Source organism: Crocodylus siamensis, chromosome 9, assembly GCF_052110815.1.
Source record: "Crocodylus siamensis isolate JL-2025a chromosome 9, ASM5211081v1, whole genome shotgun sequence".
Taxonomy (NCBI): Eukaryota; Metazoa; Chordata; order Crocodylia; family Crocodylidae; genus Crocodylus; species Crocodylus siamensis.
The window spans coordinates 56,033,457-56,293,294 of NC_143403.1; the positions used below are offsets into that span (position 1 = coordinate 56,033,457).

General features: G+C 45.1%; 4 protein-coding genes and 1 long non-coding RNA gene across 15 annotated transcripts; 4 read left to right on the top strand and 1 right to left on the bottom strand.

Moving 5' to 3' along the window:
• Positions 1-3,219: 3,219 nt before the first annotated feature.
• DEPDC5 (DEP domain containing 5, GATOR1 subcomplex subunit) lies at positions 3,220-80,084 on the top strand. 11 transcript variants are annotated; one of them, XM_090061826.1, is made up of 43 exons: positions 3,220-3,341; positions 5,694-5,811; positions 6,812-6,899; positions 8,945-8,991; positions 9,598-9,683; positions 10,446-10,529; positions 11,253-11,302; positions 14,909-14,978; positions 15,680-15,758; positions 18,855-18,916; positions 19,818-19,887; positions 22,391-22,463; positions 22,956-23,059; positions 23,338-23,412; positions 24,009-24,143; positions 25,297-25,358; positions 25,668-25,741; positions 27,470-27,539; positions 28,235-28,271; positions 29,314-29,434; positions 29,851-30,074; positions 32,271-32,474; positions 35,094-35,229; positions 38,180-38,277; positions 42,514-42,579; positions 43,913-44,096; positions 45,044-45,204; positions 52,727-52,844; positions 53,006-53,173; positions 55,192-55,411; positions 56,283-56,416; positions 59,894-60,002; positions 62,590-62,652; positions 64,318-64,469; positions 65,161-65,238; positions 65,815-65,947; positions 67,243-67,351; positions 69,524-69,748; positions 73,368-73,537; positions 74,625-74,796; positions 76,126-76,186; positions 77,933-78,015; positions 79,275-80,084. In XM_090061826.1, the coding sequence occupies exons 2-43, from the start codon at positions 5,754-5,756 to the stop codon at positions 79,565-79,567; spliced, it is 4,806 nt and encodes a 1,601-aa protein (XP_089917952.1). In that variant the 5' UTR covers positions 3,220-3,341; positions 5,694-5,753; the 3' UTR covers positions 79,568-80,084. The 11 variants fall into 11 exon arrangements, with proteins under 11 accessions (XP_089917952.1, XP_089917959.1, XP_089917956.1 ...); XM_090061833.1 differs by having other exon boundaries at positions 69,524-69,688; XM_090061830.1 differs by having other exon boundaries at positions 69,527-69,748.
• Positions 80,085-84,281: 4,197 nt separating this feature from the next.
• Positions 84,282-100,233, top strand: ANHX (anomalous homeobox). The gene is made up of 9 exons (XM_090063401.1): positions 84,282-84,550; positions 85,230-85,354; positions 85,585-85,708; positions 87,442-87,628; positions 88,463-88,595; positions 88,953-89,269; positions 90,086-90,233; positions 93,832-93,919; positions 98,677-100,233. Exons 1-9 carry the CDS (start codon positions 84,302-84,304, stop codon positions 98,767-98,769), a joined length of 1,464 nt encoding a protein of 487 aa, XP_089919527.1. The 5' UTR covers positions 84,282-84,301; the 3' UTR covers positions 98,770-100,233.
• An 11,440-nt stretch (positions 100,234-111,673) lies between these two features.
• Positions 111,674-132,599, top strand: YWHAH (tyrosine 3-monooxygenase/tryptophan 5-monooxygenase activation protein eta). The gene is made up of 2 exons (XM_090062624.1): positions 111,674-111,986; positions 130,858-132,599. Exons 1-2 carry the CDS (start codon positions 111,900-111,902, stop codon positions 131,512-131,514), a joined length of 744 nt encoding a protein of 247 aa, XP_089918750.1. The 5' UTR covers positions 111,674-111,899; the 3' UTR covers positions 131,515-132,599.
• Positions 132,600-169,393: 36,794 nt separating this feature from the next.
• Positions 169,394-178,069, bottom strand: LOC149857638 (uncharacterized). The gene is made up of 3 exons (XR_016444230.1): positions 177,997-178,069; positions 169,625-169,846; positions 169,394-169,483 (listed from the first exon to the last, which is right to left on the bottom strand). It is a non-coding gene; the product is annotated as an uncharacterized LOC149857638 (long non-coding RNA).
• Positions 178,070-218,813: 40,744 nt separating this feature from the next.
• SLC5A1 (solute carrier family 5 member 1) lies at positions 218,814-253,327 on the top strand. The gene is made up of 15 exons (XM_090063111.1): positions 218,814-219,285; positions 221,391-221,462; positions 231,037-231,141; positions 231,985-232,044; positions 233,271-233,375; positions 238,953-239,058; positions 239,305-239,385; positions 240,643-240,863; positions 241,911-242,046; positions 242,778-242,885; positions 245,403-245,553; positions 246,181-246,349; positions 248,900-249,115; positions 249,754-249,853; positions 251,250-253,327. The coding sequence occupies exons 1-15, from the start codon at positions 219,199-219,201 to the stop codon at positions 251,471-251,473; spliced, it is 1,941 nt and encodes a 646-aa protein (XP_089919237.1). The 5' UTR covers positions 218,814-219,198; the 3' UTR covers positions 251,474-253,327.
• Positions 253,328-259,838: the final 6,511 nt, after the last annotated feature.

Here is a 259,838-nt window from a genome sequence, read left to right on the forward strand (position 1 = left end):
CCCGCAGCCGGCCCGGGCACTGAGCACTGCCCTGAAGAAATAAGGGCCTTGTCTTGCAGGGTGCACAGGGATGGGCACTGCACAGGCACTCATGGCACTGACAGGCCACCCAGGGGTGCGATGCGGCCAGCTGGATGGTGCCAGCACCTGGGACATCCCAGGTGGAGGAGAGAGGCACGAGTGGTTCAGATCTGTCCCCGCCAGGATGCTCCCTGCCCGGGAACAAAAGACCAGGCCCTTCCCAGGACAGACCCAGATTTGGAGCTCAGTCCATTCCCCATTAAAGTAAGAAGCTGGAGTGCTGACCAGGGGGAGCCTGTGGCCTCCCACTCCCAGTTCTTGTTTAGTATTTGTAACACCAAGCAGACCAGGCTGTTGTTCTAGGCAGGTACAGGGCAGAAATCACAAACCCTGTCCTGAAGAGGTGATGTTCAAATTGACCAGCAGGGCATTCCCAGGTGGGGCCCAAGAGCAGCTGTGTTGCCTTCTCTGTAGGTGATTTTGCACTCCTCCTTCAGGTATAAACCTGACAATGGAGCTGTGACCTCAGGGGAAATGAACCAGTCTATTCTCAGACAGGGTTTGTATTACACTCCAGCTCTTGGTGGGGGATCTGCAGCCGTGGTAGCTGGAAGTTGGTTGGAAGTTGGTCTAATAAAAGATATCACATCTACTCAAAGAACTTTGCTTGCCTTTGTCTTTAGACTAAGACGGCTACAACCAAAAACCCAGCAACATGGGCAGATGTAGGATTTTGAAAAGGGGGGGCGGATGGTGGGGTGCATCATCCCAGAAGTGACAGATACGGGGTACGTGCCCTGAGTGTGGTGGTGCACCCCCTATAAAGAAGTGCAGGCAGGCACCACTTGCCACCCCACCACCGGCAGTGTCTGTGGGCAGTCTCCAATCCCCACTGGCCGCTGCCAACGGTGTCTGCGGGTGGTCACTGACCATTGGTGGGTGCTCGCCATCCCCCTCCCGCTAGTGCCAGCGGTGTCTCCGGGAGCTCCCCTGCTTACCACTGCCGCGCTCCCACTGCCACTGTGAGGGCATGCTTCGTTTATGCATCATCCTGTATAAGACAGCACATATTTTTTTCCAGTGAAAAATAAATTAGAAGCTTTACTAATATGCTAGGGGCCTAGGGCTCTATTATTTAGTTTAAGGTTAAAACAGAAACAAATATAACTTCATTAGACCAAATTAAAAACAGTCTGTAGGGATGTGAGATAGGAGGGACGTGACCAGGAGCAGGAAACAAGAATTGCAGAACAAATGGTATTTTTGGAGCACACCCAAAATGTCCAAGTCATTTTGCGCTATAAAGTGTGTCCTGGTTTCACATGGCTGTGTATCTTGTTTGGCTGTAAATCATGATCATGTTTCCTGCGTGACGTAATTGCTGTACATTGTGCCTCCTCTCCCCTTCATTGTGGCCAGACCACTCACTGTTCCTCAACAGAACCTGTAAATCCATTTTAGTGACTCTGACCAAATCCTGGAGCACTGATCACCTGTGAATTGACTGGTGTGCATTAGTAGTGTACCAGTGATGCTGTTTCTTGACTGGGATCCTGTGATGATGATGTTAGAAAAATTATTTAAGGTTCAGGCCACCTGGGTTGGGGGCTCTTTGTTTTTCCCCCCTACGTCCCCTTTGCAGAGGGGAGGGAGAATGCAGGAATGCTTGCTGGAGCCTGAGGCCAGATCAGGGGTGGACAATTATTTTGGGCAGAGGGCTGCTTACTGAGTTTTGGCAAGCTATTGGGGTCCACATGACAGGCAACCGGGGCAGATAAATATTAATTTTCTAAATGTTTTAGGAGCCCTGCAGGCCGGATAGAACGGCCTGGTGGGCTGCATCTGGCCCTCAGGCCACATTTTGCCTACCCCTGGGCCAGGTGGTACAGAGTCAGGGTTTCGAGTCAGGTAGCCGTGTGGGGCTTGGACTGTGGAATCCAGGGCAGGAGCTGGTAACACTCTCTCACAACCACTCTGGCAGAAGAGATCCACACTCCCCAGCAGCTTGGCAGAGTAACATCAACTCCCTTTGCAAGGCAGATGGAACCAGTACCCCCACTAGTCGGTGACATTGAGGGAGACGATGCCCCCAAATTCCCAGGGACTAACCTCTTTTGGGTCCAGACTCCCACTCTCAGACCACCGAGCCTGGGGTCAAAGGATTCCCAATAGGGGTAGGGGTGATACAGGGTAAACTTTGAACCAGGAGAGGGTTTTGTTTGCTTTCTTGACGTACGTTGTGTTCTGGTGTTTGCCTCTGTAATAAGTCAGGGGTTTGTGTTCATTCATACTGCTTCCGATGGAAGGGTTGTTGGCTTTATCGGATACCCTAGTAATTCATTTACCGTTTCCTAGGTGGCCTGGGTTGGGGTTTGGGCCAAGGTGAACTACATTTAGTACCACAAAATTGAACCTAACCCTTGTTGCTGCTGACAGGTACTCAGCAGGAGGGTTACATTTTGACTAGTGGAACATCAAGACAGTTAAAAAGGAAAGGGGTGGTTAGCACCTGTGGAATGAGTTTAGAAGGGACTAGTTAGCTCGGGGGTGCTCTGCCTCTGGCCCGCAGAGCCAGTGCAGCCCACAGAGCCATTGCATCTAGCCCACAAGGCTCCCTACAGGTCGAGAGATCTGGTGGTGCGGGTTAATGGCAGTTAATAGTAGCACTCTCCCCTGCTGCCAAATTCCCACACCCACTACCCCTACAGCGGTGCTTGGCCAGGCCCCCTTCCCCCTAAATTGGAGCCAGGTTGCCCCATGGCGATAAAGTGGAGTCGTGGCTGGGCCGTGCTCCCCCGGGGCCATGCTCCCACTGCCCCCTTCCTCCACGGGCCTCCATGCCTGCCACGAGTGCCGGATCAGGTCAGCGGCCCAATGCAGCCCGTGGACGGACGGGCCTTGTCTGTCCGGCCAAAAAGGTTGGGCGCCACCGCGTGGATGATGAGGAGCCATGACATCAATGACTCCCCAATGGCCACAGCCACGCACCCGGTCTGGAGCAGGAAGCCAAGGGGGGAAGCGCACCAGTGCCCCGTCCCGCCCCGCCCCTTCTTTAGGCTTCTTTCTAGGGCAGCTCCTGTCCCCGGGCCCCTCCCGGCCACCGGGACTCGCTGGCCTGGCCCAGGGCACTGCGGACAGGCTGCAGGCCCTGACTCCCTTCGCTGCCAACAGCCCACGTAACCCAGTACGGCTGCTCCCCCAGTCACGTGACGGGGCCTACGGGTGCCCGGATGCGGAAGCAGGTCGGTGCAGTCGCTGCCGTTTGGGGACCCGCCCCCGGCCGGGCTGGAGGCGCCGCCGGGACACGCGGAGCTGGGCAGGTCGGGCTGCGCTGCCCCAGTGTCTGCCCAGGGGTGTTTCCCCTCCTCTTCGTGCCCCGCCTGGGCTGTGAGGGGTGGCCTGCCCCGCGGGTGTGCGTTGCCATGGGGACGGGGGCATAGGCGGGTGCTGGGCCTGGGCTTGGGGCCGGAGCCGGGGGGGTTGCAGCGCCCCGTGCCCGGCTCCCATGCGTGGTCGCGCTGCTGCCCGGCTCGCTCCGTGTCCCGCTCCCACAGCTGGAGGCAGCAGCGCTTTGTTCCTCGTGAAGGACTGGGCTGCAGGGCAGAGGCCCCGTCCTGGTCTGGGGCAGCGTAGGCAGATTTCCAGGTGGTTCCAACCAGCCCTCTGGGTCTCCTTGGCCCGGGGCGTTGAGGATAGCTTGGGCTCTGTTGCTTCAGGGTCTCGGGGATGAATATTTGAGCTGCAAACTGCCGAGGAGTCTTTGGTTCTTTAGAATCAAGTTAGCGAATCTAGGTTTTTATTTTCTGAGATGACAGAAAACCGTTGTTTCTATGAAAGTTCTGTTTTGGATCAAATTGTAGAGAAGTCAGGCTGGAAGGCCAGAGGTCATCTATCCCAGGGTTTCTCAACTGGTGGGACACGAAGGTCCTCTAGGAGGGACTTGGGCTGTGGCAACATGCTTCAATCTGCTGCTGTAAGATCTTACGCCCCCCCCCCATCCGCTCTTTGGCTGGTCTCTGGGGGGCCACCGTCCCCCTGCTTATTGACTGGTGGGACCAGGATTTTTTCACCTTACGTAGGTGGGGTGCACCCATCTAAGTAATGGTCACCACTGTGTGGAGCCAAAGGGTGAAATACAACCAATTTTTTGTTGGGACAACTAAGGAAAAAGCAGGATAGGAGTAATATGGGGGCTAAAGGGTCAAATGTGAAAGGGCTTCAGAGGGGGGACACTGAGCAGAGTCCCCTGGGCCATACCTACCAGTCCTCAAAGGCATCCAAGGAGCTGGTTGACTCTGCCTGGAAACGTGAAGGGATGAATGAGAGGAAAGTGGCCCTGCAGTCCCCGGGCCAGGCACTCTCCTGGCCAGAGCCTCCTTCCTGGTTATGTACAGGGCCCACTTGGCCAGGGCCAAGGAGGTTGACCAGGAGGTCCCTGGACTTGGGGCTGTGAATGGGGTACCCAAAAATAAAAAGGTGAGGGATGAAGTTCGTCCAGACCCTCGGGAGGAGGAGGTGGTGGAGGTGTGTAGGGGCTGCAGCCTGGCGCATTTGAGTGTTATGTGTGCCAGCGTCTCCCTCTGCCTGCTGAAGGGACAGTTCAACTCCCCGCCTCAGGCATGGTGATTCCTATCCAAGCCAAATACCACTTTCCTTTTTTACCTTGGGAGTTTAGTTAGTTGCCATTTGTGTGAACAGAGAAATGGTTGAGTCCAGTCAGGACTCTTAAAGATCCTAACTGAATCTCTTGACATGACATCTGAACATGTTGCAGATGAAGCAGTGCTGCAGTGTAACTCAGAAAGAAGCGAAGCGATACACAAAATGTTATCATTAACTTGTTTGGTCATGGCTGACATTAAGAGCCATGTACCAGGCTCTGGAAAAGTAGTTCTCAACCATTTAGACACACGGCACCACTCAGAAAATGCCAGCTCTCAGTTTTCACTCATTTTTTGACAACTGAAAAATAATAGAGCTATTCTTCCATTGCAAAGAACTAAGAAAGACCACAGTAGGGCAGCATGTTTTTAACACTGCCTTCCTACATGAAGTCTCTGGGTTTATCTTGTGAAACATGTTTGCAAACCTAATGGTGTTAATATGATGTGGCTCCCTGTGGTACCCTTGAAAGGATCTCAAGGCTGATAAAGTTCAGCTTGGAAGAGAGTGAGTTGCAAAGGTGAAGATCCTTCAGGAAGAAAACATCCTGTCTCCAGTTTTAAGTAAAAACAGCAAGAAGCAAAAAAAATCTGTTTGTAGTGTTCATTTAAAATACTTGACCAGAATGTAGTCCAATGTGATAAACTGGTGTGTGAGCCTATGCCTATAGGAATAAAGCGGTGCCCTCTGCTGGGTAGAAATGCCACTGCTGTAATAATACAATTATTTCATAGTTCATATTGCAGGAAGTTATGTTTTTGATGTATTGGACCAGAGTTCTGGCTCAGTAGTGTTTTTGCATGCAGCGCAGTGTTACGGAAGAAGTGTTTGGTAGTCAAGAATTTGTTAGAAGCATGTGGGTTGTGGAGTGCCAGTGGATTACTGGTGAAACTCAACCCTCTATGGTTTCATCCTTGAAATATAGGGGATCTAGTCTCACAGAACATCACCACAGACCATGTATAAGAGTTTTAATAAGGAAAGGTTTGAATTTTTCCTTTCTCTACTAGGGAGACAAGATGCCATCCACACTCTTAACTTGGAGCAGCTGAGGAGGCCTGTTGTTCAGGATGAGAACCAACAAGGTCTACAAGCTTGTCATACACAAGAAGGGCTTCGGGGGCAGTGGTCAGTATCTACTGAACCAAATGTGTTATAGGAGCTGCTAGTTATATATTTATTGCAAGTCTACAATAATATTGCTCAGGTGAAGGTAAAGCTGCTTTCCATTTATGCTGATATTTCAAACAAAATGGTAGACAAAAAACCTTGATGTAATCTGAGGAGTTACAAAGCAAAAGGTGAAAGGTCCTTTTGTAGCAGAATATAAATTAAAGTCCGTTAGTTTCAGACAGTGAAAGGATTGTCTTCTGTAAAATAAGCTGATTATATTCCAACTCTTCTGCTTTCGTTTAATAATTTTTGTTCATTTTCACCATCCTGGTTTAGCCACAGATCGGCCAGAGAGAGAACAGTGACATAATATTACTGCTGAGTGTGAAAGTGTGTGGGCTTAGGGTGTGTATGACTTTTTGGCAGGAGCAAGGAGCTGTGTCAGTTGGTGGATTTTGTTGTTGTTGCATGTGAATAGATTTTAATTTTTCTAAGAATTTCCTAGTGGCCAGATAGTGTTTTGATGTTTCCAAGAAAATTCTGACCAGACCTCTCTCTGTCCTCCCTTGATAAATCAAATTAAGAAAACAGTTTAATGAATGTGCTTTTTGGAGACTTGGCTGTTAAGTTGTCCAGGTTCTGGGTTTTGGTTTCCACTGTCACATTGGGTTCAAAATCATAATATATTAATTAAGCTATTTTAACCAATCATTTAAAATTTCCTGCCTTTCTGCCAAAGGAGAGAAACAAGGAACATGAAAATTCAGGATACTTATCTGATGTATTTTTTCTCTTAAGAAATATTTGACAATGCTGTGATCTGAAAGAATGAAAGGGTGTCTGATCCCAAAATTGTGTCATTTCAGTCTGGCCAGAGTAGCTATAGAAAATAAACAATAATTTAGCAGAAATTAATGTAGTGCTGTCCAATATACTTAAATATATAAGGACTTGTGGTTATTTTATATCTGTTCGTTGCAGACTGGTTCAGTGATTTGCTGTGCTTATCTTTCAGATGATGAACTGATGGTGAACCCCAAAGTGTTTCTTCAGATCAAACTGGGAGATGTGGTGGAGATTGCACACCCCAATGATGAGTACAGGTAAACCTTTTTCCAGCTAATATCAGACCAGCCAAGGGGAGCAAGAGCACCCAGAAGATTAACTTTTGTATCCCTTTTGTGTGTAATGACCAGTGTTGCCAAGACTCTTTATAATATGTGGAATTGGGCTTGTTTTTTGTTTTTTTTTAAAGTTGCTTTAATTTTTTAAGAGTCGCGGGGTGATAAGCATCTCCACTCCCCTCTCTTTGAAATGGGTTGACCTTGTTTTGGGCTTGTTTTTAAAGGCAGTGCTGCTTTTTTTCTCATGAGACTTGGCAACATTGGTAATGACTTATAGATCAAAGTTCCTGTGGGTATTTATAATTTGGACAAGCACAGGGGTACTGTTTCCTGTCTGGAAGAAAACAAAGCAGTGACTTGATCAGGAGTGACTTAATTTTGGACCATTTCAGAAAGTGATCAAATGAAATTCAGTAAGAACAAGTGCAACATCCTGCACTAAAGGAAGGAACAGCCATGTGCACAAATATAGATTGGGGAATGACTGGCTAGGCTGTAGTGTGGCACTAAAGGACTGGGAATTATAGTGGACCAATGGTGCTCAATCTCCTGGCCACACAGACCAGATGAGTGGCATGGTGCTGATCCCCAGGGCTCCATGCAACTGCACTCCAGGATCAGGGCTCCATGCCATCCTCACATGTCACAGTGGCATGCTTTCTGGCCCATGGGGTTCCTAACCATCTAGAAATGTGGCAGCAGGGGAGCAGTACTACCAGTCCCCACTGCCAAATTTCTTGACCTGGGGAGACCCATGGGGAGCCCCACAGGCCAGATGACTCAGCACCAAGGCCTGTATCTGGCTCGTGGGCTGGGCTTTGAGCATCCCTGCAGTGGACTGTAAGCTGAATATGAGCGAACAGTATGCTTTTATTGCAAAAAAGAAAAAAAACCAGTAGCATACTGGACTGTGTAACAGGAACATCACTTGCAAGTCAAGGGATATAATTCTTCTACTCTATTCAGTACTGATGAGGCATCATCTGGAGTACTGTGTCATTTTGGCCACCACACTTCAAGAAAGATGTGGACAAATTGGAAGGAGCACGGTGGAGACCAACAAAAATGATTAGAAGTCTAGGAAATACAAATTATGTGAAAAGGTTTGAAGAACTGGGATTAGTTAGACTGGAGAAGAGAAGACTGAGGGATAATTTGATAACAGTTTTCAAACACCTGAAGGGTGGCTATAAAAAGGATGGTTATAGACTATTCTATGGCTACAGAGGACAGAACAAGAAGTAACAGTTTTAAATTACAGCAAGGGAAATTTAGGTTGGATATTAGGAAGCACTTTTTCACTGTGATGGTGGTTAAGCATTGGAACAGTTTATCTGGAGTCGTTATGGAATCTGTTAGAAGAGTGGCTTAGACCAGGGGTGTCAGGCTCATCCGACCCCACTGGCTGGATGAGCATCACTGGGCTGATCTCCAGGATCCAGCCCATGGGCCCTATGTTTAACATTACTGGCTTAGGCAAATGCTTGTCTGGCATGGTTTAGACAGGGAAGATCCTGCCTTGAGCCTGGGTTTTAAGTAGATGACCTCCTTAGGTTCCTCAGTGCTACTTTTCTATGATTGTGTGATCAACTGGCCTTTCCTGAAATCTGGACTGTTTCACATATATTTGGTTCTGCAGTTTGCCAGCTGTACCCAGTAAGGATCACAGCTGAACATGAAATAGCTTCCAGGCCTTTATATTCTTCATGTAGCTGCTGTTACCTTGCATCTGTTTTCTACTTCTGTGAGAGATGAGGAATAGGTCTGTATAATAATATTTAGCTTGTATAGAGTAGAAAGCAAGGGTGATGAGGTTGAAGAGTGGGGATGGCTGGTTGTTTTCTCTTTGAAATTGAGTACCATTTTGACTAGTTAGCATAGTAAATGCTGTACCTTATCCCCTGCACAGTGCTCCTACAGTGGCTTTGTTGTGGTGGAGAGTTTCAGATGTTTTCAATGAGAGCAAGTTAGGCAGCTGTTTCCCCATATTCATCTCTTTACTTTGTCTCACTCTTATATTGAAGCCCCCTGCTGCTGCAAGTGAAGTCTTTAAAGGAAGATTTGCAGAAAGGTAAGGCTTTAGACCTCAATGTTCTCTATATTAAAGTAATAAAGAAAGATTCTGTCATTGGGGCTATAGTAGGGGATGGATTAAATAAAGGTAAAAAATGACAGGTATTTTAACTTCACAAAAAGATCAGTGCTTTGTCTATAGAGGAGTAGAAAGGTGATGTTTCTCACTGTAAAAAAACATGTTTTCTAGTTGAAAAGTGGATATTACTTTGGAAAAAGAATAGCCAATTTAAAGCGGCCTGTTGTCTTGATAATGCAGGCAAACAATTTAAAGAAATTATCTCCTGTTGTCTATAATGTTTTCTATCTGTTTTCTCGACGGTGGTTTTCTCCATCTGTTCTTGTTGCCGGCCTCTGAAAGTCTAAAGAAAATTATCTTTTTATTCTAGCTTTTAACTGTCCCTGAAGATAAGAGCCTGAATCTTATTCAGAACATTATTGAGAGATGTTGATGCTAGCTTTCTAGGCTTTGTATCCCATGGTAGCCCTACATTAAGTCCCTTTTATATTTTGGCACTTTGTATTGGGAAATAGGATGAGGCCAACTTAGACTATTTTGGGCCCTGCCTTTCTCTAATCCTCCTTCTTTCCTTCTCTATGGTAGAAACTATAAGTGTGGATCAGACTGTTGCTCAGGTATTCCGACTGAGACCATATCAGGATGTCCATGTGAATGTTGTTGACCCGAAGGTGTGTACATGATCGAAGCTTCAGTAATAGTTATTTCTGTCTGCCTCGCTTCACAGTACAAATGGGAATTTTGGTGCCTCCATGTTTATTCTGGCATCAAAATAGAAATATTTGTTTAAAAAAAAAAGGCATTTTCATTTGTGCTTCAAGTCAGCACTGTGGCTAGTGAGAAAAGGCAGGGTCTTCAAATCTTTACTCTGAAGTTTGCTAAATTATGTAATATGCCAGCCTGTCATTTTCAATTGTACAAGCCATGTGAGTTTCCCTAGAGATTTTATAACAAGAGGGAAGGCTTATGAGAGCATTTTTTATCTTTTAAGACCTTTATAAAGACTTTCTATGTAACATTTGACCAAGACTAGAACATGGTAAGGCATCTCTACACATGCTCCGGGGTTGGGGAAGGGAGGTGCTTTATTTAGATCGGCTTTCAGGAGCTGCTCTAATTAAAGCACCTGCAGTATCTCATGTATTCAGTGTCCTGCTCTTAAAAATGGTGGTGGGGGGCGCTTTAACTGAAGATTGTTCAATGAGCTTTAGTTGAAGCACCCCCATTTTCATTCTGGAGCGTGGGAACGCTGACACCATGACACCAAAGCTGCTAATTAGCACATTCCAGCAGGCTTGATTAATCAAGTCTGCTCTGTTGTGTGCTAATTAGCATGTTGCAAAGCAGGTGTCATGCACAAATATGGGTGCCCATAGAAGGTAATGCACTGTAAATGCACATCAGTACATGGTTTCTTCATCTCTGTTTTGCAGGATGTGACCCTTGACCTGGTGGAGCTTACCTTTAAGGATCAGTACATTGGGCGTGGGGATATGTGGCGACTGAAGAAGAGCTTGGTAAAGCCTATACTTGTTCTAATGTATGGGTTGGCGAAAGTATTTTGCCTTTTCTTACTATTAAGGAACATGTAATATTAGTTAATATGCAAATGGACAGAACTACAGAGACTGGGTGAAAAGGCTAAGGCTGGGCTTGTAAGCAGTCTGTTTCTTTGCCTTGTGACTTGACATGGAGCTGTATGTAAGAATGTTGCAGTTATGAGTTAAGTTTTTCCTTGTCTTTTTCTGGAAATAATACTTATTGTAATGGAGCTCTGATTACCTGCACTCTTAAGTGCCACTCATCACATTGTGTATTCTTTTGATTGAACATTTAGGAGAGATTGAATCTGAGTACATGTCATGTAAAAATCTACTAAAATAACTTTGCTTCATGATATTACCACTTGTTGGACATCTGCCTCAAATTCTCCCATTTCAGAATCTCAAGAGTGTGGCAAACTGTAGACCAGACAAATTATCTGCCTTTCCCCTCGCTCACTTGATCTCTTCTCTTGTTATTAAACTATTTCCAGTGGCCTTCCCAAGCTCTAGGAGGATTTTCTGGAGGTTTAAATGTTAATTGTAAACATGTAAAATGCTCTCCATCCTTTTAGGAGAATGGTGTAGGGGCAGTATATTCTGATGACTGTATCCTGCAGGTCATTCTGGTTGCTTTGAGTGATTTTTTTTTTTTTTTTTTTTTTTTCCTTTTTCCTGACCTCTGAAATTCTCTTGTAGGTCAGCACATGTGCCTACATCACTCAAAAGGTGGAATTTGCTGGGATACGGTGAGTATTGCACTGTTCTGATTTATTCCTTGTATCTGTGTATGGAAGCACTTATATGTGCAGAGAGATCTCACTTAACAAATAACTGTAAAAAGAAATGCTTTGGGGATTTTTATACCTAGGATTTTAACACTTACAGCTATCAGTCAATGTGAAAATGTCAAGGGAGAACTCTCCTGCCTCTAGCTTTTGAACTCAGTTACAGTACACTTCACTGATCTAATATCACCAGCATTAATACAGCTAAGTGAGCTCAACACACCCAATGTGAGAACAGAAGGAAAGTAAATTGTATGGACTCTTCTCTGAATAATCTTGAGTATGTGTTTTGTCTCTTGCAAATGCAGTTATGGGATGTATCAATAGAAGCATTATGTGCAAACCAAGGGAGGTGATGGTGCCTCTGTACTTGGCACTGATTAGGTCTCATGTAGAGTACTGAATGCTGTTTTGGCTCCCACATTTCAAAAAAGGACATGGAGAACTTAAGGTACAGAGTCAGATGATAAAGGGCTTGGAAAACAAGTCATATGAGGAGAAGCTAAAGGAGTTAGGCATGTTCAGTTTGTGGAAAAGAGGCTTAATAAGGGGATATGATAACACTTTTTTCAAATATTTGAAGGGAAAGCATCATATATTTAACAACCTTTTATAATAGCAGGACATTGACTGCTGTGGTTCCTTTGCTTTACCTGTGGCAGTCTAAGGTGTTACATCTTGTGTTATCAGGGTTGAGGGTAGTCTCATGTAGAGTATATTATGGCTGCATGGGATGGTTTGGATAGGGTTAATTCTGCCTCAGGCAGAGGTTGAATTAGATGACCTCTGGATGTCCCTTCCAGCCCTGCATCTCTCTGATTTCTATGGTTCCCCTTCACTGTCGGAGCACCTCAAGTATCCTTTTTGTCATGGAGCGGGCCCTAGGAGCGGCCGTGATCTCCCTAGCGCCCCCTACCGTGCCAAGTTAACTGTTTAGCACCCTCAGTCTTGCCCGCCACATCTTGGTGTTATATATCTTTTAAGGGAGGCTGCCTTACTGTTCCCTATGACACAGTACTCTGCTCGTCCTGACCCCTATCCTATGAGGGGTGACCCGGTGCGCCTCAACCTTATGGGCTATGCGTGCCTCCAACCTCCCCTTTAGCACACCCCAAGCCTCGCAGATGTACCAGATGTTGACTGGTCAGTTTACTCTCTGCGACCTGACTGGTGCTTTTGGGCTTGCCACGCAACTGGCACCTCCCGCAGGCGCTCTGGCCTTGTCACTCGACCGGTGTCCTGCCTAATGCCCCTGGGCTTGTCACGCAACCAGCGCCCTTACTGGCGCTCCCAAACTTGTCATGCAACTCGCGCCCTTTTACCAGTTCCCCTGTATTCACTAGCCCACTCAGGCCGGCTCACTATGCTTGCTTCTTTAAGTTTCTCGCTAAGCTCGCCCCTCTGGGCTTGTCTATACACTCACCCTGCTGGGCTTCCCAATAAGTTTGCCCCTGCTGGGGCTTCTCCCAGATAGATAGTTCCCCACTAGGGTCTGTCTCACCATGGTCACCGCGGGTCCCCCCCCCCCCCCATAGGGTTTGTCTCCACGCTCCCCTCGTTTTCGCCCCGACTGGGCTTCTCCACAGTCACCATGCGCTTCCCCACGGGGTGCTACCCTGCTGGGGTTTTGTCACTCACCTCCTGCAGTAAGTTCCCCTCACGGGGGTCTCGTGCCCTCTCTAGGGCCTGTCCTGCACTCCTCGCCTGCACTGGGGCCTCGTAAAATACCGCCCCGCAGGGCCGGGGTCACCAGGAACCCCCACACTCTTGGGTAGCTCCCCTGAAACTATCCCGCTAGCCACCCCCACTGGGGTTGGGACACCCCAAAACACAGTGCTCTCTATCTCGCTGATTATCCCAATAGCCACCCCTACTGGGGTTGGGGTCAGGCCACCCCAAAACGCAGCGCGCTCTACCACGCTAATTATCCCGATAGCCACCCCTACCGGGGTTGGGGTCAGGCCACCCCAAAACGCAGCGCGCTCTACCACGCTAATTATCCCGATAGCCACCCCTACCGGGGTTGGGGTCAGGCCACCCCAAAACGCAGCGCTCCTTACCGCGCTGGGAGCACCCCCACCTTACTGGGGAGCTCCTAATGAGCCCGCCTCCTTCCCCTACAGCCTCACCCGGTCCTCTGGTGTAATGATAACAAACTAGCAACATAAAGCCCTGAGCCAACCGGCTACAACCCAAAAGAAGCCGCCCGGCTATAACCTAAACCGTGCGCCTCCTAGGCGCTCCCTCACCTCTCTGCCAGGGTTCTCTTCACCCCCTCTCATCATTATATGAACGCTGGAGCGCTCTGGCTGCTCTGCTTAACTCTGGTCCACTCAGCTCTGCTCTGCGGCAGCAGAGCTCCTGCTCCTTGGGCTGCCAGAGGGGAACTAAGTCTGGTCTTGGCCTGTCTGGTTATAAAGGCCAAGCCCTGCCCCCTCCTGGTCAGCTGACCCAATCCATCGCCCTGGCAACCGCCAGTTGTGCTGCCCTATTGACAGACAGCTAAGCCCGTATCGCCATTACTAGTAGCGAGCACCCTAGTGCGCCGCTACACTTTTCCTCCCAGTTTGCTTTCCTGATCACCTGCCTCTTTACTTCATATGTTAGAGCCAAACTTGCCAGCAACAAGAGAATGCTCCTTCCTCTGGAGACTGTTACTGCTGTTTTTGTATAATCAAGTGCTATTGGTTTAAGCTTTCTTTTGGGATTGAGTATGCTGCTTTCTTGACATGGGCCTGTAGAACCCAAAGCATGGTTGGCCTGGGAAGTCCTTTTAAGATGGATTACTATTCAAAATCAGTCTCTGATGGATGAGGGAAATGAGGACATGGTCTAGTTGGGCATCAGTCGTGCTCATTACATAACTGCACCTGTGTCTGAAATGGTCTCGATTGCTTTCTGCTTAAAGAGAGCCATAATACATAGTATTTATCATAATTATACTGTGATCTTTTACCAGGGTTGAATTTTCATTGGGTCTCTGTGTGTCCTAATTTTTGTATGATAATAGCACACACAGTCTTGAGCTGGGATTTACAAGGAATGAATTGTGCCTGATAAAAGCATAAACCTGTTTTTAGGCATTCTGAGAAGCATGTAACAGATATTAAAACTCCACATTTAAGATGTCTCCTGTTATTGGGTGACTGAATCCAATCAAAGTGGTGAGAATTAGAGATAGGACAAATCCACATGTTGGCTTTGGTGAATACCACATGGTTAGTTGCTGGTACTTACTGACAGCTAAATACTATTGTGGCAAGGGGTTTAGTAAGAGGATACAAAACAAGAACTTCTTAGGTTGATGTTGATGTTGTAGCAGGACTAGTAGGGAGAGCAATTCAGTGGGAAGCATTTTGGCACTGGGGCCCTGTGGTGGCTATTCTAAAATATTTTTGATGTAGACAAATTTTTACTGAAATGCATTTCTGTGGCTGTACTTCTGTCCTACTAGGATGCAGTGTTTGTTTTGTCTCCAGCTAGGACACACAAGGTTCAATTTTCTGATTTCCATAATCACTTTCTTTAAAACAGGTTATTTTTGTGTTTGAATTGATTTGTTTGTAGGGCACAGGCTGGTGAGCTGTGGGTTAAAAGTGAGAAGGTCACATGTGGGTACATCAGTGAGGATACACGGGTAAGATCTTTATAAAGTCTCTCTCTTTGTTTTGGCTTTTTCTCTCTTCAGGGCCTCTGAATCAAGGGTGTCCCATCATTGCACCTTTGGTAACCCTATGGCAAACAGCATTGGTGTTTAACACCATTAACGAGTTACTGTATGATATTAGGATCTTCTATATTTGATCCTCCCTGATGTTTGGCAGGTCCTTTGGCCAGGACTCTTGTGGTTAAAAAGTTTTCGTTCCCTAGTTTTGTGTTTTCATCTGAAGGAAATAATAATGTGAAAGATGAAATACAAACTTAGAAGAAAACATAGGCTATTGTGCTATCCTGTACATTGATAGATCCTTCAATTCCATGTTCATGTCTTGATCATTTTGATTATTGCTTGTGTGCAGGTTAATGGAAACTCTTCTAGATGGCAATGAATGTTGTAGAGAACAGTAGCCAGTTCCAGAAAGCAAATAGTTAGCACTGGCAATGAACTGGGTTGAAGGGTCTTAAAATTTGTACAGGTTTTTGAAATACAGGAACCTTTGAGAAGAAAGTGCCACAATCCAGTAAGCACAGTTTTAGGTAACTTTACAGTCAGCTGTGGTGTTAGGGAGTGTTAGGAGGTTACTGTTTGGGATCTGAAACCATTTCCTTGTAGAAAATAACTTAAAGATTTCTCCAAGTGGGCACATACTGATAATACCACCTTTCACCTCATTGCAGGTGGTGTTCCGCTCAACTTCAGCCATGGTTTATATCTTTATCCAGATGAGCTGTGAAATGTGGGATTTTGACATCTATGGTATGTAGGTAACTTTTCCTTTCCCTGTATTAGAGGCTGTGGTTGTGCAAAGCTTTTGTTTTCTCTCTGGGTATGGTTCAGATATCTGTCCTTGTGTCTGACACAGCACTGGCTTTGTACTGGACTAGCCAAAGCACTGTTCCTTCTTGGAGTCTCAGCTCCAGTTTGCCACCACAGTGTTGAACTTCAGGCCTTTAGCTCTTTTTGGGTGGAATTCCTAGGGTTTCTTACTCTGGGGCCAAGACTGTTTCAGCAGAACAAATAATTGTTCAGACCCTCTGGGGTTTCTTTTTGAGAGCCTGTCTTTGCAGTTGGTTAAAGTGATTCAAAAACAGCTTCTTGAAAATAAGGTCCTAGTTGCTCTTTCATCCACAAGTGTAAAGCCCATGGTGTAAAACAAGAAGGGCGTCCTACCTGCAGAAGCCCTGACTCAAATTTAATTTCTCTGTCCATAGCTAAGGCTACTTATGTAGTTCAGGGATGTCAAAGATCTGGCATATAGAGTCGCGTCATCCAGTACCTGGTGCTGTCTGGGATCCCCCCTGCATGCTGGATCCCATGCCTGTAATGCCCATTCTGACTAGTCCAAGACTGTGTGCTACACAAAGCATGCATTCTGGCCAGCCCGAGGTAGGTGCTGCATGCAACACAGGTCCTGGAGCGGGTGCTGTGTGTGATGTAGTCCTGGATTGGTCAGAGCAAGTGTTGGATCCAACATGCAGCGGGGGGCAATGTGCTCCATTGGTTCCCCATGTGCCAGATCTGGTGCCTGCTCTAACTGGTCTGAAACCTGCACTGCATGTGGTGCCTGCCCTGGATTGGTTGGAGTGGGTGGCATATGCGGTGTGTATCCCAGTCTGGCCAGAGTAGGCACTACGGGCAGTGGATCTGGCATGCAGTTGGGGGCAGGGGGTATCTGTGGACCCAGTCTGGCCTGTAGACTGGTCCCATACACTCAGCTGGCCTGTAGAGCCAGGTGAGTTTGACATACTTGATGTAGCTAATTCACATGTCTGAATTGGGAGAAACAGCCTAGGCTGTTTATTGATTATGGTACATTCTCCATGGCTGTGAATCTTTCCAGCTTATTTTCAATAACAGACCCTGGGCAATGTTGCTTAGCTCTCTCTAAATCTCCCTCTTTTCTAGGGTCTTTGGTCCCCTTTGACCATCCTTTGAAACTTAGCCTTTGAAAGGGAATCCCACTCTGGCCTAGATGGACCCAGTCAGGATTATCTTAACTGTTTTGAAGCTGTGTACTTGAGCTGCCTTATATACATCATTGTTCCATCTTTCTGGCTGAGTTCTTTAACTGCTCTTTTACAGCCTCCTTGAGTAGGTACATGCATATGGGCAGCCACACAGAACAGAAAAGGGAAACATTCATGCATCTTCTATGTGAAGAAGATACAACAGAGAATTTCCTAGTTTGTTATAAATAGGAATCCTGGTTTTCTTTCTCTAAAAATTGCAAATTCACTGATCAACTCCCCCAATTCATGTATTTCCATGATTAAAATGAAATATCTCTCTCTCCCTCCCTCTCTCTCTCTCTCTCTCTCTGTGCTCAACTAATACGTAATGTTTTACTGGTATCAGCTGAACACAACGTTTTATTGCTATAGTTACAATTTTAAAACAATTTGAAAACCTATCAGTGCCTTAATCATTATAAAATAAATTTGAAATACCTATATATTTTGGCGTTTGAGGGGTTTGTTTTTTTTTGATCATGGGAAATCAGACCTCCCCTGCCCCCTTCATTCACCAGGATGTGGGTTCAGGTGCAGCTGTGTCTGTCCCATTTCCGCCCCCCCCCTCCCCCCTCCAGTTTTGTGTTGCTGAGCAGCCATGATATTCTGATGCCCTGCTCTTGCCCATGGTGTTGCCCCTCACTCTGAAGCCACAGCCCCCTGAGCCTTGCCAGTACCTCTTGCTCCCAAGCTACAGCCCACTGGCCCTGCTAGTGCCCCTCACTTCCAGCCTACAACCTCCCCCCAACTTCTTGTGCCCCTCACTTCTAACCCGCTGCCCCCAGTCCTTGGGCCTTAGCCCTGCAGTGTATGAAGAAGAGGGTGGGAAAAGGGGCGGTGTGGGTATAGGCCATGTGTTGTGAGGAGGGAGCACAGGCAACTTGATTGTGGGTGGGCATGTGCCCGTCCCCCCAGATTTCTGTGCGTGTGACAGGGTGTGGGGCTGTAGCCGGGCTGGACCAGCTCTGAGCAGGAACTGCCTCCACTGCCCAGGCTGGGACCCAGCATGGGAGGGAGTGCTGCACCGCTATGGCTGCCAAGGTGAGGTGCAGCAGCAGCAACACGGGAGTTGTGGCCCCTGCTGCTGCTGGGTGGGCAAGGGGCACCCGACCTTGGCGGCCTTAGTAGTGAAGTGCTCCCTCCCATGCTCGGTTCCCACTGCTGGGCTGTGGAGGCAGCTTCTTCCTGGAGCTGGTCCAGCCAGACTGTAGCCCCATTCTCCACATCCTGCTCGGGGGCTATTTGCCCACCCCCTGCATCCCGATGCATGGTCTGTGTCCCTCCACCCCATAGACTTATGTAGTGGGAGCTTCTCTCCACTGCTGCCTGGCTGCTACACGTTTGTATGTGCGTGCACACACATGCACATGGTGCCCCCTGTGTCCTGCTCTCCCTAGCCCCAAGCAGACCCTTGCAGCCTGGCATTCTGCCAGCCTGCAAGGGGGAACCCACAGGTTCCTGGGTTTTTCTCCCTTTAAAGGAGAAAATATGCATTTTTCTCCTTTAAAAGAAGAAATCCACGTTTTTCCATGGCAAACGGAGAACCTGAATTCCTGGTCATAATTACATTGTAGAGATATGAAGTTAGGGGTCAAATGTCCTTGACACGAAAGCTGTACCTTATGTTCATTCCTGTAAAACTTGTCCTGCTTTTTTTTCCATTTTTCATGTTCTTTGCTTTGGTAATATCATAAGTGACTCTCAACAGCGAGAAGATAGGCTTCAGTTCTAAAAAAAATCATTGTGCTGGCACTGTTAGGGTCAGGTTACTAGGAACCGTATGGGTGTATCAGAGAAATAAGCACAGATGTTTGATGCTTTTTTGTTGCTGCTGTCTTTGTAGGGGACCTGTACTTTGAGAAAGCTGTAAATGGTTTCCTTTCTGATCTCTTCACCAAATGGAAGGTATTGTTGCTGTTCTGAATAGATTCTGCTTCAAAGTGAACAAGTCACCCCTTTTGTTTGCCTGTTATGCAGTATAACTTACCGCATGCAGTCAGTATCTATCTTCTGGTACTGTACTCTGAAGAAAAGAGGTAGGAGCCACAACATGAATGTGGACATTTAAAGGCCAGTCTGTAAAACATTACATTTTTTTACACATTTGCAGAAAAATCTATTCTAATTTCCAGTGCCTGCAATTCACTTAGCTGCAGAGCTTCAAAAACAAGAGCCTCAGTACCAAAAGTTTCAGTATAAACGTGAACATTTTAGCAACCCTCAATGGGGGTGAGTGTGAAATAGACAAAATCGAGTGGGAGGAGATATAGGGCATCAAGAGCTCTGAATCACAAACCTAAACTCCATGCAGCTTTACTGGTAACATTGGTCTACTTGGTTTTAATTGGGACTGGAGAAGAGGAGTTCAAGGGAACTCTGGGTAGCTCTGTTTTTCTTCACTTAGTCCTTTACTTGAGCCTATATTTTTCTTCCCAAGGAACCCTGGAAGAATGTGGCCAAGGAATTCTGCACAGCTCACCAGTTCCATTCCCAGTCTCTACAGAGTAATGCAAAATACTCCTCTTACATATTCCTGTTAGCCAGACAAGGTTATTTAGATAGATGTGATATCTTTTATTAGATCAGCTATATCTGTTAGCCTGATACTGTTCAGTTTAGCATGGCAGAGTCCTACAAGCTCCAGGGAGTATAGTCTGCAGGTGCATTGGTGCTTGTTTTCCTTTTTTTCAGGGAAATCTTTGCTCTTTTGGGAATGTGCAGCTCCTGTTTATATGCTGAAAACTATATGGGTCAGGAGTTAGAACTGTCTTGCTTTTACTCATTTCCTTCCATTCTTATTGGACAGGAGAAGAACTGCAGCCATGAAGTGACAGTGGTTCTATTTTCTAGAACTTTATATGATGCAAAATCAATAGGTAAGATGGTACCACATTTTTTTAAATTTCTTCTCTATCTCGACTTTTGCTTTTAACTCAGGAGTCTCCAACCTTTTTGGATAGGAGATCACGTCCTTAATTAAAAAGCAACCCAACATCTACCCTGCGCTCTCCCCCACTCCCGCAGATCTGTCTGTGGGGTGGGAAGGGGAGGGAGGCACATCGAAGTGAAATGAGAAAAAATGATTTGGGAGCATGCCCCCTGCAGCTGGTAAGTCTGTGGGGGGGGAAGGGGGAGGGGCAGATCAAGACCCCAGTGGTGAGGGAGGGAGCGGGGAACAGGCACGGGCTGGGGGGAGTTGGGGCCCTGGTTGGGCCAAGGGTGGGAGAAACAGAGGCCTGGGAGAAAAGTGCCCCCCAGGCTTCTGTTTGTCCCCCAGCCCCTGCTCCTGCCTGTGCCCTGCTCCCTCCCTCACTGCTAGGGCCTCAGTCTGCACCCCCTGCACCACAGCAGTGAGTGAAGGAGAGGAGCTGGGGCAGGCCCTGCATAGCTGGGTCAGATTGCAGGACAGACCTGTGATTGGTTTGTCCATGGGGGGCACACACCCCTGGAGGGCTTGGGGGTGGGGAGAGCTTGTGCCCCTGGATCTGTGGGTGGGATAGGGTGGGCTGTTCAGCTATGCTGTGCTCGGGCCAGGCAGCGATGATGCTGGGAGTGGGGCTATGGGGCAGGGCTGCAGGCACCTGAAAATTTGCCGTAGTCCCCCAGCCCAGCGCTGCTGCTGCCACCCATCCCGAGCGCAACACAGCCCAACCAGTGCCAGGAAGAGCCTGGTGCAGCCTCCCAGCCCACAGTGGCAGCCCACCGTCCCCCACCATGCAGATCCTGGGCACTCGACACCCATGCCCTTGGGGGCGGGGGAGAGGAGGGGCAGGGGCAGGGCAGGGGGAAGGCTGTGCTAGGCTCTTCCCAGTGGGGGTTGGGCCTCACTGTGCTCAGGGTGGGTGGCGGCAATGAAGCTGGGAAGGAGTTGTGGGGGTTACAGCTAATTTTTGGGTGCCTGCAGGCCCTCCATAGCCCTGCTCTCAGCACCACTGCTGCCATTTCCAGCTTGAGCGCATCATGGCCCCAGTCTGCCCTGGCCCGCCCCACATGCAGATCTGGGGGGCACATCTCCCCCATACCCTCCTGGGGTACATGTCCACCTTCCCTGCACCTCCTGCACAAGCTGTTTGCTGCTCTGTCTTGTGTTCTGCCCCGGCTGTACAGGGCCTGCCCCTGCCCCAATCCCTCATGCACTGCTGCTGCATCTGCCCATACTGCCCTGCGTTTGAGGGGGGCACATGCCCCCCCATCAATGCTTGGCAGAGGGGGCAGCCATTGTGGGTTGGGTTTTGCACCATGAGCCCCACTGTAGCTGGCCCAGGAGTGGCTCAGCCTAGCATGCGTCCCACCCTGGGCTGAGCTTTGTCCCCTGGTGGTGGGCACACGTGGTGTCAAGCCGCTCCTGGCCAGCTGCATCGGGGCTTGGGGTGCAAAGCCCAGCCCACAATGGCAGCTGCCTCTGCCGCACACATTGGGTGGCACGTACCCCACAGGGCCTCTGCCGAGGTGCACTCAACAGCAGGAGCCCGCCACGACCATGGACAAGCTGCCCAGGCTCAATCTTCCTACCACCTGCCTGGCCGGGGTTCCGCTCACCTTATCCCTGCTCCTACCTCTGCTGTACTCAGTCTCTCACTGCGGGGGCCTCAATCTGATCCCTGCCCTTCCCTCCCCCACAGACTGACCTGCTGGGCTGGTGGGGGTGTGCACATGCATGTGCACACTCAGGGCCCCTTCCCACAGCCTGAGATCAACTCAGGAGGCTCCGCAATTGACCAGTTGGTGACCACTACTTTAACTGTTCCCTTCCTTCTTGGAAGCTTATCAGAATGGGTGGAATCTCAGTGGAGGCCTTGATTTCATTAATGGATGCTATGTTTTAGGGTTGATTAGAAGTATGTTATACAGGAAGCATTGGTGACCATGGGCATTTTGGGAAATACTTGCCTTCCTTCAGCCTCTGTAGTTTCAGAGAGCAGTCTAGGACCTGCACAGACCTGTGTATGCTTCTGTAGTTCTTATAAAGTCCTCACCATCCTGCAGAAATGGGTGGGAAGAGAGTTGTGTTGAGTGTTTTTCATAGTTAGCAGTTTACTTTATTATCCATAGCCTAATGCAAAGCTGTGTTTTTCCCTTAATGAGCTTGTTCTCTCTCCAAGATGTCCTGTGTCAAACACAGTGGGTGCATGATGATTCCTTGTGCAAATCCTTTAAGCAGTATTATATGTAAGGATATGGGTCAGTTGTCTCCATAGTCCTCAAACTCTTGTACAAGGATGCCCTGTGCCTTCATTTTAAAATGAAATTTAACATGATCAGGAAAATTTGTGTTGTTTTGTTTTTCCTCCAAGGTTTAGATTTACTCTGGAAATGGCTGCTTCTCAAGAAATGCTTTAGAATGAATGATCTTTACCCCCACTTTCATTTCCATTTCAGATGAGTTTCCTGAGATCCATCGTGCCTCAATTCGGCAGGATCATGAGGGAAGATTTTATGAAGACTTCTATAAGTATGTTAACTCTTACCCTTTACGGGATAGATGTGGCTTAGAATTCACATGGAACTCTCGTTAATTAGGACCCCTTTGGATAATATCAGGTTTCTTGCTAGAGTGTCTCAGAAGGACATGATCTTGGTATATCAAAAAGCATCTTTCCCTGAGCCTGGCCACTGACCACTTCTTCCCCAGCTCAGATGTGTTCATTTTTGCTGAATGCAGAGTTGTCACACTGCCACTTCTAGAAATTGTTTACGGACTTCAAAGATTACATGCTTTTTCTGTAGTTTTAAGACATAACATTTATGTAAGGCTTGGCCATCTCTTGAGGTTTTATGTTCTTACCTATGAGAGAATGTTGTAGAAATACTTATTTCCTCCTTCTGTAGCTTTTTTCTGCATTAACTGTGGGTTGTCAGTCCTTCCCTCTCACTTTTTATAGCTTCCTCTGAGAACCTGCATGATAACCTCCCTTTTGTGGTCCTCAAAATATGTTACTTTCAGGGTTGTGGTTCAGAATGAGAGACGAGAAGAGTGGACATCATTGCTTGTGACTATTAAAAAACTCTTCATCCAATATCCTGTACTGGTGCGGCTGGAGCAGGCAGGTAGGAGAGATCTTTTTTAATCTAAGTTGCTGAGTCTTTACGCTCAGCCTGGCAGTGTCTGGCTTCCTCTGCTGATGCTTGCCCCACAAATGATAGTTTTATGTCTTCTGGTTTCCTTCTGGTACTGTGTGGGGTGGCCTAAGAATCACAAGTCCTGACTATGTATTGGGCAGCATGGTGGGAATAGCTTCAAAAATTCCAGGAAATGCTCCTTGTTGGTGATTTGTCTTTATAACGATGATAAATTAAGTATTTTTTTCTCTTAAACTTTTGTCTAGAGGGCTTCCCTCCAGGTTACAATTCTACTTCAGCACAAGGGAACTACCTAGAGGCCATAAATCTTTCTTTCAATGGTGAGTAAGGAGAAATTAACTTGTCTCCCTTGCTTGCAGGAGAAACTTATTTGCATTTTCTTCTGAGTGAACTGGCATTAAAAACAAATGCTTTGAAGTTTGGCAGTTCTGAGTCTTGGGGCTTATATCAAAGCTTTGTCATCTTTATCCAGTTTATTTTCCTTCATCTAAGCATGCATCTATGTGATGTGAGCATTACATCAGAGTTTTCCAGCCACCATCATGCAGTGGCTCTTTGTGCTACCTGATTCAGTTACCTATTGTCTTTGGCATCTCCAGAGTTGGAAGAAAGCAAACTCTGACTGGAAAAACACCCACCTATTACATATTTCTCCCATCCCTTACTTTTTTCTTCTTCCTCCTACTTTTAATGCCAATCCAACATATATTTTAAAAGCAGAGGGAAAACATTACTGACCACTGCATTATAGCTGGCTGCTTATGGATAAATACAGGTCCTGTTATATTTGTGTCTGATTGTTTAGGGTTGCTTTTTTAATATCAGTAGTGTGTCACATTTCCAACTCTTAAAGAAAAAGATGTTGGATATTTCTTTAAGCTTTATACATGCTCTTGGATTCTTACTTATCTTTTAGTGTTTGACAAGCATTACATAAACCGGAACTTTGACCGGACTGGACAGATGTCTGTGGTTATCACACCTGGGGTGGGTGTGTTTGAAGTGGACCGGCTTCTTATGATCCTGACCAAGCAGCGAATGATAGACAATGGTAAAGAAATAACTTAATTTTTCAGGAACCAGAGCTTCTTTTGGTTCTCAGAAACACAGCATTGTCAGGTCTTACAATGCATCTTTCTGAAGGACGAATCTGGGGGACTTACTGATACACTAAATGCAAATCTGGCCTGATTTTCAGTGTTTCCAAACCCTTGCAGCTCCCTTTGACTTCTTGGGGGATTTGTGAGCGCTCAGCACTTAAAGGGCAATGGTGTATGATTTGTGTGAGTTCAGAGGAAACACTTCCTAGTTCCCCTTATGTGCTCTCTCTGTGTAATCAGGGGGGAGGGCCAATGTGTGGCACACGTGCTGCAAGTGACATGGGCAGTCTTTGCAGATCAAGCCCCCATGGTGAGGGAGGGAGTGGGACGGGTTGGGACAAGCACTGTCCTGCCAGGGAGGGGCCCAGGTTGGAGCCGTGGCTTGTCCTAGGGTAAGGGAGGGGCAGCTCCCAGCACTGCATGCACCCTAGTAGGGCATGGAGGGGCATGTGCCTTCAGAGCTGGGCAGGATGGGCTGCTGCTGCTGCGGGTTGGGGCCAGGACTGCTCCAGGCTCTTCCTGGGTGGGAGCTGGGCCAGGCTGTGCTCAGGGTGGGCAGCAGTGGTGCTGGGGGCTGCAGCCGCCCCCCCCCCCCCCCAATTTGCCATAGACCCCCAAACTCCCCACCCTGAGCACAGCTTGGCCCAGCTCCTGCCAGGAAGAGCCCAACATGGCCCCGGCCTCAGCCCTCAGATGCAGCCCACCCTGCCCCATGCAGATCCCGGGAGCACACGCTTCTCATGGCATGCACAGCGGGAAGATCTGCACCCCCCCACGCACCTCCTGGACGAGCTGCAGCTCTGTTCTTGAGGGGGGCCTTGATCTGCCCCCTCATGCCCCTTACCTTCCCCCTTCCACTTCCACCACCACAGACTTACCAGCTGCATGCACCTCTCCATGCTGCCAGGCTGTGCTCCTTGCTGCCTACATGCTGCACTGCAGCTGTGTGCTTGCGTGGGGCATTTATTGGCCACATCAGGCTGATTTCTGATACAGGCAGTTTTCTTTATATCAGTGCCGATCTAATATCAGACTGATGCATCAGTGCACATCTAGTAACAGCTATGGGTAGTTTGTGGCTATACTGTTCTTTTTTGTTTACAGGTATTGGTGTGGACTTGGTATGTATGGGGGAGCAACCGCTGCATGCTGTACCACTCTTTAAGGTAATGGATACTTGTTGCTACAGCTGTTTAGCTTATTATTTGACCAGCTAGAGCAGTGGTTCCCAAACCGACAGATTATGCACCAATTTAAAAGATACAACCTTAGGTTCCACTAGCACATTTTTTAGTTCAATCTCCAGTACCACCAGCAATTTTTTGTCATATAAAGTAATTATAATAAATCTATTAACATGTACCACTGACAGGTTGTGTGCATACCACTGGTGGTACGCATACCACAGATTGGGAACCACTGAGCTAGAGGAAGCTCAGAGTACCTGTTACGTCTGCCAACCTTTTTTCTTCTAGCTTCACAATCGCAGTTGTCCTGGAGATTCTCGCTTGGGAGATGACTACAATATTCCACACTGGATAAATCACAGGTTAGTGTGCGAGTTGGGATTTTCTCAGACACAGCAGCTTTTTCTGAGCATTCATGGTACAGTTTTCCCTTAGTTGTCTATTGAATGCAACATTTTGCCATGTTGGTTTTTTTTTCTGTTCAACTCGCAGAGCATAGATGTAACTTCTGCAAAGAGCATGGCGTTTCCCAACAGAAGTGATAGGTTGCAAACGTAGATACAAAAGGTTATAGGGCAATCTGTAAAGTAGGGAGATGTAATCTTAGGCTTGGGTGTTTAGCTGTCTTACCTTTGTCCTTGAAGAGTGCTTAAGGAAATGCAGGAATGTAAACTGATCAGATGAGATGGTTAAACCATTTGAATGGCTCAGCATTTCTCATGAAAACAAGCAAATCCTGAATAAACTGCTATTGGTATGACCTCTGTAAAGAGTGTACCAGGCCCGGGATCTAAATGAAACATTGCGTTTCAGAGTGTGTCATTGTCTACTCCAAACTTTGGCTTGTTTTTTTTCCATTTTTTCAGATGACTTTCTGTTAAGATTGTCTGAGAATATTCTCTCTCTGTAAAAGAGATGAAGCAGCAACCTGCCTCCACCATGCTTGTTCAACTGTTGCCATATAGCTGTAATATAGGAAGGCTCTTTCTTCATGTACCTGTTGTGTTCCTTCTTCATGTACCAGTTGTATCCCTTGCAGAGTTTGCTTGTACAAAGTACTCTGCTAGTATGCCTATTGCATAAGCATACAATTCCCCTAGCTGCATAACACAATATCTGGACCAATATTCTTGCCTGTTGCTTGCATCATTGATTAAGTGTATAAAAACACTTAAATGAATAGCTTCTTTTGGCCTCTGTGTCTACTTTCCAGTGTAATTGTACTCGGTTTAACTACATTATAACTGGCTCTAGAAACGGCACAGAAAACATTGGCAAATGCTGCTATTAGATGCCTTTAAAACAAGGGGAGGTAGCAGCCTTGAAACCAGCCAGTGCCTGTCATTTTCAGTGCTTCTAATGAAAGACTTGAGACTGATTATTAAAATGAAAGGAGATAGTCAACTGATACCACAACCCTGACAGCAGTTGAAACACGTTATTCTGTACTTAATGAGGATTAGTTATGTTAAATTCAGGTAAGTACATGCTCCAAATGAATGCAGTTTTTTTCTCCCAGTTCTGAGACTCTTTGCTTAAACAGAGCAGACTGTTCACTTTTTCCAAGTATTTAAGCTTCTCCTGATCTGTGCCTTACATAAGAGCAGTGTTCCAGATTTTGCCTTTTCTGACTGCAAAACAAATTATAACAGTCAGCTCTTTGAGATTAAATTCAAATAGAAGAGGTCTTGGCTTGGGCATGAGTTGTAAGCAGCTGAAGCTGGCTACAGCCAAGTAGATTGCAGAAGAGTTACCAATGGCAGGTGCTGTTATGAACTGAAGAGTTTTGGGAGGGAAGAGGAGGGGAACTGGAGAAGGCAGTTCTTTAGGGTGTGATGAGTTGCAGGTTGAGTGTGTGTGTGTGAATGCAATAATGTGGCTTTATTGGACTATACAGCTTTGTCTTGATCTTGCATGCAGCTGTTTATTTGTTTGTCTTGCTGTCTCTATCTTGTCCTTCTGGAGTAGGATCCAAGTGAAACTAACCCACACTCAGTGGCCACTGATTCAGTAGTTAAGTAACTGCTTGTTTTTATTTAAATAATTAATTTTTTAAAAGTCACTGAACAGCTTGGCTCTTCCTCTTTTAGTTTCTACACATCCAAAAGCCAGCTTCTGTGTAACAGTTTCACTCCACGGATCAAGCTGGCAGGAAAGAAGGTAGGCTGGCTGCTGTTGATCTCTTCCTGTCAAGTAGGCAAGCTGATCTCTTTAGCTATAGCATGCTGTTCAGTCCTGGTCTTTTCCAGCTGCTCTTCAGCTGTACTAAATTGGTTCTGACCAGCATGGATTTATGCCTTCTTTTCATTCAAGAATGCTTTTAATGCGTTTTGGTGCCAGATATCAAAGTCTTTGTAGCAGTGTAGGTGAAGCAGTAGTGATGGGATTCCATGCTAGTGCCAAGTGAAAATACAGCTGTGATTCTTAGTGATAAAGGAGTTCTAGGCCTGGGATTAGTATGAAGACTTTCCTTTCACAGAATGGGGCTAGAAGAAAGCTTAAGGAATTTAAAGGTAAAATATACTCACTTGCTAATATGGAATATAAACAGCCCTTTTTCATCATGGGAAAATCTAATACTGAAGTGTCCATGGGAGTGAGGAGGAGACAGCTGTCTTGTTGGCAAAGATGAGTTTTACTTTGGGGGTTGTGACTAAGTGTCCAGCTTCTTACATAATCTCTGAGCTGGAGCCTGAGGATGTCAGCAGAATAAACTGCAAAGCTCTGCACAAAGTACTAAGTCTGATGATGCTCAGTCACAGTTGGGGGGAAGTTTCCTTGGAACATGCTGACCTGTATCCTTATTTTTGTTTTGTTTTGTTTCCTTTGCCACATTTCCTGTGTCTGGTCTCCAGCCACTGATTGACAGAGCGAAAAACAGCAGAGACTCCTGTGAGTAATTCAGTGCTGGAATGACCCATCTCATTGATTCATTTTTTATTTTTTTAATAATAAATGGCTCTAAAAAGGCCATGGCACTGTGGTTAAACTACTGCTGATGGCATTGAGAAGGGGATAATTATAGCAAATGGCAGCAGAACAAGATCTATGTTGCCCACAGTGCTGATGTAGGTTTATAAGGGGGCTTTCTGACTAGTGCCTTATGTGGAATGGAATTAGATCTTGGGCCTGACTGTTTGTCAGCTGGCTAAAGGAGAGATGATATCAATTTGGTGTATTGCAGAGATGTCAGTGTTAGTGTTGGAGGGTGTCATGGGGCCATTTTATAAAATGTATCACTTTGCTATGTTTATCACATAGGCATTCTGCCATTTATTACCATTTATGAATGTGTATTTTATAAGATATCATGATCTTGCTTTGGTGCTTGGCTGCAACTGCAAGAAGTATCCTCCGCATTAAAGCTTTGGGCCAGATCCAGCCCACAGGCTGTACGTTTGGCACCCTTGATGCCTTTAACGCTTTTGCACCAGAATGGAAAAGATAGACCTTGGTTGCCTTCCTTGGGATGCTGTAAGTGCCATAAGTGCAGAATTGCAGCATGAAAAGCTTAGAATCCTGTCATACCACTCTTGTTACCAGGAACACACATGAGAATAGAAGTGGGGGATGCTTTTTGTTCTTACTCTTAAAGGTCATTTTTGCATTCATGCATGTACTGGTTGAAAATGGTCATGTACAAATTTCCTCATGAAAACTGAAAGACATTTGATGACTGACTGCATGGAAAGGAGTTAAAAGTGGGCTAGAACTTTGATTCCCAGTCATTAACTTTCATTGTTGTAACTGATAACTCTGCTTGTAGTTGTTTTGCTTGTGAAGCACTTTTGATATGCATTTACTTTCCATATATTTTGGAATAACTTCCTCTCTCTCTGTGGTGGGAGCTGGATGGTTCTAACTCATCCAGCAATCCCAGAGTTTGGGCAGGATTCTTAAAGAAGGTTACAGTATTAAATGGTTTGTGTTCCAGCATTAGGGGCACCTAAGGATGCTGAGAATGCCCTTCCCATCCAAGTTGATTATGATGGCTATGATGCTCAAGTGTTCAGGCTTCCTGGTCCATCCAGAGCTCAGCGCTGTACCACTTTCAGGTAAGAAGCCCTGTGGGAAAACTGTTTTAAGTTCACCTTCAGCTTTTTGCTGCATTTGCCCATATGTAAAATATTATGGGGAAAGATGGAGAGGGCTGAACCTCAAGTGCTTAGAACTTGTTTGAATGTAGTAGACTAAGCTTTTCACAGGCTACCAGTCAGGTTCCTGCTGGTGGCTCCCTACTATGCTGCTGAGAGTATACACATGTGGTATGGGAGCTAAGCAAAAGATGAACTCTTGATTTCTATCCATGTTGGATTTTGCTTTTGTGTTTAACTGATAAAATTATTGCTGCTGCATTGTCTTTGCTATGCTTTGGTTAGATTTTGCGAGGCAAGAAAAGCTGTACCACTTCCTTGGTAAGGAAGTGACAATCTCATTTTCATGCCATTGGATGTCCCTTTTTACCTTCCAGCAGGTCTGTAAGGGAGAGAGAGAGTCGCACCAGGAAGAGCTCTAGTTCTTACGATGTCTCATCGAGCCCTTCCCTGCAGAGTCGCACTCTGCCCCCAGAGGAGGTGAGGAGCCAGGCTTCTGATGACAGCTCCCTGGGCAAGATCTCCAACATCCTAATGATCCCACGACTTCATCTGCATCAATACGAAGTCAGCAGCTCCTTGGGCTACACCAGCACCAGAGGTCAGATTGAGGCAGGGATGGAAATGGGGTAGTTCCTTAACATGCCTCTTGTTTGTGGGACAAGGGGAAGAGGTTCTGAACTCATATCAGCCACTTCCAAACCAGAGCAGTGGAGGCATTGCTCATATGTGCACCAAAACTCCAGGTGTTAAGAGTGAGTGTTCACTGGCAGTGCACACTGCTGTTGTCTGCATTTGGTGCTCTCTCTCTGCTATCTTTGTCCCTTTTGTATTTGTATTGCCTTGCCCTATATAGGCATGTTCTGACACTGATCTACCCATTTCCCCTGTCTATTATCATCTTATAATATCTCACAATTCTCCTGGGTCCCTTCTGCAAATATGGATACGTGCAGCTTGTGCTTCATTTTCAGGTCACTTTTGAATCTCTATAATGGAAATTGGGCTCAGCAGTGAACCCTGGGGAACCCCACTTATAACTCTGCTCCATGAGGGTTTGCTGTCATTAGCTATAACTTTCTGGATTCCTCCTCCTGCCTTGCTGAGTTAGCCAACATGCCTGTCCTTCTTTTTTATTAATGTTGTTCATTGTCTGCATATAGTGCCTTCCGAAGGCCTTAGAGTCATAGAGTTATAAAAAAGTAGGGCTGGAAGGGACCTCCAGAGGTCATCTAGTGAGTCCAACCCCCTACCTGAGGCAAGATCATCCCTATCCAAACCATACCCTAAACTCTACATAAGACTACCCTTAACCCTGATACAACCTAGGCCTAACACCTTAACTTGCCACAGATAAAGCAGGGAAACCACAGCAGCCAACGTTCTACTTCTGTAAAATGTTGTTAATATATGCTCGAGAGGTCTTGGGTCCCTTTCTGAGATGAGTGATTGTTGTCAACCTTCAGCTGCCTTTACAAGCGCTGATATTGTTTTAAAAACAAAACAGTCAATCATATCGGTTTAACTTGGGCTGCTCTTCCTGTAGTTTGTCTTGCTGACTCCGTTCTAACTCCAGCATTTTTTCTGGTATGAGAGTAATTGCCAGCTATACTGTTCACAACTTGGAACCACATTTGCCTCTTTAGTTCTCCAGTACTCTCCCTGTATATTGATCATTTTATAAATAAAGATGGCACGCTGGTTATTCCTTTATTTTAATGAAGGCAGCAAGGTCCAATGAACTGAGCACTGGTCAGGGGTTCAGGAGACTTGCGGTCTATTCCTTGTTCAGAAGTTGGCTAACTGCATGAACTTGAGTCCCTTCACTCCTCTGTGTTCATTTCCTTACCTCTTAACAGAGGGGTGATATGTTTGTAAAGCACTTACAGTAAAATTTATTATCTGTAGATGTCAGCATTTGGGCTGACAGGGGATTATTTTTTTTCAGAGTTCTGGAACAGAGCCCATCCGGTCCTATTGACAGAAGCCAGTGTGTGCTTTGATCTGAAAAATAGCCTTTGTGCCTCATGAAACCTAGTTGGGGTGATGGAGTCTTAGGAGCTTCCTCACTGTTGCCTTTCTCTGACATTAAAAACATCCATAAAGTACTCCCTTAAGCCTTCTTGTTCTGATATACGTGTTTCATCCTGAATCCATTAGAGACTGTATACTTGGAAGAGATCCTCATTCCGTTATTGTAATTTTTTTTTTTCAGTGCAATATTGTTTTTGGACTTGACTGAATTTAGCCCATTGTGGTTTTTCCTTGGCTATTTGATTCTTTTGTGGGATTTTGTGATGGCAATAACAGTACAAAGTCTTTATCTGTAGTTAGCAACTTACATTTGCAGGGGAAACCAGTTTTCCTAAAATCTGACTTGAAAATGTCAGGTTGACATATAATTGGAGTAATACAGTGACTTCATTCTACTTGCTTTCTAGAAGATACTTCTTTCTTATCTCAGTTTTCTACTTGTCTAGCTTGTCAGGAATATCTAGAGCTCTGGGCAAGAATCTCATATTATTATTTAAAAATCTAAAGATGGAAGCAATTCTTTGTAGCTTGTTGGGAAAAAAAGTGTCCTCTCTGGCTTTCTTACCTTACATGGTAAAAATCTGCCTGGACACCTGAAACACAGAAAATCCATATTCTATGTCGTCTGGTGTCCTGTTTGTGATGTAATCTTTATACTGCCTCTAGCTTCCTCCCCCCGCGTGGCCTTATTTCATGAAGTAGAACATCCTCTTTCACTTCACCTGTATTTAATCTCATGCTAATTTAGAGCTTTGTGTTGCAGATGTTCTTGAGAATATGCTGGAGTCACAGCAGCGAGACTCCAGCGCACCAGGGAGGTTCCATGTAGGCAGCGCGGAATCCATGCTGCACATTCGGCCTGGTGGATATACACCACAGCGTGCGTTAATAAACCCCTTTGCGCCCTCTCGCATGCCCATGAAGCTTACATCCAACAGGAGGCGCTGGATGCACACATTTCCTGTGGGTAGGTCTTTATTACTTATTTTTTTTCAAACCATCCCTACCCTGCCCTGTCAAGCATTTGTGGCTTCAATATGCATGGACAGATCCCACTGTCAATAAGCTCCCACCACAAAATGATTTCTCTTAGTTGAAATTGACTTGCGTCAGGGGTGAGTTGAGAACATACATTTTATTGAAACAAAGGGTCTCTTGACTTGCGCAGGTGTTCTGAACATGGAAACACTGTGGAGTCAGTTTATACATTTCTTACTCTCCAGGGAGTAAACTTGCAGTCAGTGGTGTGAGTAGAAACCGTAAGATGAAAATGTCTGGCTTTTATTAGACAGCAGATTCTGAGGGGGCTGTGACTGCATTTAGTAAGAGTTTTAGGGACGTTCATACACGTATGTATCGTGTGTATAGGATTCAAACACTGAACTGTGCCAATCTTTCCTTAGTCTTTGTCTACATTATCAACTTCTCTTGGCTGGGGTGGGGGTCTGAAAAGATGGTGCTCTTTAACTGATGTACCCCGAAAGGGAGCACACCTCTGCTGGCAAAAGGTAGCTAGCTGCCAGGGAACTGGTATATGTTCCAGCAAAAAATTATGTCTTGTTGGCAGTGCTGTTACTATGCCAAGTGTCTTAGTGCTGCTGTTACGTTACAGCAGAAACAACCCTTGGAGTATGGACATAGCTTTAGTGTCTTATAAATACACCTTCCAAAAATATCTCTCTGTTAAGAAGAATATAATCTTCAGGGTGTCATTTGGCTTCTGCTGTAGAGCAAGGGGATTGTCTTGCACAATTCCATAGAGCAAGGGTGGGCTGGGGGGCTGTTCAGTGAGCTTTGGTGAGCTGTTGAGGGCCACAAGGGTAGCCACACCCCTTGACAGGTGCCCTGCCCCGATCACCATCTTGGGACTGGAAGTCCCACCCGCTAACTCCTGACTTGACCCCAGAAGTACCCCTTTCTGGAGGGGAGGGTTGCCATCTTGGAATCAAAAAAAACCCAAATCTAATACGAAATGTCACACACTACTATAACAGGGGTAGGCAATGTTTTTTGGCTGGAGAGCTGAAGAAAACACATTGTCTACCTTGGAAGGTGCCAGAGTCACGACATGCTGGAGCCTGGGGCAGCTGCTTGCAGCTTCCCAGCTGCCTGCTGGGAGCAGCTTGGGCTCCATGGCTGGCAGCAGCTGCTTAGAGCCCAGGCTGGTGGTGGTGTGCCGAGCAAAATGGCCTTGCATGCCATGTTTGACATGTGTTGTGGGGGTTGCTGACCCCTGTACTATAACATATTTACATTTTATTACAAAAAATATTTTTATGATTTGTTTGCATAGTGTATATAGTGAAGATTGCATAATAACTCAAAAATAAAGTCTTAATGTTGTATATTGTGGTTGGGGGTGGGGGTGTATGTGTGTGGGGGGGTGAAGGGCTGTGACTTTTTGTGGGGGGGTCAAAGGGTATGTTTTGGGGGGGAGTTGTGGGAGCAGGGTGTGGGTATATGGGGACCCCAACACACTCACCCCTCTACCACCATGGCGCCGAGCTCCTGCCACAGGTAGCGGGTGCCTGGCAGCATGCGGCTCTGGGCAGACCTGCATGTGGTGGCAAGGCATGCAACCAGGCTGGACCACCTCTATCATATGGGGCTCCCTGCGGCACGTGTGCAGCTCCTGGCACTTGTGCGCCACCAGAAGAAGACCTGCATGATAGAGCTGGCTGTCTTCCCTACCCCATGCCGGCAGAGTCCCCAGACATGCACAGAAGTGAAGGGGAGCCCCACCCCCTGCTTTCCTGATGGAGTCCCAGGACCTGCATGGCAGGGGGTGGGGAAGGCAGCTGGCTGCATCATGCAGGGCTTCTCCCAGTGGTGCGCAAGTGGTGGGAGCTGCACATGCTCCACAGGGAGCCCCATATGATAGAGGCAGTAACGGTGGGCCAGCCTGCCTGTGCCCCTTGCCACCATGTGCAGCTCTGACTGGAGCCATGTGTTGTCAGCTGCCCTGAGCGCCTGCTGCTGCTGCTTCCTGCTGGTGGCAGGAACAGTGCGCCATTGGAGGTGCGGGGGTCCTCACACCCCCCCCCCGCCCTCCCTCATCCACACCCTTCCCACCCAAGCTCCGTGTTCCCACTGGTCCCCTGGGTGCATGTTCCACGGTCCCACCAGCTCCATGCTCCTGCCCAGCTGGCACTCCCCCTCCCTCCACCCCCACTGGTTCCCTACCTGTTGCCAAGAGTGAGTGCTGCAGCAGGGAGATGAGGTACCTCTAGATGCCAGGAAAGCTAACCGGGTCTCCCAGAGGCTGTAGCAGTGGCAGCAGCAGTCCCGCCTGGAAGCTATATGCTGGCTGGGCCAGGCCCTTCTGCACACGAGAGTGGGAGCAAGGCATGTGGGCAGGGTGGGGTACGGTTAGTTGGTGGGCACCTGCGGGCTGGATGAAATTGCCTGGTGGGCCAGATTTGGCCCAGGAGCCATTTTTTGCTTGCCCCTGCCATAGAGGTACCATGTTAACTTATATTGGAGCTAGTGTTGCTTGTGCTATGAGCAGAAGGAGTTGGGGGTGAATGGGAAAAACTAAAGAAACAAGAGCAAAGGGGGTGTTGATGACAAATCTATAATGGTGTAGGTCCATCGGGAGAAGCAATCCAGATCCACCACCAGACTCGCCAGAACATGGCAGAAATGCAGGGCAACGGGCAGCGGGATTTGACTCACTCCTCTGCTGAACTGCTGGAGCTTGCTTACCACGAGGCAACTGGCAGGTGAGGTTATTAGGGGGGACCTTTAACAGCACTTGCCTAAGCAAAAGCACAGTTCCAAGTAAAGAACACTTGTACAAGGCTAGCCACATATTGGGTAAAGAGAATAACAGTTGGCTGCGATGCTCAGCACCAATGTTACAGTTTTATTATGAGACCCCAGGCACTGAAATAGTTTATTTTTCAGCAGTTTGTGCAGCTGGATTACTGTATTTCATGGTGTACAAGTCAATGTGGTGTATAAGTCGATCCCATTTTTCTGATTCAAAAAGTTAGGATTTTTGTAGATCTGGCGTATAAGTTGACCTAACTTTTTGGATCAGAGATATGGGGTCGACTTATTCCAGCCCCTGCACCCCAGCCCTTACAAAGGACACCTGGGGGGTGGACACGTACAAGACCGGCGCCACCAGAAGGGCCGGGGCCAGGCTCAGTACTCAGCTAGTGCAGCCCAGCCAGTGCCTCTCACAGGGGCCAGGGCCAGTGCTGCCTGGGCCACACCAGCCAAGTGCTGAGCCCAGCTCACCCCAGCCCTGGCCCCTCCAAACAGCACAACAAAGACAGGCTGTGCTCCTTGCTGCTGCATGTAGGCAGGGGGGGAAGGGGAGGGGAGTGATGTTCAAGTGCCAGCAGGACTGCATGCCACAGGGTGGCAGTGCCTGCACGGGTCATGAGTGCCTGCTGCCTACTGGCTGCTGTGTACCATGGTGGGGCGTGTTTGGGGGGGCCCCCACATCCCCTACCTTCCCTCACGTTCCACATAACCACACCCTCCCCCACACCCATACCCTGCCCACCCAAGCTCTGCACTCCTGGCCCCCCCACCCCGGTGCAGGCTTTGCGCTCCCACCACTCTCCCCCACCCCTGTTACTTCCCTACCTGATACCCTGAGCAGGGAGACAAAGAGCTGCTGGGCGCTGCAGAAGCTGAGTACACTGGCGGCTGCAGCAGTGGCAGCAGCAGCCCTGTGTAGAAGCTGTGGACTGGCCGGGCAAGGCCAGGGATACAGTGTATAAGTCAAGGTGGAAATTTAAAGATCACTATTTGGGCTTCAAACCTTGACTTACACAGCGTGAAATATGGTACTTAAATATATAATCATTGCAGTACACCTCAGTTGCGATCAGTCTGGAAATTGGTACAGGAGGTACCCTGTAACTGATTGACTTATTTTTTGACTTGTTGATAGATATGTTTTTGGTGCAGAGAAGCATTTCACAGAAGCTGTGACCTTCATTTCAGAATAGTAAATGTCAAGCACAAGAAATAGTTTTGCCTTGTAGTGCTGTTGAGCAGTGTTAGTTATAATGCTTCTTTTTCTCCTTCTTTGTAATGAAACCAGGTAAGTTACAAAGCCACATAATGTAAGGGCTGGACTGATGGTTAGAGAGGCTGGCTGCTCATAAAATTGAATTAAGATTTCTTTTTATCCATGGGCCTGACCCATGTATTGAACTCTACCAGCTTCCTTCACTGATCTGAGTGTTCAGCATGTTCAGCTCTGAGCTAGGGGCAAGCCCTCTTCCCTCCTATAGCTGGTATATACGTTAAGTATTCTCCTCATTGTTGGGGAGGTTGGTCCCTTCACTACATTTTAATGATGAGCAGTACAGCAGATACCCCTTCCACCTCCTGGTACTCCTTTACTTGCTTTTTATATCTACATCTTTATTAATAAGGTCTGTGTTACTTACTGTGTCTGTGCTTTTTTAATTCTTCTCTTGTTAAAATACTGTTTAAATAAAGCAGTTTGGTAGCATAGCCACTTTTAGGCTTGATGTTAATTTTAATGTCTCTTTTCCCTCCTAGGCTTTAATCAGTCTCTTTTTCCCTAAGTGTCTCTTTGCTCTTGTATGTTTGTAAATGCCTTTATTATTCCCCTTTTATTTTTTTGGCTGGCATTAACTGACACATTACAGCTCTGTCATTTTACTTTGAGCCCTAGCTATGACAGTCTCCTATTTGGTTCCATCATTTTTCTCCATTTCCTGTACAGGTTCTTTTTTCACACTGACTTATTCTCTTCCTGCATCTTTCTTTCCAAGGTAATTGTAATCTCACCTTTTAACTTTATGGTGTATTTTAGGATTCTTTTGTCTCTTTTCACGTGCCATAAATTCAGTACTCCCATGGCACCTTGTTCACCAAGCTTAAGTACCCAAATTGTGCTTTTTTAAAGAGATTTATTTCCTGTGAAAAGTCTTTCGTTTTATTTGAATTCAAGTGATCATTAATACCAGATTTTCATAGTCCCACATTCTCAGTTTGTTATTGGTTGTTGACTATAAATCAATCCAAGATAGTCTTCTCAGGGTAAAATTTTTATTTTATAGATCCTGAGATTGGATCTCTATGTAATTTAGAAATCTTAAGTCTTACTTAGCTGTATTCATGTCCTAGTTAAATATTTGAGTAGCTAGCTTGATGAACCCTGCAGGAATACATCAGTGTTTGCCAACCAGCGTGTCGCAGCATTTGAGGCTGGAGGCAAACCCTCCGCCTGCTGCTGCTGCGGACACAGACAGATGGGGAGTGTGGCTCCAGCCAGGCAAGGGGCATGGCTCCAGCCCAAAATGCCATCTGGCTGGCCCTGCGCCACCCCTCCCTGTCAGCGTCCAGCTGGCCATACGCTAACCCCTCTCCCCACTCTACGTCCAGTTTCTCATGGTACCTTTTTTATTTAGGTAAGTGTGCTGTGGGGCGGAAAAGGTTGGAAAACACTGAAATACATTATAGGTCACTGGCAGGGCACCAAACTGTATTGATCAATATTCTGCATTGGTAAAGCACCTTCTATGCCTCCTGCCATATAGGCCCTCATTTAAAACGTTGTATGGAGCACCGTTCACCAAAGCCTGACCTGAGACCTCAGATGCATTTTTTGCGACTGTGCTCTGATTGAAATAGGGGACAGTATTTCTCTTTGATCAGCCAGAATCTTGTTCTCCCCAGGCATATCACTTCTCGTCATCCAGGTGACAGCATCTCCTGCTTAACTTTTGGTGGAGCAGAGGAGTTCTCAAACAGTTTGGTCAACAGCAACAATGCAGGTAATAAGTAATGGTCAATAAAGTAAGCACAGAGTTTATAGGCATTGTAGAGTATCCATTGCCTGCAGATAAGGACATATGATTAAAGTAACAAAGCAACAGGGAGGGAAACTGTGCAATATGGGTGAGTCCAGGAGTTATAGGATAAAAGGAATGAACAATGCCAGACACAATTACGGTTCCAAAGCACTGTACAAATAATGGTCATTCATTGCCCTTGCTGTTGATTGGTTGTGTTTTGCTTCTCTAGCTACATTTTACATTTTTTACTATAGCGAACATGTTAATTCTCCAGAAATATTAAAGGTAAACAGTATATTCAGTTTAAAGAAAGTGAATTCGGATGAGAGCTAGTTTCTGGTGTCCCGATATGAAAAATACTAAAAGGTACTATAAGTATCTCTTTGCTTCATAGTTTCTCGTCCTGCGCTAAATCTTGTCATAGCATGCTGCTGCTTTATTTAAAGAAAAATGAATCTTGATTATGTTAGTAAGAGTGATATTGTAGCTGTGATGGTCCAGAAATTATGTGAGGCAAGGATTTCTTAGGGTGATAGCTTTTTTTGGACCAGCTATGTAATTGGGAGAAAATCAGACAAGCTTTTGAATGCAAGATATGCTTCCTCAGGTCATGTCTTACATTCGAAAGCTTGTCTGACTACGCAGACAACATAGTTGCTTCAAGAAAAGGTATCCTCTTAAAAAAATCTTTGTTTTTCAAATGTGTAGCTTAGGAATAAAAATGAATTTGACGTTATTTCAACTAGCTAATAATTCTCAGAGAACAGAGTTTGGACATAACAAGAAGTAAACTAGAAGCTTCAAGAGAAGTTGTAACTATGGGTTTTCCCTTTGCATTGCAGGTGGTGGGTTGCTGAACTTTTGCACCCTTAAGAGCGCTCATCCAAAAGGCACTTAAGCACAAGTTCAGACCTTTTAAACCTGATACTGTTTATGTAAAAAGTTTCTCATGAGATTAAATGTTTTGTGGAGTTTGGTCCTGTGTGAGAATTAATGCTGATATCTTGACAGAGTAAGATGTGCTGTTATGCACTCATGTGCAGAGTAGTAGGAGTGAGACCTCCTTCCTTTAATGATGAGACCTCAATTATTGGGAAGTTCAGAATTTCTGATGAATCTCTTAAAACCAGTAAAACTTATATGCCAAACAAAGTGTTCTGTTGCAGTAACTGTGCGTTTGCTGTTTTGCAGCTGATCTTTTGAATGTATTTATGCCTATACAAAAAACTACTGTCATTTGTATAATTTTTTAACGTCTTACTGTTTTTTATTTTTTCATAACTTCTGAATATCTGCTTTCTAAATTACAGATAAGTGACTCTGAAACACAAATATATTCTTCCCTCCCACACATGTACAGTACAAAGCCAAAGAGACTGTTCGCTAGCAAACTTAATAACAGTAATGTTTCTTTGCGCCTCTAGATATGTGGCAATCCGTACCTGTTACCCAGTAACGTTAATGTTATTTCTGTTTTGTTATTTCCTCATTAAATCTCCAGCCTCGCTTGTGTACCTTCCAGACTGAGTTCATGGTTTTGTTCTAACAATTGTTGGATTACACTTTAACTATTAGATATGATTTGTACAATATAGAGGTGGGAAATATACTTAAGCAACAAACATAGTTTGCTTTTGGAAGTCTCCTCAGGTCTGCAACTGTGCCTAAACAATATATCATATGCAAAGTAAAAGTTCTGTCTGTGGCTGTTTTCTTGCTCAAACTCCATCTGAGTACCTTTTTATAACTAAAATCTCTCAAAGCATCTGCAGCCACTACAGCATGTCTCAGTGACTCAGAACTTATATTTATTTCTTTCCTATAGCATGAGTCACCTGTGAATTGGAGCAGATCTCTCTTTATTTGTAACAGCATGATTTGTTAGTGAATCATACTGGATATTCTTTTGCTACCTACAGGATGGTTAGTTGCAACATGTGAAAAATTACCCCAACTATTTATATTGAGATCTAACAGGTTGTCTGTATTGTCCAGCAAATAAATGCTAGATGGCAGATTAGAGCAAATAAATCTTATTGCAGTTCCTAAACTGGATGGCAGATGGCATCAGTGGAGCTGATATAAGATGACTGGCAACTTGTCCTTGCCGCCTCTTTGCTTTCCTGCCATGACTAAGGAAGCAAAAATGCACCAGTTCTTACAGTGTCTGATTATTGTAAACGATTATAATACATTATTGTAGATCTCCACTCATATGATAGAACTGTAAGAGCTACCTTTGCACCTAGCCCCAGCAATATTTGTGCCAAGTATGCATCCTCTAAGCTGGCTGAAAATTTCATAGATTTCATAGACATCAGGGCTGGAAGGGACCTCGGAAGATCGAGTCCAGCCCCCCGCCCAAAGGGCAGGAAGTCAGCTGGGGTCATAGGATCCCAGCAAGATAAACATCCAGTTTGCTCTTGAAGATGTTCAATGTAGGTGCTTGAACCACCTCTGATGGCAGGCTGTTCCAGATCTTGGGGGCTCGGACAGTAAAGAAATTCTTCCTTATGTCCAGCCTGAAATGGTCTCGCAGTAGTTTATGACTGTTTGACCTTGCCATCCCTTGGGGCGCTCTGGTGAACAAACGTTCCCCCAGATAGTGGTGGTCACCCCTGATAAACCTATAGGTGGCCATCAGATCACCCCTGAGCCTATGCTTTTCCAGGCTAAAGAGCCCCATGGCTCTTAGCCTGTCATCATAAGGTCTGTTTTCCTGACCTCTGATCGTGTGCATGGCTCTTGTCTGGACTGTAATGAAGCAAACCAACATAACTTTCTATTAAAGGTTTTAAATATGAAGAGTTTGATTTTGTTTTCAGTTGCACTACCATAAATTCAAAGGAACTCAGTTTAAGTCCATGGTTAGTATTGATCTTTCCTAGCGTAGATGAGAGGAGAACATATCTCAAAATCTGGTAATTCCACACTACTTGTTGTTTTTCCTTCTCCCAATATGTGTATATTAACTCTTTCTCCTTTGAAGGATATAGAGGTGTAGACAGCTACATTTTATAAGTTAAAAAATAATAAATGAATGCCTAGCTGCCTCTTGCAGTCCCTGATTACTTTTATCAACTTTTATTGATATTTTCCACTCTAAGATATATCACTAATTATAACAATAAATTATTATTATCATTTATTATTATTATTATTATTAATTTTCAGCTCTACTTGGCATTGGTGAAGCAGCCCTTGGAGCATTGTGTCCAGTTTTGGGCCCCATACTTCAAGAAATATGTGGACAAACTAGAAATAGTCCAACAAAAGAGAGGAACAAAAATGACTAGGGGCCTAGGAAATGTGAATTATGAGGAAAGGCTGAAGGAACTAGGATTAATTAATCTGAAGAAGAGAAGACTGAGGAGGGGATTTGATTAACCGTTTTCAGATGCCTGAAGGACAGTGGTATATAAAATAAAAAATAGGCTAGAGAGAGCCTTTTTTTCTGTGGTTGTATGGGAGAAGACATGGAGCAATAGCCTGTATCTGCCACAGAAGAAAGGGTGGAGATTAGGTGGACCTTTCTGAGTTTGAGGGTGACTAAGAATTGAAACTGTCTACTTAAGAGATATTGTAGAATCCCCATCCCTGGAAATTTTTAAGAGAAGGTTGGTTGGACATTTGACTGGGATGGCTTAATCAAGAATGATCCTGCCTTGAGCAGGCAACTGTATTAGATGACCTCTTGAAGTCCCTTCCAGCTCTACTTTCCTATATTTTGGTGTTGTTAGCAGAGATCTGGGTTTTCTGGTTGCTGCAGAAAAAACCTGGATTTTATTCAAAGGAGAAAAACCTGGGAAACTGCGGGTTTCCCCTTCAGGCTGGTAGAGTTTCAGCCTGCAAGAGGCTGCTTGGGGCTGGGGAGAGTGGGGGGGCTGGGGGCCCCATGTGCATGTGTATACATGCACAAGGCAGCCAGGCGGGGCTCCTGCAGCTCAATCCAGGTAAGTCTTTGAGGGTGGAGGGGGAGCACAGGCAATGAGGTGGGGGGGGGGGCAGGGGAGCACTGGTGACGTTGATGGGAGGTAGCTTCTTTATGTATTGGTTTTCTTAGTGTATTTTGTATTGTCCAGTGACTTGAATGAGCATCTGTGAGGAAAGGCTTTAAATGCCTTGAATTTTGTGTGCAATTAATGTGTTTTGTTGCAGTGAAAAATGTATGCTGCGCACAAATTGTTACTGAAAATACATGCTGCTTTCTTGTAGGGATGAACCTCCGGACCCAGAACAAGGATACTGTCGAAGATGCTGTTTCCACTTCTCCAGATCCGAGTAAGTGAGGGAGGTTTTGGGAAGAGCTCTGCGAAGTGAAAGGCAAGGTGATTGGTACGCCTGCCGTAGCACTGGGGGTTGGTAGGCCAGTAGATGAGGAGTCTACTGAGTATGTGGCAACAGTCAGGTTTGTTAGGCATTCGTCTGGTTGGCCATACTGCCCTAATGTCCTGTGGCTTTACTGCTCCAGCCTAAGCAATCAATCTCCACGTCATTTCCTGAATTCCTTCTCTGCCAGATATTTTCATATAAAAAGCTGAGGGAGCTATGGGCCTTTCTGTCTGCCTCTGAATTTAAAAGTCTTGTTTGATAGCAGCTGGCACTCCAGTGAAAGTAGAAGGAAGGCAATCTGTTTATATCTCTGATCCCATTATTGAAGTCTACCTCTTTCAGAAGCGAGTGTATCTCTGCTTCAGAGAACACTTCTTTGCAGCAGTCTGTCTGGTATCGCTTCTTTGCAGCTATATATTTTCTCCTCATAACTGCTGAAATAATACATATATGGTAAAGTAAAACAGCATTATTGCTGTGATAGCTCTGTAACAATGAATTAATGACTGGTAGTTGGCCAGAAGGCTGTAGTGCAGCTTGATTCAAGGAGCCCTGGAAACAGCTCTGTAATCCACTGATGACTGAAGTAATTTATTTGATTTTAAGTCTGTTTTTTAGATCTCCAGAATATTAACAGTTATAAATGCAGCTTTTGGTGGGGAGAAACACTTTCCAAGATATTTTTTTTTCTTTCTTTTACCTCTTGGGTCTGTCTCCTATTTTTGTAGCTCCAGAAATACTCTCTTGCTGTTGTATGCTACCTATCAGAAACAGGCTGCTCTGTCATTCTTCTCTCCTGCCCCTGTATTCACAGCCCCTCTTGCAGTCATCCAGGAGGAAGAGCTGGTCTGATTCCCTTGCCCAGACTTGGAATGTTGATTTTTTTTTTTCCCTGCCTTTAATATGTTTAATAATGTGTAATTGCACCTGACTTGCAGTAACCTCAGCAGCACAGCTTTATATCAGCTCTAGCTTTCAATCAACAGACAATTAAATGTATTAACTTTGAATCCTATTTGCATGATGGGATTGAATTAGCATGTGCACTGTATTTGTTTAACAAACTCTGTCTTTCTCTCTCCCCTCCCTCCCCCTTTCCCTCTTATTTCCCCCCCCCCCCCCCCCCCCGTGGTGACTCTTATCCTACTCTATGCTTATTTTTCATCCTTCCCAACTCTCCTCTGCCTTTCACACCACTCACCCTTCATTTCTCCTCCTAATTTTTCATGGGTGACTACACATGCCCCCATTGTCTTTCCCTCCTTGTGATGCAACGAGGCAGTTCTGACGCTGTCTGCTCCCCCCGTAGTGCCAGGCTTCTGTTGTACAGTTGGGGTGGACTGGAAATCTCTTACTACTCCGGCATGCCTCCCTCTTACCACGGACTACTTCCCGGACCGCCAGAGTTTGCAGAATGACTACACTGAGGGCTGCTATGATCTGCTCCCAGAAGCTGACATTGACAGGTTTGGCCAGCACTTCCTCTGTAGAGTATCTTGCACTCTATCAGGGTAGATCTAATGGAAGATGAAAGCTTTGTGAGCTTCATACACTAGTTAGCTGAGTTGCCAGTGGAATGTACGTTTCTCTTCTGGGTTGAGTGTTAGACCTTATTCAGTGTTCACTTCTGACAGTTCTGCTTCCTAAAGCTGTGCATCTTCTTTCCAGCAACTCTTTAAACTTTTCAAAAGCTGGAGCAACAAAACAGGTATTAGCTCTTCCTGTGTTAAGGAGGACTGAAAATTTTTGCAGGGTGAGACAAAAATCATACAGAGCGGGTGCTAAGGAAGTGTAATAAACAGTAGAATACAAGTAAAATGTCTTAGAAGAAACAGCTGTCTGTGTATAAAGCTGGGTGGTAAGATTCAGGAGGAAAGAAAGGAGTATGCACTGGTAGTTTTAGTGCACACTTAATGGTTTGAATTCTTCTATGATCTGCTACTGATTGATGGTTGATGAATTGGTCTGAGATAGAGGTCTTTCCCCACTTCTAGATTTTTGAATTCTACCGAACATTTGCAAACTTGTGAGATCCTCTGGAAAATGCTATGGAAATGTCTCTTGTTAATATATGTGCTAACTTGTGCAAGAGCTGAGACTACTTTAACTACTGGTGTTGTAAACAAGCTTTTATTGTGGTCAGAATGAGTCTTACTATCTTCAAAACTCTTAAGATGTCCTAGTCAATGTTGACAGACAGTTGGGTCACAGCTACCTTCAGAACACATCTGTGTCAGCAATAGGCATGCAGCTCCCTTATGTCCTGATTCTGCAGCTGGATCTGTGCAGGCTCAAGGTGCTATATGCACAGTTTCCATAGAAATGGGGTTCAGCTGGGAAAAACAGAGCCAAGAGCAGGCATGGGGTGAGCATCCTTGCTCTGACATGTCTCCTGATTAACCTTTGTGCCCAGGAGGGATGAGGAAGGAGTGCAGATGACAGCCCAGCAGGTATTCGAGGAGTTCATTTGCCAGCGTCTCATGCAAGGATATCAAATTATTGTGCAGCCCAAACCACAGAAACCAACTACCACTGTACCACCCCCTCTCAGCAGCAGCCCCCTCTATAGCCGAGGTGAGTCACAGCTTCTCTTTTGCAGCTTCTGTTTTCCGTAAGTTCTCTCTTGTTCTTTTCTTCAGTTTGGCATATGCTTTGCCTTGTGTGATTGGTGCCTCAGAGGAAATGACTCAGAAATGAGGTGGCACAAACAGCAACACCATACAGGCAATACAGACCCAGCTCTTTTTGTACTGGATGGGCTTGGGATTGTGAATATGAGGCAGATTGTCCTGGGGGACAGTTCTGAACTGTGTTTGAAAGCCCTGGGCTCACTTGGATTTATTCCACACTGGGATAAGTTTTTAAAATTAACCTTACTGCAGTTTATCTCTAGAATCTTTTTCCCATATTTTTAAATGTCTGTATCTGATTTACACTGGGGAGGGTAAACTATGTTAGCTTTGAACTATTTGAAAACCTTGGTTGAGGTAACCCAGTTTAATCCCCAAAGGAGTTAGCTCCAGGTGATTCAGAGTGAGCCATATATAAAGCTGAGTGGTAAGATTCAGGAGGAGAAAAAGGGTATGGACTGTTCGTTTAGCAAACATGTTGCCAACATGAGAATCATAGTCTTAGTATGGTCTAAGTAGGGTAGTGGCTTTAAAGGCGCATAACTATGACTAACTATGGTAGTGGCTTTAAAGGCGCATAACACTATGAAGTTGATTAAATGCACCCAACACTGAGCATGACCATAATACACATTGTCCACATTGGGCAAACCACCTGAATAAGACATATGATAGTGCCTAGTAAGTGCAGTCCTCACTGCTGACTCCTTTTTCAAGTCATGGAAAACTACTGCATTGGATACATTTTGACTTCCCTTTTTATTCCTACAGTTGAGCTGGACCCCTTTCCCCCATTTCCAATTATTTCTGTTTTTTCACTAGCCTTAAATGCCTGGAAAACATTACAAAACAGGGCCTAAACAGTTCACCCCAAATCCTTCAGTTGCCCTCTCTTTCAGCATCTCACATATGACTAGCGTGGACCCGTCCTCCATGAAGTAGAGCTGGGGCAGGTTGCTCTACACCTCATCTATGTATACGTTTTTGGAGCATCCCAGAATTCATGATGAGAACACCAGGTTTCTGTCATGAATGGTGGGCTAATTAGCACATGGATCTTTTGTGAGGGTATATGGAGTACATGTACTGAGGGGGTCACCATGGCTTGAAATGTTGATTCTGGTGGGGCCCAACCCAATGAGCTATATGGTAAATCGTGAGCCTTTGGCTTTGGACAAATATTGCACATAGTAGGAGAACCACCTGGGAGCAAGGATGGAGGAGGGCCTTATAACCCTTCTGTCCAAGAAGGGGGAGAGGTGGGACCTGAGAAACTGGTATCTGATAACACTCCTGAACCTTGACTACAAACTAATGGCCGAAGTCTTATCCAAGCACTTTGTCTGGATTAGATTCCCCCTAGAAGTGGTGCAACTACTCTGGATAGTTCAAGAAATGCCTGGATGCTCACCTTGCTGGGGTTATCTGACCCCAGCTGACTTTCCTGCTGTTTGGACAGGGGGCTAGACCCGATGATCTCATGAGGTCCCTTTCAGCCCTAATGTCTATGAAATCTACGGGAGTCTATTATAGGTGCAGTGAGCCACAAGAACCAGCTGGGGCGACAGATTCACAAAGCCCTGATGCAGCTGTGAGGCTTCAGTACCAATGGAAGAGAGGACAGAACATTACCATGCTGAACCTTGACTTGAAGAAGGCCTACAACCAGGTGTATCCCATCATCTCCTAATGGAGATGTTGAAAGAGATGGGAGTCCCCACAACCTTTATCTCCTGGATAAAAGCCCTGTACACCAACATGAGTAGCAAGGTACTGGTAAACAGGTCCCTAACAGCCCCAATTGTGGTGGAGTTAGGCATCAGGCAGGGCTGTCCACTGTCCCTGATCCTGTTTATCTGTGCAATGGAATCACTGGCACAGTGGCTCAGGCAGGAACCCAGGATCAGCGGCGTGAAGTTCCCAGGCGTAATGGGAAAGAGATGAAAATCCTTGTTTACATGGATGATCTTAACATCGTATGCAGGGACAAGGGCTCGGTGGAAAGAGTGCTCCAACACACTGAGATATACAGAGCAGCAGCAGGGGTCAAGCTCAATGTGAGCAAAAGCACCTACCTAGTCCTGGGTGAACTCAGGAATTTGTCAGCCCTGGGCGTTCCCATCTCTTGCGAGGAGGTATAGGTCCTCGGGGTGGAATTTGACCCAGAACTGATGGGACAGATGTCCTGGGAAAAGATGGAGGCCAAAGCCAAACAGACTGGGGCTATGGTAGATGCACTGCCTGTCAATAGCGGCATGCATGACGGTGATGAAGGCAATGCAACTGCTGATGCTTGTATACACCGCCTTAGTCTTCCTTTCTTAGAGGAAGTCGTCCAAAGAGCTATATATGTTTTCTTTTGGAACTCCACATGGGAGAAAGTGGCGAGGAGCAAGCTGTGCAAAGTGAAACGGTCCACATGCAAAGAAATGCCAGATGTCCTACTGTTCTTCTGGGCCAGGTACATGAGCCAGGTATGCAAACTGGCAACGGGAAAGTCCACTTTGTGAAGTACTTTTTGGGACAGCTGTTGTGACAATGGCAGGTGTACATGACAGCCAGCAGGAGCCCATGGGCCATGGTGTACCCATGGTTCCACAAAGTCTTGAAACGCTTCCAGGAAAAATACAAACTGTGCGGCATGGCCCTAGCAACTCTAGTGAACCACCACAAGATACAGGAGGTGTTAGGGCAAGAGACATATCGCAGGTGGACTTGTACGTGGTGACAGCTGCCAGGCCATGTGGGAGCGAATTTTCCATAAGGACCTGCAGAAGGAGCACAGAGACTTGAACTGGCAGGCAGCCCACTGGGCACTCTCCATGCAGGCGCAGAAAAACAACCCAGAGCACAGAGGTCCATCCAACTGCCCAAGACAATTCTGCCGGTGGGAGGTGGAAACAATAAACCACCTCTTCTGGGACTACCCATATGCCAGAGAGGTGTGGAAGAAAGTACACACACTCCTGGTGGTGTGACAGATTTCAGAATCCTGATGAAAAAGCAAGGGGCCCCAACAACCCACTTCAGCCAATTCATCTCTTGCTTTAGGTATGCCCAGGAACCTGCTCATAAACAGGCACTCAGACCCCACAGTTAAGGACTATATTAAAATGGGACTGAGTGAAATGTACTGGTACTACTTCAAGGGTGGGCAAAATACAGCTTGCAGGCCAGATCTGGCCCGCAGCGCTCCCCGATGAATTGCACCCTGCCCAGCCCTTCCACCCACAAAGGTGGGAGCAAGGTGTATATTTACAACCCTCCAACATAACCTATTGGGCCTTGCTCCCACCCTTGTGGGTGGAAGGGCTCTGCCCAGCCAGCAGTCCGGGTGGGGCTTCTGCTGCAGCTAGAACCTGCTCACTTGGAGCAGCAGGTAGGGAAGTGGCAGGGCTGTGGGGGGTAGAGTTGCAGTTGTTTGGAAGCAGAAGCACAGTGCAGAGCTGGGCAGGGTGTCGGGGGGGATTTCAGGACCCCCCCACACACTCCCCCCATGACTTGCAGCCCCAGCAGCAGTAGCAGGTGTGGAGGTCAGGGTGCTTGTGCCCAGTGCAGGTGCCTGGTGGGGCGTGGCTCTGGCCAGCGCTGTGGAGAGGGAGGGAGCGAAGCCTGCCCTATTGCCAGGGCTCCATGCTGTGTGCCCACAGCTCCAACACTCATAGCAGAGGGAGCCCCGCGCCCTGCTTTTCTGTGGAGTTCAGCACTGGGCTTCCCTGCTGCGAGTGTGGAGCTGCAGGTATGCGGCGTGGAGCCCCGGCAATAGGGCAGGCTCTGCTCCCTCTCCCTGCACAGTGCTGGCTGGAGCCACACTTGTGATGGGCATGAGCAGCCTGACCTCCCTGCCTGCTGCTGCTGCCAGCAGCTGGGGCTGCACACCTGGGGGGAGCATGTCGGGGGGGGGGGTCCCTATACCCCTCCACCTACCCTCACACCCTGCCCCCACAACCCCTACCAACATATACATGCACCCCAGCATACCCTATGCCCCCTACACAGCCACACCCTCTCTCAACCCCCCCCATTCCCCTGCGCACATGCACACACACGAGTGACACTTTATTTTTGCGTTATTAGACAATCTCTTCTATGTATAGTACACAATCACAAGGCATGACAAATATTTCTTTGTAATAATATTAAAATATATTAAAGTAGGTGTTTGACTTCTAGTGTGTGATTTGTTTTTTTTTCCGGCTTCTAAGATGGCACCCCCCCCCCCTTCCCAAAAGGTGTATTTTGTGGGGGGGAGCAAGGGGAGAGACTTCCAGTGCCAAAGGTCAGGGGTTAGGGGGCAGGACTTCTGGTCTCAATGTGGCAACTAATGGGTGGGGCAAATGTCAAGGGGTGGGGCTACCTATGTGGCCCCCAACAGCTCGCCAAAACTTGTTAAATCTATGCGGCCCTCCGCCTGAAATAACTGCCTGCTCTGTTACTATGGGAAGACAGAAGAGGGTGATGGGAAAGGGACCTCATATGGAGTAGAGGGGACTGGCATAGACTTTTCAGATGCAAGCCCTTCAAAGAGAGTGGTGAGGATGGCAACAATGACAAATACAACAAGTGAAAGGACTGGACAAACAAGAGGAGGACTTGCGAGGGGGAGAGGGGAGGGAACCGAGGGAGTCTGTTATGAAACGGATGTTTTCAGGGAAAAGGTGATGAGCGCATGAGAGCAATGGGACTAAAATAGTTTAACAGTTAAAGTGTGTTTTTTTGGTCTGTCAACTGAACCACAGCAGTCATGTGACAGGGTTGTTAGAGGTACAGTTATTTATTTATTTATTTATTTATTTATATAGAAATAAATATTTTTGCAAGAAAAAAAATAAAGAGTACCTGGGACTGAGGAACATCCACTGCCTGTCAGTGGCAGGGGATGTAGCACTCATGACAGCAGTGTTGCTACCGGTGCTTCTGTGTACACCATGCTGGTTCCCTCCTCTCCCCCGCCTCGGTGCTATGTGTGTCGTCTTCTAAGGCTACAGATGGGAGAAAGTTGTGAGGACCATGCTGTAAAGACTAAATGGACCGGGGGCTGAAGAATACCAGATGTCCTGCTGTTCCTTTAGGCCAGGTAGATGATCTGTAAACTGGCAACTGGGGCAGAATCCAAAATGGCCTGTTTCAGAAAGTATTTTGCAGGGCACCAGCTGTGATAGTGGGGGTGTACACGGTGCCCACCTCAAACCTATGGACCATGGTGCCTGCATGGTTCTACAAGATCCTGGAATTGTTCTGGAGCAAATGTGAACTGCCCAGTGAGGCCCCAGTGACCCTGACAAACCACCCTAACATGTAGGAAGTGATAAGGGCAAAGGATAGACTATTACCTGAGAACACAGTCCCTGGCAATAGCTTCCAGGCTGTGGGAGTGAATCTACCACGAAGATGTACAGAACGAACACAGGGACTTGAACTAGCATATTGTCACAGTGCCTGCATAGGGAGTGCTCAGTGGGCTAGCCTACTGGTGGAAGGAGGAAGCAATTGGCCATCTCCTTGGGAATTGCCCATACGCTAGGGAGTTGTAGAGGAGAGTAATTGTACTCATAATGGTGACAGGGGTCAAGACCCTCACCAGTGGTGGTGATATTTAGACACTTCACTAAGCAGTAAAGGGCCCTGACAGCCTGCTTCAACCAGTTCATCTGCTTCAGGAATGCCCTGTGGAAGACCAGAAACCTGTTCATGTACAGTCACGTGAACCTCCCAGTAGAGAACTGTGTCTGAATGGGAGTGAGTGAGCTGCAGGTGTACTATAGGAAGATGATGGAGAGAAGATGGCAGGGGACACATGGATGAGAAAAGATTGGCACAAACTGTTCAGAAATGGGACTGCTGGATAGGGCAACGACGATGACTATGACAATGAGTGAAAGGACTAGGGAAAGAAGCTGGGGATTTGGGAAGCGGGGAGAAAGTGCTACGGTGCTCTGCATTATTGTGATGGGTAAAGGAGATGGTGATGGGTGTGGAGGTGCATGGTTGCAGCTATGGTAACAGGAATGATGATGGTTTAACTGTAGATGTGTCATGGACTGTCAAGTGAACTGGATCAGTCACGAGACAAAACTATAAAGATATAGGGAGATACATTTTTGCAAAAAAAATTGTGCTAAAACTTGCAGTGGTTCAAAAAAAGGTAACGTGCATCAGTTCTGGATGAACTAAGTGTATTGGTACTATATACAAAGTGCTATAGCCATGTCTGATTTCAAGGTTATTGTTTTCAAATTTGCTCTTTATTTCCATGTTCTCAAGGAGAGAAATGTCTGACAGTAAGAAAAGGGGGAAGGGTCTGCCAGGGAGAAAAGCTGGGGGGAAGCAGAGAGCAAAGGGGCTACCTGACCTCCCCCCTCCAGAATTTATTTTCTGTGCTGTAGCAGTAGGAGGGGGACAAATTCAAGACAAACCTCCAATAAAATTGTATACTTGAAAAATTATAATTTATACATTTTCCATGTATAAAATCTAATTACTGGGGAGTCATCTTCTAACTGGGGTTATAGAACCATCAAAAATTAGGGTTGGAAGGGACCTTTGGAAATCATCTAGTCCAGCCACTGCTCAAAGTAGGTTGTCTTCTATTAAAATAAATACAGTGGGGGTGAAGGGGCAGTGTGTGTGTGTGTGTGTGTGTGTGTGTGTGTGTAAAGTTAAAGTGCGTGTATGAGAGGCTTATAGGAAGGAGAAGGTATGAGGGGTAAGAATTAGAATCATTGCCTTTTGTTTGTGTGGTGGGGAGAGGAGAAATAAATGAAGAGGCTCCTTTGGGAAAACACCAAGTTGAAGGTGCTAGGTCCAGGAATGAAAGAAACTGAGCGATAAAATGATGTTCAAATTATCTACAGGATAATATGCTTACACAGCAATTAAGTTATTTACCTGCAGTTTAGTTGCCCCACTCATGTTAGATAACACACTGGCGATAACAAGTTATGCAGATTCTTAATCTTGAATGGTGATATTCGTGACTGGTACCTTAAAAACAAAAGCATTTTTTCGAGCAAGTCATATTTTAAAATGTAGCAGGAAGGACAGCTCTTGGTTTATATCGTTGTTCAGAAATGCAGTGGAGTCCTTTAGTATAAGAGTATTTGTTCAGCAAGGCTGCTTGCAGACATTAAAAAAATTCCCAAAAAAACAGCACTTTAAACTCGGTGCAGTCCTGCAGCAGCCAAGAGAGGTAGTGCCTTAGTTGGACTCAGCTTGCCTGGCATCTGTATAGATTGGGCACTTTAGCAGGGCTTTTCTGGTGCTTTTATCTAATAGCTGATTGAATCAGTTTTAGATAAAAGTGCCAAAAGGCCCTGCTGAAGCACCCGATCTATACAGATGCTGCAGAGCTGGGTTGAAGTAACGTGCTGCTGCTTCCGGTGAAGTCCTTTTTAATGTCTGCAGGCAGCCCGAAGCTCCAACTACTTTGATAGGCAAGCAGATAATGTTTTGTGTATTACAATTAGGCCTTGTATCACGAAATCGACCTGAGGAAGAAGACCAGTACTGGCTGAGCATGGGCCGCACTTTCCACAAAGTGACCCTAAAGGACAAAATCATTACTGTCACTCGATACCTTCCAAAGTGAGTATCTCTTCTCTCAAGTAAATTACCATCACTAGTCCAGCATGATTCGCTTTCAGTTATCTGAATTGGAATGAATGGATTTATTTCACTTTCTTCTGTTCCTGTACTGTTACCATTGGAAGGGTCAGGATTGTTAAGGTTTGCCGTGTCTCTTTTAGGTATCCATATGAATCTGCTCAAATAAACTACACATACAGTTTGTGCCCTTCCCATTCGGACTCTGAATTTGTTTTCTGCTGGGTAGAGTTCTCCCATGAACGGTTAGAAGAATACAAATGGAATTACCTGGATCAGTATATCTGCTCTGCTGGCTCTGAGGACTTCAGGTGAGGTCTTAGTTTCCATCCTAACTTTTCTGTTTGTCTATTTCCTTGGTTTCTTTCAAACTTGCAGTTGCTCAGACAAATTAGTCTGTAAAGGTTGGAGAAGCTCTGACATAGAAACTGGAGGGAAAATGAGTGGTCTTCATTCAGTGACGTGATTCTAGGATCTCTATCACCCTTGTTCAGATTTTATTCAGTTCTTTGTTTGCATCACCTGATCTTGGGACAAATTCTTGCTCATGCTGAGTTTTTGAGATCATTCTGCCTCCTCCATACATGCACAATAGTATGATGATTTGTGCAGTCCTTTAACAGTTTCTTTGGCTCCTTTTTAATGTCTAGATCTAATTCAAAACGTCCCTGTTCTTGTTTAAACTTCCTTTGGGCTTACTCAAACAGATCTTGCTTGACGATACTCTCTTCACATTTCCTGTTTAGTAGCTGGTCTTTTCTGGTGGTTAGATTTTCTGCACTGTTTCTACTCGGCAAAAATAGCTTTTCCTTTATTTTTCTCTCTCATTCCAAGTCTCAACTCTTTGTCCTAGCCTGAACTTGCAAAGCCTCTTCCCCTTTTCCCCTTCTTTTCCTTCCCTTTTCTCTTTTCTCTATTCCCTTTTCTCTGTTCCTTTCCTTTCCTTTCCTTTTTCTTTTAAGAAGTAAACTTTTATAAAGTAGCTTTTAGTGGTTCATACTAAAAGTGTAGGTCTAATCCTGTGGTTTTCTAAATCTGGAAATAGACTTGTTTTCTATGCTGTATATCATCATGTTTGATGGTAAATACCTCCCAGTGTCTGGATTCTACTGAATACACCATCCTAGGCAGACCATATAATGCTTAATGTTATAGTCATGTGAAGCATTATTACCATGGTTAAGGGAGTATTAACTCCAGAAATTGCAGTTGGGACCCGATGAGCCCTTCTTTCCGACTCAGGGTTGTTCTAATAAGGTTTTACTGTACTTGCTAGACTCTAAAGAAGCTTGGCAGCCAGTTTCTTTTGTATGAAATCACGCACACAGAGCTGTGCTCAGTGGGCACTTATACACATGATAGGGGTTTAGTCCCCTAAATTGAAACGATGGGTTTTTAATTACAGTGATTAAAAACCCACCATTTCAATTTAGGGGCTTCCATCACTATTACGGTGGGGGGACAGATACTATTTTTTTGTTTTGTTTTGTTTTGTGCAGAGCCTGCCTACTTCTCCCACGGCCGGGGGGATGAGCTGCCAGCGGGCTGAGCGGTGGCCCCTGAGCTGCAGGGGGCCCTGGTTCTTCCTTCTGTGGCAGTGCTGCCCGGGTGGGCTGCTAGTAGGTGGGTGCTGGCCCAGCTTGGACTGGGGGAAGAGTTGGATCTGGCAGGTGCTGCCTTTGAGCTGGGGCAGCACCTGCACAGCTAGCACCCTGCCCAGGCAGCCCTGGGGAGTGGCGCCACCGTGCAGAGAAAGACCAGGCTCCCCCCACAGCTCAGGGACTGCGCAGCCTGGTGACAGCTCGCGGGGTGGGGGAGGGGGAAACCAGCGAGGGACCTGATCCTCCTCCTCCCACCCCCCAGTGTGGACCCTGGCCCTTGCCCATGGCTGGGGGACGAGCTGCTAGCAGGCCTTGAGTGGCAGGGGGCCCTGCTCCTCTTCACAGCAGCAGTCGCCCTGGGGCTGCCCAGACAGGTGCTAGGGGGTGGGTGCTGCCCCAGCTCAGAGGCAGCACTTAGCTCGATCCAACTGTTCTCCCAGGATCAGGCCCCTTGCTGCTTCTGCCTTCAGCCTGCCTCTTGCAGAATGGGGGGAGGTGAGCTGTCAAAAGGCTGCAGTGTTGCAAATAGCTAAATTGCAAACTAAACTACATGTGGATGTGGTTTAGTTTGCAATTAATAAACTCATTTAAATTATAAAAACCCTGCATGTGTACAGTGTGACCCAATTAAACTGCAAAAACAGCCTGTTTTCATCACGTTTACTAGCACCCAATATTGTCTTATGTCTTTTTTTTTTCCCCTCCCTGTTCCCTATGTCTTTCTCCAGTCTTATTGAGTCACTGAAATTCTGGAGAACACGGTTCCTGCTGCTTCCAGCCTGTATAACTGCTACAAAGCGCATTATGGAAGGTGAAGTCCACTGTGATGTATATGGAGACAAGCCCCGCTCTGATGAGGAGGAATGGCAACTCTTGGATGGCTTCATCCGCTTTGTGGAGGGTTTGAATCGTATTCGTCGGCGCCACCGATCAGACCGAATGATCAGAGTGAGCCAGTATTTTACATTACCCTCAGTGGGGTGAAGGCCAAATTAATTCTCTGACTTAATTCCTCTAGTTACCTTTTCCCATCAGCTTGCATTGCAGTATACTGCTGTACTGTCTGCTGCCCCTGTTGCTTTCCATTCAGTCTGTTTTTGAAACATGACTGATAACCACCTATTTAAGAACTCTTGTTTTGTGACAGGATCTTGGTGAATGTGGCTGCATTTTGCAACTTGCTTTGGCATGATATTTGCAAGAGTCTTCTCTTTTATGGAGTAAAACAGTTCACTTTTCTAGATCCAGCAAGCTGTGCACTGTGAACTTAGTGACTAGAGGGACAAGCACCCCAGCAGAGAGATCCAGATGGGTGGATCTCTTATGTGTAATGAATGGTCTGACTAGAATCACCATGTGGCCAGTACTAGTAACTGTGTCTTATGGATATATGGAAGAACTATGCACTTCCTCAGATTTTAGAGACCTAGTGTATAAGTGAAAGCATGATGCTGGTGCACTGGTTTAGATGTTATTCTCTCTTAAGAACCGGTCTACACGAAGGAAGTAGACTCTCATAGCTATCCCACAGTTAGCTTCTTCACAGAGACACACTGTTGCAAAATTCAGGATTACTTCACTTTGTGAACAGAGTCATTTGATTTCAAAATGAAATCCCTTTTATTTCAGAATAGTGTCCACATGGACCTCTATTCTGAAATTGCTAGTCCACTCGGTTTCCCTGTATAGACCAGCCCTTAACTTTTTTTTTTTTATTGTCTCTTGGGTGACGTGGTTGTTGTGTGATGTGACGTTCTTGTTGATTAGTTGAGCCTTATAGATCTTAACTCTGTTTTCTCTTCCTTTTCATTTTGATTAGAAAGGAGCAGCCATGAAGGGTTTGCAGATGGCTGGTCCAATTTCCACCCACTCTCTGGAGCAGCCTGGACCTCCTATTGGGAAGAAAGGAACCTCAGCACTCTCTGCCCTGCTGGAGCTGGAAGCCAGTCAGAAGTAAGCCTGAACACTTGAGTTACATAATCAGCTGTTAAACACCCATGCCATGTAGATGCCACCTGCTCAAACAAGACAACTGTCTCATCCTACTTCCTTAGTGTGGTTGTAATGGTGGGGAAATGCCAGCCCTTTTTAAAGGAAGTTGGCATGTTTTGTCTGTACAAATACAGTGATAGGTTGGGATTGGGGAAGAAGCAAAGAGGTTGAAGAGTGTGTTTTTAATAACTTACAAAGAGATGATTACCATGACACCTGGATGCATTGCATATGAAATGCACATTTTTATAACCATTCTTTTTGGGTATCAGAGGTCAGCCTTCTGCCAGGTGAACTGTTTGCCTTCTAGGAGGGAAATCAGGAAAATGGGGGAGAAGGAGGAGGAAGACAGCATCTTATTGGATTTAAGCTGGCAACGTCTTGGCTAAAAGGTTGAGCCTTGTCCCATACTCCAAAAGATAATAGATTTAGGTACTAGGAGTTCAGAGGAAGAGAACTCTGCAATTGCACCGTCCAAGCCCACAGATAGGGGAGAGCACAGTACAGGTTTACTTGGTGTGTGTAACAGGATGGGTGTCCTAGGGGGTCGCGATGCTCTCCCCTAATGCCCACTTTACTGTGCCAAGTTGCCTAAAGGGCATCCTCCATTCTCACCTGCCATGTCTTTGATGTTATATGTGTATTATAGGGAGGCTCCCTTTCCGTTCTTTTGGCCACAGTTTCCTGTTGTACACTAGCTCGTTCTATCTTGGGTGTTTCTGTGCTCCCTCAGCATTATGGGCTACGCATGGCTCCAACCACCCCTTTACCACGCCCCAAGCCTTGCAGATGTAATGGATGTTGTTCAGTCTTACTCAATGTCTCACTGATACTTGGGTGCTCTGGTTTTCCACAGCCTTGCTTCGCTCAGCACCTTACTGGGTGTTCGGAGTCGGCACACTCCCAATGCTGCCCCCGTCCTCTGGGGCTTCTCAGTCACTGTCCCCCTGCTCTGGGGCTGGAGTCCCCTGTGAAGCCTCCTCCATCCCCTTATATCCTCACCCAAACCACTGGTCTAACAGCCAAAAAAACACAAGCCCCTGGGCTATAACATAAGCTCAAAGCTGCCCAGCTATAACAACATTCGAGCCACCCCAAGAATTCTCCATCTCTCACTAATATCACGCTGCTCAGACATTCAGGCTTCTACCCTTTTCTCACTCAGGCAGAGCTCCTTCCCCCTTGGCTGCCAGCAGGGAACTGCCTGCCTGGCCTCTGCCCTGGGGTTTAAATGGGAGCCAGGCCCTGCCCCTTCTGGTCAGCTGACCACTGACAGGTGTAGGCCCCTAGCTCCCTCTGGTTGCCCTAGCAACCGGCACCTGGATAGTTATCCCAGCTCTACCAGTAGCAGGCACCTTAGTGCCCTGCTACAGTGTGCAAAGTGGTTTATACAAACCTAAATATTTTACTCTAACAATACATGAGTGGTATCAAACATCAAGTCTCAAGTGCACTTTCATTCCAGTTCAAATTTGTTTCATGGATGTAATATTGCTGTTCTCTTTTTTTGACTGTTTGGAGGATATTAAACACCATATGTATGTGAATGCATATAAAATATCAAAAGAGCCAGCATCACCCCCAGTCATTTCGCTTCATAATACAACAATTCAGACTAGGCTATTTGCAAACCTTTTACTGATGACACTTTATCTTGTGTCCAAATTGTCCAGCTAGGGACTGACAGCTATAGCTTCTCCAGTAAAGTAGCTCACTGGAGTGCTGCTTGGGAGGGGCAGTCTCTAAGCTAATCACGTGCTAAAATATGGGGACCTTTGTAGATTAAAACCAAGACCTTGAATGCCCCATTGATGTATTTGTTGAATCTCCTGCTTAAAGATACTTGAATATTCAAAAGGTTCATTGTGAACTGAAACACTTCAGAGAAGGTGGCAGCAGGAAAGTTATTTTAAGTCATAAATATAACGTTTGGGGAAAGGAGACTGAACAGGAAGTCACAGATATGGTCCCAGTTTGTACGTTATGATGACACCGCTCTTGGTGTTGTGGGTGGATTTCTGAGTAATTCCCATTGTCATGGACATTCTAATTCCTTTGTTAACTCCCACTCATGCTAATCAGAGTTACACATACACATGCTTTCATGCAAGTTCCCACACATTAAGGAGAGAATTGGTTCAAACCTTTATGCAGGTGATGCCTCCAATCTCTGTTGGAACAGCCATAGTGTTTCCTTCTCTGATGAAAAAGCCATGTTTATGGTGAGTTTTCAGCTACCACTAGCAGTATAGCTGCACCAGTACTAATGCTCTGGTTTATTAGACACCGCTTATGCTGATATGATGGAATTTACCTTAGGGTGGCTTGTCTTAATTGGGAACCGAAGTGACGTGCACTGTTGTCAGTCACATCTGCACAAGGGAGTCTCACTAATGCATTTGCTTTCGTAGGTAAAACGTCAGTATGGACAAGGCCGCAGTTGCCTGGGATCTCATATTGTGCTTGCTTTGTACACTGTAGTTCATTTCACTTGAAATAAGTGTTCCGTCCTTCTGTATCTGAACGTTTTTCTGACTGAAAGCTCATATTACAGATTGATCAGAAATAGATAAGTGATCTGTGTAGACTTGAATGTGATTTTCTTCTTAAAATCAGAACTCTTTCTGATGCTTATTAGAGTGAAAATGTCTTTAAGCTCCCCTCATAAAGCAGAGCAGTCACGTTTTAGGCTATGTTTTACCCTTAGATGCTTCTCCCATGATAGCTGTAATGGCCAACGATGTGAAAAGCCTTCACTTCTGCCCAGAGTCATCATGTCAGGTGAAGACTGTAGTACAGACACATTATATCAATGCTTTCTGAAAACATTTTATCTTTGTTTTACTGGTTAGCTTGTTTTTGCTCATGGGGATGTCTGTACTCTACTAGCATAAGGTGCAGCCTTGCCCATTGTAAGGGTATTCCCGTTTCAAGAGCTGCACTTATATATCATCCCAGCAGTTGCTAAGCTGGTAAAACCTGCCTAGTGTTGACATGGTTCTGTGAACTGTAGTGCCACTCTGTTTCTGCAAATCCATGTGGAGAGTGCTCTGCATGAGCTAAGAGCGTGTGCAGCCTTTACCTAAAAGTGTCTTTGTACAAAGGCTAAACATTGAGGTTAAGTAGTTGTATTACTAGCAGGACCTTAGAGAAGATGTTGAGTAAATGTTAAGACTGCTGGTACTGCATGCAGCCTTGAGAGCAAAAACTTATTTCCAGAGCTGTTGGTGCTGAGTGTACCAAAGGAAATCCATGAACGTATTCGTTAGATGGCAGTACTATGGGTGTAGAAGAAAGCTGGTAATAAATTAAGGGGTCCCTGCTATTTTACATGTTGTGGGGGAAAGCACCCTTCTCTTCCTCCCAGAATGGTCTTTAGCCAGTCTAGCGAGGATGTTGTGAAAAAAAGCTTTATGGGTTTTCTCGCCTTTATTTTAGGACATTGGGGGAGCAGCAAGCAGCAATGCTTGCTGGGAAGAGCTCTGCACAATCTACTGAGAGTGGGAGCATTGCCATCACACCCACCTACATGGACAGCCCTCGCAAGGTAAACTCTCTCTCATCCTGTCCTTTGTTGCTAATTCCAGAAGAAAATCTCTCAAATAAGGGAAGTTTTTCAAATCAATTTCCTCAGACCTGTGATGTCATATTTTTTTTAAGCCATCTGTGTGTGTTGGGGCTGCACTTCACCCCAGATGTCCTTATACCCCCTCATCTAAATGCATAAAGAGATGCAGAGGCCCAAACATCTCTGTATGGCTCTATTGGCTATTGCAGCAAGGAAGAATCCCAGCTCTGTGTGCCTGCTTCTCAGTGCACTCGTACTTGCTAGTTAGCCTTATTCCCCTGCAGGTAGTGGTCTTGATTTTTATTTTAGTCAGGATCTGGTTTCAAGTTAGGAAACAACCTATTTGCCTATAGGGGCTCAAGCAAAGTGGCAGGAACCAAGGCACAGGTAATGTGCGACTCCAGTGTCGGTTCAGATCTGAAGGTGCAGCCAACAGCTTAAGAAGAGTCTCTATGGTGTCTCAGAACCAACTGTTAAGAGTGTGCTGGTGGTATTCTAAAACTGCAGAGGGGAAGTGGGGCAGAGGGGTAGCAGGAGGCTGCTGTTGGCCTGACTCTGACCCTGACCTGGGCTCAGGGCCAGAGTCAGAGCTGCAACAGCTGCCTGTCCTGCTGCGTGCCGCCGCCGCCCCCCCCCCCCGGGCAAATATAAAACTAAGGGCTTTTTGCCCCAAGCTGATTGGAGGAAGACATCTCATCTTATATTCATGTAGATATGAAACTCTACTCTTATTGCAAAAAAACCTCTATTTGCATTGGGAACTTGTAGATTCTTTCTCTGCTGAAAAAGGGGGAAGGGATGGGACTTTCTATAAATGACGAGAATTAAGTTTGTCTGAAGACCTTTGGACCCTAATTTTTGCTTTAAGAACTCATAGCTGAACTGCCCAGTAGCCTATACTTCCATACATTGCTCTTCCTCAATTAAAACCCACACTTTCAGCATCAGTAACGCTGCTGAGGATTTCACAAAGGGCAAGGGGGAGGCACCATGCACAACATATGGAAGAAGGAAAAACTTGGCTCTCTGTCAGCATATTCTGTTTACTGAACTGGTACCACATTTTGTTACAGACTGCAGAGCATATCTTGTTCTCTACACAAATGCTATTGGCTATAACTGAAAAACTAGGTTAAAACTTGGTCCAAAGGGCAGCTTTAAAGTACAGTCTAAATGAGCATATCTGCTGTTGGCAGAGCTTGGACACTTCAGTAATGAGTACTTTTAAAAAGGTTTTATTTGTAAGTGTGTCCAAGGTAATGGCTTATATGTAAATGGAAGATTCCAGATGCTGTTGAACCTCATTAACCAACATCAAACTCACTGAATCTTTGGTTAGAATAGACCTTAGCCTACTAGGACACGCAGGCTTATGCATCACAAATGACCTAGGGCTCAGTCCTTTGCTTGGCATGTAAGATATCCCTATTGCTGCTCTGGAAATCCACAACCCACATGCTGACTGACACTACTAGGACTGTGTGTTATGCCATGCAGAGCAAGATCATCTATCAAGAGGCCATTCAGCTCTGGAGTTTGGTGCATTCTGAGGCAGGACTGCATTAGTGGCCCCATACTTTTTCCTGGCTTCAGAGCATCTGACCAATCAAGTTGGTAGGCAGTTCACATACTGCCACAAACAGTTTAAGATGAGAAGCTAATTGGGTACACAGCCTAATTGGGCAAACACAGCTATTTGTAAAGTTTCTTGCTCTAGCTTTGGCCTTTGTAGGCTGCCGGACCCACTAGGCCATCAGATATGTAATCACAGCGTGGAGTCTCTGGAAACATAAGTCTTTTGCGTATATATCCTCAGCTTAGTGACTGCAAGCCAACAGATGGTTTTGCCTAAAGAAGCCTATCAAAATGAGAGAGGGAGAGAGAGAATCTAGTCAAATCCATTACCCCATCCTATATGGCAGGACTTGCCACAAATCCTTGAATAGTAGCAGGGAGACATTAGTACCGCATACAAGTAGGAGGGGAATGCAGAATGGGGAGGGTCTTTTTAATTGTTTGTGTTTTGAAATTGGTGACATAACATGTCCACAGTGAATTTTTCTCTCTCCCTCATACCATAATAGAATTTGCAGCTGAGAAGAGAATACATCCTGAAAGGAGTTTCTCACCACTCCCTTTTGTCATTCGAGTGACTAATGAGATAGAACCAGGATTATTTCTTAAAGTTGCCATTGCATCCTGCTGTTCTGGAGGTTATGAATCATTTCACAGCCTTCGCAGTTCCATGAAATGAAAACCAGTACACTTCTAATCTTGAATGTTTCTCCCTGCAAGGAAAGGCTGTGCTCTGAGCTGGCCCCTAATCACACTGTGATGCTCTGTAATGAGTACCTGGGACATGTCTGCTAAGGAGAGAGAGAGAAAGAACTGATGCTCTGCATTCTGATATGCCTGCTTTTCTGGGTTCGTTTGGGTTCCTAACTCCTCTGATGCCTTCCTCCCTGTGGTGATTGCGCACTGGCACAATGCTTTCTTTTGCTTTTCTTCCAATCCTTGTTCCTGTCACTGCTGCCACCACTGCTCCTACTTCTCCTGATGCCTTCAGGATGGGGCCTTCTTTATGGAGTTTGTTCGCAGCCCACGCACAGCTTCAACCTTCTATCCACAGGTCAGTTTGGCATTGGCTCTTACCATTGCTGGTATGTGGACTTGCACAATATTGTGCCCTTGGACTTAAATCTGGGGGTGTTAAGCATGGGCTAGCTCCCAGTTATACTCCTTGATTTCCAGTGAGGACAGTACTGTTAGTGATTCACTACAGTAAAAGGAGAGTAATCAATATAAAAAAGATTGATTGGTGGTGAATGCACTGGTTTCTTTTCACAACTCTATACTTGTATTGTGCTTTAGATATTGTTGTACCCTGCATTGTTTTTCTTGGCAAGCCTCTTGCCAAATACTGAACATCGATGATATTTTCAGTAAGTTCCTGTTTTTTACCACCTCTCATTAAATCAAGGTAGCAATGGCCCATATTTATCTAATTCTCAGCCAAGTTTCTCCTGCAGAATCTGTCTTCATAACTGATGCTGTGGAGACTGAGGTGTGACCTTAGGATTCTTAAGTGACTGAGGGCTGGAAACATTGTATAATTTACCTTGATCTTATCAGGTAGTCATGGCAGATGTCGTTTATATGCTCCTTGGTACCCCTACCTAAGGTTCGTTATAGGATAGTGTATTCTTGGCATGTGCTAGCCCAAACCAGCTCTAGGGAGGGTTAGGATTTGGCTGTAGCTTCAATATGGAGCATCTGCCACTTTCTGGCTGTGGAGAAAGAACACTGTTTGCAGTATGTGAGAACTTAGATGGTGGGAGTGAGAAATGTGACATAGGATAACAGGGCCCCATAGTCTAGTTGTCCTCCTCCTTCAGGCTGCCTGCCTTGGCCAGCTGTGTGCCTTCAGACAGGCCTGTACCGTGGAATCACAAAGGTAAATCAGCCCTAATTTTATACCTATTTCAGTTTGTCTCTGCTGTTTCACATGCCTCCCTCACACTTCTGTAATGTAGCTTTTACATAATGTGCCTTTCCTAAGCCATATATGTTAATGGCAGATGGTAATTACAGCCTGTCTTTTGCTGAATCTTTCAGCATTCCTCTTCTTTCTGAAAAGGTTTTTTGTTAATTTTTGCTAACTATTCAGCGTGCCATGGAATAGTACAAGTGTTCTCGTGGGAGGAAAGTGTTCTGTAGTCTTACTCAGTGACGTAGCTGTGGGCGACTGCCGATCAGTCCCTTGATGCTACCTTAAGAAATCAAAGGAAGATGGGTTTGAGAGAGAGAGGTCTCTTCATGTTAAGAAACCTGAACTCCCTGTGGTGAATTCATGTACTCCAGTCTCAGAGTTAGAGGTGGAGAAGGGGTTTACTTGTGCTTTTTTGGGTTTTTTTCCGTAATCATTTCCCACTTTGTTTTAGTGACTAGTGTTTCTCTTCTGTCAGCCATGTGTCTGTGTGGTGGCACTTCCTTGTAAATCTTAATGCTTTTGAATTTGAAAATACCAGGATGTGACAAGCACCGTTACCTGACCAGCAGTTCTTTCAGTGATGCTGAACTGGGCCAATTTGGGGTACTGTAACTCATTCTGGAGTTGTCAGCAGTGGTGCCCCAAACAGGACTAGATTTGCCTTTTGCATGTGTGCATGGTTGTCTGAAGTATTGCTCATCAGTGAAAAGAACATGAGGTACGGGGCTGATGAGAGGACTAGCGGATATGCAAGAAGGACTGTGTTGTGAATTATGTAACAATGTTATGTCACGTTCTCTGCAGGTGTCTGTAGATCAAACAGCTCCTGCTACCTTAGATGGCAGTACGTTGATAAGCACAGGCCAATCAGCTGAGAGGGGCAGTGCCCAGGCCCTAGGAAGTTCCCAGAATATAGGAGACCAAGGATATGCTACAACTGGTTCAGCCGAGAACAGGTGAGAAAAGCACAGCAGTTCTGCAGTGCTGTTTGTTCATTGCGGTCTGCTTTCTGGTAAGATGGGGCTATTTAGCACAAACAGCATCAGACAGCATACATGATTTCGTGTACTACGATTGTCAGCCCTGCAAGGTGCTTGTCACATGCAGACCTTGTTCCAGGACTTTCAGATGCAGAATGCTCTTTTTGGATAATCATCCTAAAAACAGCCTCAGTCTTGTTCTCCAAGCCTGAATAGACCTGGAGCCCTGTCTTCCCCTTTCCCTAAAAGAGTCTTATCCTTCCATAATGACTCTTTGAGATCCATTAGTAGAACACTGCAAGGAAGCTGTAGTTTGAATAAACATGGAAATCAGTGTCTTTTCTCCTTGCAGGAAAAAAATGGTACCATTGGATAAATTTAGGTTTGTTTATTATGCAAGTCAAAAACACACCAGCTTTAAAAATGCATGCTCTCCGTTCCACCTGCACTTCAGCGTATCGAAAAGATTTGTGCAGTATGAATTCAGCTGGCTCAGGAATATGCTTATAGCTTAGAAAAGAATTAGCCCAAGGCCTTAACATATTCTTCTTTATATGACTGAAAGGGATAGAAAGGGAACAACCATTACTGGGAAGAGAAGGGGCAGCAATTCTCTTTTAGCAACTACTTTGGTTATAAAACACACTTTCATTACATTACTTTTCAGCTCCCAGCAGTGTTCTGTGAACTCACTAACTTCTTCATCCACTCTGATTGAAATTCTTGAAGCCATGAAGCATCCCACGTAAGTTCTGAATCAAAACTGGACTGGGGCTTTGGAGAAAGACCTTAGGAGTAAAGGATGAATGCTCAGTATAGCAGTTATAGTCCATCCTCAGGGCTGTCCCTGGGGGGGATGAATCGGGGCGACCACCCTGGACCTCGTGCTTTGGGGGGCCCCATGGAGCCCGACAGAGCAGCAGCAGCACAAAGCTGGGTGAAGCAGTGGCTGTGTCCAGTCACTTGCTACTGCCCCCAACCCCCGGCCGACACCACGGCAGCTTCTTCACGTCCAGGGCCTGTGGGATCAGAGACGGGGTGGGGCCCTGCATGGGCTGATTTGTCCCGGGCCCTGCATCCTGCTCAGGTTGCCTCTGTCCATCCTAGAATTGCTTTTCTTTAGCAGTCTTTGTGGTATTCATTTCCAGCCTCTCCCAGCAGGGGTGTCTAGAAATCAGGGTACAAATGGCTGTGTAGATTTCAATTACTATGGTCCCAGCCTTACTGAAGTAGCTTGAGGGAGTAACCTAGGAATACTCTCCTGTGTAAAAGTTAAGCTTCTGCTTTTTAAAACTTTTTTGTTTCCCTCTTCGGGCTCCAGTACAGGGATCCAGCTGCTCTCCGAACAGAAAGGCCTCTCCCCATACTCCTTCATCAGTGCTGAAGTCGTCCATTGGCTTGTGAACAATGTGGAAGGAGTGCAGACTCAGGCAATGGCTATTGATATCATGCAGGTAAGTGGACTGACCAAAGGAGCATAGGCAGTGCCAGAAATATCCTGTTCACTGGGGAAGGCATAAACCTTGGGGAAGCTGCAGTGTAAAAATCTCTCTATTCCCGCTCTTGTCTAGCATTGTGTAGTAATAGTAGCAGGGGGAGCGTGACCTTCTGTCAGCAGAATTCTGTACTCCCTCACAATGCAGAGCGTTAGCTTGCAATAGAGGCTGCGGCTACATTAGCGTTCAATTTGCAACTCATCCAATTGCCCTTTGATACAAGCTAGGTAAAATATTTTCTTATAGACTTAATTTTGGATATCCTGTTACTGAACAGCTTGCCAACATGCAGCAGAGGTTGCATTATTTTCCTTGCTAATGGGACAGATTAAAAGTTATACTATGCCTTGGCTCATGGGGACCAAAAGCTCTGATTTAATTAAAAGTGTAGGTCACTGTGATAGGATTGCATTTTGTTGCACCAACTACTGTTGATACTACAGGTGTATGGTGAAAATGATGATTGTAAGCTATATATGTATGTAAGTTGTGCAGTGGCCTTTTCTCTGGGGAAGACGAGAAATGATGGGCACAAACTGATAGAAGATTGCTTCACGCTGTACATAAGGAAAAACTTCATTACAAGTTGAGTGCCAAGGGTTTGGAACAGGCTCCCTGAGAGGTGGTAGAGTTACCCACCCTGGCAATCTTCAAAAAGTGGCTTGACGCCCACCTTGTTGGGGTTATCTGACCCCAGCAGTCTGTCCTGCCCAAGTGCAGGGGGACTGGACCTGATGATCTTGTAAGGTCCCTTCCAGCCCCTAACATCTATGAACGTATGAATGTGTTAGGGGTAGTCTTTGAGGCTTAGAAATACTCTAGAATTCTCTTCCCTTCCTTTGATTTCAGAGCAGCAAGCAGAGAGGATCTTAACACTTCTGATTTCTGAAACCACATCCTAGCTATTGCAGCTTTCTTAAAACCCATGGGTAAAAAAGGCATCTAAATAAGAGGGCAGCATTCTTAAACCTCAGCTGAAGTACAGCAGAGGAATACTAATCTGGACAGGAAAGGGAGGGAACTAAAATGACAAACCTCCTTTATCTAGGAGGTTAAGATCTGGGTGGATTCTTATTCACCACTAGTCTGCTAAAGATGCAAAATGTCATGTTGCATCTCCCATATTTGCAGGCCAGGTGACATGTACGTTGAATCTCTCCAAGGGAAGACCCATTTTTCTAATGTCTTATTCCTCTCTGAGCCCCCTTCACACTGTTGAAAATCTATGTTTTCTTTTGTGTTTGACTTCTTAGAAAATGCTGGATGAGCAGTTGATTGTCCATGCTTCTGGAGAGGCCTTGCGCACCTTCATCTATGGGTTTTATTTTTACAAGATTGTCGTTGATAAGGAGCCAGACAGAGGTCAGATTCTCATGTTCCTACAGAATTAAAAGCAATAATTTGTCCCATTGCTGTCAGCACAGACACTTAGCATTGCCAGTTATATTGTAGGTGTTGCAGCAGAAGTGCATCCTTGGAAGGAAGTTGAAAGAGTTGTGAGGAGTAGCCATAAATGAAGATCATTGTGGGTTAATTTCTAGGGGGATCCAAAGAGAGATCCCTAGACTTCATACATTGAATTAAAAAAAAAAAAAAAGTGAATTTTAGGGACAGATGTAATCTAATGCTTCTGTCCTCCCTCTTTTGAAAAGCTTCTCCTTCAATTGCTGGCTGATAGGGTTAAGTTTGATCAAAGAACAGGTGTGAGATCTTTATGTTCTCTCAGTCTAGGCCAGGAGCAGGTAAAATACAGCCCGTGGCCTGGATTCAGCTTGCCAGGCGATTCTGCCCGGCCTGCGGGGCCCCTAAAAATTTAGAAAATGAATTATTATCTGCCTGTGGCTGTCTGTTGAAGATGGGAAGGCACCAGCAGCAGGAAGACCCAGGAGGAGCTGGCAGGAGGAGCTGGCGGCAGAACCTAGGGGTGGCAGCACCAACACCCGCCTAGCTCTGCCCCACCTGAAGTCCCCAGCCAGAAGTTTCTGCCTAGCAGAGGCTTCTGGCCTGGCAGCCGTGGGGCTATTCCCCACCTCCCTCCATCTGAGAGTGGAAACTCGGATAAGAATGGGCGGGGGGGTGCTGGTGTACCAGGAGCCAGCTCGGCCTGGCCAGCACCACACAGTTTCTGACTGCATGGCCTGGACTGCAGGATGCAGAAGGAGCCAGCCGAGAACTGTGGAGGCCTGGCTGGGTGGGTCTGGCTCCTGCTACATCCTGCACTCCTGACCATGCAGCTGTGAACCGCAAGGTGCTGGAGCAGCAGGTACAGGGAAAGCAGTGGTGACGGGGAGAGGGTGGGGGGGCAAGCAGCAGTGAGCGGGCAGGCAGGAGCACAGAGACCTGGGGCCAGGGCCAGTGGCAGCAGGAGCCAGCTGGGTACCGCAGGGGCTGAGCTGGCTCCTGCTCCATCCTGCAGTCCTGGCTATGCAGCTGGGAACTGTGAGCTGCCAGAGCAGCGAGTGGGAGCAGGGGAGTGGTGGCAGCAGGTGGGAAAGAGGAGAAGCGGCAGGGGAAGGGCCACAGCGGCAGGCAGCATGGTGAGGAAGTGGCAGTGGATGGGCAGAAGCACAGGGTCTGTGCTGGTTCCCAGGGTGGGGAGGCACGAATGTGGAGCCCAGGTTGGCAAGGGCTCTGTGGCACCAGGCTGGCTCCATCCTCCTTTCTTGCCTGTGTCCCGGCCACATGCAGTCATGGGGCTCACCAGGACCATGCACCGCTGGGGGTCTCCGCCTGCCATGGGCCAGAAGCACCGAGGCCTCGCTGCCTGCTGCTGCCGGTGGTAGCAGGGGCTGTGCACAATGAGGGAGGGGGCGTGTGTTGGGGGTGGGGGGTGCTCTTTGTAGGTGGGGTACCACATATGTATTCACCCCCCCTTGCATCGCCATACATACACCCACATCCCCTATACACACTCCACCCCTCCTCATATACCCAAGCCACCCTCCTTCTCCACACATGCCAGAATCCCCTCGACACACACATTCAGTCCCTGACAAACCCCGTGCCCACACATACACCCACACCCACCCCCCCAACAAACCCCACACACATTCAAACACACACCCACACCCTCCCCCACAGCCCCCCCCCACACTCCTCAATACCCCACCACAATGTACACAAGTAAGACTTCATTTTAAGCTATTATGCAATCACCTCTATGTACACTGTGCAAACACAATCAGGACAAAAATATTTTTTGAATTCAGATCAACATATGGCATGTGATTTTTAATTTAGAGGTGTGTTTGGGTGCCAAGATGGTGAACCCCCTGACCAAAATGAGTATATCCAGGGGTAAGGGGAGGGACTTCTGGTTCCAAGATGGCAACCAGGGGGTGGGGCACCTGTCAAGGGGTGGGGCTACCCTTGCGGCCCTTGACAGCTTGCCAAAACTTGTTAAGCTGCCCTCCAGCCAAAGTAATTGCCTGCCTCTGGTCTCAGCTATAGAAATGCCAAAAGGTAATGGTAACTTTGTGTGTCAAGAGGACCTTGTTTCTGGCTGTTTAGTCCTTCCCTTTTGCCTTCATCCAGTAGGTATGCAGCAGCCTCCCATGTGGCACACAGCAGCAATGGATGACTTCTCCGCCTTCCAGAGGAAATGGTTTGAGGTGGCATTTGTGGCAGAAGAACTCTTGCACTCAGAAATCCCAGCATTCCTCCTACCTTGGCTTCCCAGCCGTCCAGCCTCCTATGCAAGTAGGCACAGTTCCTTTAGCCGCAGTTTCGGAGGACGGAGCCAGGCAGCTGCACTATTAGGTAGATGCACAGCACAGGTGACATCTGGGGAAGTACAAGGGGATACTTTGAAGGGGGAGAGTGGCCAACCCAAGGGTGTGATCTCACGTGGACCAGTAGCAAAGTCGCATCTCATACTGGCCTTACGTGCGTCATGCAGATGGTCTTGTTCTCATGTGTCCAGGGTGTGTTTCACTGGCTGTGAGGGACAATCTGTGCTTGTTCTTATCTGAAGGCAATAAAAACATGAAATATTTCCACCATCCCCCGGAGCTGGAGGAAGAGGTGATACAGGTCTCCTGTCTCCTCGTTGAATCAAGGTCTCTTTAGTTCTTGCTATGCACAAAGTGATGACAATAACAGCAGCAGATCTCCACTTAACAGGTCTGATGTCCCTGAACAACTGCTCTCACTGGCAAGAGTCCTGCTGTTACCCGTCTTGGTAACATGGGACGTATGTTATGTACCAGTTGGGAATACTACTAGTCGAGGCTGCCATTTTAATAACCAGAGAGAGCCTCTGGGCTCTGGTATGAGCTAATAAAGAAACTAAAGTGAATTGACATGGTATGGGGCAGGGACTTGCTTTGGCATGCTGGATGTGGGGGAGCTACAGTATTCATATGCCAGCCACTACCCTGTGTTAAGTGAAAGCTGAACTAGATCTATTTCATTCAGGTTAAGTTGTCCAGATTTAGCTTTCACTTTTCAACGTTTGTGTGAAAGTTACCATGAGTCATCTGCTTTGTGATGGACCCTAGTTCCCTGTTAACTCGCTTGTATTTGATTATCCCTCACAGCTTGCAAAAGATCCCAACAGTGAAAGAGACAGGTTTTGAATAGAGAACCTCAGGACATGCAGTAAGGGGATGACATTGCATATCTTTCTCAAAACCTCCTTGGACTTCTTATTGGAGTGCCAGGAAAACCAAATTGTGCCTTTTCTGCCACTACCAGCCAGTGAAATGCATCGGCTGTATGTCTTTCTGTGTGCTTTGTTGTCTTCTCATTTATTTCCAGGCCAGCTTGAGTCACTTGCTCCTGCCATATTCTGTACCTCCCCTGTAAAACATGCCGGAGGAATCCTTGCTTTTGGACTGTAACTTCAGGCTTATAAGATGCATCTGAAACTCCTTTATCAATTAAGAATAACAAAGAAAATCTGCAGTGGTGTTTTGTTACATATTTGACATCTCTGACAAGAAGCAATAAGCTGTTGTCTTATGTTGTAGCTGCATCTTTTAAACCTAAAGGTATGGTGATTTGTGCATCTCTGAAAGCCTCGTTTGAAGAGGAACAGCACAAGAAACTAAAGAAGGGGAGATCGGGGGAAGGCTGGAAACTGAAAGATTCATTTAATGTGGTCTAGCCGAGATGGGCAGGAGTTTTTTTCTTTCTGTCTCCCCATCTTTACCATGTGATAAAGCTATTATTTTGGCCTGCACCCAGCCTTTTTACCATAACTCTTGTGTTAAATGAACCTGAGCTCAGGCTGCCACAAAGGCAATGTGAGGCCCCCAGGGCATGGCCTGGCCTCTGTCACCATCTCACTGTGTAGTCTTGATAAATCATTTTCCTCCTCTGCATCTGTTTCCCCCCTGTAAAATGGGGATACTTATTCCTTAACCAGCTTGGTTTTCCTTGATTGACAAGCAACTCAGTCATGTTGTCCATTAGGGTTTGTTCAAAAGGATGATGGAATTTTCTTGCAGAAAACAGTATGGCATTTCTTTTCAGAGAGGAGGAAGGTTCTGTGCCACTTCTGTGCTGTTCCTCATTTTAAACATTCCAAAAATGTCACCAGCATATCTGAGGCAGGAAGCTTTACTAAACCCAGATGACATTTGGTCCACGTGACTTCACTGGTTCCCCTCTTGCCTTTGGTTGGCTGTGTTTTTGATTTCTTCCCCCTTCCCCCACCTTCCCTAAGTGTCAGCCTGTGATGTGAAAATGGCATGCAAGTGTTGGGAGCTCTGGAACAAGCTCTATGTACCCCCAAATCCATATCCTTGTCCACTTCCCTATGAATTGCCCAGTGATCATTCCCTTTCCCTTCCCTATGGAAATCCAATCTGTGATGTACCTAATCATGTTCCTTTTGATTTATAGCAATGCATGCACTAGCACTTGTAGCCATGTACATAGTGTAGTCCATGGTTGGAGAATAACCTGTCTGCTCCTCTCCGGTGTTCATAATGTCATTAGTTAAATAATCAGTGATACAAGACACAATTGGGAACCAGGTGAGTTCTCTGAAAATCAGGCAAGTGCATAGAAGGAGTCTTGTTTACAAAAGAGCATCTGAGTGATGTTCTCCAAGTTGGTCCTAAACACCTGTTTTTATTAGCATTTGTCATGTTCTTTTGTCAAGCTACAGTAATAGCAGTAGCACAGTAATCCAGCATCACGGAGAACCATCTCCAGCCAAATTAAAGTAGAAGCAAAGGTAGGAATTCTTTGTCTATTTTGGAGACAGACTTCAAACCTCAGTTGGGTCCACTGGGATGCTGATGTTAGATGCATGCACTGCACCTTCCCTCTAAGAAAACCACAGAATGATTAATGCACCACAGTTCAAAATGCACAGATCGGGAAATGCTAAAGTGAGGGTTCCTGCAGTAGTATTATGGCCGTAATGTACATCCTCAGCATTTTATATTTAGCATTTAACAGTATGGATGTGTATTAAACTATCCACTTAATCAGAAATGCAAGAAGCAGCAGTGTAATTTATGGGTCAGGACACTGGACCTGGGAGTCAGGAGACCTGAGTACTATTCCTGGCTTTGCCATGAATCTGTTATGTGACCTTAGACAAAGTCCTTTCCATTCCATCTCTGTTTCCCCTCCCAATCTATTTAGACCGAAATCTGTTTGAGGCAAGGATTGGTATTTGCAGTGTGCTAGTGGAGTGCCTCAAATAAGGAGGCATTAATTTTGATTGGGGATCTCTAAGCACTACTACAGTGCTAATAACAGGATAGAAAACGCTGTCAGTGCAATAATCAAGAGAGAACATTGCTGCAGGGACCTGAACTTTTATATTTTCTTGCCTTTTTAACACTGAAAAGTTGTGCAGCTTTAACTGTGCAATAATGCCAGGTGGCTTTTTGGGGTTGGGGAGATGCATTTAATTCCTGATTTATTTTTGCTTTTGTAAACCATGAAATACTTCTCTCCTGATCTGAAACCATGTACTGTTGTGATCTTCTACGGAGACATCTGAACAGCATTAGAATTGATTTGGAGTGCATTACTGGATGTATTTTAGATTTCTGCCTTCTCCTTTTTGCCACATTGTAGTGTTTTTTGTCTGGTACGGCTAAATTGTGGCTTAGGTCCATTTTCAGTGGGTAGGTCCTGGGACTGACTCATGCTCTAGGTCAGAGAGTGGCCTTTTGCCTCAGTTTAGATGTCACTTAACTGTTGATAATGTTTCAGGAGGGAGGAAGCCCTCAGGTGGGTGGAATTTTTTTCTTCTGTTTGTTCTTGTTATCTAGACCAGCCTGTGTTGTGTTGACCAGGAAGTGCAAAAGGGGAAACTAACCCATGCCAGAACGCTCCTAGTCTGACTTTTTTCCTTTCCTTCTCTTCTGGATACATTTATTTTTAACCCTCCTACTGACTCCCACCTGTGTAGCTGCCACAGTGCCTGAACAACGCACAGTGACACTGGATGTCGATGTGAATAACCGCACTGATCGCTTGGAGTGGTGCAGCTGTTATTACCATGGCAATTTCTCCTTGAATGCTGCCTTCGAGATCAAATTGCATTGGATGGCAGTGACAGCAGCAGTCCTTTTTGAGATGGTAAGGGCTCTTGTGGCCTGGACAGCCAAAGAGTTGTGAGGTTGCCTTGATATGCATGTCCCCTACTCAGTGGAGCAGGGTAAAACAATACATATGAAGCTAATGGGAAGTGCGTATGCTAGTAGAAGATGCTGTGAAGTGATACTGGCATTTATTTTGATGGGCAGTTTTGCTCAGTACTTTCATTATAGTGCATGTGTGCTTCTGTGAGGAGCTCTGTCACTTCTAGGTATAGTTGAATGTGTGTGTGTTGAGTGCGAATCATTCTACTTGAGAAGTAGTAGTCTCCTGCTTCTGAGGGGTTAAATTTACCTTGTGTACCCATTCACAAGACCTGTGCTTCATGTAAGTCCAATTGGAGTAGCACATAGGTCTCATGCTGGTTCTCTGCACAGGAGTAAATCTCAACCCTTGTGTCTTGGATTTTTAAAGTGGAAATAAGTTAAATATTTTTTATGGCGATTTATAGGCAGGCTGCCTGTTGTCCCAGGCCAGCCACAACTCTTTTTAGTGCTAGGACTAAAAAAATGCAAGAAAAATATCTCTATATTTGTTTAATTTTTTCTTTACGTTTTTAATGTGACAGCTTCTGTGTGAAGGCTGGCACTTATAAATTCTAAGCTGTTTAACATGTGGCCTATTAGCACTAGTCAAATATGTCCCCCTCCACTGAAAGTTTTGTTCATATCTTTTCAGTTAAGCAGCAGTGTTTAGCCATTCAGAATAAGTGAGCTGGATCAGTTTCTGGAGAATGCCCCATTTAAAACACTTTCTGATTTATGTTAATGTTAGAGTGATGTTGTGGCCATGTTGGTCCAGAAATTATACAAGAGGCAAGCATATTTGGGGCGTGTTGTCTTTGATTCAACTAGTTGCCTGGTTAGGATAGAATTAGACAAGACTTTGAATGCAAGACATTTAAATTCTGCAATCTTGTGCTGCTTTGCTTACGAAGATGATTGCATGCTCAGGATGCAAGGCAAGCAAAGCCCCTGATGGCTGAGCACAGCTGATTTATTCTTGACAAGACAACTTGCTCCTCTGCACATAAGTACTCTTCATGTGTCTATTGCTGAAACCCTTTCAGGTTCAGGGTTGGCATCGGAAAGCCACATCCTGTGGCTTCTTGCTGGTTCCAGTCCTGGAGGGTCCATTTGCATTACCCAGTTACCTGTATGGAGACCCACTCCGAGCACAGCTGTTCATCCCACTTAATGTTAGCTGCTTGCTGAAGGAGGGCAGTGAACATCTGTTTGATGGTAAGAAGTGTTCCTCTGCTTCTCTTGGGTAACTTCCTACAGATATAGGTCACACTGAGCTGCACAGCTGGCATAAAGGAAATCCACCTGCCATTCTCCCACTGGCTGGATAAGATGCCAGCTATTACATTTCCTCACTTCCTCTGTCAAGAGCACAGCCCCTTTTTAGCACATGGAGGAAAGCTCTGTAACACAGGCAGTAAGTAGTGCCATTGCATTGGCTTGTCACCAAGAAGTGCATTGACAGGGAGGGTTGTGTGCTGCTCATTCTCCTGTGTTGCTGTACTAGATGCCCCCAGAAAAACTGTATCAAGTTGCTAATTATGTTATTTTGTAAAACTACCAAAGCCCATTCTGGCTGCAGCTCCTGTCTCACTTGTTAGCCATCCTGCATTTGTATCCTGCACCTGTTCGTATCTCCCCTTCTCTGAAGTTACACTGGGTAGACTTTCATGATTGGCATCCTCTTTTTTGTTGCCATGGTTACCTCAGGATAAGAGAGTTTGCACATGAGATTAAGGGCTAGAAACTTCAGTCAGTTCTTTTTTGTGCAGCATGACCTCTCCCTTCCCAATGACACTATTGCGATAAGCCTCAGTTGGGAGGTGTCCCCAGAGATGAGAGCTCAGTCATTCCCAGCACAAAGGTGTATAGTGCAGATGGTGTAGACAGATGACCTGAAAAGGGACACTGATTACAATTTAAAAAAAAGACAATTCTGTTGTTTTCATTAACACTCCCCCCAGAGTCTAGCTGTACAGGTTGAATGGGTGATAAGTCCTCCGAGTGCTATAGGGCATGGGTAGCTCCATTGACTCTGCATAGGTTGTTTTCAGGGCTGAGATGTTCACTGATCGTCATAATCATTTTTTCCTTGACTTTCCTTCCCTTACTTAATGTATATTTTGTATTTGGGGTTAACAGATTCTCAGAGAGGGGGTGGTTGACCTTAAATGCACCCCACTCTGCAACCCAGCCAAAAAAATTAAAGTTGTAAATGTACCCAGAATGGGCATCGCAAGCATGGAAGCTGGTACTCTGATGGTCACAGGGACTATAAGAACCACAGCACCCTCCTTCACACCACATTTATTCCTTCCCTATTCCTCAGTGTTTCCAAAACCCAATCTAAGAGTCGATAGATGGATTAATTAGTGGTATCTTTAAAAATGCCTCATTAATAGTCTGTTGGGCATTAAGTGAAATTGCTGGAAGCAAAAACAGATTATAGGAGGAGGCTTAAAGGGATAGGGGAAGTACACAGGAGCCCTCATGGGCTTAGTAAAAACTAAATGGTTCTAGGTAACTTTTGCCTGATTCTAATTTCAGGTTTTGAACCTGAAACTTACTGGGATCGCATGCATCTACTCCAGGAGGCAATTGCATACAGGTATGTTCAGAGCAAGGTGAGTAAGAGTTAAATCCATCCTCAGATAGGGTGATGGTGAGAGTGTGGTTGTACACATGGGTACTGGAGCTTTCAGGCAGTACTGTCAAGGCTGAGACCTTGGCTATGTGCCATCTGCTTCCATTAAGTCTTCTGTGAAAGATACTTGGTTAATTAGAAAGTCTTCTGATGTTTGTGTGTGGGAGGCAGTGTAGATGAAGTACATTTGGATGAAGTATGTTTGGCTTGAGATGTGGGAGGAATACTTCACCTGATCTGGATGTGACAAGTGATTGATAATGACAGAGTGATGGGGATATGAGACCTAGAGAGGAGGCTGGGAACAAGTTGAGAAGAAACTCCTGGAATTCTTCTGAACTCTTCTTTGTGTGAGAAGGATTTATCTACCCTCTGTACGGTCCTTGACTGCCAGTATGTTTCACAATGCTGCTCTTGGGCTCTTTATTCATTGTGCAGAATCTGGATTTTGACTAACATGAGAACGTTTTCATCAGACTAAAATGTGTAGAGCAGTGTTCTCAACCTTTTTAGAGTCAGGGCGCCCCTTCACAACTTTTCTTTTCAATGTGGCGACATCACCTGTTGAGAACCATTGTTGATGTTGCCTCAACTTACTTCAGTGCTTTTCAGCCAGGTACTGCTGTCCCAGGCACCTGCTGCATAGCTGGACTGGGAAGAGCTGCAGCACATGCATATCCTTCTGTATGGAGCTTCTCTGATAACCCTAAAGCAGCAAGGTAGTGGGCTTATGCAAGCAGCCCTTCCTAATCTGACCCTGCATGGCATCTCCTGGAAACAAAGGCAAGCAGGGCAGGTGGAACAGTCCTGTGCTTCTCTGTTTCTGGGAGGGTGCTGAATGGGGGTGTTGAGGAAGGAAGGTTTGCAACACAAACCAACTCTCCTGTCTGCTTTACGGTTATTAGAGAGCGCAAATGGAGGAGGAGTGCATACGAATGTTAAAGCCCTGTGCATGTGTCAGTTTTACCTTGCTGTTGTGGGACCCCTCTAGGAGGTCTCAGTACTTCAGGGTGCTGTGGCAGTCTGGTTGAGAACTTCTGCTGTAGAGGGACGAGCATTCGTAGAGCAGTCCTAGCAGGGCGGCTGGAAGGTCCCTGTGCAGTACTGTCCAGTCTGTACAAGCAATCCTTAAGGCTTGAAACAGCCTTAGGAAATTCTCTGTTCTGTAGTCTCTCCTTATATGTATACAAGGGGTAGGCAACCCCTGGCACATGTGGCATGTAAAGGCATTTTGCTTGGCACTTGAACCTTGGGGAGGAGGGGGCCGGGGCTGCACTATCACAACAAGGATCGGGCCCCTTGTAGCTCCCCAGTCGTCTGTGCCTGGCATGCCAACATCTTACAAGTTGAGGTTGCAGGTGTTTTTGGCACTCTGTCCAAAAACATTGTCAACCTCTGGTATATACAATGGGGGCCTTTTAACACAGACTACTGGGTAGCACCCTAAACTGGTCCATTGGTTCCCCTGTTCCATGCACCAACTTTGTGTTCCAAAACCTGCACCCAGCACTCAAGGCCAAACTTGGTTTTTTTCATTTTCTCCCCACTTGCTTTCAGTGATGTTTAGTGGTGGTGTAAGTGAGCATTGGGAAGTTCCTTCTTTCAGTGGAGTAACTATGGGGGCATAGTTCTCCTTCTGCCTTCTTTTCCCTCGTATGCACTCTTCCCCTATGCCTGTAACTTCACTCCTTCTAATGCGTGTTTCCTCAGATTTGGATTTGTGCAGGATAAATACTCAGCCTCTGCATTCAACTTCCCAGCCGAGAACAAGCCCCAGTACATCCATGTCACGGGTGAGTAATACTTGGCAGGCAGTGAGGTCATGGAGATTATAGACAGGCAAGGGAACCATTTTCCTCTCCTAGTTTGTGTTCTCAGTCAGTGGCACTGATCTTCATAATGTTACCAATCAGCTAAAAAAAAAAAAAAAAGCTGTCTTAGCTAGGGCAAGGTGTCTGTAGCCTATACAAGACAGTGGAGAGACAAATAATAACCTCAGATAAGCACAGAACTTCAGTAATTTTTGTCACTAGTGAAAAACATGAGGTTGAACAGGAAACTTTAAAGTAGTTCCTGAAACTTTTATATCCAGGAGACACTGAAACATAAACCAAAGTTCTGAGTGTACCTTGAGCAGGTAGTCTCATCTCAAAGATCATAACTTCAGGGAAAAATTCTCTTCTTCCTCCTCTCCCCTCCCTCCACACACTGATGGGAACACCCTAACTGAAAAATTTAGGAGTCCACACGCACCCTCTACTGACCTTCACTAATTGTGATGATGTATTGGTGCTATTTAATTAAGCTTCATGCATTGTTTCTCAGGCTCTTGAAGACTCAGGACAAGCATCGTGGCTTCTTGACCTAGCAGGAGACATACCATCTATCTGTGTCTATGAAGGCAGTTTTCTTGAACTGCACCGCAGGAGAACTGCTCTTCTGGCGTGGTTCAGTATCCGCCAAGGTGCAGCAGCTTTAAGCCCAGTTTGTGGAAATGGGAGTCTCCTTCCTAGTTTGCTCTGAGGCCCTTATGGCTAAAGGCCAGCAAAACTTGGGGGCATCTGAACTCCAAGCCTCCAGGCTTGGGCCTGCAAGTAGGATGCTTGCCAAAGGATTTGGAAACATCTGAAGCCCCAGGTGTGGGTGGAGGATGTTTGCCAGTAGCAGGGCCACTTATGGTTCTGGACTGGGATATGGATGTAGTTTTGACTAATTTAGCTTTGGATACAAATTAAAGAAAAAAAGAAGTTATATCACAGTGAAATAACAATGCTATTGGGAGTTTTGCTGAGGCTTGGGCAGGGAGGCAGCAGGAAAGCTGAGTTACTTAGTTGGAGATTGCTCTGAAGTTAGAAAGAATAAGACCGAAACAATAACTTTTCTTCCCTCACTCCCAATGCAAAAGGCTCTGCTCTCAAAATATGGAAGTTGTTTCCCCCCAGGGAATAAAGAGCCTCTAGGGAGAACTTGTCCTTGCAGGTGTCTGGGCAAAGCAAAGTTCTCCTTTACCTGGGCCAGGTCACAGCTTTAAAACCCTGCCTGTTTCCCTCAGGGACTGTGTTTCTGCAGCTGCCTTACTCCAAGCGGAAATTCTCTGGGCAGCAGCGACGGCGGCGCAACTCCACCAGCTCAGCCAACCAGAACATGTTCTGTGAGGAGCGCGTAGGATACAACTGGGCCTACAATAGCATGCTGACCAAAACATGGAGGTCCAGCGCCACCGGGGATGAGAAGTTCGCCGATCGGTTGCTGAAGGACTTCACAGACTTCTGTTGGAACAAAGACAACCGGCTTGTCCAGTTCTGGACAGACTGTCTAGATAAGATGCATGCTAGCGCACCCTGAGACCAGAGTGCGTCCATAAGAGAAAAGTAACGGCTTGGTCAAGTGGTGAAGAGCTAGATGCAGAGAAGCTGGAAAGGGCTTCTGTTAGGATGAAGTAATGCTGAAACCCAGAGGGGCCTGACTAGTATTTGCTGTTGATATTCAACAGAAGCTGATTGGGCTCTTGGGAGAGTAAGCTGGGATCTTGTCCCTTCAATATTCATCAGCTGGAGAGAGTCCCTCCCACTTCAAGTAGGTGCAGCTCCTGCTTGACAAAACTCCAGCTAAATGGAGCAGAGGCAAACAATATGGGAGCACTGGTCATTTGAAGCAAGCATCACAGGGAAGGGTTGCGATCCACGTTTGCTCTGTGAAAACGATCAGGGACTGTAAGTCTGCGGTATTCCTGGCAAAACCCTGCCCTTGTCATCTTTGGTGTGGACATAGTTGTGTGCATATGTAAGATAAAATGTACAGTATGCTTATGCTCTGTGTTTATACATGTAAATATATTAAATGAAAATGCAGAAAGTCAAAAGTGAAATGCCTGAAGGAATGCGTCTCTTATGACCAGCCTTGCCTCTGCACAGGTTATGGTTATGTCCAGTTTGCCCTAAATCGGGCGCCGTGTCCTTCAGACTTCCAGGATTTGCTGGCCCAAGCTCTGAACCCTGAGAAAGGTACCTTGTTGCCAGTGATTGCCCCTCAGCTGCAGGCCACCATTCATGTTCATGGAGAAATCAGAACAGACCAACTTAAGGTGCACCAGCTGAACACAACGCGGGGCAGCATTTGATAGCCGGGGCTGGGGTTTAGGTGGCTGCTCCCCCGTGGGGCCCTGGCCCTGTTTGAGGAGGCAAGATGGGCTCTGCTGGGCGCCTCCCGCAGCCAAGAGCTGAGCTCTGGTCGCCCTGGGCTGGGCGGAGGAAACCCTTTCTCTCGCGTCGCGGAGCTCCGGGGAGCGCCCGGGCGGGTGCAGACGGACCCGCTGGCGGGAGGAGCGGAGCCCCGAGCGGCGGCTCGGCTCGGCTCGCTGCAGGCGCCGGGCGGGGCGAGGCCATGCCGGCTGCCGCGGGGTAAGGCGGGGCGCGGAGCTTTGCTGGCGGCTCCAGGAGCCCGGGTGCGTGTCCGGGCGGGCTGCAGCCGCCCCCGCGGCTCCCACGGGTCGTCCGCCTCCTTCCGCTGCCTCCGTCTTCGGACGGCCCAGGCCGGGCCGGCCCCCGGCTTGACTCCGCCCTGCAACGCGGTGCCTTTGCTCGGCCGTGTTACCGTTTCCACCTGCTGCTTGCAGGAAAGGAGAGGCCTCTGCAGGGCGGCTCGCCGAGGAGCAGCGGGACCTCCAGCGCGGCTGCGGGTGGGGTGCTTCTCGGGGCGGGTTTTGGAGCCAGACCGAGTGGGTCCAGTGGAGCTCTGGGGTGGGCGCTCAAGGCCCTGCCCCCAGGGCGAGCAGCCCGCCTGATCCCCTGGGCTGAAGGCCGTGGAGGGATTCCTGCCAGCTTCTGGCGGGGTCGCCTTGGTCCGTGGCTTGCTGATGAGTCTGACCTGAAGGGTCTCTGGCCTCCTGCCATCGCAACTGCAGCGGGGTGGTCCCTTCAGTAGGGAGAGAGCTGCATCTTCACCCCGTGTTAAGGTAACTTGGGTTCAGATCATGCTGAGAGAAGGGCAGTCCAGATGTACCTTTACCCATGTTAGCTGGGCAAGGTAAACTCAGGGGTAGGATTTCCCAGCCTACAAGGCATGCTTTCAGTTTTGCCTCGGTGTAAGTCACCATCTGCTGGGGTTGTAGGAAGGAGGGCAGAGCTGACCTTCAGTAGCTACAGGGAGGTGGCTTGTCTCCACCACTCACTTTGTTATGCACCTGCTTTGCAGTGAAGACAAAGCTAAGGTAATAGCAGTGGATGGGCTGCTCCTGCCACTCATGCTACTTATTGGCACTCTTTCTCTGTGGCCCCCAGCGTGCTCGCCTGCACCTCCATGGGAGTGTATACATTTCACTTCATAAGCATTTCTTCCAAAACCCCGTGTGCAGAGTGTTGCCATTTAGCTTTTACCAAGGCACTAGAGATGAAATTATAGCTACAGGACTCTTGTCCCAACCATTTATTAGATGCTGGAATTTCACACCTAAGCCAGGCAAGGTTCTTCTGGGTAAATGTGATATCTTTTATTAGACCAACTAAACAGTTGGAAAAAAGTTCTTTGCAAGCTTTTGGGCACAAACACGCTTCTTCAGGCATAGGGAGACTCTGCTGCTGTTCTATGTTCTCCAAGGTGGAAAAGAAGTTAAAGTAAACAAGAGGTCTGTGAAAATGCAAATGAGTGGAAGTGGGGAAGATAATGGGAAAAGATGGGTGGGGGAAAGGGAGGGAAATGTGTGAAGGAATGCAAGTGGTCAGCTGGAGGCAGGTTACCTGGTGTGTCAGATGCCAGGCAGGTTGTAATGTGCCATAAATCCAAAGTCTATATTAAGTCCACGATTTTTTGTATCCAGTCGATTTATGAAGTGAAGTCCATAGGCTCGCTTAGGAAAGGTGTTTTGTAAGTTCCCTTTAGAGGATTAGAACTGAGAGTTGGGAGAGAAGTGATTGTCTTGAGAAGTGTGCACCCACAGGTAATTGGATATTTTTGTCTTTGATGGACTTTGTGCAGATTCATTCTGGTGTGCAATTGTTTGGTTTCTCCTACATATTTTCCCTCAGGGCATTTAGTGCATTGGATGAGAGAGATTACATTTCTCAAGGTGCAGGTGTAAGCAGTGGCAACATGTAGGGAGTGCATGGGGTGCTTGTGCACCCTCTGATGGCTGCGTTCACGGCTTAGGCAATGGGCGGGGGGGTAGGCAGGAACACTGGTGCCCCCGTTGCAACTGCTGGCTGATCGCTGTGCTGACTGCAGCCACTTTTGGGAGTGGTTGCAGTCACTTCTGGGAGTGGCTGCAGTGATTGGCTGGTGCTTGCTCCCGGAAGTGGCTACAGCCACTCCTGGAAGCAGCTGCAGTGAGTGCAGCAATTGACCCCAGCAATTGGCCATTATGGGATCACCTGGGGGGACCCCCCCCCCCGCATCGCCCACCAGGGGACCCCCCACTCTGGGACTGGTCAGAGGGGGGGCATATGCCCCCCCCCGACTAAGGCAGCACCAGTTGCCCATGGGTACAAGATCCAGGAATGGTGCTGATTCTGTTGTGGAGAGTAGTAATTGTGGGAGTGGTGGAGATGTGTTGGCAGGTTTTACCTGGCATGGCCTGGATCCATTTTGATGTGGTTTGGTTCATAGGAAGTTTGCTTCTGGTGATGAGGTTAGTGAGGTTCGGTGCTTGCTTAAAGGCTAGGGTGGGTGGTTCTGGAAAGATCTCTTTAAGAACCGGTATGGGTTGCAATGGTTTGAGGATTTTCCATATAGGTTCCAGGGAAGGATGTTATGTTATAACTAATGGTGCGCGATTTGTGGGGATTTTCTTTTTGTGCTGCAGCAAGTCTTTGAGTGGTATCCCAGTTGCTCTTTCAACTTCCACTCATTTGCATTTTCAAAAACTTCTTGTTTACTTGACCTTGTTTTCCACCTTGGAGAACACAGAACAGCAGAGTCTCCCAATGCCTGAATCAGGGTGTTTGTGCCCGAAAGCTTGCAAAGAACTTTCCCCCAACTATGTAGTTGGTCTAATAAAAGATATCATATCTACCCAAAGACCCTTGCCTGCCTCTGTCCTAAGACCCAACATGGATATAACCAACAGCCCTGCCATGTGAAGCTGGTACTTTTTCCAGCAGATGGACAATAACTTGATCTCACTTCCCTAGAATAAGGGTTTGGTTGTCACTTGCCATAGTGTAATTTGATTTGGGTTAGCCCGGTGATGGATATTTTAATTATGTGATAGTCTAAGTGCTTTTGAGGAAAGGGCGTTTTTACAAAATGTTTCCTATCACAGTGTGATGCAAAGAGTTTTGTACTGAAGACTCATGTCTTTGCATCCAGAAAGGTATAATCCATTCACATTGCACCATGCCTCCACAAGAAAGTATCCCCAGTCTCTGTGTTCATGGCATGGCCATGTCAGAGTCCAGTGAATCTGTGAATTCTGCTAAATACCTTGTCACAAGCACAGAAAGGAAAGGAAAGCACAGCAAAGGGTAGCCTGGGGCTACAGGGGAATGAATAAAGTGCAGAGGCAAGTGTTCAAAGGATTTCTTCAGCCAGTGTGGTCAGTTCAGTTTTATTTTCCATGGGTACTAAAATTCTCCTTGTAACTAATAAAAAAAAGTCTTAGAAATGGAAGTCTCCATTCCTGCCATATCTGTATGTTAGGGTGTCAAGTCCAGTTCCCTTTGTTCCTTTTTTTTTCTTTAATTTGTTTGGTTTTTTTAAGTATCTCATAATTCTGAAGTGGTTCCTTAATGCTCCCTGGCTGCTTATTGGTTTCAGAGGGAGGGGGTCAGCAAGTCAGTCTCCTGGCTTCTGTTGCAAATTCTGCCATTTCAAGCCACTGCACCTTTCTGGGCCTTAGTTTTTTATCTTTGTGAACCTGGAATGGTACTTGCTTTACAAGAGTGTTGAGGAATTTCCTACTCTTAACCAAGTAGTGTTAAGATGAGAAATGCAATAGAAGTGCCGTGGAGTTTTTATTGTTGGGCAGGAGCTAGACTAGAAGGCAGCCTTGTGCCTTGATAGAGGCAGGAACGTTCATTAAGCAGCTAAAAAACATCAGTCGTTGTTTCTATGTTGCACAGAAAAGGGGTCCAGTGGAACGTAAGGATGAAGCGGTTCATGAGGCTGCTAAATAAGAATAAAAACAAGAACCCACCCGAGGCCCAGCTGCTGAAGTTAGCGGGACAGCTCTGCCAAGATTTCCAGAGTGTTTCTCCCAGCTTGCAGAAGCTAGTGCAGGCTGTGATGGGGTGCAAACACTGGATGCATTTCCTCACCAGCATCCACGTAGTCCGAGCCTGTGTGTTTGTCCATATCCACTGGGGTCAGCATGAGACAGCCTGTAGGCTCCTGGAGGTAGGAACATACTTTTGGTCACAGTGAACCTGGGGAGAGAAAGTGAGATTAGACCTCATACTTAAAACACAACTCCAAGGAGAGGATTACATGATTTGGGGTCCTCAAGGAGTTTGGAGGAGGGTTGCACAGTCCCGACATCCATGGAGAAACCATGGGGAGAAACATTTGTTCAGAGAGAATTATTTCTCTGTAAAAGCACTGAGGACCCATGTCCGTTCCCAGCTGCACTGGTGCAATTCCTACTGGAATTGGGGCTACTCAGGTGCTGAAGCTTGGCGCACACATACATGCACTGGTGTGCCAGTGCCTGAGTAGTCAGCTGTTCGCATCACTGAGCCAGAGGTGAAATGCTGCGAGGAAGCCTGGACTGTCTCTGCTCTCTCAGTATCAGCCCTGCAGAGAACAGAACTGTTGTCTGAGCTCCTTTTATCAGCCTTAAAAATAAAAGGCTGACAGATGTGCAATAAGCTTTTTTCCTTCAAGGTGTCACTCTGTGTGGATTAGAAAAGGAGTAGTAGGCTACAAAAGAGCTCCAAGCTTGGGGAAAGATTACAGATTCAATTGATCCAGTCTGAATCCCTGTCTATTGGCATCAGGGTGCTGAGGGCTCTCTTTTCTATAAGGGGCTCTGGTTAACTGTGTGGAGAGGGTGTGCTTAGCCTTGCTGTCGTCATAGCATTGCAGGGTAGAAGAAAAGAAAGAGCTGGTGGCACTTTGGCATGAGATCCACTACCACAGGGCTATGGAGAAACACCGCACTGATTCCCTGACACCAGTGCAGAAATTTCGCTGCAGGAAGAGGTACCTCCGGCAGGGGGTATTTGGTGCTTCCTTCACTGTGACAGGAGGTCATGGTGGGTGGAGGTTAAGGGGCTTGCTTACACCTTCAAATGCTCCCTTCTTGGGGGAATAAGTTTGTCTGTGAACTTGAAGCTTCAGCCTGCTTCCAGTATGATCAGTATCCAAACACACACTGATTTTTATTGTTGTAGTCCTGGCATCCCAGTGATTATGAATTTTATTGCATGCAGGAATCCTCCACCAGTTTCCCTTTGTCCTGAAGGTTTGAAGAATCGAAACTATCCAGAGAAGGTCCGCAGAGAGCTGCACAGGTTTGCTGCAAAGGTGACAACAAATCCAGACAAGAAGCAGCGGGTATGGTTGCTGTGTGCTGTGTTGGCACCAGGGCTGTTACTGAAGGTTTCTTTTGTGGTCAGGGCTCCAGAAATGTTTCTATTCTAAGCTGTTCTTAGTCATTTGCGACTTTCACCTTTGGGGCTGAAGTTTTGCAGTCTTGATCTGTGACCCCAGATGTGCCTTCTATATACATTTTTTTAAATTCAAGGAAAATAGCTCATGATGCTCTGAAGAACAGAGAGATTGGAAAATATCTTCCCAATTGTTAAAAACACTACTTTATCCTGATGAAGCTGTGAAATGGCTAGATGAAGTCTAGGGAAGCAGCCCTCACTGAGAAGTGCTGGAGAAAACTATTTTGATTATTGGTTTTGAGTTCACTGAGTTATCATCTGTTAAACTTGCATTTTGCTCACATGTATGTTGGACACAGAGTCTCCTCACCAAATTCTTTTAAGGTTTCAGCCAGAATATACAGTGCTGCGCAGTCCATGGGCTTAATTTGCCTGGGCCTGGATAGTTCTGTATTCTGAAGTTTCTTTTTTGTCTCTTTTTTCAGAACTTAAAGACCCTACAAAATTCCAGTACAAATGTATATTAGGAGGACATTAAGGTTATCTAGGTGAATGCTCAGAAGTTAGGAAGTGACAGTGTAAGGTTGTATGTTAAGCTAAAACTCTGTCCTCTTATGCCTGGACATTATAATATACAGCCTTTAATTATACAATCAGATTATTTATCAAATTGTTTAATATAAGAGCTAGTTTTTTCTACAACCTTAGATATGCACCAGTGTGTTAGTCAGAGTCCTAAAAGGTATTTGTTTCAATATGCAGCGAGTCATACACGTAAGTCCACCATAGATCAATAGAATGCGTCAGTTACACGTTTGTTTCATAGCTATGTCCCTTATGCCCTGAATTGCACTTGGAGTTGTACTTCTGGAAAAAATATGTAATATATGGTGTCTGAATAAATTATCATGGTACTTGTGAGAGAGACAAACCTGTTCTATAAAGAGCCAAAATGAATAAGCCCATACAGGCTTATTGTCAGAATGAAAATAAATACAAGAAAAAGAAAGAAACATTGCAAATTGATATGTACATATCTAACATAGGACAAATTATATTATTTAGTAAATCTGGTTGTTTAATGTGAGACTGTAATAATCACTACATGCAAGGGAGAAAAGTTAACAGTTACACATGCAATTGAACTGTGCTATTTCTGGCTTCTGATCATTTAGTAGAAAAGTTTGTTGCAGTTTTTTTTGTGCAATGGGCAAGAATTTCAAAGGTCCATTCTAGAGTCTCAGATTTCTTAAGGGCAGAAGGGCCTGTTATAATTGTTCAGTCTCACTTCCTGCAGGCAGCATTTCCTGCATCAAGCCCAGTAACCTTGGTTCTAGTGGGTAGTTTGCCTGCTCCATTAAAATCATAAAGGCAATTAACCATTTACTGAGTTCTGTCAGTTAAGTGTACATCTGTTAATTGTGTGGAAGGCAAAGACTCACTGGAATACCTGGGACTCCCTTCTCCAAATGGGATGCTTAAGGAAATGTACTGTTTCTACTTTCTTCCTCTTCATGGGCTAATCGATCAGGGGTGGCTGTGTGATCTATCCAGTTTATGATGCTCCTTGGTGGTTTTGAAGCCCACACTGTCTGATTGATTTTGGAAGTGGGAGGGACAAGCCTAGTTGTTTGGATATGGTTTATTCTTTTTCCCTTGCTCCTCCTGGGTTTGCAGGAGGGTTTGGCTCGGGACACAAACCTGCAACCAAATCAGGTCTATAACTGGTTTGCCAATTATCGTCGCCGTCAAAAATCCCGGTTCAGTCAGGTAGAGAGGCTTGTCAGCTCCACTCATGAGAAGGTTTCTGCCCACCAAGCAAAGCACCAGCCAGAGAGTGGATCTTCCATGCCACAGACTGCAGGTTAGTTTCCTAGTGGATCTGGGAGGTGGTAGAGGCAGTTGAGAGGCCAGCAATAAGCAGAAAGGCACTCTTTGCTACTACTGTTTCCTTAGGACCAGCAATTCTGCACTGCTCAGTCAAGTAACTATTGGAGGACTGCTCTGGTCAAGCAGTCTCTTTCTACTAGTAGCCATCACTGTGTGGAAATAGGCCCCCAGTATCAGTCACCCCCTCTCTTCATGGAGCAGGGATCAGTGACTGGCTATGGGAGAGGTGGCCCTGCTATTGCAACTGGTTGTTACGGTAGACACTGTTGGGTGGGGGAACAGCAGAAGTCACAACAGTTGCCAGTGCTCAGACACTGGTGAAATTTGCAACATTCCCGGGGGCCTGGCATGTAGCTTCGCTACCATCCTGCCCTTTTCCTGCCTGGCCTGTGAAAATCCCAACACTGCATCTGCTGTTCTGTTAAAGAATCATAGAAGAGCAGGACTGGAAGGGCCCTCAGGAGATCATCTACTCCAACCCTTGCTCAAGGCCAGATTGTGCTTCTTTAAACCATTCCAGTCAGGTGTCTGTCTCTTCTGCTATCCTAAGGTTGTATTGGTAGTGAGTGACACCTAACCAATGAAGACTAAAGACTTTTTCAGCAGCCCAAGTAAGGGAATCCCCTCCCCTGGTTAGTAGGTGGCTGTCCCCATGCAGCCTTCAACCCTAAGTTCAGTAAAACCCACAGCTGAGTATTTTCATTGCACCCTCTCAGAGTGAAAACAAAACTGTTTTTGGCTTCTCAGCTGTACTGCATTTAAGACTCCCAGGGGTGTCCCTTCACTTGCCCTGTCTAATGTCTTCCAGATGAATTCTATGCAGACCTTGATTCGAGGCGTGTAGAGCTGACCTTTGTGCCTTGTGACCCAGGCTGGGAGCAGTCGGCTGCAGATGCGGATTGTTCTGCTGTTAGGACGTATTCAACATTGCTGAATTCCAGGTGATGCATGACAGTGTCTCATCACTGGGCAAAATGATCTTTAACTTCCGTCATGGGACTGACCCTTCCCCCAAGTTGGCAGTTCCCAGGGAGGGCTGTGTGGAGAGTCTTGACTCCTTTCCTCGATGGAAATGCCCCAAGATCAGCCTCAGACAATCTGAGCAGCTGGCATAAGTTCCCCTGCCTGCTTGCCAGGGGTGGGCCTTCAGTGTTCAGCTGTGTGTCCCACTCCACAAGAGCAGCAGCATAGGCTGGGTTGCTGTAGGTACTGAACAGCTGTTTCTCCCCTTAAGAGATGCTGCTGTTGCTCTTTGTAGACCAGCATAATCCAGCCTCTCATTTGCTGCATCACTACAGCTTTCTGCAGGGCAGCCCATTACAGGAAACAAGGTCAAGCAGAACTTCTGCGACTGCTGTCAGCACTGAGGAGCCTGCAGCTTTCTGCACGGAAGTTGACCTGGAGCCTGGAACAAGCCTTAGGTCTGTCATCCTGGAGACCAGAGAGGCATCCAGTTGCAATGCCCCCAGCCCCTGGCTGGAAAACCTTGTCCCATGCTGCTATGGGCCACTCCCCTTCCAAGCAGAGGAGTTGGATGGGAGGCAGCTGATGCCCAGTACAAGAGGAGTCTCTGGTGCAAGCAGCTGGGCTGCCCCCTGGAGCCCTGGCACAGCAGGTTAGTGGAACTGCCTGGTTCAGAGCCACTGTGGTTTTGCAAACTTCTGCCTTTGTCTCTGACCCTCCTGCTCCCCCAGACAGCCTCTGTAGCATGGTAGCAAGGAAGGAGGGCAGCTGGGTTTATCCTAAACTCAGGAATCCTGGGCCTGACAGCTTGGGATCAAATCTGAGAAATGTAGGCCACCAGACCTGGACTAAGGTTTATTTTTCCTCCCCAACTATCTCTTTACCTGGGATGCAGCCGCTTCTGTGAGATGGTGCTTCCCCAGGCAGCTGGGTCCTGCTTGCTCTGGCAAACTCCCTTTAACTGTTTGCACTAGCTCTGATGTCTGGGTCTTAAATCCCTCCCCCACCCCCCTCCCAGTTCTCAACAGCTTAGTGCTGCCTATCCATGCACTCACCTGGATGCACCAGTTCTTCCCCCACACACCGCATTTCCCCTTACCACTTTCCTTTCTCCTCCCTTGCTCTCCCTTCCTTCCCTGTTGTCTCGTCCTCCTGCCTTGTCTCCTATCCTTCCTGCAATTCTCCCCTTCTCAAAAACAGTCTCAATTTGACACACCATTTAGTTCCTCTCGAGCTGAGATCAGAGGGTGGATAAAGGGGCAGGGAGAGCAGCAGGCAGGAGCACTGCAGCCAGGTGCTAGCTAATTGCCATGTCTGGTCCTGGGTGTCTGACTGTAGGACTGAACTGAGAAAGGGGCTTTGACCATGGCTTATGCATCTCCTAAGAAGAAGGGGCAGGAGGAGGCTGGGCTTGCCACTTGAGTCTCATTGTCTGCAGCTCTCCTAACATGAACATTTACTTCAGCAGGTGTCAGAGCTCCCTTGAGCTGGGTCCCCCCAGGTGGCTGCATTGAGGCCAGTTCAGGAAGCAGCAGTCAGCAGGCAGAGTTAGAGATTGGAAGCTTCATGCTTAGAGAAGGACGGCTAGGGTCTCTGGAAGCCGTTCTTCCTTGCAGGTAACAGGAGCGGAGGGCACAAGGCCTGCTGAGGGGCAGCAGTGTAGATAGCTGTGCCAAGTGCATCTCTGGTCTCCAAGCAGTCCCTGCCTCTGAGTCTGCATGTTTCACCAAGAGCCTGAGTCTCCCATTGTGCTTTCCCTTTTTAAGCATTTACACTGGTGCACAGTGGATGTAAAATGCAGTGATTTCCCAGGTGAAAGTGGTTCTGCGTGGTGCGGAGCAAAGTGGATCCAGGTCCAGTAAGAGAAGGCACCGACGCCTGTATCTGAACAGGCTTAGCTTCTGAGCCACTTGCTCAGCTCATCTGTGGCATAGCATTGATTCTGGTGATCCTGCCTTGTATATTGACAGTTGGGGTAATGAGGCCTGTGTGAACTGTCCAAAAATAGCTTTTGGAGACGTGTGGTTTTGTGACAAGCTTTTTCTACAGGGCAGACTGTCACAGGCCACAGCTTTCTGGTTCTGCTCTTGGGTTTCTGCCCACACAAAATACTTCATAGTTGCAGAGTTTGTTCTGGTTCTTGCAAGTTCAGTTCATGGTTTGCACAACCTTTCCCTGTTGTTTTCATGATGTGCTCCAGCAGCAAATGCTGCAGAACAAGCATCATGAAGAAGTTTTCATTTACTTAGCTGCAGGACCTGTCATATCAGATAAGTAAGTGGGGGAAGTTTTGTTATTCTCATTTTACAGATGAGGGAGATCAGGGTGAGGGACTAGAAGTAGACCTCCGCGTTTCCTAATTCCCAACTCTCTGCTTAAAAACTTCTCTTCCCTCCCCTGTTGGCCTGATGCCTACGGCTATTGCTGTGCCTAGCATATCTCATGTTTTGGCTGGATCTAAAACTGCATGTTCTGGTCCTGGAATGAATATGTGCTTCTTTTTAAACTATGCCAACATATGGGGAAATCCTTGGTAAATGTCACCTTGCTGCAGTCTGTGTCTTGGGTGCATACGCTTTGTCAGGAATCCACCCACCACTCCCCTGGATCGGGATTCTGGCAATGGGAGCCCTGCTGACTGCAAGGACACAGATTTGCTGAAAGCAGTTAATTTATTCTCCTCATCTCTGCTGCTATGCATTCATTTACTGTCCTACCTAGTTCCCTTGCAGGGGTGGGGATGGTCTTGAAATTGGCATATAGGGGAGATTTTGAAGTGGCGTGGATGCTGAGGCACAGACATTTCTCTGGCAGTTGGGGGGCTCCTAAGTCACTAGAGCACTCTTGAAAATGTTATCCATGGAGTCTGGACACCACCAATGGTTGTCCTTAAAATGGCATGGGCAAGACTAGTAATCAGTGTACAGCAGCAAAAAGGTGAAGACCACTGTAACTGGAGGTTACATGGCATCAGAGGAAAAGCTCAAGCCCTTCATGCTCACGCTCACACTCACACTCACAGCCTGGAAGAGAGGTCCAGTCACTTGCTCTCTTTCTCTGACCACCCTCTGCCCCTCAACTGGTCGCTGATAATTGCAGGGGCAGAGCTGCAGGCTAATCAAAGGAGCGTTAATCGGCTTCTGTCTCATTTTAAAGGTGCTTGCCCTGACAAGACTTGGGCTGAAAGCTGATTAGAACAACTCCAGCTGATTTCCTGAAGGGGCTTTTTACAGTTGGAGAGAATCCAGAGGCTTAGGACTAAATCCAGCTTTGTGATCTGGGCTCAGAGCTGTGATGTGGGGGTGTGAGGAGGAAACAGGCTGCGAGTTTCCTGCTCCTCCATCTGGCCCTGCTGCCAGACAGGGGAGCTTGGTCCAGGTAGTGAAATGGCAGGCTGTGTGCCCCAAGCAGCTGCTTGTTATTAAGGCCAGCCTTGCAGTGACTTTTTCACTCCTTTGATTAGAGCAGATGGAATTTGGCACAGCTTATGAGCCAGACAGAGCAACGCTCCCTAGTGATCTGCATTTCAAACAGAAAAGCCCACTGCACCACAGGCATCATGAGAACCAGGATTTTCCAGCCAGCCTGTTGGTGCAGGGAACTACAAAAGTTAAGATGCCCATTGCAACTTGTGGATGCTCCATGGATTGCTGGGAGCCCAGCTCAAGCTGCTAGCAAGTCTCCTTCCAATGGGCCCTCTGCTTTGCGGTTGTTGAAACCGAACATCTGTGAGGGGGAGTATTGCAGGGAGCAGCACCAACTGTGCTGTTAATGCAGCAGGCAGCATCTCTGAGAGAGTCACTGTGGGAGAGGAGTGAGAGTCCTTCTCTGTCCATCTCCTCAGTCCCATCCCTCTAATTCTGTTTGGTCTGTTACATAATATTTTATTTTTAATATTTTTTTTCTGTCTTCATAATTTATCTGTTTTGGTTTTTTTTTGCAGGGGGGGGGTTGTTTTGTTTTTTTACTGCAAGTCTCCCTCAACCTCTTTTGGAGAGGGGGACATAGAAATTTAACAAATATCCTTAGCTTAGTGCTATAACTAAGATCTGGCTGCTTCTGTTGTCCCTGGAGAGGACTGTTGAGGGAGCCAGACAATAGGTATGGATGAAGGAGGGTCTGAGACTTGGGACTCCCAGCTAAAGGCCTTGAGAGACTAGAGGAGTTGCTGAGGATGTTATGGCTAGTTCCAGAAGCTTTGTGTTTTGACTCGAAGATCATTGTTTCTATGATATGCTCCAAGATAGACACAATCTTTGGTCAATGTCTGCTTGCTGAAGAAAGTCTATTAGGCTCCCCTTATATATGTAGGTAAAAGCACAACTGGATCTAATGTGTGATGTGCACAGTTGCACCTCCTGCCATGATATATGTGCATGGAAAGAGACATGATTATGGGATCACACATTAGATCCAATTGTGCCTTATTGCCAGTGCAGGGGGAGCCCAATCCTAGGTTGCCCCTGCATCTGCAAGGAGCAGGCACCCATGGCTGTGAGTCTGCTTTGCTGAGGGGGCTCCCGGCCATGGGTGCTACGTACAGCTGGTACCCAGAGCCCCTGCAGCATGACAGGGCCCTAGGTCCAGACTGAGCCTCATGCACAGCTGGGACCCAGAGTCCCATTGGCTGCGGGAGCCCTGGGTCTCAGCTGTGCGTGAGGCACACCTCAGACACAGACCTGTGTAAGCCCAGCGGTTCCACACCTGTAGCTCCCAGCCACAGGGGACACTGCTACACATGCAAATTAAAGCTCAGTGGCAACACATTTTAGAGGTCTGCCTTTATAGCTAGTTGGAACTTTCTATTGTGTGATAGCTACTTTGCACACACAGCTGGTTTCAAGGTAATGACATAATTAACCAGTTAATTGCACAATACCTGTAATGTGCAGAGGGGGCTTTAGGTACAGAAACAAAACTGGATATCTAGGTGCCATTCCTCATCACCACTCCTGGCAGTGACAATGCTCCCACTTCAGGATCTCTTATCTTCTTTCAAACCCTGATGGTAGGGGTTGGGGATGTGCCCTGGGTTTTATATAGTCCTTACCAACATATGCATAAAATCTTCTCCCTCTGCAAATACATTGTCCTGCAGGGTCCCCTCCATTCCCGCTCCTGGGAGTCTATTTATCAGAGAGAGGGGGCATGATTGCAGAGGAACACCCAAAGGGTACCTAGATTCTGATGTATGCTAATGGTTTTCTTTTCCAGTTCTCCACAAACTGTGCTTGGCAAACCTCAGTGTCCCCCTGTGTCCATGCCTTGTTTGGAGGAAAGCCAGGCTTTGGAACATAGCCAGGTAAGGGAATGCACTCAACCTACAGAAGAAAAGACCACAGTACATTCATTTTGGAGTATGATCCCCCTTCAGGTGGAAATTGGAGATGTGGAAGTTTGGACTTCCTTTAAGAAAATCATCATGGTGGGACAGAAGTGAAACATGTCTCCTTCTAACTTTATCAGGAAGTGCTGAAAAAAATCCAGCCCTTGAAATTTTATGCTGGGAAGACCATAGGGTAGGAAGGATCTTTTAAAAATGTACTGCATTAACTGAGGGAAGCTTTTGTTTTGTTGGGGATGGAATATAGCCGTGGTCAGTAGGGGAGGTATCAGTGGAACTGGCCTAGACGCAAGCTCATCGTTGTTACCCTCATCCCTCTTTCTGAGCTCCCCCTACAGGGAGCTGTCTTCACAAGGACAGATCTCCAAGGAGTCATTTGTCCTGTTCATCTTGAAAATCTGATTTTGATGCACAACCTCAGAGATGGGGGATATTCTAGGATGATTTCTCTTTTGGTGCCAGCTGCAGCCACTGGAAATGGCCATTACAGGTGGTCCTGAATTGCTTAATATAAGGAAGCGCACAGCTATGCTATTTCCAAGGTTTCCGGCCAGAATCATGGTTTTGGTGCCCTGGCTGGTGCTTTCAAATATGGCAGTCTAAGATTAGTCACCTAAATCAATAGTGACACTTAATTTAGTACCCTGATCTTCTTGGGTGCTGTGCAGTCCCAATCCACGTTCATTTAAAAAAAAAACAACTCGGGACGTTCGGTGCTGGATTGTCCCAGTGGAAGCTTCTATGTGCCAAATCCTTTCAAATGTTTGGCTCTTTTTCAGATGCCCACTAGCTGTTGAGCTTGTTAGCAAATCAACCTTCTTTGCATACTGACACAGGTACATTTGAAACATTTTCAAAGGGACAGCTTTTCAGATGGGCTCCCACTGTTTGTTACTTTCTTACCCGTGGAGGAGCCAGGAATGATACAAATGTAGCAAAACCATCCTAACTTTAAGGCTGGATGAAGCTGTCTTATGATTGGAGCAGTTTTGCTGTATACATTTTGTTCCCAGTTTATCCACCTGTAACAACTGGAATACAACAGCTGTTGATCTTTTGAAATGGCTTCAAATGTATGTGTGTCCATAGGGGAACTTGCATTTCTTCCAGTCTCAGCCATTTGCAAGTGTGGTATTCTCTTTAGGAGACTGCTGTTGAATATCTAAAGCTTAATTTATAATGGCTTTCTCCATTAGCATAGCTGACTATAAGCAGTCCCTCCCTACTCCCTATTCAGGAGACCCTGAATCATGACCGCATATTCACTCCTGTGAAAGGAAGTGCAAGTGTTGGGAAATTCATAGAATCATAGAAAACTAGGGTTGGAAGGGACCTCAGGAGGTCATCTAGTCCAACCCCCTGCTCAAGGCAGGACCATCCCCCAACTAGATCATCCCAGCCAAGGCTTTGTCTACTCAGGTCTTAAAAACCTCCCAAGGATGGAGATTCCACCACTTCTCTGGGTAACTTGTTCCAATGCTTCACCACCCTCCTAATGAGAGAGTTCATCCTAATATCTAACTTAAACTTCCCTTAAACTTGAGGCTGTTGCTCCTTGTTCTGTCATGTGCCACCACTGAGAACAATCTAGCTCCATCCACTTTGTTTAACCACCCTTCTGGTAGCTGAAGACTGCTGTTAAATCCCTCCTTAGTCTTCTCTTTTCCAGGCTAAATAAACCCAGTTCCCTCAGCCTCAGTCATGTCCCCCAGTTCCCTCACCATTTTCATTGCCCTCTGCTGGACTCTCTCTAATTTGTCCACATCCTTTCTGCAGTGGAGGGTTCAGAACTGGACACAGTACTCATCAGTGCCAAATAGAGGGGAAGAATCATTTCCCTCAGTCTGCTGGCAATGCTCCTGCTAATGCAGACCAGTATGCCATTAGCTTTCTTCACAAAAAGGGCACGCTGTTGTCTTGTAATCAGTTTATTGTCCACTGTAACCCCCAGGTCCTTTTCTGCAGAGCAGCTGCCCAGCCAGTCAGCCCCCAGCCTGTACAGATGCATGGGATTTTTCTGTCCTAAATGCATGGCTTTGCACTTGTCCTTGTTTAGGAGAGCAGTCCCATGCTCTCAGTTAAATGGGAATTTAGGAGGAGTGAACTTTGTGTGGCAGATTAAAAGATTAAAATCCTGACAATTCTCCTTTTTAATGCCCAGTGACCCTTTTTTTCCCCTGCACCTTCTCCAGTCTCAGTCTAAGCAAGTTGTTAGAGGACAATTAATAGTGCCCAGCAAAGACAGGGGAGAGAGGTCTTCTTTTACTAATTTATCAAAGCTGTATGAAACAAAGCATGCACCCCTGAAGCTGTTGCCACTGTTGCCTCTGTAGCCTGTATTTTTATCATGTACTATTTAGCTCAGAACTTCTGTGCACAGCCAGAGGTTTACGCAGGACAGTGCACAGCACATCCCACCTGAGACTGTGCTTTATGGTAAGTGTGCATATACAATTTGATTCTGTTTTTCTGAGCCATTAGATTTGGATGTGACACCCATTCCCAAAGTCTTTCTTGTTGTTCCTAAAAAAATGGGATTTTTCCCCCCTGCCAACAAGGCTCAGAGCAAGAAGCCAAATAGAGCACTGTTACAGTAAATCTTAAAAACAACACCCAAATTAGACTAATATCTTTACCATGGCAACCTATACTTTCCTATACTGATTTAAAGTAACAGCATCCCAAAGATGACAGCTAGAAATCCATTGCATGGGGAGTAGTGGTGGAGACACAATTCTGAACTGAATGATACTTAAACGCCAGGATCCCAGTGTGGCAGGAGGCTTGGGGGTGCCTGTCACTAAGAGGTCAGGTAGCTTGCAAAGATGTTGGCAGGTGCAGGCCAAGTCTAACTGGGGGGGTCACCTGATCCAGGGAGTGAGCAGGTATAAGTCCAGGCCCTGATTGAAGCTGGGAGTAACATTTGGGAGCCTGCTGAGAGAACACCACGTCAGCAGGATAGCTGCAGCTCCAGAAGGCCAGCTTGGAGATAACACCTAAAGGAATCTGGAGGTGTAGGTAGGAACTAAGGGGCTGCAGGAGGTTCCCAGGTACCAGGAAGGGGTCCAGAGCCTAGGGAGAGGCTGCAAATGTGGGACCAGCAAGGGTCCAGGAACCTCAGAAGGAGGCTCAAGTGAAAGAAAATATCAATGAAGATGCCACGTGCATGGATGGGGCATGGTGTGGGGGGGATTGGAACCAGATAATTAGTCCATAAAGCACAGGCTACATGGACCTGGTGGTCATTTGAAAGAACAATTTAGGAAGCTCTGGGGCAGCCTCTCATTAACAACAGCCCCCCCAAAACAAACAAACAAAAACATACATCAAGGTGTGGGCAACGAGAAGGGGATTTGCTTAGAAAGTGAGGGCTGCAGGGACTCTGGGGGCTTCACAGCCACCCTTGGAGAGGCTCCCTGCCACACCCAGGACTCTCCTTGGACTATTGATGTATTTTTTTCTTGGCCTCAGATTTCTTGGCCCAGAGAGCACTTAGCAGCAGTTTCTATCTTCATTATATCAGCGTAATCTGCTGGAATAAACTTTTTTTTTAAAAGAGGAAGGCCATGTCTGCTAGTTCCATTAAGGGAAGTATCTGCAGCTCTGACAGTAACAGAACCCCTTGTGAGCCTTTGAGAGCAGTACTTTATAGGTCTCTGTCTCGGAAAGTGGCCTTTTTACCAGCCACAACATGAGCCAGATAAGTAGAAAGCCTTTCGGTATTAATAATGAATGAGCCTTTTCTAAGATTTCCAAAGCATGCCATTGCTCTGCAGCCAGATCTTTTCTTTTGCCTTGCTGGACTCGCACTCTGATTTTGAGATGGGATTAGAAACATGATGTTCCCAGTAGCGTGGACAGGGCATGAAAAGCCTTACACTGTTTTGCATTTGTCAGAAGGGGACATCTCCAAATGTCTATAATGGTTATTCAGGTGTTCAGGAAATTGGGAAGGTATTTAGGGGTTTTACATTGATATATTTTCCACACGTGTCATATTAAGAGGGTTAGTTTTAGTGTGCAACAGCCATGGGCCTATTCTTGCAAAATCTGACTGCTTTCTGGGAGAGGCTGAGAAAGGTTCAGCTTCTTTGTACTGTGGCTTGTTTTAGGAAATGTATGAATCCAATGGACATCTGTGAACGAGTCTTAAGTGCCTCCTTTATAGTCAGATTCCAGAGCTATCTTTCTTGCTGTCCACAGGCTACTTTGATGGGTGCATCTCACTGTAACTGAAGGAAATAAGTTAAATGAAATGGGAAACAAGGTTAATTCACTTTGAAAATGTTTATTTCCCTTCCTGAGCTTGCTTTTTTCATCTAGGTAACCATTTCTGTTTCGAGCTAGAGGAATAATTTCAGCAGAGTCTCTTTTATTATTTTCCTTCTTTCTTGGGGATAAGTGCCATGAGCAGAGGGAAAGATAAAGCTAAGCATATTTCTCTCAGCCATGAGAGAGAGCAACACTGCACAAATGCTGCTTTCCATTTTGATGTTCTTGCTTTCTATAGATGACTTGCCCTCTCTGTACCTGGAACAGAACCTTTCTCCTTTTGTCCCCATTGTACCTAACCTATTGTCACCCTTGGCTGCATACATAACCCCCTTTTCTCATCTAGCCTTGCTCAGGAAGGAAACCAGGAGATCATTCCCAATGAGTCAGAGCATCCTGACAGGCAGTGCATGATGAAACTTGTTTTTTATTATATCTTTCAGGTGCTGGAGGATCCCCTAAGCAACCCAGTGGCCAGTGACACTTTCTGGGCAGCATGCCTGCTGTTTGAGTTTTCAGTTGGCAGTCGAATGTAACTTGCATGCAGACATCCTACGTTTGGCCTTCTGTTCTGTGGTTGCTCCTTTGTCATCAACAGGTTGTGAGATAATGGCAAAATTATTCAGGAAGAGAGGTCTTTTCTAGTAGTTGCAAAGTTTGTTTTAGCTATGGTTTTATAAAAAGTTTTATAAATAACAAAGACAAGACACCTGAGGTCCTTAAAGATCACAGATTTTTACTAGAACAATTTGAAGATGCATGGTCCTTTGCAAGTGTTTGATCACTGGTTCTATGGAAGTTACTGTGTTCAGGTTTCTCCATTTTTATAACTGGTCAAGATGGTTCTGGCCCTACCTGTTTTTGTTAATAATGGAAATAATTACACCCCCTCAGCTTACTGGGAGTAAAACATCAGAAATCTGCCAGGAGAGCAGATTTGTGTGGGTTTGTCAGGGTTGGAGAACCAGGAATGAAATCAGCTTTGATAGGAAGTAACTGCATACTAGTTTGGCAAATCTGTGGTCCTGCTTGCTGTAAATTCTGGAGCATTACACATCCTATTGTGACTCGGGCCACATACTTCGGAGTATGCCAGAATTTACAGTACCTAACAAAACTGTCATATAGGGAGAGATGGGACCGGCCAATGGGTCAGTGCCTAGCAGAAGGTGGATCTTAAATTTCCCACAAAAGTTAAGAAGAATGGAGGTGGGTCTGGGTAGCTGAATCCTTTTAGCCCAGATTGAGAATCCACAGCTCCAAATGGATAAGGAGCTTATTGGGAGGGAAGGGTGTTGCAGTCCTAATGGTCACCCTTCCTCCAGTTTGCAGAAGTCTGAAATTATGGGCCTAATTCTCTGCTGCCTTGTAGCTGATCACTGGAACTACCTCTGTACAAAAGTGCATGTCACAACCCACCGCTCTGGGAAAGTAACACCCTGTGGTATTGGTTTGGTGTCATTTCACATCAACTTTGCCTTTGTTTCATACAGATGAGGATGACAGCACAAGGTGTGGGGCAACGGAGAAACAGGCCCTATACATTCCCAAATGTTTTGCAAAGCAGCTTTTGGCCTGTACACTTCTGCAGAAGTATACAGTGTCTAACAGGAATCAGTAATCATGCTGCTGAGGCCTAGCACATTAATTTTAGGCAAATGCATATCTTAGACCCAGTTTCGATGTAGCCCTTGTGTCAGCGGCTCTCGCGGGAGAAGTTCATTGCTGACAGTTCCTTTGTCCCAGAAACCTTTCTCCAGACCAGCCTTACAGCACCTGGCTGTAGTCCCTCTCTTGTATTTTTTCCTGTACATCAGATGGGGAGCTCAGGGCTAGAACATGAACATTGAGAGAAAAGGGAGGATCCTTGCCCTCGGTTTGATATTGCAGCGAGGGGGGTATCATTGCACAGTCTTTTGAGAATTTTGCATAGTTATTTAATTCTTGAGAGATTTTGAATTAAAAAAAGGGGTGCTACTTTCCCCAAGGCTAGCTCTGGATGGCAGGACTGGGGAGGCAGGCACTCTTGTTCATATTGGTAATTAAGTATGTTTTAAAATAAAGGTTATTAATAAACAGCTCTGTCTGAACACTTCATTTTCAACAGGTTATAATATAATATAAAATGAGAAGATATTAGAAATGCTTAACTCCACATTTGTGTCAGGGGCCCAATCCATCTGGACAATGTGGGGATCTCTCTCAGGAACCCATCTCTCTAGACCTTCCTGGAGTATTAATATCTGTACTGGTATTTGCTCATTATTTTCCTTCAGCTGCCAGATCTTTTGTGTTCAGTGCATTTGTGTTTGAAAGGGGCCATATGCATATGGTATTTGGTAAATGACTGAGATTTGGATGCGTCTGAGCATACATGAAAGTGGAAGGGGAGCTGTCACTTGGTGGATGCAGGGAGAAAGCATCTTCCAAATAATTTTGGATGTGTTGTCCCTGTCCTAACAGGCTGCCTTTGTGCTGTCACATTTAACAGCAGCCTTCTAATTAGCCTGCCCCCCCCCCTTGTGTAAAAGGACCTCTCTGCACATAAAGGCTGTCACGGGTCACTTGCCATTCTTAAAAAAAATATATATATATATAAATAATAAAACGCAGAGCAGAAAAGCCGGTCCCTTCAGAGAGCTAGCATTTCAAAGCAAGTCCCAGTATTCCTCCCTTCTGCCACCTGATTGGTCAAGGATCCTGGTCTGCCTTTAGCAACAGAGACATATATATCCATCTCCTTTCTGATTGGCTGTAGCGTGCTGTCGAGCCATAGCAACAGAGGGAGATGGATCCGCCAGTCTGACGGATACTGCAGCTCTGTGCATCTTGCCAGAACAATAAGGAATAGGTGCTGGCTGCTGGCATCTATCGCGGGGCGGTAAAACGAATCGATTTGCTGCTTCCGCGAGAGGTTCTGGAATCTTCAGGAGACGTGGGGGGGGCATGTAAATTCAGAGCCCGATTTGAACAGGCACCTCTGCTGCGAGCAGCAGGGAAAGGGCTGCGTTGTGATCTGTTACGCAGGTGTCAGATACGGAGTGCACACTGGGCTTACACTGCGGTAGCTAAGATCACAATCTTAAGCTTTGCCTGCTTTGGTTGAAAGTAACAGCTTTAAGGGCCTCTAGGCAGCTGGCACTGTCGTCAGCAACACTCTGAAATGTCTCTAAATGAGAGAAGCAACCTCCTAGGAAAATTCACGTGGCTTCCTGATGCATGTAGACTTGTAGACTCTAAAGAGGGTATTTTATCACTTATCCTAATAATATTAAGATCCCACTCATTTTATGCCCGATTCATTCATTCTCTGGTAGATGATGCACATACACGGCAGCTTGAATGGTTACGCTTCGTTGTTATGGAAGAATGAGATCTTTAATCGGAGAGGGAATTCTGGTTGTCCTGCAACGAGGTATTTTTTTTCAACACCACCTTTTGAAATACTTAGTGCCCAAAACCATCAGCCAGGACACTGGATTCGATGGACCCCTAGCCTGACCCAGCATAACAATTCTTATGATTCTTGTCATTCAAAATTAAATACTAATTACATACAATTTCCCCCCAGAAAAGCACACAGGCCAGGGCTTGCAGTTGCTTGAATTAACTGCATTTCTTATATTTTGGTGACAATTGTTCTTGGGTCTATTTTCTTACAATAGCAGCACACTTTTATTAATATTTTGAAAGCAATGTAGTTAGTTGTGTTAGTCCAAAATCAGGCAGAAGGTAGGGCAAGGTGGCACCTCAGAGACTAACTTGTCCAGAGAGGCATTTGTAGGCAGCAACCTACTTTGTCAGATGCTATGGCATCACTCAGCATCTCATGAAGTTGTCTGTTGCCTATGACAGGTTATGCTTCTCTGAACCATTTAGTTTTTAAGGGTGTCTATACATGTGCTCCAGGATGTGCGGGGATGTTTTAATTAGAGCAGCTCTCCAGAGTCGCTCTAATTAAAATGCCCGCATCATTTTGTGTATTCAGTGTCCTGTGTTTCAAAATGGCAGTGGGGGCACTTTAACTAACATTTATTTGATGAGCTTTAGTTAAAGCACCCCCCCCACTGCCATTATGAAATGTGGGATGCTGAATACACAAGATGCTGCACCTATTGGAACACTTGTATAGGCACCATAAGGTGCTGCTCTGCCCTGCCTTCTGCATATTATTTTAAGCTGATTGAAAAAAATGGGTGGTTTCGTAAATCATAAGAATTCAACTCAAGACACCAGAATCCCTGAGGTAGGCTTAAGCTGGAGGTCCTAGTAGCTGCTCCCTGGTTAAATTTGAGTTAAAATTTACAGGACTAGAATGCCTGTTCCACTATTTTAATTTGTTAATTAAGTTTCTGAATTCAGCACAGTTTCTCTTTAGAGGGCAACTTAATTTTGAGTTTTCTAGGTCAATTCCCCAAATGAAATACCTTATTTTACCACTTTGCATTGAACCATTTAAGGCATGATCTGTGTGGTTCCCAACAAATTAAAAACTGGGTTATTTGCATCATCATAGAAGACTTTAAGTCAGGTAGCAGAACCCACTCTGACCCATCCACAGCTTTTGCATCATTGTAGCCCGAATACTATTTATTCATAAAATTATAGAAAATTAGGGTTGGAAGAGAATTCAGGAGGTCATCTAGTCCAATCCCCCTGCTCAAAGCAGGACCATCCCCAACTAGATCATCCCAGACAAAGCTTTGTCTAGCCAGGTGTTGAAAACCTCCAAGGATGGAGCTTCCACCACCTCTCTGGGTAACCTGTTCCAGTGTTTTACTACCCTCCTAGTGAGAAAATTCTTCCTAATATCTAATCTAAACTTCCCTTGGTACAAGTTGAGACAGTTGCTCCTTGGTCTCATCTGCCACCACTGAGAACAGGCTAGCTCCATCATTTTATGAATCCCCCTTCATGTAGTTGAAGGCTGTTATTAAATTCCCCCTCAGTTTTCTCCTCTTTAGACTAAATAAACCTAGTTCCCTCAGCCTCTCCTCAGAAGTCATGTGCCCCAGGCCCCTTACCATTTTTGTTTCCCTCTGTTGGACTCTTCAATTTCTCCAAATCCTTTCTGTAGCTGGGGCCCAAAGTAATCCAGATGTGGCCTCACATACTGAATAGATGGGAAAAATCACTTCCCTTGATCTGCTGGCAGCACACCTACCAATGCAGCCCAGTATGTTGTTAGCCTTCTTGGCAACAAGGGCACACTGTTGGCCCGTGTTCAACTTATAACCCCCAGGTCCTTTTCTGCAGAGCTGCTGCCCAGCCAGTCAGCCCCTAGCCTGTACTGGTGCATGGGATTGTTCCATCCTAAGTGCAGGACTTTGCACTTGTCCTTGTTGAACCTCATGAAAATCCTTTTGGCTGAATCCTCCAATTTGTCTAGGTCACTCTGAATCCTAGCCCTACCCTTCAACATATCCACTACTCCCCACAGCTTGGTGTCATCTGCAAACTTGCTGAGGGTGCGCTCTATGCCTTCTTCCAGGTCTTTGATGAAGACATTGAACAAAACTGGCCCCAGGACTAACCCCTGAGGCACTCCACTTGATACTGCCTGCCAAGTAGACATTGAGCTATTGATTTTTACCCTCTGAGCCTGATACTCCAGACAGTTTTCTATCTACCTTACAGTCCATTCATCCAGCCCATACTTCCTTAGCTTGCCTGCAAGAATGCTGTGGGAGACTGTATCAAAAGCCTTGCTAAAATTAAGGTACACCACATCCACCAGTCTCCCCACATCCACAGAGCCAGTCACCTCAGCACAGAAGCCAATCAAGTTGGTCAGGCATGACTTGCCCCGGTGAATCCATGCTGACTGTTCCTAATCACCTTTTTCTCCTCCAAGGGCTTAGAAATGGATTCAGTGAGGATCTGCTCCATGATTTTTCCAGGGACTGAAGTGAGGCTGACTGGTCTGTAGTTCCTGGATCCTCCTTTTTCCTTTTCTTAAATATGGGCACTATCTTTGCTCTTTTCCAATCATCTGGGAACTCTCCTGATTACCATGAGTTTCCAAAGATGATGGCTGTGGCCTGGCAATCACATTAGTCAATTATTTCAGCACCCTCAGGTGCATCCCATCTGCCCCCATGGACTTGCACATGTCCAGTTTTTCTAAGTAGTCCATAACCTGTTCCTTCACCACTGAGGGCTGCTCACCTCCTCCTCAAATAGTGCTGTCCGGTGCAGTATTCAGAGCTGACCTTGCTTCAGTGAAGACTGAGGCAAAAAAGGCATTGAGCACTTCAGCCTTTTCTGCATCCTGTCACAAGGTTGTCTCCTCCATTCAGTAATGGACCCACACTTTCCCTGATCTTCCTCTTGCTATCAACATACTTGTAGAAACCCTTCTTAATACCCTGCACATCTCTTGCTAGCTGCAACTCCAGTTGTACTTTGGCCTTCCTGGCTTCATCCCTGTATGCCTGAGCAATGCTCTTATACTCCTCCTCAATTGTTTGTCCAAGTTTCCACTTCTTATAAGCTTCCATTTTGTGTTTTAGTTTACTGAAGAGTTCCTGATGAGCCAAAACTTTTGTGTCTGCCCAAAATGTTTGAAGGGTTAAATGTGTTTGAACAGGTGTTTGAAAGACATTCTCTTTTAAAGGGTTTGCTGCTCTGGTTGCGCTATTGCCTGCAGAGCAGGGTGCAGAGGGACCGTCACTTCCATACTAGTAAGCTGGCACAGGCTGGATGCATTGTAGAGTGGTAGAGGACAAGAGTGAGTCAGTGCTTTATGTCAATAATATTTATGATATCTAGTACTTGGCCCTCCCTGCCCTACAAATAAACAGTGCTGAGCAACAAGACTGAGAGGAGAAGACGGAAATTCTGAGATGATGTTCTCTAATACTACCTGGGTCAGTATCTGAATTATCCAATTTGCATCTTGCCCTATCCTCGTTTACTAGTTGTGATTTACATCTGAGTCATTTTGCTGTGCTTTTCTAAAGTTTTGCTCTGCTGAGACCATGAAAACCCCAGGAGCACAAAACCAACCAGGTTTAGAATTACCCATCTCAGACAAACCCTGCTCCTGCCTTGTACTGCTGTGACAGCAGAAATATGGAGGCAAAGGAGAGCTTCCCTAGTCCTAGGTCATCTCTGCAACAACAGAGTAGGACTGCAGTCCTATGCTACTCTGAGCGCTAGACATGGGCCCATCTACTAAGTTGGTAATGCAGTATGGCCCCAAGAAAGGTGCTGTGCTAGTTGGAGGCATAGCCAAGTTCTTCCATCCTCCATGCATCTGCTGCCAGAGGTAGTTGGTTTTGCATGTAGGTAGATATCTTTCTCTTTGGGAACGGAAGAGATTTTATCCCCAGTAGAAAAGCTAAAGTTGCAGCATTTCCATGTTAAAATGAGCCTAGTCTCTGCCAATCCAGTGTTTCATGATCAAAGAAAAGGGACAATAATATCCTGTAAGCAACTTCAACAAGTCTTCTTTAGTTGGACCCCCCCCATTTTGAAATGAGAAGGGAGTTTTCCATCTTTTGCCTAAAGGACACACAACTCAAAACTGCCCCAATAATTACCTCCTTGTTGACAATTCTAGTAGACAGGGTAAAGATTCACTTGGTCAGTGAGACCAAACAGTCATTACTCTCTTAGAGATGGGCCATCCAGGTTACAAAAGATGTATATTAATGGCAATGTGGAGATGCTTGCATTGCAGTTACCCAAGACAGATTTCTCTGAACTCAATCTACTGCATCACTGAAAAAGATTAATGATAGGAGAGAAGGAGCTTTCCTAGTTTTTAGCTCCCTCATCATCTCTTTCATGACTATTGAACTGGTCGATTAGAGACCTACCCTAAGTAAATGGCCTCAAAGCTGCCTCTTCTGCCAGCATTTTCCAAGTGGATTGGATTCTCATGTTGGGTGCCTAGCTTGAGTCATTTCAGACCTTGTGTTGAGAGGAACAGAGCATTTCTGGTAATCAGGCTGAGATAGGGCACCTAAAAGAGGCTTCTTTTCAAAACAGTGGCCTCAGTAATTCCATTTGATCTTTGCCCTTCATTAATCTTATCTCCAAGGTCTTTTATTTTCTACAGTTAAGGATCATTCTTCCAAATCAAGAATTTTACATGAAATGTAATCCATTTTTTAGTTGAACAATCATATTTAGGTTTTAAAGTTTGCATAGCATTGAAAATGATTTAAAAACTATTTTAAGAGTCTGTTTCAGTTCTGCATGTCTGGCGTGAGTGATGTTCACCTTGACTCCTGAAGTATTGAACACTTCTGGAGAAAAAAAACACATTTGGTGTCCTTTTTTTTTTTTTTTTACTTTGGTTTTTACAAATTGGAGAAGGAATTTTCCTTGTTTTTCTCCATATGATATTCTGTTGACTTTCTTCAAAAAGGGCATGCCCTGTTTTCCTAGTATCTCTAGTTACTTACCTTTGCTTAATTACATGATTGTAATTTTTGTTTTTTAAAGAAAGAATTAAAATGTGCTCCTAAATCCTTTGACTGGGTAGGACTGAGGAGAACACTGTGGTCTAAAGCAGCCTTTTAAGAGTTAAAGATAAAGCTGCTTTCAATTAGCTACTGTGCTCCTGCCACTCACACAAACCTTCTGCAACTGAGCATGCTTTGCAGCCCCCTGTGCATATCCCTGAATCATTCTGGCAAGGGAAAGCACAGCCATAATCTTTTATTCAGACATAGCGCTCATTCTTCATTGGACTCTAAAGTGAACAGGGCTTGAAAATATTGTATTTCACAGGGGTGTTGTGAGGATTTATTAACTCATGGCTGCACAGGGCTTTGAACATGTAACAAGCTACTGTATGCAAATACCGAGTACTTTGAAATATTGTGCAGTGACTCCAGGCAGGTTTCACTGTACAGACCTAACCCCATTCCACTAGGGACCACTGATCATACAGAATCCACTCCCTACTGCCAAGTACCTCCTTACACGTGCTGAATGCAGGCACAGCACACCTTTATGTAGCTCACAGCTTGATCCGTAATACTTTCATGCAGTATCCAGGCAATATAATCTTTCTCACCATTCAGTGTAATCTGTCCTTTTCAGCTGCAAGGGAGGGTCAGTGTGAACACTTTGCAGATTATTATCAAGGTGAAAGATGGTAAATAGAACATTTTCACATGTGCCTTGGTTGTGTGTGGGGGAGGGGAGGTTCTGCTGCTAGTTAAACAGTGATATATGGTTTGACTAGAAATATGCCATTGAATTACAGTCTATCATGATCTATGAGAGAATCAGTTTTCCTGTGTGACACTTAAAATACGCCCACTCGTAACTTCTGCTTTGATCTCAGCATTACAACCCCTTTCCCTCCCTGATGTGCTGTTAACTCACTTTACTATAAAGATGTATTGCCAATGCTTTAACCCAGGGGTGGGCAATTATTTTGGGCAGAGGGCCACTTACTGAGTTTTGGCAACCCATCAAGGGCTGCTTGACAGGGGGCCAGGGGCAGATAAACATTAATTTTCTAAATTTTTTAGGGGCTCCGTGGGCTGGATAGGGTGGTCTGGCGGGCTGCATCCAGCCCACAGGCCACATTTTGCCCGCCCCTGCTTTAACCAGGACACTTATGGCTCGTAGCCTGTAAAACTGTGCATCCTTGCAGCCCCATCTGATCCTCACAGTCCCAGTCAAGATTCCCCACTTTTTCTAGTTCAGATCCCCGGCATCTTCAGATCTCATCCTCCACAGCTGCCACTCTTGCTCTCTTTACTTCTCTAAGGAAGCTGGGTAGTTTGTCCTCCTCACCACCCCGCAACTGCTCTTTTTCTTGCTTTCCTCTGCTCCGTGACTTACCCCTCATGGTTCCTCCAACTTTCAGAATCCTTCAAGGAGAAAGGTCTCTAATGTCGGGTTGGTTGCTTGCTCCAGAGATTCAACAATATCAGCAGCAGAGGTTCATTAGACCACTGTTGCTCTGCTCCCATGACCCACAGACAGGTACAAAAATACACGTCTCCACTGTATGTTCTGCTCCTATTGCTGCATTTTAGAGCACAGGGAAGGAAGGGGGAGCCATCAAAGCACCCAGAGAGGAAGGCCATCCAACAGCAGTGGCAGGAGAGGATGGTTCAGGGACAGGGTACCAGCAGCTTTCCCTGCTTTTTTCTTCCTTACCAATGGTCCTTGCAGCTCTGATCTTCCAATGGCTTGAATGAAGAGCAGAACAGAGAGAATAAAGGGAATTTTAACCAAGGTATCTTACCATCCCAATGTGGCATATCATTGCTGTACATTGTCTTGATGGTCCAATAAAGTACAGCTGTGGCCCTGTGTGAAAGTGGGATTTGGAGCACCATAAATGTGCAATCTCCCCAGCTGGAATTCCCTGCTCTGTGTGGTAACTATGTCAACAAGGCTGAATCCCATTTTATGAGAACAGGATTTCTGACTTCATGTCTGGGCTCTGCTGGGAATCTTGGAATTCTGCAGCAAAATGCCTGGCATCTGAGCTTGGGTCGGGGGGATCATAGCTACACAGCTATGGAAAAAGACCTCTCTCTGAGCTCTCTAGGAAGCCCCAATGTTCTGCAGAACATTACCTGATGCACAGTGCTTCAGTTAAAGGTTTTTCTGCAGTTCTATGTATGCTCTGATTTTTATCAGGGGACTCATATCCAAGTCCCTCTATGTGGCAACTTAAAACTCAGTGCACAAGTTCTTAGTGATATTTTAATGATTATTTCTTTTTGGTATTGTTGTACTTAAGGGGACCAAGCAGGGGCTGGACCTCCATTCTGCCTGGTGTTGTACACCATACATTACAAAAAGATGGTCCCTATCCTCATACACTTACATGTTAGATATTATTTTTCCTTCCCGTGAGCTATAATGAGGCTGTAGAAATGCTAGGTAAAGTGTTAACTGATTTCAGCCTTTCCTTTGCCACTGACTTGGAAGTGTGCCCAACTTCAAAGCAAGACATTTGATGTCATGTGATGTGCCATCTTGTGGATTTAAGGGCAAGGAGATGCTTAAGATTGCTTCACACTAAAGAATGGCTGTTATACAGAGGCTGTGATTTGTTTTAAAGCCCTATCATGAAAAAGTATTTTTTGGGGGAAATTTACGTACATATAATAGTTGAATAGATTATTTGGTTTGCTGGATAAATAAATATAACTGGGTTTAAAAATATTTCATAATCTGTGTTCCCTCAGCAGGCTGAGACTGCTTTACAAGACTAAAAGGTAAACTACAAGCTTCCAGAACTGCTGGCACAATTTGTGAGCTGAATAATCATTATTAGAGATTAGCCTAAGATGCAATTTTGTGTTTGGCTCAAACATTTATAGAGTTTAAGGATTTAATTTGGTTTCTTCCTTTTCACATTGTCACCATTTAGTCAACCAGGCAAACATCTCCAACACAATTTAATCATACCATTTTCAAGGCATGATCCTGCCCTTCTTATCTGGAACTCCTTGCGGCTGCAAGGACATTTTGACTGAGGGATTGGACTGAAGGTTTGCATTTTTCCTGGATTTTTTTAGAGCACTTACCACTGCTTTCTCTTAAATGCACATATTTAGAAAAAAGAAGTAGAACAGAATGCAAGATTTGGTAAGCCTCACGGGACTGCTGGTCTATCAGCTCTAACACCCTGCCTCCAAAGTGATCAGTGTGCAAGGTTGATTCTTCAGGGAAAGGCAGGATAATTAATCCCACAATGCACTTGAGTTTATGAACAACACTGCATGTGAAAATAGGGGAATTCTTCCCTTGTTCTTGTAGTGCTCAGTTTATGCCCTTAAACATGATAATTTATTATGCAAAGTTACACTTTGTTGTTATTGGCCATAACCTTTATCCAGCCCTATTTAAAAACCAAATACTGTATTTATTCTAAATAGCATCAGTGGTCTAACTTAACCGCATAAAAGCCAGATAATTCAGATTTAAGACTAAAACTCGTGGTTGATGCTATTGGATGAATTGTGCTCTTGGTTTCCGCAGTGCAATACCACTGAGTATATGGGATTAGTGTATCATTAATGAGAGCAGAACTTCACCATGAGTCTATCACTCAGAATAACAGGCAAAGCACTGATGTCATCTTTTAGTGTAGTGTGATCCAGAGCCTGCATCACTGTCATTGCATGACCTTGAGCAAGCCTGTCACTATTGTGTGCCTCAATTTCCCAGTCTGTAAAATGGAGACAGTGATTTAAAATAGGAAGTTAAAATTAGAACATTAGAATTCTAATAGAATTAGAAAAAGAACAACATTTTTTTCATTAGTATAGAAAATCACCCTAACGAACAGTCACAGGACACAACTTGTAATTTCAGGGCAGTGCCTGGGATTTCACTGAGAGCTTTTTTCTGAGGGATAGAGCAGGAAAATGATCAGAAAAATCCACGTAGTGGTCTTCCTGACACTGATTTTGGTGATCCATGAAGAAGATGGAGATATTTGGTGTATCTTTGCGTTGATTTTAGTAACTGTAGTATTTATTTCCAGTGACTAGACTGTGCTGTATAATTTCTGCAATAGTGCCTATTAGAGGTAGTTTTCAGGTAAGCCGTGGAGTTTGTTAATTTGATGAAGCATCTAACCGCTATGAAATGAAATATGTGATGAAATGGAAATTAGTCCTACCAGGTAGTGAGGTGGTGGCTGATATGTGCCCACTGGGCTCCTGGCTGGAGAGACATGGTAATGGCTAGTACATGCTGTTTACCTGTTCCAGCAGAAGCGCTAAGTTTAGAAAAAACACAGGCAAAATCTTGTCCCAAAAGGACAGCTTCATGATGGTGTGTCTAGTACAAAACAGTGTGCATGCCCAAGCAAAACCACCACAGGAAGAGGGTTGTTCATGTCTTTTATTGGAGCCACTGCGTAGCTGTGGGGCATTGGACAAGTCTTCCGGCTACTTTGACCTGGCCCATCGCAGGGACAGGCACACTCGGAGCCTGGAGAAAACAGCAGCCGGAGTGTGACCAAGAGGAAAATTCGTACTGCGGCCAAACCGTACAGGTGACAACACAGGGTGCTTTGCAGGATGGCTCTCTGGCCTGGGCGGCTGGGGCTGCTCCTGACCGGAAGGCAGCCCAGCAGCGGGCTGCTCTTTGGAGCGGGCAGTGGACTTGGTAGGAGGAGGCAGATCCTTCCTCAGGAGAGGAGTAACATCAGCCTTCAATGCCCGACCTCCAGCGTGCGCATGCAAGGCAGCCTGGCCCCAACCGGCCTCCTCCCTTCAGCTCCGCTACTCTGCAATGCCCTCTTCCCGTCTCCCACCTCCACCTTTGCAGCAGTAAAATGCAGCACTCGCACGGCGCATGCGCACAGCTCCCAGTCGGCTCCCCGGCCCGGCTATTTATAGCAAGTGACGTCACCTTGAAATAGAACGCGGGGGAGCAGCAGTGCCCCCCCCCGCTGGCTGGCCCGCGCCCCGCCCCTCCGTCCGCTGCACTCACACTGCGCAGGCGCGGGGGGGCGGGCGCAGCGTGGGGCTGCAGCCGGCAGGGAAGGTGCTGCACACTCTCCGCACACGCTGCCGAGGGACGCGAGCGCGCTGTCGCCGCCCGGCAACGTTCCCTGAGCGCGCGGCGCCAACGGTCGCCAACAGTCGCGGAGCCCGCGAGGCAGCGCCCCCCCTCCCCCCATCGCTCGGCCCGGCCCGGCCCGGCCGCCACCACTGACGCCGCCATGGGGGACCGCGAGCAGCTGCTGCAGCGCGCCCGCCTGGCCGAGCAGGCGGAGAGATACGACGACATGGCCTCGGCCATGAAGGCGGTGAGTGGGGCCGGGAGGCGGGGCTGGGGCCCCCCGTCCGGCCCGGCCCTGCTCTGCTTCGCGCCGCGTCCGCTGCCAGGACCTTCCCGCGCGCCGCCGGGGAAGCCCGGCCTCGACCTTGGTGGGGGTGGGGGGTGCTGGGGAGCCCCCGGCGGGCGGGTCTCCTCCTTTCTTGATGCTGCGCCGCCGAGGCAGGAGGTGCGGCCGGCCGGCCGGCCTTCCCTCCCTCAACATGGCAGCGCTCCGGGACCGGGCAGCCGCCGCGGATCCGCCTCTTCCCTCCTCTCCGTAGCCCGACGTCAGTCTCGTGCGGTCCTGTCCGCGGCCTGGGCGGCGGCGGATCTCGGACAGCAGCGGAGCTCGTGCATCGCGTGTCGCGGCTGTAGCGCAGCGTGCAATAAAATGGCAGAGCGCCCAAACCTCCCGTGTGCTCACCTCTTCTTCCTCGCCGGCCTGATCGCACAGCAGGGCTCTCTTCTTCTCTTCCTCTTATTTTTAAGGAACTTTAGCGACCTCATTACATCAGGTTTACACCTGCAGTGAAAGGCTCCCCCCATCAAAATGACACCCCCGCCCTTGCTTGTGGGTAGTGCAGTATAAATAACTGTTTCCTTCACAAAGGAGGTCATGTTATAGCAGAAGACAACCCAGTCAGGACCAGCTGGTTTTAAATTTGGTCTCAGTTGATTACAATCCAAAACAACAACAAAAAAGTCTTTTTTTCTTTTTTTTTTTTTGATTGTGGCTTCTGTGGCCACCTTTATAGGTAGCTTTCATGTGTAGCCCAGCCTGCCCTGGAGCTCATCTCCTCCCTGATCAAAAGCACGTTTAGCTCTCTCTGCAGTACAGTGAGCAGTTACACAGGATGTGAGAGAGCGTAGTAGTGACACACCCAGATTTGCTATTGGAAGCAAGTCTAGGCCATTTCAGAAATGGCTTTAATTACAGGTGAGATGTTCCATTCTCGAACAAGCCAAAAGGCAAGTTCTTGTGAAGTCTAGTGGTGATCTGGGAAAGTTGCCATGATTAAATCTGAGAAATGTATGTAGCCTAATGTCTATAGGTGGAGGGAAGAGGCAGCCGCTTTCAAAGGAAAGCTTGAAAATGGGAAACAAAAACAATAAACTGACTATCCTTCAGGAAATCCTACAAATAAAATGTAGTTGGTTAAATGTGTTTTTTTTTCCCTGATAATCCCTTTTAAACTGAAAATATTTTTATATTGTGTCTTGCTTCAAAATCGCTCTTTGTCTGATTTGTTTCCTTTACAAATACTGTATAGATGGCAATGGTTTCCTTTTACTTTAGAACTCTGAAATCAAGTACTTGCTTCAATGGAACATGCTAATTGATTCATTCTTTAATGGGTCTCCTCTTCAAGGGTTGAATTTGAAACAAAATGAATAGGGTGATCGAAGAGTGTTTCTCTTATTTAAGCTGATGAAGTGACTGCAGTTTCTTGTATGCATGCAGTTCATGCAGTAAAATCTGGGTAAGTTTTCATTCCAAGGAAACAGCAAATAATGGTCTAGTGGTGAATTTATCAGAAGCTGACTGTCCATAATTTTCAACTCAATTGTCTTATGTATTTCAGTGGATTTTGTGAGAGGAAGTGAAGGAAGGTTTAAAACTTGTACAAATCATTGCATTATGTGGACACTTAAATTTCTGTACACCTAACATTTCCTCTAATTGCTGTGCGAACAATTGTTTAGAAAAAACACCATCTTTGTGTTGGGGGGTGGGAAATGGGAGGGCCACTAGGTAGTGGACATATTTAAAGGAGGAAATATTTCTTCTGTAATATAGAGTAGGCAGTACTTGGTATGAAGTATTAATTTAAATGTATTTTCCAACTGTAAAAGGTTGTGGCTTAAAGCATAGTAAAACTATGGTATGGTTCAGGGAATGCCAAGCTAACCTATTCCTTCAAGTATTGCAGGATTTTGTAGGGTTTAAAGAAAATTGTAATTGTTAATTTCAGTTTTGAGTGAAGATCAAGAAACCTGCCACTATATACTCTGGCAAGCAGCATTTCTGACTATTACCCATACCATGTGAAATAAAAAAGCTGCAACCTAAAGATATATCTATGAGAAGTGCAAGCAAATGTTCTACTGTGGTAAAATGGCATTCCTCCAAGGGGTGTGGCATCTTCTTTGCCCTAAACCCTGCTCTGGGACTTCAGCCAATTGAGATAATATTACATTTTGTACCAGAGTTCAGTTTTGAAATTCTCAAATTTTATTCTTTGATCAACAGCCGTTGGGGGGGAGACCAAGGGAATACATGACAGTATGCTTCCCATGCAGGTACTGCACTTCACACTTTTGTCTGAAAAATGCTCTATGCATATAAAGATTCAGGGCTACATTAAGCACGTCCTTTATCTAGATTATTTTTGCGAATTAATTAAACTATTGGGTGTAATTGGAAAAAGCAGTCAAATTATGCATACCAGATTACAAAATGCATCGATTCTTTGCATTAGTGCAGTACGGGTGCACCTTTTTAAATATATTTAGGGTTCTCACTTCAAAGTTTCTTCTATCTTTGAATGCCCCAAACTTATTTTAATCTACTATATGTGCAGTGTTCTACCCCTTGGTTCTGTTTTCTTTCCAGTACTGGTGTCCCTTTGTGGTACTGAGGTATGCATGTATCTTTGGAGGAGTGAGCAAGGGTATGCCTTGGAGAGTGCTTCATGCTGGTTTGATGCTAAGCATTTTTCACTGTTCAGTTAAATTCAGTAACTGTTACTTTACTTAACCTGGGATGAACGTGAGCAACCCTAAGTCATTCCTAAGTTACTTGCCCTCATGTCAGGATTTCTAGGGTCACAGGCCCTCTGGTTCTTAATATTCCAATCTACCAGTGGAGTTTTGTTTTTTTTTAACTGTCCTTCAAGGTATAGAGCAGGGGTGGGGAGGGAACTGTTGAGAAGTATTGGAGGACTGTCAGCAACCTCTGTTCTCTCCACAAAGTCACCCTTACTAGGATGAATGAAAAGAGTTATACTCTTCTTGCTGGGCCAGCAAACCTGGGTTGAAAGTACCTCTGGACTTGGATGAGAGTTCTATATGTGGGTGGGATATGTATTAGTGTCTAAGTGTCTAAGTTAACACTGCAGTGAAGACTTCCCTCAGTGGCTTTATCATATTCTTTATCATATTAGTGCTGTTCCTTTTCACAGTAGTAATGAAAGAGCTGATGCTGAGGACCATCAGGTTGGGGGTAAGTTTACTCAGTGAAAAGCCTCAGTTAAGGGATGGCTATGGGTAAAATAGAGAAAGGGAAGGGGGCTGACTTTCTGCTTCTGAGTCAGTGTTTTTTACCTCCTTAAGGAGGTGGGGAGACTCCTTAAGAGGAAGATTTTGGTTGTGTTAAAGTACAATATGCCCTTGTATTCTGTATTGTCCACCTTCCTTGAAAGTCACTTGCTTTCTGTTGCTGTACCCACAGTCTCTCCTAATACAGCTGAGTTGCTTATACATACATGTGTGCAGGCCCAAGGGTCTCTGCTCATTGCTTAAGAACTAAATAAAAAATGTATGCAACTTGTTACTATGAAAGTCCTGTTAGACACCCACCTATATGAAACTTCTTGTAGCTTTCAAACTGAGTTAGAAAACTGGGTGGGAGTACCAAAATCCTTAGCTTACTACATTGAACAGCCTCTTGTGGGCAGAAGCTGCTGGTAGTTTGAGGGTCTCAGATTCTTCTTTCTCAGTGTTAGACATGTCTGAAGATGAAAAGCTGAGGTGAAGGTGGGGGTTCACTTGACCCAGGTTGCTAATGATGTAAATCAGATCTTCATAAAATCTGTGCAACTCTAAATGTGTGTGCTTATTACAATCTTACAGTTAGCTAAAGCATTGTCCAAATGGCTGTGGGGTCCAATTTGCGTATACTGATAAATACGAACCAATACTCTAAAAAGAACTTGTTATACTAAAAAAAAATAAGAATTAAAAAAAAAAATCTGATTATGACCATTATTGGGATTATTTATGTCCAAGAATGGTATTAATTTTTGGACTTGTAGATACTCCGGGGGAAAAAAACGTTCTCATGATGAGAGAAAAATGGTGGTGTCATAGTTAACTGATAGGCATCAGTAAAATAGGCTTAGTAGAGAATGAGTCACTTCTATCTGTTAATCAGGTTTAGTTTTATTGGTACCTTGAATGTTCTTGTTTTTCTTGCTATCTATAGTCTGGGGCAGATGACACTGGAATTTCTGATGTTAGAAAGAAGTAGAGTAAATTTTACTTTGGGAAAACATTTTTAGAGGTGCCTTAGACTACAAGAAGCAAAAAAAGCACAATTGTTTTTTAATGTCTTCTCAGGAAGTCAGGGCTTGGCTTCCTTCAAATAAGTGCCAATTTTCCTTTGTTGCACTGCCTTTGCATAGCCTCAGTGTGGGAGTTGCATACTTTGCCACATGACTTCCATAGTGTGGCAAGGACAATGTATTCTTAGAACAAATGGTATTAAAGAAGCCCTGTTTCTTTCATGCTGTCTTTGGATGTGGATAGTCTGGTTAGGTACCACTATGTTGCCATACTACCTTTTTCAAGAAAAAGATCTGTGAAAGGAAAAATAAGAACAGTCTTCAGACTTTCTCTGGCCATCTCTTAGGGCAAGGGTGGCCAATCTGTAGCATGAATGTCACAAGTGGCATGGGAGGCTTCTGCAAGACAGAGGAGGGAGGGAGTAGAAAGCAGAGTAGCAGGTGAGGAAGGGAAAAGGGATTGGCGTAGCACTTGGCACAGGTGTAGGCTTAATTTGTGGCATGCTTGCCAAAAAGGTTGGCTCCCATTATTTCAGGATGCGATACAAAGATACAAGGACTGCTTGTCTCTGTTTGATCTGCTTTAAGTAATGGAAAATAATTGGATATACATGAGGATTCTTTCAGTCCTCTGAACAGCGTCTGCCTATCTACTTCCAGAAATAGTTTGATAGATGTTCAGAGAATGATGACAGCAGCTTATGTGAATATCAGTGGAATCTGGCAGGCTCTCCTATTCAGTTGGATAAATAATTGTGAGAAAAACTTGAGAGTCTGAGTGTGTCATCAGTCTGCATGGCGACATTCAGTTCTGTTTTTAATCAAATACATAAATTATTAGTGATGGAATTCTAGGTGTTGTTCATGCAAGTGACTCTAGGAAAGAGGATGCACCTTTCTCTTTCATGTACTATGTGCTCCCTTTATCTGTGTACTTGAGACTTGCTGATTAAATTGTATTGCACTTTTAAGTGTCATTGTGGAACTTTGTGATGCAGAATATGGTGACTCACTAACTGCCACCGATTGGGGGAGTGCTTAGTTCTATGTTCTTGTGATTGCCCAGGCTGCCATTTTCTTGGCAGGTATTATTCAGACATTAGGGCTGGAAGGGACCTTGTGAGATCATCGGGTCCAGCCCCCTGCCCAAGGGGTAAGAAGTCAGTTAGGGTCAAAGGATTCCAGCAAGATAGACATTCAAATGTTTCTTGAAGGTGTCCAGAGTAGGTGCTTGCATTACCTCTGTAGGGGAGTCTATTCCAGGCCTTGGTGACTCTGACAGTGAAGAAGTTTTTCCGTATGTCCAGTCTAAAACAGTCTTGCAGGAGTTTGTGACAGTTGGTCCTTGTTTTCCCTTGGGATGCAGTGGTTAACAAGTGGAACCCAGATCCTGATCCCACACCCCTTATGTACTTGTAGGTTGCCACCAAGTCACCCCTGAGCCTACAGTTCTCCAGGCTGGAGTCCCATGGCCCTCAGCCTGTCTTCATAAGGCTTGCTCTCTTGCCCTCTGATCATGCTCATGGCTCTCCTCTGGACTCTCTCAAGATCTTCCACATCCTTTCTGAATTGCAGAGTCCATAATTGTATGCAGTATTCCAGCTGTGGCCTCACCAACGCCCAGTAGAGCGGGAGGATGACTTCCTGAGTCTTGCTTGAGATGCATCGGTAGATGCATGCCAGAGTTTTTTATTTGCTTTGCTGACTGCGGTATTGTTTTGGTGGTTCATGTTCATCTTGTCATCAGTCATGACCCCCGAGTATCTCTTGGCTGTGGTGCTAGTGAGTGTGGCACTGCCAAGCCTATAAGTGTGATGTGGCCCCCCCAACCGCCCTCCGAGGTAGAGCACCTTGCATTTCTCTGTATTGAAGGCCATCAGGTTTTCATCTGCCCACCTTGTAAGCCTGTTGAAGTTGGCCTGGATCACCAGCCTGTCCTCTAGCGTGGGCACTCTTCCCCATAGTTTGTTGTCTGCGAACGTAGCCAGTCACTTCTGACACCAGAGCCCAGATCATTTATAAAGACATTGAAGAGTACAGGTCCGAGAATGGAGCCTTGGGGGACACCACTGGTCACTGAAGGCCATGTTGATTTGGTTCTGTCAACTACCACTCTCTCTGGGTCCAACCTTAGAGCCAGTCCCCAGCCAGAGGTGATTGGTAGGGGGTGCACGTGCCCCCCTGATGGGGCTGGTGTCCCCCCCCCCCCCGACAGGCTGGTGGTTTCTGCGGGTGCCCCCCCAGATTCAGGAGGCACCAGTCACTCATCCCCAGCCATCAGACTGTAGGGTAGTCGAGGCTGCAGTTCCCCAATTTTTCTGTGGCATCATGGGACACCTGGTCAAAGGCTATTTAAAATTTTAAATATATGATATTAACTTCTTCCCCTTTGTCTAGGTGATGCATCATCTGGTCATAAAAGGAAATGTGATTGGTCAGGCAAGACTTGCCTGCAACAAACCCATGCTGGCTATCCCTCAGAAAGTTGCTTTCTGTTAGCCTGTTGAAAATGTTCCCTTTGGTAATTTTTTCCAAGATCTTTCCAGGGACTGAGGTCAAACTGATTTGCCTGTAGTTCTCTGGATCTTCCTTCCTTTCTTGAAGATAGGCACCACATTGTCCCTCTTCAAATCACCAGGTACTTCACCTGAGCACCACAAGTTCTCAAATATCCTTGCCAGTGGCCATGCTATGATGTCTGCCAGTTCCTTTAGCATTCCTGGGTGCAGTCTGTCCAGACCAGCTCATTTGTGGGTGTCCAGCTTCTCAAGGTGTTCCTTCACAAGATCTACACCAGTGGTGGGTTTTCACCCTGGTCATCCTGCATCTCATCAAGCAGGGTGGTCCTTTTGGGCTGGTGAAAGACTGACACAGTAATCTTTAAGCAGGCAGGCTTTTTCCTGGGTGTCAGTTGTCAGCTGCCTCATTTGGGTTAGCAGGGGTCTAGTGATGCCCTTGTTTCTTTGTTTTTTGATGACCCACATATCTAAAGAAGGAGCTTTTGTCCTTGATTCGTGTAAATGGAGTTCAGTAGGGACGTGCAAAACAAGCTGTATTCGATTTGGATTTGGCCTGAACTGGGGACAGTGATTTGATTTGGATCACTATCCCGATTTTGATTCAGCCAAATCTGAGTCTTAAGATTCAATGCTGATTCAGAGAATCAGGGGCTGTTGGAGCATCTCAGAGGAGAGCATCCGTGGGAGCACTGTCGCATGGAGTGTGAGGAGCCCCTTCACCATGTTCCCCTTGTATTCTAACCCAGAGTGTCTCTGGTTGTCCTCCTTGGGTGCCAATCTCCATTTGTAGGGAAGTGTATTGCTCCTTCACATAGAAAGCTACATCCCCCGTCCCCCCCGCACCTTTTTCAGCATGATCTCTCCTATATAGATCATAGCTATCTATACCCATGGTCCAGTCATAGGAGGAGTCCCACCAGGTCTCCATTATCCCAATGAGATCGTAGTCGTTTCTGTTTAGAAGGAGGATTAGTTCCTCCTGTTTATTCCCCAAGCTCCTGGCATTTGTATACAGGCAAGCAGGTTGGAGGCCCTAGACTTCCTTACACATCCTTCATTGTGTTGTATTTGCTTTTATAAAATTCTGTAGCTTGGAACCTGGCTGTGGAGACCGGTTTTGCATCAGTTAAACTGTGAGACTTTATTGCTAATAGTGGTTGTAGGTAGGTCTACTGTATTCTAAATTTGTAACTATAGCTTGTGTAGATGTATGAAAGCTGGAAACCAATGGCAGTGTATTTATCATGATATGCTTCAGCTGCCAAGTGTTTGCTCAGGATCTTGTGTGAACTTGTATGACCTTTAGTCAAAGCTGGATTACTGCAGGTACACTGCTGTTGGCACCCATGCTTGGTTGGTTAGGTCTGCAGGAGCTGCAGTTTGATCTTTAGATCTCTTTAAAGATTGATATCTCTAGAATAGGATGTTAGGTGATGATTTTCTCAGAGGTCTTTAGGCTCTGCAGGTTGGTTCTTCTGTGGTCTGACAAAGCCAGTTTTGTTGAACTTCAGGGACTGATGCAAATACTGCGTTTACTTAGTTTTTGCTTATAAGGAGGAGGATAGATGTATGATTGGAGGCTGTCTTGTGACGGGGGGAAAAAAGGGGAAGGCTTTGAGTCTTGTGGGGTTTTTTGTTTGTTAGTTTGTTTTTGTTTTTTTGTCAAATGGGGTTGTAATTATGGACAAACTTGCAGTCTAGTACTTGGATTTTATGGCATTTTTTCAAGGTGACTATAAAATAAATCCAAAGAGTTAAAATAGATTGGAAGAAATATTTTGGAATCTTTGTAGGTGGTTTGCATTACCATAAGATGGCAGTCTCTGGAATATGAGCTGCACTGAGCATATGTTGGGAAAATGCACTGATTGAAACCTACTATAAGGCTAGGTTAGTGCAGCCAGTCTGAATAAGTTTGTTCCCATTGTGCTCAAACACCAACTCTCTTTCAAGTCACAGTAAACCATTACATCAAATGCATTTCAAGTTCTCTTCACTCCTACATCTGAGCAATACCTCTTTTTCTCCATTACCAATTATTCCTATTTCTTCATGAGCCCTGGATATCTGGCAAACATCACCAAACTTCTATGTAGCTGAGACTGTCACCCCCTCTCTGTCTGCTGCATGTGATTAGCATGGCCTTGCCCTCTATGGGGTGGAGATGGAACAAGCAGCCCTGTGCTTCATATGCATATATGTTTTTGGAGGGTTCCAGGACTCATGACAAGAACAACTGATTCCGCTTGCAAGTGAGGGACTAATTAGCATGTGGATTTTGGAGTGGGGAGGGTATCTGGAGTACACACAGATACTGAGCAATGCTGTGGGTTACCATGCCTTTACATGCTGTTGACTCTGTTGGGGCCCAGTCCGATGAACTATACATGATACGTCATGAACCTTTTGGCTCTGGACTAATATCATACACAGTTTGTACTAAGTATAACTAGTGTAGCTTGCTGCACAGGTTTGTTGCCCAGGCAGGGGTCATTTTAGAATGGAATTGTGTAGTAGTGGGTGCAGACCTGTCCAATGCACTGCAGACAGCACACCCCATGAGACTATTATAGCCTCCCAGTGGGAGGATCTTGGCTACATATCTACTTTATGGAAATGGGGGGACTTTTCCCCAGCTTGCTCCTATGTTTGGCTATGGGCAAGTGAGACTTGGGGGCATCCGAACTACAAGACCTCTGAGCGTGAGCCTGCATGTAGGATGGATTTGGGAGTATCTGAAGCCCCAGGCTGAAAAGTCTGGGATGGAGGATACTTACCAGTGGTAGCGCCACATGAATTTGAACTATTGAGTTCTGCTGAGTCGATAGGATTTGGAACTGATTTGGTCAGGTAGGAGCTCCCATAGTGAAGCTGTGCATGTGGACTTGCTGGTGAATCAGAGTTGTGGCAAACCTATGTAGCAGGAACCAGGCCTAACTACACTAACCTCAAAAATTATATACCAGGCTGTCATACTAAGTGGCAGACTCCCATAAACTGCAGTCTAAAAATCTCCCTCTGTCTATCGCCTAACATTTAACAGGAGAAGAAAATTGTTGAGTCATATGTTGCAAGGTACAAGATGTTTCTTATTGTAGTGGTGCTTGGGACTCTGTACACACCCAAAACAAAAGGACAGCGCCTTCCAAATATAGTGCTGCAGCCCTATTTTCAAAAGCGCAGTCTGAAAGGTAACACCATAACAGGTGGCCAGTGATTACGGTCAAGTGGTAGAGTGCAGTGATTGTCAACCTGTCTTGTTTTTACTGTTTAAATACATACATTTTCAATTTGAAGTAAGGACAAAGGGAAAGAGAGAAACTGAGGGCAAGGAAAGTAAGAAAAAATGGAGGTAAAGAGTAAAAAGTATGGATGTGAAAGGTTACAGTAGTTATAGACATCCTATACAACCCTTAACCTTGAATTGTAAAGCATTTCCTAATTAACCAACCTAACAGCTGCCAATCTGAATATTGCTGCCCAAATGAGACTCATCTCTTACTTATCCAAGTATCTCACAACTTCAGTACTCTTTAATTGTATGTGTAGACATTCTCTCAATACCTCAACAATAACAGACCTAGAGATTTACTGTAATCAAGCTTATTGCTGTGGAATACTATAATGTTATCAATATCATTGAGGTCAAGAGCATAGTGAGATTACAAAAAGGATTAGACACTTAAAACTCTAGATGTTACCTATATTGAATGAGAGAATTTTTTAAGGAATATAAGCCCTCATGATACCTTGCATAATCCAGTCACTAAGAGAGCATGTAATAAATCTTTTGAGGTCATGGGGTTAGAAGGGACCTAAGGAGTCATGGAATCGCAGAAAATTAGGGTTGGAAGGGACTGCAGAAGGTCAAAGCCCCTGCTCAAAGCAGGACCATCCCCAACTAGATCATCCCAGCTGAGGCTTTGCCTAGCTGGGTCTTAACCTTCAAGGACAGATATTCTGCAGCAGGGGTGGGCAATTATTTTGGGCAGAGGGCCACTTACTGACTTTTGGCAAGCTATTGAGGGCCACATGACAAGCAGCCCAGGCCAGATATAAATACTACTTTTCTAAATTTTTTTAGCAGCCCTGCAGGCCACATAGAATGGCCTGGCGGGCTGCATCCAGCCCCCAGGCCGCATTTTGCCCACCCCTGTTCTACAGCCTCTCTGGGTAGCTTGTTCCAGTGTTTTACTACCCTCCTTGTGAGAGTTTTTTCCCCAATATCTAACTTCTCTTGTTGCAAACTGCACCCATTGCTCCTTGTTCTGTTCTGCCACCAGAGAACAGTCTAACTTCATCTTTTGTCACTACCCTTCAGGTAACTGAAAGCTGTTCATAGATTCATAGATGCTAGGACCTCAACAGATCATTGAGTCTGACCCCTCTGCCTAGGCAGAAAAGAGCACTGGGGTCAGCCTATCCAGCCTTCTCTTAAAGACCCCCAAGGTAGGGGACACCACCACCTCCCTTGGAAGCCCATTCCACATTTTGGCCACCCTTACTGTGAAGAAGGTTTTCCTGATATCTAGCCTAAATTTGCTCTGTCAGTTTGTGACCATTGTTCCTTGTTACCCCAAGAGGCACCCTGGTGAACAGAGCATCTCCGATCCCTTGCTGCATCCCCCTAATTAATTTGTAGGCAGCCACAAGATCATCTCTCAGCCTTCTCTTGTGGAGGCTGAAGAGGTCTAGGTCCCTCAGTCTCTCCTCATAGGTCTTGTCCTGTAAGCCCCTAACCATACGAGTGGCCTCCTCTGGACCCTCTCGAGTCTATCAACATCCTTCTTGAAGTATGGCACCCAAACCTGGACGCAATACTCCAACTGCGGTCTGACCAATGCCGCATAGAGGGGAAGTATCACCTCCTTGGATCTATTTGTCATGCACCTCCTGATGCATGATAAAGTGTGGTTAGCTTTGCTGATCATTTCATCACACTGGTGACTCATGTTCATCTTGGAGTCCACTATGACTCTGAGATCCCTTTCCACTTCTGTGCTGCTGAGAGGGTCACTTCCCAGCCAGTAGCTGTGCTGGATATTTTTGTGCCCTAGGTGCACCACTCTGCACTTGTCCTTGTTATGCTGCATCCTGTTGTGTACTGCCCACTTTTTTAACCTGTCCAAGGTTTGCCTGCAATCGTTCCCTACCCTCTGAAGCGTGCACTTCAACCCACAATTTAGTATTGTCCACAAACTTGGGCAGAGTACACTTCACACCCACATCCAAGTCACTGATGAAGATATTGAAGAGTGTACAGGTCTAAGGACCAAACCCTGTGGGACTCCACTATCCACCTCCTTTACAGGTCGATGCCAACCTGTCTACTACCATTTTCTGGGTGCGACTGCTAAGCCAATTTGCCACCCACCAGACCATGTAAACATCTATGCCACAGTCTCTTAATTTATTTATGAGACTAGAATGAGATACCGTATCAAAGGCCTTGCTAAAATCCAAGAAAATGACATTCACCTCTACTCCTGCAGCTAAGCATTTTGTGACCCTGTCATAAAATGAAACCAGATTGGTCAGGCATGATCTACTTGCTACAAATCTGTGATGGTTTCCCTGCTGCATTATTTTTCCTGCTGGACTCTCACAAATATGATCCTTTATAACCTTTTCAAAGACCTTTCCAAGAATGGAGGTGAGACTTGACTGGCCTATAATTACTTGGATCTTCCTTTCTCCCCTTCTTGAAAATAGGGACCACATTGGCCCTTTTCCAGTCCTCTGTGACCTGACCCAAGTGCTCAAACAACTGTCCATGCCAGCAGTTCTGCTATGACACAGGCCAATTCCTTCAGTACCCTCAGATGCACCTCATCCAGGCCTGCTGACTGGAACCTATCCAGTTCATCCAAGTGACTGCACCAATTCACCGTTGATAGTTGGTAGGCTGGTATCTCTCTGCCCATCTAAGAACCCAGTAGGAGACTTATTTTGAGCCCTGTTCAGGAACACTGAGGCAAACAACTCGTTCATGAGCTCAGCCTTGTCCCCCCTCTCTGTCACTAATTGCTCCTCCTTGTTTAGTAGGAGTTGTATGCTGCCCTGCACCTTCCTTTTGTTCCCACATACCTAAAAAAAGGACTTTTTTTTTGTCTTTAATTTGTGTTGCTAGCCTCAGCTCTGTAGTTGCTTTGGCCTTTCTAATTGTCTCCCTGCAAGTGCGGGCAAAGTAGGTATGTTTCTCCTTGGTAGCTTCCCCCTGCTTCCACCACCTATATGCCTTATTTTCTTCCCTTATGCTCCCCTGGATTTCCCTGTTTAGCCAAGGAAGGTTTTTTGGCTCTTTTCCCCTTTTTCCCTCGTACTGGGATAGTCTCCCTCTGTGCCTGAAGGATCGCTTCCTTTAGGAACGACCACCCTTCCTGGACTCGCATCTCGCCTGTACTCTTCTGCAGTGCGTTGTTGACTAGACTCCTAAGCACACTGCAGTTAGCCTTCCTAAAGTCTAGCACTTCCACCCTATGCTGTATGGTGAATTTGATTGGTGGTCACTGTCCCCAAGGTGACCACGAATCTGCAGTTCCCCTATCAAGTCCTCCCCCGTAGCCAACACCATGTCCAGTAAGGCATTCCCCCTAGAGGCACTATATACCTCCTGTATTAAGTGAAGGTCCTGCATGCAGATTAAGAACCTATGTGAACAGTTGGATTTGGCAGACTGCTTCTCCCAGCATATGTCAGGGTAGTTTAGGTCCCCCATGACAACCACATCCCTAGATAGTACAGCCTCTGAGAACTACCTCAAGAATTCCAAGTTTAGCTTTTCCTCTTGGTGTGGTGGTCTCCTGCTTGTTCTCCATGCTCCTAGCATTAGTATAGAGACACTTCAGCTCTCTGAATGGTGCCTTTGGTGCCCCTCCCCACATTCTGATGCCCAAAGGGCCCCTTGGTAGTTACGTGGAGTATACTGCTGCATGCCTCGCAGTTTGTAAGTTCTAGACTCCATCTCCTGCCGCCCTGTCATACTTAGTTTAAAGCCCAATGTAGAAGGTCAGCCAACTTGTAACAAAAGAGACTCTTATCTTTTGTGGAGAGATGAAGTCCTTTGCGTCCCAGGAGGACCCTCATATGGACATGTGGATCGTGGTCCAGGAAGCCAAAACCTGCATGATGGCACCAACTTCAGAGCTGTGGGTTGACTTTCCTGATGCAGGTGATGTGATGCCTACTGCGACTGCTGACTGGGGGGATTGATGAGAAGACCACCTCTGCTCCCCATCTTCCTAAGCCTGGTTCCCAGAGCCCTGTAGTCACTTACGATATGGGCTGGACTACTCCTGCTGCATAATTTGTTCCCCATGGATGAGGACCATAGGATAGTTGTTGGAGGGCCGGATGGGGTCAGGAATTCTCGCTGTGACGTCCCTGATCCTGACTCTGGGGAGGCAGCAGACCGTACGTGCCATGGGATCCAGATGACAGATGGGTCCCTCGGTTCCTCTCAGCGAGGAGCTGCCCACAATGATGGCGCAGTGTCACTTCTGCTTACCTGGCCAGCCCTCAGCTCGCTCAGTGATGGTGGCAGGCCCCTCCAGTGCACTTCCCCCACCGCACACCCCTCCAGTGCAGCCAGGGCCTCATTTGTTCCCCAACTGCACCAGAGGAGCTGTCTTTGGGGTGAGAGGTCTGACCCCTGAGAGATGACCATTCTCCACTCACCAGCATCTGCTTCAGGGCATTCCCTCGCACCTTCTCTGCCAGGAATCTTGTCCTGCAGAGAATGAAAATAGCCATTAGTCTCTTCAATTGCCCTGATCCCCTGCAGCCTGCTTACCTCTGCCTGGAGTTCCCTCACCTGCTCCTCCTGGGCCTCAATCTGGACACATGGGACAGGCAACCCCTGGCCCCCACACTATTCCCAGGCCTCAGAGGTCCCGCCAGGCAACTCCCACAGGCCAGGGCACTGCTGACCCATCCAAGGGACCTGTCTAGGTGGAGGCCTCACAGGAGCTCTCGGCCAGAGGCGGCAGCAGCAGGGCAGGGGCCCTGGCTGCGCTCCATGTCGCCACCCCGCTAGTAGCCCCCTCCTCATTCGTTTACCTGAAGCCCCTGCCAGAAGCTCCTGTGTACTCCTGCCCATGAACTACTCCCCTGTTGGCAGTCCCTGTTTGCTGGCTTCCCGGTCACCTGGGGAGTCTCCTTTTATACCCTTCTGGGCCTGGGCTGACTCAAGCCCAGGCAGCAATCGCACAGTCATTGTTATTAAATCCCCTCTTAGTCTTCTCCAGACTAAATAAGCCCCGTTCCCCCAGCCTCTCTTCAGAAGCCCCAGCCCCCTAACTGTTTTTGTTGCCCTCTGCTGGACTCTCTTCCATTTTCTGTGTGTGTGTGGGGAAACAACACCAGTATTCCAGATGTGGCTTTACCAGTGCAAAATACAGGGGAATAATCACTTCCCTCAATTTCCTGGCAACACTTCTAATGGAGCCCAATATGCTGTTAGCCGCCTTTGCAAAAAGGGCACATGTAGTCTCTCTATGAGTACAGAATACATTATTTCCGTGTGATCCCCTTCAAGTACCTGTCTTGCTTATTTGAAAACCATAAATGAAGATTACACCATTTCCCTGGGCAGAGCTTGTTTTGTTGTCCTACTGTTTTGATAGTAACTTTTTTTTTCCTGCCATCTAATCTAAATTTGCATTTCAAGAAATCATTCAGCAAAACTATGGAAGATCAAATACAAACTTTCCTATGTTATATCTGGTAAAAATTCAGTAAAAAATAGTCTCTCATATAGATTGCCTCAAAGTGATCACGCGCAGTCTTTGGAACTTAGTCCCCAGGCTGTAGGATCAATGTATTCTGGGGGAAAAAAGGTATGGAGGCTAGGCTTTAAGAAAATAACTATATGAAGGTGGCTGTTATTACTGTCTATTGATACTGGATAACAGTTCTTTCAGTGGCTGTTCTAATTTGTAATGAGATACTCTTCTTGAAATATTCATTGGTTAATGAGATTGTCTGGAAATGGCAGAATTATTGAAATCTCAAGCATTTATTTGTAACATTTAACTTCCCAATGTCAATATGCCTCTATTGTGTAAATATAAATCTTGTGTTTAATGGTTATAAAATCAATTTAACTAGACTAGGATGGGGGGTCAGGCCAGTATTTTCATGGTTGCCGTAAGATTTTCACAGTGCCATTAGTAAATAGGAATGTGAAAGGTTAAAGAATTAATCGTTTAACCAATGAGTGCGATGATAACCAGTTAGCTTACTGGTTATCCTTTAGCTTGGGGCTGGTGCTGTCTGGCAGGGAAGGGAAGCTGCAGTGTCCAAACAGGAATCGGGCAGCAGGGTAGGGAAGAATGAGGGGGGAAGAGGGCAGGGGAGACTAGTACCCATAGCCTAAAAGGAAAATAGGAGCAATTGGCTGCTCATTCACAGATGCTCCCTCCCTCCCTCCCAGCACAAGGCTTCAGGCTGTGTTGTCTGGCTGGGCTTTCTTCCTCCCCCCAGTCAAAGGGCCTGGGCAGCAGCTGTGTCTGAGCTGCTGTCAGTTAATGGTTTAACCGGTATAGTCATAGGAGGTTAAACAAATATTTCTTTTAAACAATATTTACATCCCAATTAGTAAATTATACTTAATATGGTAAACAAGATAAGCTGGTAATACAGTGCATGCATTAACCAAGAAACCCACCCATTTCAGGATCTCCATTTGATAACTTTGCTAAACTAGAAATAGTTCTAAATTTATCTGTGGGGCCTATAGAAATATTCATAGATTGTAAGCCTGGGAGGGGTCTTAGAAGATCGTTGAGTCCAGCTTCCTGCACCGAGCAGGAAAGGTAACTGGGGGTCAAGTGACCCCAGCAAGGTGACTGTCTAGTCTCCTCTTGAAGATTTCCAGGGTAGGTGATTGCACCACCTCTGGAGGGAGCTTATTTCACAGTCTGGACACCCTGACTGAAGAAGTTTTTTCTAATGTTGAGCCTGAATCGGTCTTCCAGGAGTTTGTGGCCATTACTCCTTATTTTTCCCTGCGGATGATGCCCTGGTGAACAATTACTCTCTGAGCCATTGATTTAATCCCCTAGTGTAGTGGTAAGCTGCTACCAGGTCCCCTCTCAGCCTTCTTTTCCTCAGGCTGAGGAGTCCCAGATCCCTCAGCCTTTCCTCATATGGCTTGCTTCTTAAGACTGATCATATGAGTGGCTCTTCTTTGGACTCTCTCGAGCTTGTCTACGTCCTAGTTAAAGTGTAGTGCCCAAACTGTACAGTACTCCAGCTGTGGCCTCACCAGTGCTGAGTAGAGCAGAAGAATCCCCTCCCTGGTTTTGCTGGAGATGCATTGATTGATGCATGCAAGAGTATTATCTGCCCTACTGGCTACAGCATCACACTACCAGCTCCTATTCATACTGTGGTCTATTACCCCCAGATCCCTTTCATTCGTGGCGCTAGTCAGTTTGGTGCTGCCAAGTCTGTAGGTGTGTTGGGGGTTGCTTGTCCCAAGGTGGAGCACTTTATATTTCTCGACGTTGAACACAACATCTCAACACAAAGTTAAAATGAAGAGAAGAAAATCAAATGTTTTCTAAGCATTCATTATTCAAAGATAATACATTTGCTATAAGACAGGCCCTATGAGGCGTGACTGAGGGACCTGAACCTGTTCACTCTCAGCAAGAGGAGGCTGAGGGGGGACCTGGTGGCTGCCTACAAACTCATCGGGGAGATCAACAGCAAATAGGTAGAGTCCCATTCTCCCCAGCACCACCTGGGGTGACAAGGAACAATGGTAATAAGCTGATGGAGAACAGGTTTAGGTTAGAGATCAGAAGCCAATATTTTACGGTTAGGGTGGCCAAAGGCCAAAATTTGGAACCAACTTCCCAGGGAAGTTGTCCTCACCCCTACCTTGGGCAAATTCAAGCGGAGGTTAGATGATCACTGGTCTGGGGTCTTGTGAACCCAGCATTCACTCCTGCCTGTGGCAGGGAGTCAGGCTAGATGATCTGTTCAGGTCCCTCCTAACCCTAGCTACTATGAAACTGTAAGACATGCAATATTATAGCAATGTGTATTTTAATACTTTATACTCCATGGGGAAGCTTTGGTTGCTTAAGCTTTCCAATTTACTCTGTGGAAATTGAAATTTCTTGCCTAGCTTCAGATCTCAAGTTGCTGCCCCTTGTTTTCCATGGGAAACAAATCTAATTGTAGATTGCAAATATTGTTCCCTAGGCAGCTGAAAAACCTGCTGTAGAGCAGAGGTTCTTAGTCTTTTAGAGTCAGGGCACCCTCTGTAACTTTTGTGAATTAAGTGGCACCCCATTAAAAAAAAATATGGTATCTGTTACAGTACTTACTTCCTTGCAGGGGAGCAGCTGGGCAGGGAGAGCCTGAGCCTTCCTTTATCTGCCTTTCCCTTTATGTATCACTTATCTTTTCACACTTTCTGGTGCAAAAAGTGCACTGGCATTCTGAAAACTGTGTAGATCTTGCAGCACCCCAAGGTGCACTGGCATTCTGGATGAGAATCGCTGCTGTAGAGCATTATGGCCTGTTTGTCATGTGGAATCTGAGCATACTGACTGCAGCACACTCAGTTCTGCTGAAGGTACTGGGTGTAGAAGAATGATAGGGACAGTGAGGTAGAGTCCAATACTGTTTTGCCCTTTCTAATACTAAACTGCTTGGCCATCAGACACCTTTGAATTCAACTAGATAAGTGTGACCCTCTAAGACTTGGCTGTTCTTCCTCATGAATGGTTCTCCATTTCCCCAGTTTAGTAAATGCTGCTCAGTGGTTATGCTTAGTAAAAGTTCTGTGAAATACTTAAAAGTATAATAGAAATGTTCACAATTGGCATAGTGTTGCTATGATACCACAAGAAATAACATGCAGATTTCTCATGTTCTTAAATTGGTCTTGCATTCGGGACTTCTGTTCTGATACCACAAATCAGTTCCTATCCAGAAGGATTTTTTTCTCTTACAATTTAATTTGGTGTGATGGAAATAATGAGGATTGTATTTCCCTGTTTTTTCAAATCCAAGTTAAGTTAATCTTTGTGTATGTTTGCAGGTGACTGAGTTGAATGAGCCCCTCTCAAATGAAGACAGAAACCTGTTATCTGTGGCCTACAAGAATGTGGTTGGTGCTAGACGATCTTCCTGGCGTGTTATCAGTAGCATAGAGCAGAAAACAATGGCAGATGGAAATGAAAAGAAGCTAGAAAAGGTTAAAGCATACCGGGAGAAGATTGAAAAGGAGCTGGAGACCGTCTGTAATGATGTTTTGGCCCTCTTAGATAAGTACTTAATTAAGAACTGCAATGACTTTCAGTATGAGAGCAAGGTCTTTTATCTGAAAATGAAAGGAGATTACTACCGCTACTTGGCAGAAGTGGCTGCTGGTGAGAAGAAGAACAGTGTTGTGGAGGCTTCAGAGGCTGCTTATAAAGAGGCTTTTGAAATCAGCAAGGAGCATATGCAGCCCACTCACCCAATTAGGCTTGGGTTAGCACTCAACTTCTCAGTGTTCTACTATGAAATCCAGAATGCCCCTGAGCAGGCCTGCCTTTTAGCCAAACAAGCCTTTGATGATGCCATAGCAGAGCTGGACACACTAAATGAGGATTCCTATAAGGACTCCACTCTTATCATGCAGTTACTTCGAGACAACCTCACTCTGTGGACAAGCGACCAGCAAGATGAAGAAGCAGGAGAGGGCAATAACTGAAGAGCTTTCATCCCTGCTCTCTGTCATCTACTTGAGCATCCCCATCATCACCATCACCAATATTTCCATGCCACAGTCACACTAAATATTTAGAGCTAAGCATATCTGTATTGTCAGCACAGCTGTTGAGATCTGCTCTCTACTTTATGAGGAAGCAGTTTCAGACAAGTCTTCATGGGCACTGCTGGATTGATTGATTTTTATCAGCCCCATTTATCATAGTTGCACTTAAATAGTGCAGAAAGGTGCAGATTAAATGAGGCATTTTAGTTTGCCTGTTGATTATAAAATATGGGCAAGAATTATGGAAAGTGATAGTAAATCAGAAATCTAACCTTAATTTTTCCATTTAAAACAAGCTGATAGTGTTTTGTTAAGCAGTTCATCTTGTGCATGCACAGTAAGTTATCCACCCCCTAAATACCTTCAGCCAATGAAAACAGTTAAGCTGATGTGAAGTGACAACTCAATCCTATTCATCAGTTTACAATAAACTGTTTAAAATGTGAGGTTTCAGTAGCAACTTGTTTTTTGCCTCTAATTTATGTGCACAGACTTTCTTTTAATGCAATGCATCTACTTAAAATTTTGATACCTGTAACTTTTTTTTGCAGTTGTTTTAAAGAATCATGATTTTTATTTGTAAACTCCTTGGCTGTTTAGTTGTCTTCTTTGTATTCTGAGAGCGCCATATCAATGTTAGCCCATGTTAAGATGGATGACTATGAGATGCCAGACATTCTAAATTAAATGTTTTGGAACTAAATGAATAAAATAAAATGCTGCTTTGGGGATATTATCTCTACATAAGCTATCCTGTCTTCTTTTAAAAAGAACCAGAGACTTAGTGCTGCATAACATGTCTTATTTAAACAAATCAAAGGTTTAAAATTGTCCTGATACACTAAAGATAATGTACAGATCCCGTCTTACGTACTTTATGGCGGTCACCTATATGTGAGGGAGGCAGCCAATTGTATACTCAGTAAAGCAGCTTCAAAATGCAACTGTAATTCAGTGCTATTAGTGGTTATGAAGTTCTAAAGAGCATTGCTTGTTGATACTTGTTAGTTGATTCTGTTAATAAAGACTTCTAGATCTCTTTCCTGAGAGCTTATTCATGCACAGTTCACAAATTCTGATTTTAATTCCCTTTAGCATTATCTTCCACTTTTCTGTACAAATTAAATTAATGTTGTCTTTAAGAGATGCCTTTTGGACTTCCGTTATCTTGACTATAGTCTCCAAATTTCATTTTTTTTGTTATTTGTTGCTATGCAGTGATTACTTGCCTAATTCTCTACTAACATTTAGGATACTCCAAGTCTGAAAACTGTGTAGACAGAAGTTAGCTCATGCTGATCTCCGCTGCTTTAGCTACAGGTAGGTAAGCTAGCTAGTCTAATCTAGGTTGAGTTTGTTCTACATTAGGTTGTAGTAAACTAACTGCTGGATAGACTTATCTAGTCTCACAATCTTGTGAAAAATCAGACTATTACTCCGTAATGGGGCATCACTTGTAATGCCATATTTTAAATTCACTGTGAACCCCTAAAGAACATGTGCTTTCTAGCCATCCCTAGGAGATTCTCATTCTGTTGGATGTTGTTTGGATGGCTCAGTTTCTACTAATAAATTGAATATAAGATTTTGTTATTCCTGGGGACCTGGCCAGCCAACTGTTTGGAAATCTTGTGGAGCAAAACTACTTGATACCTTGCCTTTTCCACCAGGTACTCACAACAAGTGAATCGTGCAGAAGGGCATTTTTACGTGATGAACCTACCTTTTGCTGTCTGATTTCCCTTTCCTGCAAAGTTGTAGTTTTTTTTGTGAAGAGTTGCTCTTCATAGTGACATCATCCTAAATGTGGCCTAATTCAGGACTTACCAAGTCCATTTACATGTTTTCTATCACCTCAGCTTATCTGTTGCACTACTAAAAGAAGTCCTACAGTCTGCTTACACTATAATGTAAACATTCATAATGCTGTCAACTGCTTGCTATCTATGTCTCCATTTAAAATGAATTCAAGTATTTCTTCTAATAAGTTGTGGGGCAGAGAGAATAGTAGTACTGGTCAGGTCACACGTGCATTTGTTAGGAGGGAGAAGGGACAATTTAAGAAGCAAGCTGTTGGATAGGCTAGTAGTTTACCCAACATGGAGTTTGAATTCTGGAAAGAAGAACCTTGCCCAGTGGAAAACAAGTGAAAAGAAGACCCTAGCTAAAGGTAAGTAAACACCTGCTGTGGGGTTCGCAGACTGGGAAGAGTAACTGAGGTAGTCAAGCTGAGAAGAGTAAGGCTGGTACTTCCTTCATATGTCTGCAGGGGGAAACTCCCTGTTCAAATTCCACACTAAAAGCTTACTGACAACTCATTACCAGGGATTTTCATATCCTTCTTCATCAAAGTAACTTTTAAAATGTTAGCTATGATAGATGAGACTTGATTTACAATTAATTTTTATAAATCAGTGACTGGACCACTGATTTAAAAAATGTACTTTGCCTTAACTTGCACCTGTCAAAGTAATTAATGATTTCATCTAAGAAACTCCCTTTTTTTGAAGAAGACCAGTGCTTTAGCCATTATTTGTCTTTCTCAAATACTGTGTTTCTGTCTGTTTGCACTGCCAAAAACAGAAGTAAAACAAGCTTTACTACATCTACAAAGTAACTCTGATCAGGTATTTTTTCATTTGTTTAAAAAAATCATTACAAATATTAAGCTTTTTCTGCCATCTTACGTTTCTGGTTACCTCTTTACCCATTGGTATGTAAGCCTCTGCTTAGATTTCTGTGGACTTAGTTTTTGCTGTACTTGCAGCAATTTTTTTAAGAAATGGAAAAATAAATAGCCGCACCCCTTCTAATCTTCATACCATCCTATCCACATTTTCCTATGCTTTTAGTCCTGTGGGAGTTAGAATTCTGCTTTTATACTATTTTGGCCCAAATATACTGTTTAGCTGCTGTTTTTAGTATATCAATAAGGCTGCTGGGGAGATGCCATTCTAACCAAAAAATTACAAGTGTGGAAGACTTTGTTTATTTTTTAGTCTGATTAAGTTTGGAAAACTTTTTTGGCCTCATCCCTCATTTTTACAAATAAGAATGCTGTACCCACTAATGTAAAATGTCTTGAACACTCAAATACTAAGTATAGCTGGTTATGTTAGCTTAGAAAAAATGAATTTCCAGACTCTTACTACTACTTGTTTAAACAGTTAATAGCTTTCCTGTGCTGTAACTGTTTATATGGCTTCCACTCCTAATGGGCTTATACTCTGTGCCCCAGAGACTGGATTTTTTTGGGCCAGCAGTGTTTACTGGGACCATGCCTGCCCAGATGCATACATGTAATGACTCTTCAATCATCCCACCCCATCCTGTGTTATAAGAGACAGAGCAGGCTCATCTTACTCTTATAGGCCAAGTACAGACAGTCAAAAAGCCCAAGGCTGAATTGATTCAGCCTCTGCAGGTTAGTCGAAGCTGCAGAGATTAAATTGAAACAAGTCAACAGACATTTACCTTTGATTCAGGAATGCTGCCACATGCCTGCAGTGACTCAGGCTAGACAGGGAGAGAGTGGGGGAGGGGGTGCTAGAGCATGGCTCTGGCATGTAGCCAGGATGGGCTGGGTGCTTCTTCCTGCTGCCCTTGTGGTCTCTGCGATTTGCAGTCCAAAATCATAGCAGCATAAAGCAATATGACAATTCTGTTGCAAAGAACTCAAAAGACCACAACAGGTTAGAATATTTTTGATACTGTGGATTTATTTATTTTTTTTGAAGCTTTTAGGTTTGTTGTGAATTGTGTGTGTTAACAATGTGTGGCAGGCTAGCATCCTTAAAAGGGTCTCAATGACACTGGTTGAGAATTACTGCTTAACTTCCTTAACACGTCTGGGTAAGTGACAGAATTGTTGCACTGTCTGCTTCCCCCCCCGCCTTTTTAACAATAGGGATACTTTTAAGGAGCATTTGTCATAAATGGTAGTAACAGTTTTATTTTTATGTAAATAACTAAAAGTTTAGGGGGATTTTGTTTTTTTTTAGAAAGGTAAAAGGAGCTCTGACTTGTCATCATGGAAGTAAGATAACAAGGAAACACTCTTGCAGGATTTCAGCAAGTGCTACTCTGAAGCAGGAAGGTCTCAGATTCTTTTAAAAATGAAATTGAAGCAAGTGGTTTTCTATTTGAACATCTGAGTAGCAAATGTCTCCTTTGACATCGCTGACTTCAGCAATATTGGCTTATCTAGTTGCCTGGAAACACTTTGTTAGCTCTATAAGGGTCTGTTTAGCAGCAGTTATGAGCACACAGCTTCCAGTTTGGAACCAACCTCTATATTCTTGCATTTATGGACCAGATTTCATTTTAAAGCCTTATTCGTCCTGTCCAGGCCCCTCAGTTTTAGGGTCCTCCTCCATTTGGAACATCAACTGTAGCATTTACAAGGTTTATGGGTTCCCCCCTTTTGATTAAATCGCAACCTAATTACTACACGCCAGTGAAGACTGCCTCTGAAGTCACTGTTATATCAATGTGAAGAGTTGATTCAAGGCTGTAATGGTGGATTCCCCTGTTAGTGTTCCAGAAGGTTAAAGTTTCTGAACTGTCATCCCAATTTGCTGCCCATATTGTTTCAGAATTATGTATGAAGGAAGTTACTGTTTTCCTGGTTTTCTGGTACGAGTTTTATCAACCCCAAAGAAAGTTAAATATTTTTGTGTATAATGTAGTACAATAAATGCCTTTAATATATTAAAAAATATAAAATCATTCAGTAATGCACAGAGGTTTTTTAAATGTCAGGCAATAATTGGAGACATCAAAATAAGTCTATTGTATGAGAAAATTAGAACCACTTAGTTACACTAATGCTCATTCTAATAGTCCTCAAGTAACTTTTGTTGCCTGTTTGAAGAGCATAGCTATTTCTGAAATCTGAAGCACAGCTTGGGTTGCAGTTCTCAAAAATAGTACTCTTGCTGAAGACTTCCACATTGAATTTACCTTTTTGGTAAGACTGTCCAGTTATGTAAGTAGGACTTCTGATTACTTTCAAACAAAGAGATTATTAGTTACCAACTCATTAGTCACTAAGACTGATAAACATCAGTTACTTTACAGTAGCTACAGTTTTTCAAGTGTATTGTCTGCATGGATTCTGTTTTTGGGGTGTGGGCAAAGCATGAACTGTAAGCATGTTAGATCAGATTCTTCTGGCTTGTGGCTTCTGAAGCTGTGCCTACAGCATATCTTTGTACCTTATCCCTGTTTAAGGGCATAAAGGGTGCATTTTAGCAAGATAGAGAGGTATGTCGTGGTTCAGAAGCAAAATATGTTTTGGCGAAGGGATAGGAAAAGAGTACAAGATGAAAAGCCAAATTTTGATGCTTTGGGTTCATGCTTGAATAAGTTCTAAATTTGCATGCTCCTCACCATAAGGTCTAAATTTTACCACTGTTGTTCAACCAAAAAAATAACTTTTTTTGTTTGTTTGTTTGGTTTTTTTGTGTTTAAACATCAGGAAAGAAGGTACAGTAGCTTGCCAGACACTTTAGGGACCCAGTCCTGTAAAGGTTTAACTTGATGTTCTCAGTAGTTCTGTTGACTGCACATCACAAAATAGTTGCACTGAAGTTAAGCATTTGCACAAGGCTTGGCAGAGCTGGACTTGGGCCTTAGTTGATGCGATTCTTTTAGATATTCATATGAAAGAGTAGAAACATATAAAACCTCATGTAGATATATAAAACCCTAATTCTGAGTCTCTTGGAGTTGATATAGACACACTAGATACTATTTAGATTGTTACAAAACCATACTTGTGCCTTTGTCTATGCAACATTTCATGTGTTAAAGACGCACAATTGTAAGAATAAGGTAACATGGATTTCCAAATTAATTCAGTCTTTCTCATAAGACAGCCGGGTAAGTGAGGTGACTAGTTGACTTAATTCTTTATATGCCTAACACACACAATGTAGCAGCTCCTCAGCATTGTGTGTTTATTGGCTAATGTTCATAATGTCTGCATAAAAATAAGCAGAATATGTAATCATTCAGGCTACTCACTTTGATAGCAGTATTTAAAGATTAAATGCTTAATGGATTATTTTCCTTGTGCCTAGATACAGGGAAAATAGAGAGCATGTCAGCCGTATATAAAGTGTGCCTACAAGAAACTTAAGGGCAAAGGATCTTGACAGATGCATTTCTCAACTGTATCATACAAGAAGTTAATGACCTGGTGTGGGCATCCAGTGAGATATTTTCAGAAAAGAGTAATTATCATTAAGAATTTCCTTTGGAAATAAGGAAAAAACAAGCACAGTAGCATAATACAAGCAGGAAAAAGTTTAACACCACCAATTAGAACTGCTTTTGTTGAAATCTTGCTAACACAAACACTTTGCGGCCCCTGTGTGCAAGTAGACAAAAATATTTAAAATTTACTTGCATTTAATGTTTACATAAAGATTGCACATCTTTGAACAATTTAATATTAAAAGGTAATGGTTTAGGAGTGCCTCCAATCATCAGATTTTAAGTTTATAAACCCTATTACCTCAGCTTGGTATCCTCTTTTTTTTTTTAAATCGGGGGAAGGCATCTTGATATTTTTGTATAGCAAGATGAGTAACAAGTGATAAGAAATGTATGAGCTTAAAAACATTGGCCTTATCAAGCAAAACATGAGTTCTAACCTCTAAATAGATAGATGGATGTCGAGTATTATTTAAATTGTTTATTCATTATGACTATCTCAGTTTTAGCTGCATCTGATTCTTGTTTTCAACGTGTGCATTTACTAGCGTTAAAGAGTTATTGTGAAGCCGTTTTTGAATACCAAGTAGCATACTTTGGAGGTAGTTCAGTTGGTCTGTCCCCTCCTCTATATTGTTACATAATAGTCATTGCCCAGCAGCCTAAAATAGGCTTTTGGTACAAAAATTCAAAAACAAACAAACAAAAACCTCAACCACCCCTCCCCACAAAAACAAGAACTTGAAATGTACCTGGGAACAAATTTAAATATCTAAGCCAAAAATGAAGTAGTTATGGGAACAACAGGAACTTATTTTGAGCTAAAAATGTAATTATTTGTTCTTGCATATTTCACTTTCACCAATTGGTCTAGAGATATGATAGTTCAATCCCATGGTAGTTCAAGCACTTGAACATGTAGCTTGTCCTACTCTTTCACTCTGGGAAGGTCAAATGAGCATTTTGGGGCAAAGGATGTAGTTCTGCTATCTCTCACACAAGGCAAACTTCTGCTCTTAGCAAAAATCATTACGAGACTGAGTTTAACTGCTTTTTAATTCACCATGTTAGAACTAAATTTTAGTATCTGCTTTCTAAACCCTCCTTAGTAATGACATGAAACCAGAATATTATTTTGCGACACCTGTTCATTAAGCTTCCCCCTGAAACTGAGAGACACTGAAGTCCTTAAAAATCTGCATATAGTTAAAATGTTGAAGTTGTATGGATCTTCCCTGATGTTAGCTGTGATATATTTGACAGAACTTTGACTGTAGATCTTAAATGATCTGTCAATTAAAATGCTGCATGGCTAACATTTAAGCAATCAAGGTTTTTGCAGCCATTAGTTTCATTCAGGTAAAGACTGTGATACCATTTTGGAAGTTCAAGAAAAATCTCTTGATAAAGTATCCTCTTCTATATTACCTTGCAGTAAGAGATAGTGAGAATTTAAGTTAACTGAATAAATTTGATTAATCTTTGAACAGTTGTCCACATGCACATTGCACTGCTTTAATATATACATCCTGTGCACTTAATTTGGAAAATTTTGGCCAGTGGTGTCTGTACGGTGCATATATACCCTGACATTTCTTGTGCTTTGTATTCTGAGTATTGAGGATGAAGTGTATTGGCTATGCTTCTTTCTTTCTACTACCTCATGGCTTGAGAGAGAGTTATGTTCTGCTAGACTTCACAGTATCAGTAAGTCCTTTATTCTATGTCTCAAGATTCGTAGTGACCTCTGTAGTAAGTGGTTGTTTAGTTGTCGTGAAACTTCGTTGCTGTTGCCAGTTGACAACTTGTTAGTTTTTTTTTTTTCCCTTTCAAAATCTTTCTAGATCTAGAATGACCTTGATATAACCTGTAGGGCTGTGCGGAATTTCACCAGCCATTTTGTTTTGACACTGTTTTGACTCATTTCGAGCTTGAAACAGTGAAATTTAAACAAAGCAAAGGGCTTCGAAATGGCCTCGAAACAAAATGAGGCTAGTCAAAATGTTTTGAAACTTTAGAAACATTTTGCGTTTCAAAGCAGCCAGGTGGTGGGAGATGGGGGAGAACCAGGGCTGAGCTCCCAGTGGCTCCTGGCTTAGCCAGGCGTGGAGCACAGCCCTAGCTCTTCCCGCCTCCCATGGCTGGGGTGGGAAACCAATCACGTGCAGGGGAAGGGAACTGAGCCAGCACTCAGTTTCCCTCCACAGCGCTGCAGTCAGGCTGGAGAAGGGAACTGAGCCAGATTACTCAGTTTCCTTCCCCAGCCCTACAATTGGGCTGGAAGGCAACTCAGTGCAGCTGGGCTGAGTTCCCCTCCCCAGTGGGACAGCCCTATTGTAGCACTGGGAATGGGAACTGAGCAGTCAGGTTTGTGACAGCTGAAAATTGTGTCTAAGGTGCTTGCTGAACGCTGTGAAGATTAGACCAGGTGTTTCTTATCACTTGTTCATGTATTATAAGCTGTATGTTGCTGCTAAGAACCTAATTAAGTTAAAAAGTAATGAGGCCTTGTATATAGTGAGGCCTAGTAAATTTAGCAAAGCCTTATAGAAGTAGTAGTAAGCTTTGTGGCACAGTTAAAATTAACCTTATCAGAAGACTGCAAAGGCTTGTACTGCTATTGGTCAGTCCTAAAGAAAGTTTGGAGTGGGAGAATCTGTATGGCTGTAAGTTATCAGCATAGCTCAGAAGTTATAAATTGGCTAGCACATCCAGAAATCACTTAGAAGGGAGATGCAGCTCTGTGACAGAAGCTACTGATTTAAAGTTAGCTGCTGACCTGATTTCGGTGGGCCCGTGGATCTTAAGGAGCCTGAGGACTGAATACCAGGGTCCTTCCCGGTACTCCCCCAGACAGCACTGACTGGGGACTCCTGACTTAGCTGAGCTTTGCAGAAGAACTTGTCATACATCAGGCATCAGAGGGGACTGCTGATAAGTTGCTGATGCAAATTGTTATGGTCTGTCCTCATTGTTTTGTTACTGCACGTAGTCATGTGTTTAAGTCAATAAACCTTTCTTACCTTTCTACCCTTGACCACTCTCTCAATCCCGAACCCTCTGCTGGCAGTTGGGACACGGGCTCAGTTCCCTTTCCCAGTCCCAGGCGGCAGCATTGGCTTCCCTCCCTCATCTAGCAAGCAGATTGGGGGCCCTCAGCACTGGGAGGACTGGCACAGCCCCGGCAGCCCTTCCAGGATTGGGCCTGCCAGTTGAGAGAGGCTGTTTCGAGTCTCCACATTATAGCAAATGGGTGAAATGTCAAAACAGCCTCACTGTTTCAACGTAGCAAAATGGAATAGCTCTTTCGACTCTAAATTAAATTCAAAACAAAACTCTGTTCCATTGAAACCTTGAGATTCTAGTTGAAACAGAACAGTGCCATTTTGCACAGCCCTAATAACCTGGATTCCAACCCTCCTCCTCCTGCAATGGGGCTACACCAACTATTATTTTAAAATGCCTTTACTCCATGAAACAGTCTTATATCCTAGGAAAGTGCTCTATATCCAAGTTTACCTGTTAAACTTATTGTATATACAGGGGAGCCAGGCTGTAAGTTCTCTTGGGCAAGTGCAGAGGGCTGGAGTTGAACACAAAATTCCAGAGCCACCTTGGGCTTTTCTTTGTGTGTTTGTGGGTTACCTGCTTCTACTCATTCAGGAAAGTGTGACTTGATGAGGGAGACCATGCTTGTGCCTCAAAGGCCAGTAGCATGACATTTGGATCATATGTGCTCTTTCTTATTCATGTCATCAAATTAAGTGAGTTTCAGAGTTGGCACATGGAGAGTCCCCAACATATTTTATCCAATTACCTAGAGGGGGATATAGATGTTCATCTTGGGACAAATACTGATATACAGTTACTCCTCATTTGGCATGATTTATTACATTTAGGCCACAGAACATTAGTTCTTAGTGTCAATGTGATCAAATGTGTAGGGGGGAGATAGCTACTCCTGATTGACAATACCACCCCTGACCTCCTCAATGAAGAGGCTTTTGCCACCCAGGTTATCCCATTTCCCCTTTCATAACACATACCTCTTGGGCACCCTCAGCAAGCTTGCAGATGACACCAAGCTGGGGGGAGCACTAGATATGTTGGAGGGTATGGCTAGGATTCAGAGTGACCTAGACAAATTGGAGGATTGGGCTGGAATAAATCTCATGAGGTTCAACAAGGACAAATGCAATGTCCTGCACTTAGGATGGAACAATCCCATGATCAGTACAGGCTGGGGGCTGACTGGCTGGGCAGCAGCTCTGCAGAAATGGACTTGGGGCTTAGAGTGGACAATAAACTGAATATAAGCCAACAGTGTGCCCTTGTTGGAAAGAAAGCTTATGGCATGCTGGGCTGCAACAATCGGAGTGTTGCCAGCAGGTCAAGGGAAGTGTTTATTCCCCTCTATTCAGCACTGGTGAGGCCATATTTAGAGTTCAGTTTTGGGCCCCCCACTACAGAAAAGATGTGGACAAATTGCAGAGGGTACAGCAGAGTGCAAAAAATGGTGAAGGGGTTGGGAGACCTGACTTAGGAGGAAAGTTACTCAGGGAACTGTTTGTTTAGAGAAGAGGAGCCAGAGGGGATTTAATAGCAGCCTTCAATTACCTGAAGCATGGTTTCAAAGAAGAATGGAGCTAGACTTTTTGGTGGTAGCAGATGATAGAACAAGGGACAATGGTTTCAAACTGCAGCAAGGGAAGTTTAGGTTAGATATTAGGAAGAACTTTCTCACTAGAGGGTAGTAAAACACTGGAACAGGTTACCCAGAGAGATGGTGAACACTCCATCCTTGGAGGTTTTTAAGACCTGGCTAGAGAGAGCTTTGGCTGGGATGATCTAGTTGGGGATGGTCCTGCCTTGAACAGGGACTAGATGATCTCCTGAGGTCCTTTCCAACCCTAATTTTCTATGATACCTCTGAAACATGAGGACACATCTGCTATCACATTTAGTCCTTGAATGTCTAGTACTGTAGTGACAGATGAGTTGTTACTGTGGCTGGGAGTTTATATGGATATTGTGAGGTGCAAGGTTTATGGTCTCAGTGGGAAACAGAACACACACCTGCAAATCCTTCTTATGGTCCTCATTACAGAAAATGGATGATATGGTGATCATATTTACAACATTTGCCCCATGTTAGGAAATGATCAGATTGGAGGTTTTGTATTGGATATCATCTTAATTGTACATTTACTTGGTCTGCAGAATAGGTTTGTGGGTGACTGAATCAGAGGAGATCAAAGATTCCAACTCTTGGACAGGGGAAGATGGGTCTTGGGACAGGGGCAAGAAGAGTTGTCTAATGATAATAATGCTATATTCAAGAAGTGTCCTGTCTGATGCTTTTCAGATTTCATGGATGCGCGGTAGCGGTATGCCTTTCCTCTGATGCCCAGTGTGCTCTGCAAGACTTTGGCAAACTAATCTTACTGGCTCTGGCACAATGGATGTAATTTGGTTTCTCTGTGTTTCTCATGTCTTGTCCACCCAATTCAAGATGTCACATCTGCTTTTGTCACAGGATAATGGGATGATCTGGGACCAGATTTAATGTCTCTACATTGGTCTGAATGCTGGATGGTGGTCAGTCATAAAAACAGCCCTGCCTTTCACTTGTCCCTGATATCTTGATCAGTAATAGGAAAGCATTTGAGACAGACTTACCAGACTTACTTAAGTGGGCGAGACTCTCCTGCTTGTGTGGTAAAACATTATGCTGTGTGAGATATTTGCTGTCCAAAAACTTGGATTGCCTTCTGCAGCTAAAGTAAAATAGTCTGTCCTTAAGCTCAGTCAACATATATCTGATGATGATACTGCCATATTCTTTGGCTGTGTTGCTAACATTTTGGAAAGGCCTAATTAAGGTTTTTCCATCTGTAAAGGATATGATTTCTGCCCCCCTGCACCCCATTAAATTAGTCCTCACAGTACTTATCCTCTGTTTTGAACCACAGCTACAGAGTTTTTCATGTAGATTAGGCATCTTTAAGGACACATTTAACAGTCCTACTGAGAGTGAGCTTCACCTGAACTGGTTGTCTATGTTCGCCATCCAGGGTGGAGGAATCTTTCCACACTTTGAAAGTAAGATGTATCCTAACTGTTTACTTGTAGAGAGCAAATTGTCTTCTATAGCAGATGAGGTTGTGTCCTATAGCAGATGGAATGAATGGCAAAGAAATCTCCACCCAGAAGCTGTCCAAGTAGATTTTGGACATTTGATCTGGGACAGACGTTGCATAAACCAGTTTGAGCCAAATCAGTTAAGTCTGATGCTACATTCAGCCAGGTTTATCTCAAACTGGCTTCAACCATTTTCAAACTGGTTTATGTGCACTAAACGTTCTGTTACAGGTTTAAACCAGTTTCTGATCCCTTTGACCGGTTTATGTAATGTCTGTCCTTAGCCTGAAAGGATGTGTTATGTGGTAGTTGAGCTTGCCCACCTACATCTATTACAGTTTATTCCACCACCACTTAAGCAAACTTGATTGGTTCCCTGGGCAGTATATCCATCTCAGACCTCTTTAAATGAATAACCATAGCTCCACGCAGCTGCATCTACCACCCATTACCCTCTTTCTGAAGCTTCCAGATTGGATTCTGTATTCCACCAAAGCAGTGCTTTAGTTGCTGTTTTCCTGAGACTGATACCCCCTCTCTAACTGAACTGGACCATTGCTTAAGAGACGCCAATTCTGAGCCAGCCATACTGGCAAAGTCTTTGAGCTTGAGTGCATGGGGGTGCACATGCATGACTAGTGAAATGTGTGTGGGACACATCATGAAGACCTTCAGTTACTGTAAAGTAACTAACTTCTAGTCCAGTTGCTTGTTGTTGACCCTTATCTACAAAAAGTAATTGAAATAAGGACAGTACTCGCATTCATCTGCAAAAGGTGCATGTCAATGCAGTTTTCTTTTAAAGTGGAATATTATTATGCTTGGTTTGGACATGTAAAGTTTGTCTCCGCTTTTTTTTTTAGTAAGTAAAAAATTCTCTTCTGTGACCACCTTATTTTTATGTTGGTGGTACTTTTTTCCAACATGTTTTAATGAAATGTTAGTCCACTGATAACTCTTTCTACACTTTTTTATATTTTAAGTACTGAAGACATTTATTTTAGTATGAGCCACAGTGATGTATAGTTAACACACTCTGGAAGTTAATTTGACTTTCTCCATGTAGAATTCATCTTTCTAATTATGGTGCATAAATCTTCAGATACCGCTAAGTGTATAAAAACGTAGGGTATACTGGCATTTTTGGCACGGCTAGTCTTAATTCAGTTTTTACCACAAAACTGAAACACAATTCCTTTGTTGTTTTAATAGTTCTCCACACCTGGCCTGACTCAAAATTCGTAGGCACATATTCAGAGCCTGAGCCAATACCAACAAGTCAAATAGAAATGTATTTTGGAAGAAAAGCTCTTGCAATTTTTAGTCTTGGTAATAAGATTTTTTGTGCCAGGCAATTAATGTAATGATAACATCTGTAAAAACATTAAATAGTTTAATTGCATAGTAGGCTTTTTTCTGTTTACTGACCTGATATAAGTGAACTCTTTTTGTAGCTTATTTTGTTGTGTTATAGTATAGAAAATGATCTTGATGTTATCTCATTGCCCAGTAATTTTGCATTCAAAAGAAGAAATACAATTGTTAATCTTTTGTCTGAAAAAAATTTTGATAAATGGCCTGAGCTCAAAGGGTAGGAAGCAAAAATTAATCAGGGCAACATGCTTTGGAATAGCTCTTATTAACAGCTGTTAAAGGGCCTAATTTTATTTTTGCTTACCTACATTGCTTTTTCCCTATTACTCATTGGATTTAGTTCTTCATAGTTAGTTAACATTTGTACTTTGAAGTGGAAAAACATTGTGCCTAGGTGATCAAAAGGGTCAAAGCAAAAGTTGGTAAATGTAATATTTTTTAACTCTGTTCTAGCTTTTAATTACAGCACAATATAGCAGTTTTTGTATCCTTACTTCTTTGCGATTCTTACGGATACCTAAGCTGGTGAATGTTTTAAGTCAGATTCTTACCTTATTAATGCTGATATATCAGCATAAATCACATAAATGGAGTTAGGCTGCATTTATTCTAGTATAACCAAGATCAGAATCTAGTCATGTTATGCAGATGAGCTACTTAATTTAAATGATGATAACTTTAGTGTAAAATAGAGTAGGTTTCAGGAATTGGGTATTATAAATTTAGGATGTTTAGATAAATTTGTTGTTCAACTATATGTGATTATCTCTGTAACACAGCAAAGGTCATGAAAAATGCAGTTTGTCAAGTATTTGTTTTTCTGCTCATTTGAAGTGCTTTGCAAATCACTAGGCACACGCAATGGTTACAACATTTGTATTCTATGTGTAGAAGGTCGAAATGTTTGGTTTTACTTTTCTGATATTTGAGATAAGACTCTATTAGTCTGCAAATATTTTGTCACCATGAAAGTCATTTAGAATTTGAAGTTTTGGGGGCATTGTCCTGTCAGACTGACTGCACTAGTAGAAACTATTTGGTTTCCTATTTGTTTACCAGGAAAGAACTTGGTAGGGAACAAAAGCATAGCAGCTTCACAAGACCAAAAACATCTCCCGTAAATCTGAAATCAAGATCAATACTATACAGACCATTTTTATTTTCAACCAATTTATAAAAATGTCGTTCTTCTTTTTATCATTTTCTTTTGCCTCCTTCCCCCATCGTGGGGAGATTATCACATAGGGGTTGGCACACCCTAAGTTGTAGAAGTAAAAGTAAGGGATGTATTTGTATCATATGAACTCCATTTTATATTATGTACTGAACATTTCTAAAATTCCTCGCTGCATTGTATAGTGTTCCAGATAGTGCCCCGCCCTCTTCATGGGTTTGATACCTTATTGAAGGACTAGTGCTGAGAAACCATCAGTATGGCAATCCCAGCTCCATCGTTCCTATCTCTAAACTACAAGCATTGTCCTTTTAAACAGTGATGAATTAAGCTTTCAGCCCTTAAAGAAATCCAATCTGTTTGATATCCATCATTAGTTCTATGGTAATGAATTGTGAGGAACAATTTGTTGTTTTATGCTATGGATCATTGAATGAATAAGGCAGGAGGAACAGGCATGTTATGAAGAAGAAAGCTGTATTTTCAGGTTTATTTAAAAATCACAGACCAGTTTTTTCTCTCTAGGGCAAGAGGAACAGCATGTACACATACATGCAAACCCTCAAATGGATCTGAGAGAGGGCTTTATATTTCATTATTATAAAGACCAATTGCTAAGGACATTCCTTGCTTTCTAAGAAAGGAAATTTGCTCCATAGTAAAGCATTCTCTGAAAAATTTCATATGCTTTTATCTGAGCTTATTTCTGTGTGAGTACTAGAACACGTATCTAAAGCTGGTGGTTCTCAACTTTTTTTAAACTCAAGGCACCCCATTGGTAGACCCATAGGACACCTTAGAAAATGCCTGCTCTTAGGTTTCACTTATTTCCTGACTATGGAAATGTTCTAGAGAAATTATGTTGTTGCAAAGAACTCAGAAAAACCACAACAGGGCAGGATGTTTTTGAACTCTGGATTCCTATTTGAAATCTCTGGATTTAGCTTGTGAATGATGTGTAGATGTTTGGACACCCAACAGGGTTAATATTGTGCAGCACTCCACGGCAGCTTTATAAAAGACCTCACAGCACATCAGAGTGCCATGACACCCTGGTTGAAAATCAGTGTCTTAACCAAAGAGTTGGTTCTTATGAAAATATCTATCTGCCTAATTAACAGAAAAATGGGAAGTATTTTGCAAACAGGGAGTTAGGGAGACACTTATTAAAAAGGGGGTTGCCAGGGGTACACTTATTTTAGAAGGTTGAAAACACCTGCCCTAGGACAATTATTGTTTCACCACTCTGGATACAGATTTAACGGACACTAGTGTATAAAACTGACTTAAATTACACTGGTATTAACATGTCATATATCCAGGCCCTCAAAGTTACTTCACTGTTATGGTCATGAAGTCAATAATGGATTTATCTTATAAACTTGTTTGATTCAACTGTTGCTTTGTTTATATCAGTCACAAAATCGTAATGATTTTTAAGCCATAACACAATCAAGGCAGCTTCCAGCTTTAGAATTTGAAGTGCATCTGAGAAGATATGTTTATTTCTGATTTAGGCCTACTTTTGTTTTAGCTATTAAATGATAAGATTATTCTATAGAATTTAGAAAGTGACAAGAAGTTTAATCTATTAACAAAAGAAAAACGTATAAGAAGAACAGGCCTTGAGAGATATTTGTAAGGTTAGAACTCTTTTAGGTTAGCTCTTAAACTTGACTCAGTAGCCCAAAAATTTGTGGGGGGGAGGGGGAAAACCCCAAAAAACAAAAAAAAAGAGCACAATACTTGTGAAAACTAACCATATTTGAAAATGAAAATTTTCATTAAAACCTAACATTTCACATATTTTTAAGATGTGATGAGAGAGATCATCTTGGGATGCTCTGATTATTACCATTTGCTTTTTTAAGTGTGGACAGCACAGAAAAAATAACAAATCTTATCATAGCTTTCCTTTTGGAAGTTCACCACTTTTTGTCTTATGGCATCATAGCCATCTTTAAATACTTTCACAGTTATGTGCTTTAGAGAGATGCTTGCCATTAGATTTTGTTGATTACAGTTTAAAAAAAAATTATGTAGATAGTTACTATCAGAACTGTACACTTGATGAGTATGGCAGCGTGGCCTACTTCATGGAGCACTGACCTATTGGGTGAACCTTGAGACGTCACTGCACTGATCTATGCCTCTTTTTTTGCAAAAAAAGGATAGGGATGCTGGTCTCGGTTATTCATTGCACTTTGGGTTTTGTTAAAAAACAATGTTGAAATAAACAGTGGTGTTAGTTTAGTTTATTGGTATCACGTTCATTAGACTCAACATAAATGTATGCAGAAGGCCAGTGTGCTTTAGTATTTAATTTTTTTGTTGTGTTTGAGACTTTTTCATTAATTAGTACCTTGTTTTATCCTGGGTTGCTCATTTTATCTTGGTCTCTCTCCATCTATAGTATGTAGGATGTAGCATATATGTGGGCAAGTGCTGTCCCTTTCTATGCATTTGTATAGTGGCTAGCTTAATAGCATACCAGTCCTGTCTGGGGAATTTTACATGCTCCTGAAATATAAATAATGATGGCAGTTGTTTAGAAGGAAGGCCCATATAGTCAGAAATATACTCATAGGACAATGTGTGCTAGCTTGCTGTATCTCTTGTTCAATGTGCAGCCCCCACACCAACTGTTTTCCTTGCTCTATCTTCCTTCTGTTGCAGTGTTTACTTGCATGTAAGCTTAGAGTCATTCCTAATATATTGGAAGGTTGCATTTAGCAAAATAAAGCAAGAAATTATATTAAATGGTAATTATAAGTGGGAAAGGGCAGGAGGAAACTTCAAAATGCAATAGTGCTGAACTGTAGGGAGGTGGATGAAATTTCTTTGCAATGTTATATCTATGGAAGATCTGGTTTGAATGGCCAGTTCAGAGACAAAACACATCATTAAATTTGATGCAGTTTGATCCGTGAATGAAGGGACAAATTAATCTAATCTTATCTAATGGAAATGCTGCATGCAGAGCCAGTAGGCATGTGTAATATGGTGTAGTGCTGGATGCAGAGCCAGTACTACACCATACTACACATGCCTACTGGCTCTTCATCCAGCATTTCCATTAAATGAGATTAATTTGTCCCTTTATTCACAGATCAAACTGCATCAAATGTAATTATGTGTTTTGTCTCTGAACTGGCCATTCATACCATATCCTCCATATCAACCATGCAAAATCCTTGGAGGGTTCATTAAGCCCTGATTCTATAATGTGTTATATAAGTCCAGAAAGTGTCCAAACTTGTTGCTTGCTTGAAAAATAAAATGCAAACAACATACAACTTGGTTAGTGTGAAAATCACTGGGGTGATTATTCAGTAGAGTAGGGCATTTATTTCAAGCATAGTTGGAATGCATTGTATTGATATTCCAGGTAGGCAGAATATAAATCAACTTCCTCTGGGAATTATGCATGATAATTCAAGCCTGCTTCAGTCTTTCATGAATATTTAAGGTCTGGGTTTTTTTTAGAAGATAGTGTGTAATTAGGTGTTCAAGCATTTCCTAGAAAAGTAAATGCTATATACCTCACACAATATGATAAACTTAAAGAACAATAATTGTTAGAGGTTTTTTAGCGTAAAGAAAGCCCTATATTCTGTAACACCTTAAGTACTGTTGGTTGAGAACTCGTATTTAATATTTATATTACAATAGTGTCCAGAGGCATCAGCTGGAATTGAGGCTTAGTTATGCTAAATATAGTATAAACACATACGTTAGCATAGTGTACATCTCAAAAAGCTTATAATCTAAGACTACAGACAACATGTAGGTGTGAAACAGTGGGAGAAGACTGATCAAATTTGCCATATTTTTTAATATTTGCCATTTTTTGAACTACATAAACATTGACTTTCTCAGGTGGTCTTCATATACAGTCGCATTTCTTGGAGATGCCAAGTCAAAGTGAGTTTTGAGAAGGAATTTCAAGGAGAGGATGAAGGCACTATGTACCAGTGCAAGAACGTTTATACGCGAAGGCAGGTGACAATCCTGTCCATGGGGGACATCCAGAATCCTGAGTTTCTCTCTACTCTGCTGTCACTTTTGCCAAGGAACAGACTGAGGTTGCCCTGGGATATAACTCCTTACCCCAACAAGCCTCAGCTCCACTCCCCTTATACTGGAACCCACAACTGCGGTAAGGGAATCTCTGCCAGCCCTAGGTGGCCTTGCCGTTGGGCTATGAGAGAAAGTATAGGTTCGCCTTTCCATGTAAAGGGCTAGCCTGGAATGCCATTCTCCCAGAGATCAGCCTTTCCGCAGGAAACCTGGAAGGAGACAAAACAGCAAAAAGATTTATTATATAGGAGAGATGAATTGTACAAGCAGAACTCATCGTAAGTTTGCAGACAGAAAAGCAAAACGTGAAGTTTCTTACCCTTTCATCTGACTACACCCTAGTCCTCTGGAGAGACCTACTTGTATCTCCAGAATTCAGCCTTCCTGCTGATTCTGCCAACACTGGCTGCTGGGATCATTGGACCTCCAAATCCTGGGATCCAGAAGACAAAGCATATTCCACAGCTCTCTCCCTAAATCGCATCCAACACCCCCCCCACTAGCATTCTCTTAATTGCTCGTGATTCACCAAAATCCTTTAGAAATGTTTGTCCTGCCTGAGATGTACCTGAAGCCCCTCTGACTAAAGGGCTATTTCTCCCAGTTGCCTGTATTGTGACATTGATGTCCCCATTGCAGATGGACAATGCCCTGGGGTGCCTAACCCAATAATGTTTCCTCCTGTCAGTCTGGAACTGGCAGTTACCTTTAAGTATGCATGCCTCTGTCTCTTGGATGAACTGTGTCCAAAACTGTGAAGATGTATACAAATGCCATAAGAAATCTGTACAGTAATAACAGTAACATAGATTGATACAGGATAACATGGCTTTCCAAGGAGACCACACATGCCCTGTCAGTCCAGCAGAGCACATGAAAACGTTCTAGACCAGAGGTTCTCAAACTGGTCCACAGATCACCACTGGTCCACGAGCTCCATTTGGATGGTCTGCAGAAAGGTTGAGGAACAACTGAGAAATATCTGTACTTGGCTCTGCACTTGATTTATTTTTTTCTGATGACGGAGATTAAGTAGTCCGCCGAGACCCTCAGCAATTTTCAAGTGGTCCACGAAAAAAAAGTTTGAGAACCACTGTTCTAGACTGTTCTCAGTGGTGGTAGATGACAGAACAAGGAGCAATGGTCTCAGTTGCAGCAAGGGAAGTTTAGGTTAGATATTAGGAAGCATTTTCACACAAGGAGGGTAGTAAAACACTGGAACAGGTTACCCAGAGAGGTGGTGGAAGCTCCTTCCTCAGAGGTTTTCAAAACCCAGCTACACAAAACTTTGGCTGGGATGATCTAGTTGGGGATGGTCCTGCTTTGAGCAGGGGGTTGGACTAGATGACCTCCTGAGGTCCTTTCCAACCCTAACTTTCTGAGTCATGATAGACCATAGACCACCAAAACATGACAGGGTTCATAGCAAGGTATGCTGTAGAAGATCTAGAGTGAAAACACTTGCGAGAGAAACAGATACTGAGTAGAATAAGTATGTACAGAGATATAATACCGTGCTATTAACAAGTCAGGGAAGAAGAGATGCATGGAAGTTAAGAGTAACAAAGACTGAAAGGTGGTCATATGAATCTAAGATGCACATGCCTACTTGTATTATTTGCTATTATTAGCAGGATTCCCTTGGATCAATTTTCCAGTTGGAATCAACAAGCTGTCGGGTCTTTTCCAGTGGTAAACTACAGGCAATAAGAACCATTATAACTGTATACCCTAGCTGTGGAACTTGCAGCTGTTGTTACTATTACAAAAGCTCCTTCTTTCTTGTTGTTAATGGCAAGTTTAAAGATATGCTTGCTATAGGGTCCTAACATTTTAAATATCAACAATTTTGTAGTTAATTATACATAAATGCAAGACATGATTGTGAGGCTGCAGTTCAAATATCAGTTGGTGTTTCTCTGGTCCTTTATGTTTCCTATGTCTCTGAATGCATTTATAAATCTGACCTGATGAAGAATGTCTTACATTTGAAAGCTGGTCTAACTCTATTCTAGCTATGTAGGTGGTCTAATGAAAAGTATCACCCTAAGAAATCCTTACCTCTGTTGTAAAGCCCTTAATTTTACAAAGGTCTATCCTCGCTGCACTAGACTTTGCCACACTGTATATTTCAGTTTCTTTCCCCTTGCTCTACTCTTTTTATGAATAATTATTACCTGTATGATGGAACATACAAAAGCCCACCCAGGATTGTGGCCTCATTATGCTGGTCATTGTACAAACACTAAGAAGAAGGAATCCATGCTTTCAATCAGGGCATATATCCTAAAGAGACAGAAAAATGATAATCAGATTATATGGCTTCCACATGCAAGAGCCCTTTCATCCATATGTTAAAGATCCTGAGGTCCAGCAGTAGGAAGGAAAAGTTGTAGTCTCTGTTACTGACTTAGCTAATATTTCTGACCAGATTTTAGCATAGGTGAGCTCCAATTGTCTAATAATATAATATAATTCCTGGAAATACTAGGTCGTCATGGCAGCATTTATGCAGCTGATGTTAAATTCCATAGGTTTTGGAGTCCCCATCTATACCTGGAGCGTGTTTCTGAATAACAAGTTGTTCCATTCTGCCTCAGGTTTGCTTCTAACAGACTTAAATAGGATGGGTGAAAGTCTGCTCCAGTTTCAAAATCCATGGCCAGGTAAGTGTGCATTTTGCACATGTTAGTTGGCTATAAACCCCACAGTATCTATTAAAGTAAATGCCTCTCTTTCAGTGATGAATGCATTCTTATCTTTGTTTCTTAAAGAGCATTACTGCTGATCAGTGGGAAGGGTAGCAGATATGGAGCTGCATGAGGTCACCAGGGCTCCAAACAGGACACTTGTAACTGAAATAAATCATCAGCTGGTTCAGAGCGTGAGAGGAAGATGTTATACTGCCTTTTCCTGACTCCCACTGGTGTAGGAGGCATGTTGTGTATGGAAAAAGGCAAAGCTGGAGCAGGCTGTGAGCTAGTCGTCTATAGCTGGTCTAATGACTCTCTAGAGCAGGGGGCGGCAATGTTTTTGGGCAGAGTGCCAAAAACACCTGCAACCTCGACTTGTAAGATCCTGATGTGCCAAAGGCAGATAGCAGTTAAGTTGTGAGGGGCCCAATCCTTGTTGTGGCAACACAGCCCCAGCCCCTTCCCCACCATCCACCCTGAGATGCGTATGCGCTTGCTATCAGCAATGAGCCAAGCCGAGGCTTTGTGAACCCTGGTGTAGCCACCTGCAACCTCCTGGCTGCCTGCCACAGCCAGCCTGGGCAGGCCTCTGCCACCTGCCTTGGAGCCCAGGCTGCTCACAGCAGCTGGCAGGGAGGCTGCAAGCAGCTGCATGCGGGTCCACAGAGCCCCAGCCCAGCTCGTTGCCGGCAGCAGGTGCACCTGTGCCTTGAGGTGCAAAGTGGGGAAGGGACCCAGGGCTGCATTGCCACAAGGATCGGGCCCCTTCTGGCTCCCCTGCCGTGAGGCACGTGTGCCAAGCAAAATGCTTTTGTATGCCATATTCTGGTACCCATCCTGGGAGTTGCCTACCCCAGCTCTAGAGGGTTGTTAAAACCCATCATAATCTAGAGTAGCCCTGAGACTGCCCTGTGATTTGGAGAGCACAGGAATAACTGCACTTTTTTTTTACATTCTGCTTAGTTGCAAAAACAGATGCTCTGCAGGGATAGGGACAGACCTTACACACACACACTGTGATCAGTGATCAGAAACTTTTAAACTTAGAACAGATAGTGCACATAAACCAGTTTGAAAATGGCTGAAAGCAGTTTGAGATAAACCTAGCTGAATGTAGTATGAGTCTTAACTGATTTGGCTCAAATCAGTTTATGCAATGTCTGTCCCAGACCCCTTGCTGGTTTAAGATAAACCAGACTCCCCCAGTATCCTGGCATGCTCTCTGGGCTGGGCAGGGCTCTCTGCTCCACAACAGAGCTGGCCTCTCCCCTCTGCTCCCTGGCCAGAGCTCTGGCAGAAACTGCAGGTACAACAGGGTCTGCCTGGCTTCCCCCTGCCCTATCCCCCACTTGCTGCTTGTTGGACAAGCAGGGATCCCCTGCCTCCCTCCCTCCCGTCTCCCACAGCACGGACCCTAGGCATGTGGCATGCTAGCTAATGTCAAGAGGTGTCTGTATGACCATTTCCAATTTCATTGGGACAGGCAGACAGAGTGGTGACCGCTTAGGGCTGTTTGGAGCTAATCAACAGGTCAGCTGGTAAGGTGTTTAAGAAGTGTTTGAATTAATGGAGAGAGGATATTGTTTTGCTGATGAGGTGATAAACACTGCTATCAGCCCCCTGCTGGCTTGCTTGTGTGTCAGTTTGCTGTAGACAGTATAAAGAAGCAGGGAAATTGAAAAGCTCAGTCTCATCAACATAAACATACACTGCACCCCACCCCCTTGCCTCAGTGCTGGCAGGGGGCTGGCAACACTCCTGTCCCTTGAGCAGTGAGCAGGGAAAAGCCTGTGATGGTGCAGGCAGACCTCCCTAATCAAAGCATCCTGCCTGTCCCCCACGCTCAGCTCAGCCCTGTGGAAGGGAAGGATGGCTGCACTAGCACTTCCCAGCTTCTAGCTTGAGCTACTGCAGGCATGTGCCTGAATTTCCTCAGTCCAGAGAGAATGTTTGTCCAGTTACAAACCGGTTCAGCCTAGCCAGGTTAGACTAACCTGCAAAGATTGAATCAATTCAGGCTCAGGCTTTTTGAATGTCTGTCCCTAGCCCAGGTGAAGATGTGGGCTACACCTCTGTTTCACCCAAGAATGTGTAAGGAGGATGTAAGATCTATGGTTATTTGACAGTCTTTCCTGAAAATTCCTTCTCATCTTACCTTAGTGACTGTTGGCAATAATTGATCCACTGTCCCTTTTATAACCAACTTTTACATAATAGGAGACTGTTCTTCTGCTTCCACCAAGTATCCTTTTGTGGCAAGAGGCAAGTCTTTTCTCTAGCACATACTTTGTGGAATTGGAGTGGTTTATAGGGAGTTTGAGAGAAGAATTTTAACCCCAGGCTTTTGCATCAGAATTGCAGTAGCACCCATTGCTCCTGAAGACCAGGTCTGCTTGAGGCATTGACTGATTATGGATTCACTGGCTCTTGTGCTGAGCTAAATACAGAGGGTGTTCTTTGTCAATTATGAGAAAACAACATGCTTGTTACTGCCTGTGTCCATGTTTATTGCTTAAAACATGGAGAACTAAATTCTGGGTTCTTACAGTTTTTAAATTCCAGTGACTTCATGGAGAATTCTGCTCTAAAATGGACTGTTAAGTGGACCTTAAAACTTGACCAAGAATAAGTGGTTTTTTGGTGTGTGATGCCCAGGGCTGAGTGCCATGAGGGGATGATCAGGGACCATCTGCAGCAGCTTCCTGTCTCCATAGCAACCAAAACAGTACTAAAGTAATGATTTCCCATTACTGTCTCTGCAGCCTGAATCCAGAGATGGAAGCAGAAGGCACAAGTATGTTTGGCAGGAAATAATGTAGTTCTCTCCAAACATTTGCTAGCTGACCAGACTGATGACTTTGTGCTGTCCTGCTGAAATTTCCATATGTCCTTAAAAGGAAAATACATCTCTTCTTGCTCTGTAGTTTTATAGCATTTTTTAATGGATGCAAACAAACATCACCCTTGTTCCTACATAAAAAAAAAAAAAAGTGTTATGGCAACACAAAACCCTAGTCAACAGACATCCTTGCCCCTTGTCACCACAAATGGCCAAAATTGTGAACACAATGATTGCTAGTAGTAGTTTGTGCTGTTTTTTCATGGCAGATGTCTGTTTGCTTATTGCATGAAAGAGGCATGTTCCCTTCAGGGGAATTCCTGGGGCATGTGTCCGCAAGCTTGGAATGGGTAAGTCCATGGGCTTCCCTGTTCTGTGTATGCAGATGCACATCCCAGGTTGGGGCCAGGCATCTGGGGCTGTTGTCCTACAGGATCAGGCCTCTAGTGGCAGGGGCCTGATCCTGGCACAACTGATCTTGCCACAAAGTTGACATTGGTTTGTCGGCTAAGAATCCATACTTGTCTTTGCTTTGATATCTTGGGTGACCACTTGTCCTGGCTTCCATGCCTGTGTGAGTTTATTTGCCTAGGCAATTCTCTTCTTCTCCATAACATTTCATTCATTTTTTTAAATTAACACTGTATTAAATATTTTTAATTTAAATTTTAGATAGAGGTGCACCGATATATCAGGCCATATTGGATTGGCACTGACAAAAGGAAACTGATGTTATCGGATATCGGCTTTTTTTGGCCAGTGTAGCTGATAATGTCACCAATAAACGTTGCGTGCATGCGTACAGCCTTAGCATGTATATGGCCAAGAGTGCAGCCAGCCAGCGTGGAGAGCAGCGTCTGGCAGGTAAGTTTGTTGGGGGGGTGGGAAATGGGTGTGGGGGGCAGATCGAGGTCCCCATGGTGAGGGAGGGAGTGGGGTAGGTGCTGCCCCAAGGTAGAGCCATGAGTGGCTTGTCCAGAGTGTGCATGGGGTGGGGGAGATGGGGCAGCTCCCTACCACTGCGCGCACTCCTGAGGGAGGCATGGGGGCATGTGCCCCTGGATTTGCGTGTGGGATGAGGGCAGGTTGCCTTCTGCAGGCTTGCAGCCAAGGGCTGCTCTGGCCTCTTCCTGGCAGGGGGGTTGTTGATGCTGGGATCTGAAAGGGCAGGGAAGGGGCAGGTAGTGGAGTTGCTGCGGGGGGGCTATGGGGTGGGTTGGTCCCCTCCCAAAATTCACTGTAGGCCTTCCTCCCAGCACTGCTGCCACCTGCCCCAAGCACTGCCTTGGCTCAGCCCTCCCTGCAGGAAAAGGCTGGCACAGCCCCTGGCCCCAAGCCCACAGCAGACAGCCCATCCTTGCTCTCACACAAATCCAGGAGGACACATGCTTCCCCTGTTGGTGGATGCAGCAGTGGGGGGCTGCCCCTTCCCCACTCCCCCACATCGTCTGGACCAGCAGTTCTCAACCTTTTGTACCTTATGTCCCACAAACCATTTTGTCAAAAAACCCTGGTCCCACCACAATAAAAACAAACCCCCACAAAACTGCACTGTTCGAGATATCTGTTGATTCATCTATTTGAAGTACAAACAACTGATTTTTTTTTTTCAATCGGGCAGTGCTCTGGATGACCACACGTGGCTCTGTCCCATGCCCTGCCCCGACAGGGCAGCCCCACCCCCAGCCCTACTCCTTCCCTCACAGTGGGAGCCTTGATCAGGGGTGGGGGTGCCCACAGACTTACCAGCCCAATTCTGTGTTCCAAGCTGCTGGGCTACATTCAGCTACTGGATTGGTATTGGCTGGTGAATAATAATTATCCATCCATATCAGCCAAAAAGATCTTTATTGGTGCACCCCTAGTTTTAGTAGTATTATTATAAAAAATACTATTTCAAGTTTGCAAACAATAACGTTTATAAACCTAACAAATTCAGTCCCATATTATAAGCCAATACCATCAACCACTGGAATATAAAACAATATGTAAAGAGAGCACACCTAAAACAATTATTGATTCATGAATAAGGCTGATATGGAAAATGCCATAAGGGATACAATCCTAGGGCAAACAGTTAAATCACTTAACTTTTACAGTCTAGCAGGAAAATTATTACATGGTGCAGTTTTAGGTTTGTCTAGTTGTCCTGGTTAGGAGCTTTTCTTTTCTTTACTTTGTTTTATATTGCTAGAATATGGGGTACAAAGCCAATTTCTGTGCCAGAGGCTTTGTTTGATCTCTAGTGACTGGTGTTCAATAGTCCATTGGCCTGAACTTCAGTGAAGAATGTTTCAGGTGCAGCAAGCTGTGCAGTACTACAGGGACTCTGTCTGAACAGTAGCTCTGAATCTTTTAAGTCCACTATACTCAGTGCTGCTGCTTGTAGCCCAAGCACACACAGGTTTCTGGAAGCTTACTAGCATCACCTTCAAAATCATCCCTCGCAACTCCTCCTCCAACCTGCAAGTTTCCCGCGGGTACTTATGGAGAGGTGAAGCTATAATCTGCTGCAGTATCTTGACTTCTTGGGCAGATGTCTGGTCCTACAAGGGACACCATGTGAATGGAGTCAAATTCACTGGGCTCAAGGGTAGATCTAAGACAGGGGTGTCCAACCTTTTTGAATGTGGGGCCGGATCATGAACTTGTTATCACCCAGTGGGCTGGTGAGCCATATTCAAAGACCTCACAGGAAGTGATGTCACATGACCTTTGACACCAATGAAGTTGCAGGAAGTGACAATGAAATAGGTCTGGAAATGTGGTTTCAAATCCAAAATAAAAACAATATAAAAGCAACAATGAAATAATACCAAATACTTGACTAAAATAAACATTTTTGCTTCTACTCACTTCTCAATGAGTGAAAGAAGCATAATGCAAGTCATCAGATCAAATGTGGAAAAGATATCAGCCAGAGTGGAAACTAATCAAAGCAACAAAATATGGGTGTTTTTGAGAATAATCTTCAAGAAGATTTACTTTTATTGAATTAATAACTTGTTAGTAACACAACTTTAACAAGTTGAACCTCCAATCACCCACAAAGAGGAACAGAACGAAACACATCCAAACACTGGACAGTATTTTTACAAAGATTTCTACCTGCTCCAAATTTACATTGAAGCCCAGATCATTCATGCTCTATTCTTGAGCATGTTGTTCAGTCTTAAACAAGCATACAATGCAGCTGCAGGGGGCTCAGCCACAGCTTTCCCACCCTGGTGCAGCCCGGCCAGCCCATCCTGTCCCCTATCAAGCAGTGGCTTCCCCATCTGTTGCTGTACTTTTCCCCTACCTGCGCCAGCTGGTCCCAAAAGGCAGGAGGCTCCACTGCTGCTTCTGCTGGCCAGTGCCGACCCAGCTGGGTGTCCCCAGCAGCACATGGGAAGCCAGCTTCAGTCGCATGCTGCCCTGGATGGGATAGGCCCGGCCGGGTTGGCACCAGCCAGGAAAAGCAACATGCAGCTGAAGCTGGCTTCCCATGCGCTGCTAGGGATGGGAGGAGGCCAGCCAAGTCGGCACTGGCCAGCAGAGACAGTGGCGGAGCCGTGTGCCGCTCGGGACTGGCAGACAGGGGGAAAATGCAGCTGACCCCATGCCGCTCCGGCCCAGCTTGTCCTATCTCGAGCGGCACACGGCTCTCCAACCACTTCTGTTGGCCGGTGCAGACCTGGCCAGGCTCCTCCCATCCCCAGCAGGTTGTGGGAAGCCGGCTTCATCTGCATGCCACTTTTCCTGGCCAGTGCTGACCTGGCTGGGTCCATCCCATCCGGAGCAGCAGACCAAGAGGTGTGAGCCTCGGGACTTTTTATAGTCTCTAAAGCAGATGGAAATTCCCCTTCCTGCTTAGGCAAGTCCTCCTGCTCCCCTGCCTCCACCTTCTCCTCTTCTCCTACCCTGCTGCTGCTACTTTCTCCCCTGTTTGGGGCCTGGGAAGCTCCAGAGCCAGCTAGGGTCAGTTGGGGAGGGGACAGCAGCAACAGGGGTGGCTGGAAAATAGTAGTTCCCTGAACCCTGCCCAGTCCCAGAGCAAGTGTCCTGGTGCTGTCCCTGTCTCCCATCTGAGCCCAGTCCCTATACAAGGGGCAGGAACAACTTTGGTGCTCCCCCACTGATGGAGAAGGCCAATGGGATTTTCATCTGCTTTAAATGCCCCAGAGGCTCTCATGGTGTGGTCCAGTCCAAAAGGGGAGTGCAGCCATTCTGCTGCATGGCCCCTGGATCTGCCCTGGCTGGGCTCAACCAGGTGCAGGGGTCTTTCTGCCTCTAGCTGTATACCCCAGAGGCATAAAGTCAGGCTACGTTTAGCTCCAAACATGTGGGTAGTGTGTGTGCTCAGAGTAGGTTTCACAAAACCAATGACCAAAAGGGATTAATTTCACCTTTTCTAGTCCTTCTGAGGACAAGAGGATTTTTTTAAATGATTTTCTTGTGGTGTTTGCAAAGTGAATAGGGTACTATAATGCTAGTGCTTGAAAAAAAGAAAGTGAATAATAACAAGTGACACAGAAATGTCAAGTTCTTGCCCAAACTCGGATGCAAAAAATAAATAGCAAAAAAATGGAAAGTAAATTAGTTTAAATTTTAATCAGTTTCATGGGACCTGGTTAAACCTGAGGCACTGGATTCCTTTTCAGTGTACTTACTATACCCACAGTGCTGCTCAGGTCCTTTGATTTGAATGGGTTGCTATCAGCATCAACATTTCCACAGTGAGATGATATTTTGAAGCCTGATTTTGAACTCTGACTAATTGTATGTATTACTGATGTAGCACCAGTGGATTCAATATACAGGCAGTCCTCGACTTATGGTGTTTCGATTTACGGTGATTCGGACTTGCCATGCTCTGCCATTTGCAGCCCTGTCATTACTTACGGCAGGCAACAGTGGAGCCACTGAGGCCGGCGTAAGACACTGGAGGTGAGCTCAGGCAGCGGCTCCTCCCCGAGGCCATGTACTCCCAGAGGCGAGATGGGGCTGAGGCTGGTGCTGGGGAACTGCTCCACTTTCCAGCCCTGATGCCATGTACCTTCTTGCTCCCAGAAGCATGGTGAGGCGGAGCTGGGGGCTGGGGGCTGGCGTGGGCTCCGCCAGCTCCGGGGAACTGCTCCGCAGGGTCTGCATCACCTTGGGGAGTGAGGAGGCACATGGCATTAGGGTTGGGGAGGAGAACAGTTCCCTGGAGCTGGTGGAGCCTGCACCAGCCTCAACCCCCATCTGCGCCCTTCCCTCGCCTCACCTCAGGGAGGAGCCGTTGCCTGCCCCCTACCCAGAGTGAGGAGCTTACCTTCGGTAAGTGTCCCACACCAGCCCCAGTGCCTCCCTTTCAGTTCTGTGAATCAACTGTGTCCGGCCCATGGTCTTCTGATTAAATAATTTATAGTTGATTAAATAGTTGATTTAAATATGTTTATGGTCATTTCTATAAAAAGTTGGGCATCGGGCCCTTGGTCAGGAACATAACCCCCTACTGTAACATTGTTTCTATGGGAAAATCAGATTTGACTTGCATCATTTTGACTTATAGTGCCTTTTCCAGGAATGTAACCTGCTGTAAGTGCGAGGACTGCCTGTATTTTTGTATTCAAAGCAGCTGGATTTTTCCTTGAAGATATTACTTTCTGTTAGCATAGGGCTGTGTCAGCTTCAATGTCCCCAGGGTTCAGATGCCCTGGGGACCACACCAACAAGGGCTGCATACTGCACAGTCCATAGCAGGTACCACTGTGCAGTGGTACCTGCTATGGACTGTGCAGTATCTTCCTCCACAATTGCTGCACAGTGCACCTATATGGACACCATCCTCCACTGCTGTGCGGTATGGGCAGGGTCACTTCTTCCCTCTGCCCCTCAGATAAGGCTCTGCACTCACCCTCAACTCCCCACTCTGCTGCATTGGCTAACCCCTGCCCCACACAATGCAGCAGCTGGAGGAGGGGGTGGGGGGCCCAAAGACTTTTTCTGCTGTTGCAGCCAGAGCAATTGGTGTAGCAGTGGCCAGATAACAGCCTGGGGGCCACAATTTAACCCCTCACAGGTCCCCACATACCTCTAGTTGGACAGTTTTGCATTACCGCAATAAGGATTTTACTGAAGCAGAACCAATAACGGTAGCATTATATATTACTGTTTCCTGTAGACTTGAATAAGCTCATAAAGGTTTTGATTCTTGATTGTTTTTTTGATAATTTTTATTCCTAGATCTTGCTGAATTATGTTTGTTCAAATCTATAACTTCCATTTGCCTCTCTTTCCTGTTATTCTGTGGTGCCCACAGTACCAGATTCTGCTTGGTTGTACTGGTATGAATAAAGCAGGATTTGGTCAGTATTTAATGGCAGGCATATAAAGTATAATATTTTCCATGGTAATTAAATCATGGGGCACTTGTATATATTACTAATTCATTATAATAATGTAAGAAAACAATTCCAAGTATAATAGCTTTACTTTGTTATGCTCATCTTACTAGCTCTGTCTCTCTGTCCTTGTCTTTCTGCTGCACTAAGGTTTGAAGGTTTATTTTTGTGTGCCTTGAACAAACTGTATACATCTAATACACCATTTCTATGGTGGTAAAATACCTATTTTTAGAGACCAGACAACAGCCTGAAAACCCCCGCACAGGTCCCTATTTAAATAGATGCTACAGTCTCATAGCTCATGTCTGTCAAGCATGTTTGTTCCTTTCTCTTTGTTATTTTCTGTTGCATTTGCTTTCCTTCATGTTGGTATGGAGATTTCCCATTCCCACAGAAACGGGTTTTGGACCCGTGAAACCCATGGCTGGTGGATTGGGCCCCTGATTCCAAGAGAACGTCCAGTTTGCAGGGCAGGCGGTGCGCAGCTTGCTGCTCTGAGTGTAGTTTTCAAGGAGGGAGGAGAAAAGTGAGAAAGTGGGACCTTCAAGGATAACCTTGGAAAGCTGTAGCAGATCCTGTTTTCCTATCCCTGGCTCTTATGATTGGTGTTTGTATTTCTATTCATCAACAGTCTGTGAGAGATTTTCTCCTTTACCTTCCCCCTCCCCTTTTCCTGTTTCTCTCCCTCACTCCCCACATCCTTCCTTATGCTGGTGCTTATCTCTGATATATTTTTCTCTCTCACCCTACTCTTGCTCTGCCTGTGATTAAGCACCTGGAATATTTCCAGCCTGATGACTGCAGAGTTTCGCAATGAAACTCCCGTGGGAATTACTGCAGTAAGGCTGTTTCTCAAAATGCATGGCTCCATAGGATTCAGGCTGGACATACTATATTTCCTTCTTGTATGTATTTTTAAAAGTGCTTAGAATGTTACTCAATTAACTACCATCTAAATGCTAATAATGGTTTGTCTGGATGAGCACCTGCTCAGAGGACATTGTACTAATCTTTAATGACTGAGTATTACTGGAAAAAGTCTAGTATCCTCAGACTACCTTTCTGCTGAAATATTCAGACTCTTACTTTGACCCAGCCTTTACTAGCATTGTTCTGTTGATTTCTGTTATTTAAGTGGTTAAGTCTGTATTTGACCCCATGGTTCACCTTATGATACACTTTTAGATGGGTTTGAAATCCAAACTCAGAGCTGGAATTAAAATGTGCCAAATCCCTTACCATCAGTCTTCTCTGAAAGTTGGATTTAAGTTCTGTGGTTCATCTTTAATTCTGAGTTGGAATGAATGGGATCCCTTTTGCAGTCACATTATCACATTGCTCATTTGTTTCTCATGGCTTTCTTGACCTAGGTTAAACTCGTTCGTAGGAGGAAAAGATGGAAGAGATCTTCAGGGCACACAGCTGAACAGGAACCTTGTTATCTCTCTTTGTGTGTTAGACTGTATTGTGGATTTCCCTCCAGTCATGAGATAACAGGCAAAGGTACCCTCAATGAATAGAAAAATATTATGCAATGAATAGACCTTGAAGCTGTATCCATGTGGTTGCTTAACCTATGACTTTTAAAGACACTTATGTCACATTTATTGCCCACTAGGTTGAAAAACAGATAGGCTCGGCTCTTATCTCAGAGGTCCGAAGGGAGAAATGGATTTTTTCCCCTTTAATTCTTTAGTCTCCGTAACAACTTTTCTGCCTTTCAGAACACAAATATCTAAAGCATTGACTTGTTTCTGTGCCACATCATCACATCATGTTGTTCTGATGTTACAACACAGTGCCACAATGCAAAATCATCCCAGAAGTAACAAATATTTCATTGCTGTCTTTTGTGTCTCAGAAATAATATGAGGGCTCTTTGAATTTCTCAAAGATGTGGGGCAAGGCAGAAGTAAGAAAAGTTGGGCGATCCTAACCCTTGACAAAAAGGAATTTTGTTCAAAGGCATCATTTTAATAAGTTTAGCTCTTCTGAACAAGGATCTGCCCTTTGTTACTATACCTTTTGCACAAGGCTTTGTATGTTGGTAGTTCTCTTTGCTATCAAAAAATATCAGAGTGCAGGGTGCTAAGATAAGCCTTTTTTTACTATAAGGTTTACAGCCACATAACTTGAAGAGGCCACCACAGTACTGGTCACAGTCTAAGGCTATCCATAATTAGCATGCCAGCTAATTCAGAGGGAAGGCTAAACTTCTGATAAATCCAAATATTTGAAAGTATTTAAAAAAGAAAGAAAATCTAGAAAAATGGAAATGCAACAGCTATCCTTTTTCACTCATGTCTGTGGGAGTCTGAAGGGGCCTCTGATCATGGGAAACAGAAAACATCCATCTATGATCAGCCAGATTGTGGCTGGTCATATGTGGATATACAAGGGCGAGGGAGAGGAAGACCATCCTTGGTGCTGGAGAGCAGATATGGGGCAGCTCCCTGGGGGAATTCCAGCAGTTCCTGTAGGGATCATTCTGTTGTTTTTTTCTCTCCATTCTTTTCAAACCCCTTTTAGAGATGCAAACAGAAGTGACAATTTTCACTTGATCTAAAGCAGTTTATAGCTGTGACCAAACACAAGTGCGTGGCTGCAGACAGTTTAAAAAATGGCCAATCAAGTGAAAACCTGACCCCTCGTTGCATGAGGAATCTGATGTTTCAAAAGGTAGCATCTTATGTAACTTGTATCTGCTGAGCTCCCAGCCTGTCCCTGTTTCAGAATGGGAGGGGGGAAAGGGAGCAGAGGGAGTTCAGTCTGGGGGTTTTTTTAGCCCCCCTGGAGGATGGGATGGATGTACTGGAGCTCCACTGAGGTGGGGGATCCAATTCACGCAACCCACCTTTCAGCACCAGGTGGGGAGCCCCAAGAATGAGCTCCTTCTGCTGCCTTTCTCCTCTCCCATTCTGAAAACTGCAAGCACTGGCAGAGAGCCCTGGTCCTTGCTGTGGGAAACTGGCTGCAGGCTCCCAGATTCCTTTCCTCCTTGGAACCAGCAGTGAACTTCTGTTTGGTTTGGGGTAATGTTGTAGCTCAGAATGCTTTGCAAAAATCTTTCCAAGTTACAGCTGGGAGATGCACCTCTGTCTGCACCCTTAATCTGCAATCTGACCCAAATAACATTTACTGGTCAAGGTAGATCAGAGGGTGTTTTGATTATTTAATAGAGGGAGGAGTATAAGAGTATTGCTGGGGCATGCAGGGATGAATTCAGGAAGGCCAAAGTACAATTGGAGTTCAAGCTATCAAGGGATGTGAAGGGTAACAAGAAGGGTTTCTACAAGTATGATGGTAGCAAGAGGAGGATCAGGGAAAGTGTGGGTCCCTTATTGAATGGAGGAGCCCACCTTGTGACAGGATGAAGAAAAGGCTGAAGTACGCAATGCCTTATCACCTCAATCTTCATGGGTAAGGTCAGCTCCCAGACTACTGCATAGGGAGCACAGTTTGGGGAGGAGGTGAGCAACAAACTGTGGCAGAAGAACAGGTTAGGGACTATTTAAAAATGCTGGACATATACAAATCTATTGGGCTGATGGGATGCACCCAAGGGTGCTGAGCAAGTTAGCTAATGTGATTGCAGAGCTACTGGCCATCATCTTTGAAAACACACGGCAGTTAGGAGAGGTGCCAGATGATTGGAAAAGGTCAAATATAGTGCCTGTATTTGAGAAAGGGGTAAAAGGAGGATCCAGGGAACTACAGACCAGTCAGCCTAACCTTAGTCCCTAGGAAAAATAATGGAGCCTATCCTCAAGGAATCACTTTCTAAGCACTTGGAGGAGAAGGTGATTAGGAACAGTCAGCATGGATTCACCAAGATCTAGTCTCACCTAACGAACCTGATTGCCTTCTATGATGAGATGACTGGCTCTGTGGATGTGGGGAGACCAGTGGTCGCTTCTCAGCCTCTTGAAGGCTCAGATCAAGTGTAGCATCTTGACTTTAGCAAGACTTTTCATAGTTTCATAGTTTCTAGGGTTGGAAGGGACCTGAGCAGATCATCTAGTCTGACCCCCTGCCATGGCAGGAAAGAATCCTGGGGTCAGACGACCCCAGCAAGATGTTCATCTAACCTCCTCTTAAACACCCCCAGGGTAGGAGCCAGCACCACTTCTCTTGGAAGTTGGTTCCAGACCCTAGCCGCCCTGACTGTGAAGTAGCGCCTCCTGATATCTAACCTAAACCTTCCCTCTGCCAGCTTGTGACCGTTATTCCTGGTCACTCCTGGCGGTGCTCGGGGGAACAGTGACTCCCCCAATGCCTGCTGGTCCCCCCTGACTAGTTTATAACAGGCCACTCTCTTCTCTTATGGAGGCTGAACAGGTTCAGGTCCCGTAGCCTCTCCTCATAGGGCCTGCCCTGCTGTCCCCTAATCATGCGAGTGGCCTCCTCTGGACCCTCTTCATGCTGTCGACATCCCTCTTGAAGTGTGGCGCCCAGAACTAGACACAGTACTCCAGCTGCGGCCTGACCAGTGCCGCATGGGGGGGAGGATCACCTCTTTGGACCTGCTCGAGACGCATCTGTGGATGCATGACAAGGTGCAGTTGGCCTTCCTAACTGCCTCCCCATGCTGCCGGCCCATGTTCATCTTGGAGTCAATGATGACCCCAAGATCCTTTTCCGCCTCCGTGCTGACAAGAAGGGAGTTCCCTAACCTGTAGGTATGGTGCCGGTTGTTCCTCCTGAGGTGCATCACTTTGCACTTGTCTGTGTTGAAACCCATCCTATTCTCATCCACCCACCCTTGTAACCTGTCTAGGTCTGATTGTAGCCTGTTGCATCCTTCCAGTGTGCCCACGTCCCCCCACATCTTAGTGTCATCAGCAAATTTGAACAGGGTGCTTTTTACCCCCTCATCCAAATCACTGATGAAGATGTTGAACAGCACGGGCCTGAGGACAGAGCCCTGCGGGACCCCGCTGCCCACGTCCTTCCAGGCTGAGAAGGACCCATCCACTACCACCCTCTGGGTGCGGCCCTCCAGCCAGTTGGTGACCCATCTGACTGTGTGGGTGTCTACACCACAGCCCCCCAGTTTTTTAATGAGAACAGGGTGAGAGAGAGTCAAAAGCCTTCTGGAAGTCCAGGAAGACTATATCCACTGCTACCCCTGCATCTAATGATCTGGCGATCTGATCGTAAAAGGCCACCAGGTTGGTCTGACAGGACCTGCCACTGATGAACCCGTGTTGGTTGCCCCTAAGCATGCAGTCCCCTGCTGGCCCCTCCTGGATGTGTGCCAGCATAATTTTCTCAAACGGCTTGCCTAGGATCGAGGTAAGACTAACCGGCCTATAGTTTCCCGGGTCCTCCTTCCTGCCTTTTTTGAAGATGGGGACCATGTTGGCCCTCTTCCAGTCCTCCAGTACCTCACCAGAGCACCACGAGTGCTCATAAAGTTGTGCCAGGGGACCTGCAATGACCTTGGCGAGTTCCTTTAGAACTCCAGGGTGGAGATCATCCAGACCGGCTGACTTGAATACGTCCAACCCCTCCAGAAGCTCCCGAACTAAATCTTCGCTAACCTGTGGCCCAGGTGTGCCTCCCCCGGGGCCCGAGGGGGGCCAGCAGGGAGGTGGCTGTCCTGGTCCCTACTTAGGAAGACGGAGGCGAAGAAATCGTTAAACATGTTAGCTTTGCTGTCTGGTGTGACGACCAAGTTTCCCAACGTATCCTGCAAGGGCCCCACATTACCCAGGACCTTCGTTTTATCCCCTACGTATTTAAAAAAAGACTTCTTATTGTCCTTAATCTGGGAAGCTAGTCCCAGTTCCATCTCTGCCTTGGCCTTCCTAACTACCCCCCTACATCCCTGAGCAACTGCAGAATAGTCCTCCCTGGTGATGACCCCTTCTTTCCATTGGGTGTAAGCCTCCTTTTTAGCAAGGAGACATTCCCGGATGCTTTTGGTGAGCCACGGAGGCTTGTGTGCTCTCCTGCTCCCTTTGATCCTCGTTGGGATTACCTTCCTTTGGGCTTGGAGGATCGTCTCCTTAAGGAGCGACCACTCTCCTTGGACACCTGGCTCCCCTCCCCTCCGGGACCTCAGCGCTTCTCCAACTATCCTCCTTAGCTCATTGAAGTTTGCCTTCCTAAAATCTAGGGCCGCTGCCTTACTGCATGCCTTTGCCACCTTGGGCTAGATGGTGAATTCCAGCAGGCGATGATCGCTGTCGCCCAGGTGGTCGAGCACCTGAAGCCCCCTCACCAGGTCATCACCTGTGGCCAGCACTAGGTCCAACAAGGCGTCTCCCCTGGTGGGGCTGTGCACCTCCTGGGTTAGATGGAGGTCCTGCACTCTGGCCAAGAACCTACGTGAGCGTTCAGACCTGGCTGACTGTTCTTCCCAGCAGATGTCCGGGAAGTTCAGGTCCCCCATGACTACCACATCCTTAGCCTTCACTACCTCTGTGAGCTGACCCAAGAATTCCTGGTCAAGCTCTTCTCCCTGGTTGGGAGGTCTATAGTAGACCCCCACCGTAAAGTCCCTTTCCCCTCAACTGCCTTGTACTCTAACCCAAAGCACTTCAGAGTGCCCCTCCCCTGACTCCTTGCTAATTGACGAGGATGTGTGCTCCTACTTAATATAGAGTGCCACGCCCCCACCTCTCTTTCCTATCCTGTCCCTCCTGTACAACCTATCGCCCTTGACATTCACCGCCCAATCATGCGTTGCGTCCGACCACATTTCCGTAATCCCCACTATGTCTGGGCTGGTGTCAGCCAGCAGGAGGGTGAGTTCCTCCTGCTTGTTACCCATACTACGAGCATTTGTGTAGAGGCATTTGAGGCCTCCTGTGGATGTGTGTACTGACCCCCTAGTCCCAGCATTACTCTGGCCCCTATCTCTTACCTGTTTATTCGCTTCGCTCATTGGGCTGGGCTGGGCTGTAGTTGTGGGTGCTGTTTGGTCTGGCAGTCTGATGTTTCCTCTGCCCTCATCTTCCCCTTCCCCCGACGAGCCTAGTATAAAGCCCACCAGAGGAGGTCCGCCAACCTAGAAGAGAACACACGCTTACCTTTAGGGGAAAGGTGGAGCCCGTCCCACCCCAGCGTGTCTCTCATTATGATATGCCGGTCATGGCTGAGGAAGCCAAAGCCCTCCTCGAAGCATCATCTCCCACAACATTCTTGATACCTTTTTTCTTGATAATTTTTGATACTGTCTCCCACAACGTTCTTGCAGGCAAGCTAAGGATGTATGGGCTGGACGAATGGTTTGTAAGGTGAATAGAAAACTGGCTGGAGCATCGGGCTCAGAAGGTGGTAGTCAACGGCTCAATGTCTAGTTGGCAGCTGGTATCAAGTGCACTGCCCCAGGGTTTGTTGGGGCCAGTTTTGTTCAATATCTTCATCAGACCTGGAAGATGGCATAGAGTGCACCCTCAGCAAATTTGTAGATGACAAAGGTGGGGGGAGTAGTAAATACACTGGAGGGTAGAGCTAGGATTCAGAGAGACTTAGACAAATTGGAGGATTGGCCCAAAATAAATCTCATGAGGTTCAACAAGGACAAGTGCAAAGTCCTGATCTTAGGACAGAACAGTCCTGTGCACCAGTACAGGCTGGGGGCTGACTGGCTGGGCAGCAGGTCTGCAGAAAAGGACCTGGGGGTTACAGTGGACAATAAGCTCAATAGAGCCAGCAGTGTGCCCTTATTGCCAGGCTAACAGCATACTGGGCTGCATTGATAGGACTTCTGCCAACAGAGCACGGGCAGTGATTATTCCCCTCTATTCAGGACCGGTGAGGCCACATCTTGAGTACTGTGTCCAGTTTTGGGCCCCAACTACAGAAAGGATGTGGACAAATTGGAGAGTTCAGTGGTGGGCAATGAAAACGGGGAGGTGGTTGGGGCAAATGACTTATGAGGAAAGACTGAGGGAACTGGGCTTTAGTCTAGAGAAGAGGAGATTGAGAGGGGACTTAATAGCAGCCGTCAACTACCTGAAGGGCGGTTCTAAAGTGGATGGAGCTGGACTGTTTTCAGTGGTGTGAGGACAGAATGAGGAGCAATGTTTTCAGGTTGCAGCAAGGGAAATTTAGGTTAGGTATTAGGAAGAATTTTCTCACTAGGAGGGTAGTAAAACACTGGAGCAGGCTACCCAGAGAGGTGGTGGAATCTTCTTTCTCGGAGGTTTTTAAGACCTGGCTAGACAAAGCCTTGGCTGGGATGATCTAGTTGGGGATGGGCCTGCTTTGAGCAGGGGGTTGGACTAGATGTGACCTCCTGAGGATCCTTCCAACCCGAACTTTCTATGACTGTGATAGAATACTAGATTAGTTCCCTTCCCTTGCATTCTCTGCTCATCCCCTTCTCTCAAGTCTCTTATTCCCTCTGTCCCTTTTCCTGTGTCTTCTTTCTCCTCCTCTTTCTTTTTCTTCTAGTCTGTAAGTATCTTTTATCTTGTTTCTCTGCCAATTGAATCCTTTTTCTCCCTTCTTCTTCCTCCCACTCCACCCACTTACTGTACTTTTTCCCTGGCCTCATGGAGCATCCCTATGGTGATGGCATGACATCATTGCACTAGGAGCTGTCACCTAGGAAACTGTGTGATGTAATTGCAGTTGCTAGGGTTACTAAACTGGCTGAAGTGATTGTGGGGAGGAAAAGAGGCTGTCATTTGACCCACATCAGGAAAGGTTCCCTTTAATGGGAAAAGAGAACAGGAAAAAAAAATTGAAAAAGATGCTGTCTGTGCTTCCAAGTCCCCAGTCCTTGCCTTGTCCTTAAACAACACAATCTGCTTATCTGTCCAATTCCTAATATGCCTGTCACCATAAATAGCCTCTAGCAACAGTAAAATTTACAGTTTAGTCATGCACCCAGGTGCAACAGGTTTTTATTTTTATTACTCTGTTGTCCATCCTCTTTTTACTGTCAGATCCTTATTTTTTCCTATAATAAATAACTCAGTCCAGTCACTGACTTCACAGATGTCAATGATGTGTTGCATGCCTGTGCTTCATATGACTTTTGGCACTCTGACTCACTAACTCATACAGTTGTTTGAGTCTCCCCCTTTGGCCTCTCCTAAGTCCCAATCCATCATTGATAGCTAGAATGTACTTGCTTTGCTTTAATTATCCCAGCAGTTCCAGGAAATACCTCATGTAAAAGGTGAAACAGAGCTTTAAAAAAAAAAAAAGGGAAGAAACAGCCCTTATAGGTCAAAATAAGGCCAGTACCTGGTGAATACCTTCCAGGAAACACTACAAAGGTGTAGTAGGCAGAATTAGTCTGTGAGAGCTTAGAATTATATGATACAATATGGTGAAGCATTTGGGAAAAGGTTTAGAGAGAGAGAGGAGGTTTCTGAAAACTAAGTTTAGACAAAACACTGAATTGGAATTTAGCTTTTGACAAGCAACCTGTCTGACTTCTATCTGCCTTCTCACCCCAGTGGAATAGCAGAGAAAGAGCTGGGGACCTCTGTGAATCAACTCGTACTGCTTCTCAGATGAACTTTCCTGGGGAAAAATGACTAAAAATAGGATTTAAAAATAGGTCCAAAGACAGAGGTGAAGAATGACTAGCAAGTGACTCTGATGTGACCTGGACTCAGTTTCTTGTTCTGAGACGTGTATCCTGTTTGACTTTGGGCAAGTCATTAGTTTCTCTGCGCCTTAGTTCCTCTGTCTGTGAGATGGGGATAATAGCATATCTGTTTCACAGGAATGAGGATTAAAGATCAGGAGGCCCAGATATTACTGGTATACATACAGACTGTAGATAGGTTGCCCATCTGATTAAACATTTGTGCTAAGGCCAGGGATATGTTTAAATCGATACTGTCCTTCAGAGCTCACTGGTAAGCACTGACAGACATCTTTGGATATGAACAACTATGTTGGGCACCTGACTTGAAGGATTTGCAAAGAAGACTTCATACCACCCCAAAGAGTAGACTGCTTCAGTCTCAGCTTATACTTGACAAACACCTGTAAGAAACCAGGAGGCGTTGGTGTGGCAGCTGGGGATCCCTGGGGTGCAGTGCACTCTAGCATGATCCCTGTGCCAATGCCTGCTAGAGCGTAGTGTAGAATCAGCTCTCTTCCACTATGGGATTTCCCCTTGCCCCTTTGGTTGATTGCTTAAGGTATCTTTGCTTCAGGGTGCAGTGCACTCTTGTCAAGCCTAAGGTTCTGGCCCCATTGTCTCTTGAAATATGTGGTTGCTAGTACTGGAGACCTGAATGCTCTGGATGGGGAGGAAGCTGATGAAGTGGTTGATATGTATTTAGGTAAAATGCATTGCTTGAGCCCAGGGCTTCAGACTTGTTTGTAGATTCGGGACCAAGCAAAATGATTTTATCTTCTGTTCATACATTGACATCATCTGATTTTCTAGGGAATCTTTGGGCCATGGCCTCCTTCAAGTCAATAATTTATTATATTGGCAATACAAATAAATAGGTCATTACCCCACCTGATTTGTGGGCATGTGTGTGTTTAGGAGGGTGCTTGTAAAGGTGTGCGTGCAGGTCGAGGTGTATGCTTATGCAAATATGAACATGAATGGATATATAGATCAGTGTGATTGCACATGGGGGGGATGTGAGCATGCATGTGGAGTCACAGAAGGAAGTGTGGGAATGTGTATGAGTGGGACAAATGGTGTGCGTGGTAGGGGTGTGTGTGTTACGTATATGTCTGAGTAAGCATGTCAGTAGCTCTGGCATAGCAGTGGGTGTGTAACTGTGTGCTCTCTGGATGAATAAACTCTTGTGAAAGCAGCTTCTCTAGCTTTTGTGCTTCAAATGAATGTCTCTTTCCCCATCCAGCTGGAAGAGTGACTGTACGCAACCACAGAACAAATCGTCTCTATTTTCAATGTCTGCATAAATTTTCCAGAGTTCATTAGAAACTATCTTACAAGCCTCCTTAGTTCAGTGGCATTAAACAGCTGCAGAAATCTGCCAGAAGCATTAGCTAATAAGCACCATCTCGTTCTTCCCTTCATCTGATAGAAAGTGAGGATCTATCTGTGTAGAATAGAACAAGAGACCTCTATTTGCAGCCTTTAGAGGAGCAGAGGGAGACGATTCTGTTTGCAGCATGCAGATAACGACTATCAATGTAAAGAATTCATTGTTAAACCTAGGGACAGAAGTTATGCATAAACTGGTTTGTCTGATCAGACACTGGTTTAAATCTGTAACAGAACAGATGTTTAGTGCACATAAACCAGTTTGAAAATGGCTGAAACCGGTTTGAGAGAAACCCGGTTGAATGTAGTATATCAGACTTAACTGATTTGGGTCTAACCGGTTTAGGCAACTTCTGTCCCAGACCCCTTCCTGATTTAAATTAAATCAGCCAGCATGCTAGATACTTTGCAGTCCTGGGCTGGGGCAGGGTATGGCCAGACATCAGGCAGCATGGCCCCCTGAGGCAAAGGGAGAAGAGAGGGGACTTATTCCCCACTCTGTCCCATCCCCCACGGGGGAACTGCAGCTGGGGTCTGCCTGGCCAGGGTGTAGCAGTCCCTGTCAGCCCCCCATCCACCCCCTGCAGCCTGAAGCAAATGGAAGAAGGAAGGGGATTTAATCTCCTCCTCCTCCATCCCCTGTCCCACCAGCAGCATGGGTCTGCTGGCCAGGGTGGTGGAGCAGCAGAGCAGGCCATCAGCCCTTCCCCACCCTCCCCACTCCAGTGGCATGGGAAGGAGTGTGGCCAGAGGCAGCTAGCATCGCCCTGCCGTCTGCCTGCCTTGCCAGTGGCTGGGGTTGGGGGGCTGAGATGGGCAGTGCTGCTTAGCAGAGTCGGAGGGGCTGGGCTGCGAGGGCTGGGCCCTTCCCAGCGAGCTGCAGCTTGGGTGGGGGCTGCATGGCCAGATTGTTTTTGGCTCCCTGGGTCCAGGCTGGGTGGGGCTGTCACGGGGGTCACAGCCAGCGGGGGCTGGCTGGGTAGCACCCTGCCCAGGCAGCTTGCCTCCTGCCACTGCTGTGCTCCTTGCCCTGTGCAGCACCTGGTGGCTGCAGCTGCATCAAAAGCTGTGGGCCAGGTGGGTTGTTTTGCCCCCTTGCTTCCAGCTGCTGCTCCTGGGGCCTGTGCCACACCATGCCACTCTGGGTGGGCGGCGGGAGCTTATGCCCAGTGCCTTCTGCCCAGGGCACAGAGCTCAGGTTCCAGCTCTTCGCTTCCTTCGACTCGCTGCACCTGCCCGCCTGCTGGACTCTTCATTGTGTCGCATGGGCAGGGCAGATGGAAAGCAGCCGGAGCTGGATCCAGAGCTCCATGAGCTGGGTGGAAGCCATGGGGCTGAAGCTCCCCCTGCCTTGAGCAGTGCTGCATGGGGTGGCTGGAGCAGGAGCTGCAGCTGGAGGTAAGTGGAGAAAAACAGCCCTGCTGGCCCAAGCCAGTTTCCCCTTGTCTCCAGTGGCTACTCCCCCTCCAATTCCTACCCCTGCTGCACCGCTCTGGGCGGTGTGGGGAGCTTCAGCCCAGCGCACGGAGCTCTGGCTCCAGCTCCAGCTGCTTTCCACCAGCTGCACCTGCCTGCAGAGGCTGCTCATTGCACTGGGTGGGTGGAGCGGGTTGAAGGCGGGCAACAGCTGGAGCTGGAGCTTCATGCCCTGGGCTGAAGCCTCTGAGCTGAAGCATTCCTTGCCCACCCAGAGTGGCACTGCGCAGCAGGGGCAGCAGTAGCAGCAGCTGTGGCAGTGGCAGCTGGAGGCGAGGGGGGCAGAACAGCCTGCCTGGTCCTGTCCAGCCCACGGCTTTTGATGTGGCTGCAGCTGCTGGGTGCTGGAAAGGGCAGGAGGAATGGTGGTGATGGTGGGTGTCTGCTGGGTTTGGGGCCCGATGGCACCTCCGAACTGTCTGGCCGGCCCCTGCCAGTGCTGCTGGGCCAGGCTGTCGCAGAGCCGCAGCTGCTGGCCCTGCTCAGCCTGGCCTGGGTGTGGGGAGCTGGGAGCAATCTGGCTGAACAGCCCCCGTGGCCCCAGCCTGAGCTGCAGCCCACTGGGAAGGGCCCGACCCCTGCAGCCCGTCCTGGACTGGCCCCTCTGCAGTTGGTCCTCGGCAGCACCGCTCAGGTCAGGTCAGTCCCGCAGCCCCAGCCATAGCCACAGCCAGGGCCATGCCAGGCAGAGAGCAGGGCCATACTAGCTGGCTCTGGCCAGGCCCCCCGTAACAGGACCAGGGGGAAAGTTGGGCAGACCCCAGCTGGGGTCCCATGCCCACCTGGAATCAGGGGAGTTTCATCCCCCACCTCCTGCCCCTCTACCTGAGGCACTGCCCCAGCCAGTGTCTGGACTCTGGGATGTGCCTGGCAAGGGCTGCTTCCCCTCCCCCCCAATACACCCAGGCTGGGGTCCCTACAGGCCAGGGTAGGGGTCTAAACCCCTCCCTAATCATACTTAGCCCCTGCTGGGGCTTGGCCTGCCCATGCCCCCTGGTCAGCTTCCCTCCAGCCTTGTGGCTGCTGCTGGAGGGAAGGGAAGTAAGGGCTGCTCTAGCGCCCCCCAGCTTCTAGCCTGAGCCACTGCAGACATGTGCCTGCATTTTCTGAATGTCTATTTGCTTGCCAATCAGTTCAATCTTTGCAGGTTACACTAACCTGCAAAGATTTAATCAATTCAGGCTCCAGGTTTTTAAATGTCTGTCCCTAGCCTGGAGTGTGGAGAACAAGCAGAGCCAAAGTGTAAGCAAAACTCATGAGCAATGTTTGGGTCTCTAGATCTGTGGGTCTCAAATCTTTTCCATACTACAGCATGTTACATCAGAAAAATATTTTTTGCATCTCTTCCTCTGTTGGTCTGGGATGCCTTGATGACCCCTCCTCTGTCTAGTTATGTACCCCTAAAAATAGGATGACGTGGCCATTTTGGGGATGGTGGCCCTCAGGCTGAGAACTCAGGGCTCTACAGTGAAAACCGAATAGCTGTATAAAAGATTTGTATACTGAAATACTACTGAGAAATAACCTTAATCAATATGCAAATCAGGCCTCTTCATCCAATCAAAGTTTAGGGATGAGATAATTAGATAACTTGTCTCAGTAATTGTAAAGATTTCCTGGGCCCTCATTGGCTGTAACATTTCCACGTTAGTATCTGTTATGATGACTAAAAAGCTCTGAAGTTTCGAGAGCTGGACTTAACTAGAGAATTGCTGAGATAGAGCAGGTTTGAACATATTAAAGCCAAACATGTGATGTTTCCTCCTTTTGCCTGCTTCCTCCTTCCCCCACGTTACCCGTTTTGTTGCTGTACTTATAAATAATCCATCCCAAGGTAACACCTCCAAACTGTAGGTTGTTTCAAGTCCAGAACTCTACTAGGCAGCTGAAGCCTGTTTCTTGTGTTATGCGCATTTTTAGGATGCTGATCACCGTGGTATTTGGGCACTTTTACAGGTTTAAATGGAAACATATGAGAGAGCGAGCAAGCAAGCAGGCAGGAAATCAAGGGCCCCTTGTTTAACTGTTTTGGAGGCTTGGGCAGTAGTGTTTGCTCTCTTTCTAAATTATGGCCAGTATCATGCTTAATGAATTCCAGAGGTTGCTGCTAAGATTGCCCTGCCTTCCAGAATTTATCAGTTTTAGCTTTGTGAAAATAGTTAAATGATTATTTATCCATCATATGTGAATACCCTAAAAAGTCAGACTAATAAGGGATTACGGTGTTACTTTCTTACAATAAAGCAACACAATGAACTGTGTCCAGTAAAACAAGTAGCATGCAGCAACCTTAAAACAACACCGGGGAATGAGAGCTATTATTCATTCACCATTGTCTTTAGCAGACAATGCTGCCATCTAGTGAAAAGTCCTGTTTTCACTGTATTGAATCTATACTGTACTCAGTTAAATGAGATCTGAAGTCTTATACTAGTAAAAAAGTCAAAGGGAATTCCTTTAGTATGTTGGGAAGCTGACACACAGTTTTAAATCTGAAAGAGATTTGTAAAATTGTTTGCCGAATCTGCATTTAGAAGTTGTAAACATTTGGTTCAACAATGTAGCCTTTGTCTAATAGGACATATAATTTATACTTCCATAGCATCTTTCAGCTGTAAGCATTTCAGATGCTTTATAACTATACATACAAGGCCACTGAAATGCAGCTACCTTTCTGGTAGAAGGGCAGCAACCAACTCTCACATACCATCTAGGCCTGTGAGAAGTGACTAGTATTTGCTTCAGATCTGGATTCGGCCAATTCGGGGGACGGTGATTCGATTTGGCCAAATCTGATTCAGAGATTCGGCTGCTGCCAAATCTCCAAATCAGCCAGGCCCATCCCCTGCCTGATCTCCCAGCCCAGTAATGGCTGCCTGGCCTGCTCCAGCTTCCTGCAATTTTTTTTTTTTTTTTAAAGAAGCCCTGACTCAGCAGGTGTTGCCTGGCAGGGGGGCAATCCCTGCTGCCCCCCACTGCCCCACACTGCATGGGAGGCTCTGCATGAGCCCCCTGAGCTCCCTCGGCACCCCCCATGGGTGTCCCCCCCCAGGCCAACTGTGGCCCTCTAAGAAAAAAAAAATCGAAAAAGTCCCAGGACTTACTGCTCTTGCCGGCAGGGGGTGATCCCTACTGCCCCCACCATGTGGGGGGCTCTGCAGAGCTCCCCAAAGTCCCATGGCCTGCAGGAGTGGTGAGTCACAGGGCTTTTCTCTGTTTTTTTTTTTTCCTTAAAGGGCCGGAGCTGGCCTAGGTGGGGCTCCTGTGAGGGGGCCAGAGCAGGGAGAGGGGGGATCGTGGGACTTGTGCAGAGCCCCCCCATGCAGTGGGGGGCCGTGGGGTTTGTCCCCCTACCTGGCAGCACCTGGTGAGCACCAGGGCTGTTTTGTTTTTTTTTAAGTACCAAGCTGGGGTGGGTGGGGGCAGCCACAGGGACACTGGGGGTGCGGGCGGAGGTTGGGAGGGCTGGCAGGGGTCCCCCCCATAGTCCCCTTCCCTTCCCCTAGTATGTACCAGTTCGGAGTCAGCTGCAGCTCCCTGCTGCAGCCACTGGGGACTGCCCAAATCATCAAAGCTCTCCGAATCTTTTCCAAAGTTTCAGAGATCTTTGAATCTATTCGGATCTTTAATTTGGTCCCCTGATTTGATTTCAGATTTGGAGATTTGCCCACCAAATCGGGCCAAATCTCCTCCAAATCAAATCGCCACCCGAAGCTTCGCACAGTGCTAATACCATCCTGGATACCAATAAAGTGGGTTTGGAAGGAAGTTTTTTGCCATAATTGGTAGGGATTCTCCCCTAATTTATGTAAATTTAATGTTCATAGAAGATGCCAGACTAACTGGAATTCTGGAACAAAAGCCCTTTAACATAGAGATGGTCATAGACACTGGAATCAGTTAAACACATGGGACAGTAAATGGTATTACAGGAACAGAATTTAGGGACAAGGATTCAAAATGCAGCTAGAGAGCCAAGAAGAGAACTGCAAACAGTGACTGCTGTAATGTGATGGAGTCCCAGGGTCTGATGTATGAGCCCTAAGTGTATGAAACACTTGGAAAACCTCTCTCAGCCGCCTCCTCCTTGACTGGAAGGAAAAATTTTGGCCAGCTCCAGGAGGAGGTTGCCAAGGAGATCTCATGACCTCCAGGGGTCATGTTTATAGCATGCACAGAGGATGTAGTGAAAAGTATGAGTCATTGTGAAGAAACTAAGAGGGGCTGGTATGCTAGAGATTTGCATGCACCAGTGTTCCTTATTCATAGAATCGTAGAAAGCTTGGGCTGGAAGGGACCTCAGGAGGTCATCTAGTCCAACCCAGCGTAAAGCAGGATCATCCCCAACTAGATCATCCCAGCCAAAGCTTTGTCTAGCTAGGTTTTGAAAACCAAGGATGGAGCTTCTATTGCCCCTCTAGGTAACTTGTTCCAGTGTTTTAATACCCTCCTAGTGAAAGAGTTCTTCCTAATGGCTAACCTGAACTTTCCTTGCTGCAACTTGAGACCGTTGCTCCTTGTTCTGTCATCTGCCACCACTGAGAACAGCCCAGCTCCATCCTCTTTCAAACCACCCTTCAGGTAGTTCAAGGCTGCTACTAAGTCCCTTCTTGGTCTCCTCTTCTCTGGATTAATGCCCAGTTCCCTCAGTCTTTCCTCGTAAGTCATTTGCCCCAAACACATCACCGTTTTTGTTGCCCTCCTCTGGACTCTCTCTCCAGTTTGTCCACATCCTTTCTGTAGTGGGGGGCCCAAAACTGAACGCAGTACTCCAGATGTGGCCTCACTGGTGCTGAATAGAGGGGAATAATCACTTCCCTTGACCTACTGGCAATACACCTACCAACGCAGCCCAGTATGCCATTAGTTTTCTTGGCAACAAGGGCACAATGCTGGCTCATATTCAGCTTACTGTCCACTGTAACCCCTGGGTCCTTTTCTGCAGAGCTGCTGCTCAGCCAGTCAGCCCCCAGCCTTTCCTGGTGCATGAAATTGCTCCATCCGAAGTGCAGGACTTTGCACTTGTCCTTGTTGAACCTCATGAGATTTCTTTTGGCCCAGTCCTTCAATTTGTCTAAATCACTCTAAATCCTAGCCCTACCCTCCAGCATATCTACAACTCCCCACAGCTTGGTGTCATCTGCAGACTTGCTGAGGGTGCACTCTATGCCATCTTCCAGGTTTCTGAAGACATTGAACAAAACCAGCCCCTGGGTCACTCCACTTGATATCGGTTGCCAACTAGACATCAAACTGTTGATTACTACCCTCTAAGCCTGATGCTCCAGCCAGTTTCCTATCCAGCTTACAGTCCATTCATCCAGCCCATACTTCCTTAGCTTGCCTGCGAGAACATTGTGGGAGACCGTATCAACAGCCTTGCTAAAATCAAGGTACACCACATCCACCAGTCTCCCCACATCCACAGAGCCAGTCACCTTGTCATAGAAGACAATCAGGTTGGTCAGGCACAACTCGCCCCTGGTGAATCCATGCTGACTGTTCCTAATCACATTTTTCTCTTCCAACTGTTTGGAAATGGATTCCTTGAGGATGTCCTCTATGATTTTTCCAGGGACTGAGGTGAGACTGACTGGTCTGCAGTTCCCTGGATCCTCCCTTTCTTAAATATGGGCACTGTTTGCCCTTTTCCAGTCATCCGGGACTTCTCCTGATTGCCAGGAGTTTTCAAAGATGATGGCCAGTGGTTGTGCAATCACATCAGTCAACTCTCTCAGCACCCTCAGGTGCCTTCCTTCAGGCCCCATGGATTTGTATGCATCCAGCTTTTCTAGGTAGTCCCTAACCTGTTCTTTCACCACTGTTGGCTGCTCACCTCCTCCCCAGACTGTTGCCCGGTGCAGTAATCTGGGAGCTGACCTTGCCTGTGAAGACTGAGGCGAAGAAGGCATTGAGCACTTCATCCTTTTCCGCATCCTCTGTCACTGTAGCCTCCCCCATTCAATAAAGGACCCACACTTTCGCTGATCTTCCTCTTGCTACTGGCATACTTGTAGAAACCCTTCTTGTTACCCTTCATATCCCTTTGCTAGCTGGAACTTCAATTGCATGTTGGCCTTCCCGACTTAATTCTTGCATATCCTAGCAATGCTTTTATATTCTTTGCTACTTATTTGTCCAAGTTTCCACATCTTATAAGCTTCTTTTATGTGATCTAGTTTACTAAAGAGTTTCCTGCTAAGCCAAGCTGGTCTTCTGCCATACTTGCTAGTTTTCTGTGCGTTGTGATGGCTTGTTCTTGCACTCTCAGTAAGGCTTCTTTAAAGAACAGCCAGCTCTCCTGGACTCCTCTCCCTTTCAGGCTGGCTTCCCAGGGGATCCTGCCTATGAGTTCCCTGAGTGAATCAAAGTATGATTTTTTTCTGAAATCCAGGGTCCTTACTTTGCTGCTCTCCATCCTTCCTTTGCTCAGGATCCTGAACTCGATCATCTTGTGGTCACTGCTGTCCAAGTTGCCATCCAATACTACATTCCCTACCAATTCTTCCCTAATTGTAAGCTGAAGGTCAAGAAGAGCATGGTCCCTAGCTGGCTGCTCCAGCACCTGCACTGGAAGTTGTCCCCAGCACTCCAAAAATTTCCTGGATTGCCAGTGCACTGCTGCATTGCCCTACCAGCAGATATCTAGATGAATGAAGTCTCCTATGAAAACCAGGGCCAGTGACTGGGAAACTTCCTCTAGCTGTTTGAAGAAAGCCTCATCCACCACTTCCTCCTGGTTTGGTGGTCTATAGCAGACCCCCAGCACATCACCCTTGTTGCTCTCCCCTCTGACCCTAACCCAGAGACTTACAACAGGGCTATATCCAGCTTCATACTGGAGCTCTAAGCAATCATATGGCTCCTTTACATAAAGTGTAACTCCGCCTCTTCTGCCCTACCTGTCCTTCCTGAGCAGTTTGTACCCATCCATGACAGTGCTCCAGTCATGCGAGCTTCCACCACGTCTCTGTTATTCCAATCATGTCATAGCTCTGTGACTGTGCAAAGGACTTCCAATTCTTCCTGCTCATTTCTCAGGCTCCATGCATTTGTCCACAGATACCCGAGGTAACTAGTTGATTTGTCCTGATTTCTCAGGAAGTATGAGAGCACCTCCCCTGTTGCCCCCTTCCTGCTTGCTCTTCCTTCAGGTCTCCTGCCTCCCCACTTACCTCAGGGCTTTGGTCTCCATTCCCTGGCAAACCTAGTTTAAAGCCCTCCTCACTAGGTTAGTGAGTCTGTCTGTAAAGATGCTTTTCCCTCTCTTCGTCAGGTGGATCCCATCTCTTCCCAGCAGTCCTTCTTCTTGGAACAACATCCCATGGTTGAAGAAGCCAAATCCCTGCCGGCAACACTACATGTGCAGCCAGGTGTTGATCTGCAGGATGCACCTGATCCTGCCCAGGCCCTTTCCCTTGACTAGAAGGATCAATGAGAACACAACCTGAGCCCCAGACCCCCTCACCCGTGCCCCCAGAGCCCTGTAGTCACTTTTAATATGCTTGGGGGTCTCCCCTGGCAGTGTCACTGGTGCCCACATGGATGAGCAAATGAACATGAACGCTATCATTGCAGAAAGGGCAGGCACTAGGATGTCCATGAACCACACTAGCCAACTGCCCATGCTCAGAGCTCTGCACAGGAGCCAGCAAGTTATATTTCTGGTCAGCTGAGGGACTGTCATGGAATAAGGCCTGTCCCACAACAGTGCCTTGGCCTTGCAGGGTGGTACAATGTTCCATCATGTAGTGAGAAACCAAGGTTGTTTTTGGTAGTATCTTTTATTTGGTCAAATGTATAGCTGGGAATGTTTAGACAAGCTTTCAGGAATAAAGTGCCTTACTTTGTGTGACCATCACTTATTATCAGGAATGGGACATGAAGGTGAGGAAGTGCACACTGAGGAGTGTGTTCATGTAAAGAGATGTCTCTAGGTATGATTTAGAGCTGGACAAGTTGCAGAATGTGTAGCTTCTTCATGTGGTGGCTGAAGGTGGCCAGGGAGTTTCTGGGGTAGGGGCTCAGTACAAATTCTGGAGGGCCAAAGGATACAGGGTGCTCTTTTGTAGGCTGCCTTAAGGAATGTGGATGAAATAGGATGAGTGTGAGAAACCCCAGGTTGGGCAGCTAGCTGCATGTATTGGCTGAGTATCACAAGATCACTGCAGAGCAGGAGTCAGCCAGGACCAATATCTGGTGGCCTGAGTGGCCTTCATCATTTGCCCTAGAGATGGGTTTTGTAAAATATGGGCTTAGAGAAGAAGTTCTATTTCCCCATCACTTGGCCACCACAAATCTGGTCATGTAAAAGGTGCTGGATTGATATTTCCAGGACTAAATTTTTTTCTTTATCTATGGAACAGGTGCCAAATGTACAATGCATAGAACTTATTTGCATGTAATTTCTCATAGTCTTGTTTTTGAGAGGGATTTTTTTAACATAGAAACTTTCAGCTGCAACTAAATTAAAGACAAGCCTATCTACTGTAGAGCTTCAGTTCCACAGTATTTGTGCAATAAGGCCTTCCAGACACTTGGGGGAAGAGCAGCACTTCTCATCTGTGCACTGAACACCCTTGCACGGTGTCCATCTGCTTTAGTTTCCCACGAACAGCTGAAGTGGAGGGGAGCATCCTGCCTTGGGCTGACTCCACGGGAGAATTAAATCAGGCAAAGATAGCATTTGAAACAGAAATTTTGTACAGACAGACTTAGAAATGTGCACTGGCTGGACAGTGGCTGAGATTTGTGGGACAAAATATTTACTTAAAAAAAACCCAACGCAGTCTACAATGCATGTCTACCCCTTCATATTTTATGGGTAGACATGGCAGAGTCTGAGGTCCTGTGGAGACAGAATGTAAAAGAACTTAAACCCTAAATTGATTATGCTGCTATGGCAGGCACGTTCGGGGAACCTGCTAGCGCTTCCTGCAGCTCACTGCAGGAGGCAGTAGATTCTGCTTGGTGGATCACTGATATGTTTCTATGTGGAATGATGGAGCCTATGTTTTTACTGGAGGTTGAGACCAAGTGCAGCAAAGAATTATTGATTTTTCTTTTTAGCATCTTCCTGGGATGTAGCACATTGAACAATTTAAAGTACACTATTAAGAAATTCTAGGAGAAATTTGGCTCTGGAAAAACATGTTCCTGTCTCTGGTAAATAGCCTTTCCAGCTTAAATCCCTCCTGTCAACAAGTGATTTTTTTTTTTCTTGTTTAAAAATTCACTGCTGTGTACAAGCTCAGAGCAAGGCTGGAACAGAATGGCTGTTCCATGGTTCTTTAGTAATATTTATGTTTTGCAGGGCTGTTTCCAGCTGAGGCATACAGGTAAAAATAACAGTGTAAAATACACAAGAGAATATAGTTGTATGTAGTATTGCTGTTTACTGCCTAGAACACAGGTATTTACTAAAGTATTGTTATACATACCAACATAGAAGTACTGCATTTCAGGGGTCAGTGATCTCCACTTTTGCACATTCTGTGCATTTCTGTGCCCTTTGGGATTACAGTTACCCTTATCTAAGTATCCTCTGTATAAAATTTTTCAAAGTTCCATGTGTAAGTCTCTTATCGCTAACATGCTCTACCACACCTGGTCTTTAATAATTAGCAATGAATTATTAACTCTGTAAAATTGATGATCTCTTGAATTTAATTTTATTGTTAAGCTCCTTGAAATGCCTCTGCTTGATAAGGCACTATTTATTTATTTGTTTTTTTTATTGCCGCCTTCCCCAAAATGGTGCAGGGAGACTTGCAAAAAAAAGTCATAAAAAGAAACAAACAATAATTTAAAAAATGAGATATGTTGTTCTGATGTTTAACATCATGAACTTCTTTTGGAGGTAAAGCTTGTTTTGGTTTTGTTGGGAGGAGAATGTCCGAAATTAAAACCATACGAGATGACACTTTAGACAGTAATTGGATGAGAATGAAAATTGTATCTTTGTCAAATAATTATTGTACTGTTAAAGGACAAGAGTGCAGCATATCTTCCATTTTTCACACTGCCCAAGGAAGGACAGCTACTGTACAAGCCAAGCAAATCAACCCTATGGGCCTATTTTTTCTAAATCAAGTAAGTCATGCCTGCATAACAGGCCTGATCTTGCAAGGTGCTGAACTTTCTATCCTCTTTCTGAAATGCACAGGGAAATACCATGTGATCAGCCCCTTGCAGAATGACATGCAAAATGCATAACTTGTATACACAGTGATGGCTTCACTCATGAGCCATTTATGAATATAAAAGCTGGATTTGCACAAAGAGTTGATAGAGCTGTGTACAGCTCAGATGCACAAATGTAGGCACATCTGTGTCCATAGTTTTGTGCCTAGTTTATTGAAAACTTAGCTCCTGTGTATTCCTAATTTCCTTTTCACATAAACAGTGAAAGGTAAAATAAAGCTACTACTGGTAATCATTTACTACTTCATGATTGGACTCACAATCATTTAATAAGCATTTAACTTGGGCTCAGTTGCCCATTGACAATTTTTATGCTTTTGGCAAACTTTTTGGGATCCTGGATGACCTCCCCCAGGCCTCCTGAATTCTGATATTTCTTTTCATGCGTTAGGGCTGCACCAGCAAACAATGGACACTCTAAGGACCTCTCCTGCCTATAAGAATCACTTTTCCAAGGGAAATGCTCTACTTCCAAGTCCTTCACTTCTTAGAGATGAAAGAGCAAGGGGGAATGAGGCTGCAGATTTACCTCCTGGCCATGTCAATGGACCCCAGCATCAGGCCCAGGATTTCAGGAAACTCCTTCTAGGAGCTGAAGGCTGCGTCCAGACAGGTGTGGACATTTGGTTCCCTGGGGACGAGTAGCAGTGGCACACCTCATGCCACTGCTACTTGTCCCCAGGTAATGCCCATGCCATGTGCCCTTTGATGTGCAGCAGGTTACCCTGGGTGGGGTAGGGGAGGCTGGGGCCAGCAGCAACTGTGCTGGCCTCAGCAGCCTTACCTGGGGACTGGAGAAGCTGCAGTTGTATTGCACCTGCACCTGGGAGCCTGGCTAGCAGCCAAAGCGTGGCTCCGGCTGGCCGAGCTCCAGTTTTCGGTGCTGTGTGCTGTCTCCATGTGCGCCGCCCTGCTTTTTTTTTTTTTCTCACGCAGGTTTTTTTGACCCTGGGATTTCCTGGGACAAAAAACCCCTGCACTGCAAATTAGCAGCATGGGCAGCATCTGAACCTGTGGTGTGAGGCACCACAGGCGGGTCTGCGGTGCCACATACCATATGGCTGTGCTCGTCTGGGTACAGCCAAAGAGATAAAACATGGGTTTGTTACCTTGCAAAACATCTGTATATTCTCCAGTGTCTAAGTCCACCAAAAGAGACAAGAATGCGTGAGGTGAAAGGCAGGGGGAGTTTCAGGGACAGGTCTCCCACTAGAAGGGGCTGGAGGAGGAGACCTCCCTTGCACTGCCCTTCTACAGAGGCTTTGTGTTCCCGGGTGGTTCCTGGTTGGTGCCCAAGAGCCAAAGCTCACAGCACTGCCAAAACCGAAAGCCTCTGGTTTGGGTCCGTTCAGCTTCCTGCTCCTATCTTAACATGACTCCTGTCGGTCTTAACACTGAAAACTGTTACTGTCTCCACAGATGTTTTGATGGGGCAGTTAAGCAGTTTGAGCCATCTCCCAATAATTCAGAACCAAAAACATCTACTTTCAGAAACTATTTCACCTAGGTCAGGCAAGCATGTTTGAGTAGGTCAGTGCTTACCTCTGACCCCCGGCCCTTGCCCATCCATTATCAAGGACCCTTTTAATAAAATCTTTCAGGAACAGGCAATCTTTTTGCTCCTTGCACCAGGGGTGGGGGTGATAGGAGAGCTTCCCTACAGTACTGAGGATGAAGGGTCTACAGCAATTACTTACTAATCCCTGAAAGGAACAGAAAATGGTGACCTATTTTGAACCACAGGGATCTTAACACATTTATAACCAAGCTGAAGTTCAGAATAATTATGTTCACCTCAGTAATGCTTTCTTTGGACTCACCTCATTTGCATTTGTTGACCTTGAAGGACTTACCTTTGGTCTTTCTAACAGATTGAAAGGTGCTCAACACTGCACTAACAGGTTGTCAGCACGCTGCCCCCTGCCTCAGAAGATCAGACTTTCAAATGCATGTATCATGAATCAGACCAGGCTTTCTGCAGAACACCTACCCAATCAGTAAATAACATAAGCAGACACCTTTCTCTAAACTATTAATGGGAAACGTGACATCTATTGACAAATGGATGTGTGGTATGTGGCACTTCAGACCCATCTGCGGCACCACGCACCAGATGTGCAGGCATTCCCTGCACTACTGCCTTGCAATGTGGGGTGGGGGTTTATTGACCCCAGAAGATCCCAGGGGGAAAAAAAACCAGGGTGGTGCATGTGGCAGAAGAGCATGCCACCCAAAACCAGAGTCTGGCTGGCCAGAGCCATGCTTTGGCTGCCAGGTAGGCTTGCAGCTGCAGGAACGCTGTGGATGCAGCTCCCTGAGGCTCCCAGGTAAGGCTGCTGGAGCCAGAACAGTTGCTGGCCCCAGCCTCCCCTACCCCACCCAGGGTAACCTGCTGTGTGCCAGAGGGTGCATGGCATGGGAATTCCCCAAGGACAAGCAGCAGTGGAACAAGGTGCACCACTGCTACTTGTCCCTTGGGAACCAAATGTCTGCATTCATGTGGATGTGACAACTGAGGGAAAATCTAAGCAGCAGCAGGGAGTGGGAGGGTTGGGGACTTCAGTACAGAAGAAATTGGAGTTGGTGCCACACCACTCTTTATACACTTGTTCTGATGGTTAGGGGTGCATGCACAGATAAACTGAACAGTGATGGCAAAATTCTCAGACTTCAAAGGCAATGGAATACAGACAGGACTAATACATCTTGAAAAACTCCATTTAATGCATAGATAAGTAACTTTCCTTTTCTAATATTCTGGGTTGCTCTTTTTGTGCAACTCAACCAGCTATATAACTGGAAAGTTAGTTGCTTCTCCACTCTCATCTGGGCAATTCCTGTGGATTCAGTGGTTCCATCCATCCACTTAGGGTTCTTCACACGCCCTAAACACAACCAACATTGCCCCCGATCACTGCCAATGAATTCCAGCTGGCTGGGCCTCTGCTTTCCTTTTCAGCCAATTAGAAATAATAGGAGGAACAAGGAAAGTCCCTTACTGAATGAAAAGGGGAAGCTAATAATGAATACTAGGTAGAAAGCTGAAGTGTTTAATGCCTTTTTTGAGTCTTCAAAAAAGGTCAATTGTTAGATGACTAGTGCAATTAGCATCAAGGACAGGATGTAGGTAATCAGCCTCCAGTTAGGGGAAAGGGCAAATTAGAGGTTACTTAGATAAGAGAGAAGTTTTCAGATCAGCAGGTCCTCATGAGCTTCATCCAAGCATACTCAAGGACTGGCCGTAGTAAATTCAGAGCCATGAGCTAATATGTTTGAGAGCTCTTATGGGGGTCAGTTGAGGTCCCAGAAGAATGGGAAAGAATACATCTTAAAAAGAGGGCAGGGGAGGAATAACTAAGAAAATATAGACCAGTCAGTCTGATGTAAATACCTGGAAAGATACTGGGGTATATCTTCAGTCACACAATTCATAAGCATCTAGAACATAAGAAAATGATAAATAACAGCCCACATGGAGTGGTATGATTTCCTCCTGGCAAAACCAATCTGGGTTTTTTATGACAAGGTGAGAATGGGAAGGAGAATAATAAGGCTTCTGAAATTGTTTCCCATGACATTCTCATAAGAGTGCTAAGGAAATAAAGTCTAGATGAAACTTCTATAAGGAAGGTGCATAATTGGCTGGATTATTATGTTCAAAGAGTATTTATCAACAGCTCACAATCCAACTGGATGGAGTTATCAGTAGGGTCCCCCAGGGCTTCTGTCCTGGGACACTATGTTCAGTAGTAACTTGGGAGTGGAGCTGAGTGTGCCCTTAGTAAATCTGTGGATGACATCAAGCTTGGTGGGATTGAAGCACATGCCAAAATCCTACATCTGAACATGCTGAATTTCAGAGTAACTGTTGCAGTGGGGCCAATTTTCAAACGCCCTCCATTTTCTATTATGGATGGCTTAAGCTGATGATAAATATGAAATCTTACATTTCTATGGCATCTTTCTTTTGAACATTTATACATACTTTTGAGAGAACAAGCAAACCCCTGCAGTTTGCTTGCTAAAACAGGCACTTTAAAACTGTTTTTCTCCTCATTTCACCACTGGCAGGCAAACTGAGTATTTAAATCTTTTAACGCCCCCCCCCCCCCGCAAAAAACCCAAAACCCTTTGGGATGATGCAATCAGTTGTTAGGCTGATTAAATATTCACCTACTACCTTTGGCCTGCTGGTCTGGAAAATGAATAATGGTGCCATACCAGAGGTGGTAAGAGTTGCTAATGGTGGTGGCCTTGTAAGGTAGAAGTAATGTGTAGGGCATTGGTTTCTAACAAACAAAAATGCAATGGGTGGACTGTGTATTTACCCCACTGCAGCCAGCTGGAGGTTTGAGGGCCCATGAGTCCTGCTGCCCAGACACTGCAGGAGCAAGCCAAAGGAAAGCAGGCAATGTACAGTGTTGTCTGATATCCTGTGAAGCGTTGTGAATGAAACTGCCTCTCAGGCCAGGAAAGAGAAGCGGATTTAAGGCATAAGGTAGTGGCTAGTAATTATTTACAAAGCTCACATGGTGAGCTCTGTGGAGAAAGGATCATGTGCTGTGTTGGTACCATATTAAACACATTATTTTGCTCCATAAATGACGAGAGGACAATGCCTTTTACACACATAAAAGTAAGAAACTAGTGACTTGAGGCACATGGTATGTGGAAGCCATAAAAAATGAGATTTGCTAATGGATACTAGGTGGACAGATGCTGAATATTGTAACAGCTTACTTAGGAATTCATCACGCTTCCTATCATGTAGAAACGCTGCTCTGCTGTAGTGGTGCTCTGTGTACCGGCCTGTTCTGCAGAATTGGGAAAGGCTGATTTTCTGCACATCAAGCACCATCTTGGTTCCCCGTTGAACCTTTGTGACCGATGCTCTGGTCTGTAGGGTTTGTAGAGGCTGCATTCACTGCTAAAACCTGCTGATTTTAAGTCTGGAGGGGGTTAGCTATGTTAGTCTGAAGTCAGGCAGTAGGTAGGACAGGGTGGCACCTTGCAATGATTAGTCCTACCTTGTGCCTGGTTTAGGTTTGTAATGTTTTATCTGCTATACAATAAATGAAGTGTAATTCCACTAAATCCATTGGGGGTCACAGCAGGGATGAATTTGATTTAACCCAGGGGTCAGCAATCCTTGGCATGTGTGCCAGAGTGTGGCATGCAAAGGTATTTTGCTTGGCATGTAGAACGGGCCAGGGCTGCGCTTCCACAACAAGGATCAGGCTCCTCATAGCTCCCCCACCATCTGCCCCGGCATGCCAACATTTTACAAATCAAGGTTGAGGTTTTTTCGGCACTCTTCCCCAAAAGTTGCTGACCCCTGGTCTAACCGGTTTGATATTCAGATAGGTTCAGTATGGCACAATAGCAGCAGTTAATCCTGATTGCATGGATCAGACCTGTTGTGATTTGAGTGAAGTAAATAAACAGTGAGAGATTATTCAGGGTTATCTGTTTACCCAAACTTTGCCCATGGTGACAGTTTTGCTTATTGTCCTTTTTTTCCTTTCCTTTTTCTCCTACCTAAGCTGCCTGCCATGATTCAGTATGTGTTGTGTTTACTCATTGTCCCATTATATTTATTAGTTCTATACCATTTTCCCCTCTTCTCTGTCAGATCTTCTTTCCATTCATTTCATAGTCTTTGCATTAGGATTGTAGATCATAGGAAAATTTGTGTTTTTCTTTCACTTGATCAAATGCAACAATTGATCATTTTTCTTTCTTGAAGCTTCCAGTTGTTTCAGGCAAACAAACCAAGCGGACAAACACTAATTACAGAACTACAATGGAAGAAAAACTTCCCTGCCTGGAGCACAAGTCAATGGAAAAAGAAAGAGCTGAAGACCAGAGAGGAGAGAGGTCCACATGGTGCTATTTAAGAAAAAAGGCAGGCCGGTCATGTAAGATGTTCCACCTGCAACAACAACTGAACCAGGTGAGCAAGGGGCCCAAAGTACAGATCATTTCTTCTGATTCAGTCAGTTCAAGTGTTTGTAAATAGCTGTCTTCAGAACTGCCATCCTTGTTCATTGTCTGTTCTTTTGACCTTGCAGCTTTGTCAGCTTTGGACACTGAAGTGCTAACTCTTTGCTTACAGGGGTGGCTCTGAGGAAATATCTGCTTGCTGAATCTGAATCTGAGGGATCTGAGGATTGCTTCCAGGACAAAAGTGAACTAAGTAAAGGCAGACGAATCATTTGGAGCATAAGACTGATTCTTGTGCACAAGTATTTCTGAACCCTCTTACCACAGGTATTCCCACAGCATAAGTACCAAAAAAGAGGTGCCGATGCTTGATGCTCTCAGCACACAGCAAAATGGCAGAGATTCGGGCTGGGAAACTGCCAAAGATAAATTTGATTGTAAGATCCTGACTTGTGAGGTCAGCAGTAGAGGGTCTAATATTCAAATTCGTTCTGGCCCAGTGTTCAGCCAGGGAACCTCAGCTCTTCAGTAACGGGTAGAGGTGTCTCTAGAAAAAAACCAAGACATTTGTAGCCTCTGAAAAGATTCAAACTTCTGTTAAAAGATAAACCACTGAGAACCCAGAAGTAATTCTCAAATCTAGCCCAGTTTAATGAGCTAGGATCCTGATGATATGTTATGTTCTTGCCACCACTGAGTGAAGGAGCTGAAGATATTCAAGTTAAAATTCTCTAAACAAGATTTGGTTGGACATTGGTGGTGTTCATTTGACAAGCCATGCATCTTCCTTTTTCCACATGAAGTTTTTCCATGCTTGGTTTTCCTCCTGTCAGAAATATGGGCTACATACATTGTCAGTTCAGTAAGTTATAAAAAGTGCATCAGAGGGTCCAACTCATGCTATTTAAATGTAGTTATCATATACCGAAGGAGGGAGGATACTAGAGCAGAACTGAGTAGAGCCAATTCTTTGTTGGCTAATAGTTCATTTATTGACAAATGCAGTATTTGTGAATTGTACCTGAGCTTGCCTATAAAATTATTGGGGGGAAAAAAGTTTTCAGAGCTGGTATTGCAAAACTTAGGAGGAGGTGGTGATGCCAAGTGGTTTTGAATTTACTCAAAATGTTGAAAAAATCCATTTGAAACCAGGTGAGAGGGAATGAAAAATGACTCTAGAGCTGAGTGGTCTTTAGGGCACTCAGCTGAAAAGTGGAAGAGCACCATTCAAATTCACTCTCTACCTGACTCTGAGCAGGAATTTAAACAAAGCCTTTTCTTTTCCCAGAAAAATGTTTTCACCACCATTTGAGAGGAGGCATATTTTGAATCTAGTGTGTTTTCCAATGAGTGTTTAAGTGTTTTTTTTACCAAGCATAGAAGCATCAGTGAGACACGGAGCACCCCAGCCCATAGCATAGTAATGGTGGTGGTGTGGGGGGGGTGTAGGTTACTCTCCTGGGGGATGAGAAATATAGACTCAAATTCACACTTGGTGGGCATGTCTACACATTCAATTAAGTCAAAGCAGTAAACTCCAGTGCTTATCGCACTGGAGTTTCTTGTTCCCGGTGCATCCGGAAGCAGAGCATGTTCATCTAGGTTGGAGCAGCCCTGGCTGGCAGGAGGCTCAGGCGGTTAGCCAGCCAGCCCAGGGCTGCTCCGACCTGGCGCAGTGCACTGCAGAGGGGCTGGCTGAGGCATGAGGGTGCTCCAGTGCAGGCCTTACTGGCAGGCTGCCCCTGCACTGAATCACCCTGGTTAGCTACATCAGCATCTACATGTGTGTTGCTGTGAAATAAAATACTCTGGAGCAGGATAGTACTTGTATTTGCTAGTACTATCCTGCTGTGGAGTTAATTAGCTTACTTCTGCCAAATTGCCCTGCATGTGTAGATGTGCAACATTTACTGTGGAGTTGATTAGTCAACTCCGCAGTAAACATCTCGCGTAGACATGCCTGGTGAGAAGGGAATTGAACCTAGGGCTCTCGTATCCTTTCTGAGCACTTGAACCACTATGCTGTATGGTACAGGGGTAGATTTCCCCCCATAAGTGTAACATTTAACCTGCAAGTAAATTTTTCAGCAATTTGATTCAGTGGGAAATTCTGGAAAATTATTTCAGGTCCATCCAGGGTGAAGCTGTGTTCAGATATTTTGCTTCAGCCACCAAAACAAACAAAAAAATTGCATAGCCCTATACTACACCTGTCTGTAATAAATAGCACCCATTTACCCAGAAGTATTACTGGCATGTTAAACTCTCTGACTGTGCAGAGGAAGGGTTGATGTATTCCTGTACGTATTCTGGATTTACTAAAAGCCATACCAGATATCATGGGATCTAAAAGCCTAACAATCTCTCCAAATCCAAAAGGGATTCATTCATCTTTGCCCAATGAGAAGCACTAAAAAGAGTATTTAATTCTGGGGTATTTTGAGGGATCAAGGTTGGCTTTGGAGGTAGAGGTATATCCTGGGTATCAGTACAGCATAAAACAGAACATACTATTAATTTATCTCACCCATGTGAAGTGCTCACTAGACAATGAGGTCTTTTTGGAGTATGAACTTGAGTTTTCCCTCACAGTCGATGCTGACAGGAATTGATGTGCATCTTTGGGTCTGTGGTTCTAGGTAACTTGAGTTCCAGGAAATTTTGGGACAGTTAATGAGTCCCCAAGATCCTGTTATAATGTAACCTAATAATCTAGTAAAGCCAAGCTCAGGAAGTAGAAGTTAGGCTTTAATTCCAATGAGAACCTGTCCCCCATATTCGCTGCTGTGGTTCAGCTCTGGGGGGCTTCCTTTCAGCTCAGAAGTGGGGCACAGTCCTCAGCATCAGAGCACTGTGTGGATTATGTTTCTGTAATTGCTGTTCACGTTTCTACAGGGCATGTAACAGTGCTTTTTCCTTGTTACGGCAGATAACACCATTTGAACTTACAGTATCAGAGTGTAAATGATCTTATTATCTGGCACCTGGTGTTAAAGACTCAGTGTCCTAACACCTCTGGTCTGTTTCTCTCTCCGCTTCAGTGTGAAGATTATCTACCAGCTTCTCTCCAGTGAGTATAACTGTTAATTAGTTTTATTTATTCCCAGAGACATGACAAAAACTGACTTCAGCATCACCTCCTCACCTACAGCTTCATTTAGTATGGATTCTTTTATAAAGTTTATTTGCTATCTTCTCTGGTTCTGTAGCTGCAAGTTTTTAGTCTTTTTTTGCAATACAAGCAGTCCTTGGACTTATGACATAATTGGTTCCTGAAAACTATGTCTTAACTTGAAATGTTGCAACTCAGAACCATTTTTTCCCATAGGAAACAATATTATAAATCAGGATAGGTTCCTGAACCAAGGCTCAATACCCTATTTTCATCAAAAATAACCCATAATTTTGTACTCAGTCAATTATAGATGAATAACATAGCTACGTTAATGTATTTATATTGTAAATAGCAATCATATTAATTGGAAGGACTTCATTGAGGTGACTTTGCTGGACTTTTTGAAGGGCTCTTGGCTGGAGTCTTCTCAGGACTCTTGGCTGCAGGTTTTTCTGGGGTCTTGTCTGCTTTCTTAGAGAAAGTGTCCAAGCAAATTTGGACAGATGTTGTCCAGGGACTTGCAGGTGTGGCATTGCATCAGATCAAGAGTTGTAAAGTCGAAACTGAGGTCAGAAAGTTGAAACGGTGCCAATTTATAAATGTTGTAAGTGCAAAACATTGTAACTCAAAACGTTGTAAGTCAAGGACTGCCTGTACTTTGATTTTTTTCCCCCAAGTGTGTCTATATTTCCAGAATGCCAAGGTGCTGATAAATAAAACAAACACTTCTTCTTTCACTGGACAAAAATGGATACAAGTTGTGTTTTGTGTGTGGGAGCTACCTGGGCAGTTCAAGTAGGGAGGAAAACCTGTTACTCTTGGAGTGCTGTAGTTAGGAACACGAAGGAGCAATAATATGTCTGTATTGCACACAGAAACAAGAAGTTCTTTAAAATATATAACTATTCCAGTGTGAACCCAATGGTACAAAATAATATGACACAGAGTTACATGCCTTCACCTTTCTGTGGTTTGAAACCCATCCATGTTAGTGTGGACCTAGTCACTGATCTCCAGGCACTGATCACTGATTTAGAAATTGTCTGGGTAATAAGTAGGTAGCCTCGGTTCAGTCTCTGGTGGATAGGTTGGAGCTACAGTCACGTTTCTCAAAAACTTCCAGCCTTCATCTACTATCACTAATGCTACCATCTGGTCAACTTTCATTCTTCTTGGAAGTCTCACCACAGCCTCAGAATGGAGGATCATGGAAACTAAACTCCTCTCTTATTGCCAAGATTGGCCCCTCCATGACTAATTTATGAGGGAAATTGGAAGCAGAGGGCTATTGTTACTACCTATACTTTTGGGGAATAAGGTAGGGCACAGTTGCACTTTATAGACTAACTGTAAAGCAGAAGCAAGAGCTCACTTTAAAACTTATGCATCTCTGAATTAGTCCAGGGCTGTCCAACTAGCAACCTGTAGGTTGCATGTAGCCCATAAGGGGTTAAATTCCAGCCCCTGTGCTCCTGTCCAGCTGCTGCTCCCTGCATCACTCCTGCTGCAATTGCAGCTATAATCTCTGAGATCCTCCTTCCTCCTCCAGCTGCTGCTTCCTGCTGGCAGTGGGGCAGCTGGGGGTGAGCCCTGGAGCATGTGGTGCACGGGGGTTGAGAGGGGCTGGGGAGGCTGCAGGTGCATGGTACGAGGAGGTTGTGGGTGCAGGATGGTGGTGTGTGTCCTGTCCATATGTTATGTGGCTCAGGGGAGGCAGCCCATGGGCTGTGCACCCTCAAGGCTACACCGCATATGCTTGTATCTGGAGGAAAATAAACATTAAAATTACATGGGATCATAGGAAAATGGGTCTGGAAGGGATCTCGCAAGGTCATCCAGTTCAGGTCCTTGCTTAAGGCAGGATCATGTTTGACTAACTCATTTCAGTCACGTGTCTGTACAGTTTCCAGGGATGGAGATTCTGTAACCAGTTTCCTATGATCCTATGTAATTTTAATCTATATTTTCCTCCAGGTATGGGCACATGCTGTGGAGCGCTGAAAATTATGTAAGTAATTAAAAGTACTTTTTGTATCAGTGAATGGGCCTTGTGTCTTTTTCAGAATTAGAAAAAATATCTGCTAGTTGAAGAAAGGCCCCAGCATGTTTCCAGTAACAGGGAACTCTGAGAAGAGAACTAGAAGGCAGGGTAGAGTTGCACCTTATAAACTAACTAAAGTAGATATATAAAGTAGACATACACACATTCATACTGTGTATTTACTCGAAACTAAGGTGACTCTCAATTTAAGACAACCCCTCTGATCATTAGATTCTCTATATTAAAAATATATATAAATTTGTTAAAATTTTCCACACATAGAATCTAATTATTGGAAGTTTGTCTTGAATTTTTCCACTTCCCACTGCTACAACAGGGAAAATAGTGGCTGGGAAGGGTCAGGTGGCCCCTTTGTCCTCTGTACCCCCAGCTTCTTTCCCCTGCAGCCCTTTCTCCTCCTTACTGTCAGATCCTGCTCAGACTGTTCCCTCCCCAAGCAGATGGGAATGTGGGGCAAGCAGAAGCTAATTTGAAACAAGGGACCAAAAACCGTTGACTTTGAAATAAACATACCCACAGTAGTTTGCATATATGCAAATTCCTATAGGTACCTACAGACTTAGTTCATCCAGAATTGATGCATTTAACCTTTTTTTTACAAACTGCTATAAGTTTCAGCATAGGTACTCCATAAACATACTTTTGAACAACACTTCTGTACCTACTTGTACATAGTGCAAACTATGAATGACATTAGTTCGAAACCAAAAGGCTCATTCAGGATTTGTCATATAGTTTATTGGGCTCAGTCCAAGCAGAGTCAACAGCATTTCAAGCAATGGTGACCCACAGCCCAGCACTGCTCAGTATGCGTCTGTACTTCAAATACCTCCCCCCCAACAAAGGCTTCATGTGCTAATTAGCTCCCAACTCATGACTGGAACCTGGTGTTCTGATCATGAGTCCTGGGACCCACCAACATTTCTTATGCAGATGAGTCAGGGCTGCTTGGTCCAGCTTGTCCTCATGGAGGTCAGGGCCACATCCATCACATGTGCTGGGTCAAGAGAGGGGGCGACAGAAACTCTCATCTACATAGATATCTGGTGATTGTTTGCTAGGCATTTAAGGCTGGTGAAGAAATAGGAATAATTGGAAATGTGAAAGAAAGCTTCTGTGGGAGTGCAGAGGAAGCCAACTCATAGTGAACCACAACATGAATATGAGTTGAAAGAGTTGGTGCTGAGGGGAATGGAGCTCAGTGGGCATGATATCTTATTCAGATGGGGTTCACTAACCTAGTTTTGTGTTCAGCTCTTATCACTGTGCTTGCCCACTATGAACTATGTGTTTTACAGGCATACTCAGTGTCTGCTGCATTCAGTCAGCTTCATAAGCTTGTTTCCATTACTAAGCATATGGTGCTTTTGGCAGCAGTTTAGTGATAGATAAAATATTAAATGAGATTTTCTTGTATGTGAATATAAGACAATGAGCCTTTTTTCCCCATGCTGACTTGAGCGGGAGAGTGGGGTAAATATCTGAGTAAATATGATATATATTAAAAGTGTGTGTGTGTGTGTGTCTACTGTGGTTGGTCTATAAGGTGCAAATCTACCCTGCCTTGTACTTCTCTTCTCTCCTGCTGCTAGAAATGAACAAGCCCTGTGTATATATAAAACAAGCTTTTGTGGGCTGAAGCTCACTTGATCAGATTTTATGAAAGGATGTGTAGAATATAAGGAGGAGAGAAAATTAGAATATAAAAACAAGGGGAGAGGGATATAGGGGGACAGTGGTGGCAGAGACAAGCAAACTAACAGTAAGCCCAAAGGAACAAAGCAGTCACCAAAGCTAACTCAGGTAATGAGATAAGAATTCATAGTTTCTGTTTAAACCATACTTACCACAAATCCCGTCTGTAGATGATTTCTTGTTCTGCAATTTCCTGCTCAATTTGGTTTTTAAAGGTTTGCTGTCTGAGAAGAGTCACCCTCAAGTCAGCGATGTAATGTCTAGGGAGGCTAAAGTGTTCTGCCACAGGCTTGCGTGTCTTTCTGCAGCTGATGTTTGAGCAGTCTTCATTCATTGTCATGTAGGGATCACCCAGTCTGTCCAGTGTAGATGGCAGAGGGCAGTGCTGTAGCAACTAAGTTTGGCATCAGGAGCAAGGCCCACAGTGGCAGCCTGCCCTTGCCCTGAGCGCACATCCAGGGGACACGTGCCCCCCCATGCTTGCCTGGGAGTGCACGCAGTGGTGGGAGCTGCACTTCCCCTGTCCCCATGCCCTCTCAAATGAGCTGTTTGTGGCTCCATCCCACACCATGCCCCGGCTGGGTAGCACCTGGTGGCACCCCTTTGCTTCAGTGCCTGGGGTGGTCACCCCACTTGCCCCTTTGCTACAGCACTGTCAGAGGGACACTGTAAGCAGGTGACAACATATGACACTGGGGAAGTTGCAAGTGAACGAACCTTGGATATTATAATCTGCATTATTCGTTCCAGTGCTTATGTGGTCTGTGCTGAAGTTGGGGTGCAGGGTCTGTTTCAAGACCTGTTTTTTCTCTGTAGGTCAGGATATGCAAAAATGAAACCTTGTGGGCTAAATTTGATTCCTGGGACCCATTCTGTTTCTACTGAGTGTGGAATTCATCGCAATGCCTTTGAAGTGAATGGAATTCTACTGCTATAAAATGAGGGTAAATGAGATCATAATGAGGTCCAAGGAGCTCTGTAAGAAGTGTTCTCAAGAAGACGTAGCAATGCATGCTGGGACTTGGGATATCAAAGGCAAAGGGGGCTGCTGCTGTATGATTTTATAAAATTTGGGTGATGCCTTCATTCTTCTGCCAAGAAGCTAATGTGATCTTTATTGGCCAAAGCTTGAGCCTGCTTTTCTGGGTGTGATTACAGAAACCTTGTTAGCTGGGATCTCTGGCCTTGCTTCTTTATACAGCACATGTGCCAGCCTTATCTAAACAGCAAATGACACGTTGCCAAGGAAACATGAGCCATTAAGCTCCCGAAGCATAATTTGCAAGAAATAAGTATGGCTGTAAACATTTTCTTTATCCATTAGTGCCAGAAAAACCCTAATGAAATAGCCTTGGACTCTTTCAGCTAATGACAATGACATAGCTGGGGAATGAAAGGGTGAAATGAGCAATTGCAAGCCACTGAGCTCTAAGTATGAGGTACAGGGAATAGGAATGAAGGCCTCAGTATAGCGTGGTCTTCTTTTACATCAGTAGGGTATTGAATGTTTTGTTCTAAGGCTTATTCGTAGATCTAGTGAGAACCAGGAGCAACTCAGCTGAAGTCAGTAGAGTTAGGCTAATGTATAGGCATTGTAAGTCGGAGGAGTCAGGCCCAGAGTTACCAGAACCTGAAATTTAAAAAGCTTTAGAATCTGAAATTTAAAAAATGGTAAAGGAAGTAATTAGATTGTTAGCTGATGGTTTAATATTTAAATTTTCAAAATTAGATTTTTGCCTCTGTAGATTTAAAGGTTTTAAAGCTAACTTACTATAACTCATAATTACTGCTGCTCACACTAAATGTGGTTAAAGTTAAGGAGAAACAGATCTGTGGCTATATCTCTTGGGGCTTTTTTGGCCAACTTCAATTTGATCTTAAAAATTATAGGGTTTGATTGTTCTCTGACAGAAGTGTAATTCCATTAGGCTCCTAACAGACATCACTGTCAATGACAAGAGAATTGAAACTACTCGTTCTAGAACAAATGACCTTTTTCACTATTGGGTTCCAGGTTTTGGATTGCAACAACTAAAATAGATTATTTTCAGCATATGACATCTAATATTGAAACCTCTAGTTAACTTTGCTCAGCCCTTGCTCAGAGAAGTTGCCTGTAAATCCAAAGTGGGTCAGCCTGAGTAAGGACTTAGCAAAAAGTGAGCAATGGCTTCAGAACTTATCCCAGAAAGAGCAAACAATAGCACTGTAATATGAGTCACAACGTTCAGGCAGTAGTTTCTATTCAGGTAAAACTCCCAATCAAATTTCCGGGCCAAGCCCTACACTCTTTTCTCCAGGGTTAATGGGCCAACAAACTAGACCTAGGCAACAAGTATGTGATGCATTGGCTTGTCTAGTGGGTTTTTGTGTGGGTGTGCGGGTGTGCATGAATGTACCAATATGCAGGTGTGAATATGTCTGTGTGCACATGCCATAGGCAGTAGAAGACATAATGAAAGGTGTGAAATTGTCTTTTGGGGGCAGTTTTCTACATAAGCAGAACTCTTGTGGTCTATAGTGCAGTCTTAGTCGTTCCCACTACCAACAACTACAGGTGCAGATGACCTGAGAATTTAGAAAGCATTGCTTCCTGCCCTCCCATCCCTCCTCCCGCAATGGATTCACCATCTCTGTGTGTCACTGGGAGGAAATGAGCATTTGTCTGTTTTGTAGTGCCAGCAGCTATGGATTTCAAGTGAATCATTAATAAAATATGAAATAATAGCCACTTTGGGTTCGTTGGGTGTCCCATAATTATAAGAAATTGATCAGTGTTCTGTGCTCCTTCATGATCTCAGAGGAGAGGAGCGCACAAGGGGATAGCTGCAGGAAATCACCTGAGTGAAAGTCAATTCTTATGGCAGATCCTATAGAAGTTTTTCTGCGTTCCCACCTCTGGGGATCTCAGCTTTCTTGAAGACACCATTATAGGTTGACTGATATTCAAGGAGCAGAGTGGAATTTTCTTGAACAAGTTGGAACAGGAAAATAAAACTTCATGTTTCTCAGCAGGTCAGGAATTACAGCAAAAGTACTAAATTTGCTGCTATCCTCTGTACACACACTCCCCCACAGGTATCTGTTTAGAGCCAAAGACTCCACATTTTGTGCAGTCTTCAAAATTTGGACCTGAGGATGGAAACGGATGTTGCCTGATGTCTCATTTTTGCCACCATATGTTTTTTTTAGGGCGGCACAAGCACTGAGCTGATAGAGGACTATACCCTTTGTTGCACCACATGAAAAGAAAATTGGTGGAACAACACACATTGGTAGTAGACTCTGATGTTTTATTGCAATGGATGGCTACTACCTGTATGGTGCTTTCCCTGCTCAGCTAGACCTACACCCTGGGTCTGGCTGAGCAGGGAAAGCAGGAAGATCCCATCACCCCTTGTCCTGTACCATCAAGGGTGGGACAAGGGACAATGTGTGTTTTGCCTAGTGAAGTGGATCAGCTGTGCTGTGAGGCATTGGAGTACAGCTGATCTGCTTCATTTGGCAATGTCTGTTTCTAGCCTGAATGTTATGGTTTACTCCCTCTCTTGTGCATAGAAATCAAACTGTACTGCATGTACAAGTGCAAATCCAGTCTGTGAGTACCAGCTCTAAGGGCTTTATCCAGGGCATGCTGGAGTGAATGGGCATCTTTCCATTTATTTCAGTTAGCTTTGGAACAGGTCCCAAAAGCATCCAATTTTTTCATAGTTTCATGGTTTCTAGGGTTGGAAGGAACCTGAGCAGATCATCGATCCAACCCCCTGCCATGCCAGGAAAGAGTACTGGGGTCAAACAACCCCGGCAAGGTGTTTGTCTAGCCTTGTCTTAAAGACCCCCGGGGTAGGAGCCAGCACCACTTCTCTTGGAAGTTGCTTCCAGATCCCAGTCGCCCTGATAGTGAAGTCGCGCCTCCTGATGTCTAGTCTGAATCTACCCTCTGCCAGCTTGTGACCGTTATTTCTAGTCACTCCTGGCAGTGCTCGGGGGAACAGGGACTCCCCCAATGCCTGCTGGTCCCCTCTGACTAGTTTGTAACAGGCCACCAGATCCCCCCTCCACCTTCTTTTGTGAAGGCTGAACAGGTTCAGGTCCTGTAGCCTCTCCTCGTAGGGCCTGCCCTGCTGTCCCCTGATCATGCAAGTGGCCTCCTCTGGACCCTGTCCATGCTGTCCACATCCCTCTTGAAGTGCGGCACCCAGAACTGGACGCAGTACTCCAGCTATGGCCTGACCAGTGTCACATAGAGGGGGAGGATCACCTCCTTGGACCTGCTTGAGATGCATCTGTGGATGCATGACAAGGTGCAGTTGGCCTTCCTGACTGCATCCTCACACTGCCAGCCCATGTTCATCTTGGCATCAATGATGACTCCAAGATCCTTTTCTGCCTCCGCACTGACGAGAAGGGAGTTCCCCAGCCTGTAGGTATGGTGCTGGTTCTTCCTCCCCAGGTGCAGCACCTAGCACTTGTCAGTGTTGAAACCCATCCTGTTCTCATCAGCCCCCCCCCCCCTTAACCTGTCTTTTACGCTTAAACTTCATTAGGTTTTAGTAAATTAGAGGCTCTTATTTTTGTTGGGTCCATATGCTATGCGGCAGCAGTGTATGGATACAGTTGGGCACTTGAGAAAATGGAAGTGGTGACTTGTGGTTGCCATTGCGATCATCAGTGTGAACATGAAGCTGCCTGCAGCAGCTATTTTTTTTGCACCCTCCGTCCCCCCCAGTCAGTGTGGCTGCCCCTATTACTCCCCACTACTTACACCACTGTTATGAGGAAACCGTGAGCATATATGCTAAATATTATTTCCCTCTCAAAGAGTTTTCTTTGGAAGTCTAGGTAAATCTTGTTTCTGTTTGGGGTGCTTTTTTGTATGAATTTTATCTACATGAAGAGGCCTTTTAGTCCTCATCCACATCTCTAGTAAACAATTCTGACTACTTTAAATCTTTCAATTGAAATTGCAAAAATATGTTTCGATCATTACACACCCTTTTTAAATACCATGCTGTCTAGAAATTCCCATCTTCCATGTGACAGTAGTTCAGCACCTGAAATGTTATTGTGAAATTAGCAATGGGTAATTTATAGGTAAATACTTCCTGCTCTTGTGGTCTTGTATGTTAGGAACTCTCAACAGAACGCCTAACTTCCTACACCCACTTTATTTGACAGTCTTTGTTTCTCGTGCTCTATCTAGACTTTCATTAGTTACACCAAACACTCTTTGTGCCTTCCTGATGGCTTTACACATACCTAAGCTTTGGACAGCCTGTAACATTAAGTGTAATAAGTTTGTGGGTGTATGTTTCCTCGCACAAGAGGCAAGAAAGTTTCAGACTCAACTAAATGAATGGTAATTATTATATCAGATGTGAATAATAAAATAAATACAGCTACAGTGAGTACTTTTTGGGGAGTTTAGTTCAGTCCTGTCACATCTGTTGTGTTCCAAAAATATTAGGGTCTAGATCTCTCTGGCTGCTAAAGAGCTGTTGAATGCAAATAGAACTGTGGGGAGCTTAGATATTTCCCCCTGTATTGGTGGTTTTACCTTAGTAAAAAATGCATCTAATACAGGGACGGGCAATTATTTTGAGCGGAGGGCTGCTTACTGAGTTTTGGGAAGCCATCAAGGGCTGCATGTCAGGCAGCCGGGGGCAGATAAATACTTATTTTCTAAATATTTTAGGGGTCCCACGGGCCAGATAGAATGGCCTGGTAGGCCACATCCAGCTTGTGGGGTGTATTTTTCCCATCCCTTTGACTTTCATGAGCTAGACATTTTTTTCTCTATTTTAAGTTCTTGATAACTTCTTTCTCTAGCCTTAGACAGGAAAATGGATTACTTGATTTTTTTGATAGTAATACAGCTGCCTTTATGTTTAGTCAAAACAGTAATGCAATTTCCATAGATTCTTCACCCATACTGACTTAGTTTTCCTGTATATAGCTTTGTTACCGCTTCCATTTAATATTGCTATTGACAGAAAATTGAATGATGTCACATCAAATAACAAGAAATATCTTTTGGAATTGAGCTAGTTTCTGGACAGTGGGCCCAATAAACAAAACCATTACTCTTTGGAGAAATTATTCCGGGGAGAGGCAGGCCCACTGTCTACAATAAACAACAAATTAAGGTCCCAAATTTAAACCCCTTAGCATAAGTTGTCTTTTTAAGACTCAAAATACCAACCATTCTTCAGACAGATTAAGGGCCAGATTTTGGCTGCACTGGACGAAGGGAAGGAGTGGCACTGAACTGATTTTTACACCATCTTTATATCTTCCATCTTAGGGCTATCCTAGGGTTCATTTGGGCCTTGGAAGAATTTACAGCCTCAGAGGACTGCAGCCCCAAGGAACATTTCCAACAGTAGAAAGTTATTATAGTGCAGTATAGCACCAGCCATATCCCACCCCCTTCTCTTGAGAGATCCTTCAATATTAGCTGTTTTCTGTAGGAGAATCCTTGCCTAACCAGTTAAACTGGCTTTCCGGCTACTTTCAGCTGTCAGATCATCCAACACTAGTTTAGTGTTGCAGTGATACTAGCCTAGTGTACTCTTTTCTTACTGCTGATTAGTGCATTCAATTGGTCAAAACTGCTCTGCATTTTCCTTCCCTGCCCCTTAGTAGTGTTTAAAGTATTTTAAAGAAATAGTATTTATGACCTTTGTTTGAAAGGACAGCATCTATGACTGGGAGTAAGAATGGGCCTAGGGTACTGTTCCTTCTGTCTAGTATGGAAGTATTACAGATGTGTGTTTTAGAACGCTTCAAATTTTCGTTGCTCCTGTGCAAAACTGATTTGCCCAGCATAGGCTTGCTATCTATGCTAGGGAAATTGTTAGAAAATGTCCCCCATTACCCACTGGCAGTAAAGCACTGCCACTGTTAGCAGTACTGGGAGCTCTAATGGGAAAGGGTCATTGAATGGTACTGCCATTTTATTTGCTCTTTTAAATGATACCTGCTCTGAATGGGATGCTTAAGGCACCAGTATCCTGTGATGTGGGCTTGCAGCATTGCCAAACCTGTGTGAACTGATTCTGTGCTAGCAAGGAAGACGTTTTGAAAAGTGCCTTTAGTGCAGAATGTACCACACAGAGATGAATCATTAGCTTTAGCTTTCAGTCACCCTGTCATCATCATTTGGATACTCTGAATTACCTAAGTGTTGGAAAACAAAAGAAGGGGATCTGGGAAGATCCAGTACTTCCCGTATACTGGTATTATAAGGCACCCACCTAACAGACAACTGACTCATGCATCAGTCACAATCCCTGAAATACCCACACCCATTTGCCACTGCTTATACCTGCACTCCCACTTGAAATGTGTATGTACCCTTGTATTCACATACATGCTTTATGGACATGGATAGATGCTCCCACTTGCACCATAATGGAAAAGCTCCTCTTGCATAGAGCTCATGTGGCTACCCATTATTATCAGGGACATGTGCACAACTTCCTCTCGGAGACGCACCCGATAGACAGAAGTCATTATTAAAATCTGCTTGAAGATTGCATCAGAATGATTTTCTGTAACTTGTTTTTACAAGGAGAAGAAAAGGATTACGTGCCTGTTCTTAAATTCTCTTTAAAATGCATTAGTCTTCAAAGCTATTTAGGCAATGCAAATAAACCTCTAAGGTTGGATATGCAGCTTGTTGGGTTTCCAGTTTCAGCAATGGTGCCAAATTTTGTGCAAGACTTTGCATGGGGTACTTCAGGGCAGAATTTAGTTTGCCAGTTGGATAAATCACCTGAAAAAAGCAGTCATTAGATTGCATAACGAGGTATAGCAAGCATCAGAACATTGGGAGCAATTAAAATAAGGCAGCTGATAGGAGTAAAATGTCATGCTAGTAAAAGTGCAATATCATTTGGCCATACTCCAAGTCAAGGGTAGGCAACATTTTTTTGGCCAGAGTGCCGAAAAAACCAGAATGTCTACCTTGGATGGTGCTGGAGTGCAGCTGGCCCGCGGAGCCCGGGCTGCTCCCAGCAGGGCTTGCAGCCTCCCAGTCGCCTGCTGGGACCAGCCTGGGCTCCATGGCTGGCAGTAGCTGCTTAGAGCCCGGGCTAGCAGTGGTGTGCCAAGCAAAATGGCCTGGTGTGCCATGCTTGGCACACGTGCTGGGGGTTGCTGACCCCTGCTCTACATTGTAATTCTGAATATGAGTAATAGATAGTCAGATATCAGCCACTGTGCTATTATACCTCTGCTGTGCTTCTATATATTTATTGTTTTAGGATTAACAGTGCATTCCTGTTTAGTCTAGTGGATATTGATTAACTTCAGAGACGGTCCAATTTAGTGGTGTTAAAGTCTATTATACTTATCATTCCAAGTGCATTTTACAGCATCAGTTCTCTGGGATCTGGTGTTCCTTTCCATAGCAAGAAATTAGCACTTGATGACTGTGTATCCTTCACTTTAGGAGTCAATGCAGTGTCCCTTCCTGTCATTTTTAGTGGATCCTCATGGAGCTTAAACTTCAGCAGAACGCAGCAGGAGTTAGCCATTGTAACACTCTCAGGATCTGGCCTAGAATCAACATGGGTTCATACTGCATCTTCTGTAGTTGCCATAGCAAGAAAGGATTTATTCTGGCATTCGTCCACATCACCTTTTTTTTTTTTAAATCCAGGATCTGAAACTCAGGATTATGTTCTTTCACATCTGGCAAGAAGAATATGCTTGGATAGTTGGTTGAACAGCTGGAAACTGTTAATGGTTTGGAAAAAATAAGTTTTTTAGCTAGCAGATATAAATCACATTTCTCCTTAGAACAAGAGTATGCATTAGGCTACCTTTATGCAGAAAGTCATCATTCCATAACTTTGAGATTTTTAAATTTAGCATTAAGCCTGTTTATGGGATTGAGGGCATGATTCACTGATAATTTCCTGATAGTTTATAAATCTATATTAAATGCTGACCGGCACTTGGAGTGAAGCAATATGTTTTAACTTTATACTGTTCTAGATTTGTAGAAAATCAGGGTCTTGCTGAGGGGGAAAAAAAATGTCCAGACAGTGTGTTGGGTAAATTTGTCAATGTTTCTTTCCACACTTAGATAATAAGGTTTTTGTTCTGATAATAAGGTTTTTGTTCTGTATCGCAAAGGATTCTTCTTCTTCATTATTCTCAATTCTCTGCTGCTTACATGTGATAATCATTTACAACTCAAAGGAACAAAGAGAAAGTTCCTTTCCTTTTCTAGAGCTCCATAAAGGTCTTTGCTTTGCATCACTTTGTTCTGTTTCTCTGTTTCAGTTCACCCGCTGTTAGTCACTGCTGAGCTAGGGACTGTGCACTCAGTTTTTTTTCTGTACAGTTTCCTTGTGTGTTTTTTTCCCCCTTTTTCTAACAGTGTAGGTGCTTTAAAGCTGCTACCAGGGATCACTCTGCTGTTCCCAGAGAGGTTTCTTATACATGTATGCTGTTGGAGCAATTGAGTGATGGTGAATGTCAAACGTGGCTACTCCCCCTTTCTAATCCATACCGATCAAATGTTCATTCCTCCAGTTTCTTTTCAGTGGCGGTTGCTGTTGTCAAAAGTTTTCCCTTCAGTTTAATAGTATATACATTTGGGAGATAGCAGCACTTTTCAGATTCCCTCATTTAATTTTCAAAGCAGACAGCACAAACAAGAGGCTAACTGAAATGCCCTAGGGACCCTGTAAAGCAAATAATATGTATCAGACTCCTACATTAGCAGGTTATGTTCTTTTTCTCTTGTCCTCTGAGATATCTGTAATCAAATTAATGTGTCCAATGCAATAAATAATAATATATTTGCTGTTGCTTATGGTTTTAGAGCAATGAAGCATCTCCACTGAGGCTGATGCTGTCCCTTGTTTTAAAATAATTGTTTACATCAGACAAAATCCAAGTACCAGAAAATGGGGCTTTCATTTATATAACCTGAACAATCAATGACAGGACCTCTGGAGGGTCATCTCTGAGAGTTTGTTTTCCTTCATTGTATCAGTGGAGACTTGATTATTCTGATAGTGTGACTAATAGATGACTGCCTTAGGTCTTGTGACAATACAGGCGTACTTGGTAGCTTGTTCCATTATTTAATTGTTTTGTAGCTGCAGCAGAAGAAGCAAGCCTACATTTATTGTTATATGATAGTAAACATAGAAACTTTTATTTGGGTGGGGAAGGGAGCCTGGTGAAAGAGTTGATAGTCACTGCAGGTGTACCTAGTTTGGTATTGCATTGGGTTAACTGATGGGGGTGGAAAAATGCTCTGAAATGTGATGTATTGGTAACAGAAGATGCTCAGACTCTTGTGCTTAAGTGGGAGTGTCATTGAGTTAAAAAGTTTTGATTGCTTCAATACAAATCAGACAGGGAGGAGTATACACTGTTTGTCTGCTTTTGCCCTCAGGTGACTAAGTGTGATGACGTCCCAGGTCCATGGTCTTAAGGAGGGATTTTTAATCTGTTAAAGAAGAGTTAGATTTCAAGGTCTTGCAACATCTGACCAACCCTATATGGAAGTTCCAGACTCATTAGCTTGCTTGTACTCACTTCCTGAAAACGGCAAACAATGACAGTAAGAAGAACTATAATTAGTAAACAAGGAAACAAAAAAAAGCTTTATCCTCACTTGCTGTTTTAATTTATCACCTGGGAAGAATGTGGTGCCTTTATAATTCTTTATACTGCTTTGCACTGTTGCCTTTATAATCCTGGTAATATTCAGATACCCTGGTGATGGACAGATAAAAATGCCTGACTGGATGAAGGTTTGAAAATTGCTGCATGTTCAAATTCTTCTGCACCATACCCATGCACTAAAAGGTGCATCTTATTTTTGTCTTCTGTTATCCCTATGCAACGGTAGATACTTGTTAGAAAATTGGTATATATAGTGTCTGGTGTTCATATTTCTTCATGTCCTTCCATGTAGGGAAATAATCTTCTTTTTGACATTTCTTTAGGCATGAGTTCTTGTTTTTTCTAGAAAAAAGATAGTAAATGGCCCCTCTCTGCTCAGTTCCAACTGCCATGGTATTAGAACCACCTCAGCAAAACTCCAGTCAAAACCTAGGAGCTCCTGTCTTGTCCGCTTGTGAACCCGGTTAGAACTAGAGATACGTTACATTCAACAGTACCTTAAGGATCAGAAACCGCTTGGGGAATGGAATACATTAATCCACCGTGTGACTACCTGCATGTCCTCAGATATGTTTGTCCATTATCCACTATACACAAGCCACTGTATATAAAGGGATACTGTTGATGATCCCCCTGAGAAGAAATATGCTTTTTGCACGGCAAGGGCTACTGTTTTCATGCTGTTATGTCATAGTCTACTTCAAAATCTAGGAACTGACTAACCGCAGCAAATATCCTTATATGACTTACTGTGTGCATCACTTGTTTCCCCTCCTTGACTGGGCTTCAGTTATTAGAAGTAACATCTACTAAAAGTAACAATTACAGTAATTAATTAGCTTACTAGAAACTTTTTGTCTGTTTGCTTGTGTTCTATCGTTTATAGTTTCATAGTTTCTAGGGTCGGAAGGGACCTGAGCAGATTGTCGAGTCCGACCCCCTGCCACGGCAGGAAGGAGTACTGGGGTCAAACGACCCCAGCAAGGTGTTCAACTAACCTCCTCTTAAAGACCCCCAGGGTAGAAGCCAGCACCGCTTCTCTTGGAAGTTGTTTATTTTACTTTTATTTTTATTTTTATTGTCATTTGCTATTATCAGGAGGAAGGCTAGTAATGAGAGAGGTCAGCTATTTGGATCAGAGGATGGGTCGGTACTACAAGACTGCATCATGCCTCCACCCAGCAAATGGAAACTGGTTCCCTCAGAGCATCTACCTGTGATGTCACCCTCGGGCAACTTGGGACCAAAGCATCTGGGGTTTTCCCAGAACTGGAGTCACTTTTCCATCGTAACATGAAACCTTCCAGAACCTCCCTCTTAAGTACAAGGATGAAAGTTTTTGCTATTACCAATATATCCCATTTAAGAATATTTGTTTTCCACATTCATGAACCCACTGCAATATTGTAGTAGATGTAATAGTAGTTAGCTATCTATTCTTTCTCTGGGCTCCATTCACCACAACTGTTTTGATCAACAACTGTATGTTTCACACTAACTGATTTTTGTCCATCTCACAAACCTACAATGCTATCCAGTATGACAATTAGCCAAATAAATTTCAGTTTGCGAGTGAAACCTAAAGATTACAATAACAGAGGCATTCTGAGTCGGGTAGAACAAGGTCTCTGAGAGAGCTATCTGTGCCCAGGACTGCAAGAGTGCAGCTGTTATAAATGAGGATGCTAGTGTATTGGTAAAGCTGAGAGGGGAATGACTTGTTGGATGTGTTACAGGTTGAAACCTGAGGTTCATTGTTTGAGGCTTATGAAAAAGTTTTCATAGCCTTTGGGTGAATAATTATAGTCTGTTATCTATCTATCTAAACATCTATTCAGTCAATTAGATGTTTTTGGGAAGAAGACGCATTATGTGAGCAGAGCAAAATCATTTAGAAGCTCAAATTAATATCTGTGGAGCCTTTCTTTACCATACTCAGCCAGCTCTGATGAAAGTGGACTAAGAGTCTAATAATGTTAAAGTTGTAGGCATCAAACACCATCATGTCTTTAGGATAGATGATGGTGTTGTTGCCTCCAGTGTAACATAGCTGTTACACGTGGCCCTGTTAGGTCCTCCTGCAGTATGGTTTGAATAAGCACATGGCAGCTATTCAGTGAGTATAAATGTAGTGTAGCCTTTATTAATGCGATCAGTGAGGTGGTCAGACTGGCTGCCAGCAGGGACAGTGCAGGGGTATTTTTGTTTTACTCTTTTTTTATACACTAGAAGTGCTTGCATCGAGCCTGCATCATTGTCCGCATATGAGAATCACATTTGGTACCAGACACCTTACAATTTGTTGATTATGAACTTACTTAGTTACACTGTTATCTTCCCCCAGGTATGTATCAGGCTTTGGTTATACTGTCCTACATATTTTTCTTATCTTCTGGTGGGGGTATTACTGACACTTGCATCCCACAGCTCTTGATGCAATTCTAAATGTTTTGTTGCACTCTGCTGCTTTCCACAGAACTTTAAACTTGCAGCTTTTAATTCTTATTGCTCTTGGTCTGTCTTATGACCTGTGGATGGAAGATGTAGAGGTATAAATTGAACAATGGCGATCAAGAAGGACAAACCAAGCAAGGCTTGTCAAAGAAGGACAAGCCAAGAAGGACAAATCAAGCAAGCAAACTAATGCAAATCAAGAAGGACAAACAGGGCATATTGGGGCCCTGTTATCCTGTCTAGAAAAATTCCCTGTTATGTGTGCAGGTTCCCATCTAGTAGCATTAGCACATCAGGAGCTGTAGAGGTGACTGCTAGCTCTTCTCAGAGAAAATTATAAAAGTGCAGACGTAAAAATGCTTATGGCAGCCAGCTGCCCCTCTACACTGGGTATCCCCATGTTGCAAGTGCAGCATGGAGCTGAGCAGTGTTACTGATGGTAGGGAGCAGGTGATAGCTGAGGTGACATTTGTAATTTTTTTTGGATGTAGCCAGCATCAGCCATTCCTGCACTGTCATTCATGAGTACTACTATTCATAAACATCCATTTAAATATGATGGAGGGTGAAGTATTTCTAACTGAGATATAAGGTAAGATGGAGGGTTTAAAGGGTAGGTTTGCGTCTGGAGGACAGCCTGGCTTGAAACAGCAGTTGTCAACTTCTGTGTTACAGCTCCATTTTACAGCAACAGTAAGAAAACTTTTGGGACTCCTTTGCAGTTTCAAATCCATCCTTTACCTTGCCCATAAAGGGAGGGTACTAATAATGCCTGGCTGTTGCACCCTTTAGCAGGAGAACACATGGTCTGGTTCTGTTCCAGCTCCACCAATGATCACCTGCTGTGTGAGAGACAGCTATGTTAGTCTAAAGTCAGTCAGAAGGCAGGGTAAAGATGCTCCTTTGTAGGGTAACTAAATGAGAGAGAAAAATGCTTCTTTATAGAGTAACTAAGTGAGAGAGAACAAGCTTTTGTAAACCCAAGTTCACTTCATCACATGCTGTGACCTGCTCTGTGACTTTGGGCAAGTCACTTCTGAGCTCTGTCACTCACTCCACCTTATACACTGCTTTGTTTGCCTTTCACAGCATCTGATGAAGTGAGCTCAAATTTACAAAAGCTTATACCATATATATATCTTAGTCTATAAGGTGCATATCTACCATGCCTTCTGCCTGCCTTCAGACTAATATAACTGCTGCCTCACCCTATTCCTATCCTTCATCTAACTTTCTACTTAGACTCCAAGCCTTTTGGGGCAGGAACTGCTTCACACTATATTATTCATGCAGCACAATGGCGTTCTGATCTTGGTCGAAGCTACAGCTCTACTTACAGTATAAATAATTAATAGAGTGTAAAAACTTCAGTCCAGTAAGAATCACATCTTGACCCATGGTGATCCTGGGAGCAGCCTGATGCAGCCAGCTCTTAAAGTATTACATCCCTTTGAAAGAATGCAGTGTGCATGCCCTTCAGGGCTCACTCATCTCCTTTGACTGGAGTGGAGGGGGAAGGACCATGATACTTTCACATCTTCCCTTTCCTCTCTTTGTCTTTTGCAAGGCTAGCACAGCTGGCACTTCTATGTCCCAGCAGCTCCTGGATTCAAGACATGCAAGGAGTGTTTGTCACTAGCTCTAGAGCAGTCCTTGTCTGCAGCTTGTCCGTGTTGCCTCTTTCCTGTCCCTGGAAGGCCCAAGTGCATCTAATTCTAAATGTGTCACCACCATCATGAATTAACCGCCACCAGCAGAGTCTGGAGAGATAGTGGACTCAGGATTATCAAGCAGTTCTTAAGCTATGTTATGCTGTGCTATGCTATGTATAGTTTTGGTTCCACTGTCTTTTAAATGAATGAAAAACCTGCAGTAGACTTTGAGAGTTGGCTTGGATCCATAGGAAGAAACGGAGGATTTTCCATATTGCATCAAACTATTGGTACCTCAAGTGGAAGATCCTACCTTGATCAGTGCCTGGTCCAAGACTTGGTACTGAAGGACACAAAAATGCCCACGATGGCATATAGCTAACTGTACTATGCCCTACTTGGAAGCATGGGGATAAGATATTCTTTCCTGCCCCGTGTTGTGAAGTTCATGCCCCACAGCAGGAAGTTTTCTCACTCTTATCTGTGCATGTATAAGTAAGTTTGACTTTTTTAGAAGAAACGTTTTAGTATCCTTGACTCTCTGACCTCCTACAGAAGTGAATTCCTTAGGCCGGTTACAGGCTGTGTGCATTAGAGATTGTGCATTCACTGCCCTAACGTTCTGCTGAGTATAACACCTCTGGGATTGTATCTTGAATTACAGGTATGATGATATGGATATCACAGGTATTAGGACCACCTCTGCTAGTAACCATTCTACATTTAGAACTAGCTCTTTCTTGGCACAGGGTAATGAATCACTGAACAAGAGCTGTATCTGACAAGGATGCAGTAGAATTAAACCAATACAGCTGCCATACGTAGGGATGTGAGCAGTATGACTATAATTTGTGTAGTCTGATTTTCTGCTGTCTTTGCATATTGACCAGTTGGGAGAAGGCATAATTCTCCTCTTGCACCATTCACAATAGTAGTATGAGTTCAGCATATTCACTTCACTTAGGTAAGAATTACAGGCCGGGAAACAAGACAGTGGAGAATATGGCCCATGTGGTTTCACCTAGTTGTTTAATCTGTTTGTGGAGGCTATAGGTACCAGAACTGAAAATGCAATTCACATGCAAGCAATCACTGCAAACCAAACAACTCCATTGTTATGAGGACACATGAGACTCCATTTGCTTCAAGTTTAGCATGAAAGCCTAGTAGCTACCTTCTGTCTTAGATAAAGTGCTGTTTGGTATTAGGGTCAGTACACAAGTCTTTTCTTTCTGGAACAGACAGCAGAGAAAGTTAAAGCGAATGGGTACTGAATTTAGAACTAGCATTTCACAGATCTGTAGAACAGACTGTTGAAGAATGATCCCCCAAATATCAGAACATAGCATCTTGCTAGAAATTTGTTAGGATTTAAGTTGCATCAGGATTTTTGTTCAATGCTAACTTAAGATTAATAGCACTTTCTTATGGCCTTTTAGATGTAGGCCACCTTTTGCTCAACTACTTTTTTTTTTTTTTGTAAAGCCTAATAGTTTATAAATGGATAATTGCACCTGGGAAAGGGTTTCTTATCAGCCAACAAAGGGCCAGATTCAGATCTCTGTTCCAAACTGAAAATCTGGAGTATCTTTGTGGTCAATGATGTGCAACCAATGAGAATGAGAAGCCCATTGTGCTTTTCACACGTTGTACTGTTTGTTCTGCTCTGTGTAAATGCAAAGTTGCAATTGATTCTTGGCACACTCCTGAACTGTAAGTGAATTGTGATTGCATGGGATAAAGTAAAGATGGGGGGTGGACTTGCAAATTACCCCAAAAGCCATGAAGTTCTTTTTGCACATCTACCTATTGCCCTTCATCTTCGGTATCTCTTGAATCCCTGTCTCTACTAGCCACCTACAGCTTACTTAGCCACAGAGGAGGACTGTGGGAGTCTTCTGGAAAGCTTCCCTTTTTTGACAATTTAGAAGCTCTGCTCTGTTCATATATTCATATATCCATAGATTGCAGGGGGCTGGAAGGGACCTTGCAAGATCATCTGGTCCGGTCCCCCTGCACCAGGCAGGAAAGACAAAGTCCCCTCTCAGTCTTCTCTTTTTAAGGCTGAAGAGGCCCAAGTCCCGCAGCCTGTGCTTGTATGCCTTGCTGTGCAAATCTCTGATCATAGGGGTGGCTCTACTCCGGACACTCTCAAGCTTTTCCACATCCTTGTTGAAGTGTGGCACCCAGAACTGGATGCAGTCCTTCAGCTGTGGTCTCACCAATGCTGAGTAAAGTGGAAGAATCACCTCCTTGGTTTTGCTTGAGATGCATCGATTGATGCATGCCAGAGTATTGCTTGCCCCACAGGATACAGCATTGCACTGCTGGCTTATGTTCATACTCTGATTTATTACAGGGGTCGGCAACCCCTGGCACGCATGCTGAGCATGGCATGCAAGGCCATTTTGCTCAGCATGCCATGGCCAGCCCCAGCTGTGGGTAGCTGCTGCCAGCAATGGAGCCCGGGCTGCTCCGAGCAGGGCTTGCTGCATCCCAGTTGCCTGCTGGGAGCAGCCCAGGCTCCTGGCTGGCAGTAGCTGCCTTAGAGGCAGGGGTGGCTGCAGCCAGGAGGCTGCAAACAGCTGGGCCGGGCTCCAGAGCCCAGGCATCAGCTCTGTACCGGTGCATGCATGTGCGCCTTGGAGTGGGCAGTGGGGGAGGGGCATGGGGCAGCGTGACCCCAGTCTCTTCTCTGCTCTCAGCACAGAGTTGGTGACTGGTGTCCGGAGCCTGGCGTGGCTGTTTGTAGCCAGCCTGGGCTCTGGGCAACTGCAGCAAGCAGCAGGGAGGCTGCCAACAGCTGTGCCGGGCTCTACAGCGCCAGCATCAGCTCCAGCATCTGCTGGTGGTGACTGCGTGTGCACCTCAGGGCAGATAGTGGGGCAGTGCAGCCTACCCCAAGGTGCATGCTCAATTGCCGCCAGCACGGAGCTGATGCCAGAGCTGTGGAGCCCGGCGCAGATGTTTGTAGCCTCCCTGCTGCTTGCTGTAGCTGCCCAGAGCCCAGGCTGGCTACAAACAGTTGTGCCGGGCTCTAGAGCCCAGTCACCAGCTCTGTGCTGGGAGTGAGCTGCTCCCAGCAGGTAGCTGGGGTGCTGCAAGCCCTGCTGAGAGCAGCTTGGGCTCCAGCAGCTACCCAGAGCTGGGGTAGCTGCTGACAGCCACAGAGCCTGGACTGGGGGGCAGGGGCACAAGCAGGGCATTCTGCCATGTACCCCCTGCCCTCATTTTGTTTTTCTGGCATGCCGGCACTCTGGCACCTTCCAAGGTAGCCATTGTGGTGTTCTTCAGCACTCTGGCCAAAAACTGTTGCCTACCCCTGGTCTATTATTGCCCCTAGGTCCCTTTCAGTTGTGGTGCTATTCAGTATGGCACCATTGAGTCTATAAGTATGTTGGGGATTGAGCACTTTACACTTCTCAATGTTGAACTTCATCTGGTTCCGATCTGCCCAATTTGCCAGCCTATCTAGGTCCGCCTGTATCTGTAGCCTGTCTTCAAGCATGACCACTCTCCCCCATAACTTGTTGTCCGTGAACTTGGCCAGTGAGCTCTTCATCCCCACATCCAAATCATTAATAAAGATGTTAAAAAGCATTGGACCAAGTATGGACCCCTGGGGGACACCACTGGGCACTTCTCACCAGGACGAGTCCATTCATTAGAACTCTCTGGGTCCTACCCCACAGCCAGCTTCCTACCCACCTAATTGTTGAGCAGTTAAGCCTGCAATCCTCCAGTTTTCCCAGGAGAACACCATGGGATACCAGATCAAAGGCCTTTTGGGAGTCAAGGTATGCAATGTCAACTTCCTTTCTCTTATCCAGTTGGGGAGATGAGATTGGCAGGCCCAGACCTGCCCATGACGAAGCCATGCTGGCTGTTGTTCAGAATCTTCTGCGAGTGTATCACACATAGACTCCTTGACAATTTTTTTTTCCAGGATTTTCCCTGGGATAGAAGTTGGCTAATTGGCCTATAGTTACCCGGGTCCTCTCTCTTCTTCTTGAACATGGGCACGACATTGGCCCTTTTCCAGTCTTCAGGGAATTCCCTCAAGTACCACAAGTTTTGGAAGAGTTTCACCAGAGGTCCTGCAATGACTTCATCCAGCTCCTTCAGCACTCTCGGTTGAAGTTCATTCAGCCCTGCTGACTTGTAAATGTCTAACTTTTCTAATTGACGATGCACCAGCTCAATGTCAACAGTAGGAAGGCAGTCATTCCCACCATGCTCATTCTGAACTTTATCTAGTATGATTTTCCCCATAGTCTGGTACCAAAGCAAAGTAGTCATTCAGGAATTCAGTTTTCTCCTGAGTGTTGGTAACCAACTGTCCTGGGTTGTTAAGCAATGGTCCCACGCTTCCATTTGTTTTCCTCCTGTTCCCTATATACCTAAGGAAGGACTTCTTATTGTCCTGGATTTCTGTTGTTAGTTTAAATTCAGTCACTGCCTTAGCCTTTCTAATCTGCTCCCTACAAGTGCTGGCCATTGTTGTATAGTCCTCCTTATGGATTGTCCCAAGCTTCCATTGTTTGTATGCCTCATTCTTTTTTTTCAAGAAGACCACGATATCCCTATTAAGCCAAGAGGACTTACCAGCTCTTCTGCTACCTTTCCTTTGCATGGGAATGGACTTCTTTTGTGCTTTGAGAATCGTGTCCTTGAGGAACATCCACTCTTCATGTGCTCCTTTCACCTTTGGTCCATGGTCCCACAACACTTCCCCTACTATTGCCCTGAGCCTGTTGAAATTTGCTTTTTTGAGGTCCAGAACTCCAACCCTGCTAGCTGGTTTGCCTGCCTTGTGATGTACAGTGAACATGATGGTTTCATGGTCGCTGTTGCCCAGGCTACCCTGTATAGATTTCATAGACATTATGGCTGGAAGGGACCTCGGGAGATCATCGAGTCCAGCCCCCTGCCCATAGGGCAGGAAGTCAGCTGGGGTCATAGGATCCCAGCAAGATAAGCATCCAATTTACTCTTGAAGGTGTTCAATGTAGGCACTTGAACCACCTCCGCTGGCAGACTGTTCCAGACCTTGGGGGCTCGGACAGTAAAGAAATTCTTCCTTATGTCCAGCCTGAAACGGTCTTGCAGGAGTTTGTGACCGTTCGACCTTGTCATCCCACGGTATATTCAAGTCACTCACCAGATCATCTTCTTTGGCCAAGACCAAGTGTAGGAGAGCATTACCTCTGATTGACCTGTGTGCTTCCTGAGTCAGGTAGAGCTCTTTGATACAGGTCAGGAAGCAACGTGAGTGGTCTGACTTAGCTGAATGTTCCTCCCCAGAGATGTCTGGGTAATTGAATTTGCCCATGATGACCATATCCCATGTACCAGTGGCCTCTGCAAATTCTCGAGAGAACTCCAGATTGAGCTCCTCCCCTGGTTTGTTGGTCTGTAGTACGCACCTACGACACAGTCTCTCTCACTGTGGTCCCCCCACCTCCCCCTGTAGGTTGACCCAGAGGGCTTCAAACCACTCCTTCTTGGAGTCGATGTTGGTCTCCAAGGAGGTGTACTGCCTCATTAGTGTACAGGCACCTGAGTCATCCAGTTGAGACCCTCAATTTCTTGTCATGTTGAGGGAGAACTAATTGCAGTTGGCCTCACATCTTTGAGTTCCCATTTGTCAGGCCATTTTGCTTGGTCTAATTCTGAAGCCTAAGAATGAATAAATCACTGGAGATGGGTCCCAATCCATGCACCACTGAACTTTGGGGTCCTTCGAATGTGAAGTGGAGCTGTGTGGGTAGTCGCAGTAGGCAGATTCCCAAACCCTACACCTGAGCATCCCGAACTCTGAAGGAAGAGGGAGGTAGCTAGGTGTGTTAGTCTGACAACTCTGTTAGTTTCTCTGTGTTAATCTCTGGAAGGGTTCACTTCTGGATCTCAGCTTTTGTATCTCAGATGCATCTCAGTAAATGTCCACATGTAAGAAATCAAAGCAGCTTCCTAATACCTTCTACTCAGAAATACAGGGCTGCATCTCTAGTGTCTATTCATGCTGGGACAGGGAATCACCTGGACCCCTGGTGTTTCCCTGTGTTGGGTCACTCCTCTTTTGGGATTGGTAATTAGCAAGCATCCTGCTCTCAGGTGAACAACATGTTCCATGACCAGCTTTACAGGAACAACAGCTCCAGAAAGGAGTATTCAAAAGCAGTGAGGTGAATACACTGGGTTTATTGTGGGCAAGCCACTCCTTCCATTGCTCACGCCTTCTTATGAACCTGCTCTTAGGTGCTGAAACTCTGAGCACCTTTGGCAGGGAAAGTGAACTCAGGACTTTTGGCTCAGTGATCTGCCGCACCTGTAACAGGGAACAGTTTCTTTGGAGGAAATCACAGATCAAGGAAAAGCACCATTTTCAACTTGCACCTGATAGAAATAAGTGAATCAAAGTTATATATTATACAAGACAGAGAGGGGCGAAGGAGGTTTATCATTAACCTGAAGTCTGCAAACGAAATATAAGAAGAGGAGAAAGGAGGGAACCAGAAAAGCAGGCAGAATGGATTCCTCCTACAAGATCAATAATCCTGCGGACATCTCTGTCATAGTCATCTATTTTGTGGTAGTCCTGGCAGTGGGATTATGGGTATGTTTGAATTTTCTTTTGTTACATAGAATATTTTATTGAGTTTAAAGGGAATGGCTTTGTAAAATAAAGTTATAGTTGTATAAATTACCTGCTGCTTATTTGAAAGGATGGTTTGAGGGTGTATGGGTTGGAATTGTGATGCAGTTCCTTGGGGACATCAGTCCCTGGAGTGAGGCTGAGAGTAGGAGTGAAGGTGGCAAGATGATAGTTCAAAGAGAGGACAGCTAGGGCTTAGGCTAAGGGCAGAGGAGGGAGTATCAAGATGTCAGGGAGATGGGTGATAGATGGGGCTTGGGCTAGAGAAAGGTCCTCGTAAGGAAGAAGGGGGAAATGAAGCTGGTTTGTGGATGAATGGAGATTGTAGTGGGAGCTGCTGGGATAGGAAGGTCATGTAAATACTGTTTTGTGTTGTAAGTAATTGCAACTGGGATGGAAGCCACGGTGTCATGGAATGGCAATACAGTGGCAGATGGCCACTGGGAAATGCTGCAGGATGTATGCAAAATGAATGGAAAGCCCAGGCAGATGGTTGCAGGAAGACCCAGCCTCAGTTAGTGCAAATGCTGCTGGTGCTGTGGTCATCTTCGTTTAATGTCCAAGTAAAATTCTGTTGTCTCCTCCTTGCCCAGGAAGTGTGGATCAGGCACTTTTTGTGACTTATCTTTGAAAAAATACATATTTTTGCATCTAACAGGTAAAGGAGAGAGATTGCCCCATTAAAGTAACACTAGATACTGCAGGGTTCAAAGGTGGAGGGAAGATAGTATTTGCTATGATGGTGCTTTAGTGGAAAACACTTGAATGTCACTCTCCGGAACAGATATCCTGGCTGAGGAGAACTCAAACTGTCTTCTCTGAGAAAAGAGCTGACAGCTAAAGGACTGAGTCAGGGAAACTTGCTCCTTCCTCAGTGGCCCTTTGCTACCTCCAAAAACCCTCACAGACCATGTCACAGAGTAAGTAAGCAACGGGAGGCAAAATCTTCCACTTGAGTAGCCTGGAAGAGTTTTGAGACGTGAGAAACTATTGAGGGACATGCATCAGTGTTTGGTTACCACTTTGGTGATGCAAAATGGCCATTAGTTTTGGCTGGTGTACTCTTTCGGCAAGAGGCAGGGTAGGTTTGCACCTTATAAACTAACTAAATCAAAGATGCATAAACTTTCATAAGCAATAGTTCAGTGGTTATCAAGGGTCAGAGTATATAAGAGACTTTTCTGTGCCTTATACCCTTCTTTCCCTCAAAGCATGATCTGAAGTCTCCACTAAAGAATGATATAGCATACAGCCGCCCAGAGGATACTGGGGAGTTTGGCGAGGGAGCCAGGCTTGGGTGTTAAAGCACAATCTGCCTAGAAGTTTGTAGTTAACCTCTGTAATACTAAACTCCCAGGAACAGAAGAGGCATATTGGACACTGAGGCACTACAGTTTCTAATATCTGAATAGCTTTGAAAGGTTGTCTCTCCCTGGCAATGCTGATAAATATTGATTCAACTATTTTGAGTAGTGAAATGTAACTGGGTTTTATTTACTTCTTTGCTTCTATATCAGGATCAGAGATCTGGCTTGCTTTGGCTCAAATATGCCCCCTGTATGGGTAGGAACCAAGGTTCTTTGAAAGTATGGGGAATACATTGTTTACAAATGGCTTTGGATGAAGACTTGGTAAAACTTTGAGGAAAACTCCTCATAAAATCCATGCCTGTCAAATCTAAAATGAGATTGAGGACCATCATTCTTACCTGTCCACTCTGTGGAAATGCAGAAATACTGACAAGTGGAGCATGGGTATATTGGTGATATCATCAGAACCGGACAGTAGATTCCTACAGAAGATTGGTCCATCCTTTGAGGAAAAAGGAGGCTGGCTATATCTTGTCTACTGCAACATTGGCTTTTTGGAGGTCTAACATCAAGGAGATTACTCACCTGAAAGGAGTGCTCATATGAGTTTGCAAGCATAAGCCTTGGCATAATGATGTGTTTCTTGCATCATGTTCTTATTGTCTTTTAACATGTCCAGTATTTAGCATTGGTTTTGCAGGCCAGCCATAATGAAAATTGAAGTGTTCAAATGTATCTAATCATTTTGTCTTGCAGGCTATGTACTCAACCAACCGAGGGACAGTGGGTGGATTCTTCTTGGCAGGGAGGAGCATGGTGTGGTGGCCGGTGAGTTTTCATTATGTACTATGTATGTATGTCTTCGCGTGTGTGCAGGTAATATAACTATACTTTCAATCCAGACAGAGCAATGGGATGCTTAGGAGCTGTAGGAACTGCCATGACTGCAGTATACTGTAGACAAGCGAGAAGTAGGTTTAACCTGACTAATTAGGGGTTCCTGTAATAATCTAACCACAGCAACACAAAGCATGCTGCAAACAGTAGTGGAAATGCTCAGGTAGGTTAGTTCATGTTTAACGCCATGCTGCAGGTGGTTGAGTGTTTTAGGACTTCTTTTGGAGCCAATCAAAGTTTTCTAAGGGTCTGACTCACGCTGAGGTGTGATGTGTAGGCATAGCCTCTTTGGCTATTCTGTTGCTTTGGTGCTAAGCACTGCAGTCCTTTGCTTTATGAAGTTGACTGCTTCATGGAGAAAACTGTGGAACATTTTAAATAAGTGAATAGGTCATAGTTTATATTGAAGATAATACCTAACTTTTACTTAGAACGTTTGTTTCGTAGATCCCAAATGCTTTCCAGAGGAAGGCAAGTATCACTGTCCTTGTTTTAGGCTGGGGAAAAATTGAGTTATGCACAAGTGAAGTGGCTTGCTCAAGGTCACAGAGCTGACAACAGCACCTGATAAGTCTGAGTAAGCCCAGTACCATCTCTTCCCAGACTACCCTGTCCCTATTTAAATGAAACTTCCTTGCAGATCATAAAATAATAGAAAGGTAGGGATGGAAGGGACTTCAAGGGGTCATCTAGTCAAACCCTCTGCCTGAGGCAGGAAAGATCTTGTGGCCCATAAGGGGCTTGAACTTACAGCCTTAGCTCGACACTCTAACCAACTGATCTACAGGGATGCTTAGAAATGTGATGCCTTGCCTGGGTGTCACTAACATGGGACTTTTGTGATGATTGTTGTAGGTCACCTTGGAGGAAAAATCTGGTTACAATACCTAGCTCTTATCCATTGATCAGATCCATGCAGGTGGACTATTCCATTTTAGTGGGACTCGATGCAGGGATCTACCAATCTACACAGCTGCAGGATTGGGGCCTTGGAGAAACACAAATACAGAGATTTTAAAAGTAGTTTACAGAACTCTACATCACTGCCTATGGTGCTTCAGACTGTTGCCTGCCTTTCAGTGGAATTAGAGCTGCCATTTAAAAGATGGAGCATTGCATTTTCCAGCAGAAGGATGATCTCATTGGATAGGCTAAGACTAAGAAAATCCAGGTCCTGGTACAAATCAGTTGGAAAGGGAGAATTTTAGAATTATTTTAAAGAAAATGTTTTCCTCTTTACAAAACATACAGCTAATTTTTGATTGCTTGAGTTAAGGGACCGATGCAGGATAACACTACCATTGTCTGATCCTGACATTACATGTCCTGGGCCTGATTCTCCACTGCTTTTCATCCTGGTAAATGTTTATGCCCCTGAACAGTGACAACAAAACAAGACTCTTTTATGCAGATGGAGGTGAGGACACGTTATAAAACAGCGGAGAATTAGGCCTGTATCTGCACGCAGAAAAATCCCTGAGCCAGGTCCTCACTCTAAAGGGTCAGCCTGCAAGAATTAGCTGGGAACTCCCCCAGTGCAGGGAATCCCCCAGTGTTTAACATCACCCACACACTGTTTTCAGGTGGGAGGCATAGCAGAGGCCAGAGGGCATCTTTGTGGCTCCTGGAATATCTCTTAGTGTTATCTCTGCCTCCCCTAATACTGTGAGTTTATTGCAATAGAGGATCTAATCCACTGAGCATTCTAAAACCATCTTTCTAATCCCTCGTTTTGGAATACCTAGGGACCTTCCCAGAACATAAGAACAAATCTTTCTCTTCATCCTTCCAGGTAGTAGCAAAGAGAAAAACAGGAATGGCAAACACTCAAACCCTGAAGTTAAATACTCATGCCAACATACCATCCTGGAGATCTTATCTTGTGTAAAGGAGATTCCAAAAAATACTTTGGCAGGTTTCAGATTCTGAGCAGGGCTCAGGTCACCCAGGGCAAATAGCTGGGGTTAGGAAACCAAGAAAAAAATACAGAAAAATAAAACATCATAAAAATCAACATAGTGTTGAGAACAGTGACTTACATAATGTGATTACAAATAAATGCCACTTCCTGCTTTCATCCTTGGGCTGTGCTAAGCATGATTATGACCTGAGGATATTCCTGGAAAATGTTGCTGAGTTTCTGAAGTCCAAATAAACACACTCTTCACATTTTATCAGATTTGCTACTTTTGCTTTCAGGGTGATGAGATGTGCTGATGTTACCAATTGCTTTCTCAAATAGAGAAGGAGGAAACAATTAAACACTTCCAAGACATTTCCCATTGTATATTTTCAGTTGTAACATGCTATATTGTTATACTCAGTGGCCTCAAGGATAAGCTGGGAGAGTAAAAAAAGGAGAGAGCAGGGCAGTGAGTTGTTCTTTTGCTTTGTTGACGCCACATGAATAGATGTTTGTCAGTGGCAATTTCTCCAGGATTTATTCCTAACAAGAACAGGAAAGGGATTATAGTCATTGTAAGAAAGCTGTGTTTTGGCAGGTTAGATGAGAGCCGGCAATCAGAAGAAGGGAGGTAAAATCCTGCTTCTGATACTTGTGCGTGGGCACAAGCCAGATGATTTGTTTGTTAGCAAAATAGGGTAAATACAGTTGCACTGGGCAGAAACTACCAATTTTGCCTCGAATGTTTGGCTCAAACCTTGATGTCAGTTGAAATTAGTGGTGCCCAACATTTAACAAAACTGGGTCCATGTGAGGTTGTTCCATCCAATCTGTGGGCCCAATTCATGCTTTTGTAGTGACATGTACTAAGTATGAAATATGATTCAGTAACTTCAATAGCTAGTGAAGGTCCTGTACATCAAGTTCTTACAGACTGTCCCGGTGCTTTTCCAACAGTAATGAAAGCTGCAGCTTCCCGTAGTCCTGTTTTAAGCACCCCAAGAGCAATCCTAAATGAAAAACTTTGTTGTTTTAGGCATCCAGGTATAGATGTACAGAAAGAGCACACATGACTCTAAAAGTCTCTTAAAATATAAAAAGCAGATTGTGGCATTCTTATAAAGCCCAACTATGAAACCCTGAACCATGGACACTGAATTATTTCTTCTTTTGCTAGCTGGAGGGGTGAGGAGTTCAGTCAGATAACAGCTGAAAGTGTTGCATTGTCTTATGGACATAGGGAGGAATTTACCTGACACTGGACAAACAGGTATTCTGGTATCTTGGTACATGGTACAACACCCAGTATTGACAGGGCCCTGGGAATAAAAATGTACAATAGTAAAAGTGTGGGGACATATCTCTGCTCATCAGCTACATTAAAGGGTACTTTGGTGCACAAAGAAACAATATATCCTAACCTGCTCTTCAGAAATAACTGTTAGAATGGCATAAAAGTAGTGGCTGCTGGGCATCAATAGCTGAACAATACAGCCTCTGGAAAAATGTAGTGAACAGTAATTTTGAAATATAAGGAGAGGAATGAATGTACTAAATTGAAATTGAACTGAGTTCTCCTATTTTGGAAGAGATACTGAGCAGAGAAATTAAGCATTGCACAGGCTGGCACTAAGCACTCTGTAGGTTTTTCAGCATGGCTAAAGGTGCAGAGAGCAGGGGATTCATACGTGTATATGTGTGCCCCAAAGGAGTAGAATAAAAAAAGCAGTGTTGTTCCTCCAGAGTAGTCACCTCTACAGAGACCCACCATGAGCTAAGGAAAAGATCGAACACCAGAGACTAAGAATGTATTCACTTAGGCTGCTACACAAAAGGTAGGATTTAGAGAGTCCCGTGAGACTTGGGGGGGAGCAATGACAATCTTCTGATCGAAAAGTTAATGAAAAAAGTAGGGGAATAGATTAATGAGTAATGCATAGAAAATGAACTGTAACTTTAATCTACCTGCAGCCCTCAGTTAGATTAACCAACCCCCTGTCAAAAATTACCTGTTAAAGGATTTGACAGGTCATTGCTGGTCATAGCTGGTCCAGATGATCTTCACCCCCGAGTGCTGAGGGAATTAGCTGTGGTCATTGTGGGACCCCTGGCACGGCTGTACGAGCACTCGTGGTGCTCTGGTGTGGTGCCAAAGGACTGGAAGAGGGCCAACGTGGTTTCCATTTTCAAAAAAAGGGAGGAAGGAGGACCCAGGAAGCTATAGGCCAGTTAGTCTTACTTTGATCCTGGATAAGCTTTTTGAGAGAATTATCCTGGTGCATGTCCACGAGGGGCCAGCGGGGGAGGTTATGCTTAGGGGCAACCAACACGGGTTCATTAGAGGCAGGTCCTGTCAGACCAACCTGGTGGCCTTCTTTGACCAGGTCACCAAAGCCTTAGATGCAGGGGTAGCAGTGGACGTAGTCTTTCTGGACTTTAGGAAGGCCGTTGGCATTGTCTCTCACCCTGTTCTCATTAAAAAACTAGGAGACTGTGGGGTCAACAGCTACACAGTCAAATGGATCACAAGTTGGTTGGAGGGCTGCACCCAGAGTGGTGGTGGACAGGTCATTTTCGACCTGGAGGGATGTGGGCAGTGGGGTCCCCCAGGGCTCGGTCCTCGGGCCCGCACTGTTCAACATCTTCATTAGTGACTTGGACGAGGGGGTAAAAAGCACCCTGTTCAAATTCACAGACAACACTAAGATGTGGGGAGAAGTGGGCACGCTAGAAGGGAGGAATAGTCTGCAATCGGACCTAGACAGGTTACAAGGGTGGGTGGTCAAGAATGGGATGGGATTCAACACAGACAAGTGCAAGGTGCTGCACCTGGGAAGGAAGAACCAGCCCCATTCCTACAGGCTGGGGAACTCCCTTCTCATCAGTGCAGAGGCATAAAAGCATCTTGGAGTCATCATTGATACCAGAATGAACATGGGCTGGCAGTGTGGGGACACGGTTAGAAAGGCCAACTGTATCTTGTCATACATCCACAGATGCATCTCGAGCAGGTCCAAGGAGGTGATCCTCCCCCTCTATGCGGCACTGGTTAGGCCGCAGCTAGAGTACTGCATCCAGTTCTGGGTACCACACTTCAGGAGGGATATAGACGACATGGAGAGGGTCCAGAGGAGGCCACTCACATGATCAGGGGGCAGCAAGGCAGGCCCTACGAGGAGAGGCTATGGGACCTGAACCTGTTCAGCCTCCACAAGAGAAGGCCGAGGGGGATCTAGTGGCCTGTTACAAACTAGTCAGAGGGGACCAGCAGGCACTGGGCGAGTCCCTGTTCCCCCGAGCACTGCCAGGAGTGACTAGAAACAACGGACACAAGCTGGCAGAGGGTAGATTCAGATTAAACATCAGGAGGCGCTACTTCACTGTCAGGGCTGCTAGGATCTGGAACCAACTTCCAAGCGAAGTGGTGCTGGCTCCTACCCCAGGGGTCTTTAAGACAAGGCTAGACAAACACCTTGCTGGGGTCGTTTGACCCCAGTACTCTTTCCTGCCATGGCAGGGGGTTGGATCGATGATCTGCTCAGGTTCTTTCCAACCCTACCAACTGTGAAACTATGATTTCCTAGAAGTTACAATATTCTACGTGGATCTCTAGCCCTGACCTCTCCTCTCCCATCTCAATTTGCTACCCTCTGCTTTCAACTTTAGCAGTCCTTCCCCTTTCCCTCATTTTCATCTTCCCTCTTCCTACCATATCTTTCTTTTTTCATCCATTTTCCCCCTGACTGTTTGACCTTTATCTTTGTGAGCCTTCCTGCTTTCAGCCCATCCTTTGTGAGATACAGTTATGGAGTTGCCTAGTGGAGACTGCACAAACTGGTAAAAACAACTGTTTCCTTGGAATTCCCTTAGCAGCCAAGCAGCTGTGTCCACAGGGCTCCATGTCCTATACAAAATATGAACCTCAGGTCAGGTCAGCAAGGGCCTGGAAGTGAGGAGAACCACTTCCTCTGACTCACTTTACCTGTAGCAGCAAGGTCATAAAAAAACTGGCCTGACTGCTCCTCCTAACAACATAGGGCCTTGCAACTGCAATACTGCACCTGTAAGGAAGGAAAGATATTAGCAGTAATATGGAGCAATCTGGGAAATGGGTCAGAATCCTTTGGCTGTTGCAAGTGGGGATCTATTACAGGCACTATCAATTCAGACTGGGGCAATTGAGTATTCAGTCCTATCTTATATCATTCAAAGCTTAAGGTCTACTTTTTCTCTAGGTCTCTAAGGCTCAGTGCAGTTGAGTATATCTCTGTCTAGAACAAGGTTGACATTTTAAAACAGCTAAGGTAAGTCTAGCTCCTTCAAAAATCCCAACGGCAAGGGTTAAGCAGAACTCACTAGGCACTTGCTTAATGAGAGTAGCTATAACAGGTACTGCAAAGTGTTAGGTAACCCCCCTTGTAGCTTTTCTTGCCACAATTTACAAAAGGACTGGAGAGTCAAGGGCTGTTGTGGGTGATATCTTCTATTTGACCAATTGCATGGTTGGAATAGACTTAGACAAGCTTTTGAATGAAGTGCATTCTTCTTGCCAATATATTTCTACCCTTCTGAGTAAAATAAATAAATGCTTCCCCCACCTCAGTGTGTGAGATATATAAATACTTTATATAAATATATGTACATTAATGGATGTATAAATCACTGAAAACATGGTTTTACATTACATTTGTAGTTAGTACATGCTAGTGGGTCTTCCTTGTGTCAGAAAACTATAGAAGCAGAAGGTAATATATGCTTACATGGCTGCTTCTTCATGTTTGTTATCCTGATTGCATGGGTTTCCATTTGGCTGTGTATTTTCTTGGAAGTTTGATAAAGAAAATACAAATCTATTTGCACAGAAACAGTCCCAGCTTCACTCCAGACAAACAACCCAAGTTCAGAGGCACTCCCACCATTCTACTTGGAGCTGTCGGCTTTCTGGGTCCTTAGCTGGCTGCTTTCATTTCTTAAAGCTGCTTAAGGTGCATTTCAAGCCTTCAGGCCAGATGCAGGAACTCATTCAATGAGAACTGGAGAATAATGTAGTTAATCATTTCTAGTGATTGCATTCTTAATGATTCAGAATGAGGTTTAATAATTCATCCACAGGTGAAGCAGTAGACAACAGCCGACAGTGCAGTGAAACCAAGGCAGCCTTCTGCCCAAATACAAAAATAAAGTTTTGATAAATAAGATCCATACATGCTCAGCACCCTCCCCTCCTCAGCTGTAATCTATGGCTACTGGTGATGAGACTATTGCCTCCTTTTTTAAAAATGTGGTTACTGTTGTCCTCCTATACACCATGTTCCTGTTCCTGCTAAAGGAAATGGCATCTGACTCCAGTGAAAACTAAGCATGTCGAATTGGGTCGATTCTAGGCAGTGTTGTGCACACCCATAATTCCCACTGACCTTGCAAATGCTGTGAGCTTCCTAGAAACTGGAATGCAATGTCCCCATACTGGTTGAGAACTGCATTACTTGGACATACTCACTGAGCTAGAGGAAGATAGCATTTAATTAATTTCCATAGCCAAGTCTGGGTGGAACAGTGAAGGGAAAACCCAGGATTAAGTGTACGTGGGGGCAATGAATTTGCCCTTGTGGCCTCAGGAAAGAGCTTTCTTTTTATAATTTATCCAATCTTTTTCTTTGACTCATTCACCACTACTGTGTGTTCCATCAAAAATCATTCCTGTTGGAACAAACGGGTGATGGGATTCACCCTCTTCATCTTCTTTCTAGTCTTTCTCTTTGACTCATTTCCTGATATAATTGTTTGTTATATCACAAAACATTATTGTGGAAATACCTGGTGTCACGAACAGGATAGGGCTGATTGCCATTTGAAAAGTATGAGGAACTCCAGGAGTAAGCAGAGCAGAAATATGGTACTCCAGGAGATTTGTCCCTTCACAAAGGTACTGGAGCCTGAGGAAAGCTAAGATTGCTAGGAAGAAAAAGTGAGAATGGGGGAAGAAATAACATTTTGTGCTTAGTTTTACTTGCAGAATATATCTTGCATTTGAAGTGTGGGAGAGAGAACTATCTTGTCATTAAGGATCATGAGCCAAAGGCTGCTAACGCCTTTCTGGCTCTCGCATGGATTTACTAGTTATGAGCCTGATTTTCAGAGTCTAATTTCTATGCTGAAAGCCCCATGTTATGCCCGGGAATTGCAAACAAGCACTGTGAGGACATGGGTGTGACTGCCTGTGTTCCTAGAAAGATAATTTATTTTTTGTGATGCCTGATCATTTCCTATAATGCTAAAGGAATGAGATGTCTTGCCTCTTCCTCACTTCTTATTCATTGGGGCACTACAACTTCCCATTCATTTGCAGATAGTGAATTGCTCTCCCTTTTACAAGGGTTGTAGATCCTTAGTCCAACTGACTGCAACTAGTGAACGAGGACGGAGAGTGCATCGCATACAGCAACTCTGGGCGCAGTCTGAATTGTACGCATTTTTAAAGCACTCCAGGGATCCTTCATCATGAAAAGTCTTCAGTATATTTAAGCTATGATTATTGTCTGATACCAAAGAGTGGGAGAAACTGCTCAGCAGAGCTCACTCAGCTATTCTCCTCCATACCTTTTTTCTTTACTTCTCTCCTTTTTGCAGTTATCCTTTCTGCTGTTCTTATAGGATTTGAAAACAAGTAAGAGTTCCCTTTTCATCTCAGAACCACTTCATCTCCTGTATATCCTCTGCTTGCAGATCCAAGCCCATCTCAATGTATTTTCCCACTCAAGTTTCTCACACCCAGATATGTCAGTTCCTGATCTTATAATAGATTACAGTTTTGTACTTTAGTTCAGGGAAATTATGTTCATGGCTTTTTCTCTCCATCTCCTCCCATTGTCTCTTTGCAGTACTTGATGAAGAATGAGATTTTAGGCATAATCTTGATCTTGCGTATGTGTCATCTCTTGTAATCCAATAATGCTGTAATTTGCACTTTAACACTTTAATCTAATCCAATAATGCTTTAATGTTCCCTTGACCAAAGCAAGCCATCTCCAGAAGGGGTGCATCTCCCACTGATGATGCAAGCTGGCCATATGGCTTAAGCATCTTTGGTCTGATTATATCTAATTTTCTTGACGTGGGCTAGAATCACTCCTGGAGCAGGGTCTACATATCACATCGGTCCAAGCTGCCAAAGGCTTTGGCCAGGGGCATTGGCTGCTCATTTTGGAATATATCACCCAGATGACAGTTAATGAAATTTTGCAGAGATTCATGAGCAACATGCAGCATGCCTATTTTTAGGAGAGGAAGGGAGTATTATCCTCCAGCAGTGTCTACTTGGCTGATTTAATATCCAACATCCTACTTGGTTTTTGTTGCTTGCAGATATGCTGGTTACATTTGTGTGCATGTGTGTTGATGTGGGAGGGAGTCTTCAAAGCTGTCAGGGAGGTGGTGGCTGCCAAGCACTCAGATCCCATGGCAACCACAGACGGACAGAAAGGACAACAGCTAAGCAAGTTTTGTTTTGTTCCCAAGATATTTTTCCAAATGGAGCAGCTGTTTTAGCCAGGGCCTGAGTCGAAGAACTCGGCCAAGATTTCATGTTCTTTCTGCTTTCAGATTGGTGCTTCTCTGTTTGCCAGTAACATTGGCAGTGGGCATTTTGTGGGCCTGGCAGGAACAGGAGCAGCTGGTGGAATTGCCACGGGAGGATTCGAGTGGAATGTAAGTGGCACACATTTAAATCAACAGCCCCTGGTAGCCTGGGGGAGCACGTTACTGTGACCCCGGTGGTGATGGGGGAGTATAGTTTTTCCCTTGGATCTTCAGCCTCTGCAACAAGTAATGGCTTCGCTGCCAGTCTTTAGTCTGCTGGAGTACGGAAGCAAGCTAATCTGCTGAGGGAAACTCTGCTGCCTAACATCCTGGCTGGCAGAGATGATCAAAGCGTACTTGGATTTGGGGAGAGAACGTTTCCTAGAGTGGTGGCTGCTGAGAGACTGGACAAGGGGACATGGGTGGCATCCCTAGAATTTCTGTGTTGGGTACAGAACAGCCTCTAGAGGGCTGGTGGCACTTTAACTTTCACAGATCTTTACTGAGCAAGGCTACATGAAGCAGTGATTTGAAATTCAAAGGCCCACACTGTAGTCAGGCTGAGTGTTGGTAGGGGATCTGCAAGAGAGGGAAACTCTTAAGACCTGTGCAGAGCCACTGCATATGTATTTTCCCCATACATAGGCAAAGGCTCTATCCTAGCAATCTTCCTACTTCAGTAAGTCCCAATGGAGACTTCCTTGGGGGCTTCTGTTGGATTCTAGTGAAATCCTAGCCCCATTTCAAGTCGGTGGTAAAACTCCCATTGACTTAACTAGAGTCAGGATCCCATCCCTTTGACTTTCAGCTGTAAAATACAAGCAGAACAGAAGGAAGGAGGACAAGGGGCTTGCACTGGCCATGGTTCTGTTTACTGTAGCAGTATCATTAACATGCTGTCTGATATTTGGCTTCAACAGGGAGTGCTGGTAAGAGGATAAGAGGCTAATTCAGCTGATCTCTTTTGTTCAGGCCCTGGTATTTGTGGTCGTTCTTGGCTGGGTGTTTGTACCCATCTACATCAAGGCTGGGGTAAGCACAAATATATTTTTTTGCCTATCTTTGTTCCCTGTGTTGCTATTTATTTCTCAGCCTACTGTGTGTGGGGTCTAGCACCATCAGAAAACCATCCTCAATGGCAAGAGACTTGTAAGCGGCAGGCATGATCTGTAACAGTGCCATATACATGTATTTGGAGAGGGTGCTTTCTCTGGCTTTGAGATCTTTGCATGGGGAAGATTGGGCATTCTCGGGCTGCTTGTACACACCATGAGGTTTTAATTCGGTTTAGTTCTCCCTAAATTGAAGTGGTGGGTTTTTAAAAATACTGCTTCAATTTAGGGAGAATTAAACTGAACTAAAGCCCCATGGCATGTACACAAGGGTAGAGGCCTAATCCTTACTTGTCTTTTTGGTGGTGGGAGGCTTGGGGGTTGGGGGAGGTGAGCTACCGGTGGGCCGAGCAGTCCCTGAGCTGTGTGGGAGCCCCCCAGGCAGCACCTGCCTGCTGGCACCTGGCCTGCGCAGTCCCAGGGGGTGCTGCAGCAGGGAAGGGAACCACTGGGTCCCCTCACAGCTCAGGCAGGCAGGGTCCAGGAAGGAAAAAATCAAAAACAGGCTTGTTGATTTCCACACCCATTCTTCAGTGCAGCCTGCCTACACAGGCTGTCACTAGGACCCACAGCCTCTGACCTATGCGGAGCCTGCCAAGCCCCAAGCACGTTGGCTTCCAGCACCCCGTGCACTGTTGCACTATGTTAGGTGGCAAACTAAAGCACCTCGGAGGTGTGTTATCTCGCTATGTACCGAAGTCATTTGAAGTGGAATACACTGCTGAGCGTGCAAACAGCAATGCCATTAAAGCAGTGCAAAAGGGCATTTAAGCCACTTTAAAAGCTAATTTTGTGACATGTACAAAGGCCTTCTTCTGTATCTTTCCCCAATTCTTGAAGTTTTTTCTTTCTTTCTCCTGCACCTCTGGGGCCCCCATTCCTGTAATATCTGGGCAGCAGAAAGTGTCTGAAGTTATGTCTGTCCCCTAGTCCAGTGTTTCCCAACCTTTTCCAGCCTAAGGCATACTTACATTAATAATAATTTTCCATGGCACACTTGTTAAGACCTTCCCTATCCTCATACTTATTGTAGCTCATTGCCATGGCAAAATTGCACAGCACACCTGTTCATTTCTGACAGCACACTGGTGTGCCATGGCACACTGGTTGGAAAACATTGCTGTAGTGTGAATTCTCTTTCCGCAGGTGGTGACAATGCCGGAGTACCTCAGGAAGCGATTTGGTGGCAAACGGATTCAAGTCTACCTGTCGGTGCTTTCTCTGCTCCTTTATATTTTCACCAAGATCTCAGTGAGTTACACTTTTCCCATTTTCCCCACTTCTGCTGTGTACTGGCCTGAGAGAGAGATGCTCAAGTTTAAACTATTCTGCATACACATACAAACCCTTTCTATGTGCCTGGCTCTTTTGGTTCTCATTCAATGTCCTTGGCTTAATTTAGGCTGGTAAAAATTTGTTTCCATGTTGTCACTTTTTCATTTCCTTGTTTCCCAGGACCACCCATCCACACTTTGTTTTGAGCATCATCTGGGCAATAGACCTCCTTGCTTTCTTAAGTTTGTAACTCTCTTTGCCTTCAAGCTGGGGAAACCAAGACCCTTTCATATTCAAGGAGTGCGAGGGGTTTTTTTTTTTCTCACCTTCATCCTCATCTTTTCCATTACCCTCCTCTGCTATAAACAAATAACCTTTTAGCGCTGTGGAAAGAAGAGAACAAATGAGGAGCAGTTAGAAAAGAGAGTGGGTAAATGTGAGGAGAAGGGAGGAGTGAATGAGAAGGAAAGAGAAGACAGCCTTTCTGTTGATCAGCTGGTGCTATGAAGTGCATCTCAGGAGGGTGTAGTGTAAGAGTAAAGGGAGCTATGATTTCCCACACCTTTTGAAGCTAACAAGGCTCCAGCCTAGTCCATAGTCCAGGCAGACCCAGGGCTGTTGTTTTACTGCAGTTGCTATGCAAGGTTACTCTTTGCCCCCGAAATAGGAGCTGAGTGATAATAGTGCAATTTAAGGTAAAACAGTTGCTCTCAGATCTCACACCCTTGTGATAACTGAGCTTCCCAAGGATTATAAATTAAACAGGCTGGGACTTGGAAGAAGTCCACACACTGGGTTTGCTCTTGCATTTCTTTCAGTGAGCAGCAGTCAATAAAACTGGTTTTATGTGCAGCTGTAATCACAAATCTAGCATGTGCAACACAGCATAATATTATTCTATCAGCTGTAATAGACGTGGCATGAATCCAGATGAATAACTGATTTGCAATCCTAGTATAGAACTTGTATCTCTCTGTATTGTGAAAAGGTCATCAGTTTGCTAACTATATCCTAGATTTTTTATATCTCCTAGATTTTATATACACACGCACACACGCACTAAATTTCCCCTGATATCCAGTTAAAGTGACCTGAGTTGGCTTAGAGGGTTTCTGTCAGTTCCAGCAGGCATGCCTTCCTCTTAGGGAATGGAATAAGATGGGAAGGTGAAAAACTACACAGAATAGGAAAGCCTTCAGGATCTGCCTGATGAAGGGAGGATAGCTGCTGAATGTTAAATGTAAAATTATGCCAAGCAAGTGGTGCAACAGAAAGTTTAGTTTGGGTGAAGTAGACAGGGAGGGTAGTTTTAAGGGTGATGAAGGAAAGGCAGCAGAGATGTAGGCAGGGTACACCAAAGGTAACAAGTAACAATGTGATCACTAAGGGGCCAAATCCTGCAGTGATGTCACTGGGTAAAGCTTATAAATGTAGTTGCAGAAGCAGCGGGGTAAGTATAGAGAAAGATGCAAGTGGGGAGCACTGGAGCAGGGAAAAAAAGGGTTGTCTTGTAAAGAGAAGTCAAAGGGATAAGATGATCTGCAGCAGTGTATTGAATTAATTGGCTATAGGTTGGGGAGTGTTAGCTATAGGTTGGGGGGTGTTCTCATCTTGAGTTACAGCAGCCATCAGAGAAGCTCCCAGTCCTGCCCAGCTAACACAACAAAGCAGCCCTGTGATGGGGCCAGTATAGCTGAGCCCTTCTCCAGTTGCAGCTTGTCCAACTGTGTCCTCTCCACATTAACTCATCTGGGTGGGGTGCTTGTTACCATGACAAAGAATTAACTGATCAAGGGCAGCATACAGAACTGCGCCTGTGGCCATGGCAAGTGCCTGTCAGTCCAACAGGTCACCTGGAATAGGGCAAACAGAGAAGGGCAGCAGATCTCACTGTCTGCACACTAGAGCTTTCATTTAGTATGTAAATACATCTACAGTTCTGCATGGGCACTGAGGCAGGTGGCGTATGCAGGGTGGCATGCAAATACCAAGAAGCTCTGTAGGAATCTTCCCCTCTGGTGCCAGAGACATAAATAGCATTGCTCAAAAGTCTGAGTCAAGACATGCCAGTTGATTGCACAGATTTGCGTATTGCTTCCAGGCTGCTGCCTTTGCAGATCCTCCCTGTTCTTCCTGTTACTATTATTGCCAGCCAGGTATCAGAAGATGGCTTTCCTCATCACTTGTGGTTACCTTGACGCACCTAAAAATTTGAGTCATGTTGACACCCTCTGCAATTTAAACTTGCATGTCAGAGGACACAGTTGGACAAGCTGCAATTGGCGAAGGGCTCAGCTATACTGGCCCCATCACGGGGCTGCTTTGTTGTGTTAGCTGGGCAGGACTGGGATTTTGTTTTCAGGGTACCTGTTTTCTGTGTTGCTTCCTCCATGCCACATGTGTTTGTGATTGTGAGAGCTTTATCCAGGGTGCATGGCTCTATGTACGTTCCATGACTACTCTGCTGCACCGATTCCTGTATTTTTTCTGGCCATCTCCATTCTCTTATGACAGACTAGTAATGGGTCCTCTGTGTGTCACCATGCAGAGCTCCTGCTGTGACTCTCTTTACCCACTTACTTTTTCCCTCTCTGTTCTATGCACTTTTATTCCTTTTTTGTCTTGCTTGGTGGCTTCTCCTTCACCAGCTCCCCAGAAAGAGCCATAATCTCTTATGTTCCTGAAGCCAAGGTATGTTCTGTGGAAGCAGAGCACTGGAGATGCGGCTAGAGAGCTTCTGCATGAGTTGTGCCCATAGCCGCTTTGAAGAAACTGCTATCCATTCATGCCACTACTGCTGTTCCTAACGGTGTAGCTGAACCACAGGTGGCAAAGCTGAGCCAGAAGATGGTGTAGACTAGATAATGAGTGATATAAGTGGCAGATTGCTGTCCACAACCTGAAGAAACTTAAAATCTGAATCTTCTAAGGGACTGTGGCATTTTCTTAACTTCCTTTAGTTTTTCTTAATAGTCTTAACTACTGTTGGCAACAGTAGTTGTCATTGAAGCTACAGCCAATGTCACTTCTAGTTTTCTCAAGGAATTCCTGCATATTGGTGCGTGGCTCTCATGTGAAGTCCTGCAGTGCAAGGAAACCATTTACTAATTTCAGAATAATGATAAGTTTTGAATATTATCCATAAAAAAGAGTTAATGGAGAAACAAGGAAATATCAGTAGTAAATAGTCTAACTGCGATAGGAAAGGTGAATTTCAAAGGTAATTCAGCAAATCCAAGGGTTAAGGTATCACTCGGGATGTTAAATAATTAACTGCACATTTCCCAGTGGGATCATTTTATAGCCATTAATATGTAAAGATATGCACGCTAAACTAATGCTAAAAATAAACTGGGTACACTTTGGGACATGAGGTGATCAGCCGTCTGAGGGTCAGGAAGGCATCTCCTCCCAGACACACAGCAGATGATGATTATGCAAGTAGCATATGGGATTAAGATCTCAAACCTCCTTCCTGTCTCTTAGTCCTAACTCTGAGTCCCTTGTTGGAAAATCCTGGCCCAGCCTCCCTGGGCACTGATTGCAAAGGTGTGGGAGAACCTGAGGATGGGACTGTGCTTGTGTTACATTTCCCCTGTGCGGGTGCTGCTTTGCTCCACTCCAGCTTTCTGCATGCCAGTGGGCAATGGCTGACAAAGGAGCAGGACTGCCAAGCTTGCCTTCATGTCTGCTTCTCACCCTGAAGAGTGTGGTGCTGACGTGGTGTCAGGCCTTGTAGTCTCAACGTTGCAATAGCAGCCATGGAGTAGTTTCTCAGGGGTAGGCAGGAGAGGATTTCTTCCTCTAGCACCTACCCAGCTGCTGGTAGAGTGGAGTGGCTTTGCCACTGAAATATTTTCTGCTTAAGTTCCCTTGCCTGTAAAATGTAGTAGTACCCAGTTCCAAGTCTCACTGTGAGAACAGACATCTGAAGGCGCTACTTCACAGCCAGGGCGGCTAGGAGCTGGAACTAACTTCCAAGTGGTGCTGGCTCCTACCCTGGGGGTCTTTAAAAGGAGGCTAGACGTCTACCTGGCTGGGGTCATTTGAGCCTGGTTTTCTCTCCTGCCCAGGGCAGGGGGTCAGACTAGAAGATCTACAAGGTCCCTTCCGACCCTATTTCTATGATTCTATGATACACTATTGACATCAAAGAGCTTTGAAGGTGAAATGTGATAAGCAACATTATTGCATGCAGAACAGCCTCTGTTAAATCCTTGGTTTAATCCAATATGGGATTGGCCCTCCCTGCTTCAATTCAATACTTGTTGCTGTTGTAACCTCTAGTAGAGCTGACAGGTAAAGCCCTTCCTTGGCTGTGCTTGTTTTGGGATTTTAGGTGAGCTTTTCCAAAGTGAATGAGTGACTTTGAAGCAAAAACTCAGTGACTTGATTGTGGTTGCACTGTCTGACCCACGTAACAGAGACACTTCTTAGCAAAGTGTCTTTGCTACTGGGGCAGCTTACTGCACTGCTGCAAACCCCTCAGAGAAACAGCCTTCAGTGGTGCAGCATGAGCTGGACTGAGGTAGGCCAGTCTGATGTCCAATTTGGGGACGCCACGCTGAGGCAAATTCTGTCTCATCCTTGGGAGTTGCTTAGCTAACTAACCTCCAAGATAAAGTGTTAATCCTAAAGCTGCAAGCTCTTCTCTTACAAGAGCTAAATGTCCTTGTAGCAGGCCAACTTCACGTCGGTTACTATGAGGCATTCATTGAACTCGTGCAAAATAAGGTGTTGTCGTAAACTACCAGTACCAGTTGTACTGCACGTATTTGTGTGGAGCTAGGAGAAGAGACTTGTAGCTTATCACTAAATGGAGGGGTCATTGAACATAATTCTTCCTGGATGACACAAAGGTTGTCAGTGGGCATCACTGTTCACGTGGTCTGGGGTTTAAGTGCTTTCTTGTTCAGATTTGTCCCCATATGTAAATGCACAGGGGTGGAGAGGTGACTAGTCAGATTTGGCTAAGATGAATTGTAGCCACATTTCTGGGCACTGAACTTCAGAGAGAGACCAGCAGTTAAAATAAGACAAGTCTTCGAGCACCTATACACATGCTCTGGGGGTGGGGGCAGGGTGGCGGCGCTTTAATTAGAGTGGCTGACAGAGATCAGTCGAGTCTGCTGGAGCCGCTCTAATTAAAGTGCCTGCATCATCACATGTACTCAGTGTCCCACCTTTCAAAATGGCAGCAGGGGTGCTTTAACTAAAGCTCATTAGACAAGCTTTAGTAAAGCTCCCCTGCCGCCATTTTGAAATGCAGGGACACTGAGTACATGTGACATGGAGGCTCCTGGAGTGCACTAATTAGCATGCTGCAGCAGACTTGATTAATCAAGTCTGCCCCAACCGGTGCTAATTAGCACACATCAGGGGAGAGCTCCATCGTGTGTAGGTGCCCTTGGAGACCAAGGAGATAGGCTTTATTTTTATTTTGCACATGTTTTTATTCTTTTGTGGTATCATTTGGCGGAAGGGATAGGTTAGAGCAACAGAATTAATCCCATTATCTCCACTTTCCTTAACCTTTTACCTTTCTTTTATTAGGCTGATATCTTCTCTGGGGCTATATTTATCCAGCTGGCCATGGGCCTAAACCTTTATTTGGCTATAGTTATACTGCTGGCCATTACTGGTCTTTATACCATCACAGGTGAGTGTGTGGAACAGACTGACAAATTTCAAAATGAGTTTGAGTGATGCAGAGAGATGAAAAGGGGAGAGGCGAGAGGAGAAAGGAATGAAAATATGAATGGAAAGTGATTTGGATTTGTGTATAAATATGTGTGTGTGTGTGAGAGGGAGAGTGATACTGTAGAAGAGTACAACGAGGTGTTTCCTACTGAGGCTTTCTCCTTCAGAAGACCTCACCTATTCTTGGCTTTTTCTTTGCGTTTAGGTGGCCTTGCAGCTGTGATTTACACAGACACCTTGCAGACCTTCATCATGCTGGTGGGGTCCTTCATTCTCATGGGATTTGGTAAGTAAATCAGGTGAATTAGAGCCAGAATTATACACCTTGTGCCCTACTGTCCCAGTGGAGTGGATCCAGCATTGTGGGGTCCTATCAGGTTGCCAGTTGTAGCACTGCAGCTGCTTTCATGCATTTGCCTGGAGGAGGACACTAGCATTGCCAAGTCATCTTGTCATCCACATGATTGCATTGCCAAAGCAACCATGAACGCATGACATCATCCCACATAAGGATAAAATATTTTGTGTATGCAGGTGGGGAGGGGTGAGGCAGAGTTGTTGCAAGCATTGAAAGATCCAGAAGGTAACTTGTTTTGGGAAGGTTATAGTAGGACAGTGTGTCAGACTAGCTCATGAATTTTTAGTGCTAAGCCGAAAGGTGATCGATCACATGGTACAGCAGCTCCTTGTTTCTAGCTGCTAAATTGCATTAAAACATCTCAAGTATATTAAATATTTAAGCTAGTCTTGTAGTTGCCATAGGGATATCATTCCATTGCCCCCATTGCCCATGACAGATGAGATGAGCTCTGTGATTAAGAATGGGAGGGCAAGTGTCCACAGGCCCATCTATGCATTAAAACATGGCCTATACTATGAAATAGAGCCCTATTATTAAGGAGCTAGCCTGCATAATTAAACTGAGGCTTAATTTGGACTTTTGGATAAATGGTTCACTCCAAAGTCAGAGGCCTGGGATCAGTGGCCTGAGAGGTCCCTTGCAGTTTTGTGTTCCTAAGTGAAGGAAATAATCACAGGGAATCCTAGGAAGCTTAATTTTCTTCCCTCTTCAGAGGCATACCTGGACACCTGTGGGCCATGGGCAGTAGCAGTGCACACGGCAGCATCAGTGGCTATGCTGCTGGCAGCTGTGGTAGCAGAAGTTGGGTTTGTAGTACAGCAATTGCTGTTTTTGCACCCCTCCTTCCCCCTTAGCTATGCTACTGCCGCTCTCACCTTTGTTCATTGTTCAAAGTGGAAAGCTTGAATATGGGACATGGGAAGGAGAGTGGAGTCAGGCAGAGTGATGTAAAGCTCCTCTATAGTGGTCTGAGCAGCAAAGCCACTCACGCTGACACCTTGGTTAGGAGAGCATTCGTAATACAATGGAGTTTGGGGGTTTTTTGATTTTTCTGCCAACAATGATGAAGTTTGGTCAGGCTTATGGCACCCATAGCATGAATTTTCCTCCTTGGACTCTTCAGTTCCATTAGAGACTTTTTCCATTTAATACCTTTAACAATGGTCTTATTCTGTTTTTCAGCATTTGACAAAGTAGGAGGCTACAATGCTTTTGTTGAGAAATACATGAATGCAATTCCAACCAACGTCACATACACAAATGGTACCCTTAACCCAAAGTGTTACACCCCTCGGGCAGATTCCTTCCACATCTTCCGAGATCCCATCACTGGAGACCTGCCGTGGCCAGGGCTTGTCTTTGGTTTGAGCATCCTTGCTTTGTGGTACTGGTGCACAGATCAGGTAATGTAAAGACTACCGGATTGGGAAATTCAGTGTGTTCTAAAATCTGAAATCCAGTTTTCATGGATCTTTATTTTTAAATGTATTTTCCCTCACACAGGACTGCCATAGTGTGGCTATCATCTCCTGAGGGCAAAATTACTTTTCTGGTCAGCTTTTAGATTCAGATCCAGTCCCTACTATGTTGAAACATACACGTGTGTGTGTGTGTGCGCATGTGCATATGCACACATGTACATGCCCTTTCACATACTGTGATGGGCAGAGATATGTTCTGTATGATGGTTTTCCCTCTTTCTTGTGATACCAAATATGGGCACCTTGATAGGCCTCTTGAATAGGCTGGCTACATGCTAAAAAGGACTTCTGTCAGTCTGTTGAAGTAATTCCCTATCCAGCTATCCTGGGTACAGTTCCTATTTGTGCTGTTTAAACCTCTTGTGTACACAAAGGTGAGCAGATAGTTACTGATGCTTGCTGAGTTTTCTCCTCGTCCTACCTCAGGTTGAACGACCTTCCCCTTTCCTCCTTCCATTTTCTCTGTAGCATAGCAGTCTATGCAGTCTACAAAAATGATTATGTTGGGATATGGAGAGACAGGGACATGTACTACTGTAATTGTGAAGTACTGTCTGGCTTGTGTGAATGGGTGGGGAATTTGGTCAGCCCCCAGCTGGATGATCTACCTATGCTCCGTATCATGTGGATTTTTGATTACCTATATTTGCATACTAGTAAGGGTAACTCTGTCTCCCCTTAGCATTTTTTTGCAAATATGTAATCCTTTTATTGATTCCTACTAAGCTTATTAATATGTTGGGGCAGGGAGTTTTACATTTGAAACATGTTTTGGGCTAATGGTATTTGTTACTTTTATCTATGGGATGCATCTGCTTGTTCCTTCGACGGTTTTATTTTTTTAAGGGGGAATGGTTAGATCTCTTCCTGGAACACAGATTAAAGAGCATCCTCGCATCTGGATGCAGCTGGCAGGCTGTGTAACAAAGTTCTTTCCTGAAGTGTTTCATGTTCATGTGTCATTGACAGGTTATTGTCCAGAGATGTCTCTCCGGCAAGAACATGTCCCATGTAAAGGCTGGTTGTATCATGTGTGGGTACCTGAAGCTGCTGCCCATGTTCCTGATGGTGATGCCTGGGATGATCAGTCGGATTTTGTACACAGGTAAGATCTAGCTTTCAAGTCCCTTTAGTCTCTTCTCATTACTGTCTCAGTGCCCCTTGGTCTTGTCTTCTCTGTTCCTTTCCAAGTTCCTTCCCCCTTTCTGCTCTCTATACTCAGATCATTAAGATACCTGCTGTTTCCCCTCCCTCTGCTCAGGGTTCAATAATGCTATCGTTGTCTCCTAACCTCTCCACTGCTCACAGCATTCCTGCTTTGACTGAGTGAAGAGAAACCACCCCCATCCATGACTGATTCTCTGCTCCCGGGCTGAAGGATGGAGTTTGTCACCACAACGACTGTGCCCAGCTCCTGGCGGTTCCTGAAATTCTCATGCTTGCTGGTTCAGTGTCAGCATAGTGCCAGGCTGGCTTCCTTTCCATACCCAGCTGTGTACACAACAGCAGGCAGCAGAGCAGATGGGCAGAATGGAGGGGGCCTTTTCTTGATTCAGACTGATGCTGCCCTGTACAGCACCCACATTCTTCAATCCTGCCCCCATTTCCAGCTCTGTCAGGGCAGTTTTAATGTTTTCACATATAGCACTTCTACTTTTCCTTCAGGTAGGAAATAAGTGGAGCAGGCATGGGATCCCTCCCCCAGTGGGGGGCCCAGGATGGTACCAAGCAAATTGGTGTTTTTCCTCAGAGATGAATTTAAGAAGTTCTCTTGATTTTTGGATACCTTGCTGATGGAGCCCCCTGGCATTTCCTGTCTTGTGATCTTCTCCTCAGATGTGGTGGCTTGTGTTGTGCCCTCTGAATGTGAGCGGTACTGTGGCACTCCCGTCGGCTGTACCAACATTGCTTATCCAAAAATGGTGGTGGAACTTATGCCAAATGGTAAGAACCTGCTGGTTTAGTGTTTTATGTTAAGGTTGCAGCAGCCAGGTTTCAAAGGCTGGTCGTTAAGGGTGCTGGCTTCTAGGGCTGAGCAAAGCAGCTGGTATTCGCTTTGGATTCAGATTCAGCTGATTCGGGGGACAGTGATTTGATTCAGTGATTCAAATCACTGTCCCAGATCGATTCAGCCAAATCTGATTCAGAGATTTGGTGGCCAGGTCTTTGAATTGGCCCCATTCCCTGCCCACTATCCCAGGTCCCAGATCTTTAAAAACGAAAACAAACAACAACAAAAAAAGCCCCCACTTATCAGCTGCCGCCCTGCAGGGGTACAATCCCTGCTGCACAGGGGGCTTGGCCATGAGCCACCCAACCTTCGCCTGCTTACCCAGCTCCCCCATGACTGCACCACCATGCTCCCAGCCCTTTTTAAAGCCCCAATTCACCGGCTTCTGCCCAGCGGGGGGCAATTCCCACAGCCCCCAACTTCCCCATGCTGCATGGGGGGCTCCGTCATGAGCCCCCAGAAGCCCCGATGGCTGCTGCAGTGGCTGGTGAATGGGGACTTTTTTTTCCTTTTTAAAGAACTGGGATCGGGGCAGGAGGGAGTTGGGAGAGCAGCTGGGGGCCTGGGGGTGCTCAGGGTCACTGGAGGAGCAGATGGGATGGGGCGTGGCAGGGGTCCCCCCATGGTCCCCTCCTCCAGCCTTCTCTCCCCCACCCCCTACTTACCAGCTCGGAGTCTGTGTCCAGCTCATTGTGGCAGTGAGCAGGGACTGCCCGAATCACTGAAGCTCTTCAAATCTTTTCCGAATCAGCTTGGAGAGCTTCAAATTGATTCGGATCTTTTAACTGGTCTTCTGGTTCAATTCGGAGATTTGGCCACTGACTTGGGCCGAATCTCCTCCAAATGAAATCAGCACCCAAAGTTTTGCACAGCTCTACTAGCTTCCCTGGCTTGGAATTCAGCTGCCAGAACCAAGAGTCTGCATTACTGTTTGGTCTGAATTGACATCAGCACCTACCTTCAGCTATGGGAGCCCTAACACCATTCCATTACATACATCACATTTCTACACATAACGTGTTAAGGGGCTGCTGACTGCAGTGCTGTAGCCTTTGTTATGGCTGTTGGTGCCAAATAGTTATGCAGTGGCCACCAGTGTTTGCAAATATCAGATGGTAAAATACTGCTTGTGCTGGCTTATGTAAGGACTGAACCTGACCTTCAATTACCAGCTACTAAAAGGATGTTTCTGCCAGGATTTCTGCTAAACCCACTGGGAGGAGGAAATGCAGCCCTCCTGGTGTGCAGCCATGGATTCCTTATATTGGGCTTATTCAATTACAGAACAATGCTCCTTCCTGTAGGGAGGCAGGCATACATACAGCGAAGAAAGAGAAACCTGCAGACATCCAGTGTGTCAGAGACAGTAAGATCAGAAGGGATTACAGTGATCACCTAGTCTGCCCTGCTGTAAAGCATAGGCCAGAGGACTCCCCTGAATTAATGTCTGTTTGAACCAGAGCATCTCTTTTAAGGAAACTTGGCGTTTATTATGCCTGTGACTTGCAAAAGAACCACTAAGAAGGGAGCTTTAGATCAGACCCAGGAGGCTGCTGCTGAACTGTCAATACTAGGACCAGCTACCTTGGGGAGGTGGGTTGTGGTGAATGCATCCTGAAGCCTGCATCCCTCACTTTTCACTAGCAACTTCTCTTGAAAAAGGGTGCTGTTCCTGGGAAAGTGGCTGGGGGAAACTTGGGTCCTGTACATGTAGGACCTTTAGTGGACCCTAATATAATAGTTTGGCAGACTGGAAAAGGGTTTGAAAGTGCCCAGCCTCAATGCACACCTCTGTGGGAAGTAACACGGTGAGAAAAATGGGCCTCAACTGCTTGCAGACTTGGGTTAAGGACTTATAACAGAAAGAGGTGAGAAAGTAGCCAGCTAAGGTGGGAAATCAAAGCACACCAGACAATAGGAAAGGTAGGGATAGAAACTACCTTAACCAGATATTGGAGACTTACCATCTCTACAAGGCAGGGTTGATAGTGATTCTGGTCAGGGTTATTGTTCCTGAATGCTTTTTTTTTTCTTTCTTTCTTTCTGGGTGGTCAAGAATCTAATCAGGGAACTTAAGCTTGGAGAATAGTAGAGCAGGTCTATAACCCAGGAAGTTTATCTACAAGGAACTGTTGCGTCATTAAATCCACAAAGGTGGTATCCATATGCCAACAGCCCAGGGACTTTTCTTTTGGCATATGGATGCCAACTTTGGGGAATTAGTTTTGAAAAGACTGCAAGTTCTGTCTTTTCAAATCCTGGCAGGCACAATTCTGCTCATTTCCCGGTACGGTGTCATGGAGGTGTCATGACTTGAAAATACTTCATCTGATGACAGCTGGTTGGGTTGGACAGGTCGGCCCATGCACCCAGTGCTGTTGCTTAGTGAGTTTCCTCGGTGCATGACCTGTCCGGCTTGTAGTGTGAACTTGTCTCTCTCTGTGTTTCAGGTTTGCGAGGTCTGATGTTATCAGTCATGCTGGCCTCTCTCATGAGCTCCTTGACTTCCATTTTTAACAGCGCTAGCACTCTGTTCACCATGGATATCTACACCAAAATACGAACCCGGGCGTCTGAGAAGGAGCTCATGTTAGTTGGAAGGTAAATGTCACAGGGCTTCTCTCCAGCATTAGAAATGTAATGGATGCTCATTAGAAATGTAACGGATGCTAGAGGCAGTGTTGGGTTTTTTGTAGTCCTGATAGCTCAGGAAAAATGAGTGCCTTGACGAGCCACCCTTCTGCTGTATCCGTGTGGTGCAGCAGTGACCTCTCGTGGCCAGAAAGGTTAATCCCATGTTTTCTGGGAATTCCCTGGAGCCTGTTTCAGACCTCATTTCCTATTTAAAGGTGATGCACATGGGGTAGTTAAATCCAGTGTACTTATTCCCTACAGCTGCTAGTTACAAAAAGCTACAGCATCAATGTATTATCTGTGCTGGTGAGTTTGCTGTTGATCTGTCTCTGTTGTTTTATGGCTTGCTGTGTTCACAAGCAGCTTCTTATTCTTGATTTCTGATTGTTTTGATTGTGGATTTCTCTCAACGGGTGGACTGGCAATTGATGAAACTAGCAGAGCTTCCTCAGGGCTGTTGGGTTTACTGGTATTTTAATACTGGTGGGAATATAAAATGAATTGTTAAATTGTTGATTGATTCATTTTTTATTTCTGTATTTGTGACATTTATAAACAGGGGTTTGGCCTTGTTATGTCTGGCTGTATTTACAGGATTTTCATCTTGGTTTTAATTGGAGTCAGCATTGCTTGGGTTCCTGTGGTGCAGTCAGCTCAAAGTGGACAGCTCTTTGATTATATCCAGTCTATCACCAGCTACCTGGGGCCACCCATTGCTGCTGTCTTCCTGCTTGCTATCTTTTGCAAGAGGGTCAATGAGGAGGTGAGTACAATTAAAAGAGTGGTTTGGGTAAAAGTTCACAAAGGACAATCCTTCAGGTCCTGCGACAACCCGCCTTTGTTTCAAAATGGTGTTTCTACCAGGCTGTTGTCTTACTCTTGCTTCAGTCTGGAGTCTAATATTTCCATAGCCCATGGTCTGATGTTCCAGATCTGAGCATTTTAGAAGGGCCCCTTTATTAAGCAGAAGAATCCTCCTTCATCTCATACAATACAGACAGACAAATCAGCCCGACCTTAACTACAGTTCACTGACTCCTAAATAGTTGTGAAGCTGGGGCCACTTACTGCTTCACTGTGCCTTGTGCTGAAGGGGATGGGTTCTAGGGATTTAAGAGTTGAAAGCAAGTCCTTACCGCATTCAACAAACAGGCAGTCTGTCTGTCCCGTGGTTCAGATTCTTGGTGGGAACTTGGGGGATCTGAGTTCTATGCAGAGATTCCCGGCTTATAGGATCTTGCTTTTCCATTTCACATCATATCAGCTGCCAAATTTGGGTCAAAGTAATTCTTCCTCAAGACTGGTATGGACAGCTGGTGGATTTTTGTCCTTTTCTGTGGCAGGGCACTGGTAATGCCATCATTTCCCTGGCTTTTGACTGTGGCAGGTTGTGGACCTCTCTTGCCGTTTTGGCTACTGATCATGGTAGTTGTGGTAAAGGGTGTAAAGTGGTAATTTGGGGGATTCCTTTAGTTAATGGTAGCTTGCAAACCCACCGGACTGAACTCAGTGGCTCAGGAGCCCTTTCCAGTCCTGTTCCTACTCCCATCTGTATCCAGCGAGAACTTGGGCACGTCACTGATGGTTTAAATATCAGAAGAACTGAACACTCAAAGACTCTAAGAAGCTAGTGGGAGCTGTGGTGCTTGGCATCTCTTAAAATCAGCCTGACAACTGCTCTGAAGTTCAGCTTTCCCACCTGTAATATTAGGGATAATTATCATTTCCTGCCTCCCAGAGCAGATTTATCCCAAGAGGATAAATTCACTGATGTCTGGAAAACACACAGATGCTACAATGAGTAAAGCTGATAGAGGAAAAAGACAAACACTCAATTTCCAGGGGTGGGGGTTGGAGTTTTCTGGGTTTTGACTCCTTTCTACCATTCATGATTTTTTGGAGATTGGTTCAGTTTGCTACCAAGGCATGTCCTAATAATAGTATGCATTTTCTAAGCAGGAATCTTCCATTTTTGGTTGTAGCATGGCTGACTCTCAGACACCCTGTGTTCATTAATCCAGAGAGTCTTCCAGTGACTTCAGTTGGTATTGAGCCTGACTAAGGGCTGATCAAAAACTGAATAAGTTCCTCAGGGATTCATCCATGGTACACTCTGAATAACTATTGGGAAGAAATGGATGTGACGTTCTAAGTTTTGGCTAAATGCAGATTAGGAAAAGATTACCATATTCTGATTATGAGCATACCTTTTATTTTTGTAACAACAAAATCATGGACTGGAACAGCACCCCAGGGCTGCCAACACTGCTCGCGTGCTTGCGGGGGCTGAACCTGGGGTGGGAGGACTTGGAGGCTGAGCTGGCAGACCACATGGCCAGCTAAGCTGGAGAGGAAAGGCCCCGCTGGGGAAGCTGCTCTGGGCAAGCAGCAGCCAAAGGGAACACTCAAGGGCCCCCTTTGGCAGGGAGTGAGACTGGGTGAAACAGTGCAGTTTTTTTGCTATTGTTTCTGTTTTTTGCCTTGATTGAACAGTGTTTTTTTAATATAGGAAGGGAACAATGAGTAGGTTCTGGCAGCCTTGGCCCCTCTCTACTAAACGATGGGGCTTGGCTTGGAAGGGACAGTGTTAGGGAATAATGGTGGGGGGGAAATTAATGTTTTTGTTGACTGTGGGTTGGGAAAGGAGATTAAGGGAAGGGGAGGACACACTACTCGGAGGCAAGAGAACAAGGGGGCAGGGGGAGACATGAGGTGGTTTGCTTCTGAATGTAGCTTTCTTCTTTGGGTGGGGGGGAATTTGTTTGTTATTTATTAATACTTTATTTTGTTTCTATAAGACTTCGTTTCTTTTATCATCAACTGGCCTGAGCCTTTTTGAGAAGGGCAGTGTATCAATTTAATAAATAAATAAAATAGCAGGTCAAGGTCTTCATATCTAGTTATCAATTTACGTTCAGAGGAAAAGATGCATTTTCTTAAAAAAAAAAAAATAATAGCTGAACACATGGGGTTGCTGTAGATGCAGGATTGATGTGTAATTGGAAAAATACAGTATTCCTAAACCCAGGAAAATCATTTTAATCATTTCAGAGGCTTTTGGTTAGTCTCTTGAGTTAAAAGGTTTGGACTGTGGACACTAATGTCAGGAACTTATTTAATCATTGGTCTGGTTGTGGACAACAAGGATTATCCAGTTCTCTCTCTCTTCTTAACCTTTTGGTGCTGTAGGTTGTTCACATAGTCACTGCCAGAAATATATTTTATACTGCTATTAAGAACTGGAGGGAGACGCTGTATTTCCAAACCCACAGTAACTCTTTCTGATAACTCTCCCTGTCACTTTGATCTACAGGGAGCCTTTTGGGGCTTGGTCATTGGGCTGGTGGTTGGACTGGCTCGGATGCTTACGGAGTTTGGCTATGGAACTGGCAGTTGTACAAACCCCAGCGTCTGTCCGTATATCATTTGTGGAATTCACTATCTTTACTTTGCCATGATCCTGTTTGGGATATCCATCATCGTCATTCTGGGGGTCTCCCTGATTACAAAGCCCATTCCGGATGTACATGTGAGTATTGCTCCCACTGTGTTCCCCAAGACGCTAATGGCCAATGAAGTCATTGTTTACAAATTATACTTGAAATAAGCATTACCAAAAATATTCTAACCTAGAGTTTAGACCACAAAAATTATATAATCTCTTCCCAGCTGTATGGATGGAGCGAGAACTGTGGTATCTTCCCTAAATTACATTTTGCTCCAGATATATTGATAAAAGATATCACATCACATCTACCCAAAGAAGCTTGCCTGCATTTTGCTCCAGATTTATTGGGGAAATGTAGCTCTTTCTGTGAGAAGAACGGTATTCTGGAAATGCCAGAGACACATCTGTAGTCAGAAACAGCTTGAAGATATTATACAGTAAAATAAATAAAATAAAGTGTCAGATGTGGGAACTTACCCCTCAGAATTGCAAAGAGTGGGTGGAGCATTTTGGCTGGTGGGAGCAAAGATCCCTTAAAAAGGGAAAAGGAACAGTTATTCACAGCATCTGTCCTCAGTCTTCCACACTCTCTAATTCCTGAAAGTGATTTACCAGATGTTCGCAAGCTTGCGGCCTGCCTGCTCGCAGTGCTGGTCCAGGCTTCCTGGTCACAGCGGTCTGAGATTGCAAATCTACAAACCTGATCTATTTTATGGCAGCTCTACCGCTTGTGCTGGACTCTAAGGAACAGCAAGGAGGAACGTATCGACCTGGATGCAGATGAGAAGAAGGACAATCCTAGTGAAGATGAAGTATCAGGTAACTTCTGAATACAAGTCTGTTATGAGGCCTAAAAAAGCCAGCAGTGTATCTGAAATCCCCATTTCATTCCTGAATGAGCAGTGAAGTACTCTGGACTTCTTGAAAACACAGAAGCCAAAGGGCTTGGTAGACTCCTACAGTTAGGTTGTGCATTAATTTTTCCCTAGTTCATCAGATTTATGTGGATCAGAATTGAAACCAGTTTTCAGCTGCTCTTTCTGCATTTCCCTTATGAGAGGCCCAGAGCTAACAAGGTTGTTCCAAGACAGGAGTGATGTGTGTTGGCAGAGTTATGTATAAGCCTTTGACCTAACTGGACAGAAAAAGGTGCACTTGGCAGATGTGAGGAGTGGAACAGCAAAGGTGATGCAGGACAGGATGACAATGTACTGCTAGATCTCCACCTGCACAAAGCCACCTGCTTTCTGCCTAGCTCTTGGCAGTGCTCCAAAAGCAGCACAGGATCCAGCCCTTTGTCTTTTTAATAAATAGTATTTGGAGAAGGAAAAAAGGGGGTTAATCTTGCCCTTTGTCAAGCTTCTGAGGAACAGGTACCAGACTAAGACTCTCCAGTCTGCTAAGGCCATCTTGTGTTGTAAAAGCAGAGTAAGTGACCACAGAGAGCTAGGTATAGCTGGTGGAGACTCCCTTGCATAAAGGGTCTCTGACAGCAGAGGAGTGGAGAAGGCGGAGATCAGGAGGGGGTCCAGACATGGTGAGGCCAAGACTGGAGTCAAGATGTATGATGAGGAAGGAAACCAGCTGTGCAGGAGCAGGGCTCTGCTGTGCCAGATCTTCACTGGTGTAAGTTAAGGCTTACCCTGTATCGCCTTGAATCAAGGAGGTGCAGGTGGCTTCCCACAACTGCCTCCTTTCTCCTTCACCCTGGAACAGCACTGGGTATCCAGTGGTGATGGATTGGGACGGTCTGGCCCAAAGAGTGTGTATCCAACACTTTTCAGCATCTGTTTAAATATTTATAATGGGCATTAATTGACAGAACATGATTTTTAGTGTTTGTGAGCTATAGCACTGCTACTTGATAACAAACAATGAATGAACTGAAAAACAGCAGGTCTCCAGGTTTCATCATAACTGGCTGGTTGCATTGCCATTCAGTGATCAGAAATCATTCACTTTGCAGCTGTACTGTGAAATCTCATTCACAACCTCCCACCCCTCCAAGCACATTCTCTCTCTCTCTCACACACACACACACACACCCTCCTCCTCCTCCTCCTCCAACACTTCTGCATAATTCAGACTGCAAATTAGGGATATATTTCAAATAGGAGTAGCTCCAAAGAATAATCTGTCGCTGAGAACTTGTTTTTTTGCCAGTTTTATGGGTCCACACACTGCATTTCTTGACATATTGCTGTATTTTTTTCAGTTGCAGAAGGAGGTGATGAAGAGCAGGGATGCATGAAGAAGGCCTACAACTGGTTCTGTGGTTTAGATCAGCAAAAAGCGCCCAAAATGAGCAAGGAAGAGGAGGAAGCAATGCAGAAGAAACTGACGGACACTTCGGAGGTGCCACTATGGAGAAATGTTGTGAACATCAATGGCATCATCCTACTGGCTGTGGCTGTCTTCTGTCATGCCTTTTTTGCATAAATGCCACTTCACACTCCACAGAGTGTTTATGAAGGTCTAACACAAGTCCCTTTTCCTTTTGAAGTTGCACAGTGTTGTTAAAAAAAATGAAACTATGATTTGTAAATTGTAAAGAGTTAGTTAGACTTATTGTATTTGTCACCGGAGTTTCTACAAATTAAGGTGATTTATTCATTGGTTTTGCAGCCATAATTTAACAATTTGTTGGTTAAAAACTGGAAATACTGAGTTTTTCAAAAGGGCAGAACCTCAGCCTAATACATCAGGGGAGATGGTATTTAGGAGGCTTCTCTTCTCACAGAATACATTTCATGCCTTGCTTCAGAACGTAGGAACCAGGGCAGCATGAGCCATATGGAATTCAAGGTTTCGTGAGCTTTATTCTTGTTTTTTGAGGGCTGGTGGAGCTGACTTGATCCCTGTGCCACTTTCCTGTGCTTCAGTGGTTCTCAGCTTGTGGTCCGTGGACCCTTGAGTGTCCACAGACTGTCTAATGGGTCCACGAAATATGACGATGATCAATCAGAAGTATGTGAATATCCACATTTACAGTTCAATGGGGGCTTCACCTCTGTCTGAAATTTTTTTAGGTGCCCACAAAGGAAAAAAGGTTGAAAACTACTGCTGTCCATCAAATCTGTTTTTCCCTCCCTTCCCAAGTTGATTGAAAAAAAACAAAGCATAGCTACATGAAGGTTTTCACTATATAGATCCAGGATAAATGAGTCCCTAAACATAGTGAGTGCCCTCTGGGTGATATTTGTATTGATGTATTTGTTTGGGACTGTATCTGTTCTTCCACTAGAATGTTTCTCTCGTTTCACTCCGTTCCATGTTGCATTGTTTTTTTCTTTCTCTGCTCCTTTTTCACTGTTTCTTCCCAGTAGAATGTCAGGAAAATAGAAACATCAGAGTGTAACTTTTCTACTCACTGTTTGAGTGGATCTGAAATTAGGCAATACAAGTCTAACTAGCCCTAAGAAGAACTGTGCTTACAACTGATTCATTCTTCAAGATTAACATTAAGAGCTCCCACATATTAACTTTAATATGTGCCTATACTTGAATGGGAAGCCTTATTTATAAGAGATTTCTATTGGTTCTGCTTCCCTAGCATGATATACCAAAGATAAACCTCTGTTCACATTTAAGAGGTCTGACTCCTCATCCCCAGTATCTTAATAAATTCAAGAAAATTTAGGGGGACTGACTTCACTATTAAGGAGGGTGTTAATACACACTTTAATCCCCCCTCTTAGTATATTTACCAGCTGGTAAATATATGTATTTATGAAGGCTTGTAAGTATTAAAATGTTTTTAATGTATTTGGTGTCCACTAAGTCCATGTTTTTTGTGTAGCCCTATAGAAAATATAAAAACCAAAACGTCTTTCTCTTTCTGAGCACATCACATCTCTTCAGTCATGGCCACTTGCCCCATGTCTGAGCTAGGGTTATCCCAGGGTCAGAGTCCAAGCCGGGGTGGGCAGTTATTTGGACTGGAGGGCCACTTAATGAGTTTTGGTGAGCTGTCGAAGGCAACAAGGGTAGCTCTGCCCCTTGATATAGGCATCCCACCCCCCGGTCACCATCTTGGGACCAGAAGTCCTGCTCCTAACCCCAGACCTTTGCCACTGGAAGTCCCTCCCCTTGCCTTGGAAGTACTCCTTTGCTGGTGGGGGGGATGCTGCCATCTTAAAACTAGAAAAAAATATCATGTACTATAAAAAGATATCAAACATCTACTATAACTTTTATTTTAGTTTTATTTAAAAATATATTTTTGTCCTGATTTGTGTTTGCATAGTGTGTATGTATAGAGCAATTGCAGAAAACTCAAAATACAGTCTTATTCTTGTATATTGTATGTGCAGGGTGTGTGGTTGGGGAGTGGGTATGGTGGGTAGGGTAAGTGAGGGATTATGGTGGGGGGCATGTGGGAAGGGGGTGTGTGTGGGGAAGGGGTCTTTGGAGTCCCTGGAGTGTACAAGTTCCTGAAGCTGCATGTGCTGGCAGTAAGCAGGGCCAGCCCTGCCTGGCCCCATAGTACGCAAGTCCCCGTGCTCCCACCCCAGCCTCCCAGCTGCAGGTGCGTGCGGGCTCAGCCCCATCCAGCCCCATAACATGCAGCTCCCGCCCAAGTCCCTGGATGCACATTGTGGCAGCATGCAGGGTCAGCCCCACCCAGCCCCAGTTGTGCTCCTGCCTGAGTCTCTGGCTACATGTTGTGGCAGGGTGCAGGACCAGCTCCACCTGGTCCCATAGCTGAAGGTCCTGCACTCTTACCTGAGTCCTGGGCTGCAAGTGGTGGCAGCATACAGGGCCAGCCCAGCCCTGCCCCTAGCGTGCAGCTCCCACGCTCCCAACCCAGTCCCCGGCCGCACATAGTGGCAGTGTGCGGGGTCAGCCTGACCCAGCCCCGTAGCGCACAGCTCCTGCAGTGTCATGGCCAGCCTGGTCCCGTAGCACACAACTCCTCATGCTCCTGCCCCCTTTTCTCCAACAGGAGTCCCTGCCCCCAGCCCGGTGGGGTCCTCACCTGAATTCCCATACTTGCAGGCAGGCAGGGAGGGCTGGGAACAGCCATGGGGGGAGGCACCAAAAGCCCCTGCCAGGAAGAGGCTTCTTGTCTCTAGTGCTCCCTGGCTTGGGGCTGGGGGTGAGTCAGGCCAGGCTGGGATGGGGGGTGGTTGCTTAGCAACTACAGCCACCCCTCCTGCATGGAGACCTCGGCTTGCAGAGACGCAGCAAGGGCCAGGGCTAATGGAGGCCTTATGGAGTGGCCCCACAGGCTAGATGAAATTGTCTGGTGGGCCACATCCAGCCTGCAGGCCATATTTTGCCCACCCCTGGTCTAAGCTGTTCATATGATAGCAAGTGAGCCTGTCTGTGAATGATGCTGCTCCCTCTTAACTACAATTTGTAATTAGAAGTAAAACACAGAGATGCTGAGACAATCTGAATAAAGGCAAAAGCATGGCACATCAGGTTTTAAGAAGTGTTTGATGACTGTCTGACAAACTCTGGCTCAAAATTCATTTCTAATCTGCTTGACTAGGAATGCACTTGCATAATTAAAGCTGAGAGGAAGAGTGTACATGGAGAATAATGATTGATTTGGGGTGAGGGGTATGCGCAAGAGGCCTAATTTATCCCTCCCTCAGTGATTGGAAGTGAGGGTTAATGGCATAGGACTTTGGTTGCTTTTTGAATTGATCTAGATACTGGGGATGAGGGCTTAGAGCCTGCTGCATCTGGATTTGGAGGGGGTGGGGGGAAGGGACAGAAAAGGCCTAAGTAGGGATTTGATTATCCCTGGAAAGATGCTAACAAGTGAGGGAAGTTTTTTGTGGGATGTCCTGTGTACTTTCCAGACATACTTTATGTTCTGCATGTGACACAGGCAGCTTTATAGGAGCTAATTAGAGCAATGGGGTGAGAGCTGCATTTGTGAATCTAATTTTGTTTAACTTAAAATACCTACAAATAATGATGCCTACACAGACTGTGAGCTCCCTCTTGGCTTGCCCTTTTATCTTACAGTGGAAGAAGCAGGGATTTGAGAAACTGGGAAATGATATTCAAAGTACCTTTTATAAAAGGCCACTGTAAACTCTTAGCAGCAGTAAATGTGATTTTTGGCCTGGACACAAAGGGTGAGCTCTCTCAAAAGCTGTTAGCCCTGTGTGTGGTAGATCTTAGGCCTGTATTAATTTGTATGTGTGTGCAGCAAATGCATTCTTCTTACGGATAACAAAATTATCAATGGCCAAGTCCCAAGATCCTCACTTATTTTGCCCAAGCAATGAGGAAAAAGTGTTCATGTGTTACCTTTTTTATATGAATCTCGTCCTACAATTATTCATGCAACAAGACAGGAACAGCATTATTATTCTGATCTCCAAGAAACAGAATTAAAAGCTGCCATTGTCCGGCATACCTTAGATTTACATTTAGCCTCTGTGGCTTCTAGTCCCTGCCCCTAAATCAGAACAGTGTAAAAGAGACTGGAAAAAAAGAAGTGATACCAGAACACATGAAGAACACCTAGCAAATCATAACTGCGAGCACCAAAAAGCCTACTTCCAGAAGTTCGAGGTGAGGAAAAAATGCAAGCCTTTGTATGGGCCATTCATGTAGATGAGGGGGCCACCACAAGACTTGCACATGGGGTGAGCAGAAGGACATTTCACTCTGGTGAGCTTGTCTGCTCTCCTCCCAACCTTGGCATCTGTCATTCTTACTGTCAAAGAAGACTTTACTGGTAACTGACAATGAGGCGAGGCCAATCTGAAAACTTGAGCTATGCAAGTATAAGTCAACTCACTCTAGTATTGACCTATGGCCACAGTAATTATATGTCAGCCTTATTTTTTTTTTTTTACAGATGTACAAGTTTGTCTCCATGCTGATGTCATCACTATGTAGAACAACATTGTTCGGGCCTTATAGAGTAGCTAACCACAGTGCTGAAAACAAGGACTCGCTGTATCCAACCCACTCTTTAGAAAGTCCAGCTGTAATTATAGAGTATGGGGATGCTAGATCCTGACATGTTAATTTAAGTATTTATAATGTGTATGAGCCAATTCAAAGGGGGGTTTAGTGTTTTTGAGTGACTAAGTCCTTTGTAGTCATATTACTGGATGTAGTAAACTGGAAACAGGATAGCTGGCTGAAAAGCACATGGCATCTATGTGGTTGTAAGAATAATCCAGTGATCTTTAACCCATCAGTGACTGAAACTGCCATCATTTAGCCACATTTCTTTGATCCAACTATTGTTCATTCCCACCCTTTGAGAGTTTTTACATCACTGCCAACCCCACAAATTAGGGGCCTTTTGTCTCAAATTTAAATGAGTTGTAAAGATGCTTCAGAATAGTCTGTAACCTAAAACACTGTTTTAAGACTCAACCCAGCATTTACTGAACTCAATGGCAGCAAGCCTACTGGCTTCAATGAATGCTGGTTCGGGGTCTTATTGAAAAATAGAAAATTCATAGTCCTGTGGTTTTACACATGCATGACATTTCAGGACTTTTTATGTTCCTCCTATGTGCTACTATTGCATTTAACACAGATGTACCTCATGAAGAATAGGGATACAGCAAGAAGCAACTGGGTTGGTGGCTTTGACCAGAAAATCGATCACAAATTGAACAAAGCAAAAGAGGAGGAGAAAACTACATAGAGAAAAGTGACTGGTATTTCTAGCTGTCCATTTGGAGACTTGAGAGTAACAATGATGTAGTTACCTTACCGATGAGACCCACAGAGAACTTCAGCCAAGCTAAATAGTAGCAAAACAAATGATCCCAAAATGGCTGTGTTATTCCTGCTTCTAGGCTTACCAATGGATCTCGTCTTTTCCAGGAATAAGACTTTTTTGTGCCTCATTTCATGTTGGGCATAGTGTTGGTATTTAACAAAAAATTTTTAAAAAACAACAGTATTTAGTTATGGCTATATTTTGCTATGGATATTTTGCATTAAGTCCCATCTCCAAAGGCAGCTGTCTAAATAGCTCTGGTCTTCTTTTATTTTGAGACTGCACTGTGTTCTTCAAAAGAGAAACCTTAATTTGTTTAATGATACATAGTTAGAGAAACTTGTTATTTGACATATAGATTTGCATTATTTAAAACAATTAATTGTTAAACTATAAATTAAACATGCATCTAACAGCTGGGAAGTAGATGGACTGAGCTTTTCTAGTGTAAAATTCCAATCTGGCATTTCAGGGACAAATACCTTTCAAGAAAATTCTCAGCTCAGTTTCTTTCTCTTACAATTGCTGTACATAATGCCTGTTTTTATTTTATTTTTTTCAGAATCTACTAAGGTATTCTGTCAATTTGGATATGTTTACTGTTTTTTCTTTGCTTCTCCACTTGTGAAAGCTTTTGCACAGGCACATTCCTCTTTCGGCTTGATGACTTCACATGCTTTTTCTGTCCTTTCATCCTGTGGTCACTAGTTTTACAGAGAAAGATAAGCATACACTGATCCATGGTAACATGACTTATTACGTGGTTACCCTTGAATGGGTGGATGTTCTCAGAATGTTGGTCTCATGTCCAGCAGCCAAATACTCTGGAGCTACACAGTATAATCTATGCAAAACTATGGCTCTCCTTTCTTTGTCAGATGCTCTAATAAGAAAAGAAATAACACTGCATGCTACATATTGTAAAACTGATGCATTGTAATTTCCTGAGGAAAACAACAGTTCTGGTTATGACTAATCTCCTGAGCTTGTTCTGGCTAATTTAGTGTCCCACTGATTGAACAGGAGTCACTGATCCAAAAAGTGATCAAGATCACGCTGAGTTTTAGGGTCTCATTTTAACTCAGAACAGCATAGGGATCACTGAACAGTGGGGGAAGCTGAATACAATACTTCAATTCTAGACTGAGAAATAAGAATGGCAAAATAAAAAAATGCACCTTTTAATTCAGACTCATAAGAGGCAAGCAAGGCAGCAGGTAGATCAGTGATACCACAGGTTAATCTACATTTTGTTTCACAGTTTGCTGCACTTTGCCAGCAGTACATCCAGATACACTGTGACTTCCTGCAGTATGCTGCAGCATAAGATACCAAACGTTGGAATGTCAGTGATATGGGCTCCAGAAATACTATTGCTAGATAGATTAGAAAAGATGGATGCACTATGCTGCACTAAATGGGATTATTTCAGCATTAGCCTACATTCTCCTGCAGTATCCTCTTCATTACATGTGCTGTTTATTTCTTACACCATTATGCTGCATGCTATACTGTACTACTGCAAATGTTTATCATTTGTGCAATGCACACTTCAGCAAACTTGCAGTCAATTGAAGCTAGCCACACAGTGTCACAGCAAATAAAATGGATCTCTGCTGTTACACATCCTTCTTGCAGCCATACAAGGCAAAAGGGGTCCCCCAAAGAGTCACTGCTGTGCAATGTATTCTTTGAAAACTAGTTTTCGAAGAGTGCATGTTCACAGAAATACCTGCTCCATACAGCCAAATAAATGTATCCTGGTGATTGAAATGGCAGGTGCGTTTAAGCTGGCACAGCATTCTGGAAAAGGGGGAAGGAGCGGGGAAAGGGGATGGCAGTTAGCTATCCACAAACCCAGTGGGCAAAACTGCAGCTCAGATCTAAGGCTATGGAGCACAGACTTAGATTATGTTACAGCATGAGAGTGCTGATATAATGCCAGGGCCTATGGAAACCATTTCTGTCTTCCTGAAACCAGTGACCAAACAGTCATCTGCCCAAAAGTGCTTTTTTAAGGACTGGAACAGATAGATATCCTTTTGCTGGGGAGGATAATCATTCAGAGTCCAATCTGGGAGACTTGTCACTTACTACATTTCAGGATTCAGGATAATATCTGCCAGAAGCATGAGTCTGCTCATTGTTCCAATACTGCTGTAGCTGCCCATGGTGGGCCTGACGTTCTCTCCTGTTCTTCATCTCCTTGTTGTTTATTGCATAGCTCCTTTGCTGTTGAGCGCAACTTTGTCAGTGAACTGGCTGCTTTTAGCTGTTGATGCTTATTACACGTGCAAGTTTTGTGTGTGCAAGGTGTTCTACACAGGCTAACCAGGATCCTGCCCAGAGGAATGATTTCCAGTTGGCTTAATATTCATTAGTCATGTCTTTATGAGAGACAGCAAAACAAATCCCAATTTGATCAGGCTGTGAAATCAAATCCTTTCAATTTTGACCACTTCTACAATGACTAAGATAGAATGGGGGGAGGGAGAGGTGGGGTGGGCAGGGAAGGGATTGGGGTGGCTGGGGGAGCAGGCAGGGCTGGTGGGGGTCCCCACCCTTGGTCCCCTCTCTCCTTCTCCAGCCCTCCAACCCATTACTTACTGGCAATGGAGCCTTGGTCCAGATCCCTGCTGCTTCAGCACCAAGGCAAGGGCTAACCATAGAGATGCTCTGGCAGCCAGAGCATCTCTGTGGAGGACTCGCCTCTGGTTGCCTCAGGGCACAGTCTGGGACCATTCCCTGCCCTTTTTTTTTTTTTTCCTGTGGGTTTTTTGAACCCTGGCTATCCAGGGGTCTAATTTTGCCCCCATGCTACAAATTTGCAGTGTGGGGAACATTTTCTCATTCCTGCATGTGCCTCTTGCAGAGTCTCAAAGGGTTTTGAGATACTGCAAGAGACACGTGCGGGTTTGTCTGGATGCACCCGAAGAGTATCTAGGAAGTGTGGCATCAGGAACTTCCTGGTGTGGCAAATGCTCTCCTGCAATGCCACACTTCTTGGACACACTGTAGGTCACACAAGGTTAAACCCTTGCAAAGAGGTGTAGTTGGCCTGTTACTTCTTTACTGTAAGTAGGTCTTTAGATA

Bases quoted from the DNA above. Each gene is read 5' to 3' on its own strand.
- DEPDC5 (XM_090061826.1), top strand. From the start codon at position 5,754: ATGAGAACCAACAAGGTCTACAAGCTTGTCATACACAAGAAGGGCTTC. The intron at 44,097-45,043 runs GTTTGGCCAGCA...CTTTGTGCCCAG, and splicing joins CCAGAAGCTGACATTGACAG to GAGGGATGAGGAAGGAGTGC. The intron at 67,352-69,523 runs GTCAGATTCTCA...GCCTTCATCCAG, and splicing joins TGATAAGGAGCCAGACAGAG to TAGGTATGCAGCAGCCTCCC.
- ANHX (XM_090063401.1), top strand. From the start codon at position 84,302: ATGAAGCGGTTCATGAGGCTGCTAAATAAGAATAAAAACAAGAACCCA. The intron at 84,551-85,229 runs GTAGGAACATAC...CTGTCGTCATAG, and splicing joins CAGCCTGTAGGCTCCTGGAG to CATTGCAGGGTAGAAGAAAA. The intron at 87,629-88,462 runs GTTAGTTTCCTA...AATGTCTTCCAG, and splicing joins TTCCATGCCACAGACTGCAG to ATGAATTCTATGCAGACCTT.
- YWHAH (XM_090062624.1), top strand. From the start codon at position 111,900: ATGGGGGACCGCGAGCAGCTGCTGCAGCGCGCCCGCCTGGCCGAGCAG. The intron at 111,987-130,857 runs GTGAGTGGGGCC...GTATGTTTGCAG, and splicing joins TGGCCTCGGCCATGAAGGCG to GTGACTGAGTTGAATGAGCC.
- SLC5A1 (XM_090063111.1), top strand. From the start codon at position 219,199: ATGGATTCCTCCTACAAGATCAATAATCCTGCGGACATCTCTGTCATA. The intron at 231,142-231,984 runs GTAAGTGGCACA...TCTTTTGTTCAG, and splicing joins CGGGAGGATTCGAGTGGAAT to GCCCTGGTATTTGTGGTCGT. The intron at 232,045-233,270 runs GTAAGCACAAAT...CTCTTTCCGCAG, and splicing joins CCATCTACATCAAGGCTGGG to GTGGTGACAATGCCGGAGTA.